Consider the following 288,358-nt stretch of genomic DNA (forward strand, 5'->3'; position numbering starts at 1 on the left):
TCTTATCCCACAAATATGATTGGGTGGGTGGTTGTGAGTTTGGGAGGAGAGTCACAGCATGTGATCTGGGGAGGATGAATCCCCAGTTTCTCTCCCAGCTTATGAAAAACTATATTCTGAGAATTTCTCTTTTAATCCTCCTTCCATTTTTGTGATCTTTCCCTTCCCCAAGTCCACCACTCAGTTCTCTTGTTTAGAAATGGATTTTATTGTCCACTCCAGTGCGAAGGCAGCAGCAGGTCTTTACAAAAATAAACAGGCCAGGCTGATTACATTTTTGTGAACAGCTATATGTTACAATATAAAGATACCTGAAATATGAAACAAATCTAAGATAATGTCCTTTTTCTTGACAAAAAGTGTTTTTTATTTTTTCTTTCAGGATTCATTCTGGGAAATTTTTCCAGAAAAATAAGAATTTATGCAGTTTCAGAACGTGCAGCCCTAATAACCCCTTGCAGATAAGTGTGCATGGCCAATGTATCAGATCTGAAAGGCCCGAGATACATTCCATTGAGATATGCTTTGCCTAATGCTACAGCAAATGCTGTTAGTCATAGCAATCAAAGTGGTGATTGGATTTCACTGAATAATAGAGCAATGTCACACAGCACAATACTCTATGATGGGTTAAAGTACATGCACCACCTTCCTTAAAATAGCGTTTCTGTTCTCTTGTTCTTTCATCACTTGTTTTTTATTCTGCCACTTTTAGCTGCCATTTCTCTTTACCTTCTGTTCTCATAAAATCTTAAGAATGCAAAGTTCTTGTCCTCAGAACTTTGCTGTCAGAACAACCAAATTGCAACACTTCACTAAAAATGTGAGCAAGGGTCCAACAGGCCTTCTTGCTGGGCCCTTCAAAACTGTGCAACTTGTCATCGCCCACAGGGAATATAGAAGTCGGGTAGAGGTTACTGAAGGAAATTAGTAAATAAGAGAATGAATCCTCTTTCTCCAACCTTGTGGTCCTTTGCAATACCTCCCTGTGTCACAGCTATTTTTCAGCAGCAGCAGATCTTAATCCCTTAAAAGATATAAGGGGCAAAAAGCAATGAAGCATTTTTCCTCTTTTTTGCTTATTGGATTTTCCTCGCAGATTCTTCTGCATCACAAATCAAATATATTAACATTTTTTGTAACTGCAAAATTGTGCTGCAGTAAAAAAACTGGCGCCTATGGTCAATGACATTATTTTTTGAGATTTTGAACAGACATTTAAGTGAAAGGGTTTCATTTATACACCATCAACTACCTCCACAAAATCTCATTTATATAATGTTTCCCTTATTGACTTATAGAGGCTGCAGCAATTGAAGAACTGGGATGACTGGAACTATTTCGTTGTAACTTCAATATGATCCTAACCTCTTTGGGATGATAGTTTTAAAAATTACCTTGCAAAGTACTATTTATACTGATGGATATTTTCAGGATGGTTATGAATATTAACCAGGAGCCATTTATTTATACATTTTCTCACTCTGGCTTGTGCATATAACAGCTCCTACAATTTTTTCATTTGCATGAAGCAAGTTTTTAATTGTGGGGGGATGATTGTTTTATATTATCGTATTTTATTATTGTTTGGTGCACAGACCCATGGAATATAACAATTCATGGGCAATATGTACTTTATGAAAATAAAGCATGCAGTATGCATGCATTTGAGCTAATATAGTCTTCACAGAAAATCTTTTACATTCCAGGTTATTATTCTACATTCCTACATCAGTATAGAACTTAGGTGGGTAGAGGGTTGCAGAAAGAGATAAGAACCTGGTACATACTGGAAATATTGTATACAGTACATATTTCCTATTATTTGACCCTTCTTAGGATAAAATTAAGATTAGTTAATTAAAAATAGCTAAATTCAGAGCATCTGTTTTCCCCAGTTATCCGAGTAGATAGCATTTAGCTGGGTGGACATAGGTACTAACATGATCTGGAAGACTGTTTTCTGTGTGTGCAATTCCCAGAAAGGACAGTGAAGGTGGATCAAAAGGTGCAGCTGCTCTTGCTATTACACTATTTGCATGATGGGCTGCTGTATCTCTAGGAAGGATACAAAGAGAACCAACCAAAGAAGTTTATAGTCATTCAAAGATATCTTTCTAAAAAGTTGTGCCAAGATAATGCACTGCAGCAAAATGGAAAGTCAATTAGATATTCTCAGCAAGCACTGGGCAATCTGCTTCTGAAGTTGCCCAGCAGACTTCACCTAAATAAACTGGATGTGGTGGACTCTGATCACTCTCCCAGAGAGAGTTCTTGTCAGCAATATGCTTTGATTCTTCTGGAAGTAATCACTAATGGTTACCAGTTGGTGTTTTATTAAAAAGTTATGGCAGTCGGCACAGCTCCTCAGGGCTAGTTGTTTTCCTGGATAAGTGACTGTGGGAAAAATGGGTCAGCTCAGCTCTCCTGGCAAGACTGCAACTGATGAAGAGGATGCTGTCATTTCTTGTGCTCCAAATATTTTTAGCACTGTTTTACATAAGGAAGCACGGCTTTTCTAGTGAATTGTTTCCAGGACATTTGGAGTAAATCAGAGAAGTTGGGTAGAGAAGAGTCAGGAGCCACTCACATATCATTTAAGGTAAAGCCAAGGGGTGTCTGCAAGAGGTCAAAAATCTCAAGGTGACAGCCACAATTGCACAAAGCCCTTTCCCCTTTTTGTGCAGGTAAGAAAATGAGGATGTGTTTTGCACATCCAAATTTTATAATGAACATAAGTCTGTTATTAAAGAAGGTGAGGCATCATAGTAACTGCTTTGTCCCAAATTTTATTCCTAACAGCCAGTTTTTTTAATCATCTGCAATCCATAATCTGTTCCTTATTGTTAAAGAAACACCAGAAAATACATTACTGTCCTAAAATAAGCTGCCACCTGGTCAAAATCTGTTTCAGCAGTTCCCAGAGGCTCTGTTGCAACCTACCACATAATGTCTACTTAGGTGCCAGAGTTTTTCTTTACTTGCTCTTTCTTTTGCAACAGGAGTTGCCAGAATGATGATGAATTGTCCTGACTTTCTTCTTCTTCTTTTGAGTTTTGCAATGCAGAAAAGAGCGAGATCATGCTGTTTCAATCATGGCCTAGAGATGAAATAAGGCAAATATCATGGAGAGAATTTAGGCTGCCAAATTGCTTTGGTGTCCTATGAAACCCTGATGAAAAAAAAAAGATTTACTTGGGTGTATTCTGCCTTCCTGCTAGGAATTGTAGCAGCATTCCTTCCACCATTTTTTCCCACACAAGAAACCTTTGTTTCTTGTACATTGGATTGAAACTGACAGACCCAAAGTCACCTAGATTGCTTCTGTGACTGAGGATGGACTTGAATCTGGATATCCCTACATATAATGGCCCTCCTCTGCTAGCACACCACGTGTAAAGTAGCAGACAAAGAGATTTTGGAGAGAGAATTCATTCCTGAATAGTAAAACTTTATACAGCCTTCCCTAGCACATGATTAATTCCAAGGAATTAAGACAGTTGAATTTTTAAACATCTGGAGGTGTGATGGTATGATGGAAAGATCTTGGGAGACTGGGCCCATAGACGATGGCAAGAGAATGGTCAGATAAGAGGCAGCATAGCCTGCAACTGGATAGTGGACATGGTAAGAAGCTCAGAAGGGACCCTCCCTAATTTCTCAGCCTGTCAAGTCCTTGGAGGGGGTGGAGAGGAAGAATTGCTCTTTCAAACTTGCAAGTTAATTATATTGACAGCGGTCAATATAGTTTTATACTGACAGTGACCTTACTCCCAGTGATAGTTAAATTATTTATATAAGTCAATGAGTTCAAAGCCACTGTCCTGGAGCACTTCACTAAGATGGCACACACAAAGATGAGTGCTGAGAGGATGTTTGAGGCAGCAGCACATACGAGAGAAAGTTCAAACAGAGGAAGTGTCATGGCAAGACAAGACTTGCTTAGGATCAACAGATAGCTAAGGCAGCAGACACTGAGAAATCCTACCAGTGACTTGAAAGGGCTGGACTAGAAGACAGCACCAAGGCACTGATCATAGCAGCACAAGAACAGGCCCATGGAAGTAGCAGATCCATGGAAGCAGGGATCTACCATACTAGACAGGACTCAAGGTGCAGACTGTGTAGTAAGGCTTCAGAAATAGCCCAACATATAGTAGCATATAGTAAGATGCAGGCAGGAACAGCATATACTGAACACGACTATCAAGTACGGTAGTTGGCATTGCGTATAAGAACATCTGCAAGACCCTTCCAAGTACAGATGGAAGTTTCCAGAGAAGATTGTAGAGAATAAGAGGGCTGAGATCCTGGGACTTCTAGATCCAGATGGACAGGCAGGTACTAACCAATCAACCAGACATTGTGGAAGTAGACAAGGACCAGAAAACAGCAGCGATGATAGATGTAACAATGCCAAGGAATAGCAATATCGGGAAGAAGTATGAGAAGCTGGAGAAATACCAGGGGCTGAAGGAGGGACCAGACAGGATGTGGAAAGTAAAGGCCAAGTAGTCTCAGGAGTGGTGCACTCAAGGCTGTGACTCCTAAACAGAGAGAGTGGCTCCAATACATTCCAGAAACAACATCAGAACTCTCTTTCCAGAAGGATGCATTTTTTAAATGTTTGAGTATCAAAGTACACACAGAGAAATTAGATAGTGCTGTAGAGACTTAACTTAAATCTGGTTAGATGCTTCCAGAAATACAAAATATTGAATATTCCAGTTTTATTGGAATTTGAAAGTAACACTAAGCCCCCCCCCCCCCCCGTGGTGAAAGATTTTTGTTTTTTCTACATTCCTGGTGAATCATACTCTCTGATGTCAGTGCATTAGCTGTTCAGTCAGAAATGTATTTAAAGTTGTTTAAATCACCTTCATTACTTTGATTTACATCATAAGGAACCTGTCAGAATTTGACTAATTGATGCATTGTAAAAAGAAAAAGGGTGGGAGAGAAATGAATGTAATCTGAGTCCAAGTTTGTTGTAGTGGTTAAAGTGCTGGCCTAGAACCAGGTGTCTGTGAGTTCTAGTCATACCTTAGGCATGAAAGCTGGCTGGGTGACTTTGGGCCAGTCTCTCTCTCTCTCTCTCACTCCAAGCCACCTTGCAGGGGGGTTGTGGGAGAAAAAGAGGAGGAGAAAGGAGTATTATGTATGTTTACCACCTTGAGTTAAGAGAGGAATTTCTTAAAAGTAACCGTAGCACCATAGAGTCCTGGAGTTGAAAGAAGTTATATAACTAAGTCCAACCCATGTTTCCATAAAGGAATCAAAATAAAATAGTCCTTATGCATGGTTATTTTTTTTTTTATTGAACATTTTTATAAATTTTTACAAAAAAGACAAAAAAACAAAAAAACAGAAAAAAAATACAACAATTCAAAAACAAAAAATACAAAATACACAAAAAACTAAACATAACATCCCCTTCCGCACCCCCCCCAGAACACCCCCCTTCCCCCCCCCTGAGCTTCCCAGAGCAGAATATAGGCTTAATTGAAAAGGAATTAGAAAATATATATGTAAAAAGAAAATGAAAGTTTAAAACTAGGAAATATATATATATATATATATATATATATATATATATATATATATATATATATATATATATATATATAAATAAAAATTATGAAAAGGCAACATGGTATTTTTTAATATCCAATTTAAATTGTATAAATTCTATCCATTTATCCCAAACAGCAAGAAATTTCTCTTGCGTTTGATCCTTTAAAAAAGCCGAAATCTTTGCCATTTCCGCCAGATAAGACACTTTGGAAAACCATTCCTGCAGTGTAGGCAAGGATTCCTTCTTCCAATATTGTCCTACTAACAGCCTTGTGGCTGTGATCAAATTTAACATCAATATAGCCTCCTTTGTATCACAATCAATAATTATACCCAACAAAAATAACTGCGGAGTAAATTTTACCCTCCTTTTAAAAATTCTCTGGATATTCCACCATATCTTAATCCAAAATGCTTTTATCTCTTTACACGACCACCAAATATGATAATAAGTGGCATCCAAACAGTCACATCTCCAACATTTAGGCTGTAGGTCAGGGTACATGAAAGACATTTTTTGTGGGTCAAGGTGCCATCTATAAAACATTTTGTAAAAATTCTCCCTTAAATTCTGTGCCTGCGTAAATTTGACATTTCTTACCCATATGATTTCCCATATGTCCAATGGGACTGGTTCGCCAAAGTTTTGGGCCCATTTAATCATACAATCTTTAATTAATTCCGTTTCCGAATCCAGTTCGACTAGCACCCCATAAATTCTCTTAATGTGGGCTTGTCTTTGATCCTTCACTTGCTTAATAAGATTTTCATCTTCTCTAAGAAAGCCCACCTTACAATCCACCTTCCATCTATCTGCTAGTTGCCTATATTGGAACCAAGAATAAATGATATTTTCTTGTGCTAAATCCTCCCGTAGTTTTAATTGCCAATTTTGTCGATCCCATCTGAGTAATTGTCTATAAGACACCATGTCCATTTTGACACCTCTTTTTATTCCCTCTATCGCATGCCAAGGTATAGCCCATAATGGTACTTTAAAATCATTTTTGTAGTACTTTTTCCAAACCCTAAGTAAGGAAATTCTTATAATGTGAGATTTAAAAACCCAGTCCACTTTTTTGTTAAATATTAAATAGGCATGCCACCCATAGAGTAAATCCCATCCCTCTAGATGAAGTATCTCAAGATTTGTCAAGTTTACCCAGTCACTAATTATTGTTAAAACCGCAGCATCATAGTATAATTTCAAATTCGGTACCTTGAGTCCACCTCTCTCACGGAAATCTTACATAATTTTAAACTTGACCCTTGGCTTTTTCCCTGCCCAAATAAATTTATTAACACCCTTCTGCCATTCACTTAAATTAATCTCATTCTTCAAAATCGGTAACATTTGGAACAGGAAAAGAAACTTAGGTAGAATATTCATTTTTATCACTGCAATTCTTCCCATGAGAGATAGTTGCAACTTCTCCCAATTCTTCAAGTCTTTCTGTACACTAACCCACAACCTATCATAATTGTTTTTAAATAATTTTGCATTAGAGACAGATAGCATCACCCCCAAATATTTTACCTTATTAACAATTTCAAAACCCGTCAAGTTAACCAAAGTCTGCTTCTCCTGAATAGTCATATTTTTAGGTAAGATTTTAGTCTTGTTAACATTAATCCTAAAACCCGAAACCAAACCATATTGATGAATTAACTGCAATAACTTTACTACAGAACTAATAGGTTGCGACAAAGTAACCACCAAGTCGTCTGCAAAGGCTCTTAACTTGTATTCTTTTTTATTAACTTCTACTCCTTTAATTTCCTGCGAATCTCGAATTTTGATCAACAATATTTCCAATGTTAAACAAACAACAACGGTGATAGTGGACATCCCTGCCTAGTACCTTTTTCTATTGTAAATACCTCTGACAAACCTCCATTAACAATAAGTTGTGCCGTTTGTTTTTGATAAATTACCGTGAGAGCTTGTAATATCTTTTCACCAAAGTTCATCTTTTCAATTACTCTTAACATAAAATGCCAATTCAGTTGATCAAAGGCTTTTTCAGCATCTAAAAAAATCAACCCTGCAGGGACTTGGTTGTTCTTGTCTAAATATTCTAATAAATTAATAATTTGTCTACCATTATTTTTCATATATCTACCAGTTATAAACCCAGATTGATCTTTATGCACAAGATGATGCACAACCCTCATGAACCTATTTACTAAAATCTTTACAAATATCTTATAATCCACATTTAAAAGAGATATGGGTCTATAATTCTTTGGTAAAGTGAGATCTTGCTCTTATTAAGCTTTCACTTTTCAGAGAACAGCATGCCATCTCACTAGGAACTTGGTTCAACTATGGAATTGCATTTACAGTTCACTGGAATTAAATCTGCATTCTTGGTCACTAGTGACTGCTATCCCAATTTTATGTAATAATTTTTTTTGTTTTCAGCTATGAATCTAGAGGAAGAACAAAACTTTCTCACTATGTTAGTTTTGTATATTATCGGCAGTCTCGGCAATGAAGGAAAATAAAAGCAGTGCAATTATCTCATAACTCTTAGATGACCAAAAGAACTTGGACTGTATTTCAGAAGGAATTGTCTCCAAGAATGAACTTCAAAGCTCACCCAAAAGCAAATGTTTGCTTATAAGGGCAGCTTCTTGGCAAACACGGAGGCTCATAGTCCCTAAGGTTTTTGCATCTTCACAGGCTATATAATTTTTTAGGTTGTTTTTCTTCTGGCATTATTGATTAAATAGTCTTATCTCTGCAGCAGAAAGTGAAGTTTCTCTAATTCTGTGTTAAGGGATATTCACTAACCCTTCAAAGATTGACAGGACTGAATAAATGACTGGTTACGGTTGGGACTATTGTCATAATAAAAACAAGGGCTTTATTCTGGGTGTGAGATAAAGCAGGAAAGACATTAGGGAAACCATTCCTTTGAATGTCTGAACCCAGTCCATAGACTTGCTGTGGTGACAAAATGTACTGGAAAAACCGTGAAAAAAGTGAAGTGCTTATGCAGATTCTCTGTCATACAGTAAAAAAAAAATTGTCCACCTGGTAAAGCATTTTGTCTTCCTTTCTTTTCACATTAGATACAGTTATCTCAGAAGGGTTATACTGTATAGTATAATGCAAAATAAAAAGATTTCATATTTCTAAGAACTGTTTTTATTTTACATATAGCACTAGTCTTGGGAATGTTCCAAGATAGTTTTGACCATTTGTGGTTTATCCCTGAGTAGAAAATCCCTTTCTTACTATTTTTGTGATTAAAATAGGATGTGTGTGCATATGTGTATGTATATTCATACAGTAACTATTAAAAACTCTGTTCTTTTTATTCAGGGTAAGCAACAACAACATGAAACAGTAAAAAAAGATATAAAATTAAAATAAACCAACAAAATTTAACACATGAGATAGGAGAAAAGAAAAAGAAAACATCACCAGAGGGATATCAATATTGAACACATGCACACCCCATTGCTCTTCATGGTTTGGTCAGTCAAAGAGTTCACATAATGCTTTGTAAGGTAGAAAAGACATATTTAGGTTACCTGCATTAGTCCTACATATACCCCATGTGGCATTCTCTGTCTCAGGGTTGGCACATTTTGACCAATAGGACACATTATCCAGCTGTGTAAGCTGATCTTAGCACAAATAGCTTTGTCAGACATATAAGGAAGTATCTGTTCAGGACATAGTAATTAGCGTCATCAACACAAGTTGGTTGCACATCTGTTATTTTTCCCTTCCCACTTCTTGCTTTTGTTATCCTTTTGTACCTATGAATCTGTTGGTGCAGCACCCTTAATTTTCTTTCATGCTCAGATTATTCGGTCTTTCATCTTTTATCTGGTGTATTTATATCTGCTGTATAGATTGTTCTTCTCGTAATCTTTTCTTCTTCAATACTTTTCCAGCTGAGTGGTGTAAATAGGCACAGGTCCATTGCAGCAAACAGAAGCTCGGCCTGTAAATCCTTACAGTAAATCCTCCTCTCTCCAAGGAGGAATCTCTTGCTGAGTCTGCTGCTCCAGAGTGATGATGAGATTCTAAGAGGAAACTTGCCCATCAGAAATTCTGACCAATCAGCGCAATCTAGGGGAGGGTTTTAAGCATACACTGAAAGTTGCCTGGAGGCTGGCAAAAGCATCTCTTCAGTGCTCAGTTAGTTGCTGTTTCCAGCTCTTGCACAGCAGCTTCAGCAGCTAACCATCACTGAATCCAGGACAACCAGGGAGGCAGACAACTTTTTGGAGTGGGAGAGAGATCAGAAAGATCAACATCAGTGTGAAAGAATTGACAAATCTCTTGCACGAAGATGATGGCATGTACAGAGATGCTGACAATGTGTTTACTCTCTGCCAAACATGCTTACCGCATGAAAGCCACAGAGACCCCCCAGCACTATGACAAGGGATTAGCAATTTTTCACGATGTAAGTAGTTGCACAGTGCATGCTTTCTATATTTTGTTCATAGAGTGGTTTTTAGAGAGGTGGATAATCTGGGCTGTCAACAGTATATGTATACATGTATATTTGACCTGCAGTTTTTCTCCCCAGTAGTTCCCATCCAAGCTTTCTGAAATGTTGTAGCATAGAAATCTGATTTTTTTTAAAAAAAAAACTTATTAAGCATCAAGAAAGAAAACAAATAAAACTCTTACTTTTCTACCTAGAAACTCTCCATTCTATACTTTTGCAGCAAAATGTGTATCTGTATACACAGTGCAGAGATTATAAGTCAGGAAGGTCAGAAATGGAATATTAGAAAAGGAGGTAAAAGAACTTAATTGCCATCTTTCCTGTAAATGTAGTCTATGATTTTGAGTAACTGGTGGTTGACAAAAGGGCTTTCCTTTCCTAAAATGGGACTGTGAGTGCACCCTGTCTTTTAGGTCTGTCCTGAAATATTTCAGCTCCATTCATTTTTGCCCCTCATCATCCTGCAACTAATTTATATTTCTTTCTGACCCTATTTTTAAAACAGAAATTCTAAATAAAATCAAATTTATGCATTTTCACTTATGCTGTAGCCCCTGTATTAATAAATGTGATTTATGGGTGGACCTTGATAGAAAGTCAAGAAGTATTCAGGTTTCACTTTTGACAAGTGGGATTTCAATTACAATAAAAAATGTGCAAATTAATCAAGCATTATATATGCTTATATAAAAGCTAGAAAATCCAGATGTTTTGGAGAACTTCCAATATCTTGCAATGGCCAGGTTGGCTGGAGATGATGAGTTGAAGTCTAAAATCTATCAAGGATATCAAATTCCCACCAGTTATCAGCATTATAGACGATATACATCCAAAGAAATCATGGCATGACCTCCTTCTTGTAGGCATAGCCATGTTGCAGCAAAGAATCTTGAAGCACTTTGAAGAATAATACATTTACCTGGACATAATATAAACATGCACTTGTTATACACCTGATATAAACTGCAATGGATTGAGATGTATTTTTTTAACCTAATAATTTTTAATCAGCTAAATGAAAGAAACTTTTTTTCAGGAAAAAAAACAAGAAGAGGAAGCACTAATTACTATAAAGTTATATAATTATCAAAAGCAAATTGTGTTTGTGTATTGGAGTGTCACTGAATGTATCCAATGACTAAATCATATGTTATATGGATGATGGATGAAGAAAGAGACTGGTAGGATTCAGATTGTATCAGAAGTGAGCAAGGCAGGGAGTTTAGGGCAAAGGTCTAAGGTGCCACTCCATAAAGTTTCCCATCTTCATTTAAGAATAATACACATTATTTCATTGTCACTGAAATAATTTCCTTTCTAAGGGCTGACATACCAAATTTTAGACCATTTAGCTATTTAAGGGAGAGAGAGGCCTATAAGGTCGTGATTTCCAAAACTAGAATTACCTCAACCACTGCAGAGAATTAATACATTAAAATTCATTTCTTTCTGGAAGTTTATGGCACACAAATCTGTGTTCCATTTCAGATGCTGTCCAGTTTTTTTTCTGGCCCATTGATCATTTCTGTGAGCTCTTTCCTCCCTAGATCTGCTGGCACAGAAAAGGCAATAAGAACTTTGTAAAGCTTTGCAAATATTCAAAGTGCTTTATGGAAATAACTGACATGCTGTATTCATAATATTTGTAGACCACTTTTTGGTTAAAAATGCTAATCTAGATTTATAATACCAAGCTAGGGAAAGTCTGCAAAGTATGGCTTCTGAATTCTTTCCAGATTCTTTACCTGCAGTGATCATTCGAGGTGTTAGAATATATGAGAGTTTGTGTTTTTGCTCTCCTCTAATACTGTATCTGTGTAAGCTGTGGGTAGGTGTGCACTAGGAAGGACAGAGCACCAGGGACCGGTTCCATGGAGAAAGTTTTTCCATGGACAGGAGAGTGCATGGTTTGTGCGCTGGCTGCATCCCATAGATGGGGCTTTGCTTGTTTGTGCAGACCGGTTGTTGGCATGCTATTGTCTGGTATTGGTCCACGAACCCGGGGTTGGGGACCCCTGGTCTAGATGAAGGGTATCTAACCTCAACTGCTTTAAGACCAGTGAACTTCAATTCCCAGAATTCCCCAGCCAGCATGGCATGGCATGGCTGGCTAGGGAATTCTGGGAATTGAAGTCCACAAGATGACAAATTTAGCATAAAGATGATGGCATGTACAGAGACTGGCTGGGGATTTCTGGGAATTGAAGTCCAAAAATCTTAAAGTGGTCAGGATTGGACACCCCAATCTATATCATGTGACACAGAGGGAGAGGAAAAATAGCAGTAGCAATCTAAGATGCTGCCCCACCCCCAAGGGATGCAGAACAATGTTTTTCTCACAGCTGCCAGTCTGATTACCCCTTTCTCTTGCCATTTTCAAAGACCATCTTTCTTTTGCTGGCTTAAGTCCTGTGATGGCAGACAGATGGACAACCTCTTTTACGTAATTTCTTTCCAATATTGCAATAGTTTGGAAAGAATAAAAATGTGCATTCCAATAAATGTAAAAACTAAACAACTATAAAGCACCAAGTAATAACAATTGTTCTGTATGATGCTTTCAAGTCTGAAATACTAGTTGGGAAAATAATGTCATGTGTTCTAGTTAAGTGCTCTTTATACTACCAACATTATCATCATTATTCTTGATGATATTTTCTATGCTTCTGTGTGGCCCAGAGCCCGAAAGTTACAAAACTGTAAAATAATGCAGAAATAATGCTGGTAGTCCTCGACTTACAACCATTCATTTAATGACCATTCAAAGTTAAAATGGCACTGGAGAAAGTGACTTATGACCATTTTTCACACTTATGACCAGTGCTTTTTTTCTAAAAAAAAAAAAAAAGGTGCTGGAACTCACACATGTCATTCAACCCACCTTGCCTACCCTACAAGGTTCTATCCCAAAAAGGTGCCGGAACTCCATTCTGGGCGTTCTATGAGAAAAAAAGCCCTGCTTATGACCATTGCAGCATCGCCACAGTCATGTGATCAAAATTTGGACACTCAGCAACTGGCATTTGTTTAACTTAATAACTCCAGTAATTAACTATGGCAAAGAAACTGGAGCAAAACTCGCTTCACAACCGGCTTGGGCACAATTGTGGTGAGCAGTTGAGGACTATCTGCAGTTGTCATATATGATAAAATGAATAATGATGTAAAAGACTTTTATGCAGTTGATACATTTGCTCCATAGTAGTGTAAGATTGGCTTCTTTTCCTAGCTTATCTAATATTATATAGGAAAGCCTGCCTGTATTTTCCCAGACTTTTCTGCTAGCCTGTTCTATCTTTGACATTTGTGATTGAGTAGACATTTCTGAAATGACCAATTTTTATTGAAATCTGCATAAATTCATTTACAATTCCATCCAGAATCAGAAGTCTGTAATTGTGTGGGTGTTTAGCCAACCCTGGTAAAAGTTTCACCAGAGAACTTTAATGGGAAAGTATCACAAATTCAATGGGAAAAACATGGTGGCACCCTCTATTTTCTCTTCCTTTAATATGTCAAAATGTAACTTTGGATAGGAGTCAATGTGTTAAAATAGGAGCTCATTCTTTCATCAGTTTGTGATAATTACTAGTTGGACTCCTGGTGAGCTTTATCTAGGGTGAAAAAATACTTTTTGCTAGGTATTTAATTTTAAGCTGTTAATAAAATAAGATAAAACATGTAAGCTTTAAAATTCTCCTGCACTCATATTTGAAATAAGTATATGGGGAACATTTGGCAAATAAGTTGTTTAATGGTTATCATGCATTGTTAAATCATTATGTTTCAAACGCTTAAGAAATGAACTTTTCTATATAAATAAATGTAGGGTTGAAATTTGGTGCATATTTATCTTGGAGTTACACTTCCTGTATACAATAGGAATTGCTTTCAAAGGGAATAGATCTAGCATTATACTTTTAAGATTACAAGAATGCAGTGATTCTACAGTTCCAAACTTCTGTTAGTACAGTATCTTTCCCATTTCTGAGTTCAAGGGTGAATCAGTCTTTTGTGTTTGATTCTATGCATATAGATAATAGCTTAAAGCCTTATGACTAAGTACACAAATGCAAAGCTCATAAAACTTTGAGAACTCAGACATTTTACTCTAGTTACATCATCTCTCTCTTTTAGAAACTGGTTTAACTTTGTAGTCAATAGGTATCAGTTACAAAAATGTTGCTACCCGGTGAAGCAAATTTATCAGATTTTGGCATTTGGAGCAAATTAAATACAGATTTCTCTTCAAAAATGCACAGAATAATTTCTTCTTTCATATAAATGTTTTAAAAGTTGCTTATGACAATACCGGGCAATATCTATTGGAAATCACTTAAGAAATGGCTCAATTTTAAAAAGAAAATAATTTTAAGGAAGGGAATAAAACATAATAACAAAGTATTAGGAACTATATGCACCCACAGACAAAAGAGGCAACAGAACAGGAAGCTACTTAATAAATAACTATTATTTCACCAACTGGTATTCCATTGTAACAAAATTCAAGTTAAACATTTTTAGATGTATAACAGATGGCCCCTATTGAGCAGTTTCATATTCTAGAAATTTCAGGGTTGGAAAATGAGCTTATAATTTGATATAAACTTAACTAGAAATAAATCATCTGAATACATAGACATATTCCTGTAAAATACATTAAATTACCTTACTTGGCTAGAAGCAGTAGCGATTATTAGTAGCAGTTGATATAATAGTCACTTTAGCATTTAGGAACAGAAGACATTTTAAAAGATTGAAAGGAATTTAAAGATATATGCCATTTAAAAATTAAATTAGTTAATAATATTTAAGTATCATCTTAAATACAAAATTTCAATATCTCAAAGTTATATTTTCTATGGTACATAAATATCTTGCAAAAGCATAATATAAACTAAATTAACAGAAAGTTCATATATAAATTAAAATAATAACAAACCATTAATAAATAAAATTAGCAAAACACACTGAAATATCAGTGAAGAATAAAGGCATGCTATTGAGTCAAATGGAAAGAACTGAGTTTTTTTTTAATGGAAGACAATTTCTATAGAAAGCTCTTTAAATTATCTATGAGATAGAATTATCTTCATTGGCATGATGAAAGGGGAGCCATTAAGTCTATGGTGGTTAAAAAAACTGAAGGAACATGTTGCATCATTTCAGATCAACAAATGTTAATAAAAGTTTCTTCTTTTCTTTTCTTTTCTTTTCTTTAGTAGTTCACTTAGTCAGAAACAGAGTGGCTAAACCAACAAAGGGTATAAATTAGGTTGGCTAGAGATGGACAGGAAAATAGATTAACCAGCCTCTTAACTTTTATTGTCATAGTGACTGTGAGAACACATTGTACTAAGCCATAATGAGGTTTATTTTGGGTTGGGTCTTTGGGGGGTTTCAGTCCAATACAGTATATCAACAGACGGTTAAGTTATTTTATTATCTAAAACTGAAGAAATATTAATATCTATCAGAGGGTTATTGTCTCATAGATTAGAACTAATGAATCCATTCTCTCCATGAAGATATCTGTAAGATAACAAGATAATTAATGATAATGAGGTTTTATATATAGCCTCTTTGTTGAGGCAAAAGTATAATAAGGATGAACATTAATAGAACAGCAGAGAGCCTATGATGATTTTAGACTTAGGGTTTATAAGAGGTGTGCTTCCAAATGTTTGCACTCTCCTATAGAAGTTATGGAGAAGGGACATTCACTAGCTGTATATGTGAATTTTCCTTGGAAGGGGAAAACTTTTTTTGTTTGAGCAATTTGTTTTTTGGAAAGGTCCAGAAGCTATTTCAATAGTTACTGTATATTATCACAAGGAAAACTCAAATGTTGCTGAATTCATGTCTATTTCCATGATATTTTCTTGGCAGTAAGACAGATATAGTGTGCTTTCTTCCAGAATGTCTTCTGAATTCTTAGTCTACAGCTCTGAAATTTCTTATAGTGATTATCTAAGTACAGAACAAGTCCAAGCACACTTAACTTTGGGGGGATCTACTAAGATCAGTTAGATCAGTGGTTCTCAATCTGTGGGTCGGGACCCCATTTGGGGTCGAACGACCATTTCACGGGAGTCGCCAAACAACACAGTCCGCCATTTTTTTCCCCTTTTCCTTAGCTGTGCTACTCCCTTTTATTCTATTGCAGTGGTTCTCAACCTGTGGGTCGGGACCCCATTTGGGGTCGAATGACCATTTCACGGGGATCACCAAACCATGCTGTCCGCCCTTTTTTTCCCTTTTCCCTAGCTGTCCTACTCCCTCTTATTGGTGGCCACACCCACTTGGGGGTCAACACAACATAGGGAACTGTATTATGGGGTCACGGCATTAGAAAGGTTGAGAATCACTGTTCTATTGGCTTTTGAAAGCCAATAGAATAGACTCTCTTGAATAGAGTCTAATTTTATTGGCTTTCAAAAGCCAATAGGAATTGTCCAGGCTGTCTCTGCCCTGCTGAGCCCGCCAAAAGTCCCATTCTGCAAACGGTGCTGCACCAGCTGAGTAGTCCTCGACTTACGACCGGTTGAGTAGTCCTCAACTTACGACCGGTTGGGGGTTGCGGCATTAGAAAGGTTGAGAACCACTGAGTTAGATGCTACAAACTAGATGGGAACATTATTCAAAGATGACAGCCTAATATGGCTTTATTAAGCTATTTTAGCTATTTACCAATTGTTAAAATATTATAATATAAAACAGAGCCAATTTGATCTAGTGGTCACTCTCTCTGAGCTCTACAGATTTGTTGTTGTGGGGGAAAATATGAGGAGGAAGGTGTGTTGGATATATTCACAATAATAAAGATCTGTTGGTACACCTCACATCTCTTATAAATAAGTTATGTTATGGTTTTTAGCATATTAAACAAATATATTGAAGTAATTTCTTTAGGAAACAATTTCTATTTTCTTTTAAATTAGAAAGCTCAATAAGACATTTTAGAATAACAAGCAAAATGCAAATTAAACAAACAGTAGAAATTAGCAGTACAAAAGACAAACAGAAGAAAACTTTTAAGCCTTGGTTAGGGTTCTTGTGTTTTTAGGGTTTATTTGCTTTGCATAGCTGTCATAAGTGGAGAGAAGAATTTGCTAGATAAAAACTGGATTTGTGCAAGGTAGATGTAGGGACACAAAAGGGTTTTAAATTAGAGTAAAGTGGAGAAAGAGCTTTAAAGGGATTCTTGAAGACTGTGAAGATTTATTTCCTGTATACAACAATTGGAGGAAAAGAGTCAACAACAGATAAAAAGAGATAAATGCATGCACTGCTACTTGACAAGGAAATTGGTCTGAATATATAGGAAAGCTTCAGTTCAAATTTCTCTAAAGATAGAAGAGACGATACAATACAAAAGATTAGTTTTCCTAAGGATCCTGTTCAATCAACTTCTTGGAGCACTATCTGGCTCTGTGCAGTCTGTGAAACTATTAAGCTTCCACAGAAGGGCATTTTTGTGGTATCTTTCTCTGGGAAGCTGGAAGAAAATGGAAAACAGAGCTTTGATCTCTGGGGCATCCACAAGAAATGGACTTGTCCAAAGAGAATCAGTTGATGATTGTCCAAATTGCTGGACTTGAGTGACTGCAGTTATAGAACTCACAGCAATCTGCAGCACAGATTGATTGGCTTCAGTCCACCAAAATGATGCATTAGAATAATCATGTCAGTGTTGGGGAAAACAGTATTAGCTAAAGATACTTGACCGACTCATTAACTAAATATTCCACTTTTGATCAAATTAATATATACTCACTTATACTGAGGAAGATGATCTGGTAGGCTCAGGATAATGTCATGCACACTTATTCAACCCAGAGAAACCATCGCTGAAAGAAAATTTTAAAGTATCTTCCAAAATCAAGATTAGAGGACAATACTCTTACACAATGCACAACTCTTGTCTTTTAGAATACAGATACCTGCACATATTTTTACTTTCCTTTTACAGACTCAGAATGAGGGCAGAATTATTTTAAAATTTAAGACTAATAGTTTTACATGCATGTAGAATGTAACCTTCATAAATTGGGTACTCTGTGACAGTAAATTTGGGACTATATTTTGTTTAAAGCATATCGGTCATATGGTCATCTTCACGCTTTAATACATGCATCTCTTTTTCTTTTAAAATGTGTTCCAACTCACAGTTTTAATGTTTTATATAAAAGGGCAGCTATAAAGTCCTGATCAAGAATATAATGTAGTCTGGGAGCTTGTCTCCTATAGAAAGACACTCAAGTGTTTATTAGAAACCACAAATTTGGAGCTAAGAGTGTCTCATGAGAGAAGATTATGGAAAGAAATTATTGTGAGTTTATAGCCAATATCATATCCCCTTTTTGATGCTCTTTTTTTTAAGAAGCATGGCTCTCAGGCCACAGCTAATATCTAGCTCTATACCTGTGAGTAGGGGGAAGTGCTGAAGGGAATAGAGTTGAAGCTGGCAGAGGAACAATCCTATGGGTTTGTAGGAAAAAGAGCTATAAACACAATGTTTCTCTGCACACTCTTTCAAAACAGGCTAGCATTACTCTACCATTACTCTAAAGGCATTACTCTACCTTTGCTATCAGCTCTTGACATGACCTTTATCTGGTAAGAATAATTTATATGGGGTGGGGGTGGGGGGGCAGGAAGAAAAGAGGGCAGGTGATCATTGAGTATCAACTTTAAGGGAATGACCTGTTTGCCCATATTTCACAGCAGATGTTACAACAGGGCATTGGTACGGCAAGTCTAGATGAAGCAGGAGGGGGAAGGATGGAAGAGCTGACAGGAAGATGAATGCTGGTGCCATCCAATTGCACCAGTGTGCATCAGCATGACTCAGGCCTAGTTAATGAAGCTTGTACAAAGGAAGCACATTATTTTGTTGCAATTAATCAGTCTACATGATTATCTTGCTAATTAGCGCTGAACATCTTGAATTTTGGCTAACATTCCTGCTATAATGCAAATTTTGTTTGTTTCTTAAGCAGATAGATTCTAGGAAAGTAAACTCTGCTTTTTAGATTAAATGAAGATGGGGAACAATCATACTCAAACCTATTGCACACATATAAACATGTGTATATACATGTTTATTTACATGTATGTAAAAGAGATTGTAAAAAGTATAACTGCAGTATAGCAGGTAAAAATGCCAAGGTGTAATCAATCAGACCGGTCTGTCTGAAAAACTTCCTACACACACACACACACACACATCACATACATCTAATAATTAATGCTATGATTTTGCTGTATGAAGTGCTTTATAACCAAAAAAGATGTGTTAAAATGTATTTTAATTGGAAGAGTACCTCTGTCCAATATCAAAGCCAGAGAGGTCCAATAAAGTTCTGAAATGAATGAAAGCCTTTTTCCTATTATTGTATTCATAAAATTCTTAATGTGGGGCAGTAAATCAGAAGACTCTAGTAGAACAGTCAAGAGACTAATGTAAAAATAGGATTTTCCAATGTTTGCATAAAAATGTTACTGTATTTACATTAGATTCTCTTTATAGTAATGATAGATACCAAATTTACATCTGTTTTATGCATGCTAATGAGATACCACATTTAGGGTACATTGAAATGGAAGAACACAAATAATTGTTATATAGCTGAGTCTGATTTGAAAGAAATGTAACCACTTGTGTTGCTCATATTAATTCTTCTAAGTGATAACTATAGTGGGCTTTTTGTATTGCTTCAAAAGTCTGCAAAGCCAGTTTGGTTAGAGGAGAAAAACAATGTCAGTAGTAATGTGACAGTTATTGATTCAAACAGTATTATTTAGATACATAGTACTTACCTTAAAAATAATACTTGCAAGAAAAATAAATCATACATTTTCTGCATGCCAGCTGCAAACAGACCTTATGAAATAGGAATTCTGATGTGTTCTTAAGAAGCACAAAACCATTTTTAGATAATGGTTTAAAAATGATTGATAATTTAAAAATGGCCCACTTTGCCCCCTTCCCAAATCAAACAAACAAAAAAAATAATAAAAATAAAGATAATCTGCATTGGTAGAAAACAACTCGCTAGCCTAAAGGATGGTGGGGTATTGAACATAATCTATAACATATTCTTAACATTTTAACTGTGCCCACCAGCTAAAAATTGTTGGAAACACATACTGTTAGCCCTGAAAAGATTCACATAAGAGAATTGATCTCACAATTGTTGTTTTGCTAAGCTATTTAAAACTCCAAAGAACCACAATTCCCCCCCCCCCAAAGGGCTCTGGAAATCAGAGCGAGAGCAAGACATTTTCTTAGTTAAGGTAGAAGAGCAAAAGGAACTTCTCACCAATCAAAGGCAGAGTGCTCTGTAGCCGAAGTCAGGCAACTTATTAAGGGCTTTGCAAGAAAAACCTCACAGCAGAAATCCAAAAATAAATAATCATTTGACTTCTCAAAATATCCAAATCAGTTACCTGAGACAGTTACCTCACTCTACTAAAGGTTCAGCCAGTCTTGCTGAGAAATAACTATGCTTTTGTTGCATATGTTTAATGTGATTAGGACTGTTGGTTACTATCAAAGATTTCAGCTGCATTTTTTCAGCTGTATCTGGTGATGCCAGAGAGATTAAACCTAGGACATTTGACACTGGAAACATATATTTCTCCTTAGTGCTAGGTTGTTTCTCTCCTAGATTAGTTTCCTTCCATTAGTTCTTGTCCTGCCTTCAGGTGTTTTAAAGAATAAGTTGAACCCCTGTAAGGACTTGCCTCAATCAGTCCTCCCAAGAAAGCAGAACTTTTGAAATGAACATCATTTCAAAAGGAACTTTTATCGGGAGATGTTGACAGCAGGAATAGAAGGCAGGATCTGAGGGTTTCTGCATGAATCAATAGGTCAAAAGAATCAATAGTAATCCCACCCCAACTGTCCACTGGATGGTTCAAACAGGCCAATCCACAGGTGTGAAAATGCTGTGGGAATGGGGCAACAAGGCTCCGCTTCCAAGACTGTTTGGTCTCCACGCTGCTTCTTCCGCACTTGGAGATAAGGCAGATGTCCAAAGGGACATTCCATTCTCACCCCAATGGAGAAACATCAGAGAGGAATAGAGCAAGGAACAGAGCAAAGGAAATACAATCAGCAACCCCAAGCTTCCCCCTCCCTCCCCAGGAGAATGGCAGAACCCAAAAAGAACAAGAAACCTCATGCACATAGAAAGACAGGGTTCTGACACCCCATCTTCTTTGTGGCAACCTCTCAAATATTGGAACACTGTTATCATGTAACCCCTAGTCCTACTTTTCATTAATAAGTAAAAATAAATGTTAATTCTTTTTATTCATAACTTGGCAGATCAGCGACAGACCTGGCATGGTGAATCTTATTTTTAAGATCTGCAGAAAAGATTTGTATAGGAGAAACTCGCATACACACTTGCACACAGATAGACCTCTTCATCTATAAAGTGGTGAAATGTGTCAGTGTTAACTTTTTCCTTTGCAGAGATCGTTCCTATTTGAACCTAGGTGACCTGGCTACTTCTATGGCAACTTCGTCTACTGTTTCCCGTAACTGTGAACATGATACTTACTGTGCCCAGAAGGATGTGTTTGTTATCTCTAGGTGTATTTTGTTTCTTTGCAAAAAAAAAAAAAAAAAACCCTACGAGCATTGCAAAAGAAAACAGGCTTATAGCAGGCAGCAGGTGTTATTGCTAAGCAGCAGGAAGTTTTAGAAGAGATAGTAAGGTTGCCAGGGGATAAAGGAATTGGCAGAGAGGCCTATATTATTTAAGCCTGTTCTATCTGATGTTTCTATTGCTATTGTTATCAGAATATAAAATGCATCCTGTTCTTTATATAATAAATGGGGGCAGATTGGGGACAGGTAAGTCAGATGTTACAGAGACTGTTCTGTAGAGTTGCTACTTGTTTTTACAGTTTCATCTTCTACTCTTAAAATGTACTATCAGGAAAAAAAATCAGAATTCAGAACTTTCTGTTCTTCTGAACAATGAGACACAGCTGATTTAATCTGGTAGTTTGACGTTGATGTTTTAGTAAAAACCTGTATACCATTATACAATGACCATATTCTATTTAGCAATTGGGTTATGCAGAGTTCAGAGGCTGTGCTGTTGAAGGGCACAAAAAATGAAAGACAGTATGAATAAACATCTTAGGAAATGGAAACCTACTAGGGATGGGAGAAGAGAGAGTAAGTCTACTTTTTATGGGGACCAGAATATGGAGACAGTCATAGAAGTCCAAGCTGTAAGACACAGATCATTATTATGGCACCAATGAATTTTAGAACATCTATGACACTTAAGATGGTCTCCATGGATCCTGAAATATAATGTGTAGTTTTAATTAAGGACATTAAAAGTCTAAAATAAGAATTGCTACATTACATGAGAATTCAGTATTCACACAGGAAATCTAGTGCCATTTTAGCCAAGAATGAAATGAAATAATGCAAGATTTTTAGCAATCTGATTTGATAATGAATTGGCCTATTATTTGAATTTGATAGGCCAATTTATTGATCATTTTCAAGTTGGTTGGATGTCTGATTTTCCCATTAAACTTGCCTTATCAACATTACTCAATTTGGGTATTAGCTGGGTCATTAATGAAATACATAAATCAAAGCCTGCTTCAAATTAAATTAAATATCCTAGTAACAACTCAGGAGTGCTGTGTTGTTGCCTTCTGGGATGTTGTTGGGGTTTCTCAGTTTAATCCAGAACTCTTGCTTTCCCTGGAATTTTCCCACCCAAGTGCTAAACAGATTTTTAAAAATTGTACAGGATAAACTTTTTTTGTTGGTGCAGATGGAACCTAAATACTAAAAGCATTCAATTGGTGAGGAAATGAGGAACATATAGGAGTGTAGATTTTCTGATTTCATATTCTGATTTCATACTCTACTCTCTTTTTCATGGTTGAGGTTTACACAATTACACTTTATTGTTAATACAGTTTTAAGCTAACTTCCTACTTATAAATGGATCCAGTATGAAGTACTGGATGAAGTAACATCACTGTAGAAATTGAAAGTCCAAGCTTTAAACTGGATATATGTTCAAACCTTTGGCTCAAACATGAGCTTCTTAGGTGAATTTATGCGATCAACCTTCCCTTGTATTGTGTTATATAGTCATACAATAGTCAAATAATAATGTTGCCCAGATCTTGCATGGGAGTCAAAAAGCTTTGATGAGATCTTATATGAAAATGCTTTGAGCAGGAATTAGCAAACATTTAAGGTATTGAATGACCCCAAAATCAGAGTAAATCATTTTTTACATTGATAATCTCATGTGATTTCAAGCAATCCTATGAGATTTCAGGGTCTCACTCCTAAGAATCATATAGTTTTGTGTAAGAATGCTGAAATTTCTCAAGCTGTCACTTTAAATCTGGGGCAGGAACCTAAGAGGAACAATATTTGGGTGTACAAATTTGTACGGAATTGATATTCTGATCATTGTTATATTGTAAGGTCAGCCTTAGATGTTCCTGGATTTTGGTTTGAAGTTCTGAACTTCTTGAATCTGTATAAAAAAGATATGAGTGCTCCCTTTAGAATGAATACACTGACATATTCTTTGAAGGCTTTTAGTTTTTTCTGAAGTGTTTTAAGCTGAGAAAGCAGAGCTTTATAACTGAAAATAATAATGCAAATAAATATCTTTCAGCAATAAAGAATGAAGCTGCCCTGTTGAAGTTTGGTCAGATGAAAACTGGACTGGATAGCTGGAAAAAAAATATTGCATAGAGTATTTTGTGCACATTCTATGATTGAGTTAGGGAAGCAGAAAAATTGGCATTATGAAACTGATACAAGAATTTGGCTTTCTGAAAAATTCATTCAAGTAAAATGGGGTTTATAGTTGAGGCTGAGAAGTGGAATCAAGTAGCGCTTCAAAACCTTTGCCCAATGTGTTTACCATCATTCCCCATCCAGAACCATCTGGATTTAGGAAAATTAATGAGTATAGAAATAAATTTGTTTCTGAGAAGCTGTCTGATAATATTTATGTAATTTTCATCCAAGGTACTCAAACGGGAAAAAAGGTATTTATATTTTTTTCTTGCTTGGAGACCAATAAATTAGGTTGGCAGTTTATTTCATGCACACTGATCTTGGACATTTCTAGGTAGCTTTATGTTTTTTGCAAGCAACCTTTCTCAATTATTTTTCTTTTTCTTTGCCTTGATTTCTGTGAATATAAATTAATATTTGAGATATAAAGATGGCTCTTAGGAGACTTGATACTTACAGAACTTTAGTTAGGAATTAAAAAGTCTATGGAGGAAGAGGATAGTCATGAAACTGACAACAGGATCAGAGTCAGTGGTGCCTCTTGAACAGTTTTAGCTATTTAGTTGAGATAATCTTTTTTTTATTGATGGTGATATTGTGAAAGTAACACTATTCTTTCTATAAGCTATCACTACAAATGAATCTTTCCTAAAATAAAAACATAATTTTAGTTATTGTTTTAGACTGTTATAATATCAACGTACATATATCTGACCAGAAAAAAATTATATTATTCAAATTAATAACTTTTGAAATAATACTTTTCAGGAGATAGGAAGGGATAGCTGGATGGACAGACAACCAGACAAAAAATAGATATAGATAGATAAATAAAGCGAGGGGGGCAGGCAGGCTAACGGATAGGCAGAGATGATACACAGGCAGGCAGGCAGATATGATTTTGGGTCAGTCTTGTCCTTTGGTGGCTTCCTCAACCATTCCCTACTCTTCTCCCTCCCTCCCTCCCTCCCTCTCTCTCTCTCTCACGCACGCACGCACACACACACACACGCACGGACACACACGGACACACACACACACACACGGACATACACACGGACACACACAGAGACACAAACACACACACACACACACACTCAGAGACATAAATCTATAGGTACAATATACAGATAGTCAATATTACCACTAGCATTGTGCTTTTGTACCTTGTACCTTTCTTTCTGTTATTAGGGACTGTATTTTTATTCTTTTTAAAGAGTTGCATGATTGCAAGATGGGCAGCATATAAATTGATTGATTGATTGATTGAGTTTTTCAGGAACTTCTTTCTAAGGAAACACTGTTCTTTTCCTCATTGGCTCAAGCTTATGCAAATAGTGGGATTCAAATATGTGAACAACCGGTTCTCTGTGTGGATGCTGCTTCCAGAAGTCTATTCTGGGCCTGGGCAACAAAAAATTAGCTACCGGTTCTGCCGAAGTGGTGCAAACCGGCTGAATCCCACCACTGCCTCATTCTCCTAAGATTCCCCCTTCCCCCATCTCTGTGGTGATAAGACCACAAGCCTTATCAGGATGCAGCATATAGAGTTTGTCTTGCTGGCAAACTCAGGCTAGGAACTTTTTTTATTCATTCATTCATTCATTCATTCATTCATTCAATCAATCAATCAATCAATTTATATGCTGCCCATCTTGCAATCATGCAACTCTTTAAAAAGAATAAAAATACAATCCCTAAATAATAGAAAGAAAGGTACAAGGTACAAAAGCACAATGCTAGTGGTAATATTGACCATCTGTATATTTTACCTATAGAGTTATGTCTCTGAGTGTCTCTGTGTGTGTGTGTGTGTGTGTGTGTGTGTGTGAGAGAGAGAGAGAGAGAGAGAGAGAGAGAGAGAGAGAGAGAGAGAGAGAGAGAGAGAGAGAGAGAGAGAGAGAGAGAGAGAGAGAGAGAAAGAGAGACAGACAGACAGACAGACAGACAGACAGACAGACATGCTGGGTTGATGCTGACTCACCCAATATTATTTAAAACAATAATTCTGCCTTTTGACCCACTCGAATGGTGATGAAAGTTCTAGAATAAAATCTTGTTCATCACAAAGATGTGTTGGCTCCATGGGGAAGGAGAGAATGGATGGAGGCCAAGAGAAGGCTAAATGAAAATCACTTTTGCAAGCATGTCAAGCTGTCCTCCTTAACTCTCGAGCAAAAGATTAGCCCTGGGATAATGCAGGCATTCTAAAATATAGCAACAAATTAAAATAATATCACCTGCTAAAACATCTATTAATGCTCAGGCAGTGGCAACAACAAAAGCGCAGCAGGAGAAGAAATGCTTAAGTCCTGTTTCTGCTTTTCTGTTGTTCCTTCAAATTGTTCGTATCAATTGCTTCCTTCTTCCTGCAGTTCTAGATGCAGTGCTTTTTTTCTTAAAAAAAAAAAAAAGGTGCCAGAACTCACATACCTCATACAACCTGCCTTGCCTACCCTACAAGGTTCCATCCAAAAAAGGTGCTGGAACTCCGTTCTGGGCGTTCTATGACAAAAAAAAGCAGACCCACAATGTAAAATCCTGATGGGTCAAGACAGATTGCAGAAAATGTTGGAGTAGAAAAATATCCACCAGGGAAAACAATTCAGTACTCCTTCTCCTTGCCACTTCTCTCCTCAAATATGCTTTCAGCATGCAGAAAGTTGCAAATTTGATCCCTATTAGTTTCAATATGGCTGAGAAGAAACTCTGTTTGAACACTTGAAAAACCATTGCTATTCAGTCTCAAGCAACATTGTATAGACCAGCAACTTTACTGCAAAGCAACTTCTTATATTTATTCTGTTCCTTTGACTTTGAGGATATCCATTTTGCAGAGGCTTCCACAGGTGAGCCCCTGCTGAAGAAAATCATTGCTTTTTTCCTCATAATATAACAAGGCAAGAATAAATGTTTTATCTTGAATTATTTTAGGAGGAAAGGTCATTTTGATGTGGTGAAGCAAAAGCCTATCATCTGGTAAAGCTAATTCTTTTCTTTATTAAGACTGATGGACTCTTACTACTAATGAACAGAAGTAATTCTAGGAAGAATTAGGAAGTGTCTCAACCTCTTATGTAACTCATTATGGGAAAATTAAAATGGGACCAGCACTACTGAATCCACTTGACAAACACTAAATTTAATTTGCTGGAGTCATCATTACTGGCTTCACTTCCTACAATCATTATGTCCCTGCTCTTAGAGTCATGCACAATGCTCCACTAAACCAGGAGTGGTCAATATAAGATCCCTGACTCATGCACTTGTATCTTCTAGACTTCTACCCTCTGCTGCTAAAATTCAGTGGCACAATTGCTGAAAATTGACCGAACAGTTTCTTAACATTTGGAATGGAAAATTCCACTAAAATTATAATAGGCTTACCATTTACAAAGAAAGAAAGCTGCACTTCTGTTTTCCCCAATCCCAGACAAAAGTAGAAAAACCTGGCTCTGCTCACGTTCCTGATAAAAGCTCAATCATTTTGTATTATTGCTTCTTCCACATTACCCTTGTTCCCCTCAAAGTTAAGAGGTCATCAAAAGATGGGCTATTCCTGATTTAGCTCAGTAACATCTATACATTTTGATACAGACTTTCCAATGTTTCAGGCAAAAAAACCTTCCAATCCTCTCTGGAGTTTTAAAGTGGAATCTTTGGTAGGCAAATTCATTCTATGCTGAATGGTTTTCATTCCCCCAATTTACCCCATACATAAATTTTAGCCTTCAAGATATAAGCTGTCCATTTACTTTTATATATACTGTCATCAGCTCATCACATTTACAATTATGTGCTAATAAAGGAAGACATTTTTCAGTACTGCAGTGAGGAGAGGAATCTATATACTACTAACACAGCATGTTTGCCTGTTTGTAACCTTCCATTGGGCAAAACAATGTTTCATGGGGGTAATAAGTTTTGAACCAAAACATATAAGGAACGGTTGCTAGAATTGGGTATGTCTAGTTTAACGAAGAGAAGGACAAGGGGGGACATGATAGCAGTATTCCAATATCTCAGGGGCTGCCATAAAGAAGAGGAAATTAAGCTATTTTCCAAAGCACCTGAAGGCAGGACAAGAAGCAACGGGTAGAAACTAATCAAGGAGAGAAGCAACCTAGAACTAAGGAGAAACTTCCTGACAGTGAGAACAATTAATCAGTGGAACAGCTTGCCTCCAGAAGCAGTAAATGCTCCAACACTGGAAGTTTTTAAGAAGAGACTGGACAGCCATTTGTCCGAAATGGTGTAGGGTTTCCTGCCCGAGCAGGGGGTTGGACTAGATGACCTCCAAGGTCCCTTCCAACTTTACTACTATTATTATTATTACCTCAAATGGGCGAACTTATAGCGAGAATGAAATTTGAGGAAGTTGTGGCTGCATCAGCACCACCATATGGCCGTGATCAGCTATGGTCATGTGATTGTCATTTCCAATTGTCTCTGAAAGCTTAATAACACAATAAGCAGAAATAAGTCAATGGGGAAGCTGGCAGGAAGTGTAAACTCATTTGTGGTTGCTTATGATCTCTGCCAACTCTCCACAAGCCAAGCCTTGGTTTGTGGGAAGCCAGCAGGGAACATTGACAATGGGAAAGCTGGCAGACAAGGTTGCAAATTGCTCAGGTAAGTCTCTCCCATTTGTGCAACCCCTTCCAGCCTCTCTGCTCTCATGCCACACAGCCACTCATGCACTCTGCGCTGCATCCACACATGCCCTCCCTGACCAGTGCAGCACCTCTTGAACACTTTCTTCTCCATCTGTACAGCACCTCTCATGCACCAAAGTGCACCCCATTCTTGATTCATGCTGCATGCTGTCCATAACCTGTGCAGCACCTCTCATGCACTCCAATGCATCCTTCCCAATCTGCATAGCACCTCAATGCACCCTTCTTTCCCAACCTGGGTGGTTCCATTATTAATAAAGCTGTTGTGATGCTCTCTCTCCTCTAGCAAATACAAGTTTGGCAGCTAAAATCAACCACCTTGCCTCTCAAGTTTAATCTTCTTGATTAACTATGGATTAATGGTGTAACTAAAGATGTGTCAGCCCTTCCCCTTATGGAGATCATTTTTTAACCTTTTAAAATCCAAGTCAAAAACTGGAGACTGGGGTCAGAAATGGAGCAAACGTGATATTGTTTCTGATCCTCTAATTAAAGATTAGAACACTGCAAGAAACAGGAAGACTTAGACTTCTGGGATAGGACGCTTGAGACCTCCCACTCTTACCTTTTTGTTTGGCCAGAAATAAATGCACTTTAGGCACAATGGACAAATTAAATTGCAAAGCTTTTGTACACAGTTGGGAAAAGTCTTGTTTCCATTTTTACCAGTAGTATTATGACTGGTGCTTGCTAGCTAGTAGTGTGTGTGAGTGATCTTTCTCTCTCATGCTCTCTTTCTTTCTCTTCCTCTCTCTCTCCCCCTCGCTCTCTTTCTACCTCTCCCTCCCCCTCTTCCCACCTCCATTCTCATCCACATTTCTATCATCTATGTTTATCTCACAAAATCCTAGAAGATGGGGGATATGCATAACAAAAAAATCAAAGATTATTCTGGCTTCATTCCGTATATAGTTTTTATTTATATTGCTTTAGTGTTTAACAAAAACTTTCCATACCAACTTCCTCCTTCTTCAAATGCTTCAAAAATGGAAAGGCTGATTTTGGAGATGACTATGCATGCTTTCACATAACTGTGAATATCAGTAATGATTTTTTGCTTTTTCTCTATGTCATTCATATTTAAATTTAAAATAGAAGATTAAAAAGTCCCCCAAATATGTAACTTTATGCACTGACAAATGTTCTATAAAAACTTGATTCTTAGTAGATATTGCCACTCTCTGCAAATGTTCAACTGTTTGGCTGGGGGGGGGGCTAATACTGATTCTTAAAGGGAGGATTTCAGTTGTCATTTAGTGACCCATTTAGTGATCCATTCTTACACATCAGTTCTAGTTGAGATAACTATTATTAAGTAGACTTTGTTCTAAGAGAGGTAGTAGAGCTGGGAATGGCAAGTTATAATTTTCTAGTCAGAATTTATGCCTATATTAAGAAATGCAATGACAGCTTCCTTCTTGTTGATTTTTCTACCTCCTTGTGACATCCAGTCCGTTATCTACTGAAAATCAGTCATAAGGAAAGTAACAAAGAATGAGTCCTGGACTAATGAAAGTCAGCAGGCAGTAATATGCATCCACTAAGTATTAGAGATTCTAGAGATGATTTTTGGGGATCTAGAAGGATTATGTTCCGCTTCAGCCCCAGCTCTTACACAGTAGCAATAAAATGGCAGCATTGGCATGCCATTTTTTTTTTCTAAAATTCTGGCTCTTGAGCACAGTTCAAAAAAATATAACAACAACAACTTTATCTTCCTTTTGCTTAGGCCCAGTTGAGCCACGTATTGCAACATGTTTGAATGCTACATTATTCTTCTTCCATGAAAAAGTCAAAATATTTGGGCTAGACCTACCTATCACTGGCTCCCTGTTTTCCATAGAGAGCCTAAAATGCCTCTGATTCTAGAGTTGCCCTTCTTTCTCCAAAAGAACTAAATCTCTGATTCAGAAAGAAATCTTGGCAGCAAAAAGGCTGCCCATTTATATGCCAAGCCATAGTTTGTTTTTTTCTGGCCCCACAACTGCATACTTTCATCCTGTCCTCCCATCCCCATAGGCCTTGGCTATGGTCATCAAAGTTCACCATATGTTTTTACCAAACAGTAAAGTTAATGTGATAAAAACATGTAGAATAGATTTAAGACTATTTACATTACTTAAAATTAAATATAACTGAAACAAACACAACATAGGTACACATCTTTCTTTTAAACACAATCTGAACAAACCAAGTTGGTTTGATTTATACATATAAAGCCATAAATCATAGGTTACAAACCACAAAAATGGATTCACATATCACGCTAAATTGAAACGGAAGAAATGACGTGCTTAGTGAAATGTATAAATCCAGTTTTCCTAGCTTTTAGTCACTTACTCATTTCCTTTTCCTTTGCTCTTTGCAACCTATGAATGAATATCTTTTTCTGGAAGAATTAGAATCCCTGTAGTTAGATAGGCCATGATTTTTCAGAAGTGGAAGAAAAAGCCACACAGCCTCTTGACATGAGATATTCAGATGCTGATTATGGAACACAATTTATAGCTTCACTATTTCAAAGACTGTGGATCAGAAGAAAACAACTGCCAAACGAATTCATATTTAATAAAATATGATAAAATAATGTGTCTGTACAGGACAAATGAACGTTTGTTAGGAAAATGGTCTCCCTGGCCCAGACAATTGTAATGCATCCTTTTTGTGTAGCAGTCCGGCTCTTAATCATTGCAGCTAGACAAGACAATGTACAATAGTGAAGTTTTTATTAGAAAATGAGGGACAAATACATCCCACCTGCAGATTGCACCCTACCTGTACCCACAGTGGGGATTCAAAATGCTAACATACTGTGAGATGCTATTATAGATCTACCACAGCTGTTCTTGCAGGGGAGGGGAGGGGGGAAAAGATGAGCAGTAATTGTGCTTCAGAAGAAAACAAAAATGCAAGAACCTGAAACATTTTTGTCAGGAATGATTATTGCTGTTTCCTTGTCTCCCATTTTCTATAATGTGAGATTCTATTATATTTTTTTGCTGGCAGTATGGAAGTCTCATTGTATTGAGTCACTGAATTTCTGTGCTTGGAGATGTCTTTCTGAAGAGCTCTTCAATTATGCTACCTTGAAGCTTAGGTCACTTCAACTTCCTACCTTGTAGAAATATGTCAGCAAAGGGAAAACATGATCAGTGAGTATCCAATAATCTAAGAGCTTATTAAAAGGGTGTTGGGTAATTTGTAAGACTGCCATTTTGTATGTGTATCCTAAAGCAGAATTAAGGCCCACTGTAGTCTATAGGGGCTTATCTCCTGGTAAGTAGCCATATGATCTGTCTATATGATAAACATGTATCAGTGGTTTTAGCTGGCTTCCAACAATTGTAAAAACAATTGTAAAAAAATTGCAAGCATGCCCAGAATACCCATTTAGCATAATGTATATGAGAAGATTTCACTTGAAATCAATGAAATAATGTTAGAATTGAAACACGAGCTTATTGTAAGGTCACTAATGTCAGAGTCTGAAATTAACCTAACTTGCTAAAATACTCTCAAAGGATATCAAGCTATGTTTTCATGTTAGTCCTCTGCAAAAAATATCAGAGAAGATTTTTGCAGAACTTTAGAAACTAGTATACTTATTTTCATATAAGAGTTTGTAGATTACTTAAATAGGAGGGATCCATACAGGCTAATGGGAAAATAAATTTGTTTGTTTCTAAGATGCCATGAGACTCTTTTCTGTTTTCAGGAACTTACTCTGAAGCAATATTGAGATTTCTCTTCTAGAGAACTCTCTTGAACTCTTTGCAAGCCATATAGTCCAGGCCTGAATGGTTGAATTTTGTGCTGCAGAGATGCTTTAATAATTCTATATATTTATAATCAATCCAATATTTCTCTTGGAAGCAAAATGCAAAACCACATCAATATCAACAACTATTTACAGACAGGTACCGTGAAATTGTCCATAATTTATATAACCATTTACCAGCTAATTTTTCTATATCTGTTACAATTGATTAATATAGAAGCTATTGTACTACTCATGCAATTAGTTATATACATAACACACATAAATATTTGGCTATATAAATTGAGTTTAAGTCAATATGAGCTAAGCAGGAAATAGTTAATAGACCAGAAAAGATGCTACTCAACAGACTATTTTAGAAGAATATAAAGTATATTTAAATGAATGTTTGTATGTAAGAGAGTATAAAACTGTATGGAACATGAATGCTGGGGAAGATGTTAATTGACATTAACATTTTCATTTGGTAGGGAGAAAACTATTACTTAGAAATTCCCAGGCAAACAATAACCCTTAAAAGCTATGGAATAGTAGACACATTTATTACCTACCCACTCACCCACATATACCAGGCACATGTGAAATGGCAAAGCACAGCTGAGTCTTTACATAGCTTTTTGCAAAAGGGAGGAGTGTTTTGAAAAAATCAAACTCAATGAGAAGAATGTGTACTGTATCCAAGTTATTCTCTTAGCCCTGCTTTGCACAGCCTTTTTTTTTTTTTTTAATGCTAGGGCTGTTTCCATTTATCTCCAACTCAACAGTAGAGAGGACAAAAATCTACCATAATTCTTTTGCTCACAGAAATAAACAGGGTACCTGTGAGCTATTCTATCATCCTTTCAGTGCTGTATTGTTTAAAGCTAGCATAAAAATGGCTGCCAAATGCATTGCTAGGTGCTGGTGTATGCTAAATGATAAGGTGACCAACTGTCCTCCTTTAGGGAGGACAGTCTTCCTTTGTAAGTTCTGTCCTCCCTCAAAAAGTGTCCTCCTACATGTCCTCCTTTTCGATATTTGAAGACTAATCTGCAGGGCTTTTTTTTTTCTCATAGAATGCTCAGAATGGCATTCCGGCACCTTTTTTTGATGTTTTTTTTTCAACTTTTGCATGAGCTGTGCTACTCCCCCTATTGGCTTTCAAAAGCCAATAGGAATTGCTGCTGAGCACTCCAAAACACCCGGCTGGCAAACTTTGCACATGCAAGTTGTCTGCAGCGAAGGCAAATTGGCAGGAACTTTGCACCCCTCCCTGCGACCCACGTACACCATCTCCTAGTTAGTCCCGAAGATACCTGGAGGAGACTAACTTCCATTTAGGGATGGAAAAATAAAAAAAGAGGAAATGCCATTTCAACGATAAATTGAATAAGGAATTTCCATTTATCACATCAAAGAAGGATAACATTGTTTTCTGCAATATTTGCAGCGGAGAATTTTGTATTGCAGTTGGGGGCAGAGCAGCTATTACGAAACTCTTGACCATCAAAAAACATAAGCAATCATCAGATGCATCTGCTTCCAGTTATAAAGTAACAAGTTTTTTTTAAAACTTCAAAGTATTCTGAAGATAAAAAACAATTAGCTGCAATGGAGGGAACATTTGCATTCCATACCATACCATAATTCACAATCAAAGTTTTCGTAGTATGGATTGTACAACTAAATTATTGAAAAAGTTTCATGATGCTAAATTTTCATGCGCCAGGACAAAATGTGAGGCTATTATTAAATCAGTATTTAAAAATTACTGTGACAAAATACTTACAGAAGACTTGGAAACTGCAGCATTTGTAATGATTTTATCTGATGCATCCAATCATAATGAAACTAAATTGTATCCAATACTAGTAAAATATTTTAATGTTACCAAGGGCATTCAAGTAAAAAATTTAAATTTAAAATCCATTGAGGGCGAAACTGCTGAAATTTTGTCAAACCATCTATACAGAGTAATAAATGAAAACAATTTGAAATCCAAAGTTGTTGCAAACATGTTTTCAATATATCGAAGAATGGTCTGAAACAAACATCGCAGGAAATAACAGTTTTCAATGGTGTTTTTTGACTTCATCGCAAGTATATTGGACAGATATTGAATCTTGTGTTGAGTTTTTATCTAAAGAAATGCCAGACATTAAAATAGACAACAATTGTCTCTTTGAAGAAATTAGAAGACTGAATATATTTTTAAATTCTGAAAAATTAATACAATGGGAAAATAAACGCGTTGAAATTGATAAAAGATGGGTGGAAATATTCAGCCATTTCAAAAATGAACATATTCCATGTGAAAATGTATTTATTCTTGTTCAATTTACGTTGTTCTGTCCTGGAACTTACGCAGCAGTTGAAAGGGTTTTTTCAATTACTAATGATTTTTGGAAAAGTGAGAAATTGAGATTGAATGTTGATACTCTAACTGCAGCACTTGCCGTAAAATTCAATATGAAGGATATTTCTTGTTCCGATATTTCCAATATATTGTTAGAAGATGATACATTGACAAAAAATATTCATTCAGTGGAAAAGTACTCATTTAAATAATAATTAATAGTCATGTAAGCATAATTACAATATAAAATGTTATTGTTACAAATGTTTTTTTATTATGCATTTATCATATTATAGTGTATTCTGTATTATTGTTGCAATGAATAAAATGTTTCTTTTATTTACGATATTTTTTTCTTCAATTTATTTGTGTCCTCCTTTTCATTGTAAAAAAGTTGGTCACCTTATAAATGATAATTGTTGGCAAGAAACCAGACATTATAAGATCAGCAGAATAGAAATGAACCTGAAGGAGAAGCACAAGGCTGGAGACAGTTATAGGTTGGGTTGATTGCAAGGAATGAAAAAAGAGAAGAGGATTCCTTGCATCATTCTTTTTTACTAGCAGGTATATAGAGTTGTTGTTTGGACACAATGTTTATCAAGATTAATTAACAATGAAAAAAAAGATTTCATCCCCTTGAGAGTCATGCTGTGTAACAACATAATAATAAACCTGAAGAACTAGGGCATAGCCATTCTGAATGACCATGAAAAAAACTATGCTCATTTCTCTGTAATGGAAAGGAAATCTACTACTGAAATACTCCATTATAATTAGAAACAGAACCATGAAACATTTCAAAGAATAAAATTTAAGCACTATATACCACACAGTATCAAGAGCATTAATTTATGTGTTGCTTGTGGCCTCTGATTTAATTGGGTTTCAAAAAAGACTAAACATTTCCACTGAGGATAAAGGATCTAGTCTTGCTGGGTATATTCTATATCACAAGCAACTTATCTCAAATGCCGTTTGCTAGGAAGCAGCAATGGACAATGTTTATTGCCCTGAAATACTGTTTGTGAGTTTCCTAAATTTTGCATCTTGGAATGGTTAGATCAGATGGTTATTTGATCTAACAGCCCTGTTATGTTCTTCTGATGTTATTATCCTCTTTTAATTTACTCATCATCTTACTATGGGATGGAGTGAACCAACTGTTTTAAGCAGTAAATCCTTTGGCTCCTTTTCCCAATACAGCTGCTACACATGTTGCTGTGTTTTATATTATGTTTTGTATTGTTTCTAAATATTGTAAGCCACTCAGAGTTGTTGTGAGATGGGCAGCCATATGAATGGATAGAAAGAAGGAAAGGGGAAAAGGAGGAAGGACAAAGTAAAATAAATTCCTCAGCTGTTGCCTTTTTAAAATCCCTTTGTTATGATTCAAGAAATTTATTCCATTTCCAGATTTTTTTCCAATAGCAACATAGTCTCTCTCTCACACACACACACTCTCTCATCTATCTATCTATCTATCTGTCTGTCTGTCTGTCTATCTACTGTATCTATCTATCTACATTCCATTTTATGTTTTAATGATCAGAAGAAACTTACAATGACCTTATGAAATATTATATTAAAAAACAGAAACAAAAAAATGCCTGGAAAGTTGTTTCATAAATAGATAGGGCTAAGACTGTTCACTGACGAGTTCAGTTCTGAACGGCTCAAAGTTGACTCAGCCTTCCATCTTTCTGAGGTTGGTAAAATGAGGATCCAGATTATTGGGAGCCATATGCTGACTCTGTAAACTGCTTAGAGAGAGATGTAAAGAACTGTGAATTGATATATAAGTCTAAGTGGTATTGCTATTGTACACGTCCCCTTGCCCTTCTGCCAAAAATGAACTAATTCAAAGATTGATAAAAAGCACATATCAAAATATCCTTCCAATATTCTGTGATAATTCTTCATGCTCAAAGTATGCAGAATTCTTGCTGCCCTGATAAATTCCAGATGCTGAGGATAGAAGCCAGAAGAGCTTATTAATTTCCGACAATTAGTAGTCGCTCAAAAGTCATGTTGGGAATCTTGTAAATTTACGACCCAATAATGACAGTAGAAGGCAAACACAAACTATATGCATATTCTCTTGGCCTATAACTGGCTGGGTACCTGTCAACCCATCAAGAGAGACCAGAATATGAGTCTGCTATAAAGATCAGGGCTACTTTTATTGAACTAACTATAGTAACAGGCTCCTGCATGTCTGAATGTGCTTCTCCTCTCCCTCATCTTCTCTTCAAGTGAGCTAGATAAGGACTTGTCTGAGACATTGCTTGATTTTAATTCAAGCCTCTATTATCTGACTGTTGCCTTGGTAGCACCTGTTTCTTCTTTCCTTCAAGACCCTTCCTATACTCTCTATTTCACAATAAGCTTTAAGTTGTCTCAAAAAGACCTAGTGTGCCTTTCTGTACTTTTTCTTGTCCTTCCTCTGTTTGGCAATAAGCCTAGTTATCATCAGTGTTGAAAATTCTTCTTCCAGTTAGGGAAAATTTTGCGTATGGACTGAAAACATGTGCCAGCTTGTGCTTTGTCTCCAGCAGTAATCAAACTTGGACTAGCTTTGCAGCAAGGGACTGCCCTGGGCACTCACTCTCTCTTGTAGTCTCTCTCCTTCTCCCCGCCCCCTTGTTAAAATATGATGAAGAAAATCTCTTGTTTTGAAATCTCCAATTTCTGACAAGTGTATTTACAGCATATACATTCCAGTCTAACCTCAGACCCAAAAAATTTATCTTATATAGCTTGAGGGAGAAAACTAGACAATAATTTATGAGGAACTAACACTTAAACAGGTTATAGGTAGTTCCTCTTCTGTTGAACACAAAAGTTTACATCAATTGATTTATGATTCTCTGGAAGGCCATTATAGTATGATGAGTGTGTCATGCAATCCATTCCCTTCCTGCTATTCTCCAAATGCATTGCAGCCATTCTCCAATACCTTAGTCAGCACATTGATGCCCATGATGTGAGTTGTTGTCCTAACACTATCTTATTTGTCCCTTTTAGTTATTTCCAATGAGGGCTGGACTGAAACTCATCACTTCTTTTATGAAGGAAAACATTTTCATTTCTTTTTGATACATTCCTGGTATCAAACAACAGCCTTTGTTGCTGTCAGTTGAAAGACCTTTTGCAGTGATTCTATTTTCCCCTTTCTAATAAAGCTTTTTTGTGCATATGTCTGTGATTACCCACTCAATCAAATCCAGCAGGAATCACAACTGAAGAAACAATGGTAAACATAGGGATAGGTCGAATGAAAGACTGTGATCTTGTGAGGTCAGGTAACAAGGAAATATTGCGTACCATAATATTTCTCAAGAAGAAAATATTCTGGGGGAAAAAAAACAGTGTTGGGGGAAGAACATTAGGAAGTTCTTTCTGTGGTGAGAGAAATTTTGACTCAATTGATAATTCTTTAATTAAATGTAGAACTTTCTGAACTCTTTCTAACTGACATTTCAAAAATGCACAATTATCTTTTAATACTATGATAACATTGTTGCATGATTTACAGTCTGCTCTCACAGGTACCCATAACCTCATATTAGTAAAACAACTAGATTAATTAATTTCTTACAACAACACTAGCGATTACACAGAGATGTTTTGTTTTGGTGGCAAAATTTGTAATTGCCCATGAACTCTATAAATCAGAGATGCCAAAACAGAGGATATTCAATGATGAGCCTTTTTCATTTTCATTTTGCATTCATTGTGAAAATATATCTCAAAAAATAAATGAACAAATCAATCTTAAGGAAGCCAAGGCAGTTTCATGTGTATCTATTGTTCCTCTGTATCAGAAACCATCATAATGTTATAGAATTGAGCGAAGGGAGGTAGAATTTTGGGAACACTTTGAATTCCCATTCTGGTGCTTCAATTTGTCACTGGTGATACTGAATCGTGAGAAACCTAGGAGGTCATGACCTCCATGGCAACCCTGGTCTGTCTCAAGTCATCCATTGGCCATTGTATACCAGTGGCTGCATATTAAATCTGGTTTTAGTCTCAGGGCATTCATGACATGGTCTAATATTGGAGAAAGTTAATACTGGTCCATTGACATGAACAGATCATTCTTTTGGCTTGCTGGTGCCTCTTTCCCCCATAGGGACATAAGTCCTACTCAATTAGCCTATTCCAAGCAGGTGCTTGCCTTCTGGAATGAGATGTCCCAAGATTCATATGGCTCCCACCCTGAAAATATTTCTTAAAGACTTAGCTCTTTGCCCAGCTCTTGAGGTAGAGTAGATGAGACACATACATCCATTTATTATATTTTATGTTTGCTTTGTTATTGAATTGCCATCATGATTATTTTGAAGGGTTTTTTGTACTGTTTGGGTTAATGCTGTGTTTATATTATATATTGTTGTGAACCCCCCAGTGTTGGTTGGAGTAAGATAGTATACATATTGAATAAAACACACAAAATCTTATTTGATAGGCAAGGATGGAAAAATTAACTTTTTCTCCTTCCTGGTGTGTATAATGATAAGCAGGAAAGGAAAGGATTATTTGCTTCCCCTTCCCCCTTAAGATTACCATATTCATATATTATTCAGCAGTAGCCATTCATTCCAATAAAAAGGGCTATTTGTAGCTCAGGGTTGAAAAAGAGAAGAAAAAAATCAAAACACCTTTCCACCAGCAATCAGCACCCAGATGAGCATAAATTAACTCTAAAATTAACACCAGACTAATAATCAATTAAACCATACCCCAATCCAGGAATGGCCAAACAAGCCAAAAGTAAACAGCCCAACAAAGAATCTCTAAGACCATCCCCACCAACACTGATAGGGCAGGACACTGGAACATAAACTGAGAGCAAACCCCACTCCTTACTAGCACTGATAATGTCTGTGGAGATTCTCAGTCATCCAGCTCATAGTTGTTTCAAAGGTGCTTTTTTCTTCAAAAGACAACTAGACTGTTCTGTTTGTTTATTTGTTTTGAGGAAGAAAAAGACATGTCCAAGATACTGATAATATTAACTAGTTTGAGTAATGAAATATCTGCAAGAAAACAACTAAGCTCAGAGAGCATCAAGGACCTGCTATTATTTCCATTTTAAAAATTATCATGAAAATCTAAATATTGCATTCTTATGGAATTCTGGTCTATATGCTCCATGTACCTGTGGATGATGTCCTCTAGTTTATTGTAAGCATATATGAAAGTAGGATCCAGAAGTTAATGATACCTGCATGATATATTCAAATGAATAATAATAATAATAATAATAATAATAATAATAATAATAATAATAGTAATAATAATAATAATAAAAGAGACTTCCAGTTTGCCATTGCGGCCACTGGAAGGTGAGCTCCATCTTCTGTGTTCGGTTTCGCACCACTGGGGAACCCTGGAAAGGGTCCAAAGTCACCCTGTAGGGGTGACCAGCAAGGAGGGGATCCCCGCTTGATCATGAGAGGGCATTAGCTCTTCTGCTTGATCTGGGGCAGCCCTCCAAACTGGCAGACGAAAGACCAGCCATAGAAATATGGCTCATCGCTAGGCTGCAGACAGCCAAAGTCAAACTTACCACCAGGCACTGCAAAGTAGTGCAGATGAGACTGGGTGAGATCTGAACCTCTCTTTAATCCCCAGTATTTTTTTCTCCTGCAAAAGCTACCCAAAGTATCTTCCCCCCTGTGAGGAGAGAGGGAAGGGAACTTTTATCCCACCCTCTAACAATAGCGACAACTGACTATCCAGGGGAGTTAAGAATAACTTTAATCTAACTGGATCTATATGCTTCTAAAATTTGGGGACCAAAAGATTTCTTACCTTTATTGAAGACCTTGGTTTTTACTTACAAAAAAAGAAATAAAATTGGAAAAAGGATAATAAAATGTTTGGATTTAAAAAACCTTAAATGTTGATATTACAACTTGTTATTGTCTAAAGGAAATTTGGCTGGAAGCTCAGACTACAGATAAGACTTTTTTAACCTTGACAATTATCAGCTGTGAGAAGCTCAGCTGTGTTCTATACTCAGTTATAAAGTTATTTTCTTTCTCTGACTTTAAAGCTCTAAATTTAACACACTACTAAAAGAATAATAATAAAAGAACTAGATGTGCTTTTGAAGAAAAACTGTGCAATTTACTGAATATATGGGGTCCAGAGAGGGAGAAAGAATATTCTGTTAAATTATAGATGGATCAAGATGAGAGAATATTGAAAAAATATTTGGGCCATTTGGAGGCCCAAGAGTGAATAAGAACAGTAATTGTTTGGTGAGCATTTGCTTAGAAAAAGGACTATTTGTTCCAAATATATAATTGGAGTATTAATTTATTCATAAGTTCAAACATTAAAGGAAGCAAAACTTGAGAATGTAAGAGCTTTGAATGCGGGGCAAATCAAGTTTGGGTAGTAGAAAGAGTGGATTTGGGCAGCAGTGATATAGAAGGAAGGAAAAAACTGAAAGAAATTAGAGTAAAATATAACCACCACCAAAATAGAAAATAGGAACAGCATAAAAAATAGATTAATTGCTCAACAGAATGAATGGAAAGTGGATGTATGGAAAGAGGTTAGGGAAACTGCTTGTACCAAATTGAAATAATTATGCACAGAAGTGTGCAGAGTTGCACTCATGGAAAGTATGAAATCTGACATTTGTAGAACACAGAAATGAAAAAGGCTCTGGATAATGCATGTAAGAAAGCGACTGCTCTAAAAATGAAAAAGAGAGAAAGGTATTTTGTAATGCTTATACAGAAAAAAAGATAGCCACAAAAAATGTAACCAAAGATAGCAAGGAACAGTTAAAAAAACAAAGGAAATGCAAACTGATTTTTGACTGAAATATTTTTTTCTTTTGTATTTTCTTTTTTTTTAATTCAATAAAGTTCTCTGGGGGGAGGGAAAGAAAGAAAGCAATTTTTTTTAAGTGGATGAAGTAGGTTAAACAAGAGAGCTAAACTATTCTCTCTAAAAGAAAGAAGTGAGAAGTGATATATAGGGATATTTGTAAGGATGATTTGCAGGGATAGAAAAGCATGAAAAAGCATTGTGAATGGGGTTGGTAGGAACAATACTTACCAATGTTTTCTTGCCTTTTTTTATATTGTGTATTTCATGTCCTTGTTTTGCTATTTCTTATTCCATGTCTTCATTGTAAATGCCACTGTTCACGTAGAAAAGGGTATGCATGATGGCTACGTATGTAAATCCTTATATCATGCCTGAACTGTTATCTGCATTCAGCTTTCCTTATCTCCAGAAGACAATCCTGTGTTATACTGAATTAAAGGCATTGCTAGCTTCCATGCAATGAAACACACATTCATGAACACTATGGTGCCAGAGATTATACCCCTAATCCTTTTGCATACTGGTGAGATTAACTCTGTAACAATTGCATTGCCAGACTTGTATATATTTCAGATATGTAGTATCTTTACTCAGAAGACTTTGGTTCTTGGTAACAGAGAACAGGTAATGGCAGAGAAAATTCAATGCTTGACATTGAATCTCTATTATGAAAATTTGGGTGTTAGAAGCTTGCCTCTTTTTTCATCTGGGAAAGAAACTGTAGGTATTTCCACAATGGGATGTCTGAAAAAGTCACCGTGGTGGCCACAACTGTATAATTTGGAAGTGCCATCTTGTTTTTTTTGACACACATCTGCAGATGGCACTTCCAAATTATACAGTTGTGGCCACCATTATGATTTTATTGGAAATAACTAAGTTTTCTGTAGGTATTTTGATCTCTCTGCAAACCTATGCAAACAGAAAATTGTTAATCTTTAAAATGGGGTAAGATGGTTTTTCCTGATTTGTTTGTGGTCAGGGAATTTATGCATTTCTACTGGTAGTTTCAAAGATTTTTTTCCCATTTGGTAGCAAAATATAGCTGTTAGTGTAAGTCATCTTTTATTATGATATATTTGAAACCAAATCTTCTTTGTTTAAAGTTGTTGAGAATTTGAAATCAATAAAACATTTGTGTAAAATCAGGCAGAGTTTGTATAGGTGACTAAATCCATCAGTCTAGCTATATGACAAAATCGCTTCTATCCCAGCCCCTACCCAATCCATGTCAAGGAAAGTGATTGGTAATATATTCTACAAGCTGCTGACATTTATTGGGATAGAAGTGAAAGAAAATCAGGGAAATCTATCTTAATGTGGATAAATAGAGATAGTACCATTTATTGTTATTATATCTTAGCATAATAGGATTGCCAGAAGAGAGTAGCAAATTTTATACCATAACAGGTTTTGCCAGCTCCAGGACTTGTGAATAGCACATTGAATTTGGTCATGAGGAAGATCATTGTGTATCAAACAGTGCACTGTAGGAAATCCTGATCTAATGTAGCACACGGACCACAGGTTCACATAGTGAATATATAACTGTGTTAGCTGACTGTGTTCAGCAGGTCAGCAGTTCAAATCTCACCGGCTCAAGGTTGACTCAGCCTTCCATCCTTCCGAGGTAGGTAAAATGAGGACCCAGATTGTTGGGGGCAATGTAAATATATATATATATATACATTGCTTACTGGTGTACACCGCTTAGAGAGTGCTTGCACTTAAAGCGGTATATAAGTCTCATAAATAAATAAATAAATAACTGTTCTATAGTATAATTTGGAAGTGTTCTATAGTATAATCAGGTAGGCTCACAATGTGAATATTCCTTCTAATGACTTGTTTATTTATTTACTAGGATTTATATGACATTCCAATTGAAACTGATTCTGAGTGCCTTATAGAACATTACAGTACTGAAATAGGATTAAAATACAATAATAATCCAAAACATAACATAACCAAGACAAAAATATTCCTTATTATAAACTCAATAATCTATTTTTAGCAGTGATTTAATAATTCCCATCATCTTGAAAAGCCCTCCAGAACTGCAAGATCTTAGCCACTGTGTGGGACACAAGCAAGAATGGGCTGCCTTGATCTCTGCATATATGCTATTCTGAAGAAGGGATCTGCCCAGGAAAAGATTCATCCTTGGGGTATCTGGTAACAGGTCTCCCAAGGGTTCAGGACCCATGACAAGCTTTTCTTGCTAGATCTAACTAGACAAGAAGGTTCTACCTGGAGAAGATGGTCTTGGAAATACCCAGGTCCTAAGCCATGAAAAATTACAACAGTGGGATTAACAAAATATTAATGTCACAAGGGCAAGCCAAACTGAATCTGGTACTAATCACATTGCTGCAATCTGGGCCAACTGTAAATTACAAATGGTATCAAGGGCTGCCCAGTATAAAATGAATTGCAGTAATCCATGGATTACAAGAGATGACAAAAGCATTTTTTCTATGTTCTTTTACTACCAACTACTCTTAATGACTGTATAGAGTAATAATATGCTATCATTTTAATTTTTTTTTTAAAAAAATCTATTTGTCTTCATTTACATTTACATTTTAATTACTTTGAAATTTTGAGTACAAATGTAAAACTGTTATGTATTAAATGAAATGTAATAAAAGTCCTTAATCTAGAGAGCAGGTTTAAGTAGGGGGCCGCCTTCTTTTAAAAGGACACATAGTCTCCTGGCTTTATATGTTCTGTATACATCAATGGAATTGGTTTACTCTGCAGATGCTTTTGTATCTTGAATATGGGTGGGTTTTGATTCACAGACATGCACATAGTGATATGCATATACAAAGCTTGTTTTGAAAACATGTTTTTCTTTTCAGATTTTTCGAAGAGCTGACAAGAATGGTAAGTGAATGAATACATGACTGTTTTTTAAGCAATGCCAATTGTTTATACAGTCTTTTGAATAGAATATACGTAGTTCAGGTTTGAACTGTGAAGTATTTGTGCTCTCTGAGCTCAGTTATTTGCTTGCAAAAGTTTTATTACCCAACAAGTGCTATGAGTGTTGCCCCCTATTTCCATAAGTAACTTGCACTGCCAGTATTGGTGGGGTTGGGGTGTGTGTGTTGGTGAGGCTAAGTAATGAAATGTCAGCAAGCAAACATTTAAGCTCAGAGAGCCTCAGGGACTCCACTATACAGCCTTTCCTATTTCGAAGGCTAGAGATGGGCAATCAAGACATCTAATAGAATCCTGGGTTTTCTAGAATATCCTTTTAAAAACAGAATTGAAAAAAAAATTCTACTCCAACTCTCCTCTGAGAAACTCAAGCTGACAGATACAATTCTCCCTCATACCCCAATTTCCTCTCGTCACAAGATTAGGCTGAGAGACAGTAACTGGCTGAAAATGATCCAGAAAATGTAATAACAAGTAGTGCTTGATTTACAATCATAGTTGGGAATGCAACTTTCATCGCTAAGCAATGCAGTCATTAAGTGGCTGCATGACCAAGTTTGTGATCTTGTTGCCGTGGTTGTTAAGTGAATCATGTGGTTATTAAGCAAATCAGGCTTCCCCCATTGACTTTGCTTGTTGGAATCCCTCTAGGACAGTGGTTCTCAACCTTTGGGTCGTGACCCCATTTGGGGTCAAACGACCATTTTATGGGGGTTGCCAAACAACGCGATCCGCCATTTTTCCCTCAGGGGGCAGCGCCGTGCATGCGCACCGTGCATGGGGGCGGCCCGCACATGCGCGCCGCACATGGGGGACAGCCCACGCATGTGCGCCGCAGCCTTATGGCCGGGGTTGCCGTATAAAAAGGTTGAGAATGACTGCTCTAGGAAGGTCATAAATGATGATCACATGAGCCTAGGATGCTACAATTGTTGCAAAGACGAAACACCTGAATTTTGATCACGTGACTATATGGATCAGTGTGAGGACCAGTCATAAGTCACTTTTTTCAGTGCTGTCATAACTATGAACAGTCATTAAACAAATGGTCATAGGACCAGTGCTTTTTTTGTTAAAAAAAAAAAAAAGGTGCCGGAACGTCATACAACCCGCCTTGCCTACCCTAAAAGATTCCATCCCAAAAAGGTGCCGGAATTCCGTTCTGGGTGTTCTATGACAAAAAAAGTCCTGCATAGGACTATCTATAGTTTTATGGGGATTTGAATATTCTTTTTTTCAGATCCCAGATTTACATCCTATACTAAACCTCACAGCTTCCCAAATTTTCTGTTAAGGTTGTCATATATGAAAACTAAGTTTCAATGCTGCCTAAATTTGTTAATAATAAACAAACTCCAGCCTATGGGATGATGTAACATACTTATAGCCTTAGCAGCCTATTTTGCAACCCATGGTGGATTTTTAATTCCTAGATTTTTTTTCATGCATTTCTCCTCTGCTTACCATGATTAATGCTCATATCATATCCCTTATTCATAAAAATATGTTGTCTTGTCTGTCAGTCATTCTTTCTACATCAGTCAATCCATTTATCTTCTGTTGGCATTAGGTTTCTTCTCTAGCCTTTAGATTCCCTATATTTCAATCCCTCTCACTCCTGAGAAATTACTCAGAACTTTATGACTTCTGTGTTGTTTTATTCAAAGTTAGTTTTGATGAAATCTATTTCATAATTCATGTTTGCTTCATTTTAAATATACTTTGCAAGGCTTCTTTTCTAGTTTGTTTCACACAACACTTGTCATGATATTCCCAATTTTTAAATGGAAAACTGAGACCAACCTTATTTAACATGTTCAGGAGTGAATTTTAACTAAGCTTCATGATCCTATACTTTGGACCTCTTTGTTTATTAACTGAAAGTTCCATCTTAAGAAGAAAGCAGACCAAACTCAAGAAAATCAGTAACAAGTACAAGGACCTCAAAATGACACCACATCATGACATCATAAGGCAAATAACACCGCTTCGTATATGTGACATGATGTGTGATCATAAGTACATAAGTCACATGATGGTATCATGATGTACATATCAACATTTGCCCCAACCTGCCTCTCTATAGACACCTCTGGATGCACTGTAATCATCTCTGTCATCAAGATGGATTTTTAAAAAGTAGTGTTTACACCGATTTTATACATTTTTTATTTTATTTTTGCACCTGCCCACTTAGCAGTTCGAAAGTAAGAAATGTGAGTAGATAAGTAGGTGCCACTTTGGTGGGAAGGTAACAGCGTTCTGTACACCTTTGTTGTATAGCCACATGACCACAGAAAATGTCTTTGGACAACACTGGCTCCCTTGGCCAAGAAATGGAGATGACCGCTACATTCTAGAGTTGGACATGACAGGACAGGGAAGCCTTCATCTTTTTTTTCCCCCTCACAATTTACTCAAGGTTATTGTGTTGAATGTTAAAACTGAATAGTGATATGGATCTGACGTTGATACACTTGTAAATGTAATTTACCACAGATTATTTACAATATTTATTTTAAAAGTTTTATGTTTGTGTAGCTAATAGTTTTAACTTTACAAATGGTTTTAATGATTTTTTTTCAGGTTTTATATTTTTAAAAAATATAAAGACAATCCCCAAAACCTGAAAAAAATATCATGACTAATGATCCCTTTTCACACCTATGACTGTTGCAGCATCCCCATGGTCATGTAATTAAAATTTGGATGCTGGGCAAATGGCTCATATTTATGACTGTCATAGTGTCCTGGGGTCGTTTGATCTCCTTTTGTGACTTTCTGACAAGCAAAGTCAATGGGGAAACCAGATTCATTTAACAACTGAGTTACTAAATTAACAACTGCAGTGATTCACTTGACAACTGTGACAAGAAAGGTTATAAAAGGCACTCCATCACTGGAGATTTTTAAGAAGAGGCTAGCTGTGGAATTCTGGGAGTTGAAGTCCACATGCCTTAAAATGGTCAAGGTTGAGAAACACTGGGCTAGACAGTCACTTATCTAAGATGGTATAGTTTCTCCTGCTTGAGCAGGGGGCTGGACTAGAAGAGCTCCAAGGTCCCTTCCAGCTCTATTCTGTTCTAAAATGGGGCAAAACTCTTTTAGCAAATGTCTCATTTAGCAACAGAAATTTTGGGCTCAATTGTGCTCGTGGGTTGAGGAGTATCTGTATTAAAAGAAATCAGATACTGGACTGGTCTTTGCCCTCAGCTTACAGCCGGTCATGATGTGATCTACAGTTTGACGTGAGACCCCTCAGTCACACTGAGCGGAAGATGCTTTGCCCCAATCATTGTTGCTAAACAGAGGCTTATCAATTCTTAGCTGACCTGGGTTTCATAATATTCTCCTGATATAGAATATATTGTATTAATCCATATATAGCATACTAGATAGAAAGGTCATCCTGTTCTCTTTTCAGAAAAATATAATTATTCCACGTCTTTATTTAAATGTAGATGACGGGAAGCTGTCATTTGAAGAGTTTAAGAATTGTTGTGCTGATGGCATCCTCAGCTCTGAGGAACTGTGGAAACTGTTCAGTGATATTGACAGGCATCATTCAGGGTAAGTAATGGATGGATAATCTAGAAGCTTTAAAAATGACATGTGTACTTCACCAAATCCCTTCTTGGAAACAGTCATAGCTTTATAGCAGATCACAGATTTTTCATGCAAAAAGTTCTTGGCTTAATCATTTACATTCCAAGAAGGGTTGCAAAGATACCTATTTGAAATTCTAAAAAGCATCTACCATTCACAAAAAAGGAAAGAGGATATAAATTTTGTGGATAGAATTTTTCCCTGGTTTGATTTCAGTTGCTAGAAGGATCCTTAAACAAACAATGGAATGTAGTTAGCAGAAATACAAGCATTTTACGATGAGCTGGATGATTTTGCATTTCATGTTTCACACAATGTTTTCATTGTATTTTAGTTGGTGTAGTCTTATTTCATCCTTTTTTTTCAATTTCAAAATACAGTATATATTCACCAAAATGTGCTGAAGAAACTGCTTTTGTTACACTCAGGTTTATGCTCAATGACCTTCTCTTTCCATCAGATTTATAATGGCACAATTTAATAATTCAGTAAACTTGTAATACATTTTGTCTAAAAAATGTGTATGGCTGCTTTATGTGAAAACAGAAGCACTACTGTTTTTGAGGAAGGTGGACCTGGAATTTAATGCTGCTTTAAGAATAGTCCAGGCTGATCATAAGTAAAATAGCCTGTTAACTTCACAGCAGTATGCCTGAATTTCATGAATCAAAATCAGATTTGCTATTTTTGTCCAAGGGCATATTAAAATAATATGTAAATTATCTATGGGATATGCAAGCAATGTAATTTTACCTATCACAGCTATAGCATAACAAATGAGCTAATCAACTTCAGTATGTCCCATATCACATATGAGGATTTTAAGATAAAATGTATTGCCTAAAACATCTACTGAGTTCACAGCAGAAGTAAGACCTGAATTAAGAACTGTCTAATTCACAATTGCCTAGCCACTTTCCATCAATATATATTTACTTTCATTATAGACAATAATTGAGAAATTTAAAAACATTTTTCTGGCAGATCAAAAGACAGAAAGCAAATTAACCCATCCTAAGAGTTGGGTTTTTTAAAATTGTATTTGGATCCTTCTCAGTGGTGATTGTTTTCTTACAGTATGTCTTGTTTCACCATTTATGTATAATATCTAGTTTTTTATTCTTTTCTGGACAATTTTTCTGTTTTTTTATTTCAGTTTTATTTTGGCAATGTATTCTGATTTTTATCTCTTAAGTTTGATGTTGCCAAGTACACCCAGAAGATCTTTTTGACATATCTCAGAATAAGACTTCAGTCTGAAATCTAGGAAAGCTATTGTCAGTCAGTATAAAATCAACAATACTCAGCCACATAGATCAAAGGCCTGCATTAACAACATCTTATGTTTGCAAGGCCAAATAGAAAATAATATGAGTTTCTGTTGGTTGATTATATGTAACAATTAGCAATGCAGGTGTTCACCTAGGTAGCCTGTATGCAAATCCTCCTTAAATGACTGAGTATGTTTAATGGACAGGAGGGGGGAAAGGAACAGAGTCTCATCTTCCACCCCAAACTCTATAGAAAGACCATAATTTAGCTTTAACTTGCTATCAGAATTCCCAACAAGTATGGGAATGGAAATTCTGGAAGTTACAATTCTAACTTGGATCCCCTGGAGCAGAGTTCCTGGCAGTGTGTGTGTGTGTGTGTGTGTGTGTGTGTGTGTGTGTGTGTGTGTGTGTGGGGCGAGGGGATCGCTCTGCGTGAGTGGCTGGCAAGTGCATGCATGCACAGTTCCATTTGCATGAGCGGCGTGCATGCCTACCCACCACTCACACAAATGGAGCACACATGCACAAGCTCGCCCTCTGTTCATGCATGTGGGGATGCTCAGGTGCACATACTCACCCACCATTTCCGCAGCCCGGTTGCAAATAGCTCACAGCCCACTAGCGGGTTTCAATCCAGAGGTTGGGGAACCTCTGCCCTGGAGGAAAGCAAATTGACTGCAGCTTGTATATTACAATATACAATATAAATGTTTTACATGCAAAGGGCCCTTTGCATGATTTATACTTTTTTAGTATAAAACTCCTTGTGGAGTTTCCTTGTTTGTACAAGTAAAGGCTCTTTGCATAAACTACAATTCACATGTGAAAATTAGGTTTCTTTTTTTATTTGTACCCTTCCTTTATTATTTTTACAAATCATTCAAGGTAGCAAACATATCCAAAATATCTTCGTCTTCCTATTTTTCCCACAATAACAACCTTGTGAGGTGGGTTGAGCTGGCCCAAAATCATCTAGTTAGTTCTTTTGGCTAAGGTAGGATTTGAACTCACGGTCTTTCACTTTCTAGCTGGTGTCTTAATCACTACACCAAACTGATTCTGTGGTTGCAGTTGTGATGGTTTTCTCAATTCACTTCTCCTTTTTGAAGATGTGCTATGTGCAGTTACTTTTAAGGAACTATAGTGCACATATCCTAAGGATCCAGAGCCTACTGCAACTGTCATATTCTGTATCCAAAGAGTGGAAGATATAGCTATACAGTTATTGCATTTGGCAATCTCTGGGCAAATTAAAGTAAGACGTTAGTTTAGATAACATTCAAAGGCCAACTGAATCTTATAACTATTGTAACTGATATACTGCATTTTGACTGATCTCTGCTCGATATCAGCTTTTGGCACCTGATACTAAAAAAGCTGCTGATACATTAGATGCCAGAAGCCAATCATGTATACATATTGAATAAATGAGGGCCGAAGCTACCACAAATAAAAAGAGATGAGTTATATGACTGAATTGTAAATGATCACAACTTGTTGTCTGTCATAAAAAAAGCATATCATTAGAAGACATACACATTATTTAGACCAGTCTTATAATCCAATGCAATTGAATGCTGGAAGCTTTGATACAACATTCTTGATAAGTGATTATGCATTTTCTGCTTAAAAATTTCTAGTACACTCTAACCTCCACAAATGTCCGGTACACTATATCTTCCTCTGTCCATTTTATAACTTAAACAAGGAATCCATTTCATTGTCTGTTATTTCATATAGTTCATGTGAAACTTCTCTCATATTAGCCTTGATAAATGCACCAATTTTCATGCTGATATAAATAAGATATTTACTAAGAAAACAGCACTGCTTTAGCAAGTCATTCTAGTACTGTGAATGCATCTGCATTTAGAACGAAGCCAGCCTTTATTTTAACCAATGTTTAGGAGAGTTAAAAAATACTTTAGCATTTCACATAGGCTTCCATCAGAAGCCACAGGCTCTGGTTTCTGAGTCACAATCAAGTGAGCAGGCAATATTCATGTCAGTGCAACACATTCACATGCCTGCAAAGTGGTAAATAAGAAGTGCTCCGATAAATCACTTCTTGCAGTAATTTGTACCTCTGCAAAAGGTACACAACTGTATGCCTCATATTGGAAGAGAGCAAACCTGTACTGCATAAAGCAGGTGATCATCATCAATAAAGGAAGAAAAGGGAAGAAGGATGCCCAAGGCAGCAAAACAGTAGCCACTTTTGGAGGGAGAAAAAATTATTTACATAATTAATAAAGAAACAGTCAAGCTCTCAAGAAGGGCATTGCCTTGTCTTGTATCCTCCTCTCTTTTCCTTTTTTCCCCTCTGCTGTTTGTTTGGTTTGGTTCATTTATGATTGTATGTATTACCAACCACCATCATTTCAAAACAAAAGCAGTTGCTGTACCAAATTTACATCTCATACTAGTGTAACAGTTCATAGCCCATTAGTTTAATTATATGGCAATTTCCTCATTTTTTAGTATTGAAACAAAGTGAAAAACCATGCCTTCTCACTCTTTTTTGCATGGGTGAGATAGATGCTTGCTCTACGCCTACTCCTTCTCATGACCTGTAATAAAATTGTTGGGAATGATGGGGATTTAATCCAACAAGGCTGGAGAGCACAGGTTGATTAGGGCAACGTTTCTCAGCCTTGGCCACTTTAAGACATGTGGACTTCAGCTCCTAGAATTCTCCAGCTGTCCATGCACTTTGGGGGATTCTGCGAGTTGCCAAGGTTGAGAAAAACTGGTTTAAGATAACCTTAAATATTTTATTCCATTTTATTCCATTATTTTTACAAAAACTCTCAAGCTGCAACTGCACATTTTTGTTTTCTCTGATCCGATTGGTTGTAGATTTTTTAAAAGCTTTCAAAGCCTTCTGTCTGCCAAAAAAAAAAAAGATTTGTATAATTAGCAAAATCAAAGATGTCTCAAATTCAAAGATCTGAAAAATGACAGCCTGACTAGAATAAAAAAGACTGTTTTGAATATCTAAAGAATTTTCCCCCTTCCCCTCTCACATTTACTTATTCATTGGATTTTTAAGGCTGTACAACTTAAAAGATATTTTTTTTATCACTTATCAAAATATCATTGGGTGACACCTCAATAATTAAATCCTGCAGACTTAATACAAAGCTGGCCTAGGATTTGCTGATGTCTCTACATATATCTCCATATAAGTTTCAGGGAAATTCTCAGATTCAGTGTGAATTCAGCCATCTCTCTCCTTGATATGAACCTTACTGGGTTCTATAAAGTAACAACAAGCAGTTTTGTCTCTTAGGTATCTGTTTTTATGGAAAGCCTGTCCACAGAACTGACTTGTGTAACTTTAGTGTCTATACATTGCAAACACTATTTGGAATCAGCCGGCTAGTAGTTACGGCCTTGGGAACAAAAATTGCTAGTACTTCTGAAGAGAGCAGTTGTTTTACTGAACAATCATATAACTAATGCCTACAAAGATAAATGCTTGCAATTTAAGCCTGGAAGGGAAATTCTGCTTTTGGCAACTTTTCTGAGTTGCCTTTATTCAATTCACACCAGAAAATTTATTTATCCTTTCACAGTGAATCATACTACAACTCAGCTGGCAAATAAGAATTAGTAAACACTGCCCATCTCAAGTCAATGTCAAGTAAGGAAAACCATATAATGGATCAGGCTAATATAGTCTTGCAACTGCATGGCCAGCCAGATGCTCATCTGTAGAAAACCAAGACATTAGAATTCTCCTTTGTATATTCATAATCCCAGTAACATGTCTCTCATTCCAGAGGTCATCTTAAGCCATTAGGACTAGTAGCACTGAAAGACCAATCCATTCTTGTCTATACTGGCTGGCAGCAGGTTTCCTTTGTTTAGGAACTTAATTTCAACTTGTAACTTTAAGGCTGAAATGTTGTCCCTACGTTTCAGTGACTTTTCTCTTTATTAAGTGGTAGGGCTAATAAATCTGGACTGCAAAAATCCAGATGATCACAAGAATTAGAGCAGTTCAATTTATGTCAGCTTATCAAGGAGTCAATTCTAGAAAACATTACAGCACTCTTCTTCAACTAAATATATGTTCATAGCTAATTGTAGAGTAGTTCTAATGTAGTGGAATTTCAATGATTGGTTGATTCATGTATCAACTGGAGACATGGTTTGTCACTTAAAGGAATGCCTCTCTTAAGATGGTATTGCAGTATACTTAAACAAGTGACCTTAAAAACAACTTATAGTGATGTTTGAGGCATTATTTTGCTTCTCTAGTTGTTTTTAAAGAAAATGAAGTGTTAGGAGGAGGTTATATCATATATGGTTTTATATACCATTCATGTTTTGGGGAGCAACATTTAGATACTAAAATATGTAAAATGTGGAAAATGAATAATCAAAAGCTATTACAAAGCTTACAGGCACTTTTTTGGTCTTGCAGAATGTTGGTAACATATGAAAGCTCTTTAACAATTGCCATTTGAAAAATGTAGTTCTGTTATTTCAGAAATGAACAATGTATGTCATGTCTGGATTCAGCCTGAATTAAGAATTAAAGCACTCTTGTGCTGTGGAAGTCCTATCATCCCCAGCCAGCAATACAAGGAAGGTTGCTATCAAGGGATTTCAAATATCTACTCTGATAACAGATAGACCCTGGCATGTCAACTTAGCAAATAATCACTCTCTACTTCAATCATTCAATAATTAGCAGGGAAGTCATTAAAAGGAACAGCTACTTACCTGTGTCTCAGACGTAAATTACATTGTTTTTAGATAGCTCTACAGCACCACCTTTTTTATCTTTTCAACATTTTCATCTCTCATGATTCCTGTAGTTTTTTTAAAAAAAAACCCTAGAGTTTAATGAGATTCCTATCGAGAAAAAGTATTTAAAGAATCCAAGTAATGTGAAAGAAATTACAAGTGGTATGATTTGAATTAGCTTATGAAATTAATATTGAAATAATTGAGAGGGTGGCATAGAATAAGATCAGGAGATGTGAAATTATGTAGTCTTGATATCTTATAGGAATAGCAGATTCTACAGTATCATCTGAGTATAGAAAGAATAGATAGCATTATCCATGCATAAGGTAGAGATATCAACAGGTTTGCAAGAACCTGAACGCTTTAAGATGTACTAAAAAAAGAGAAGAGATTCATAAAAAGCCCTGTTTTAATGCTACATGATTACCAGTAATGCCAATATACTGATGGGAATTGTAATAAAAAACTAGATAGGAAAAGAAAGGAAATGGAGTGCCTTGGATGATGAAATACGAACAGGAGCTCTGCATACCATAATGTTGTTGATGACCTAATTTACAGCTCCTAAAAGGTAATATTTTCAGGCTAGGGAGAAACAGCTTATAATCTTTGGTTAAATGTATTCCCTTTTTGCGGCCACAAAAGCTACACCAATTGGACCACAAAATTTTATCCACATGATTTCCAAAATTTGGTAACATAGTTTCCTGCCACTTGGAATTGGAAAAGCTATAAATTATATAATGAATTCCCAAAAAAGTTTACCTTAATACAATCCAGGGCTTTTAAAAAAAATATCTGAACCTTAGCTTGTGTCATCTGCCATCCACTGCACCGTCCTCCCACAGCACGTACAGCATTATGCAAAGACATCATTTCTGTTTAGTAGAGAGACAATTTATAGGGTTACACTCACAAATAATTCTGTAGCTATTACATCTTTCTCTTACTAGTGGCTTTTGAATGTATATGTGATAAGAAGAAAGATTTTTTTAAAAAATACAAGATTATAGGTTAAAAATAATACATCAATGCCCCCCCCCTTTAAAAAATCATATGGAAGCACCCTAGGATATCCTGACCTCAGAAAAGTAAAAAAAAAGGGGGGGGGGAATGGAGAAAAGGAATGACAGAAGAACTAGAGAGAAACTAAAAGATAAGACAAAAATTACCTGCCTGTCACAATATAGATCTAAATTTAGCTAGCATAACAGCACCTAGGAGCAATGTACTTTTGCAGGTGAATAGAAAAAAGAAATAGACATCTCTAAAAATTCAGCATATATTTAATAGCTCATAGGGATGTCATTTTTTCAAAGCAGTATATATTCCATGAATACCTGACAGCTGGATTTTTCTGTCAATGGTGTCAACTCCAATATAATGTGCTTTATCTTCTGAAACATCACACTCCAGAGAGCAGTAGCATAGCTTCCCCTTAATGATTCCTTAATCTTGGCCTGAAGCAATTTTTACAAAAGTGATTAAGTTGACCTCAATGTCTAGCAACAAGTAGTGGTCATCTGAAAAACAAGTAAAGGTATATGCCAACTCCAGGATAGGGTTTATGTAGCCAGTCCCAGAGTTAAAGAGCATTCAGTTATATTAGTATAATAAGATCAGTCCCAATGAATGATTGGAGCTGAGAGACTGCTGATGTCCCTAGAAAAACAATCTACTGACTGAGTGACTTTTATTAATGTTGCCTATGGAGAGCTGAATGAAGCAGAATGAAAAGTGTCTTTTATGGGTGGTCTCTTTCCTGATTAGGGAGCCATGTCTAGAATTGGGAGCTACTGTCACACCTTGGATATGAATATTGGATATTGTGTGTATGAATAACAATTTAGAATAATAGAGTTGGAAGGGACCTTGCAGGTCATCTAGTCCAATTCCTGCCCAAGCAGGAGACCCTACACCATTTCTGACAGATGGCAGTCCAGTCTCTTCTTGAAAGGCTCCAATGATGAAGCTCCCACAACTTCTGAAGGTAAGCTGTTTCATTGGTTGATTGTTCTCACTGTCAGAAAATTTCTCCTTATTTCTAGGTTGAATCTCTCCTTGATTAGTTTCCATTTGTTACTCCTTGTCTGGCCTTCAGGTGCTTTGGAAAATAGATTGACCCCCTCCTTTCTGTGACAGCCCCTCAAATATTGGAATACTGCTATCATGTTTCCCTTATCTTTCTCTTCAGTAGACTAGCCAAGCCCAGTTTCTGTAACCATTCTTCATATGTTTTAGCCTCTAATCCCCTAATCACCTTTGTTGCTCTTCTCTACACTCTTTCTAGAGTCTCATCATCTTTTTATAATGTGGATACCGAAACTGGATGTGGTATTCTAGGTGTGGTCTTATTAAGGTTTTATAGAATGGTATTAGTACCTCATGTAATCTTGATTGAATCCCTCTGTTAATGCAACTTAGGATTGCATTGGCTTTCTTGGATGTCGCTACCCACTGTTGGCTCATATTTAATTGATTGTTCACTAAGACTCGAAAATCTTCTCACAGTTACTGCTATTAAGCATGGTTTCACCCAATCTATGTGTACTTTTGTTTTTTCTTGCCTAAGTGTAAGACTTTACTTTTCTCTACATTGAATTTCACTTTGTTAGATGGGACCGAGTGTTCAAGTCTATCAAGATCTATCTGGATCTTGAGCCTGTCATCTAGGGTGTGGGCTATTCCTGCCAGCTTAGTGTCATCTGCAAATTTGATAAGTTCCCTTTCTATTCCCTCATCTAAGTCATTTATGAAGATATTGTACTGGGCCTAAGATGGAACCTTGTGATACCCCACTGCTTACTTCCCTCCATGTAGACATAGTACCATTAAGGACTACTCATTGAGTATGGCTTGTCAGTCAGTTACAAGTCCATCTGATGGTGATGATGTCTATCCCACTTTTTTCTAGTTTTTAAGAAGTAGGTTGTGGTCTACTTTGTCGAAGGCTATGTTGAATTTTAAGTATATTATGTTCACAGCATTTCGCTGGTCTACAAATTTAATCACTTTGTCAAAGATGAATATATAAGTATATGTATACAATTCCTGAGAAGCATCCCCATGGTCATGTAATCAAAATTCAGACGCTTGGCAACTGACTCATATTTATGACAGTTGCAGTGTCCCAGGCAGTGGTGGGATTCAAATACCTGAACAACCAGTTCTCTGCATGGATGCTGCTTCTGGAAGTCCATTCTGGGCCTGGGCCTCTGAGGCTCAGAACGAACTTCCAGAAGTGGTGTCCACGCAGTTCAAGTGAGCCATTCTGGGCCTGGGAGGTCTCCCCCAGGCCGTTAGGGCTCAGAAGGGACTTCTGAAAGTGGTGCCCACATACTTCCAGTGGTCCATTCTGGGCCTTTGCAAAAAAGGGCTAGGGCTTCAACCAGTTCACCAAACTCAACAAAAAAAATAGCTACTGGTTCTACTGAACCAGTGCGAACCAGCTGAATCCCACCACTGGTCCCAGGGTAATGTGATCACCTTTTGTGATCTTTTGACAAGCAATGGGGAAGCCAGGTTCACTTAACAACCATGTTACTAATTTAACAAGTACAGTGATTCATTTAACCACTATGGTTAAGAACATAAAATGGGGCAAAACTCACTTAACAAATGTCTTGCTTAGCAACGTAAATTTTGGGCTCAATTTTGATTGTAATTTGAGAACTACCTATATCAAGAGTGGATTATGGGGAGAAATGTTCTATATAACAAAGTGAGAGTTAGCAACAATGAAAACAAAAAGTACTGGTGGTTAGTTCAGGTATGCCGGGCAGAGCTGGTAGGATTCTAATTAAAAAGATACAAGAGATGGAAATAATTAGGGTTTGGAAATGTGTTCCAGCTTTATATTGGGCAAGGATGTACAGACCAAATTTTTGATAGCAGCTATTTATGATGATGTAAAGCATGCTTACAAATAAGTGAAAAGCATAGCAAATGATTCAACACCAAATGTAGTACAAGCTGTGGATATAAAATGTCTACTTCACTATTTAAAGTATTTGTGGATAAATTTATAAAAATGTTTGTAATGACATTATTGGGGTCATGTATATATATATATATATATAGGTCTTTGGTTGTTCGGGTTTTCTCCCGTGTAAAATTGGAAGTGTCTTGGCGACGTTTCGACAAAGTCCCATTCGTCATCTTCAGGCTGGTGCTTTCAGCACCCTGACGATGATGGCAGCAATACAGCCATCGAAAGCTAGGTTATCTATTTATTAAACATTTAATTGTTTTATCTCCTGGTGCTCGTTTTTATCTTTTGAATATATATATATATATATTCAAAAGATAAAAACGAGCACCAGGAGATGCAACAAGGAATATGGAATGAACATTAATTTATCAATGAGATAGCCAGTTGTTTTGCTAATGAAAAATAGAATAAGTAAGTTAGACATAAATGGCAAAAAACAAGAAAAGATCTGGCCCAGAAAGCACGCTATGCTATTATCTGTGAATGACATACATTTGATGGGTCCCAAGAGGTGGCCCTTCTCTTATGAGACATTCTGTGACCCTCTGTAGGAAATGACCAGGCTGAGTCTGAGGGAGGGGCCAAACGCATCAACAGTCATGAATCCCTTTGCACCCACAAGAGATTAAGTCCAGCTCACCTTGAATTCCTTCTACCCTTATCTCTTGCTAATTCCCTTGGCTGATAGGAGTTCAAATTCTTGTAGAGAACTCAAGCTTACAATAAATCTTTATACCCATTTGAACTGTCTTGATCTCCTGATTTTCTTGGCTCTTGACACCCTCTCCCCCCGAAAGTTAGCTCCATCCCTGTTAACATTCAGGAAGTCTCTCAAGACCTGGTTATGTCACCAGGCCAGGGAACTGATGATATTTTAAGATGGCTCCCTTATAGTTACTCTGTCAATTTGTAATTTTATACAGTATTCTAATTTTTTAAATAATATTTCAATTTTTAATAATTATTACCCATATTTTATTGTTTTTATAATGATTGTTATACTGTTGTTTTATTTGATTGTTGTACACCAGCCAAAGTCACATCTGGTAAGATGGGTGACTATATAAATTTGACAAATACATAAATAAATAAGAGCAGAATCTCCAAATAGACTACATTCTAATTTTAATATTATTTAATATTATTATTACTTCATAGTTTTGGTGCAGTGAGATCTTCATTAGTATGAAGTGTGTAATATGAATGAAAAATAAGAAAAATAGCATGCTGGTTTCATTTTCTCTAGGAGATTGGCTTTCAAGAAATACCAACTGCTGATTTGTTTTGTGACATAGCAAGAACTTTGGCTAAACAATGGGACGCAAAGAGTAAATTGTGACACTGAGATTATTATGGAAAGGCTGAGTCTCATACTTTCCAGTGTGTTTTCAATCCTTTGGGGGAAAGGCTGACATCTGGGAAGATAAATATTTTAGACTGCCTATTCATAATATTTCCTTCCATTCACGCCCCCGCAGAGACACACACCTTCCATCTTTGCTTTAATCCCACAGTGATGATTGCTGACTGAATAAGTAAATAGATTTTATCATAGAAAAATATGCCAATTTATATTGTGAAACTGCCTCCAGAATATACTTCTGATTCTATTTGTTGTTAAAGCATGTCCTAAAAAGCATGCCCTTGAGCACCTGAAAAATCTCAATGCTATAGCAGTCATTGCATCACACTAGAGCCAAAGAGACATACTGTTTAGTTCTACTCAGTATTGAAACATGATACCACGGCCACCAACATTTGTAGGCAGAGTTTCTTTTCTTCTTTCCTTCTTTCCTTTCCTCCTCTTCCTCCTCCTTCTAAAATTTTTGCGCTGATGAAATCCCTATGATTTTGAGTGGCCCCCATAACTGAAACAATGAGAATACAATAATAACCAATTTTAATTAATAACTGATGATAAGATCAACACACCAGACAAGAAAGCAAAGGGATTTCATCCTCATTGCCAAAGGACTGGGTGAAGAGCCAGGCTTTCAAAGGCTATTCTAAACAGCAGGATGATGACCATCCAATCATCAGGTGAAACATTATTGGGGAGAGGAAGGTGCTGCTATAGGAATAGCAAGCTTCCAGGGTTCTAATACATAACATTTGATCAAAGGGACCCAGAATGTGCCAACCTCCACAAGATCAAATTATCTAGGCAGATTCTAAAGGAAATAGGGTATCCCTCCAATAACCCAGCCAAATGCCATGTGGGCTTTATAAGTAATCTCCAACACCTTGAATCATACCCAGAAACTGGCAACCAGAGCAGCTTGCAAAACAGAGATGTTACATGAACATCTTAGTTATGGTATGCCCATAACTGCTTCTGCCACTGCATTCTGGACAAGTTAAAGGTTCAAAGGCTGGCCATGTAGAATGCATTGCAATAGTTAAGCCTTGAAATCAGGGCACAACTGACTGTCTGAAGGGCCCTTCAATCTAGGAGAGGGAGCAACAGCCATTCAGTTTTGTTAGGATTGAGCTGGAGATGGTTCCTTCCCATCCAAAGTCACACAGGTTCCAGGCACTAGTCTAACTTGGCCAGCCCACAACAGAAATATATAATTGGATATCATCAAACCAGCTGATGACTTCATCCGATGATTAATTGTAGATGTTGAAAATTTGGGGAGACAGAGTAGAATGATGCAGCACTCATAGAGGAGGGGTCTAGGGAGGTACCTATCCCTCAACCCACACCAACTGAAACCAGCACTGTAGAAAGGAAGATAACCATCATAAAATGGTGCCCCCAATTCACACGCATACCCGGGCAACATGAACAAAGGCCTATACCATTTACCATTCCAGGTAGTAACTAACGCCTTAGCTGAACTGCCCATTAGATTCTCAGGAAAAATCCCAAGCTCTCACTGAAAGCCCTTTGGGTACATCATTAATATGTACCACATTTTCTCACCTGACTTAATTTTTAAGTGATTTTAATTAAAAATAAATATATAAGAAGATGGCATTCTGCAGAGCAAAATATCAGCTTCTAGCATCACTTTTATTTATAAGAATCTCTAAGGTTCACTTGTGCTTTATAAACATTCATTTAAACAATGTTTTCTTTTAGAAATGTGTCCAGTAATTAGATTTCTGCCTTTTGGGCAATTTGTTTGGTAAATATATGTTTTGTAGTTAGCCATAGACACCATGATAATTCATGAACAAGATGGTTCTGTACTGTGGTAACTACTTTTTGAGATTATTTACAGTGCACTTTCTCATTATCCTATGCTGAGTGAGAAGGTAAACTGCAGGGAGAAACAATTATACCTTCTTTGGATCTCTAGAGGAAGCATGGGAGATAAATGAAATCAATGCAACAAAGATTCAAGTGTTACTAATTTGATGTACAAATCACAAAGTAAACTAATTGAATTTCTTAATCCTGCTCTTTTGTCCCGATCATCTCTCTGTAGCATGCAAAGATAAATACATCTATTGGAACATGTAATGAAAGTATTGTTAATTTTGGGGGGGAAATGTTCCAAATTTATCACTAAAAAGTACTTCTGCAAACCTCAGCTTAAAAGACCATTTATCTGCATGACAATTTGTGCCAAAACAAAGCAGGAAAAAGAAGGTATACCACACAGGGCCCAAGAGGGGACCTTCTTTGGTGGAGTGATGTTGTGGATGTTATTTTTCTTGTCTCCTATCTCAGTTCTGGATTCTTTACAGGGTAGGTACCCTGTAGGGACAGATAGCAGGGGATAAGTATATTGCTGCTAATCTTACAAATCACATCTTACCCCAGCTGACAGTGATCTTATCCATTCAATGTCATTCAGTCTTACAGCCTTTCATTGGAAATGCAAGAATAAAAACAAAGAACATCTTTATTGAGTTGTGTAAACAATACAATAAAATTTTCTTGAAGAGTTTTGAGCGCTATTTTGTATGAATGCTAAATTACCATCAGCATCATAATGATGATTAGTACCATTATCCCATTGTATACTGCCATGCCTTCCAGAGGTTAAAAGAAGCACAATTTGATGTTGGCAAAACAACTTGAAAATGACTAGTGCCATTACATTCTTTTTGTATTTGCTCCTAAAGTTGTTCATGGAAAATTTGGCTGAATAGAATTAATACACCATAAAGCACTTTGTATAAGCAACATACTGCTGTAATGTATTACTCAAAGAACAATTAAAGCATAATATTTCTGTTCTGCAAACTATGCAGTCAGCATTCCGTTTTACAGCAGCTTGGTTTTCTTGAGGTTTGCCTTAGCAATAAATTATTCAGCATTTTAATTATTAATTAGTTAATGTTTGTTACAAATTCAGAAGATAAAAAGGGTTCAGTAAGTACAAAATACAGCTGGCTTCCTTGTGGAAACAGGAAGCAATATGTTTTTAGGCAGTGTGGTCATTCACACATTTACAGATCTTTAGCTGCAAAGAAGCCTTCAAAAACCTTAAATGCTTTTTTTAAAATGGTATCATAAATCCTGAAAGTTTAGCATCTAAGATTAAAAAAAATAATAGTGTATTCAGAAGACAAAGGTTGCCATACACGAAAAGCCACCCAGAAACTGATTAATTAGCAGATCCCACTTCCATCTCTGTCTACCACTACCTGCTTTAAAGCTGCTAATTTCCTTAATCATAGTGGCTTTCCATGTTGTGATGCATTAATCAAATTAAGCATAACAGCACAATTGAATTGATCCTCCTTAGCAGTAGCCACAGTGTTCAAGGGAGTTTACTCTCAGGTAACTGGGTATTAGATTGTAGCCATGGCCTGCAATTAGTCTATTTTCAGTGGTATATCATATAAAGGCTGTACATTAGGGCACAATTTTGAAGCACAGAACAGTGGTTAATTAAATACTTTCAGATACCTGGAGACATTGGCTCATGGAGGGTTGACATGACTGACCTCTGCTGTCATATTAATTCCTAGATTGCTTTGGGGAATTTGTAGATTCAATGTTTGCTGGAGGCTGTCTAACTTGGGTACAATTTCATTTAATTATTGTAATATAAAAATTAATCTTTCTGCAGGCAGAAGGCAAGCCTCTTTGGAAGCATTAGTGATACAGTTGTTATTTGGGGGGGGGCACCAGGAGCTTGTTCCAGGAGGTTTTCTCACTGTTCCAGGGATAATTTGGGCAGAGTCTTTGGAGAGCTGAGGAAGTAAATGGGTGCTGCACTATTATAGTCTTTGTGGGTAAAAGGTTCCTGGGGGTGTAGATCCATTGCTCACGTTTTTAGTTCCTCTATGGTGGGGAAGAAAGAGTTGGTCTCCATCTGTTTTTATGCCTTGTTAGATTTCAGGGTAGATTCCAGTAATGTTGCAGGGGCTGATGTGGGTTCTTTTCTTGTCTTGAATGTATTTGGAGGGTGTTGGGTTGAGCCAGAAGTAGTCGCCATCTTGGTTCCTCCATTGTTTGTGATTGTTTTTGCACTGAAATATAATTCTTCTTTAATATTCTTTCTCACTATTTTTTTTAAAAAATGTTGGTCTATGAAAAGCGTCTATTTTCAGTGAAACAGATGGCACAGGATTATTACTGTAACAGAAAGCCAAATGTGACACTGTGGGAAACTTACAATGTGGCCACTGAAAACTTAGAAAAGAATTGTCTCCTATAAGAGAACTCTGAAACAGTATGCAGAATGAGAAAAAGAGAGTACTGTACGGAATCCTCTATTTACTTATCTATCCCCCCCCCCAAAAAAAACATCTCAGAGAACTCAATGGGCTTTCTTTTGAGTAAATATTTCCTAAAGGTTCTACATTTAGGCAAGTGAAACCAAATGCACAGGTATAGTATAGGGGGTACCTTGCTCAATAATAGCAACTGTGAGAGGGATCTCAGAGTCCTAGTGGACAGTCACTTAAATATGAGCCAGCAGTGTGCTGCAGCTGCCAAAAAAGCCAACACAGTGCTAGGCTGCATTAACAAAGGGATAGAATCAAGAGCATGTGAAGTGTTAATACCACTTTACAGTGCCCTGGTAAATCCACACTTGGAATACTGTATCCAGTTTTGGTCACCACGATGTAAAAAAAATGTTAAGATTTTAGAAAGAGTACAGAGAAGAGCAACAAAGATGATTAGTGGACTGGAGGCTAAAACATATATGGAACGGTTGGTGGAATTGGGTATGTCTAGTTTAATGAAGAGAAGGACTAGGGGTGACATGATAGCAGTGTTCCAATATCTCAGAGGTTGCCACAAAGAAGAGGGAGTCAAGCTATTCTCCAAAGTGTCTGAAGGCAGGACAAGAAGCAATGGATAGAAACTAATCAAGGAGAGAAGCAACCTAGAACTAAGGAGAAACTTCCTGACAGTTAGAACAATTAATCAATGGAACAACCTGCCTCCAGAAGCTGTGAATGCTCCAACATTGGAAAGTTTTTAAGAAGAGACTGGACAGCCATTTGTCTGAAATGGTATAGGGTTTCCTGTCTGAGCAGGGGTTTGGACTAGATGACTTCCAAGGTCCCTTCCAACTTTATTATTATTATTATTATTATTATTATTATTATTATTATTATTATTATTATTATTATGGATCATCGCACAGTCAGCCAGATGTTCAGATTGGATTTGGCATTTTGTCTACCTATCGAGTCCTTACCCAGGACCTGGGATAGGCAGATGTGGATGTTTGATGGTATTACAGGTATCGTCGCAGGATGGAAGCAGTTCCTAGCAAGGCCGCCTTTTGTAATTGACTAATAGCGAATTTGTCAATGCCAATGGTGTTCAAATGGTGCCCCAGTTGTTTTGGGATTGCACCCAAGGAGCCTATCACTATTGGTACTACCCTTGCTTGCTTTTGCCACAGTCTTTCTATTTCTATTTGTAGTTCTTTGTATTTTGTTATCTTCTCCAGTTCTTTCTCGTCTATTCTGCTGTCTCCAGGCACTGCCACGTCCCACTATCCAGACTTTTTTGTCTTTCTTATCGACAATTGTTAAGTCTGGGGTGTTATGTTGCAGGTGCTTGTCTGTTTGAATTCTGAAGTCCAAGAGCAGTTTAATTTTATCATTTTCTATGACTTTCTCTATTTTATGATCCCACCAGTTTTTGCTTACGGGCAAATGATATTTTTTGCAGATCTTCCAATGCACCATTGTTGCTACTTTGTCATGCCGCTGCTTGTAATCAGTCTGTGCAATCTTCTTGCAACAGCTTACCAAGTGGTCCATCTATTATTATTACTATTACTATTACTATTATTATTATTATTTCATCATCATCACCATCAGCAGCAGCAAGGTTCATAGGAGAAGTACTTTAAGAGAGCATGTGTTTTACAGACAGTTTCCCTATCATGAGAAAAAACTGTCCTATGTGTTTAGAAAAGGGAATTTCAACATGACAATCAGCCTCATTTGTTCTGCTTCCTTCCTATCTCCCCTCTATCTACTGATCCCATCTTATTTACACAGAAATAGAACTGGTGATGGAGAGCATGATGGCCTAAAGTCTGTGTGCCAAGCAATATCTGCAGATACTCCCTTTCTTCTCTCTCTCTCTCTCTCTCTCTCTCTCTCTCTCTCTCTCTCTCTCTCCCACACACACACACACACACACATACACATTTTTTAAGCATCCCTTCTAGAAGCAGGACTTCTGACCATGTGTTCCCCTGTCCCTTTTCTTCTCTGAACTCTAGATCACAACTCTAATTGGCAGAGACAATGTTGAATCAGAGGTGCCATAACTTCAGGGCTTCCCCAGGGCCCATTTAGACTTACCCTATTTTGTAGTACAGTATAGTAATTGCAAGATACATTGTCTGAATAGCACCTCCATAAGACCAATGTTTAAAATTATATATTGCAAAATTTTATAGATTTAAACAGAAAAATACTTAAGCCTACCATATGACATATTTTGAAAGACCTCAAATAATGCTATTTCTATAATCTTGAAATGAAGGTAAGTCAGCAACCTTAATTGACAATTTCCATTTTGCTTCTTTCAGAAACTGTTTCCCTCAAGCTCTTATTAATCAACTCATACAAATATTTTTTTCTTTTTTATGTGTGTTTCTACAGCAATTTAGAGACGGAGAAGTTGTGTGGTAAGTACTCAACGGGTACTCTTGCTGTGGAATATATACTTCCCAACTTTCCTTAATATATCTGGGGGTGGGATTTTTTGCCCTTCTTAGATGCGATCTATTTCTCTTCTCTGCATTGGACAAAAAGCTTGTTCTTTCCTCTAGTATGGTGCCCTAGAGAAGTGCTTGGACCATTTCTGCCAAAATTTCAAACACATTGGCCAAAGTTATTTTAGGAGTTTCAGTTGTGACACATTCAAAAAGTGCCATATTTATGAACCTGCCCTGTACTATTCTCTAATGCCACAGAAATTGATTGTGATCTTGAAACACAGATTATATGATAATGGAGCATTATCTACTATCTAACAGATAATAAATAATAAGGGTGGGCAATTAATCCTCCCAAGGAGCCACGTGAGAAACTGGGACTGTTATGGAGGGCTGCTGCCATGGCCCTGCCCCCAGCATCCCACCCCTGCCAACAACAATGCCAACACTGTGGGCCAGAGAGGGATAGCTGAAGGATGTGGTCTGTGGGCCATAAAATGCCCAGGTATGCAATACAGGTAGTCCTCTACTTACAACAGTTCATTTAGTGACTGTTTGAAGTTACAACGATATGGAAAAAAAGTGAGTTATGATCATTTTTCACACTTACGACCTTTGCAGCATCCTCCTGGTCAGTGATCAAAATTCAGATGCTTGGCAACTAGTTCCTATTCATGACGGGATCATGTGATCACCTTTTGTGATCTTCTGACAAGTAAAGTCAATGGGGAAGCCAGAACAACTACAGTATATTATTAACTTAACTGCAGTAATTCGCTTAACAACAGTGGCAAGGAAGGTCCTAAAGTAGGGCAAAACTCACTTAACAAATACTTGACTTAACAATAGAAATTTGGGGCTCAATTGTGGTCATATTGTTTTAAAACCATGAGGATAAAATGGCATGCTGTTTTTGAATTAATGAGCCTTTCTGCATGACCATTTTATTATACAGGCTCTACCAGTTGTAAACTATTGACAGCCAACCAGGGTAATGCCCTGCAAAATCTGAAACACTCTCCCTCTTACCATGCTGTGAAAACCAGAGATTTTTTGGTGCTTTAATTCCTGATGAAACTTTTATTCTAACCAGGTTCACCCTGTGTTAGTCAAATTCTGCTTTCTCACAGGATGAACTACAGACTGTTTGCCTCCTAGCTGTGTTTCACTCAGCCCAGCTTAAAAAAAGAAGCCTTTGAATGCTTCTGTAGTACTAGCAAACATACTTCACAGAGTGTGCTAAATTTGTGCTATGCTGAAGAGAAAACTTCTTGCTTCTTTTTTCATGATGAGAGAGTGGTTGTTTGTTAATTCATGGGACCTTGGGAAAACCTCACAAGAGGGAAATAAACTCAGCAAGAAGCTGGAGCCTTGGCTGTCATTTATCAGTGCTCAGCTATTGACTTAATTCAGTATTATAGTGATTGCCTGAAAGTGCTCCCTGAAAGCTCCGAATTTTTCTGAGCTGGGAGGACGGAGTAGAAAAATTGTAAGTTGTATTTAAAATATTGTGAGAAAGACTTGCCAATGGAATGGGTGGTTGTGTGGCAGAGTGCAGTAACAAAAGTATTTTCCTCCTTTCTGCTGCAGATTATTTCTCAGAACATCTTGGAGAATACAGACATGTTTTGTCTGCTCTGGAGCAACTCAACACGGCTGTCTTATCAGCTATGGATAAAACCAAATTGGTAAGTGTGAGTTTCTTTCCAATATTATTCTTATGGATGGCTTTAATTAGCTTCCTTTACCTACTTTTGAATATACTTGGTGCAATGTAATGGACATTCCAAGCCTTTATTGTGCTCATGGGAATGTGTATTCCAGAGATCAATTAAGGGAAAAATTCATTTAATTTGTTCCAACCTGGGACAAGGCTTCACAGAGGCAATTAGCTAAGCACCTTTGGGTCATTTAGAATATCCAAAATTTTATAAGTGTATAAAATGGATCAATTTTCTATTTCAAATTGCTCTCATACACCTAAGGCCCAGGTTCCTTTTTGTACTCCTAAGCACAACTACTAAGGTATAGGCTTATTTCAGAAAACATGAATTGGACAGCAGAAGAAAGAGAATGGCTTTCAGAATACTGAGTTGTAGAGGGTTACTACAGATAGAAAAGGATAGATGTGTGGATTCCAGATAGATTCTATCAATGAAAAAAAAATAATGTGGACTCAATTAGACAGCAATAACACATACTGTATAGTTGTGGAATCCAAATGGAAAGTTATTGTAGAATGTTAGCTTGCCATAAATTTGATCTTTCAGATGGACCTGGAACAGGAATGTACCACCTATGAATTCAGAGCTCTATATGGTTTCCCAGCCTGTTGGTATAAATTCCATAATTCTCTAAATGTTGCTACTGAGTCATAATTTATAATATAATGGGAAAATTAAATTGTTTCATAAATGAATAGCAATTACATGGACAATTATCAGTTATACGGATTTTATTTAAATTAAATCAGTTTTAGGTTTTGGTCCTACACATTTTTTTTCTTGGGCCTTGCCATATTTTCTGCTGCAGACATTGACACACAATTCAAAGACCAGATGCAGTCCTTGACCACAAAAAGAGAAACCAATCATAATGAAAAAAGAACAAAGATGCCAACACCCCAGTTTTATTTGGTAAATGGGGTAGGAAAAATGTTCATAATTACATACATTGCATTTGTTGGTAATGAATCACATTAGGTTTTACACAGCAAGCTGAAGGTTGTGTTTCCAAAGGGGCCAAGATCTCAATTTTCTAGCTTTCTATTTTCCCAAGCATCTTCAAATGGCAACATTTAAAAGTACCTATTTTGCTTTTTAAACCAAAGCCAGCTCCATCCCCCCAAACCCCAAAATAACATATAGTAAGTTCCAAAGCTGTCTATCAGAGTTGCTTCTGGGAATTGAAAAGGCTATTGGTGGGCCTGCTTTAAAAGACCAGTTAAATAACATTTGTATTCTACTCCAGAAATGACAATGATATGTATTCAAACTTTGATGGAAGATTATCTGTTCTGATTATCTGAAATGTTTAACATTCCTCCTAATTCTCTGGATCACAGATCAACTCAAATGGGAGATAAAACAATTCCAAACCCAATAATACTGTTTCAGATAGTCTCAAACTAGATTGAAAATGAAAGAATAACAGATTCTTGATGTTTCTTCTGATGAAATTCTTCTATAAAATAGGCATGACACAAAAGTCATATCTGAGTAACGTCCTTCCTATTTGAGTAGGATAATCATTTGTTTGACCTGATTAAAGACTACATGTATGAGAATATCCCATTATTCTGAAAAGCAAACTTTGGAATATACTGTAAATAGAATGAATCAGAAAGACTAAAGATTAAAACATTGTTTTTCAAACTCAGTGGCCTAAAGCATAGCTACATATTGTGAAAATTGTAATCCAACACATCTGGATTGCAGTAGCCGAATATTGCTGTTCTGGAACTTAAACTAGCATATAATAAAAAATATTTAAATGAAGCTAAATCTATATCCTATGTTAATTTACATTAATTCTATACCAATGTGTGATTTCACATAATTGTACTGATTATTTTTCTTGAAATAATGAGAATGTGCTATAAATTTATATATTTAATATTTAATATTTACACTTTTTTGTATTGGAGGAGCGTCCATTCAAGTATGAAGGTAGCTAAGGGTTTTCTCCTGCAAGGAATTTCCTTGCTATTATGAAAGAGTAATATATTCAGGTAGCTTTGGGGTTAATAGTTTGTTTCTTGTTGGATACTTCTTTTTCAACCTACTGCATAATATATTAACACAATAATATTGCAATAAATTATACTTCTCTGAATATTGACAGCATAGAAGTTATTTTGTCCATAGATTTCTCTCTGATCATATTAATATTTAGAACTGAAATCATTAAAATTTTGGTTGGATAGAAAATACAGTCACAAATAGAGAGCAAACTGTGTTCTTATTCTCTTCCCCATTAATGTCTTGCTATATACTGTAGCTCTATTCTAATGACTAGGATGATAGTCTGAATGTCATTGAAACATATCTTAACCTACTTAAATTTCTTGTGCACATATGCTGCTCCATGCTCTTGATAGTCTTGTTTTCTCATCCACAAGCTTTGGAAAGAACTGAGTGAGGCTGCCAAGGAACCCCCAAGCCAAACTGCTGTACCTCTTTTGGGGGAAGCCAGAATTTTAATAAAGTACTCTCTACCATGGAATAAAGCATTCAGTTCCAAGCACATCCTCTCTGGAAAACCAGGAAACAATGAAGAACCTCCTGACAACACAATATTATTAATGACTTCTCCTTTGAACTTATCTGGAACCTTCTGCAGACTTTGGAAGACCAAATGATGAAGTCCTAGAGAGCTCTGGTTGAGCAGATGGGGCTTGAACAATGGCTCTGGGCAGCAAAAGCGTTCTTTGTCTAAAGTTAACAAGTGCCCATCAGGGGTCTCAATGCTCACAGGTTCGTGGCAAGTTTTCTCTTGGAGATCCCTTTTGTAGTCCATAGACACATAGCAGTAGTTTTTCTTAAGTTGTGTTACCATCTTTTTGTTCAAGGTGCTAAGAAGATATAGATTGTTCGAGCTGTTCAGCAGCAAGTTATGCATGTATTTGCAGAGACCATTTCCAGCCACATCCAATCGATAGATACCTTCCATACATGTTTGTCCAGAGTATATTGGAGTAACATGGGAAATCCCTGCCCCAGCTTCTATAGCCAGTCCAGTAATTCTACCACAGTAACAGAGTGAGAGGAACCCTGTATTGGCCACATACAAAGCTGGGACACTAAACCCTTCAAAAAATACCTCTGCCATCTTCTCTCTGTTGGTGGTCGGACAGGAAGGGGAATCACTTGTTAATATCGGATGGTCCTCAGTGGAAACTTGCAACCCACAAAAAAAGAGATGGCTCCATAAGTTCTCCATGGCTTGCCAATCTAGTATAATGCCATGCTTTAGTGGCTGAGTTTGCAATTTTTCATCATTGAGAGAACAGACAGGATGATAGATAGGAGGAAGAGATGCAGTTTTCATCACAATTCTTGGCTTTTCTTCACCTGCAAAGCCTGACCGACAGAAACTGCTGCCATTGTCTACTACAAGTGCAACTTTCTCCATAATCTTGCACTATGCCTCTTTGATGTCCTGGATCAGAAAATCACTGGGAAATAAAAAAAAGGGGAAAAGAAGCCAAACTTTTAAAAATGCATTTATTGTCTCAGGGACTTGTAACTGCTGTGCTTTTAATCACTATTTGATTGAGGAAGAGACTCAGGATATCTGATCAATCCTATAGAAGAAATATTCAACATTGAGGAAAAGGAGGAAATTGTTTTCAGCTCCCATTAGGGTTGCTTTAATGTGTGGTTAGATAAACAAACAGAACCTGCTTGGTAAATACTTTTGCTGGAAACTAAGGTAAAAATTATATAAATAAAAGAATAGTAAATATATGTCATTTCAGGACCAAATATAATAGCACAGAATTTTTTTTAATGCAAAGTGATTTGTTTCTTTGTAGACCAAAGAAACATTAACTGACATAATATTTGTCAGCATTGTTAATAATGTGTAATATTCCCATCAGGTTTAGAGACTGATCATTCTTAGCAAAACTAAGAATAGTTTTTTTGGTCCTTCATATTAGTTTTTTTTTTTACAGAATGGGATGAATAAAAAAGGTTATAAAAATATAGTTCATATTTCAAGTTCTCAAGTGAATTTACCATCGGAGTAAAGTAAAACTATAATATATTTTTTATAAGTTACAGATACAACACCTAATGCTATATGAGTGAGGGACATGTCACAGAAGCCCTTCTAACATTGCAAGCAATCCAGAGAAATATATTCTCATTTTGTATTCATGATATAATATCACTGAAATCCATGACATAGTCCTTAATACTCTTAGAAAATATTATGATTTTCAGAGAATATGTAGGGAAATCAGTAGTGGGATTCAGCCAGTTCGCACCAGTTTGGCAAAACCGGTAGCTAATTTTTTGTTGCTCAGGCCCAGAATGGACTTCCGGAAGTGGCATCCACACAGAGAACCAGTTGTTCACATATTTAAATCCCACCACTGAGGGAAATCCATGACAAAAATCCTGCAGGCTACTTCCAAATGCCCAGGAGATCTGTATAAATGCAGATTGTATCTCGCCTATATGTCTTGCATCCTGTATTTCCTTCCAAATATTTTTGTGAGACTTATAAAGAATTCTTGTGTTTTTTTGGTACGGTCTTTTTGTGGAAAAGCAAAATGTCCTCTGGCAGTGTGTAACAGCATGCCATCTTATTTGCACAGTTCTGTTCCATCAAAATCTGAAAAGATGAAGTCTATGAGGCCTCTTTTTCTCAGGTCCTGGTTTTATTGTACGGCTTAAACAATCTTCTCTTGCTAAATCCACATGGAGATTACTGGCAACATGTAGAGGAGAGACAAGCTGAACAGTTCAGGAGAGCTAGTTTATGAAGCCAGATTGTTTGGAAACTGATACCTTCCTCAAGCCAGGGAAGGACTGATGAGAGGCAGCTGAGTTTAGGTGAGATTTAACTATTAGAATATACAAGTAAACACAACAGGTGACTAAGATTGCTGGAAACAATTTTTCATCCTACCTGATCTCCAGAAATCTCAGCCTTAATTTCTTAACAGAGATTGCTCAAAACTTTTTTGTATCTGTTGCATTGGGTTATACTTTTGATACATGAACAGAGTACTTTTCTAGAGCATCCTTGTTTGAACAGATTTATATATTCACACTCTCAGCCAACCTCTTTACTCTCATTCTCTCAATATTGTTAATATTAATGTCTCTTGATATTCAAGGTCCTAACAATTTTCACAGCATTTGTAATGTAGTAATTGATAAGGGATGGAATCTGTTCTGATCCATGAATCTGCTCACTAATCTTTAACGACACTCCTGGAAACCTGTAGGAAAGAGAACCTTGGGACAGATGCTGGCCAGACTGAGAATCAGTGGTTGATGGATGGAGATATTCAAGCTCACTAGGAATTCTTAGATTCCGCTGGTTTCCCCCCCCCCCAAGAATTCACTTTTATGATGTCATCAGATTCTATCATGTCTTCTTTCCCTTCTCTTCATACATATTTTAAACATATTAGTTCTGTTTGATATCTGACTCAACAGTGTTATTTTTATCCAACTAGTTTGCTCCCCATCTTTTCTTCACAAAAATCCAGGATTTCCAGGTAGACTCCTATTCAGAAACTAGTAAAAATCAAGTGATGTAGTAATTAGACTAGGACAGGGGAGACCTAGATTCAAATTCATCCTCTGTCAATGATTCAGTGAGTGAATCCTTGGCCAGTCTCTCTATCTCAGTCCAACTTATTCCACAGGCTTCTTGTGGGAAAAATGCAGAAAAGGTCTGGTATCTATGCAAACTTGAGCTCTTAATGGAAAGCTTGGATATAAAATAAATCCAATGTTTAGTTCCAATCTTAATATTTCATAATGAATAATCATATTTTTGTTTTTATAAAGCTAGGTCTAATATAATTATATTATTACAATATTCACTCATATTGTAATTAGACACAGTGGCTGTATTATCAGTATGATCTAGATAATAACATGAAAACCAGTTATAAAATAATGAAATGCCTCAGCAAGTAAAGAGGAAAGGCTTCCATGTCTCATAGTTGGCATTCCATAAACTGGTCCCCACTACTTTCTTATTTATTTCCATCTACTTATAAATTGTGTAGGAGCAGTCCATAATGCAGTAAACTTCAGTCAGAAGAAACTGCTTGAAAATTGTGTTAGGGAGGCAGGGCAGGAGAAAAGGAAGGAGAGAGATGAGTTGGAAGAGAATCTTATAGGTAAAGACATTGCATTATATTGTCACCATTGAACATCAGCCTGCTGGATTTGGTCCAGCCTGCCAGAATCATTTGAAATCAAGATTTTACCCTCTAAATTGCTAGCTGGTCACCTTACTTTAATATCAACTACAAATATAATAAGTATTCATTCCATCCCATCCCTTTCCATTCTATCTTTATAATTTATAAACTTGTTGACCAGCACAGGCTGACAATGGAGCCCTGCAGGACTTCAGTTATTATTTCTGTTAGAGTGATGCAGCACTTTTAACAAGCACAATTATTCAAGCAACTGCAAATCTTCTAGACCACAATACTCTTTAGCTCATTTTATCCAAACAAAAATATCATCAGAGACCTTGTCAAAAATTTTAATGGTTCAGCCTCCATGTACCAGTCTTTGTCAAGTCCCAAGTGAGATCAAAGTACATTGCAACTGTAGCCATGTGTCTTGAGAATTTTATGTCATAGGTAGGCATATTTTTTGGCTGAGGAGCCCTGTTAATGCTTGGCTAATAAAATGTATGGGAAAAAAGGAAGGCACAAATAGGTTCAGCAGTACATTGGTCAGGCAAACATACTGTTACCGTTTATATACGTTACATATATATATGCATTTCCATTTTGAAATATATCTTCTTTGCTTCTGGTAGACCTCAGGATATACATGCGTATCTTTCCCTCTTTCCACAAAAATGCACAACATAAGTACATGCTTGTGTATACACAACCTTTTTGCAACAGAATTTCTGCAGAATGGTTTCTTCACAATCACATTATTTCTGGTCTGTAGATGTGAGGAGATTTCTAGAAAATGGTGCTTGTAAAATTTTGCATTGGATGCAAAAACCAATTAAAAATGAATAGAGAAGCTCATGCATTGATCAGGCGTCGGGCAGGCCTAGTGTTACTGTTAAATCAGCAAGGCAGTTTCCTAGAAAGGTAAATATTGAATGTCACAGAAGGGCAACAAATTGTTATCTACAATGTTTTTTTTTTAGCACTCAGTTTTTGCTGATAGAAATGGAAAGTTACATTTTGAGGTAGGGTCTCCATGTGTGCCTAATTTAGGTTCAAGAGCATCTTAACTGGGGGAGAATAGGATATTTTTTACTGTGCCTCAGGCAGCAAAATGTCTTGACTGAGCCTTAACCACAGAGAAGACCCCTGTGAGTTGATGGAATCTATGGTTTATTGTTTATTTTTTTAAAGTACCATCTTTCAGTGATAGTATAACAGTCAGAGGGGACCTTGGAGGTCTTCTAATCCAATTCTCTGTTCAGGATCTAAATCAGGGGTAGGCAACCTTGGCTCTTTTATGACTCATGGACTTCAACTCCCAGAATTCCTGAGCCAGCCATTCTGGGAGTTGAATTCTGGGAGTTGAAGTCCATGAGTCATAAAAGACCCAAGGTTGCCTACCCCTGATCTAAATCATGAAACACATGCTGGCATCTTCAAATTCAGCTTCTCTTCCAGAAAATTAAGAACTTTATGTAAGAACTGTTGTGCTCGAGACTTAATATATACCTGAGGTGGATTAACCCAAATGGGTATAAAATGCTTTGGATTCCAAAATCTCAAGTAAGGCACAGTCTCTTAACCCTCACCTGTTCTGTGTCCCTGACAGCTACAAATCTTATATCCAGAATATATAAATTTACAAATCAACTTGCAATTGCCTAGCTGTTCTTATAAAAACTGAAATAAAATGTAAGAATCCTGCAGTCACAAAATGGATTGAAATGTGAATTTGTGTGTTCGGTAGTTTGGATATTTACTGAAATATTAGATCTCTGCACAGTTAGTCCACAACGTACGACCACAATTGAGCCCAAAATGTATGTTTCTCAACTTTTCTTGTCACAATTGTTAACTGAATCATTGCATTTGTTACTAGTAACATGGTTGTTAAGTGAATCTGGTTTCCTCGTTGACTTTCTTGTCAGAAGATCGCAAAAGGTGATCACATGATCCCGGGACACTGCAACCGTCATAAATGTGAGTCAGTTGTCAAGCATCTCAATATAAATCATGTGAACCTGAGGATGCTGTAATGATCATAAGTGTGAAAAATGGTCATAAGTCACTTTTTTCAGTGCTGTTGTAACTTTGAACAGTCACTAAATGATCTGCTGTAAATCGAGGACTACCGGTATTAACATAATTCAATTTCTAATCCGGTGGGTTGTGTTTCAATTAATGTAATACTATGTTTCCCCGAAAATAAGACCCGGTCTTTTTTTTTTGCACCAAAAGATGCATTAGGACTTATTTTCGGGGAAACACGGTATCTTCTGCTCCCTGGCATGCGCAGAAGAGGCAGCAAGCACATGGGGGCCAACAGTATCCAGCAGCAACTGCAGTGCACCGGCCCCTACGCACAGTGGTGGTAACATATGAGCCTGGTAAAAGTTATAATTATCTTAACAATTCAAAAAGAGCCTTCATAAAACACAGCTATACATTTTAAAATATTTGATGGTTTGTGCAGCCACATCTCCATAGGTTCTAGAGTGAATCTCTATTTGTTGATCCTCCTCATCCTGCCTTTGAAATCATGTGATTGCGATAGTTGTTTGTCCCACGAGACAATATAAAATCTGATAGAAGAGAATATTGTAGCTCAGGTTGAACTGCAGGGTCCTCAGTGCTCCCTGAGCTTAGTGATTTCAAAAGAGACAATTAAAAAGCCAAAAAGGAAACAAGACTAAACATCAAGATTAACATTAGATTAACAATGAAGAAGTAAATATCCCAATCAAAAAGCTACCAATGCAGACAAACAATCTAATAGTAAAGAACAGTCTAATCAAGAACCACTAAAACTACTCCCACCAACAGTAACAGGACAAGCCATTAGTATATGACAGCAAACCCCTCTCCCTTCTAGCACTGATGATGCTACCTAGTTTGGTAATAAAACATCTGCAAGAAAACAACCAAGCTCAGAGAGCATCAAAGACCACACAATATAAAATCCAGTATGAAAAGACCTAAAGGAAATAAAATTCTCAAGAATCTTCAAACTTTTGTCATCTGCTGTTGATCTCTAAGAATGTTAACTGAACTGAAGCCTCTTGGCTGCCAATAAGTAGAAATGTACAAAATGTACCCCTTTAAAACATAACTTTAATCAGTACTCTATCAATTTAATTTTTAGTATCTTTGATACCTCTAATACATGACTACATAGTTGCAATAAGATTCAATTTTGTCCCCTTTCAATTTTTGTTTGTTATGTTGCAGTGCATCAATGACCACAATGAGTGTTATGTCATGTTACCATTAACTGTCAATAAAATACAAGAGTCTATGCATGTGAGAAAACCCCCCAATGCATTCAGGTTTTTTTTTACATATGCACCCACTTGAGAACATACAAAATATGACAAGACTTTTGAGATGCTCAAGGTGGTTTATTGCCTTCCCGTGTTTTGGAGGTGTTCATTTCCAGCCATTGATTTGGCAACATAAGATGTTCGTTCACAGGCTAGTTTGTCCCTTCATGCCTATTGGATGTATGGTGTACCAATGCTTGATTTTATTCTTGGCAATCGGTGAATCGCCGTCTGCCGTTGATTTCTCCGCCTCGACCAAGAAAAACAATGTGAGCAGTCTCCGCATTTTCCGCATTTCGCAATCTCCACCTCCTCGCCGTGCTGCTGAGGGAAATGGCAATGAGGGGCCGGTTTTGTCTCCACGGTAGCCCCTCAGCTCTGGTCGGTTGTAAATATTTACCCTGTTTCCCAGGGGAAAGGAGAACAGGGGGAGGACTTTTGAACCATGAGACAGTTTTCCAAGAGGAGGCAGCAGCACTACCTTGACCTGTAAGCAAAACAGAAACTTCCTAATAAATGATGCCCTTCTTTCCTCAGATATCATGAGCCTCTCTCTGATCCTGTGCTACAGCTTAGACTGGCCACTTTTTTGCATTAGGTAGAGTCTAACCTGTTTTTTTTACTAACATACTATTTTCACATTTGGAGGGGGGAAATACCCTGATTAACATCTGATTGTTCTGCTTAACATCTGGCAGAAATAATGAGAAGATCTAGGACAGAGGTAGGCAGAAGGTAGACTAGAATCTACTGTCTGAATTCTGGTTGAATTCAACAGACCTTTATTTACAGATGCATCAGATTAATCTGTATTCTGCAGGATCACAGATGCGGATTTATGCATATACGATACATGGCTCATCTCAGAAGATGACTTGGTGAAGTAAGAAATTGTTTCTGCTATATAAGATTTCATACAATATTTAATTCCTTCTTAAAGCCGCTAGTTTGCATTATAATCTGATTCTAGAAATTGGGAGGAATTTTTATATCTCATCTAGCATATTTTTTTTACCAGTAAGTTCTAGGTTTGGTGACTTATAGAGTAAAAAAAAAAAAAATGAGGATTCCTTACACTGAGCTTGATTCTTGGTGACTTGGTGTTTCATCCAGACGGTTTTCTTGGAAGATTTATGGAAATGAATTATCATTGCTTTTTCTTGGATATTTTTTACTTCCCAATTAGTTTGCAGCCACGGGATTTCCTTGTAATCTCTCTAATCCAGATCCAATTCTATTTAACTTTTGGGGAATTAAGTAAGATAAGTAATCGCACCTGGTGCGATTCAGAGAAAATTTGGGAGTGTTGAGTGAGGAATTTATGGGAAATGATTAGATTATCTCTATAAAGGAAGAGTGAAATAATATATAGGAAAAATAAAGCAGTGCAGATATAGAACAACAGAATCTGTAATGCAAATCTGGACAAACATCTTGTTGTAATGGGAAGTCTAGATAAAGAACCTATAGCAGGAAAACAGGAATATATTCCAAATCCAAGAAAAATAGGTTTAAGCCACTGGTATAGCATGAATTTGATTGATTATTTGCCATGAAGTTTTTGATTCCCAGCAACTTTTTATTTTATTTACTTTATTTTATTTATATCTCATCTTTTTTATTTTTACAAATAACTTCCTCCTCCCATTTTCCTCACAACAACAACCCTGTGAGCTGGGTTGGGCTGAGAGAGAGTGACTGGTGCAAAGCCACCCAGCAGGCTTTCATGCTAAGGAAGAACTTGAACTCATAATTTCCCATTTTCTAGCCTGATGCTAGAAAACCACTAGACTTAATTAATGGGTGGGTGGATAATCTATCCCTAACCTATTCTTTCAGGTCTACATAGCATGAATACAAAGTATTAAAATGTCACTTAACTGTTCCTATACAGTAGACAAAGATCTAGAATGACATTATATTAAATAGTTGCACCTATAGAACAGAACTCATGCTGTAGCCTGTTCTCCAGACACAATTTTCTATTCAATCTCTACTTGTCTCCTTTCTTACTTTTATTATGACTTGGAGGCAGTGGTGGGATTCAGCCAGTTCGCACCAGTTCGGGAGAACTGGTAGCTAATTTTTTGTTGCCCGGGCTCAGAATGGACTTCCGGAAGCGGCATCTACACAGAGGTTGTTCATATATTTGAATCCCACCAATGCTTGGAGGAGTGTGTTTGTGATTTTGGGGTGTTTTGAGTAAATACTATTCCAAGCAATTTTATCTTTTGGAAACTTCTATAGAAAGCTTCATATTGAATCAAGCTGGAGAGTTTTCTATTTCAGATTATTCATTTGTATATGAAATGTAGGCAAAGTATGAAAGATTGATGTAAGCCCAAATCTTGTATGCATAGTCTAAATAGCTTGGGAAAATGTACTTTCCTATGCAACAAAGTATATGTCTGATGGAGATTTTTGGTCATCACTAAGAAGTTCTCAGCCACAGTAACCACCCACATCACCTCCAACAGCAGTGATAATTTTCTGCTCTGATTAGGCCAATGTTACAATGCTTTCTCAAGGTGCACAACTCTAGAAATAAAGATTTCACCTTTCAGACTTCTCAGTACAGACATCTTGGTTGGTGAATTCTGAGAACTGAAATCCATGTATCCAGTGGTGGGATTCAAATATGTCAACAACCAGTTCTCTGTGTGGATGCCGCTTCCAGAAGCCATTCTAGGCCTGGGCAACAAAAAATTAGCTACCGGTTCTGCCGAAATAGTGCGAACTGGCTGAATCCCACCACTGCATGTATCTAAAATATAGGACATACTGGTAAAGGCTGTCTTGTGAGGAGGCTATGGAAAACTAGAAATAATATGTCTGAAAAACACTAAATAGGTCAGCTGGTACTTACAGTAGCCTGGTCTTTTTTAAGGAGAACGACAAGCCCCCCTTTTTCTTTGTTTTTTTCTTGGTCTATGATCTTTTCTGCCTTAGTTTTTTTAACGTTCCTGTGGGAGGTGTTATTTCCCATCATACCACCAAATTAGTGGCCTTTCCTCCTTGGGAAGCAATTGTAGCAATGTTGCTACCAGCTCTATCTGAACCAGGTGCTCTAACACCAGGAACAATTATGATGTCACGCAACTTCACTAGATGATCTTACAATGGTTGAGATGTATACTACCAAGCCCTTTAAGGCTGTAATCATAGCTAAACTATACTAAATGGCCTTCCCAAAATGATGCTCTAGATTAGGATCCCAACATATCTGGAGACTGGAGGAGGTTCTTTTTTGTTGAACAGCAGCAAAAAGCTGGATAATTTAGAAAAAAGAACATCAAGCCAACCCTCCACATTTTAAAAATTAAAATAAGGAACAGTGTTTTGTTCCAAGGTTCACTTCTAAGCTTCATATTCTCAGAAGCTGAAAGCTCTGTTCCTATATTTTTCAACTGTTCTGCAATAGCCTGGCCTCCACTAATTTAAAAGGCAAATACAATGACATTTTAATTTATTGTTAAGCTTAGAGCTGGGAAAAACTATCCCTGTCAGAATGTTTACGTCTGAAATATACAGCAGCTGCTGGTGTGTAGAAAATATCACTCTATGCATAGTTAATTAGTTAAAATGACTTAAATGTTTTTATTGCATGTTTTATATATGAGGCTGAGTTTTGTTTGCTTACTGCTAGTTGTGTAGATCATACAGTAAATTGAATAATATACATTATGGTATATTATTCATATTCAGATCTTTTTTGTTATTTGAAAATTCAGTAAGATTAATTGTATCTGGGCTTCAAAAACATGGACAGCCACTAGATCATGCATGTCAAACTGCTGGCCCATGGGCTGGATGCATCGCACCAAAACCGCACCCACCCCATTGCCGGTAATGGGGGGAAAGTCGTGATACATCGCACGATGTCACATGACGTCGCGAGTTTGATATGCCTGCACTAGATTGATGCAAAAAAAAAAATTGGGAGATTTGTTTTTACTTGTTTATTTATTTGGTTGGTTGGTTGGTGGGTGGGTGGGTGGTTTTTATCCCACCTTTATTAGTAACCCAAGGCGATGAACATTCCTAATGCTCCTTCTCCTATTTTCCCCTGCACGGCAAATTGTGCTGAAAGTGACTGTCCCAAAGTCACCCAGCTGACTTTCATGTCTAAGGCAGACCTAGAATTCACATTCTCCTTTGCTGCAAGTAATATCTTGTAATGCTCTCTGGTTGGTTTTTGAATCTGAGGAACTTGAAAAATGAACAGAATTCTCTGCAGTCTTAGCTGACTACTTTTTGCACTGGCCTGTGATCCACCTGGCTGGTGATAGCAGGCTGGAAATTGGAATCAGGCAATAATCAATGCTTCTTTAGTGGAAGAGGAGGTTCTGTGAACCTAGGAGCATATTAGATCGAATGGAATGGGATGATTCCATCAAACTTTCCATTTTGGAGGAAGGTTGTTGAGAAAATAGTGGAGCTTCAGTTATAGAAAACTCTGAAGGATATAGATTGTGCAGACCAATGGCAGTCTTGTTTCATTGGACAGACACATATTGGTTAGTCTCATGGATGACCTCAGGAGGGACTTAGAGGAAGGGAGGGAGCATGACCATTCTTGATATTGTAAATTTGATATTCTTCTGGACCATCTATCAAATTTAGGAACTGGAAGCAACCATTTTTGGTGGTTTTACTCTTTCTGATTCAGTCAGTGATAGCAAGAAGGAAAGGTGAAGTCTACTCTACATACAAAGATAATTCAATTTATTAATATGTATACTACTAAAAGTCTTGTTCCCATAACTTTTAACTGAAGAAAATGGTACATCATAGGGTGCATTCAATAAGTTTTGAACCAAGGTACCCTAAATAGGTTAACTTACAGAATGAGTCCAAAATCTCATTCTGGAATTGAAATTTTGGCAAATTTTACATTAAAAAGATTTTATAATGTAAAAGTTATCATAAAACAATTTATGACATAATACAAAATGTCATAAAACATTTCCTGTGTTGATGTTTAACTTTGCTATACAGTGCAACACAGGCAATTTTCAAGGCAGATACATCTCTGAATGTATCCTAACTTTTTCAATAAATGGAGCACATTAGAAATTCTGTCATTGTTTCAAGGCATTGAGAAAATATCTCTGAAACGATGACCTAATAGTCATAGGTTGTGTAGTAGTTAATAAATTTAATGCCTAATATGTTTCCCCAAAAATAAGATCTGGTCTTATTTTTATTTTATTCTTTTGTCTCCAAAAGAGGCATTCGATCTTATTTTCGGGGGATGTCTTATTTTGTTCACTGTCTCACTTCGCAGCAGTGGCACCAACAACCCTGACTAACAGGAACTTGCATGGCCTCCGCCATCCCACTTCTTCTGCAGCTGCTTGCCACCTCTCCCATGCATAGTCCTCTGGCCTCCGTTTTGCCAGAAGAGGCCTTCAGGAATGGCCTCTCCAGCTGAGAACAGAGCCCCAGGTTGATATGTGCATTTCCCCCCAGCCTCTGTTTCTCCAGCAGAGGCCTTCAGGAAAGGCCTCTCCAGCCGAGAACAGAGCCCCGGGTTGATGCATGGGTTGTCCTCTGGCCTCTGTTTTGCTCCTCCATGTTAAGCTCCAGGAAAACTATGCCAGCTGGAGCTGGGTGAGGAAGGCCAGGCTCCCCTTTCCCAATGGTTCTGCAAAGCCCTTGAGGAGTAGATTGCTTCCTGCCAGGTTGGCCTCGGCACCCACTTTGGATGGCAAACAGAAGAGCTCTGCTCTTTTTCTCCAGGGCCTTTGAAATTGCCCCTTTCCTTCACTTTTCTGCCTTAAAATCCAGAGCATACATGTTTTCTTCCTGATCAGCTCAGGATACAGTAGCTACCATGTGATTTTGTAAGAAATTAAGTGTACCGGTATGTGTGAGTCCAGCCCCCTCGGCATGGGCCAGGCCAGCCTGACCCTGTGGGAAGCAGATCCACTCCTCACGCAAAACCTCAAGAGCTTTTCAAAATCATTGGGGAAGGGGAACCTGGCCTTCCTTGCCCAGCTCCAGCTTCATACGAAGGAAGAACACAACGCTGGGAGTAGAAGTGGCAGAAAACAGGGTTGCCATTTCCAGAACAGAGAAGGGACATTCAGGCTGATGCAGGGCAGTGAGAAAGTGCAGACAAGCAATTGCTGCTCCAGCTGGGATGGAGACAGCCCAAACAGACTGCTGCTTTGTGTAAGCGGGTGCGACCCTAATGACCCAGCTCCTCAGGGCTGCTTGAGAAGCTTTGTTCCTGGGTGAGGGTAGGTGAAACTGACCACCCTGCAGCAGTTTTCTGCCTCTGCCTCCCCCTCAGGTGGCTTAACTGCCCCCCTTTACTTTTAGCATTCACGGAAGCCCATGCCTTTCGTGCTTTAAGTTGCTCTTTGGGTTCTATCCTAACCCCCAGAGACCTGCATTTGTCTGCCGTAAAAACTTTGGTCAGCCCCACAGCAAAAGCCTTCCCCCCCTCCCCATTGTCCACGTAAAAATCAGGCTAGGGCTTATTTTCAATATAGGTCTTATTTTCGAGGAAATACAGTAATGCCTTATTCACAAATGAAGCAATTAATCAAATTGTCATCTGGATTTTTGCAGGCTGGATATGATAGAAATATTGCTAATAATAACTGACTGATAACAGAAAACTGGAGTTCTTTTTAGTGCACAGTTTAAAAGTGAGCTTTTTTAGACATTTGTAATGATTTTTCTTTAATTTCCATTTTCCAGTGGTACTCACCATACAAAATTGTGTGCTAAAATTTAAAAAGTTGATTTAGGATACTATACACTACCAAAATATATAGTGCAGACTGTTCAGAACCATTGAAAGTTACGAAGACATGCAATTTATGATCAGGCTTGGAATTCCAGCAATCACAGCATTCCCAGGGTCATGTGATTAAGATCTCTGCACTTGGTGTCTGGTTCACAATTATAACATCACAGTGAGATGAGGCCATGTGATTGTCATTTCCAATAAAGCAAAGCCAATTGGAAAATTACAAGGAAGTTGGAAATTGCTCCTGCTTCCATGGTTTTATTTTGCCCGCCTGTACTCCATGGGGTCTACCCACAGTACCACCCCCAGCATATTAAATATCCAAGTAAAATACCAGTTTTCCAGACACCCACATTCTGTCACATGTATTCACATAATATTTCCTCTGTTGTTTGATTTTTCATTAACTTCCCTGGCCTTCTCCATTTCTTTACTACCAGTAATAAAAAAAATAAGCAGCAATTTCATAAATACTTCTGTGAGTTAGGATTGTTATGTATCCACTGCTGGAATGTATGTTTATCATATTTCCAATAAAGAAATAAATTCTGAAAGAGAGAAGGTGGAAGAAAGGATCAATTAGCATATTTATAAGGCTAAAAATAGCAGGACGGAAAGCTCCTGTGGTCACAGCTGAAGTATGCTGGAGCTAGCCGTTTGCTGCTTGGCAGTGCATTGGCTTTAAATAAATCAAGAGACATCTTCCTCCTCTATCTCTCCTTTTTCCATTGAATATAAAGGAGTTCAGAACAATTAACAGACAAATGCTAATGATTGATGAACATCTTCAAGAAATTACATGGGGCAAAATTTCTTTGTGGAAAAGCCTCCCTTTTTTCTTCTTGAAATTCATTGTGAGTGCTTTGGCATTTTCTCCATTCCTTAACTCAGAATAGTTTTTGGTATCTCATAATTCATCTGGTCCTAATCTTCTTTATTCATATTCATGTTGATGTTCATATTTATATACACATACCTCTCGTGCAGATATGTTACATCCTGGCCTTTGGCCAGTCACTCTCTGTCAGCACAATTCACCTCAAAGGGTGGTCGTGGGAACCATAGAAGGAAGAAGGTGTGCTGAATTGAGTTATTTGTAAAAATAATAAAGGTGGAATACAAATAAATAAATAAATACACTTGTTTTAGATTTGATTTCAAGTCTTAGGCTTCATTATAGCTAATCAATCTTTGCAAACAAGTATTCTAAAACTTTGACTAAAGTTGGCTGATTTTTAGGGAATGTTTAATTCTAATTACAGCACTCTGTCCATATTACAGTATATTCATTGTTGTTATCTTGTCACTATTTATTCTTAAACTTAATATACAGTAAGGCTCTTGGTTTATAGCATCTTAAATAATTAAGAATGGTTATTGTGGCAAAAATAAATACTTCAGTAGTAGAATTGCTATGTTGCATAAATAAAATCATGGAGTTTGTCTTCCTCATTCGCAGTTATGTGGGACCATTTGGTACCTCCTTAGTTTCTATTAGGTCCAACTGTTATTTCCATTTTCTCATTATCATACTCAACTGTGGAATTTTCTAAAGTTCCTGATCATCAATCATGAGTGGCAGCCATGAAATTAGAGGGCAGACAGTTTACATAGCCAACTAGTTTTACTCTAGACATTTGCATAAGCTGATGGCATGATCAATATATTTTAGTCTCAGTCTGCCATTGGGAGCTGAAATAGTATAGTGGTTAAAAGTCTTAATGAAAACTCAAGAAACATGCTTCCTCTACTGCTGCTTCTATCCTTTGGAGGAATATTTTCTCCCAAGATTCAGCAACTTTTCTTCCTCTTTCCCATCATATCTCCATCTACCCATCACAATCATAGTATTACTCACACTGCTTCACACTCTTGCCCTCCCTTTCCAAAACGCTCTCCTCCATACCCTGCCAGGTCTTGTCCAGGTTGTATTATATTATTTTTCACCCAGATAATAACTATCAGAGATCAAGCTATTTAGCAGGGTTCTAGGTACTTTTCATATGTACATTTTGGTCTGCTTTTCTGGTGTTAATTCAGTTTTCAGTTGTTTCTGTTTTGTAATCAATCAATCAATATCAATCAGAATAGAGCTGGAAGGGACCATGGAGGCCTTCTAGTCCAGCTCCCTGCTCAAGCAGGAATCCCTATATCATTTCAGACACCACTTCTTGGGTGGAAAACATGATTCATGGTTATTAATTTCCTTGTTTGTTATAATTTCAGTTAATATGCTATGTGCATTGACTGGATTTCTTCCTCCTTTTGCTTCAATGATGAAAATTAGTAACAATAATAATAATATCCTCTGTAGAGATGCAATAATGGACCATTTCCTTTTTCTCTATTATTCTTTTTCATTAATTACTATCAATCTTTATTGTTATTATTGTATAGGTTGCCTTACAGTAAGTGCAAGCAACAGCCATTTTGCAATTTTGTTACAGAAACTAAGTAGCTCTATGGATCCTGACCAAATTACAAATACAGAATGTCTCATACTTTATGATTAATCCAAAGCAAAATATATACTTTGGCAGAGATAAAATTGAAGACTAAGTCTCCTGGATGACAATCTCATTCTTTCTCAACTGACTTGTAACATCTCATTATTATCTCAGTATCTTTTTCCAGAACACAGTTGTTAATATCAGTTTATTAAATGCATTGTAGTCTTGTATAGATGAATTAATTTATTTTTAAGAGCCCATCCTGTGATTTATGTTCTTTTCCCATGTTCTATGTCTTACATAATATAACTCTTTAAAATTCGAGCATATGGCAAATTTCTATTACATTAATATATATTCCATTTAATAAATGAAAACAATTGCTATTCCTACTTAATTAGGCACTAAGGTTCATATTATATCTTCATGAATAAAAAATGGCAAATAAAAAGTTTAATCGTGTAGGAAAAATATAGTTGGATACATTGTTGTCTTTTTATTACTATTATAATGTTCATGATTTAGGAAACATAAAACATCAAAAGATTTATTGATGAATTAGATTCCTAAATTAGAAATGTAAACAATCTGTAGATTAATCAACTATTATTATTCATTTTAATTAAAAAACAATTCCAAAAATATATTAAAAGGACATATGTTTATTTTTGGATGTTATTTTGATTTTAGTTTGTTTCTATAACTAGCATTCTCCAACCATACTGGAAGTTATGGAAGTTGTGAATGAGATTTTGACTGGCTTTGAATGAGATTGGCCTTGTATATGCTATGTTTTATTTTTGCTGTTTTGGAAAGTTTTAACCTGAGTGTAGTCACTCAGATAAATAGACAGACAGATAGGACTTCAACAGATCTGAACACTCCTGGGATAAAAAAAACACTATTATAAATGTTCTAGATCAGGGGTGTCAAACGTCCGGCCCGCAGGCCAGTTTCATCATACTAAAGCCGCGCCCACCCCATTACTGGCAATGCAAAAAGATTTGTGATACATCGCGACACGTCAAGTGACATGGCAAGTTTGACACCTGTGTTCTAGATAGTTTTTCTTCTAAGAATGAGAGGCACCTTTGGTTTATTGAACTTTGAACAAAGTTTCATGTCCTTCAGTATCTGAATTTTTTTTAGTTTTTAGTAATTGACAACTAGTACTAAATTGTGTGTATTTTCTTTTGCCTGTCTTGCAAATTGGGGTGGGGTTGGAGAGTTGAAAAGCAAATTGAAAGCAGGCCAATGTAGATATTTTTATAACATGCAATTACCACTAAACAGTAGTGATACTGCTACTATTATTACTAAACTAATGAGATTTTTACCTGTATTTGAAGACCTAAGCCTTTTCACTACAATTACACAATTCTTTAATAAATTGGTTTCTCACTTTATCCAAACTGAGAAATCTGTACTTATCCCCAGATTTTGGGCCAAGTGAGGATATATAAACATATTTTAAACTTTGGTTAACATTGTGAGTTGTTCTGAACCAGATCTTAGCAATATATTAATTTGCATCTTCCAAGAGATTCAATTAACAAAAAGTTTATATTGTTATATTTTATTAAACATATAGGTAGATTGTATGGATAATTTCAGGACAGAAATAGTAACGCTAGATAAGTTAACCCATAGTTATACAATGAGGCCAAGTCTATTATGTCTAGGGTCTTAGTAGTAATTTATCTGAATGGATGAAAATTGAAGTAACTGTTTTATATGGATTAACCTTGTTGCTGATTCATAGTGCAAAAAACTAAGGCAGCATAAAAGCTATATATTATTGCCTGGGTTGTGGTTTCATTGTTTAAAAAGATCTTTTGTTGCATTCTTCAGGAAAGTAAAGGCTCTTTGCTTCTAGGATAGCTCAGTGTTAAGTACTTTTATGTACTCCATTTCATTGCAGTAGAAAACTTCAGGTGAAGTCAACATAACAAATTACTAAAGTGACCAACTTTTTTACAATGAAAAGGAGGACACAAATAAATTGAAGAAAAAAATTGTAAATAAAAGAAACATTTTATTCGTTGCAACAATAATACAGAATACACTATAATATGATAAATGCATAATAAAAACATTTGTAACAATAACATTTTATATTGTAATTATGCTTCCATGCCTATTATTATTTAAATGAGTATTTTTCCATTGAATGAATATTTTTTGTCAATGTATCATCTTCTAACAATATATTGGAAATATCTGAACAAGAAATATCCTTCATATTGAATTTTATGGCAAGTGCTGCAGCTAGAGTATCAACATTCAGTCTCGATTTCTCACCTTTCCAAAAATTATTAGCAATTGAAAAAAACCCTTTCAACTGCTGCATTAGTTCCAGGACAGCACAACGTAAATTGAACAAGAATAAATAAATTTTCACATGGAACATGTTCATTTTTGAAATGGCTGAATATTTCCACCCATGTTTTATCAATTTCAACGCGTTTATTTTCCCATTGTATTAATTTTTCAGAATTTAAAAATATATTCAGTCTTCTAATTTCTTCAAAGAGACAATTGTTGTCTATTTTAATGTCTGGCATTTCTTTAGATAAAAACTCAACACAAGATTCAATATCTGTCCAATATACTTGCGATGAAGTCAAAAAACACCATTGAAAACTGTTATTTCCTGCGATGTTTGTTTCAGACCATTCTTTGATATATTGAAAGCATGTTTGGTAAAAATTCTGCACTTCTTTGATAAACTTTTCCATTATGCTTGGATTTGATTCCTCTAACTTTTCTTTTTATAACTAAAGGAAGAAATTTTTCTTCAAATCGAGTTTTATATTGAAGAATAAAGTCATTCAAAATAAGACTAACTTCTGTAGCTGAAATGTGTTCACCTTCAATCTTTTGAATCGTTTTGTGAAAAATAGATGCTTGATTATGTACAAAATACATTAATATCTCAGATATTTCATTACTGAAAAACGATTCCAGGATTTTAGGACATTTGTCTAAACTTAAAAAAAATATGAACGGAGAGGCTCAAATAATTGTAGAACACACTCTATAGCAGGTGTTAGAGCAAGCCATCTAATTTTTGAATATCCCAAAAGTTTTTTATATTGAACATTCGTTTCTTCACAAAATTGTTTTAAAGTAGCCACATGAATGGTAAAACAACTAAAATACAAATAAATGGTAGTTATTATTACTTCTACCATCAATTGGCATGGCACATGATGCCGTGTTGATTGCATTTGACAAAATATGTGCATTACAACCTATTCCTAGTATTTTCTTTTGGAGTAAATCTTGTAATTTTACATACACATTATTCACCCCTTTGCGTCTTTGCCCACCAAAATTTGTGTTTGTATTATCAGCTGTTAGTGCAACAACTTTGGATTTCAAATTGTTTTCATTTATTACTCTGTATAGATGGTTTGACAAAATTTCAGCAGTTTCACCCTCAGTGGATTCTAAATTTAAAATTTTTACTTGAATGCCCTTGGTAACATTAAAATATCTTACTAGTATTGGATACAATTTAGTTTCATTATGATTGGATGTATCAGATAAAACCGTTACAAATGCTGCAGTTTCCAAGTCTTCTGTAAGTATTTTGTCACAGTAATTTTTAAATACTGATTTAATAATAGCCTCACATTTTGTCCTGGCACATGAAAATTTAGTATTGTGAAACTTTTTCAATAATTTAGATGTACAATCCATACTACAAAAAATTTGATTGTGAATTATGGTATGGTATGGAATGCAAATGTTCCCTCCATTGCAGCTAACTGTTTTTCATCTTCAGAATACTTTAAAAAAAACCTGTTACTTTACAACTGGAAGCAGATGCATCTGATGATTGCTTATGTTTCTTGGTGATCAAGTGTTTCGTAATAGCTGCTCTGCCCCCAATACAAAATTCTCCGCTGCAAATATTGCAAAAAACAATGTTACCTTTCTTTGATGTGATGAATGGAAATTCCTTATTCAATATATTGTTGAAATGGCATTTCCTCTTTTTTGATTTTTCCATCCCTAAATGGAAGTTAGTCTCCTCCAAGTATCTTCGGGACTAACTAGGAGATGGTGTAGTTGGGTAGCAGGGAGGGGTGCAAAGTTCCTGCAAATTCGCCTTCGCTGCAGACAACTTGCATGTGCAAAGTTTACCAGCCGGGTGTTTTGGAGTGCTCAGCAGCAATTCCTATTGGCTTTCGAAAGCCAATAGGGGGAGTAGCACAGCTCATGCAAAAGTTGAAAAAACCCCAAAAGATGTCGGAATGCCGTTCTGAGCATTCTATGAGGAAAAAAAAAAGCCCTGCAGATTAGTCTTCAAATATTGAAAAGGAGGACATGTAGGAGGACACTATTCGAGGGAGGTCAGAACTTAGAAAAGGAGGACTGTCCTCCCTAAAGGAGGACGGTTGGTCACCTTAAAATTACCAAATGATATTTAGGTACTTTATAATATGGGCACAGTTTATAGCACACAAATCTCCATGTAATTTTCTTTCAAAAAATTTCAAAAGTCAAGTATGTTAGTCTTTTGCAACAAAGCCAACAAAAAGTGTAGTCCTTTTAGAGTAACTGTTGGTCCTTCAGTGAATGGAATAAAGTAGCCCTATTTAGAGTGGAAAAAAAGTGGAACTTTAAATTATCAATGTTTTTTATAAGAACTATATATAAAAATAAAATCTAAATCAAATTTATTTTTTTAAAAAAAGAAAAACCCTTTATTTTCAGGTATATAGAACTGTGCTGGCTAAATATATAAAGACATTTTTTAAAGGAAATTTCATTAAATCTGATTTAGACTAAATTATATAAAGCATAGAACCTACAAATGTTCAAATATATTCTTCTTATTTCCAAGTAGATGTATACAGGATTGCATTCTTAGTGCAGTGGATTTACACAAGGATAAGTACTTCTGAATATGCAAGGGTCTAAACATAATTCTTGTCTGCAACTCTTCAAGGCATACACTTCTTTTCTCAACTGCAAACAATTGGCCAACTACCATTTTTAAATCTTGTCTGTTATTTATTATAATATAGGCAGTTATTTCTTATTCTGGATTATGATACTTATGTACTATAGACATCTGTAGAATTTTCCAAGATGAGGAAAAAAGGCATTATTGCTTTGCTTGGAAAAAAATAGATGAAATATTTTAATAAGTTAATGTAAGGATAATGTCTCTATATGTCCTATTTTTTAAAAAAGGCTAGAATTTTGTAGCTGAGTCAGAGGCACTGAGCAGAAATATTCAACATAGTTTCTGTGGGCACCAATGCACCTACAGATATTTCTGTGAAAACCACCAAAGTGCCCTGTTTCACCTGCCTGTTTGGGGGTTGTCTTTGAAAAAATATTTTTTAAAAAAAATAATAATAAAAGAAACATTTTACCAACATTTTATCAAAGTCTAGCATCATCATTATTTCCAAGAATGTCTGTGGGTCTCCCCCAAAGATTAGAAAATAAAAGTGGTAGTGCCTGCAACCCAATCCTCTGTTTGGAGGTATGCCTATTTATCCAAAACTCAAGCTGGACACATTGGAAGCCTAGAAGAGTTGGCAGGATGCAATATCATTAGTTTGCTTTCTGGAATTTGGATGTTTTGGGAGTGACCAAAATCATTTTAACAAGCAGCTGTCTTAATCAATATTTTCTTCTTCTGGCATGGTAGCCATTTTGTGATAGTACCAGCTATATTTATTAAAAAACTGAATTGTTCCCACTGACCTAAAAATATTCTCTTTCTTTACTCTAGCAGTGCTACGAGAAATTATCTATTAGTACTCAGCTGCCTCTTTAACTCCTACAGGCATATGAGAGTTCCTCCAAGATGGAACAGTTTGTGACTCGCTTCCTTCTGCGGGAGACAATGAACCAGATACAGTCGCTGCAAGTCTCCCTAGAGTGTGCTGCAGATACTATTGAAGAACAGAGTGGCCGAGAAAGGTAAAACAACCACCTGGGCAGTATAGTAGAGGCCAAAAAATTAAGAGTGAGGTTGAACTCAGTTTCTATCATTTTCTAAGTCTCCTCATCTAATCTGTAAAGATTAATTCTACCATATCTACAATTTTAGGTCCTTCCCCCACATTTGCATCTTTGTGTGGGCTTCTTTACTATTCACAAAATAAGCATGCTCCAGATGAGCACACTGTTGAAGATGTAAAGCCTGTCCTCATTATAGTTGTATTGACTCAATACTGTTGGGATACACTAGAACAGGGGTGTCAAACTGGTGGCCCATGGGCTGGATGTGTCACATGAAGGACACACCCACTCTGGCTCCGCAAAGGCAAAAAACATTGTGATACGTCATGATACATCACATGATGCGATCGAGTTTGATACCCATGCACTAGAACAGGGGTCCCCAACTCCCGGTCCGTGGACTGGTACTGGGCAGTGGCATGCCAGCAACCAGTCCGCACAAACAAACAAAACCCCATCTGCAGGATGCAGGCAGCATACAAAACTTGCCTCCTCCGGTCCATGGAAAAACTTCTCTCCACATAACTGGTCCCTGGTGCCCAAAAGGTTGGGGACCTCTGCACTAGAAGATACTGTAAATCACCAGTAGGAATCCTGCCTTAATTAATTATACAACTTGTTAATTGTAGCTGGGAGGAAACAAATAAGTAGAATATCATTAGAATTAGATCTTAGTATCCCGGAAGTATCCCTGAATCTCCCTGAAGTAAAACCTCAGTTGGCAATATTTCTGCAGTAATGTTTTGCATTTCTGGAGAATTAAACTGTTAAAAAGAAAGGAAGATGAATGAAAGCCCACATATTTTAGCTCACATGTATGTTTAGAGCATGCCTTTTATTTCTCACTTTGTATTGTTATCATGAAAAATGATGAATCATGCAAGCAGAATCAGAAATGGCAAGCTAGTGATTATTCCTAGAATATGTACTGTCTTAATGTTATGCTTCTTAGGAATAATATGAACAAATCAGAAGCTTTAAATGGTCAACACACTACAAAAAGATGTGGCCGAAGAATTCAGAAGAACATCTGCTATTCTCCTACAGATCCATATTCTGGGATGCTGACCACAGGTATTGGTAGCTTTCGTCATTCTGATTCCTGGATTTGCATTAGTATGAGCATGCTTTACTGCAGAGAATTAACTGTAAAAAAAAAGGTTCAACAATGTTTGAATAGAGAAAACAGTAACCTAATGGCTTACACAAATTATTTGATCACCACCATAGCTAGTTTACATAGTAATAAGCATCACAGGGCAGCCATTGTTTTGAAGTCCGAAAGGTGCTTTTAATGGTCTAATGTGCTCAGTGTGGAGCTGCCCTTGTGCTTCATCTGAGAACTGGAAGTAGTAGAGTGGGATACCTGATCATAACCATGTAGCACCATTGTAAAAGCAGTTGTATTGGCTGCCACCAGCTGAAGAGTTTTGCTTATAATTTAGAAGACTATAGGCAGTTTAGGCTCAGGTTACTTGACAGATTATCCTCACGAAGGTCCTGCTGCATCTCTTAAGATTGCCTGAGTGCCATCTTGTGGTTAATAGTGGCCAGGCCTTCTCTGTGGTTAACCTGAACTCTGGAATGTTTCCCCTGATATTTTTGAGGTGCCTATTTGTTTTTTTCCTTCTCACATACACTTTTATTTATGCATGCATGCGTTCAGATCATTATATTAACTCCTGCTGATTCCTTCCTCCTAGTTTTCAGCTACCAAATGTTTGAGCTACAATGCTTTTAGTTGTTGACTGGTGTGATGTGATTTTATTGTTATCTTGTTATATAGTATTTTATTACATTTTGTGGTATGTAAAGTGGAAGTGATTCACTTCCATAAAGTTTTTCCATCCTATTGAGTCACTGATACTGAAACTGGTAAAATTGATTCAACTTTACTCTTATAGTGAAGGATTGCCACACTTCAAGGGATCCCTTTTACTAAGGCTTTATTGAAGGAAATGTTTTCTTAATATTCTGCACAGCTGTAGCTATATAAGGCCTCTCAGACTTTTGCTTGTAAAAATGTTTGGAATGGTTTTTTTTAGGTAAATAAATGAGATGTCCTTTATCAAAGAACACACTGAGGGAGAAATGCCAGCTGATTAACCATTTTTCCCCATCACATCTAACTAGACAGTTAGGCTTAACTATGATCTTGAGAACAGCTTGAAAAAGCAGCATTTCTGATTTGTGAATAAGCAACATGCCAAGGCTGTCCCATATTACTGTTTTCATCACAAGAGTGACATGGGAAAGGATGCTCACTAATGATAATATAATCCCTATAATGGTTTAGCACTTTCCAATCTAGGTTTTGGCTTCTGTTATCTAAAGCAGGAAATTATTCAATATTTGTTGTTTTAAGGAAAATATAAGAGAAAATCTAGTAATGTTCCTTTGTGGAGTAGAGTGGGCAGGGAGCTGAAGAAGTGTAATATATATATATATATATATATATATATATATATATATATATATATATATATATATATATATATCAGTCCTTTTTTTTTTTAATTCAATCATGTTTGATTCTTGTAGACTGGAGTCCCTGCAGTTTTCTTGGTAAGGTTTTTTGGAAGTGGTTTGCCATTGCCTCCTTCCTAGGGCTGAGAGAAAGTACTCAACCAAGATTAACTATATGGTTTGTGCCTAAATCAAGATTGGAACTCAGAGTCTCCTAATTTCTAGCCTGATGTCTTAACCACTATACCAAACTGACTCAATCCTACCAGAATGTTTTTTCTATATTCCACTTGGTTAGGAAAGCTACTTGTCTGTGATTTCAGCTGAGTCTTTTTGTTGTTGTTGGATTACATTCAGGTGTTTGTGTGGAAACTGATAGCCAGTGGCCATCTGAAATTACCCAGCTACAACAACTCATCGACAAACTGGAATGTAAGGTGGGCCAGCAAATAAAACTGAAAAATTGATAAAATGGGAACTTTATCTTGAAGCATTTTCTCATGACACTGATTATTTGGATTTGAATGTTTGGAATTGTATCTAAACACACTCAGTAACTCACAACATAGTTAATATGTAGTTCTCTCATTTTTCCAGTCCTTATTTTCTCTTGATATACCAAACGGGCCTTTGAGCATCAAATGTAGTAAAATTGTCTCTAGTGACACTTGCCTAGCTTAATGTTATAAATTTTCTCCTCAGAGATACTTGAAAGTTTTATTAGTTCTTGTACTGAGTTTCTATTCTTAATTAGAATTTAATATCATAGTTGGATCAACTTTTAAGAATTACCTTCAATTCTACAAAAGGCCTATAACAAATCTAGGTTACAAAGAAATGTTCATGAACCCAAGTTTTAAAATAGGTTCAAAAGCAACCAAAATTAACCAGGGAAGTTTCAAACATCTGTGTATGGCTAGTATGTTCAGACATAATTTCTGAGATATGCAAGAGATATGCATAAAGGCTGCCCACCTATCAGGTGGGGTGCTGTATATTTTAAGGAGAACTGGGAATGAAATTTTAAATCAGGTTATAACAAAATGGCTTTTTCTCTATTGCCAGAATTGTCCAAGGATGGAGAAATGTTGCTTGCAGAGTACAGAATTATTTATGCAGTTCTATATATATCAGTAGTAATGTAACAAATGTGACAAGTAAATGACAGACTATTTGAATGATCTCTTAGCCTCTCCCAACCTAGCATTCCCCAGATGTGAGAAGACTATGATCCCTAGACTGCCTAGCCAGCATGGTTAGACTATTGAAAGGGCATAATGAAATGATTGTGAATGCCTAATGAAAAGGACAGTTATGTGAAATCAATTATGTATCTCAACTACTCTGTAACTTATTTCCTTTCATAATAATTCTGCATTTCTTAGAGCCCAAGGCTGGAGCCTTTGAAATATAATATGGTCTGCAAAGGAACAGATTCCGTGAGTTCTAGACTGTGCTTTTTGTTTATATAAACAAGCCAATTCATATATTAGAACTGTATTAGTAGAAATAATGAGATTAGGTAGATAGATAGATAGATAGATAGATAGATAGATAGATAGATAGATAAAAATAATTCATATATTGGTTACTATACAAGAAAAATTCAGCAATCTCTGAGGATAAAAGAAAGGCTACTATAGATTAGTTCACCATAGTGCAGGGATTTTGAAGGGTGAAGCTTGTTGTACAGCAGTTTGGCAAAGATAGGGAAATGTGTATGTATTCTATCCCAACTTTTAAAACTCTAATCATTTTGTCCTGATCCTGATGCCTTTTCACTGCATTTGCTTTGGAAATGCAGAACAACTGGTTGCCAATTGGCTAAAGTTTTCACCTTGTCCTGTGTGCTGCTCCTGCCATTTCTTCCCTCTCTCCAGAAATAAAAGCTTTAGCTGTCTTAATTCCCCACCCCCCATCTTTCCTGATCAATTCTATTAATAGTTCTGATATATCCAGTGTGGATATTCTATTCCCTCATCGCTTTGAGGTAGTCCAGTAGATTGGGCAAAGGGGGAGAATTCTAAGTGTGATTCCACTTTTTTTGAGTCTTCCGTTGGAATTCTGAGGAGAAGGGAGGATAGCTGACCAATTGGCAGGCAGAGATGATACTAGTAAAATATGATTGTCAGGCTGGATGTGAATCAAGAATACTTGCTTTTAGTGGGTGAGCCTTTAGAGTTATTTCTGATTTGCATAGTATTTCTAAGTCCATATTGATATAAATTGTAAATTTTTTCTCCTTTGGCTATCTCTTTCCCATTCCCCATTTTGGCAGCACATCTTGGTGGCTCAGAGACAGATCTCAGTGGCAGAAAGTGGATTAGTGGCATTTTGCCAAATTCTCCAAACCTACACAGAAACCACAGCTGGACAGAGCAGTTGCCTACAGTAAGTCTCCAAGAAACTGATTAGCTTGCATGAGATGTGTATTTAGAAAAAGATAGCAAAGCTCTCTTTCTTTAGCATTATGAACCTTACTTTTCTCTCAGTAATTTGAAGGAAACTATTTATGTTTATGGAGTGTTGTTTTATATGCTAACCCCAATATCCATGAAGTTCACTTTCCAACAAACAGCTCCACAAAGTAGATGGATTCTGAAATACAAGAGGCAGACTCTTTACAAAAATGTACTCTTGCTTCTTCTGTACAGTTGAAATAGAAACTTGGAAAACAAATATATGGTTCATAAGGGTGTGCTCATGTGGCTTTGAGTTCAGTCCCATCCTGTTCTTCCTAGTGCTATCATTATAAAAACTGCTCAGGAATATTCTTGGTAATTGAAACATGCTACTAAACATGCCTGAAATATAACTGCAAATAGAGTGTGACCTTTAAAAAAAAGCAAGAAAGAAACAACCTTAATTAATGCTTCATTTAGTACCATTTAAGTACACACACAGACACATTGAAATGAAGAAAATTAATCTGATTTCAAATTGGAATATTAACCCATCTTTATAGTTTATTGGAATGTTCAGTCTACAGCTAGCAACTGTAGGACAAAATAAATTCTGGAACTCAAGAGTCTCTACAGATTCTGAAGAAACTAAATTAAATGCTGATTTTCATTCAGTATGGAAATTATTATGCATGATGTTTGCTTTGTTGTTGGGATGCTATCTTATGATTATTTTGAGGATTTTCTGTGCTTATTTTGGTTCATTTTGTGTATGCTATGAGCCTCCCAGAGACAGCTGGAGTTGAAGCAGCACTCAAACTGAATGAATAAAACATATAACTTCTACAGTAGAGTTACATCTGCGCTCAACATTAAACTACTGCACAAAACACCAGCTTAGTATCATGTTCTGTCCCCTCAATCTTTTCCCCTGTTAGATACATTTGCCAGGCTCCAGGGGCATCAAAGTATGTATTTCTCCAAATCACTCTCTGCCACTCTCTAGGTGACTATAAGAAAAAACAGTAAACATTATCAGGGGATGAGGGGGAGGGGACAATGTGAGTAGCATTTTTAGCAGTAGTCTTGGGACAAATATAACTACTGTGATCTATTTGTTTAATGGGTCATGTTAAGTTAAGTTTCAGAATAATAGATTACTGTTAATGTAAAATATTATATCTCTTCATTGTCTTGAAAACCAAGTGAAGAGCAGCCTTTCACATAAAAACTTCAGATTCTGTTGCTTATCTCACCTTTGTATTGTTTTCATGCCCCCATGATTCCATGCCATCCCATCCCACACCAATTTCTTTCTGGTTCACTTATGGCAAAAAAAGAAACTGCTGTAATGTGAGTTTTCAAACAGAATATTTGGAGTTCAATGTTCCAAAAGCAACTCAATGAGGACAAATTATGGGCTGGCGTGGGATGGATTCTGAAGGCTATAAAATGGTGGTGGTGAGGAAGGGACCTTCATTGTATATATAGACTGGATAATTAATGTCACCACCATAACATGTTACATGTTCCTTTAAAAAGAAATAATTGGTAATGAAATATAATTGAAAACAATGAATAATAAAAAATGAAAATAATTATCTTTTCTTTGAGAGTAGTAAAAGAAATTCATTCATGAATCATTTAGGAGGAGGTGGAAGAGTGGGCTGATTGTAGACACAGCCATCTTATTTATATACACAGCATGGATATATAGTAATAATATTTTTTCTTAATATCTTCCCTTTTTTCTTGCAGTGTGTCTGCCCACAAGCTGGCAAGTGATACCTCCTTCATCCTCTATGAATTATGGAAAGATATAGTATCTTGGAGAAGGTGATTCCTAAAAATCATCAATAACTTATATCGAGATTAAATACAATTCTACAAAAGTAATTTACATTTTTATGAGCAAAATGGGGGATGTGTGTGTGAAAGATTCCTGTTAGGTTTAGCAAAGTTCAGACATTCAAATATACAAAACCTGCTAATTGTTGCCCTTAGATGCAGAAAGTCACTCTGTTCTAAAATTTATTAATCTTTTTTAAAAAATGTGTTTCTAGCCATCTACAGTCAGATAATAGTAAGAAGTTCCAGCATGCCATTACTGATTTTTTGGATGCTCCAGAGCTCTTGACCACTATGCTGTTCCCAGGTAAGATAATGCTGAGTGATTATATGCCATCAAGTCCATATCAACTCTTAGCAACCACATAGATTTTTTCCATGAAATGCTTAATAAACAGCTGATTTTCAGTTTCCTCTGGTGAGCAAAACACAAGTTTTGACACTGTGACAATTCTCAGTTTGATAAAACTTATTTTAAGAGTTAGCAACGTTTTCAGACTATGGTCATAATTGTGCAATTTTACACCTTTGGCAAGATGGGTGGAAAAATCAGTTTAATAACTAATTAGCTAAATAGAAATACAGCCAGACTGTAAGCCATAATTATTAAGACATGCTAAGCTTAGCACATTGTATCTATGTGGGAAAAGGCTTATTTTAAGTCTAAAACCTGTAGATTATGAGGTCAAGAATCATGTATTACAACTTAGTGTAAACTAGTTTGCCTCTTTAAAGTTTGTAAATGTTTTCATTTCTTCCTTTAGCTTCCTGGTGGATTATGAATAATAACTGAGAGCAACTCATAATATCTCAACGCAACCAGCATGTGATGGATCAAGCACCATCTTTCCAATACAGCCTTCCTTCTAGAGGTGCCCATTGTTGTCCTACCCTCTGCAATATTATTTTTTTTTTCCTGTGGAATGCTTCCTTTCTTCTGTAGACATATAAACAAGATGGCCTTGTCATCTTTCCTGAACATGACTTATACCCACCTTTCATTCTAACATACAATTTTCATTCAGACCTGTATTATAGCCTTGCTTGCCCTTTTGCCTATAAGAAGAGACTATCCCTGAAGCATGATAGTAATGCAACAATTGATTGTCCACAAGTGCTGATGCACAAAGGGAATAAAATTAGAACATTTGGGCACAGTGAATGTAAAGGCTGAAGGAGGAAGTCTTCTACTGGGCATGCATCAGTATGTGTTTTTTACATCACAAGAAGATATAGCAGGATCTACTTCCCATGTCATTGAATTTCATTTGAAATGGAGCCATCAGTTAATATAGTGCCTGGGTGATCCTGTCTGGAATTTGAATTTTTCCAGAACTCTTACCAGATTTGCATTCTAGAAGCTATAGTTGGTTTTGCACAAGTTTCAAAATTCAGAATTCAATTTTGGATTTAGAAATGTGTATGAATAAGTTTCAGTAATTATGTCTGAAGGTACATTCCCTAGTACAGTGTTAGACTGGAAGTTTGTAGTACAGATGTGAATTCTAATCCATTATTTGAAATCTTTTCCATTTTTCATTTTACCTTTAAAAGCAATTCCTTTTGGTTCTGGTATTTTTTGTGGGGGGTGTTTTGCATAATTTAAAAAGTTTTAATTGGCATACTGTTAAAATCTTGGCTGCTTTTCTATTTAACTTTCAATGATCTGTAAGTCTCCCAGAGTCTCACTGGGGAAATGGGCAGCAAATAAATTTAATAAATAAATAAAAACAAAAGCAATTATAATGAACAAAAATTTAGGCTGAATGTAGGAATGCTTTCATTTTACAGTCTGGCAGAGCAGTGAGACTGAGCATATTAAGCAGAATAGTGTTATGTTACATATTTTTGTCTGCATAAATATATCAAATATTAGCTGAGATATATAAAATTGGAAATTTAAAGAAATATAATCTGGAATATAAATTTAAATGAATAAACAGTTGGTAAGGATTTCACAAGCAAGCAGCCTTGCACAGATTTAAACTTTTTAAATTTATTCTCTTTTCTAAGAACTGTAGCTTTTTGAGATGAAAGTTATGAGTCTGCAACATATCCAGCACCTTCTTTAAATTTTAATTTAAAGGTCAAGTTGGGAAAGACAGATTAATTTTGTGGAATGTGCTCATGATCTCATGATTCAGGCAATCTCTGGCTGGCTGATCTTTGGTAATGTGCAGTCAAGCACCACCTGTACTATTATAAATAGTTTATTATATTTATTTATTATAAATAAAATGGAGCTAAAATAAGAATTTTGCACACTACCTGGAAAAAAGGAATTGCTTTCTCAGAAATGGTATTTAGATGTTATGCCATTTGTAAATGATTTTATATTTTATGAGTGTTTCTTCTGTAAGAATGGGGAAATTGTTCATTTTAAAACAAAATAAGTTGCAATTCAAGGATGTAAAACAGCTTTATAAAATTAATAAAGGCCTGATTATTTAACATTATTTTTGTGTATATGTAATTAGTAATCAAAACAGTTGTATCCTCTACTTTTCTTTTCTCATAATAAACAATTCTGTACTCCTGCTATAGCCTGACTAAATTTAACTCTGTTCCTTCTGATTAATCTTCCTAAATTTCTTCATGTGAAAATAGCAGCTAGAGAAAGTCTAATGAAATTTCTTCCCCAAAAAATGTTGTTTTATATTCTCTAATAAAGATTGATGTGCTTAAGGGTTGTTTTTTGTTTAATTTTATTTTTTTGTAAACTGTTTCTCTTGAAGACATGTTGCTTTTTTTCAGTAGAGGGCAAGACGAGAGATAGGTAAACATTTGGTGTCTTAAAACCTGCACTAAACATTTTCATTCCAGCCAATCTTCAATATTTAAGATAGTCTGTTGATTAATTGAATAGGTGCTGTCTATTGTGTTAATAGATCTTTATGTTTTTGTGAGCAAACTTCCAACTGTCTTCACCTCTCTGGTTTCCCACACATTAATTAAATCCAAGAGAAATGATTGTGACACATTTTCTCCCATTAAGGGACAACAGCAGCACTCTCCCATAGTTCTGACAATAATAAGTTAAAAAAAACTCCACCAAGAGTAAGTCAAATAATGTTCTCCAATATTTTGGGATTAGGTAGTAAAATTGAAAACTCTCACAAAAGATTTTTTTACAAAGCAGATTGTTGTTAACTGCGAAGTCGTGTCCGACCCATCGCGACCCCATGGACAATGTTCCTCCAGGTCTTCCTGTCCTCTACCATCTTCTGGAGTCCATTTAAATTCACACCTACTGCTTCAGTGACTCCATCCAGCCATCTCATTCTCTGTCGTCCCCTTCTTCTATTGCCCTCAATCTTTCCCAGCATTAGGCTCTTCTCCAGTGAATCCTTCCTTCTCATTAGGTGGCCAAAGTACTTGAGTTTCAACTTCAGGATCTGGCCTTCTAAAGAGCAGTCGGGGTTGATCTCTTCTAGGACTGACCGGTTTGAACGCCTTGCAATCCAAGGGACTCGCAGGAGTCTTCTCCAGCACCATAGTTCAAAGGCCTCAATTCTTTTGCGCTCAGCCTTTCTTATGGTCCAACTTTCACAGCCATACATTGCAACTGGGAAAACCATGGCCTGGACTATACGCACTTTTGTTGGCAGGGTGATGTCTCTGCTTTTTAGTATGCTGTCTAGATTTGCCATAGCTTTCCTCCCCAGGAGCAAGCGTCTTTTAATTTCTTGGCTGCAGTCCCCATCTGAGGTGATCTTTGGAGCCCAGAAAAATAAAATCTGTCACTACCTCCATTTCTTCCCCATCTATTTGCCAGGAATTGAGAGGGCCGGATGCCATGATTTTGGTTTTCTTAATGTTGAGTTTCAAGCCAACTTTTGCACTCTCCTTCTTCACCCGCATCAAGAGGCTCTTTAGTTCCTCTTCACTTTCTGCCATTAGAGTGGTATCATCTGCATATCTTAGGTTGTTGATATTTCTCCCGGCAAAGCAGATTACAATACATCATTAATACATTACGCAAAATTTACTAGGGAACATACGGTAGAATATCCCCTTCTATTGGGCCCTGAACATTCTCTCACCAACAAATGATTTTTCTTTTGAACCACAGTGAATCAGTTGTTCTACAATTTAGTAGCACTAATGTTTGCAATTAAATATCACCTGAGTCTTATCTTTTTAGGAGCTGTATTGTCTGTTCTGTGTCCTAGTTCTAAGACAGGTAGAAAAATCAATGGCTATTAAATTCACATCCATCATCTGTCATCTGTGATCAGCTTGGTTAGACCACGCTGCAACTGTGCAATCATTGTTTATGAGATAAGGCAGTCAAACAATGCTTCATCCTTAAGCTCTCAAGTGCTATACACATTGTCAGACTGTCTTGTTATCAAAACGTCCCTATATCTTTCCAGAAGAAAAATACTTTGTTTTTGCAAGAAAAATCAACCCACATTGATTTTTAAACTCAGAATACCAGGTGGAAGAAACTTTGGAGGTCAATAACTCCAATGTATTGCTCAGTGCCAGAATGGTAAAAGTAAGTACTTATGCAGTAAGACTTCCCAACCTAATTCCCTCCAGGCATGCTGAAATTGCATTTCCATTATCTAGCACATAAAGTTGGAGTAGCTAAGAATTACAATCCCAAAATATCTGAAGTTGAGAGACTATTATGATGAAGACAAGATTACCTACTTAACAGCAATTCTTTGCCCCACTGAGAATATTCTAGAACTTCAGAATTAGTTATTGGCAAGCCTGTCTCCCCAGCATATCATGTGACTAAGTAGGCTCCTTCAGAACTCCTTCAGTTTCTAAAACCTACACAGAATATCTGAAGATGCATTGAAATCATTTGAAATCTAGCATGATAGAAAGATAGTTCGAAAGATAAGCATTAAAAAGGAAGTATCCATTTTTTTCTTGTGATTTCTTATTTACATATATTTATGAGCAGCATATTTCTTAATTATAACTAAAGGTGACTAAGGACAAATCATCCAGTGTTTGTTTTGCCTAGAAGTCTGCTGCAATTAATAGTCCTAGATGAAGGTGGATGACTGAATCCAGATTGTCATTTAGTAGAACTCCAGAACTAGAAAACTCTGGAGTAAGCTTGGATAAGAGGCCATATATTTTTATCCATTTATAATTAAATCTGACAGTTTCCACTGGAGAAATATAGTACTGAAAGACCCTGCTTTTAGATGGGCCAAGATGCAATCAAATTGCAATTGGCTGATTCTCCTTAATCTTTGCCAGGGGTTTGGTCAAGTGAGAAAGGGCAGAAAACTATACTGCTCAAAAAAATAAAGGGAACACAAACGTATAGGATCCTTTACGTTTGTGTTCCCTTTATTTTTTTGAGCAGTATATATTTGTTTCAAAAAAACCTGTCACTGAGCAGCTGTGATCTGTCCCATCTCGTCTGTAAAAGGTTACCATACTTTCCGGTGTATAAGACGACTTTCGCAAGCATTAAAATTGGCGCTGAAGTCAGGGGTTGTCTTATACACCAAGTCATCTTATACGCCGGAAATTATGGTAATTCTTTTGCAACTCCTCCTTTGAGCCTTTATTAGCATTATGTTTGAGTTTCTGACTCTACACCAAAGTTAGGGCACAGATGCTCACAGCAAGGAGAGGGGAGGAAACTAAAGAAAGTCTTTACTCTGTGTGCTATGAGCTTGACACTTATTTCTCACTCTACAAATCTTGTTATGTCTTTTGAATAGTAAATACAGCAAGCCTTTACCTGAGACTATAGGGAGCTGCTCCCTTTTTTCTCTCAGCATAACATTAGGGCAAAATGTCAATTCAGAGATGATGGGGAAAAATATTTGGCATGTTTAATAAGCAACACATGTCACAGTGCTTATCAATCTAGGTTACTGCATTCATGTTTAAGTCAAACAACTCTGGAAACTGAGTAATATACTGCCATTAAACCCTGGCATTAATCCAAGCATCAGATAAACAGAATCTTGAATTCAAATACCCAACACAGATGGAGTTGGTGAGATTATATAGCAACAGATTTGAAATCTGAGAGCCAGTTTGGTATAATAGTTGAGGTGTTAGCAATGAAACCAGGGGTCAATCACTCTCTCTCTCTCAGCCTGATCCACTTCACTGTTGTTGTGAGTAAACTAGAGGCTTGAGTATTAAGTAGGTTTGAGACAGATAGATAGATAAGTGGAGGGATTAAAATCTAGTAATGAGAACAATAGACTTTGCTTTTACACTTATAATTAGAGGCTACTGGATCATTATCAATCATAATCACTGCTATCATTCTAAATGAAAATAATATTTCATGTGCAAATTTATACATATAGATGCATGTATAGAAAAAGGGAATATGAAAGTTTCCAACTCAATCAGGAATGAGACTGGGTGGACTCACATTGCATCATACAATCATGGATGTTTTCAACCTACAGGTTTCATGTTGTCACAAACCAGGTAATACGGTTAAAGCATAGCCCTCCCTAGACAGATATTCACCAATAACATTCAGAACATTAATTAAAATCTAACTATGTAACTTTCAGTATTCAGTTTGGTATGAATTTTTGTACATTGTCTACTTGACTTGTTTCTCTACATGCAAAATCTCAATCATAAAATAACATTTCATACAAGTAACAAGGCATTTTAAAGATGACTCTTTCACCAAGAGATGTTCTCCATTTTTGCACATTTGGGAATTACATGTATAATGTATTATGATATACTGGAAATGCATTTAACTTTCTAAAAATTAGAAACTGAAAAATGAGAACGTGTTAAGAGTTACAATTAGTGATCTCTTTTAATGTCCTCTGATTACTGGATGCTGTTGATGATGCAGTTTCATTGGATTGATCACATCGATATCACTAAGCCACCCTACAAAAGAAAAGTTATGGGTATATGTGCAATTTTATGGCATATCATGTTTTATCCTAATGACATACATGGAAACTTGATTAACAGAAGGAAGTATGACATACATAATGTATATCAAGAACAATCACTTCCTCCTCTTAGAAGATGATTACTTCTGTGTCAATGGAGGATGGATTTCTACATCTATGCTTACCTCAGAAAGGGCAATAGTGAGGTTTGTCCATTTGATGTTTAGAACAGAAGGCAATACAATTCCTTTGTGAAGCATTCCTAAAAGATAAAATAACCAGTTTTCAGAATGAACCGGGTTTTACTTTGCTAAGTAGTTCTAAATATGCTAAATATGCTATTATATTGATATTTTTGTTATCATCTGCACCAAAGCAGAGTGGCTTCTCCAAGTTGGTCCTTTGTCAAGAAGTGCTTGAGGTTTTTTGGGGGGGAGGGAGAGCCATGTCTAGAAAGGACTCCTTTGATGATCTGTCCAGCCCTATAGAAAACCTGCTCACCATCCTATCAACCCAAGACAGAATAATGTAACTGAAACAGAATGAAGAAACACACTTCTCAGGGACACAGGCTCAGAAATGTGATTATATGTTAATCTAATTAGCAACAGTTGGGCATTTTTATCTGGACATATTTTCTCTATAATATAAACATTAATGAGAGCTTTCTTAAATGAAGTCATCTTTTTTTGTAGACTGTCTTTACCATTTATAACTGGTAGAAACCTTTTTGTGTGAACATCATTTATGTACTCATAGAGCTTCTGGGCCTGGCATGTATGATAGTATCTAATTAGAATCAGAAAGAGAAATGAATCCCATATTTAAGGAAAACTACACAGGAATTACAATAGGTGGTAGCATTATTGTATGCTACTGTAAGCTTGGATATCCTCCAAGCAATCTTGGAGGATAACAAGGTTGTGTCTATTAATACTTGGATGACCAAAACAAGTAGGAAATCCCAGGGTTGTAGACTACGCTGAGATAGAAAAAGATGGTGGTAAACCAATTCCATATTTCCACTCAGAAAGCAATATACCTGTGATGACCAGGAGTCAATTCACACATTGATTTCTGTTTAACATAATAGCTAAAAGAATTCAATTTTAATTCTTGCATTAAAACCATAATGCTGTTTCTAAACCAGATAGAAATAAATACACATACAATTATGGGAACAAGAAGACATGTAACTATAGAGATGAAAAGTTCTCATTTAGGGCAATCTTCCCCATCTTAATGTCCTGCAATAGTGCTGGAACCCAAATTTTCAGTCAACATGGTATTAGCAGCCCCAAAATAACTCAGTGGCACCGAAGTAGTGAGGAGAATTTTAGTAACTGAGTATAAAAGTTGCAGTCAGTGTACCAGGCCCTTTTCATCAGGTTCTCAATTTCTATGATTTATACATTACTATTAGCATGCCATGGTGGGTTCATTATATCATGAATAAAGTTTAATTAAAACAATTTGATTTGTCTGTGACATAACTCAAGGAGACTTAAATTGATAGGGCCAATAGATAAAGATACTTGAAAAATGTCAAAACTGTAAAGAAAAAAACCAGGTGCATCCAGTTAGAAGAAGCATACCATGAATTGAGTGAAAGTGGAAAAGAGAAGTACCCTGGTAGCTGCTCCAATTCCCAAACTGCCAAACTATTTCAAACATGATGTTGACAATTCTTTTATTTTAATCCCATCTGCTAAAAATAGGGACATTACTCTCCAGAATTTCTGAAATGCAGTTCACAGCAGCTTTATCAGTCAATTCAGCAGCTTCTGGAAGACAACCAGATGTTTTATTACTTCCTTAAAAGCTAGTATACAGAGAAATAGTGCATTTTTCCTATCTGGTTAGAGCTTCAATGTTGCAAGTATTTTTTTATTTATTTAAGTTTTTAAACCACCAAATACCTGACACAATCTGGGCAATTACAATAATACACCAATATATACAATCTGAATAAGAACACATAGACCTAAAATGCAAATTGAAGTCATTATATAAAACTAAGCAGCTGCAAGGCAGTCATTGCAAAACTAAAACAATATGAATTAAAATGCAATTGAAATACAATTAAAACCCAGTTAGAATTCATGGAGAAAAAAGAAAAGTCTTCACATGGTACCAGAATACTGCTAGTGTGGTTGAACTTCTTTGGAAGAGGCTCTCATTAAATGATATTAAACTCCAGGTAGGTACATGCTGGAGTAGCTGCTACTTCAGATTCTAAACCATTTTAAGCCTGTAAAGGCCAAATACAGAATTCTGAATCTGCATATAAACTAGCAATTGATTAGATAGTAAAGAAGTTTACAGACCATTCTAGACTGGTTTTTTTCTTTGTCTGCTTCAGAGGTATTGCATTTGCTGCTGGTGATACACTGAGGAAGAAGAAGTTGTGCACCTCAAAATTCTCTTCACTGCTGCTCCCCAAGAATTGGTATGTAAGACTGTGTATGTGGTAAACATACATAAAGATTAGTAAACAGTTTATATATTTTTCCATAGTTGTCCAATCCCTTTAAAATGTTCTCCCTTACTGTATCTGATGGCATCCAACACCATAGTTTAGCTTCTGGTTTAATTTTCTCATTCGTATTTCACTAAGTGAAATTCTTGTATCAGTAGATACAAAAATTTCAGTAGACAAGCTTTGGATCAGTAGCAGATATCTATTGGCTATAACCCCAAATATATGTTTATTAATATGTACATGTACACCCATTTATGAAAGATATGGTGTTAGAAAATTAATTAAGATGAACTAAATTCATGCAAAAGTCAACACCAATTTTAATCATGATGTGACCATAACAGCCTAGTGGCTAATATTGTTTGAAGCAGGATCATTCAAGCCGAAATCTCTAGAAAAATCATAAACCTTGGTACTAAATAACTGCAGTGGAGCCATTAGTGAATATACTATAGGGTCAAAGTAATGTGGTGAGGGCTGCACAAGTAATTGGGCAATTGGGAGAAATCGTGACTGATAAAAATCAAGATCTATGTACTCACAACTTCCAGTTGAAGAACAGGCTGACCACGTACAAGCACCTCAGTGGAAAAACCTTGTTTCACTTTAATATTCTGACTATCCATACAAACAAGTGGGAATGTTGAGCCTCTTGTCTGTATTACCAGAGGCTGTGGAGCTGGAAAGCGCTCAGATATCTGAAAACAAACATGAGTTCGCTTATATAAAGGATTAGTACTTCACCAGGATAATAAATCTATTGTATTTCTTGCAAATAGTGATATACAAGTTTTATTTTGTGTCTTTTATAACGTAAGAATTTGTGTGATGTAAATAAATAAATTCTGGCCTACTACTTTGTATTCTATAAATTCTATAATTTTTATAGAAATTATATAAAAAGATATTACCTCAGGATTCTTTCCTAAATAAGTTAAGAAAGAATTACAGTGGATTTACTTTGTATTCTATACATTCTATAATTTTATAGAGATTATATAAAAAGATATTACCTCAGGATTCTTTCATAAATAAGTTAAGAAAGAATTACAGTGGATTTAGAATCAAATTATGCATTATCATAATTGTACACCATGTCATTCTACCAATGTTTTGAAGGCTTTGTAATGGCTGCATGAATTTGTCTTTGAGAATTAATTTCTCCATTCCACCTCTCTACAATTAAGCAAATTATTGGATTATATTGCTTCATTTTACCTGTAAGAACAGGATCAAGTTTATATTTTTCCAGAAATATATAATAAACCTAAAAAATTTCTCATGGGATGAGGTTTTGAGTGCAGGCTCAATAGTTGTTAGGGCTGACAAAAGAGCTATAATTATGAATAATTCACATTCAACAGAATTCAAATCTGCCAAATGAATTTGCAGGCATGCAACATGTTAATGCAAGTTCAAATATGTCAGTGCACATAAAAAGGTAATAATTTAAAATGAATATATAGTAACAGCCAGTGGATGATGACAGCTTTATTTTCTTAGAAGTAAACAAAACTCAGTTTAGAAATGTTGGACCCAAAGTTCAACTTTCCAATCTTAGGAATATATTTATGGTATAATCCCCATCCAATTCACTGGAACTTAACTACTAAATGTAAAAATACACTAATACATAGTGAATATAAAGCAATTAATTTAGACTGCATAAAACAATGGCCCCAAAAGGAAATTCACTGACCTCAGGAATTGCATTTGTTAATGCAATTGTCACAAGCCACTTCTCCTGTCAAAAAAATATTGATAACTGAATTAAATTTGAGCATATGTCACTGGATTAATTTTTGAAATGCTTTCATGCATTTGCCTATAGTCAGTTTTTCTTTCAGCTGCTGTTGATTTTGATTTGATCCCAGACAAATGGAAACAATAGATCCAAAAGTGAGGTAAGAAGAGTATTGAACAAAGCACAACCTGATCCAAAATCCATGTGATCTATCATCATTCTAGAGTGGCCAAAAATATGATCTTAAGAAAACATAAGTAATACAATATATGAAATTCTTTCCTTCATAACAGCTGGTGGGTGCATTTACTGGTCCTGAAAACATAGAATTACAAGAACTATTGACTCAACAGTCTTGTATCTTTGAACAACATGGAAGCTCAATACCAGTTGAAATCATGACCTCACCCCTACTTCTTTGTTAAGTGTGGCACTGCTTCCACCAGTCATAGCAGCAGTCCCATAGCTGATATAATCCTTGCTTAAGACCAAGTACAGGTTAGTTCCAGAATGTGGCATTACATGGAATGGTGCAGTGGTGGGTGTTCTTCCAGGCAGAGAAACCTTGAATGTTGCCTGATGTGAATTACACGAAAATACAGAAGTATTCATTAATCTTTGAAGGCAGTATCAGTGATGCTACTCTCTCCCAATAATTTTAACTGAGTCTGTTGACCGCTCTGATAATTTTTAAACCCTTCCTCCCCATTTTTTTACTTTTAACATTGAAAAGCTCAGTGTACCTCTGTGTCTTTGGGTTGTTTTGAGATCAATAAGTTTTTAGACATTGGGGTATGATTTCAACCCTACATGTGGGCTTACATTATTGAAATTGTTCATTTTTACATAAACACACCTGCAGGTTAGAAGAAAACCAAGCTCTCCCTTTCAGGTCTCTGTTAATCCAGCTTTGCTTTCATGGGGGAAAAAAATGGTATTGGAGCAAAACTCTGAAATATGCACCTTAGAGGAGTTGGAGCACATTTGAGAAGGTGGGCCTTTGAGAAATCAACAAAGAGAAAGTGCTATGGAAAAGGGGCCTTACTAAGAACAAAAAAGATGCATGGAATGCCAAGTATTTCCTATCTGAATATTTATTTATATAAAAATATACATCTAATGTAGGTTTACCCAATTCTGACTGCTGCATACCATCCAGAATGAATTAATATATAATCCTGTCTTGCAGAATGGACAAAGACATTACAGCCAACTGTGTAAGATCAGTCTCATAGAGGTAACAAGATCAGGAGAAGAACAGGGACATTACTGGACTGTGTCTGACTAAATAAATCAATAAATCAGTGGCAAGGATAAACAAGCTATATCAGAGTCAAGTTTGCATAGCATTATATCCCTCAATACACAAATGAACCATCTTTGTGATTCCAAGTATCATCTTAGGAATAATCTCTTGGGACCATCAAATCCTCTACTTTAGGACATGATCAAGAAAGTATCAATAATTTAATAATTATAAGTATAAAATCTTGGAGACATCTATAGCAACTTCCAGCCCTAGTTTATTCAGGTAGAATGTTCTGAATTTCTTCTTCCTGGGCTTTTACAGCCTGGACTTTAAGCATAAATTCAGCCCTTTTGATATATATGCAGGAATGGAATCAAAAAGGATATCAAAATTATCTTTAAACAGCAGACCTCCTTAATAATAAAGGCAGAAAAGAAGCTTATTTAAATTCAAGACTTGAGGATTAACAGTAGTTTCATAACACAGGCAGTTCTGATCAGATTCTGAACCAAAAGCCAAAAGTAATACCTGCCTGATATGGGATCAGGAAATGTTTTTCAGTTACAATGAGGGAACCTGTTAGATCATACTGGATGGCCCCAAATGTCCCAATTGGAGCTGAATCTGCAAAGACATTAAAAGAAATCATTGACTTCAATATGAGTATCTACAATAGTGTTTCTCAACCTTGACATTTCTAAGATGTGTGGATTTCAATTCCCAGAATTCCCCAGCCAATTGAAATCCACATATCTTAGAGTTCCTAAGGCTAAGAAAACATGATCTACAATCTTGTCAATTCATGGAAAATAGCCACTTACGCATTTCCAAAGAAATAGCACAAAAGGTGACACAAATTTGTGCAAAAAAGTGTCTCTGTTAATTTTTATATAGAAAAATATAGAGCTCTTTTAAGAAGAGCCATAATTAATACACTGCATTCCACCCTGGAGTAGGACATTGTAGTCAGCTATATACCTATACTGTCTGCTGATTAGAGGCTAATTGATGTCAAACAACTTCACCAGCTCTGCTCCACTTTCTTATAACTCTTTATTTTAAAGCAAGATTTACAGTAAACTGGGTCAGCCCTTCAAATTCAACAAATGATTACCCTCCATGAAGTGAGGTAATTTGCATATAGGTAATGAAATCTGAGCCATCTTTTTTATGCAATAAGGCAATTGCTATTTGTTGTTGAAAACTGCTCCTCCAGGATTTGTGCAGAAGCAATTCCTAGAAGCAGTGGATGTTCCAGAACAAATACTATTTTGAATTTTCTTTAGTAAAACCCTGTGAAATTGAATACCAGCTGTCCTCCTTGGAGCACAGAGGACTTGGATAATCAGCTGATTTTCCTTCTTAGAGTTGTTTATCAGTTAGCCCCACTATGCTGTTCTTCAGAAAGTTTTTCCTCCTCAGTAGCATAATAAAGATTGATGTTAAATATTTATCATCTGCAACTTATAAGTGAACATACTCATAAATGACACGTTAAGATCAGCCACCCATTGAGTGCACTGATTGATCTTAAAGAGAAAGACAGAATAAAAATATAAATAAAATTAAGCTTAATTATATTCAAAATATACTTGAAAATCAAGAAAAACCTTATAAGTCAAAAGTGAATGGAAAAACATCATGTATCTAAATGACAAAAAAAGTATTGCAAGTCATTACTAACCTCCTCCCTTGTATTGCTTTCCAATTTTGGAGTGATTAAATCTCATTTAAGTACTCTACATTGATATCTATCAATTGAAACTTACTCCTTTAGTTTAACATAACTTCACCTTCTCTAGTACTGTATCATCCAGATGTTTGGGGAATACTACTACTGGTACTGCTAACCAGCATGGTGGGGTAGAGCACTTCTAGATCACACCAGATTAGGGAAAGCTGGTATAAACTGAAGGTAGTAAGATACATTCTGTATTAAATATATATTGCCCATTAAATACATATTGCCCAGCTTTGCTCATGCTGAGGAACAATTGATCACTTTAATTAAAGTAAAAATGTTAATATTTGTGTGTACTTTATGTGGTGATACAATGGCCAACTTACCACATCAATCAAAATTGTCCAAAGCATAAACTGCATGTTCTTTTTAGTTGGATCAACTAAACTAAGATAAATTATTTTTGCCATTATTTTGATTGTGTTATTATGCACATAAGACTTTTAATGTTAAAATAAATGTTCAGTCTCTATATTGTAATCTTGGGCTTAAACTTAAATTGACTAAGTAGGATTAGGATGAGACTAGCCCAGTGGTTCTCAACCTTTTTTTCACTACTGACTCCCTTTAAATACCTTTTGTGGCACGGATCATGGCCATGGACCACCAAGATTTAACTCACAATTTAAATCATAATATTTCTTCAAGCCTTCACATCTCAGCCCCTTAAGAGGTCTGCGGACCACAAGTTGAGTACTACTGGTCTAGGCATTGTCATCTCTTTTATCCCTTTGGCTGTGTCATTGGTTTAAACAAAAGTTCTGCTAACTATGAACAATCTATCCTGGTGAAAAGAACTTGGACTTCAAAGCTAAAACTAATGAGATTAGCTATAGCCACAGAATGTTGCAAGTCTAATTGTATTGAATTTCCTCCTCTTTCATTAGGGAAGTGTCTGAGGTGCCTATGAATGCTATCTGCCTGTCATGGATTTAAGGTATATTTTCCCTCTTGTCACTTTAGCAGTAGAGCTTACATATGTCTATCAAGATTATTTTCTAAATAATTATTTAAGTGAGGCTAATTTTCCTAAACTAACAGAAGATCAGAAACAAGAAATCAATGGCTTAATTACTAATGAGGAAATCGTGACAGCTATTAAGCAATTAAAATTAGGTAAAGCGCCGGGTACGGATGGTTTGACATCCATTTGTTATAAAACCTTAGTAGAAGAGATGACTCAACCTTTATGTGAGCTTTTAAATAATATATTACAGGGTTTAGAGATTCCTCCGTCATGGCGCAGTGCTTTTATATCCTTGATTCCAAAAGAGGACCAAGATCTTACCTTACCAAAGAATTATAGGCCTATATCTCTCTTAAATGTGGATTATAAAATTTTTGCAAAAATTTTAGCTAATAGGTTTATGAGGGTTTTGCAGCAGCTTATACATAAGGATCAATCGGGTTTTATAACCGGGAGGTATATGAAAAATAATGTTAGACAAATTATTAATTTATTAGAATATTTAGATAAGAATAACCAAATCTCTGCAGGGCTGATATTTTTAGATGCTGAAAAAGGCTTTGATCAACTGAACTGGCAGTTTATGTTAAGATTAATTGAGGAGATGAATTTTGGAGAAAAAATATCACAAGCTCTAGGCGCTATATATCAAAAACAAACGGCACAACTTATTGTTAATGGGGGTTTATCAGAGGTTTTTACAATAGAAAAAGGTACAAGACAGGGATGTCCATTGTCACCGTTATTGTTTGTTCTAACATTGGAAATTTTGTTGATCAAAATTCGGGAGTCGCAAGAAATAAAAGGAATAGAAGTTAACAAAAAAGAATATAAGTTAAGAGCTTTTGCAGATGATTTGGTGGTTACTCTGTCTCAACCTACTTATTCTGTAGTAAAGTTACTACAACTGATTCATCAATATGGATGTGTTTCGGGTTTTAAAATCAATAATAATAAGACTAAAATATTACCTAAAAATATGACTAACCGGGATAAGCAGATTTTGGTTAATTTAACAGATTTTGAAGTTGTTGATAAGGTAAAATATTTGGGGGTTATTTTATCTGTTTCTAATATAAAATTGTATAAGAATAATTATGAAAAGTTGTGGATCAGGGTACAGAAAGATTTGAAGAATTGGGATAAGTTACAGTTATCTCTTATGGGTAGAATTGCAGTGATTAAAATGAATGTCCTACCAAAATTTCTTTTTTTGTTTCAAATGCTACCTATTCTAAAGAATGAGCTTAATTTAAATGAATGGCAGAAAGGTATTAATAAATTTATTTGGGCAGGGAAAAAACCAAGGGTAAAGCTTAAAATTATGCAAGATTTTCGTGAGAGAGGTGGACTCAAGGCACCGAATTTGAAATTATATTATGATGCTGCGGTCCTACATTGATTAGTGATTGGGTAAATTTAACAAATGTAGATATACTCCATCTGGAGAGTTGGGATTTACTTTTTGGATGGCATGCCTACTTAATTTTTAATAAAAAAGTGGATCGAGCTTTTAAATCACATATTATAAGGATTTCTTTACTTAGGGTTTGGAGGAAGTATTACAAGAGTGATTTTAAAATACCTTTATGGGCCATACCTTGGCATGCGATAGAGGGGATAAGGAGAGGAGTTAAAATGGATAGGGTTTCTTATACACAATTACTTAGATGGGATGGCCAGAGTTGGCAGTTAAAAGACTTAGTACATGAAAATATTACCTATTCATGGTTTCAATATAGACAAATACTGGACAGATGGAAGATGGATTGTAATGTGGGCTGGCTTAGAGAAGATGAAAATCTTTTTAAACAAGTAAAGGATCAAAGACAAACTCATATTAAGAGGATTTACGGGGTACTAGTGGAATTGGATTCAGAATCTGAATTAATTAAAGACTGTATGATTAAATGGGCACAAAATTTTGGTGAACCAATCCCACTGGATACCTGGGAAATTATCTGGGTGAGGAATGTTAAATTTACACAAGCCCAGAACTTAAGGGAGAATTTTTATAAAATGTTTTATAGATGGCACCTTGATCCACAAAAAATGTCTCTTATGTACCCTGATTTACAGCCTAAATGTTGGAGATGTGGCTGTTTGGACGCCACTTATTATCATATTTGGTGGTCGTGTAAAAACATAAAAGCTTTTTGGATTAAGATATGGTGGAATATTCAAAGAATTTTTAGAAGGAGGGTAAAATTTACCCCGCAATTATTTTTGTTAGGTATTGTTACTGATTGTGATGCTAAGGAGGTTATATTAATGTTAAATTTGATTACAGCCACAAGGCTGTTAGTAGGGCAATATTGGAAGAAGGAATCTTTGCCTACCTTGCAAGAGTGGTTTTTTAAAGTTTCTTATCTGGCGGAAATGGCAAAGATTTCAGCTTTTCTAAAGGAGCAATCGCAAGAGAAATTTTTTGCTGTATGGGAAAAATGGATAAATTTTATACAACATAAATTGGATATAAAAAAATATTATTTAGCTTTTTTGTAACTTGTATATAATTTTTGATATTTTATAGATTGTTTTCTCTTTTTTCTTTCTTTTTTTTCTTTTTCTTATTTCTTTTTCTCTTTCTTTCTTCTTTTTTTTCTTTCTAAGTATTTTTTCTTCTTCTTAATGTTTATGTCATACATATTTTATTATTAACTATTTTATAAGTTGTTAAAATTTGTTTAGGTTTCTTAAAATTTTAATTAAGCCTATATTCAGTTCTGGGAAGCTCGGGGGGGGGGATGGAGGGGGTGGTTTGGGAGGGGTTGGGTGAGGGTTGTTTTGTTTTGTTTTTCTTGTTTGTTGTTTTTTCTTTGTTATTTGTAAAAACTTTTAAAAATTTTCAATAAAAAAAAAAGATTATTTTCCTCATTCCTTACAACTTCAGAAAAGAGCCATGATTAGGCCACTTATATGGCTCCTATATTTTCATCATTCCTTTATTAATTTTTAAGCCCTGGTGGTGCAGTGGTTAGAATGCAATACCTCAGGCTAACTCTCTTCCCAGTCTGGAGTTTGATCCTGACTGGCTCAAGGTTGACTTAGCTTTCCATCCTTCCAAGGTCAGTAAAATGAGGACCCAAAATTCTGATACTGCAAACTTCTCAGAGAATACTGTAAAACACTAAGGAGTGGTATATAAATCTAAGTCCTACTGCTGGTGCTATATAAGTCTAAGTGCTACCAGTATTACTATGCCTAATACCTTACCTGGAAGCAGATTTCTGGACATATATCCTTGCCTATGAATAATCATCATCACTTACCTTGTTTGCTGTTTGATTTGAATTTCATTGATGGAAATTTTGGAAACTTCAGTGAGGAATCCTTGATCTTTGGAAGGATCCCATAGAAGCTTAGCTATTATATCTACCTTGACTTTCACTGTTGCTGCAAAGAAACCATTCTCAGTGCTAAATCCCAAGAATAAAGGAAAAGGAAAAAAAATATTAGCTACGGGAATTGTGGATTTTGGCAGAAAATGAACTTGTTACTGAATGCACCTACATTCTTCTAAAAGCCATCACCACCTCTTTCCTGACATTAATAACTTTTTTCCCTTGGGTTTTTATTTTAGTATAATTAGGTCTGAATCACAGCCAGGTCTACAAACCATGGGAAAATCTATGTTTGGTCTAAATCAGTTTCAAATGTTTCAATCTATAATTCTACTGTTCCATATCTATATTTGCCATTTACATGCTTATTTAAAGGTGCACTTTATCTCAAAGTATTCTATTAATCAAAATATATGTCTCAAAATACATATTAATAAAAATTACTGCATATTTTATTTGAAAAAAAAGTAGGACAATCAGCAAATGGCAAAAAAAATGGGTGAACTAAATAACTGTTTTATGAGATTTGTAGATTTATGCACATTTGGACTACAATACTATGTTCATTTTCCCAAAAAGTCCAGTTGTTTTCAGTGGACCTTACTCCTAGGTGAAAGTTGAAGACTTGTAACAATAAAAAAAACCTTAAGTGATAATTGAACATTTAATCAAACCATAGTTTTATTAGATATCAATATAGTTATCTTGGATTGATCATTCCTCTGGAAACATGGACATCTCATAATTGTTTGCTCTTATTAGAAAACAGATATTAGAAAACAGATATTTAACCCATGAATAGAAATGAGTTCTTGGCAATTTGTTGCACTGAATTCCTTGAGTTAATACAGTCAAGATACAAATAGAACAGCTGGCACAGCATTAACCAAAGAAAAGCATCATCTAGATCTGTGCATCTCAACCTTGGCAAGCAAACTGGCTGGGGAATTCTGAGAGTTGAAGTCCACCTCTCTTAAAGTGGCCAAGGATGAGAAGCACTGATCTACAGAGATTAGACACAAAGTACTCCTACTAAGAGATTAAATTCTGTGGCTGACAGAACAATATTGTCCAAACAGACTATTCAAAATGGATGTGAAAATGCCCTTGATAGTAGCCTAGGGTGATCTGTGCCTTTTTTTTTTTTTTTTTGTATATCCATAATTCTTGGCTACTTACCTTTTACCTTCTATGACAATTTCAACTGGGAGAGAAAGATGGACCACATCATCAGGTGAAAATCTCATCAATGTTGGAAGAAATATAATTTTTGCAATGGCCAAACTGGGAGAAAGAAAGCAAGAGACACAGTGAAAAGAGAGAGGCATGCAGATTTTTTTCAACAAAAATCTCTGTTGGGTTCTCCTATTATTATTATTTTTTAAAGTAAATTTAAGTATTAGTTAATTCTTTACAATCTGAAATGCAAACTATTGTTCATTGTTATATCTCCCAGTTGGTTTCATTTGTTATTAACATTCCTATAACTGCTTACAAAACTTTGATCTCAATCCTGGGATGATGAATGTTGTAGTCCAATAGAACTAAAAGGTACAAGTTGGGGACAGCTGTTCTGGGAATGCAACACTATGACAAAAATAGTTGGAAAGTCTAGGATCATGCAACATACTTAACTTGGTCAGTTGAAGACCTAGTTAATTTAGTAACATGTGGTAATAATCATGAATTTTAGCATTAGTTAAAATCATATTGCATGTGAGCAGTCTCATGATGGATATACTTACTGTGTCATACTTTGTATCAGTTTGAGCATATCATTGTTGTCAACCTTGTCTTCCAAATGTCCAATTATATTTGGATCTTCTCTGCCTTTTAAAAGCTTGTTTATGCCTTTCATTGTCTTAGATAGAGACTTCATTAAGTCCAGTGGCAACAACTGCTTGATTATCACTGACAGTAAATCTTGGATATCTAAAAATGGGTGATGTATTAAAAATAAGGAAATCAGAAATGTACTCAAAACTGGTACTTTCAAGACTCAGCGCTATGATTCATCAAAGTTAATAACCTGACACTTTTCCAAATAACAGCTGAATGTGATTTGAGGCATCTGTTACTTTTCTTAAACAAAGTCTTTTTCTAAAAAGAGTGTGTGTGGATAAAGCAGGAGATGAGCAGCTTGTGTACTTCATGTTTTCTCCTGATTCATTATTGTCAAAAAGCTGTTGGAATGGAGGACAGATACCTGCTCAGTCTTTTGGCAAAAGATCCTAGATCCAAAATCTAGGACAGTGGATATAACTAATATGTAAAACAAAGGTATTCTCTTCTGCATTTTTTGTTAAAATGATAACACATGGGAAGAGGGAAATATAGTAAAATGAACTGAGAAGAAGAACTTTCTTTCCATAGCAGAGGTGAAATGGTATCCATCAGTCCTTGTGTGGTCAGAAAACTACAGCATCAATGCAAAAAAAAAATATTATTTCCATTGGCAATCTCTATCCCACTAAAGTTACAATGGCAGTAAAAGATCTTGTCCTTTTTATAGTGTACAGGGTATGTAAACAAAAATATTGGTGGTGTTGCTTGGCTTTACTTCTTTCCTACTGTACAAAGGATCATCAGCCAACAGGAAAACATCCATCAATAATGTTTCTTCAATGTGGAATGGAAGTAGATCTGGGAAATAAGTGAGTTTTGACGTCTAGAATGGCAGCTATACCCTGCTGACAAAAGATGCTGAGTTGGCACTAGTTTTTCTGGAATAATTCTAAACTAATGACCATAAGAAACCAAGTGTTCACCTGATATCACTTGATTATTGGATCCCCTTTGAACATATCCATGCAAAACATTTGTGCCAAATTTGTCCACTTTTTCTGTCAGCAATCCTTTAGGACATGGATTTGGTGCTATTCCAGCAGACTATTAACTCTATGTTCCAAGCAACCCAAACAACAGTTGATATGTGTGAGAGAATTGCCAAAGATCAGCTATGAGAACTGGAAGGCTTGAAAGAATCACTATCTCCATTCTGCCCAAAGGAAGACAGTGCTCAGACACAGGAAGATCTTACAGAATACAGGGGATTGGAGTTGATGACATTTTTTTCAGATATTTATGTAGCAGAAGAAAAAACTCAAAGAAAATACTATTTTACTAGGTGAGCATTAGAGTGAAGAAATTTATTTTATTCACATCCTAATTTGGTCCAGATGTCCTGCACGGAAGATGAACAAATGGGACCTTGCTCCAAATGACTCTTAAAATAAGATTTTTGAAATATCTTAAATAAAACAAGAAAATAAAACAAATACATAGACTATTATGATTAAATGTTTTGGAGCCAGTATGTGTTGTCATATTAGTTATTACTGTGACCAGCTTACAAAGAGAATTCTGAGTTATCTGGACTTATCTTTCATCTAGCACAGCTAGTCCTAAGGAGAGTTATATAATCAGCTGGATAAGCAGTAATCATAGATAACTGCCTATTCCAATCATTTATTGAATTTGGCACTGAAAATATAGTGATGGTACACATTGACTTAGGTGGCCTGTAATAGGATTAAATAAAATTCATCAACGGTTATTAACTTCAATTTTCATTTATAAGATAACAGTTTACTTAGAACACTAGAACTATAAGAAAACAGTACAAACAAAAGTATTTCACTCACATGCCTTTTTAATGGCCTTATAATACTGTCAGAAAACAATATTTGTTTTCTGTTTGTTCCCTCAAGGCAATTTATATCTTTATACATGATCACCAGATGCAAAGAAGACCTTTAGGATTTTTAAAAAAGCTTCGGTAATAAAGAAATGTCTAAAAAAATAATTTTCTAGAACGGTTTTCTATCTTCCTTCCATTTCCCACCCATCCAAAAAAGCCTTTCTGATAGAACTGTTTCTAGTAATTACTCTGTACAGTGAGAAGTACTGTACTGTGTGTTGTGCTGTTTACTTACAGGCATTTAATGTGGTATTACTGATGCCAACAGTGACAGAGACACAAAATGCTCCACTAGCGGCTGAATCACCTTGGCTCTTGGCAGCTCTGATGGACCTCTCCCCTTGACTTTCTAGTACATGGGCTGTATTTCCAAGCAGACTGACTTCCTATTCTGTCCTGCTGATTGAATCCATTCCGCTGCCTCAGCTTTTGCAGAGAAGAGAGATCAGAAACAGGTACCAGAATCCTGGCATCCTTAGATCTGAAGAAGAAAGGACCTTTGCAAAGAGAGAATAAAAATGAAGAATGATCTAATCCAAAGATGGTTCCAATACCTTGAAAACTCAAGAAAAAAAGAAATCAGCATCAATAAGCGCATTAAATGTCATTTTCAAATGCTGCAACGGATGGATATGAAACCATTCCTTTCTTCACCAACTCGTTGTGAAATTGCAGCGTTTTTAGCCAACTTTTATCAATATGGCACTAGAGTAAGCAAGAAACTTCTGGAACAATGCCTAGAAAAAGAAAGGAGACATAAAATAATGAATTTGTGCTATGTTGTGTTCACTTTTTGGAGGATACTACCTGGCACACTGTTCACAGGCCAGATGCTACTTTCAGATTCCCTCAGATTCTCCACTCTTTCTGCCTAACAGTTTGCCCAGTTTATGTTAATTTCTATAATCATATGCTTCTCTGCCACTAAAATTCTCAAACCTTTTAGTGAGTTCCAAGCCTGGGGGCAACTCAGTCCTTCATGGAATAGCTATGCTAACATTACTATTTCTCTCCTTTCTTCTTCATTTCTTTTTTCTTTACTACCACTTAAATTTCTTTAATAAAAATCATCTTTTTTTTAAAGAGAGATATATTTGCCAGGAATTGACAGCTGCCTGCACCAGCTAAGCCACAGGTTCTTTTTAACCTTATCATTTATTGCCATTTTACCATCTTTATTAATCTCCTCATCTGAAGCAACCTGCATCTGTCAACTGAGAAGATTTGCATTTCTACTCTTGTGTGAATCAAAATATCTCTTGTCTGTCTCTTCTGATCAGTAAAACGTATCCTGGACAGTAAGAAAATTTGGAACAATATAAGTTTAATGCTCATTGGTAAGTGAGATGAAATCTGTATCCCCATAATTGTGCAGCTTTCTGGGAAGGCAAAGCTCATACAAAACCAGCCGTCAGATTTTATTATCTTTTGCTTGGTTCCAGCACTATCCAAGAGATGGTTCATTTGGTTTTGGCTTAGTGTGATGCCTAAACCAAATCTGTATTAGGTAAACCCAGCTATAATGAAAATAAAGGTGAACATCTGGGAAAGGCATAAGGAACTTTCAAAATTCAAGAAGCTAAGAAAGTATATACATTAATTCTACCAAAAAAAAAAAGTCCTACTCATCTCCATTCTTAATGGTTGCCCAGCTAGGTGGCAGTATCTAACTGACTTTGATTCATCTTGAAAGCTAAGTTGATTAATACTTGGATGGGAGATTTCTAGAGAATATTGGAGTTGAAAGCTAGACTGAGAAATAAAAAAAAATTCATGGAAGCGGACAGCAGTAAACCATTTTCATATTGTTGTCAAAGCAATATGAAAATGGAGATATTGATGAAATCACTAGAAGTCAAGCTTGACTAGAAGAAGGAAAATGTACCTTTATCTGAAATGGCTTGCTTTGATCTGTAGAGGAGCTTCCTTCTCCCAAAAGGCCTCCTCACTTGTCTGGATGGTGATGCAGGCTGCCCGGAGCCCTGGGCAGCAGAGGTCAAATGCACAGCCTAGCCCTCAAGCACCGGTGGCACCAAGCCCAGCCCCACTTCCCCAAGGGGGTATCCAGCTGCACTTACCTCCTCCTCAAGGCTGCTGCTGCTGTGCTTGCTCTCCTTAGCCAGATTGTTCATGATGGGCACCAGGGCAAAGTCAGAGGAAGGCCCATTCCCTCTCCGTGGGAGGAGACCCAGCTTTGTATCCAAAGCTTCCTTAGCAATAGGATGGGAGACCTCCAGGATAAGTCAGGAGGAGGGGGCAAGGGGACGGTGAAAGGACAGCAGGGCAGAACTAAGGCAGGACTTCCCTCAGGCCCTCCCTCTCCTTCTTTCCTTCCTAAGTACAGAGTGGTGGGAAAATATTTGAGATGAGGGAGGGAGAAAAATAGGCAAGAAATGCAGCTGGGGAGGTGTCACCCTTTTTGAGGAATGAAGAAATGCACCATCGCTTGGAAGTGGCCAACACATTGCCCTCACCTACTTCACTTATCTGGCTTGGTGGGCTCTGGGGGAGGGGATGCCATGAACAGTGTGAGAGTCAACATTACCTGCGCAATGCCATCCAGCCCCCAGCCTACCCAGTTTCGGCAGGCAGCAAGGCACTCTCCTCACAGCGCCGAGAGGCTGAGCCAGGTGGCGTGAATCCAAAAAAAGTGTGCCGCTGCCCAGCCCCCAGCCTGCCTGGTTTTGGCAGGCAGCGGGGCGCTCTCCTCACAGTGCTAAGAGGTTCAACCAGGCAGTGCGAAGCTTGCCAGCTTTGCACCTTGCTGCCTGCTGAAACTGGGTAGACTGGGGGCTAGGCAGCATTGCATTTCTCATCAGACTTGCACCACCCAGCTCAGCCTCTCGGCGCTGTGAGGAGAGCGCCACGCTGCCTGCCGAAACCCCTCCCCCGGAGCCCATCAAGCCAGATATGTGAAGTAGGCCAGGGCCATTTGCTGGACACTTCCAGGTGATGGTGCATTTCTTCATTCCTCACAAAGGGTGACACCTCGCCAGCATGCACCCAGGGGGTGAGGCTGATGCAGCAGGGGCTGGTTCCTTGCTGTTTCCAGATGGCTGTGTGGAACTAAGACTGAATGCATTTCAGCATAGATGGCCACCACAAAATTGTACATTGGCTCCCTCCCGGCCGGCCTGGGCCAAAGCCAAGTTAGTTCCCTCACTGTTTCCAGGATGGCTTCGCGGGCCACATCAAACCACTTCGTTGGCCGCATCTGGCCCCCGGGCCTTGTGTTTGACATGTCTGTTCTATGCACACTTTTCACAGATGATTTATTTTAATCTACTGAATCACAATGGGATCCCAGTTCTTTCTTTTCTATAGTATTCGTAGTGAAACAGCACTATCGCAAATTAAATATTATGAATACTATAGAAAAGAAAGAACTGGGATCCCATTGTGATTCAGTAGATTTCACATTCTTAAGGTATCTATTCTTGAATACCCTGACCTCAATAACTGCATGACTAGTAGCTTTTACTTGGAGGTAAGTTCTTCCCAATGTGTCTCAAACTTCCTTTGTCATCTATTCTTGCTGTTATATATAAAATAAATCATATTTTATCTTAATGAAGGGGTTGCATACCTAGATAATTGTAGGTAAGCAAATCTATGTTTCTAACAACCTTCCAAGGTAAATAATTGCAGAAAACACAATATTTTGAACTTTGGGTTTACTTGCTTCCTGAATTCCTTTGGTAATTGATGCTGATAAACCAAAGAATAGGTATTAAAAGGATTTGAAGAATAGATGTAGACCAGACACATCTCTAATATTTGCTTTTTCCAGATATCATTTCATAAGTCCCAGATAAAACTTGAGTTTTTCAAAGAAGTCTAGGCATATTAAGGCTGGATTCATAATTCACAATAAAATATTATTTGACTTAAGGTTGTAGGAATAGAATAGAATAGAGCTGGAAGGGACCTTGGAGGTCTTCTAGTCCAGCCCCCTGCTCAAGCAGGAGAACCTATACCATTTCAGACAAGTGATTGTCTAGTGTCTCTTCTTAAAAACTTCCAGTGATAGAGCGCCCACAATTTCTGAAGGCAAGTTGTTCCACTGGTTAATTGTCCTCACTGTTAGGAAGTTTCTTCTTAATTCCAGGTTGCTTCTCTCTTTGGTCAGTTTCCAACCATTGTTTCTTGTCCTGCCCTCTGGTTCTTTGGAGAATAGTTTGATGCCCTCTTCTTTGTGGCAGCCCCTCAAATACTGGAATTCTGCTATCATGTCTCCCCTATTTCTTCTTTTCTATAGACTAGCCAGACCCAAGTCCTGCAACCATTCTTCATATTTATTTATTTATTTATTTATTTATTTATTTATTTATTTATGAGACTTATATACCGCTTTAAGTGCAAGCATTCTCTAAGCGGTGTACACCAGTAAGTAATGTATATATATATATATTTACATTGCCCCCAACAATCTGGGTCCTCATTTTACCCACCTCGGAAGGATGGAAGGCTGAGTCAACCTTGAGCCGGTGAGATTTGAACCGCTGACCTGCTGAACACAGTCAGCTAAAGTGGCCTGCAGTACTACACTCTAACTGCTGCGCCACCTCGGCTCATATGTTTTAGCCTTCAAGCCTTTGATCATTTTAGCTGCTCTTCTCTGAACTTTTCCCAAAGTCTCAACATCTTTTTTGTAGTATGGTGACCAAAATTGGTTGCAGTATTCCAGGTGTGATCTTACTAGAGTTTTATGAAGCGATACTAATACTTCGCATGATCTTGATTCTATGCCTCTGTTTATACAACCCAGGATTGTATTAGCTTTTTTGGTTGCTGCTGCACACTGCTGGCTCATAGGACTCCAATGTCCCTCTCACAGTTATTGTTTTGAAGCCAGGTCTCACCTAATCTGTATTTTTATCTTTGCTTTTTCCTGTCTAAATATAAAACTTTGCTTTTCTCCACTGAGGTTACTATTAAGTCACAAACAAACAAGCAAAGTACATTAGGGCTTAGCATTTTGTGCAGACATGTTCACTGTAACCTCAGCACTGTATATGCATGGGTGACTTCTCTGACAGAGTTAAGAATAACTTATTTCCTCTATGTATTCAGAAGAGTGGATGCATCTTGCATATTTTTTTAGCATGTGTAAGCTTAAACAATATGAAGGAACTGAAAAAGGACCACTTTCTTTTCCAAAAGAAAAGTGGATTGATTGATTGATCTATCTATCTATCTATCTATCTATCTATCTATCTATCTATCTATCTATCTATCTATCTGCACAAGTTCTGCTACACATCCAGTGTACTCAATGTAAAACCATGTTTACAAGCTTTGTGAAAATCTAGTGGTGTTAGGGCCAATCTAATCTCAGGGTAGGGGGTATAGAATATTACATATCTTCAGTGCTAATGATTGATATACTGATCACATGCACACATTGTATTAAGGCTCAGTACTGTTTGACTGTTTTTTAGCTGAGCAAAATATAGCCTTAATGGTCTGTAAATCCCAACTTACAGCTTTGTGTGTTGTATAATTCCAGTTCAGTCAGCAGACTGTGCTATGCTGTAGGAATCAATCCATGCAGTGGGTGTTCTTCCTTAAAAAATGGTTCAGGAAAAAAAAATACTATACTTTTATTTGGAGATCCTGCATGCATAAATAAACCCCTAGGGAATTAGCTTTGATTACATTTCCTTTTAACTTGCAAATTATTTTTCACTAGCAATCACTACACTGATTTTCAGCAACTCTTCCTCTTCTTGCCTCTTCTATCTGACTTAAAAAACTGTTTGTTTGAGGGAGTAATTTTAAGTTATTAAGAGGACATTAGATATGGCAGAAATTTCTTATCACTAACACAGTGAAACTAAATTCAATCCACATACATGATTAACTGAACCAATGTTTACTGAATTAACTAATGGCATAACATACTGAGTCAAGAACTACCATAACTAGTTACATTTTAGATTAATCTGCTGTTTGAACCCAGCCCTTCCATGAAACCCAGTGAGATATGTTGGACTTCAACTCCTACCATCTCCATATATATATATATTACCAGTTAATCTCCAGCGCATTAGGAAGGCGCTAGGTTGGGGAAAGGCTACAGTGATGCTCTGTTTCACAAATCATCAACAGATTTACTAATAACAGGCATTGTTTTTGAGCCATCTGCTTTCTGTGCTGTGCCAGAATTAAGAGAGGAAAACACCTTAAAAATAATTCTGATAAATACTAGCTAAGATTCTAAATTTGCTCCTGTCAGAAGGGGGATGGGGTGTGGGGAAAACAACTTTAACCAACTTCTCCCTAGAAACCTTTGCTCCCCCAAAATCTCCTCCCAAAGGTTTGGGGGGGACATCTACACAAAAGCTGCAGGAGAGCAGGAACACAATTAAAGTTCTTTCTTATCCTGCATTAATAGAATTATTTTCTGAATCTTAGACCAAGTAGGAAACCACAAGGAAACTACTTGAACCACTTGTTCAAGGCAGGATTCAACACATTGTTTTCATCTACCTGAAATAGAGAGATATCAGCCTTTTGCCTTCTATAATGTTGCTGCAAAACACCAGGAACCCAGAGAGTGATGGGGGAAATATGAATGTAAATGGATATAATAGATATTAAAGTGAGTTCCTTGAACTGCAGATTTCTTGCTGGTTTTATATCTTTTCTTTGTCTTGCATTTGGAGCAGTTTGTGAAAATGCCAACCTATTTGTTGGCATTATCTCGATTCTGTAATTAGCCTATAGAGCCATAGAAGAGATCTGTTTTCAGACCTTGACCCCAATCTAGAACATGTGACAGTTTTTATTAGAGAGGGAAAATATATACAAATCATTTTCACATCACCCTCCTTTAAAAAACAACATCTCTTTAAGAAAAGATTGTGGCATCAAGGAAGGAGCAACCAACCAACTAAGGCCTTTCTCAAGGGTGGTTTTCCAGTTAAAAAAACTTATCTCTTCCAGATGCCTGCTTTTTGCCCTCTTAAGAGCAATGTCTGTGAATACACATTCATGTTTGTTTCTTAATGCTTTTATAAGAAGAACAAGATCGCCATTAATAGAGGGATAGAATCAAGATCACGTGAAGTGTTAATACCACTTTACAATGCCTTGGTAAGGCCACACTTAGAATACTGCATCCAGTTTTGGTCACCGTGATGTAAAAAAGATGTTGAGACTCTAGAAAGAGTACAGAGAAGAGCAACAAAGATGATTAGGGGACTGGAGGCTAAAGCATATAAAGAACGGTTGCTGGAATTGGGTATGTCTAGTTTAATGAAGAGAAGGATGAGGGGGGACATGATAGCAGTGTTCCAATATCTCAGGGGCTGCCACAAAGAAGAGGGAGTCAAGCTATTTTCCAAGGCGCCTGAAGCCAGGACAAAAAGCAATGGGTGGGAACTAAACAAGGAGAGAAGCAACCTAGAACTAAGGAGAAACTTCCTGACAGAACAATTAACCAATGGAACAACCTGCCTCCAGAATCTGTGAATGCTCCAACATTGGAAGTTTTTAAGAAGAGACTAGACAGCCATTTGTCCGAAATGGTACAGGGTTTTCTGCCTGAGCAGGGGATTGGACTAGATGACCCCCAAGGTCCTTTCCAACTGTATTATTATTATTATTATTATTATTATTACTATTATTATTATTATTATTATTATTATTATTATTATATCTTTAAACTGGATTTCTAGCACAAGCTGAGTACTCCTTGCTACTTAGTTGAATCCTCTTTAACACCTCCATGAAGATTGCAGTTATAATATTTCAGAGAGAATAAGTTCTCCCAGGAAATATCAAAAAGGAAAAACAGATGTTGGGGCGATCGATCAGGACTTAAAATTTTATGACACTACTGTCAGACATTGATATGATATCATTCAATATACAGTCTTTTTTCTATCGCTAGATAGTGAGGAGATTCAGCAAAGTCAAATGTCTCCTTGATGTTTAGACTATTTTTATTTAGTTTTTAAAAGAATTATTAGTCACCTTTGCTAAGATTGATCACAAGCTATTTTTACACCATAATCACAAAGCCTCCTCAGTAAATATTTGAAACAAATAGATGAAGCCTCAGTGCAGTGTACAGATTGACCTATTCGCCAACACAGTGCTGTGTAGGAAGTCTGTTAAAAAAACAACAACAGCCAAGCCATTTATTTCTGTCAACCCAAAATTTTTTAAGAGATTTCATCCCTTCCTTGCTGTCCCATGAAAAATATTAAGGAAGGTGCATAGGCAGATATTTTTCCTGGATAAGGGATATCTTTACTTGAATTGACTCGTGACTCTGATCATTCACCCCCCCCCCCTATATTCTACTCAAAGCTGTTTATGGTCTAGGTTTATTCCATCCTACACTATAGCTTGTTTTAGCATATTTGTTGAACAACTCATAGTGACCTGGCTCATAGGTAAGGCTAAAATATAAATCATGAAAAAATGTCAGAAAACACTATTTTGACTTGTGCTGAATTTAAAATTGCTCAGAAAAAATTGCACCTGGTTATATGTTTATCTCAGGCTGCTAATTTTTATATAAATAAAAAGCATATCAAAGACTTGTTTTCTGTGGAATTCTGACTACCCAACACAATTTGAGAAAGATTTCTTGAAAAAAGCTGGAGTTCCTCTAAGATAAATATCTAATCATCAAATAATGTCAAATATGCTTTACTAGAATCTAATATTTATGTAATCAAAAGACATGTTATTTATTCCTTAAATCTGAATCAGGCAGGTGGCAACTTAATTTTTTCAGAGATGTGTAATAAATTCTGATAATCAGTAGTTCAGTAGGACATACTCCACAGCTCCAAAGATAATTTACAGTCACATTTTCATTACCATAAATGAAGGAGATATTTTTTATATCCTGATTTAATTATTTATTCTATGACTGCTAGATCTGGGCAGATGATCTTTAAATGGCAACAAAGATTTAGAATTTGTTTTTTATCTCTTTTCTTTTATTTATTGATCATCCAGACTTTTGTAGCCCGGAATTATTTATTATCAAATGAAAAAAGAATGACTGAATAAACTAAAATTTGGCTGATTGTGGTTCAATGTTTATGCAAATCTAGCCCTATGGTTCAATGAGTTGTATGAATCCAGGCTTAATTCAATTAATCACAAGTTAATGTCTCATGATCTTTAAAACAATGAAATTGACAAACATCAGCTGCCTGAAATGTCTTTATTTAAGAAAGTAAAAAACATTATTAAAAAATTGTTATCCCCAAAAAAAATAAGGATCCAGATTAGTGCATAGTGGATTAGTATATTGCACTAAGCCATCTTAGGGTTGGGTTGTTTCATGTGAACTTACGCATTGTGGATCTGAAGCCATGGTTTGGGCTAGTGAAACATGTTGACCAGATATGGCTTAATCTACAAATCATATTAAGCAAGCCACAGATTAAATGGATGGGCAATCTTAGCTTGTCATAAGGTTTCTGAAATTGATTGTACTGGCCTGATAAATTTTAACTTTTATTATTTAAATATACCATAGTAACAATAATCATTAAATTGCTGCCGTTTTTAAGATATTTATTAAAAGAACAAAGGGGTGAACAGAGAACAGAGTATTCCAGTGAATAGAGTATTCCAGAATTGCCCTTCTTTTTAAATTTTGCTGTGCTGTGGATCGCAATGTGTGATTACTAGAACAAAAAAGTTTAATCAGTCTGCTAACATCTTTCTTCATCTGCAAGTTAAAACTGTAAAAAAACTTGAATCTCTTTGAGTAGTCTCTAGGCTCTACTGAAATTCTACTAATTAATAATAATAACTAATATTTAGCAATCAGCAAATTAATGAAAGGTCGTTAACAAATGCATATTTAAGAGGGTTGCATTTGATTGAGGAAATGAAGCGAGCAGTTTATTGAATCTCTATAATTTTTATCAGGCTGGGATTTCTGAAAAAAATCTCAAATAGCAAGAAAGTTTTTAAAAATGAAATGAGAATGCACGCTGCAAAGGTGATGTCCTGCTTAGTGTTTTAACTAGGCTCCCTATTTGATATTGAAAAAGGGTAATGATTTTTTTAAAATTTTCAATGGAATTTTTTATGATACTGGATTTTTTTTAAAAAAAATGCATTGGTTTCTTCTTGTATATGTCTTTCTGAATGAATTATATATATGTACAAATACAGAGATTATTATAAAATTAGTAATATTTCAATTTTAAACATTTTCATTTTTTCCAGTCAGATTCTAAATAAGTAGTCTGTTGCCTATGAAGTTCCACATTTTACAATGCCAAGTTTTAGATACTAAAAGCAATTCTTTTAGTCAAATGTCATTTTGGCTTTTCTCTGAGCTATCAAGAGATATGGAAATTAAGTACACACTCAGAGAAAAAGAGAAATAATTATCTAACAAACAAAAGCCTTAAAAGTTCTCTCAAGATGGACTTCAGACGCCACACTGTGGTACAAATGGGATATGATATTAAGTGATTTTGACTTTGAGATGGACAAAGGTTTCTAAAAGTTTCCTAGCATCTCATCTTCATCCAACAAAAGAATATTCACTAGACCAGGGGTAGTCAACCTTGGCTCTTTTATGACTCGTGGACTTCAACTCCCAGAATTCCTGAGCCTGTCTGGGAGTTGAAGTCCACGAGTCATAAAAGAGCCAAGGTTGACTACCCCTGCACTAGACAGAAGAGAGGCTCAGATAGAAAGCCAAAGGTGATTTTGCTATATTATAATGCAAATTGCTTCCAGATACTGCTGAAACCCCAAGTATTGTTATAGTATTAGACATTTTGTTCAGCATAGTAGATTAACTTTTTCAATAATTATGGGAAGGAGCTTTCTGATCAGATCAAGATTGAAGATCTAGATGCTGCTAAATTACAGTATGCAGGTAAGAATGGCTTAAATGTAGTCATGTGATCCTAAACTCATAAAATATGCCAATATGAAATGTGTGTTATGGTATCATTATTCAAGCTTTGCCATTTTGTATTTTTATCACATCACTCACAGGTTGGGGTGGGGGTCACATCACAGCATACTTTTTTTTTTTAACTTTCCCCTTGTGCAGATGCCTGTGGCTTTATTTCATTATGGGATCCTTTTCCAGCCACATATTCTGTAAAAGCATGCCTCTCTGAAGCAAAAAAAACCCTCTTCCATTTATGGTTAAAACCAGATGATAAGCACATTCTACAAGAAATGGCCATGAATATGCTTTTAAAGCTATCTTAGCCAAGCCAGAAAAAAAAAGCAGGGTTGCCAAAACATTTTCAGCTGATGACAAGTGGTGATGTATGTGTATGTGGAATGACTTATTTATGCATGTACAGAACATTATGAATTCTGTAAGATTTCTTTGCCATTTATGCACTTACAAACCTTACTCTTTCATTTTGCTTTTTATTTTTCATTTAAGCTGAAGGCTACAATTGCTTTATCTTTCCATGTACTAAAGATATTTAATTGTTTTGTCACTTTATTTTCTGAGTTTAATATACTTTAAAGAATACTCTGGACTTTATGTAGTAAGTATACGCAGTTGCAATCCAAAAATGGTACTTTTATTTTCTGTCTTTCTTCTGTTAATCTCAAACATTATACATGGAATATTGGAGATTACCAATGAGAATGTCCTTGCCTTCTGGAGTTTGATGCTATGTAGAAGTGATGGGACTTTAATCCCAAAATTCACACAAGAAGTTATGAATTCTGGGAACTGCACTACTGCCTGGTAATTTTGAATCCTAAATTCTCAACATGTGTGAAAGGTTCCCACAGCCGGGAGCATATAACCTAGTGTACCAATGCCATTGATTATTACTCAAGATCAAAGAGATTCTGTGCCTTCTTACCCTTTACAGAGTAGACAGGTATACACTTATGATTTCCAGGACATTAAATGCCCACATTAAGGCACTAATTTTGGGACACATCTGGGCACGAATATGCCCATACCTATGCCCACAGACCTTTGGCACTGTGATCCATTCTCCAAATTATTTAAACAAAATTTTGAAATAAAAATTACATAGGAGTTGCATATTGCAAATGGTATTCGTATTCTTCCTCCCTCCTTCCCTCCCTCCCTCCCTCCCATCCATCTAGATTTGCTTTGAATTGTGACCATCTGTCTAAAAAAAAAAAAGGCGTGGCTGAGGATAATTTGTTTGTCTTCCATTAACAAAGATTCTTTCACTGAACATATTCTTTTGTAAAAGCACCCGTAACTTTCCAAATTTCAACTGTGCTACTGGGTCAAAAAACTTGCCTAATTATGAGCTTTTAAAAGATTCCTTTAAGAGTTCTTAAATACTCCTGGATTATTATTACATTATTTAAATCAATGTTAAATCAGGCAATTTACACACTTTCTTTCCTCTCTATGCCCACCTAAAGATTCATTCTTGAAACATTGTCAAATAAAATGTGCAATAAAGCATTTTATTAATATTGAAGGCACATCATAATACTATATCTAGACAGTTAAATCATATAGTCTATCCATGATGAAGCCATAATGTGAAGATTAAACGCATCTTGAGTTTTCTGTGTGCAAGGATAAATGTCTATTCAAATATATGCAAGTACTATTTTGCTTGGACTCAATTTACATGTGTTACTTTAGAATCAGCATTAGTTATCTAAAATTGTTCCAAAGATAATTTCTTAATCAAGAGTCTACTCAAAATGCCTGTAATCAATTACAGACATAAATCTGGGGATGTTCTACATAGGGTTATATTTTAAGTTTAAAACAATAAATACATTTTCATCTCTTTCATAAATCTTAGTCTGCATTTTTTCACATTATACTGAGGGTTTGTTGTACTCTGTTAAAATTCTGTTCTCAGTGGATATTTCTAGTTTTTCTTCCTGATTTATGAAACCTCATAATCTATTCTTTCAAACTTGGCTTGGAAAACATAACAGCAATAAACATACTTTCAGACATTAAAAAGTAATTATGCTAGACTGATTTTTACATGCAGTAATCTGCATTTTTTTGCATACAGAATCGTAATAGTTGTTATTGGTTAGGTTTAAATTATACTGGTTTTTTAAATCCTGGTTTGTTGAATCCACTGTGACTTATTTACATGATTCACAAAGCTTCAAGCATGGTTTACGAACCAGTGACTGGATTCACACAACATGCCATCCAAAACCAAGGCATAGCTCCTGCTTATGAAGTGCCACTGTAGTGTAGTAGTTAAGGTGTTGGAATAATATCAGAGGGACTCAAGTTCAAATCTAGCTTCAACAATGGAAGTTGACTGAGATGTTAGACCATTCTCTGCTCAAACTCCTTACAGGATGCTTACGAGGATGAAACAAAATAAGACCCTCATGTAAGTTATCTTGATTTCCTAGAGAAAAAGTGGGATAGAATTTAAATAATATTAATAATGTGTCAATCCAGCCTTTAGCTGAAATTATATTCTATAAAGCAAGGTAAGTCAAAGTATTATAAGGTGAACATAGTCTTTATTGACTACTATGAGTAGAACAAACTAAATACATCTGTAACAGTTTGGGTTCTTTTATACAGTATATTAAATAAGTTATGCACATGAAATTGGTAACAAAAATTCCTAATATAGAATCAATGACAAAAATATATAGAAAACAAGATCCATAAAGTATTCCCATAGTAGCATTTCATATCTTTCATTTCCATTTTCAAAAATCATTTTAAAATTATGACTGGTAATATGTAACCTGTGTACATTGATGTATTTTTCACTTAATACACATCAATCTATTGTAGTTGCATGTTAAATTATGGAAGACAGTCTGTTTACATATACTCTTAGAATGCCAATGAACGTTTTTTCACACACACATATAATCTTTCTCTCTCTCAGACGAACACACATTCATACTTTTCTTTGGAACTGATCTTGTATCATTCTGTTCTATGGAGAAAATTAGGTGGCAATCAGTTTTGGAACAAGTAAATAATGTTAGCACCACAGCTTTAATTCATATTTTCACATTCACTGAAAAATCTTGGGAACAGTTCAAACTTGATAGTTCCTTGGAATACTACAAACCTTTTCTTAAAATGAACTCTAAAAATGTATTTATGAACATGTATGAAATCATGACCTTGGATTTTGATTTTTCTTAAACAGCATGAATTTTAAAAAAACCATCTTTGGTAAATCATCACTAAAGGATGAGTTCCAGGTATAAATCAAATATTTTTCTCCAAGCAATGCATATGCATATGCATTCATGGAAATATGCAACACAGGAATTTGCAAAACAAAAACAAGCAAGCACCAAATAATACTTTAGAGTATCTAATATACCCTAAAAATTATTTTGCTACAATGGATTAGCTCAGACATAACATCAAACCATGAGATTTTGGCATCATATGAATAAAGCCTTTACTTATATATAAATGCCTTCTTCCTCTGTACTGTATATTAATTCCCTCAATTTAATATTAAGACACACTACTATATCTGAGTAAGGCAAAACAGATGTTTGTGGTAAACCACAAATAGCGGATTAGAAGTCAGAGTACTGGATTTTCATAAACATGAATCTGAATAAATTCTGATAACTTTTCAAATATAAAAGCCTTTCTATGAAGCCACTCCTCTGAGATTCGAACTAGATGCATAAATATATCTCTCAAGTTTCTGATGTTAGTGTTGGCAAAAAGCAACTATGTATATTAGAGGTAATTGTAAGAGAATAACTCTTTTCAACCATCCCCATATTGAGTCGTTTACTCGGAATTTGCATCTTAAAGCTAACAAAACTTGCTTTCCATCTGTGTTGTGATTTGCCTACTCTCCGCTGATCTCGATCTATTTGAATAAAGATCAACCTGGCATGTTTAAGATGGAAAAATCACAAAAAATCCTTCTTAAATGCAGCAAAAGAACTAGATACATTATAAAGACACAGTGGATAGATCTTGGAAACTTGGAACCTACAGAATTCATGAAGTATCTTGGAAAGATTCCATAATACTTTAATACATGAAATTCTTCAATAGAATCAATAATTTTAGTTTGCTCACAGAAAAAGAGAATTAAATTCATTAGCCTTGGCTGTTCATGAATGTTATTAAATGATATGAATCTTCTATAATTTTACTAACATCTTCTGAGAGAATAAATTTAATTTCTCCAACACAACACCCTCCATAGGTATTTGATTTCAAGTCCATAAATCCCATAGACAATTATGTCAATCTAATCTGGGGAAATATGAAAACTGAAAATCAATGTACCTAGAGGATACCTGAACATGAAAGCCTGGATATAGGATATAACTGTTTGAGTCATGTGTGGTATGTGGCAGTTAATTTATTCACTAATGCACCTTTAAAACAAAATATATAAAATCATCAACATTTATGCAGAGAAGAATGTGTGACAGAGTTGGGATGATAAAATAAACAATCAGTTAAATGATCCAATAAGATGTTCTGGAAAAATTTTAGATAGAACATTTTAATCCCTCCAACCAATTCATATGTATTCTGCTTTGTATCCATAAGTTCCCAAAATTGGTAAGTGAAAAACTAATGAGTTGAACAAGTTTTGGATCTTCCTTTTAAAGCACAAGTACAGCATCTTTCGGTCATGTGTCCCTTTCAGGAATGATGGAAAACATGAAAATGAAAACAAAAAAATCTTCAATGCTAGAGTATGAAAGGTAAAAATAACAGGCTGCTTATATTATATTTTATTTACATAGTTTTGCCTGATAAAGAAATGGTCCACTTATTCTGTCACAATATGTAAAAAGCCTAGAGGTACTCAAACAGCAATGGGTGATGGTAGTGGAAACTTAATTGTTCAGATTATACAGAGGAAGAATGGATATATTAGATGGAGAGAAAAGGCTTTCCAAGCAGCTTTGCTTCATGATAAATAGAAGAACAACTTGATAGTTAGAAGCTTAAAATTATATCAATATAGAGCAGTGGTTCTCAACCTGTGGGTCGGGACCCCATTTGGGGTCGAACGACCATTTCATGGGGGTCACCAAACAAGGCTGTCTGCCATTTTTTCCCCTTTTTCTTTGGCTACGCCCCTGGCACCCAGTGATGTATCAGTGGTTGGGGGTCACCACAACATGGGGAACTGTATTATGGGGTCGCGGCATTAGAAAGGTTGAGAACCACTGATATAGAGTATCTTTTGAGAAAGTTCCATTAAAACAAATTCTGCATATTCCAGGAAACACTGAGATTATTCTGAGATCCCAAATTAGAAGGGCTAACACAGATTTCTAAAAATGTCACTGTACAAAGCCACCCTCCCCAACAAATAGCCTGAATTCCAAAGTGTGGGAATATAATTTTTTAATAATGTATTGAGGTTTCTGTTTTCCAAAGTACAAAATAACAAAAAACGTATTGAATGCAGAGTTCCCTTTTAGAGTGCATTTGTATCTACTGCTGTTACAGAAGCTGGAGTGGAGGATCGAGAAGTGGTTGCGGATGTTTTTTCCAGAGCTGGACTTGCTATTCCATCAACTACATTGAGGGTGGCTGCTGAAGACCGACTGGCTGATAACGACGCTGGCTTAACTTGGCTGTGCAGGCCTTGCCCACAGATTCGATGATGTCTCTCCCAATCTTTGTGCTGGCAGAAGGAGCCACAGTAACGAGCAATGTTACATCCACTGCATGTCTCACTGGCTTTGCGGCCACAATTCCAGCAGCTCTGGAAAACCAAAGAACAAACTTCTCCTTTAAGTATACTGACAAACAGTTTGAAGTTGGTTTATTATTTCAAGGAGAAAAAAGGCCTTGAGGGAGGTGGTATTAAGATAGTGCTTCAATACTGCTACAGTAGTAAGAAAATTCCTTATATAATCAAATTCAAATGTTGTCCAGAATAACATAGAATAGTTTGCCAAATTCTATCAAATGTCAACCTAACTATAATTATATTAGCTGTAACTGTCATATGATACATTCATAGATTTGTGAATTTATATTTCAGTGAAGGTGTTCATAGCAATTCCAACAATGTTTCTCCTTGGCACAAATTTAAGAAGAATAACTTAATTAGCAATCGTTAGTGAGCCATGTAACAGACTCAAATAACATATTTCTGAAGAGCACGTTTTCCTTTACCAGGTGGATTTTAACAATGATAAATTGTTAAATCATTCAGAGTGCAAAAAAAAAAAAAAAAAAAAAAAAGCTGCTGGAACAGTATTTATTTACACTGGCTTTGAGACTGTAATCTCCCCAACAAGGATTTATATTCCTTCCATTTTCCAGATAACTGCAAGGAATATAATTCTTTCCATTCTCCACCATTCAGTCAGAACTGAAAAAGCCACTTAGATGAGAAGTGAAATGTCTTCAAGAAAAAACAAAGAAAGTCCAATTGTCTTTTGAAAAAAGCACTTTTGGAACAACCATCACCTACATGACTGAGAATCCCCATAGATAACTGAGATTAATTTATAACATAAAAAGGAGTGATGAAATTCTAAAACAAACAAACAAACAAACAACCCCACCTCCCAAAACCAACATAAAGTCACTTCCATCTTTAAGGTGATGTCCAAGAGTTTCCCTATACCTTCCCAAAACACCAGGTATTTCTGCTTAGTCCTCACCTCTGTCGATTCTTCTTGCTCATTAATCACTAGGAAAGCATCTTCTGTAGCTTGGCGTTTGGCATCAGCAATGGTCTGCTCCATTCTAGCTCTTTCTGATGCAATCATTTCAAATGCCTTCTGCTCAGCCTCTGCTACTGCTTTTTGGACTTCAGACATAGCCTGGCGTTTGACTTCATTCACAGCTTCTTCTGAAAGAAAACAAAGGTTGTACATCAAACAGCTTCATGATGGAAAATAAAATATAATAATTGAAGAAGACACTTCCAATCAACTGTGTAATAAAACGCCAAAGTCACACATAACTTTAGTTTCCCCTGAAGTACTCCTGAACGTAATGATCACCTTCATTCTACTATTTAGAATGTTTGAGCTTTTTGGAAACTGAGGTGAAAACCTTTTACCACAGATTACTGGAAAATAAGTAAAACAGGGCAAGGAAGTTAAGCTCAGGGGGAAAAAATAACACAGTAGTAATTAATTGTTAATTAGTTCCAGGGGGCACAATGAATACAAAAAATGATGAGTACCAAACAAATTTTTCCATAAGGAATAATGTAGTGAGTCACAAGGCAACTGACCAACAAGTTCTAGCTTGTGTTGAGTAACAAACAAACCATGAGTACCGGGAAAATATTTACATGTCAAAATGCGTTAAATACCAAATGGGATGAGTTTTAAAGCAGTTGAATTCCAAGGTACCACTATAACCTCCTATTTGCAAGCATTCGTAGAATTATTGTGGTTTTACAGTTACTCATGGTAAACGGGCAGCTTTAAAAATGATAAGTGCTAACCCAATTGAACAGGAATTTGTTCTTTCTTTTGCAAAATAGCTGATAAATGGCTGGGTTGACCTGCAATCAATGGAAGCGTCGCTTTCCCAAATGAACAGAGTGCTCAAGGTGACAAGGGAGTGTACTTGGGAAATAGAGCAGTAAGAGACACCCTGAGACCATTTTGATCAAGAGTGGGGGATGCACAGAGGGCAATATCATCCAACAGAAACATTTGCTGGCCTGTTCTGAAGACAAGATAACTACTTATGGACTGTGTATCTTCGTTTCAACTGAGCTTTCTTTTATTTAAAGATTTAGTCATTAATTACATATACCTTTAGCTACCTTTCCCCAAAAGATAAAGGCAAACCAGTCATACATAGACATATTTTTTAATATCTGAATTAGTTGTGAAACTATTACTTATATAATTTAAAGCAAAGTTCCTCTAATTACTTGAAACATTTATTCATAGCTAGATACCTTACTGCCTGACAGAATGCTGCAAAGACATTTGCAGAAAGTGTTTAGAAAAATTATACCTTTAACATAAATCAAGAAATAAGATTCTGTGATTGTTATTTATGTCCTCTTTCCTTTGCCCCTTCAGGACAGGACCATTTCCTTTTCTGTTTGTTTCCTCACAATTCTGCTATGTCTTTTCTAAAACAGAGTGGATGTTGCCACTTCCATCAGTTTCCCAGAAAATCTCTAGTCTGAACATGCTAAGATGGATCTTGGACCTCATGCCAGCTTCTCAGAGCGGCTGCTTGCCTGTTTAGTTGTAATTCAGATCCACCTCAGCTATGTATTTGGAATTTTTGATTTACTGTGGCTCTCCAGGTAGTTTCTCTTTAGGTCAGTGATAGGAATTTGTGACTTTCCAGATGTTTCTAAACAAATTAACATCCCATAGCAATGTATTGAAACAAGCTTCCTTACTTACCAGCCTTTTTCCATATCTCTTCTGTGACATAACCAGCTGTTCCTGGCCTGCTACTGAACTCCCGCTGAGATTCTGCAAAAGGAACAATGGCAATAATATTAAGCATGGAAATGTAGCCCTGCCAAGGGCTACATTATATATATAGCAGGATGGGTTAATCGCTAAAACCAAAAAGAGATGTCTGCAATTAAAGAGTGTTCAACAATATCAAAATGATAGATGATCACTTTTAATTTTAAATTTAATTTAATTTAGATCACTGCATAATTTATTGCACAGCATATTTCATTTCCATATATAAATTCCACAATGTAATCTTTGCTAATGGTGTCTTGTATTTCAAAGAACCTTAGACAGCTTTATTTTAAAGTTGAAAAGTGAAATATTCACAAGGCTTCATACAGATTATATTCTCAATCTAAAATAATATGGTAATTAGATGTAAAATTTTGCATATTTTAAGTTGAAAACAATGCTTTTGTTTTACTCAGATATAGGCATACTTCATCTCTAATTTATCACCTGTTTCTTGTCTCTGGGATCCTGTATACTATAACAAGGTAGAATACAGGTACCTTATTGTCGACTTACAACTGTTCATTTAATGACAGTTCAAATTATATGAGCATTGAAAAAAGCGACGTATGATTGTTTTTCACACTTACAACCACTGAAGCATCTCCCTGGTCATGTGATCAAAATTCAGACACTTGGCAACTGATTCATATTTATGACAGCTGCAGTGTCCAAGGGTCATGTGAGCACCTTTTGCAACCTTCTGACAAGCAAAGTCAGTGTGGAAACCAGATTCACTTAACAATCATGCTATAACTTAACAATTGTGGCAAGAAAAGTCATAAATGAGACAAAACACACTTAACAACTGTTTCATTTAGCAAAAGAAATTTTGGGCTTAATTGTGGTTATAGTTGAGGACTACCTGTACAAACTTGAAAGTTCCAGCTTCAAAAATAGTGTAAAGTACAGAGAGCATTGTGAAATGTGTTTTTTGTCTGTAGCTCAAAATATTAGAATTCAACTCCTCTCAATCCTTATTAGCCAAAGTAGGAGAAATGGCATTTATTCAGAAACAACATACATTACCAAATGCTATGAGGACAATCAAGAAGGGTATTTGGCTCAGTGTTGTAGAAAGAATGGAATGGATTTTTAGTTCAGCAAAGCATTTTAAAAGTTCAATTAAACCTATACATTATGCTCAAGGACTGCACAGATGCTATTGAGAGAAAATCTGGCCTCCAGATTACCATTCATCAAATATAGAATGCATTCAATATGTATACTAATAGCAAACTCATTTCCTAAGTGTGGATTTTTACACAGTCAAAATGCTTCAATGCTCAGAGACATCCCCAAGCTTGCACTGACCAAACTCAACATTAGCAAAATTATGTCAAAGTACCGGCAGGATAAAAAGAAAAACATAGCAGAACTGGAACTGAAGCATCTTGAAAATTGTTACAGTTAATGGTTTGGAAACCTAAACAAAAGCCCAATACAAAACTTTATATTGCAAAGCCAGCTTGATTATTTATTTATTCAATGTATACCCTATCTTTCTGTATTCAAGGCAGGCAACAGAATTAACTGTCATTTTAAACAGGGAGGAAAAAAAATAGAATGTTCATTTTTATCATTGGAAAATTTACTCTGAATCTAAAGCCAAGAAGTAGCTTGGAATATGAAACACACATTATTATTTTTCTTTCCAATCTTGCTGCAACGTGCAAATTCAGGCACCAATATTTAAACTAAGTATTCATCTCAAAGAAATGGCCAGCTGGAAGCAATTCAGAGGGAAAAGGAGCTGCTTCCCATCACAACATCCTCTGAGACTAGCTGGTTCCCATCCTTGCTGTAACTTGTTTTTTAGATTATTAGCCTCTGGCACTGGTTATATGCAGGTCACCTTGAAAATCTTTTTGGATGAAGGTTGCATCCAAATGATGCACATTACAAACAAATAAGGTACCGTGTCCTTCCCAAAATATCAGGTAATATCCTTTCCAAATTCATTATGTTTTTGATTCTGAAGGGGGAGAAGATTTTTTTAAAAAAATTACGTCAGTTCTGGATTCAATTCCCAGGGCTAATTTCCATTTGAATTTGGGAAAGTGAAATTGAAGCCAAACTTTGTATCAATATCACCAATAGTAGTTGAGAGAGTAGAGCATTTCATTCTACTTCAGAATGTTGAAGAAGTTTAGAATAGTAATTGATTCATTATTTTTGCATTAAGTTTTGTTAACATTAGCTTGAGATCTGCTCTTTAATCTTAAGAGATAGAGTCCAACAAGGGAGCCTGAAGATACTTTACGTTGTTCTATATTTATTGGTAACAGTGCACTCTTTAAATGTGCTTAAGCTTACAGATGGAGCACTGTAAAGCAATTCAAACTATTTTTCCTCATTCTTCTTTTATTCAGACAAAAATCTAGATCAGTGTTTCTCAACCTTGGCAACTATAAGTCACACGGACGTCAGCTCTCAGAATTCCCCAGCTTAAAATTGCCAAGGTTGAGAAATATTGATCTAGAGTATACTAGTACAAAGCCACTGCCTTAAATTCAGGACGTCAGTGCCTACCACTGCTGATTGAGTCTGAGCTCCCAGGACTATGTTGCCGCATAGTTGAATCGCTCCCTCCTTTCCGTGACTCGGTGGGCTCACTGCATCGCCTTTTCCAGTAATTGAGCTCTTCCCTGTCAGCTTCTTGACAACGGCGGAGGACAGCCATGGAACGCCTGGTCTTCTCTACCATTTCCATAATACAATTCAATGCCTTCAACAGGGAAAAGAATAGCACATTTTGATACATGTGGGTTTCACAAAAGGACAGTAAGCAGAGTTTTCCTGCACTGTTGCTTATGTAAGAGTTTTGGTTATACTTTCCTGTAACAGATTTATCCTGCAGAAACAGATTCTGGAATACATGATGAGCTACTTCCCAATAATTAATTTAGTCTGTATAAAAATAAATGGTGTTAAAAATTAGGATCTTCTCTATAAAACAGATATTATACAGGAGCTTTTGAAATATAGGCGAAATGATATCAATCAATCAGAATAGAGCTCGTCCAATCCCCTGCTCAAGCAGGAGCCCCTATACAACTTGAGACATTAAGTGGCTGTCCACTTCTTTAAGGCTTCTTAAAAACCTCCAGTGATGAAGCACCCATAACTCTTGAAGGCAAGCTGTTCCACTAGTTAATTGTTCCCACTGTTAGGAAGTTTCTCCTTAATTCCAGGTTGCTTCTCTCCTTGATTAGTTTCCATCTATTGTTTCTTGTCTTGCCTTCTGGGGCTTTGGAAAATAAGTTAACCTTCCTCTTCTTTCTGGCAGCCCCTCAAATACTGAATACTGCTATCATGTCACCTCTAGTCCTTCTTTTCTCTAGACTAGCCATACCCAGTTCCTGCAACCGTTCTTCATGTTTATTTATTTATTTATTTTTAAAATTTATAAGCCGCCCCACTCCCGGAGGACTCTGGGCGGCTAACAATAAAAACACATAAAACATAACAAAACGAACAGCACAAGAACAGTCATCCAGGGGTCAGATTTTATAAACCCTAGGCCTGCCAGAAAAGCCAGGTCTTAACTTGTTTTAGTCTCCAGGCCGTTAATCATCCTATTGCTCTTTTTTGCACTTTTTCCTGTGTTTCAACATATTTTTGTAGTGTAGTGTCCAACACTGGATGCAGCATTCTATCTAGGTGTGTTCTAACCAAGGTTTTAAAAAGCAGTACTAATACTTCACATAATTTTCATTCTATGCCTCTGTTCATACAATGAAGGATTATATTAGCTTTTTTGGCTGCTGCCATATACTGCTGGTTCATATTTAAGTGATCGTCCACTAGCACTTCAAGGTCTCTCTTAGAGTTATTCTTTTTGAGTCAGGTTTTGCCTAATCTGTATTTGTACCTTTGGTTTTTCCTGCCTAAGTGTAAAACCTTGCTTTTCTCCACATTAAACGTCATTTTATTGGATAGGGCCCATTGTTCAATTTTGGCAAGATCTTTTTGGATCCCAAGTTGTCTTCTGGGGTATTGGCTATTTCTGCCAGCTTAGTGTCATCTGCAAATTTGATGATTTCACCTTCTATTCCCTCATCTAATATTAATATCTAGGACAGTGTTTCTTAAACTTTTTTCTGTCAGGACTCCTTCCTACCCATTAAAAATTATGGATGACCTAAAATGATGTTTCGTTTTATGGATTATATTCACTGATATTTACCATATTAAAAATTAAAATTTCTGTATTTGCTGCCAAATGATGATGATAATGTTGCAAGGGACCTCACTTCTGTTTGTTTGATGGGATTTTACAATTGTATTATTTTTCCATTTAAGCTGGCTAATAATTTTCATTCTGCAGACCCAAGGGGGTCTTGGGGGACCCCCAGAAATCCTACACTTTAAGAAAACACCGATTTAGGAATTCTAGCAGGTGGATTTTAATTCAAATTGTTAAGAGGAAAAGCTGTTCCCTATTGAGTGGTTTCAGGTCTAACCACTTGTTTGAAAAGCAATATGGGGTTGTTTTCCTCTATTAACATCATTCCCTATAGAAAACAGTATGCAAACTTTGCAAAGAAAAGCACACATATCAAGCATATAAAGTCAAATAAATTATACATTGAATCCACTACACTATTTAACTGGCAGTGGCCCTCCCAGGATTTCAGAAGGCATGTGAATGTGTCCCCCTCCCGCATACACACAACTAATCAGCATGCAGGAGTCAGACTTGGAATCATGTATATGTGCCACACGTGCTCTAATAGTAAATTAAATCCTCTCTAGACTAAACAATCACCTAATCATTCAAACATGTATTTGGCTGTGTGCATACGCATATTGCCATAACTCAAAGATACAACACATGCTTTGTATATCAAGAATCCAGATTTAATTCCAAATAAAAAAGTCAAGTAGAAAGTGACAAGGTGGACCTCCGCCCAAGATGCTAAAGAGCCGCTGCAAGAATTTAATCAGGTTACATGGACAAACAACCCGAGTTATTATAAAATTGATTCCTACGTACATCATTTTGATTTAATAGAATGTTATGAAGTCCATGCTTAGAAGAGCAGAAGGAGAGTCATATTTGTACATATTATTTTATTTTTATCCCAGGCTCTTACATGATCCAGATGCTTCCATTCATCAGCCCATTCCCTCTCTGTTAGGCGATGATCCACCAATTCATCCTGGTAACCTCCATTTAATCCTGTTATGAAATGTAAGGAAATACTACAATCTGAAAATTGTACAGTCTAGAATCCTGACAGTGTGATACAAAAGGAGGAAGAGATAAAAGGGATTATTCTATCAACACATATTAATATTTACAATGCATAAATACATATTGGATTTACAAAGCTTCAGGCATCTATAAGATCAGTAATAGTGAGCAAATGATTAAAAAAAAACTTTTGCTATCAAATAACAGAAATTTCCATATGATATTTAGTTCTTCATCCTGAGATGCTTAGCCTCTGCTAAAACTTGTCAAATTTATACCTTATATTAGAATAGGAATAACAGAACAATAGAATAACACAGTTGGATGGGATCTTGAAGATCTTCTAGTCTAACCCTTGCTCAGGCAAGAAGCCCTATACCATTTCAGACAAATGGCTGTCCAGTCTCTTCTTTAAAACTTCCAATGTTGGAGCATTCACAACTTCTGGAGGCAGGTTGTTCCACTGATTAATTGTTCTAACTGTTAGAAAATTTCTCCTTAGTTCTAGGTTGCTTCTCTCCTTGATTAGTTTCCATCCTTTGCTTCTTGTCCTGCCTTCAGGTGCTTTGGAGAATAGGTTGACCCCCTCTTCTTTGCGGCAGCCCCTTAGATATTGGAACACTACTATGATGTCACTCCTAGTCCTTCTTTTCATTAAACTAGACATACCCAATTCCAGCAACCATTTTTATATGTTTTAACCTCCAATCCTATAATAATCTTTTCTGCTCTTCTCTGTACTCTCTCTAGAGCAGTGGTTCTCAACCTGTGAGTCGGGACCCCATTTGGGGTCAAACGACCATTTCACGGGGGTCGCCAAACAACGCAGTCCGCCATTTTTTTTCCCTTTTCCTTAGCTGTGCTACTCCCTTTTATTCTACTGGCTTTTGAAAGCCAATAGAATAGATTCTCTTGAATAGAGTCTAATTCTATTGGCTTTCAAAAGCCAATAGGAATTGTCCAGGCTGTCTCTGCCCTGCTGAGCCCGCCAAAAGCCCCAGTCTGCAAACGGTGCTGCAGCAGTTGAGTAGTCCTCGATTTACGACCGGTTGAGTAGTCCTCGACTTACGACCGGTTGGGGGTCGTGGCATTAAAAAGGTTGAGAACCACTGTTCTAGAGTCTCAACATCTTTTTTATATCATGGCAATCAAAACAAAACTCCAAGTGTGGTCTAACCAAGGTATTACAAAACTGCATTTGGATTGGAAATACAGTACATTGGAAAATATAGGCATCTCTGTCTTGCTGGACAAAATCTCATTACCTATACTATGTCTTTCTCGCAAATCCCTGTGTTCCAGCATCTTGCTTGCATCTCTATACAAATGGGATGTTGCAATGTCTTCTAAGGTATAATGCTGGAGTGGAGGAGGTGTAGGATGAAATTGCCCAGCTGGGTTAATAATAGGCAGCATGAGGGATGGACTGTGTCGAGGTGCTGGGCTAATGGTGCAAACTCTTTTGGCAGGAGGCTCTGAAGGGATCGATTCTCTCTCAAAGTTATTCTCTTCCCTTCTGTAAGCAAGACAAGAAAGAAAGATGTCCATTAGCATCCAGGGAATTATTACATTATTCTGTGCATTTGGAGAGGTTCATATATTGCCCATGACGCAAGTAAGAAAACTAGTAACAAGGCACAAACTCAGTAAAAGAAGAAAAATAGAAAGTTCCCATATATTGATGACATACAAAAATATGACATCCACTATTTGTATGACATACAAATAGTGTTTTTCATACTTGGCTACTTTAAGATGTGTGGACTTCATTATGCTGGTTGAGGAATTCTGGGAGTTGATGTTCCCACATGATAAAGTGGCCAAGTTTGAAAAACAATGCCCTAATAGTATCATGATAGCATACAGACAATAATAATCAATTGTGTTCAGCATTTCCAATCATTCTGAAGGTGTGTAAAGCCAACACAAAATATAATTACTACATTTTTATGTAATTTCTTGTTGGAATCAGGAGGGTGGTAAATTATGAGGTACCCTTTTCTTTCATCTTGCAGAATTGAATTCAGTTCCCACAGAGTATTTGCCGATTGCCAGCATTTGTTTTTCTAAAATCACCTGAATAGCCTCTTCATTATTACCCATGCAAAGATAAAAAGTGCTAAATGCGGGGCAGGCGGGGGGGGGGGATAAAAAAACTCTTCCTATTAAACAACTTTTCTGAAGACTTATCTGAAAAAGAAGATGTGCAAAGCTCCCCCATATTACTACAAAGCCTCTTTTGTTGTGTCTGATATGCCCAATCCCTTCCAAGCACTGGTAAAAACGGGGAGTTGAAAAAAAAGTCCAAAGGGACAGTAATTAAAAATTTTATTAATCATTTTTCAACATGTTTCAGATAAGACAGACTTTTCAAAAGCGTAATACAGAACAAAATATATCACAGAATCATAGGGCTGGAAAGGACCTTGGAGGACCTCTAGTTCAACCGCCTACACTAGGCAGGAATCCTTATGCTATTCTGGACAAATAGTTGTTCATCTTTTTCTGAAAACCATCAGCGATGGAGAACCCACAACTCTGGAAGGGAAGCTACTTCAATAACTAATTGTTCTCACTATCAGAAAGTTTCTCCTTAATTCCAAGTCGGATCTCTCTCTGATTAGCTTCTACCCATTGCTCCTTGTCCTATGCTCAGATGTTTTGGAGAATAGACCCCCTCTTCCCTGTGAAAGCCCTCCAAGTATTGAAAGATGGCTATCATGTCACCCCTGAACCTTCTCTTCATTAGCCTAAATATACCAGACTTCTTATAATCTCTGTTGCTCTTCTCTGCACATTTTCTAGACACATGATACATCTACTTTGTATCATGGTGACCAGAACTGGATAAAATATTCCTAGTGTGGTTTGACTAGTGCAGTATACTATGAGATGGCTGTTTATAACAAATGGGTCAAAATTATCTACTCGGTGCTATTTGGTTACAATGACTAACAATGAAAAAAGTTAACATAATACTTAACATATATTTCTTGTACTGGTATTTCAAAAATTCCCCCCTCCAAAAAAAAGAACATACAGTCTCAGGAAAATACTAACACATATTCATACTATTCAACAATTAAAGTGAAACACTAAAATAGACACATTTGCCCACCGATTAAATCAATTAAAATAAATTGGTTTAATTGTAGTAATCTAAAATTGATGTTTTGGTTTTATAAAACTGTATATAGAAATCTATGTTTATACTGATGAAAAATCCTCTTGCCAGAGCAGATAAAATGCCTTTATGTTTCATGTCCTCCAGACAATATGGTGTCTTGTAGATAAAGTCATTTCCATAATCTACCGGTAGCTAAAAAGCTGCCTATCCAAAACATGTTGGGCCTGATAAACTTTTTCCTCACTACTACCTGGATTTTTCGGTCTCTTATTTTTTTTTTTTCAATGGGTTTCAGTGCATGTCTTCTGCATACATATTCATTTCCATTCTTCCCATCTTATAAATCCTATTGTCTCATTGGGACATTTGGTTTATATCCAGATCTTAATTCCAACTCTTACTAAGCTTTAAGCATTTTTTTTCCCTTCCCATTGTTTTTCCTATCTCACTACTTCCTTTTTCTGGAAAAAAGATAACAGAAAAGGATAGAGAATAGTTAGTCTGAGTCCCTTTCAGGCTAGTAGTGGACTTCTAAACATACAGTTACAAGCTTTAAGAGAAAACATAGAGCAAACTTCTCAAAGAAGGCATGAGGACTATTTATTTGTTTATTTTTATAACCACTCATCTCATCTCAACAAATGTCTCTGTATACCTCTATATCTCCAGTGGCAGATTTCTGACTTATTTGAACCCTCTTACCTGTCTGGACTGTGCCTCTTTCCATTTCCATTTACTTCCATTAGCAATTCTGAAGAGTCAGCAGGGGATGCTGTGTTTGTATTCAGCAGAATATGCTCATGTTGGGCCAAATACTGAGAAGGGGTTTGCTTGGCTGCTCTAGCACAGTGCAACAATTCCCTCTGGAGGAGAGGAAGGTTGGCCTATAAAACAATGGTACAGTTAGATTCTGAAGCTATGGAGAAGTTGATGTTACTCTTTAGGTAAAGCAGCAAGTCAAGTGTTTGAAACAGAGGTTCTCGGAATACAAATAACATTCAGCTATAAATGGACTACTATGACAAAATAACATGACTCCATTAGCATAGATAACCACTTGTCATCAACTGAGTGATAATTAGCAGTCGTCCTGTTCTAGACATCACCATTTTGAAGAAAGAGGCTAAACCTCATATAGCTCAATGGAAAAATAAACAAGGTATTCTGTCCCTTGGAGAAGATGAAAAAATAGGCTCCAATGAACAACCTTATCAGATAGAAGAAAAGTCTGAATTTTAAGTTTGTTTTCCTTTTCTGCTTTCCTTAAAGGAGAAATATGCAGAAGAGTTATATGTTCAGCCATAAGAAGTGAGAACAATGCTGAAAGAAGTAAGGAACCAGGCCCCAAATTGGTATTGAGCATGCAATAATATTCCATATTCCAATATATAGGAAGCATCTGTACATTGGGAAAAAAGGAAAACCTATGCATTACCACTCCTTAACCTAAATAAAAAAGTGACATCAGGTGAAATATTGTAGGCAAAAAGTAGATACATACTAACAAACTTTCACAACTATCAGTTGCTATTGCACATGTTTCTCTCATTTATTTATAAAGCTCAATGATTTAATGAAACTAATTATTTTATCCTTATATTAGGGATCTAGAAGAAACTGACTTTTTATATTTTCTATTGAATCTTTCTGGGGATGTGGCAATTCTCACTTTTTTCATTAACTATCAGTTTTTTAAAATATAAACCTTTATTCAATCTCTGCAAATGCTTCCTCTATAACACTAGTTTTTTTTATAACACATTAGAAGGTTATTATTTAGAGTAGTCTAACACATTTAGTTTACAGCTTCTACTGTAATCTTCCTGTCAGTGATTTTGACTAAGCTGAACAGAATCTGGCTCAGAGCAAAAAGCACTTTCCTATCATTTTAGCAATGGCTATCCAGAGGACATTTTCTTTCTTTCTTTTTTTGTTACATAAAATTGTGGCCAAACAGAACTATTCGTTTTATTATCTCTGCAATTTTAAATCTTCTCAAATCAAGCAACAACAAATCTTAGGGGAACACTTATTAAGTCATAATAAAATATATAATACATATAGTAATATAAATTATTTAGCTTATGTTTTGATTTGCTATAAAAAATCAGATCTCATAAACATTTTCCTTTTTACTTGTTAAAACAAATTCTCTTGAAGTCAGTAAGGTCAAATGTGTGTGTGAGTATGTGTGAGAGAGAGAGTGTGAGAGAGAGAGAGTCAGAGAGACAGAGACAGAGGGGAGAGAGAGAGAGAAAGAGAGAGAGGGAGGGAGGGAGAGAGAGAGAGAGAGAGAGAGAGTGAGAGATTGAAATCTGTGTATTCCACAAGTATAGTGCAAGCTACTGCTGTACATTAACATCCTTTGGGAGATTATTATTATTATTATTATTATTATTAATAATAATAATAATAATGTCAGAAGGGACCTTGGAGGTCATCTAGTCTAATGTCTCATGAAATCTTACCAACAGGGTACAATAATTACCTTTAAGAATGGAATTACAAATGGACGCAAAGGGAAATTAGTAGCTTCCTGAAGCTTGCAATGAAATTCTTCTATTGTCACTGTTGAATTCTGCAAAAAGAAAGTAATCAGAATTAAATAACTCTGTTCATCAAAACATCACATGACCATAATAGACTTATGACCTCACTCCTGCTGCAGTCATTAAACAAAACATCATATGATCTTGACTTGCAATTATACTGCCAACTTCTCCATTCACTCTGCTTGATGGAAGCCAACTGTAAAGCAAGTAAATAGTGATCACCTGGAACGCTATGATGGTTGTAAGTGCCCATCATCCTTGAAGTGCCCCAATCCTGATCAGATGACTGCAGGGATGCTGTAACAGTCATAAATGCTAGGACCACTCATAAAGTTGCCTTTCCAATGGTAATGTCAAACGATTGCTACGCGGAAAAGTTGTTAAACGAGATCTATCTATAGTCCCCATGTATTTAAATCCATGTATTTAAATTTATTTTCCTGAACCTATATTTGCATGAGAAGCTGGCTTTACATATTCCATGGAAGAACTAGCAATCTTTATCATCCCATCATTGTTAAGTAACAAAACATTTTCATCTGAAAATACAAATTATACTTAAAGTCAGGATTTTTTTAAAAATCATCTGACTTTGGGTAAAAAGTAGAAACTAAAGACAGAATCACAAGGCTGCCAAGTAAATTATGGGGATCTAGACCAACTTACTTCTCAAAATTAGATACAACCATACTATTTCCTGACAAATGGATAAGTCTGACCTCTGCCTTTAATACTTCCTACAAAGGGAAACTTCCTATTCTGCAACCTTAATAAAAAAAATATCATTAAAAAAAAACACCTTATCCTAATGCTTAACTAAAATCTGCTACTTTGCAATTTCTAAACCTGCCCTCTGAAGTATCAGAGAATAAAGCAAATCTGTTCCATTTTCATCTTTTAGATTTTTTTTAACTATCGAATTTGTCCTTTATCTTCTCTCTTACAGGCTGAATATACTTTGCTCTTTCTATAATTCTCATAAGTCTTGTTTTCCAGTTTACTCTCATTCCATTACAATTTTCTAGACATACTGCAATTTGTTAATGTCTATCTTTAAACATGACACCTGAACTATGATTAGTTACAGTGATTTGGATTACTGGGGTCCAAATGCAAGAGTCTATCAGCACAATACAGATCTGGACATTATGATTTTATGAATGCAAGCCAAGAGTCATTAGTATTTTTTAGCAATCGGATCCTCCTGCTGGCACTATATTGCTGCAAACCCAGGTTTCACCATGCTCTAAATGATTAACAGCAGTTATTGGAAACCGAACATCTCAAAATTGCAAAGATAAATAATAGAGCAGAGTTGGTAATATAAATAAACAACAGTAATTTCCTACCAACCCTAATGCCATAATCTAGTGTTTGACAACCTCAACTACTTTAAGATGTGTGGACTTCAACTCCCAGAATTCCCAGTTAGCCTGCTGGCTAACAATTCTGGGAGTTGCAGTCTCTCCATGTTAAAGTAGCTGAGGTTGACAAACACGGTCATAACCAAATGTAAATCCACTGTTCCTGCAGTTTTGGCTGACTTTGGTGTTTTAATACTCACCACTAATGCCAAAACAAGAGTCCGGACCTTTTCTCCAATTTCTGGTGAAATATCATTGCCAAACTGCTGAAGGGTGGTAAGAAAGCGTTTCAGTTTGCTCAGCTGACGAGCCCCACAGGTAGCTGGGAGCTGTTGATTCGTCAGTGAAGATGAGGAAGACGATGCAGGACCATTGCTGAACCTCTGGGGGGGTGAAGGAGCTCCATTCAAAGTAGGGGGAGAATGATTCATCCCATTAGATACTACAGTGAGGAAATGAAGATGTACAATGAAGAAGAAATATGCTATATTCACCAATGAGCTGCAAAAAGCTTCTGAAATGGTGAGACTAATGTATTGTAAGGAAGACAATCTGCAAGTCACGTTTAACATTTTTACATAAACCTTTTAGATGGGATACTTAGCACAATAGTGGTAGGAACATATGAAATTCCAGGATTTAGAATTCTAGATCTCTAGTTACAAATTAACCCAATGCCGAAAAATTGTTTTTCCTAAGTTCCTGGACAATACCAAGTACAGGCAGTCCTCGTTCAGCAATCATTCAAAATTGTAACAGTTTCTCTGGCCAAATTTAAGGCTACTGTAATACCCTTACAGTGATGTGATGAAAATTTGGGTGCTTGTCAGTCCAATTCTGCCCTTATGACCGCAGGGGTGCTGCAACACCCCACCCACCTATCTCTTCCTCCATCAACCAGGCACTCAGGTCACCAACATGCATAAACCTACACGCAGTCATGGAAACCTGGGACTGCTCCCCATCTGATCAGGCCTGAGAGGCCTCAGCTGGTTACAGGGCTCATCGGTGCATGTAAAGCATCCCAATTACTTTCACTCTTTTTCTGAAAGCTTCTGATAAGCAGCTTCTGTCTCATGACAGAAGGCTTCTGCGTCTTCTCCCATTCATTCAGAAAGCTTCTTCTAGTTTTCCAAGTGATCCCCAGAATGGCATCTGCTCTTGCAGTGCTTCTAAAGTTTTCTTCTCAGAAGGTGCTGTTGTCACAATTGTTTAGAAGAAGGCTTTCAAAACATTGCAAGAGTGGATGCCATTCTTGTGAACATTCAGAAGGCTAGAAGGAGTCTTCTGAACAATCAGGAGACTATACTTAGAATTAGCAATGCCAGATTAAATGAACCAATGTTCATTTAGTTTAAAATTAAACACATAAAAAAGTTATTTTACTTAGTTTGGGGAATCTTATTATTTGATAATTATGAGTTCTGTCCTCCAAAAATGATGAAATATCTCATATGTGGATGTCACTGGTAGAAAAACATTGATCTTCTTACTGTCCCTTTCTCCAGGCAATGGATATGACAAAATCACACAAATCTTTTCCAAAAGTTATCCCGCTGAAGAAAAATGTTTCTACACATTTTTGGTTAAAAATAAAAAGACAACTGTATTTCAAAAAGCTCTTTCCAACCTCTGGACTTGAGATGAGAGAGGTCAACATCTGTAGTCATACACACAGGGTGGGGGGGAGCATGGATCACAACACTGCATCCATCATCTTAATTTTTGACATTTGACAGTTGTTGGCATTAAAACAAAAAGGCCTGTAGTAAGTTTCTTAAAATATTTTATTTTCATATAGAAAAACAAAAAAGACACTCAAGAATAATAGGCTCAAATACAAATTTTAACTTTCTTACATGCTGCTGGGGTAAATGAAGCAGGCCGGGGGCCACTGGGGTTGACAGGTGGTAAAGGTGGCATACTGGATGGAGAAGATCTTGACTGTATCTTGACTTCCACAGGGGATCCTGGCATTACTGATACTCTCTTCTCACCAGCAACTAAATTTGGATATATGAAAAAAAAAACAAGAATACAGTAAAAAAAACTCTGCCTGAAGTTGATATTCTGGTGAGTGTTGGCAAAAAATACAAAAGTAGGGCAGAGAGGAAAAAGCAAATTTGAATCATACTAATCTTTTATACAGTGCTTCAGAGAGTTTAAAACACTTTTATACATTATATCTCAGTAATCCTTACATAACAACTGACTTTGAAGAATCTGATCTCCAAGCCAGTGTGATTTTGTGTGTGTGTGTATATATATGAGAGAGAGAGAGAGAGAGAGAGAGAGAGAGAGAGAGAGAGAGAGAGAGAGAGAGAGAGAGAGAGAGAGAGAAGAAGAAGGAGGAGGAGGAGGAGGAGGAGGAGGAGGAGGAGGAGGAGGAGGAGGAGGAGGAAGGGAGGGAAAGGGGGGAGAGGGAGAGAATAACAAAGGCAGACAGATTAAATGCAACTAATTGGTTAAAGTCCAACACAGTACAGAATGTAAAACTGGAAGGGCCATTGAAGCTCATCTAGTCCACTCCCTTGATCAGCTGAGAATCCACTAGTCATAGAAATTTCTTAGCTAATGGAATATATAGGCAGACCAACTTGATGAACATGAGCCGAGGTGGCGCAGCAGTTAGGGTGCAGTACTGCAGGCCACTTTAGCTGACTGTGTTCAGCAGGTCAGCGGTTCAAATCTCACCGGCTCAAGGTTGACTCAGCCTTCCATCCTTCCGGGGTAGGTAAAATGAGGACCCAGATTGTTGGGGGCAATGTAAATATATATATACATTGCTTACTGGTGTACACCGCTTAGAGAGTGCTTGCACTTAAAGTGGTATATAAGTCTCATAAATAAATAAATAAATAAATAAATAATGAAAATTATTAGAATTCACCTTATAGAAATGAATGCCTGAAATTAGTCTGCAGTTAGATATATTTCAATAGCATCCAAAAAATCCATCATTTTAGTTTATAGACATAATGTGCAAGGTTCTTAACAACATAATCATATATAAGTCTGTTAATAAAAAATGTCCCAATGAGTTCAAAAGAGTTTAAAAAACAGTAATCTATTTCCTTCTATTACCAAATAGGAAAACATCATAAATGAATGGAAATAAATGACTAAAAACAGTAGAGATTAGCAATGATTCCATGGATCCAGGCTACTAACAATAATGTTAATTCTGAACATTCTCAAATCAATATTATATTATAGATGTTGAGGTAGAATAAAGGAGGGAGCTACTTGCAGATGGCTATGAAGAGCCATAACATGCTGGCAAAGGAGTATTTATGTGTAAAGCATCCTTTACAAAACAAAGAAGAGAAGATTGGTATTTTTATACTTACAATAAAATAAAGGAATCTAGAATTATATTAAAACTGTGAAGAATTTAATTGAAACATTTTTCTAAAATGACAAAAGGACCTAATACTTATAGCTATTTTGAGCATGCCAAATCCATTGTGTTAACTAACCTGCTGCAAGAAATATTCTTATAATGTTGCCTATCAAAATGTATACTCCTTATCTGCTTAAACAATACAGCCACCCATTATTTGTTCAATAAACAAATAGTTGTCTGTCTCATTTAATTACTTCCCAAGCAATCTGGGACACTTCTGCAGCATTTCCTTCATAAATATATTGACAGATTTCCAACATATCCATCTGTGTTCAACTTCTCTGCCCCCTCCCTGTTCTCCCATTGTTAAACGGGGAACTCGGGATGGACAGAACGGATGGTTGTCTTTCACTTCTGCGTGTTGTGCATAGAGTGTGAAACCCCAGAGGGAACCCTCACTTCAAACCACCTGCTTTTTCAGCAATGGGTGTGAAAAGGCCCACAGGAAATCTTAGCAGTTAGTCACATTGCAACCAACCTTCAACACTCAGCACAATGCTGGAATTCAGCAATACTTACTAGCAGACAGACTGAATTGCCCAATCAGAAGTTTAAACATGAAGTTATAGGTTCGATTTCTTGTCATTAGTAACTGTCACTCAAGATTATACACAACAACTTGCACAGAAACTAAGAATAAGAGTAAACCAAAATTTGAATTTGAATACAGAGAGGTTTAATCACATTTTAGTATGAGTGGAAATTGTAGTTTTTATTGGGATATAAATAAGTTAATTGCTTATTCAGTAACCATACAGAAAAAGATATTTCTTCCTAGTACACTAGACCTTACTACTAATTCTAATTTAATTAGAATAAAATACACTTGAAGCCATAACTCTTCTGCAGTAATATATATTGCATATATACCAGCCTGATATAATTATGGTAAGATAAAGAAATGCATGTAATAAACAATTTCTTGGTTTTACAGATTTCTGCATCACTACCAAATACTGCAATGTTTGATCAGGATTGTTGACTAATTAATTTGTTTTAAAACAATTAGTCTGTTTGAGTATCCCAATCTGTCTGAACTCTTTTAATACAATATTAACAAAAAATTGCAACAAAAAGAATTAATCATTATACCCACACTAAAAGCCAGAACAGATTATTCAGCCACAGAATCTAAATCATTGCCACGTCAATTTTCAAAGTTGTTGCACAGCTTGTTCCTCTTTTTCCTATCATTAGTGTTAAAATCTCATTTGAAAAGTTTTTGCCTGCCACAAAACTAAAGTGTGCAATATCCTTTCTATGCGATTACAGTATAGATAAAAACATACAGTATGTGGAGTTCAACAATTAATCAATAACCACAAAGTTTTGTGGCTTTCTAGAAGCTCCTATACTACTGGCACAGTCAAGAAAAACTTTGATATGGAGATGTTCTTGCCATTGTATTATTAATTTAGGTTTAATGGACCAAGTGATCTAGAACATGAAGTCATCCCAGAATCATGAACTGATATAATTTTAAAAATGAGTAATACAGTAAAAGCAAGTAAGAAAGCAACTCCGCTTTCTACTAAGGTTAAAGAAGGCATTTCTAGCAATCTGAGGTATTTTGATTGCTATATTAGGAAAATTTCTCCAGAGAGAAACAAAAACTGGTAAGCCAGGAAAATGGAAGATCCAAAGTCAAGTAAAATGGAATCTCAGGATTTCAATCTGAAATTTAAATTTATGATCTTTTATTATTTTACATGGTATTTTATTGAAAGACTGTAAGCTGCCTAGAGTTGCCTCGGTGAGATGAGTAATATAGAAATTAACTAAATAACTAAATAAATAATAAAGTGCTATCGTACATCTTCTGTTGGTAATCTGTTCATTGGATTTAGAAAGTAGGAAGAAATGTCAGAGTGTGAAAATAGGTGAGGATTTTAACTAGCATAAGAACACTTCTGTACACAGTGCTGACTTTTACAGTCCTTCACCTAAAAACCCTGTGGAAATTCAAAACACCTGTTTAAGTCACACATTCTGCTGGAGTTGGCAGACCCTATTTCTGAAAAGAAAAAAACAAACAAAGACAGCAAAGGAAGTAAAAAATGGTTTGGGTTCTCTCCAATAATAATAGTCATGACAGCAGCTCTTCATTAAAAGTTTTGTCACATAACAGACAAAAGATACAAAGCAACCTGTTATTTACAAAATTACAGTAGAAAAGATCTGTTTTATAATACACTAGGAGAGATGCTCAACCCACTGACTGTTGGCCACATGCATTTCCCCATTGGCCCTTGAATCAATATCAGGATACTGAAATTCTGCAAAATAACCGATGAATTTGTACAACTTTAAAAAGAGGTTAAAATAAAAGCAGGAGGAGGAGTTGTTTCTATTTCCACTTGTAAAAACCTCTAAATTATGAACAAATGGGCCAATTTTTTGAATCCCACACTTTCCAATGATGCCACTGGAAGATCTCCTGCAGCCCACCAACTCATGCGTTGTGGCCCCCTAACCCAGATGTTTGCTTTCCCCTGAATTAGCACAACTGCCACTGATATCCATTATGTTTTCTACTTGATATTATGCATTAAGAACTTGAGAAAATTATTCACAAAGTTCTTGAATTTCAGGAAACAGTGAATCCGGGACCAGCCCTTCCAAACTGAGTACCCACCACATGCATTGAAGTACATTCCCTATCATTGCATTCAATGCAGAAAAAATAGTTCTATTAATATGGATGAACATACCTCAAGAGCTACTATACTGCTCCTTAAAAAAGGAGTTTGTTGGGCAAGATTCATATTCTATAGGCACATATACAACTGTGAAACAGAATTCTAACATACAATTCCATACATTTAAATGATTTGAATGCAGACTGCAGCACCTGGCAGACCTTTGTCTGGATACAAAAAACGATCAAGGCCAGGCTTTGTGAGAATTTTTTGGGGGAACCACCAGGGAGTCTCAGGATTATAGCCTGGAGTGGAAAGTCAAATGAAATCAAATCCATAAGAAACAATGGCAAAGTCCATCCCTACAACTACCAAGAAAGTTGCATGGATGTGTTCAAAAGCATGTAATCCTTGCTTACTGACTATTAATATAGACTGTTCAAAGTTACACTGGAGGTGCAAAAGAAGAATTTGAATCAAATCCAATTTGAGGCCATCACTGCATCCCTGTGCTCACATAAGTCACATAGTTGTGATTTGTGTGTTTGGCATAAATTTACAATGGATGCAGCAGCATTTATGTGACATTTTACTTTATTACTATACCATTTAGCAACAGAGCTACGGGTCCAAATGCCCTCATAAGTGAGGGCTATGCTAGACCTCAGAAGTTGTGTTCAGTTTCAGGATTTCTTTACTTCAAGTACTTGGGCAAGAACTATAGTTTAGTTCTACTAGTATAAAAAGTAGGGCAGAAAAAAATAGATCCTTCTCTTACTACAGCATTAAGAAAAGCCTATTTTATTCAAGGGGCAGCAGGAGACAAACTAAGATTGACTATTTTACCAATTTGATAATTTATAAAAAATCTGTCATCCATTGCTTTCAGGCCCTTATTCCTTTCTTGAGGTTGATAAATTATAGTGATGATTGAAACCAATGGGAAAGATATCCTACAGTCTAGGCCAGGGGTAGGCAACCTTGGCTCTTTTATGACGCGTGGACTTCAACTCCCAGAATTCCTGAACCAGCTGGTTCAGGAATTCTGGGAGTTGAAGTCCACGAATCATGAAAGAGCCAAGGTTGCCTACCCCTGGTCTAGGCTCTGTACCTAGAAATCATAAGCTTCATGGCTTACTCCCACTTATGTCCTATTGACTGCCATTATGTTTTTTATTATTATTACAAACGTATAAACTCTTTTGAAATTTGAAATGTCATCTATGATATCCAGCATATGTTGCTTTTTCCCCCTACTCTTTTTGTCCCCATGTTACTGCCACTAGATAGGCATAGAAATTGTATTTCTCAGCAGTAAATATTGTTATTGTTATTTCAATCAAATGAAAAGGAACTTCTACTCTGATATAGCTTTACTCTAACTTATTTTACCCTAACTAAGGACCTGAGAACAGCATCATGTTTCTGAAGAAAAATTTGATTCCCTTAGGATGTTCAGAGGGCAAGTAAATTTCTACAGTCTAAACTTTTGCCAGCTATAATCTACCCTCTTAAATTCATGGCTAGGAATCAGGGCAGAAGATTTATAAGTGAACTCAGAGGGAAATTTATTGAAGGATGAATAATTAGTTTAATAATAGTGGTCATTTACAAAATAATTGTTTGAAGATAACGTGCCATTTTGTCATTAATGAACCAATTAACACCTACTTTTATCAAGCCACAATGAAAAGCTCAATAACTTTCTTATGCTAATCCAGAGTATATAAATTACTAAAAGGGGTTTTAAGTCTACATTGTTGCCCTTTATTTACTTGCCCTTTATTTACTAATAGATATATAATACTGAATATTCTCTGGAAAAGCCATTTCTAAATCAGTATTCTAAGAGAGAAAATTTAAAGAGGAGAGCACCTCAAATTAACCTGAAAAATAACCCATCAAAACAAATCTACTCAATGATTTTTTTAAAAAATGAATTTCTCCCTTTTTATGCATTGCTACTGGTCCATATTATGCATATTCCATGTTCTCATGCTTCTAATTGCAGTGCTTTTACTCACTTCACATCTAGTAAAACAGAATGCAGACACACACACAGACACACAGACACACACACACACAGACACACACACACACACACACACACACACACACACACACGCTTTTTCTTAACACCCCCCCCCAAAAAAAACCCCTCACATGTTTGGCATGTTGAAATTCAAAGCAAGTCAGAGACTTTACTTTGAATTCCAAAGAGAAATGTTCTTATTAACCTATTGCTACCAATTCGTTTTTTAAAAAGTAATATTTTAAAAATAAAAAGCATGCATCTATCCTAATATGATAAATTACATTTTAGGACAAGATATTCCAGAAGGGCAATTTAGGAAAAGAAAAAAGATTCACTTAGTATCTGAAAAAGGCTGGACATTTGTGTTGCTTTTTCATAAACATAATATGGACCCCTCATACCACAACATCAATCTGTTGTGTTTCCCAGGTAGTTAGTGTCTTAAGTATTTTAAAACAGCTAAAAGAAGGTATTACTGTGAGTGGATAAGAAAGTAAATATGGTTTGTCACCTCCCCAACCTAAATGCTTATTTTGAACACACTTCAGCTGCTCACCATCTGTTTTCAGCTTCCATCAAGCTATTTTTTTTTCACATTTGAAAGGGGAAGCATTATCTTGAAAAAGTAATAATACATATAGGTTAGTTCTTTAACTCAGTTCTTTCTGTTAAAGAAAATGGACGTTTACCAGTAAGTTTCTGATTTAAGTAAAATAGCAGTTCTGAATTGTGAGACATGGATCCCTCAAGAACCTGATTTATTGCAAGATGTCCCTGATAAGTATAAAACATGAAAAATCAAACAATCCCCTCATACTGTTGACCACAAATGATAGTTCACTGCCTGGGGTGATGAAAGAAATACAGAGATAGGTTAGGAGAGAAATGGAAAGGACCAGCCCCACCAACAGCATCTTTACAGCTGCATGTCCAGTGGCTGCACCATAAACACATCTGAGGAGCAAAGACAAACAGTTCTTGGGAGCCCCAGCCTTGCCCACATCCATTTGTGATAAGCAAAGGACTGGTGGTACTGAGGTTAAAACTGACAGTTATATAAATGCTTGACAACATGTTCAAGGCTATTGAACACTAAACAGTATGTTAATAAGTAAGAAGAAAAAAGATGAGCCCTCATATGAATAAGAGGTACTTATTACAATCAAATGTCTCTATGACTTTCTTCTTACCTGCACTAATGATTTTTATTTAGCCAAGCTGGACAAATGAAACTTCTGTTAAATCCTAGAATTTAGCTGTGAAAAGTCAAGAGTTCTATAATTTTTTGCCAAGTCCTTGATTGGATGACCTGACATCACTTGACTAATGTGGCCTGTAGCAAAAGAGAGTGGCTATTCTGACTGAAACCAATGGTTTCTTTAACCATGCAAAATGGATTTCCTCATCAGAGTAGAAATAATGAGGGACAGGAGGAAAGAATATATTTTAAAAACTTTGTTATTTATTTGTTTGTTTGTTTATTGAACAAGTCTGTCAGAGACGGGAATGGGAAGGAGCAGTTTGTCACCATCTTATAGAATCATTTTGCTTGGGTTTCAGAGAGCTCTCGCACCCTTACAACAAAATAATAATTGTACATAGGTGTTGTTTTAATCAATATATACAAATTCACTTACTCATGGAATATGCATGGATAGTACTATTTTATGAATTTATTTCAGACAACAAAAATAACTACTACCACGAAGGAATCCACAACATTTTTGACATTAAAAAAAGGTTCTCCTTCTCAAAAAAGAAAAGAAACCCGAGAAGAATCAAGTAGAACATTTAATTAAAATTGTTTTCAGAAAGCCTGAAAGAAATGCTTTAGAGAAAATATCCAAATTTTTCAAGATTCAAGGCCATACAAATTACTCCTTTTAGATCAGATTTCCATCATTTCCTTTTACATATTTCAATAGACTTATTGAATAGAAGTATTTTCAATATAGATAGTTCACCAATCTCTATATCCCTCTGCAGTTTAGCTTCATCATTTCCTGCAATGGTTTGGATGGTTTGCCTAATCTGTTCTTTAGAATAAATCTGATCTGGATTTATTCAGAGATAGAATATAAAAGGGTGAGGACACCTTGCTCACAGCTGGTAAAATGAGTTGGACTGGTGCCTGTCACTTCAGATAGGCAAAAGATATATTTAATTTACAATCTGTTGATAGATATTTTTATATTCTTAACCAGAATGATAGACTTGAAAAAGTACATACAGCATTTTGGAAACAGGCCTCCTTACTGAAACAACCTTAGTATCTATTATTATTATTAATCATATTGCTGTTTTCTTCCATGTTCCTTCCTCATAGAAAGCCATACATGATCATAATGTTTAGAGAAGTGAATGTCAGAGTACTGATGGAAAGCAATCCCTTGGCATTCAGATTTCACAGGATGTAGTGGGAGGGGAAGGGATTTCACACCTCTTGTGAGCTCTCACAGCTTGTAGCATTCAACTCTTGAAGCATGGACAAAATACTAGATAATTCAAAAATAAATACGTATCTCTCCCACACACAGCTGCTTCATTTTATATTCAATTCAGCAAAGGTTAACAGAGCAGAGTATTCCATTATATAAAAACATACATACATACATACATACATACATACTTACATATACATACATACATATAGAGGAATTTCCCTGAGGATGGGCTCCAGCACAAGTCCAAAAGCTCAGAAGACTAAAGCTTCGGTCCCAGTGACCAACCCAGATTGGATGCTGCAACATTATCCTGGGACATGTATTTTGCTTTCATTCAACTAAGAGCTTTCTGTAGCTATAAAGATATTAATTATTAATTACTAATTATCTTATTTATTAAATTAAGATACCGTCCATCTCTCAGAGCAGCTCTAGGTGGTTACAATTAAAAACAATTAAAACTATATAAAAATACCATATTTCAATAAAAGGAGCCGGATTAAACAAGGATGGAATGAATTAAAAGTTAAAATGGCAGGGGGAGTGTTTTCAATGCGCTAACCAATCCCAAGGTTGATTATTGCTCTGTAAGCACCAGCAAGTCAGCAGACCCAGGTCCTCAAATTCTTTTGAAGCTATCTTCCAATAATACTGGAGAAATGTCACATGCCCATAAATTTTATTTTTTACAATGATTTCTTATCCCATCTTTTCTATAAGAACAACAAAATGTTCAGATACAGAAGCAATTAACAATCAAAGCAAACTACTTGTCATTATACAAAGATTTCCACAATGGTGGAAAATTTCTGAAATTTTAGACTCTTGCTATAAGAGCATCTTTTCAGCAGCATTCTTCATTGATAATAGGGTTATCCATAAGTCTGATACAATCCCATCAAAATTGTGATGTCAACTTTTTTCTATGCATGTAAGCCACTGGTTTATTTTATCTCCTGAGTAACAATCTATATCAGTGCTTTTCAACCTTTTCACAGATTGTACCACTTTTAGGACATTATAATATTTGAGCACCACCAGTGCCTAGCAAGGTATCAAAAACTTGATGCCCCAAAAAAGAGGGGGGGGAATTGTGATTCAGCAAAAGAAGAAATTAAAACTGGTACATTTTAATTTCTTCCTTTGCTGAATCACTTTCCCTTTGCACTGACGAATATATGACAAATTTATCCCTATTTATTAATATGCATCACTACCTTGGTGGGCCCTTCTTCCTCTCTCCCTCTTTCACAGCCTCTACTCCTTCGTTGATCCCTCTGCTTGTCTCACAGAAGCCTCTCCTCTTTTTCCTCTCTCTTTGTCCATCCCCTTTGTCTTTTTTTCTCTCCCTCTCCCACCAAAACCTCCTCCTTTTCTATCCTCTCCTCTCTCCCCCCCCCAATCCTTTTTTCTTCCAGATGCGCCACTCTCTGGGGCTCAGGGAGAGCTCCAGGAACAGTCGCAACCCCAGTCTCATTCCCCCATGTAGTCACCCACTGCTTGGTGGGCCATTGACACCACGCTGATCAGCTGAAGCTGCGCATGCTGATCCTGGGGCCTCTGCCAAGCCCTGGCAGCCCTGCAGCTCCAGTTGACTCTCTTACCCCCAAGGCCTGTCTGCTATTCCCGGTGAGAGCAGAGGCTGCCGGAAGCACCATTCAGCTGGAGCTGTATGTGGCAGTCCTGGGCCCTCAGCAGAGCCCCAGCAATACCACAGCTCCAGCTGACTCTTCCCCAGGCCTGTCCTGTGCTGCCACCACTTCAGCTCACTGGCAGTACCACCACTTCAGTTCACCCCCCCGCCACACTTGTCTAGGCTGCGTACCACCTGCCAGTTACCGAAATACCACCAGTGGTACTTGTACCACTGTTGAAAAGCCCTGATCCATATAATCTAAAATAGAGCCTAATCCTTTCCCAGCTTCAAGTATCGTACAAGTTAAGATTGAACTCGATGGATACAAAAAAAGGGAAAGTTATGATAACACAATAGTATTTTCAATTACATATGCTGCTTAATTTTTGTTGATTGGTTAAGTCAAGATAGGGAATGATAACTAATAGGTTATGCCAGTGGTGGCGAACCTATGGCACGGGTGCCAGAGGCGGCATTCAGAGCTCTCTCTGTGGGCACGCATGCCATCGCCCCAGTCCTAGGTCTTCAGCTGGGTTTAATAAAGCCTTTTCGCTTTAGGCCTCCACCGTCATGTACAAAAAAAAAAAAAAAGATTCAATCAATCAGTCAATTTCAACTTCTCGCAAAAAAAAAAAAGATCTTGCAAAGTTGGAATTGATTGATTGAACTTTTTAGTCCCACCCAGTCTGCCGTTATCACCGCAGCCATGCCTACCCAATGGGCCACACCCACCCAATTGGCCACACCCAGCCAATGGGCCACACCCACCCGGCACCCAACGATGCATAAGTGGGTTTTGGGTTGCAGTTTCAGCACTAGGTCTCTAAAAGATTCGCCATCACTGGGTTATGCCAAAGGCTTTGTGGACAGAGATGTTAAAGAGGGATTTTGAATGAAGTCAGAAAAATAATACTGCAAAGCGTTCTGGAAGTATACAGGGAAGCAAAAATAATAAAAAAAAGTAATGATTGTTTTCAAATGAGCACAGCAAATCTCTGGGCAACAGAAAAGGGTAGAATAAAGATCATAGGCAGCAGTGTAGTGACTTATACAATCAAACACATAGTTTGCAGAGGATCATGAAATAAATGTATGCCAATATAGAGATTTACACATGATCACAGATAGATAAATTATTATGGTAGCAGAGTGCTGGATCGGTATGAAGGAAGTAAAGTGACATAAAAGAATGCCAAAAAAGATTGTAAGCATAAGATGACCAAGAAGTGATGCAAAGTTTTCCAAGATAACAACCTTATTTGCCTATTTCATGCTAATTTATGCACAGCATAATTGTGGCACAGCATACCAAGGACTCAAGCACTCACAGCTAAGTCTCATGATTATACTACTTATCCAATAATTGATTCTTAGTATAGTTACTTGTACATACATTTTCTAGAAACATCCATAGTTCAATGGTATAGAACAGAGATCTGCAAAAAAGTTGCTCTAACTCAGCAATTAAAAAAATTGTTAGTCAGAAGAACTGGCTGCTAAAATTCAGAAGAGCTCATTGTAGAGTAGTTATATAGAGGACAATAGTCTTTGGGAAATTTTTAGAAATCTAATAAAAAGTGCATTAATCTCCATCCCTATGCTTTAAATATTGACATACTTTAAATATTGATTAAAGTTGAATATGACAGAAGTTTAATAATGTGGCAGATAAGTTTCACGTATTGAGCAAAATACAGTCCAAACTTTACTTTTTCCTCCAGCAATCTCTGCTACAATTAAAATGGTTACTTCAACAAAGAAACCAAGCACAAACTTTCCAGATGTGAACATCTGTTTCTCATACGCTTCAGCCAAAAAAACATGAGAAAGATTAATGACTCCAAGCACAGAACTGGTCAGTCATAACAAGGAAAACTTAAGAATACTCTGGAGTGATAGTTCCTATTATTAAGTCTCCTTTAAATTCCAGACCCAACACATCTTCCAACCCTTCAACATGAAATACATATTTACCCTTATTCTAAAGTGAAATATAATTATGCTGTCTTTGAAACATAGGGTGAGGAGCAACATTCTTTTTTTTTTACAACTTAGGCTCTATAAGAATTACAAGAGCAATTCCAGGCCACCCACAAATCAAAGATTTGGCAAGCAAGTAAACCCTAAGCTCTGAAATGATTAGAATCATCATCCAAAGTAGAAGTTTGGTGCACAACTCTACATTGCCTAATTTTTATATTTTTGCATTCAAAACTAAGGACGTGTTATTTACCTGATAAGCATTTTCTCCAGCCAAGAAGCCAAACTGTGAATAGGAACATATGATGGACTGCGAGAGCTCACACTTGAGAGTAAGGCGTGGGTTACCTCTCGGTGATAGTTAAGAAAATTTGCTCAGCTTCTAGGCAAGTATGTCCTGCCTTTCCCTACTCTGGGTCTCTTTTAATGCATTGGATTAAATACTCCACGATTCACAGCTACTCTGCTGGAAGTATCATAGTGTGGAAAGTTGACCGTGTTTTAAAAACTCCATCACCATATATAAAGGAAACTGAAGTGGCACCATATGCCTGACAACAAAATTTAGAAGGATTACAAAAATTCTTCCTGCAGTCTGAGATGATTACAAGGTCACACTATTCCCTGCTGCATCCTTGAAAGGCCATACAATATGGATTGCAAAGAAATGCACTCACTCCCATAGCACAGGGCCATCAGACAGCATGCATCAGAAATAGGTAGTGATCTACAGAAACAATACAGCAATTCTGAGAGTTTTTTGAGAACAGCAGCATTTGGTACTGGCTCAGTGTTAAGCTCAGTGCTCATCACAAAATAATGTGCTGTGTTGCTTCACAGTTCACTGACACAATGTATGCTTAGCATGAGATTTCAGCTTCAAGCCCCAGTTAAAAAGAAAGCTCTTAGTTTGCCCCTTGGAGCACTAATGCTGGTGAGAATAAATTGAGACAGGTAACCTGCACACTCAACCTACATTTTTATGCTGCCCACAGCCAAATTTCAATAATCCTCAACAAGCAGCCAGGTCAGATTTCTGGCTAGAAGGGGCGTTATCTTACCTGAACGCCTTTTCTCATCAAAGAGATGGAGAATCCACCAACGGGTTTGCTTTGTCTTCCTGCTCTTGAGACCAAGTCAGCTAAACATGCCACGTCCCCTGTTGCTAGGAGAACCCAGTCTTGACGAGGGCGAAAGCGGCTGACGACAGTCTGAGGTGTTGGCTCTCAGATCCCTAACCCTGATCAAACTGACCCTAAGGGTGGGAGTGGATTCTCCATCTCCGTGCTGAGAAAAGGCGTTCAGGTAAGACAACGCCCCTTCTCCAGCACAGGAGATGGAGAATCCACCAATGGGACATACCAAAGCCTTACTGTCCCAATGGGAGGGAAACAGAAAAGGCCGGGTCCACATCCCCAGACACCACCTGCTGAAGAACCCTCCAACCAAAGGATGCATCTGCGGAAGCAAAGAGGTCAATTTTGTAATGACGAACAAATGGGGAGGGCGAAGACCATGTCGCAGCCCTGCAAATCTCCTCGATGGACGCCTGAGTGGTCCATGCTGCAGAGGTCACAGCGCTGCGAATAGAAACAGCCGTGATACGACTTGGAACTGGCAGGGAAAACTACTGGTATGCCTCCGCAATGCAAGCCTTGATCCACCTGCCTATAGTGGAGGCAGACACTTTCTGTCCCAGAGAGGCAGGGTGAAAGGAAACGAAAAGGGCCTCGGACTTGCGAAAGGACGCCATTCACTTGATGTATCGGCGTAGTGCCCTACAGACGTCCAGTGTGTGCCACTGTCGCTGCAAGTCATGGGAAGGATTAGGACAAAAATCCGGTAAAACAATTTCCTGGGCCCTATGAAAAAGAGAGTTGACCTTGGGCACGAATGTGGGATCCAACTGAAGGACCACCCGGTCCCCGTGGAAGATACAGAGGTCTCCCTGATCGATAGTGCTGCCAGCTCAGAAATGCGCCTGGCTGACGTGATAGCGACCAGGAAGGTGACCTTGTGGGACAAGGGCCGTAGAGCATTAGTTGCAAGAGGCTCAAACAGCGGTCTGGTGATGGCCCGTAGCACTTGAGGTAATTTCCAAGAAGGATACCTGTGTACCATGGGTGGTTTCATGTTGGTGGCGCCCTTGAGAAAGGTGCGTATCCTGGACCAAAGGGACCGAATTGGCACAGGTAAGTAAGGTTGAGAGTGCTGCAACCTGCCTACGGATGGTATTAGGCACTAAGCCCCTATCAAGGCCCTCAAGCAAGTATTCTAAGATCTGTGGAATTATCAAGTCCGAGATGTCCAGTTGCCACCTTCCGCACCAATGGCAAAAATTCCTCCATGTGAAGTTATAGATGCGATTGGTAACTGGCCTTCGAGAGGCCTGGATCATGGAAATCGCTCTTGTCGAGAATGACTCCTGGGTCATGATTCAGCATTCAAGTGCCAGGCCCCTGGTGGAGAGACACGCGATTTTCCATGGGGGAGAGCGGGAGAGGTTCACAAGGTCGGCAAACCAGGGTCTCCAAGGCCAGTACAGGACCACGAAGAGTACCTTCGCTCGTTCTTGTAGCAGTTTGCGAATGACTGCCAGAATCAATGGGATAGGGAGGAATGCATAGAGTAGACCCTGCGGCCATGGGGCTCGAAGGGCATCCACCCCCTCCCCCCCCGGAGATGGGAACTGGGAAAAGAATCTCGGGAGCTAGGTGTTCGCCGGCGAAGCAAACAAATTGAGGACCGGTTGCCCAAACCTTTGTGACATCTCTGCAAAGAGATCCGGATGCAGAAGCCATTCCGAGTGACCACGGTCGACCTGCTCAGGAAGTCCACCTGCTGGTTCTCCTCCCCCGAAATGTGTTCAGCCCTGAGGGAGGAAAGGTTGGACTCTGCCCAGGAGCCCAGTAACTGGGCCTTGGCCATGAGGGACTTGGATCGGGTACCCTCTCGCCGGTTCACGTGGGCCTTTGCCACCACGTTATCCATAAGAACTAGCATGTGCTGTCTCGCAACTTTGTTGCGGAAGTGGCGGAGAGCCAGGTATATGGCTCTGAGCTCCAACCAGTTGACGTTGTGCCTCAGGTCTTCACAGGACCATCGACCCTGAGCAAACTGAGACCGAAGGTGAGCTCCCCAACTGAACAGACTGGCGTCCATCATAAGTGTGAGACAGATGGGTTCCTTGAAGGGTGGCCCTCTGGCTACCGCTGGCGAAAACCACCAATGGAGGGATCTCAGGGTTTGGGTAGGAACTCTTACCTGTTGGTTGGATGAACTGGTGCCCAACCTCTGAAAGGGGAGCAAAAACAATTGGAGACTCCTGGAATGGAGTCTGGCCCAAGGGACTAGGGCGATGCAAGATACCATCTTTCCCAGGAGTTGGGAAAGTAGGGCCAGCGACACTACACGTTCCCTGCATACCTTGAGTGCTAGTTCCCGGATACTGCCCCGATGCTGGAGAGGCCTCCTCCTCTGACCATGTGATATCTGGCTGGTCTTGCTCTGCTGGAGAAGAGGCCCCGCTATACAAAGAACGGGAAGGCGAGGAGGGACCCTGGTACACAGGAGGCCCTGACTGAGAAAGATAATATGGAGGTACGGTTACCATTGGCTCCATCCCATGCAGGCGGTAGGATCGTGCAGCAAGTGCCCGGTCAACCACTTGAGAGATCATAGCTTCAAGGTAGTCGTCAGGAGGGGTGCCTGCAGGATCAACCCCCCTAAGCCCGGCTGCCGTAGGGGTAAAGATGGCCTCTGGACCCTGACCCGTCTCGGGGGGAGGGGTGTGTGTAATGGAATGGTTCTGCAGGGACCATACCCCCTGAGTAGAGGTCGAAGGTCCCAGTGGAAGGTCAAAGTCTGGGGCCCCTACCTGTTCCGCTTCTGCCCTGGTCTGCCTCTGCGCTCTGGAGAACTCCTTTTCCAGGGCCTGGTGCCTCCTGCTTGCCTGTTTGTCTGCCAATTCTGAGGGCTTCCTGGAAATGGCTTTGCCTTGGCCTTGATCCTGCCTGCCGCCTCCTGTTTGGAGGATTTGTACCTTTCCTGGCCAGAGGATGGGGAGGTGTTGGTCGTAAGTTCAGGCACCGTAGAGTCCTCTATCCTGAAGGAAGCTATCTCAGGAAGTATTGAGAGGGAGCTCTGGCAGGGGATCATTTGGCTGGTTGGCTAAAGCAGCTGGAGCAGGGAAAGGTGTGCTGCTCCCCTGACCACCTGACCGGTAACTCAGTGCCTCCTTGATGACTTGGAGGCAATGAGGGAGAGGTCAGTATGCTCTCTGGTTGGGTCAATCTGCGGCAGAGGCCGTGACCGTTAACTGGAGTGCAGCCTGCTGAAATCCTTTGGTGGCCAGGTCAAGGAAATTATTTGCACCAAAGAGGCCTGAGTTGTTTGAGTGCAGAGTGGCCACTGCCTGCCTGGAATGTCAAAGTCACCACCAGTTAGGGCACCCTTGTGTAAGCGGCCCACTATGTGTTCAAAATGGCAATCGCACGGCCTGTGGACAGCTAAAATGGTGACTGTGAGGGTTATGCCTATGTGGATTCCGGCGTGGAAGCAGTCAGGGAGGAAGGGGCCAGCCAGGCTGGGCTAGCAGCGATCAAATGCGGCCGCGACGGAGGGATTTTTAATTGGGCTCTGGATGCAACAAGAAACTGACAGGCCCGACGTTCCCCTCAGACGAGGAGAACAGGTGCGGCCAAATGGTGCCCGCCCAGCTGGAATGACCTTTGGCAATTGCTTGCAATTGCCAGCAAAGGAAAGGAAAGCTGCTGGCTGCCGATGCATTTCCTGCCTAAAAGGGAACCTCTGACCCCCCTCCAGAGATGCAACTATGTTTTGGCCCATTTGCAGCAGCCAAAATGGTGGCCGCGACAAGCGAGGTGAGAAAAATAAACCAGAGGCCAAGGGCCTCATGTATCTTTCTGCCGTAGTGCCGAGCCCAGTACTGAAGTCACGCAAGAAGAGGAGGTTGAAAGGCAAACTGAATCCTCAGCAATAGTAGCTGCAGTGCTGATCCCAGTGCTGAAGCACTGATGGGAGAAGGGTAGAAAGGATGGAGGCTGAAGCCTCAGCAATGGTCCCCAGAGCCCTGGGGCGAAGAGAGGGGGAAAGGAAAACCACCACCACCCTCAGAATGTCAACAAACGATCTGGAGCAGCACTGTTCCCAGCACTGCTGAGATAGTTTGGGAGGTGATGAGATGAAGAATCCACTAATGGAATAGACTCACTACCTGTAAGACTTTGAGAGCCAAACCTGACACGTCTCGTAGAGCTGGAGACCAAGTCAAGACTGGGTTCTCCTAGCAACAGGGAGCATGGCAAGATTGGCTGACTTGGTCTCAAGAGCAGGAAGACAGAGCAAACCTGTTGGTGGATTCTCCATCTCCTGTGCTGGAGAATAATCTGATTTATTTTGTTATGAAAAAGTAGAGAGGAGAATGAAGGAAGGAAAAATCAATGATCTACCTAATTTGTGATCTATACCCACTGAAGGCATCAGCCTTTCTATGTGGCTGGTTGGTGAATACACTTTTGAAGAGAAAAGGGATTCACCATCTTTGCAACAGAAACTACTCATTTTGTTATATTATGAATTCATGCATCCAGGCAAATTAGACCATGTACTGTTTCGCCTGAGCAGTAAGTAATGCACATGGAGCAGGATGCATTTACAGGCAGTCCTTGACCTATGACCATTTGTTCAGCAACCGTTAAGTTACAAAGGCACTGAATGAATAGAGGTTATGACTGATCTTCATTGTTCCAGCCATCCTAGCACCCTTGTCATCATGCAATTATGACAAGGGTGCTATAACCAATTGCAGAGACCAGCAATCATGTGATCATCATTTGCAACTTTGATTCCAGAAAATCAATGGTGAAGCTGTCAGGGAAGGGGTCTTGAATCACTGGGGTAAGTCTCCCCCACCTACACATCCTCCCCCAGCCTCTCTATTCTTGCTCTGTGTTGAACAGTTGAACACCTTAATGCACCCTCATGCAACCTTCCCTGACCCTCAACACACCCTCCCCAACGTACCTGCACCCTTGAGCATTTTACCTGGCCCTCACTGCATCTCCCGAGCATCCCCATACTCCCTCTCCCACTCTGGCAGGAGTCACTTACCTGCCTGCTGGCCTGGAATTTGCAACTTCCTACTGACTTCCTCAGTTTGGAAACTTGCCTTGCTCAACTAGGTGTTATCTACAATTAATCCAACTAATAGTTGTTTCTCACCACCTTGCTGTTGGGATTTACAGATGCAAGTCTCCCCCTTAACATTCCATGTGCCTAGGAATTGTACCTGGCTTCTGAAGGGATGATATAAAAGCCCGGAAGTGAAAACTGCTATGCAAATCCTTTGGAATGAGGGATCTCCTGTCTCCCATAATATCTGCCAAACCAGTTTGATCTAGCAGGGTTGGCACACTCTGGGTTCCATCAATTAAATAATGCCACCTTATTAAGAGCCCTGGAGTGCACCTTCTCTGTAGTGATGCCTGACCTCTAGAAGGAGGCCTCTCCGCCCCCTGTGAAATTTGAACAGTTGGGATTCAAAAAGACTTTAAAGACCTGGTTCTTGAGAACTTGGCCTTTGGAAAGGATGACTGATCCCCCTTTCTTCTTTTATTTCCCCTATACTATTATTGTTCTTTGTCTTGTGCTGTTTTATGTTTTTGGTATTCTTTGTTTTTTAAAATATATTTTAACAATTGTAAACCACCCAGAGTTGCTTTATGATATGCATGGGAGATGCTCAGAAAAATGCCAAGTAGTTTTGCATACAAACTGGGAGCAGCTTTGAAAGGATATGAGCTTGGAAACAGATGTGGGCAAGAACCAAATCTTACAAAATCACATGCAAACAGTCTGGGAAGTAGGTTAGTCTGTTAGTCAAATAAGAGACAGGTGGAAATAATTTCTGTACCCAAAACAGAATGGCTTCAAGACTGTTATATCATGCAGGCAGGAAAAAGAAGACAAGAATCTGAACTAGAAATAGCACTTGCATTTACTACACAGCACTAAATGAAATTCCTTTGGAACGATTCTATATAAATCTCCATAAATCTTTAAATCAAATCAAATCTTTATTATGGTCATAGACTAGCATACAGAAGGTGGTTATGGTCATCAAAGAAGCATAAAGAATAACTAAAAAATTAAAATAATTATGAAAAGCTAGAAGACATAAAAGATATATGAATTAAAAACTGACAGTATATATAATAAGCAAGAATTTGAAAAAGAAGGGATAGGAGCAGTAGACTGATGTAAGAAAGCCCAAAAAGTTAGCATGTGGAAGTTACAAAGCAATCTAATATGGCAAAATCAGGTATTTATTAAATCTAATTTATAGCATAATGTCATGTGATGAATTTTAGGTGCTGCTGCATAGAAGCTGGTAACAGTATGTTGTGACAGGATTGGTATCTGAAAGCAGCAGGATGATGTATAATTGACCTCCTACCCTGGGTATTTTTGCAGTAAGAGGAGACTAGTACGAAAATCTCTGTAATGCAGGCACATGCTCTATTGTTTCTGTATGCCCAGTGTCACAGAGGCTTTGTCTCTAGAGGTAAGGAATTTTCCTATACTGACCTTCAAGGACTACTAAACAACATGCCAGAGTAACAGCATGTTGTGTTTAGTTAAGTATACCATGGGAAAGCAAAGTATCTGTTGGATTCAATGGCAATAAAGATTGGGGTCCTGGCTAGATCCAGTTAGTGTTCTGTATCTGCTTTTTAATAAGTTCTTTGATGTAATCATATCCCATGCTGAGTAGACCCAGAGAGAAGCCTAAATTTAGACTTTAGTTGCTACTGCCTGCTTGTATGTAGATTGAAAATAATAACTCACAATTAATGGGGCTAGGCCAGGGGGGGAGGAGATTGAGCATAATCACCCAAATCTTATTGCTCATATTCTACCCTCCGCTTTCCTGAATCCTATCTCTAGTTGTATTAGAGAAATAATTAGGGACTTGAAGAGCTGATCTTAAAAATTTGGATTATATAAGTTTTAATCATGCAAAATTGGAGAGTGGGCTCAACATAGTACCATAATAAGTTGTATTGGTGGCTTGGCTTTGAACAAATTGAGACCTGTAGGTATGACCAGAAATCTTTATTCATCTAAGCTACTTGCTTGGCTGGTCAAAAGAAACTGGATTTGTATAGTGCCACACATTTCAGAGCACCACTTTCAAAGAATCAGCCCAGTACTATGCCTTGATCTCCTATCCCCAAAACTAAATTTTACTAGAACAATGAAGCTGGGTTCAATCACCATGCTACTTAGTGTCATTTTTTTGATTATGGGTTCATAACCAAATCTGACCATTGTGGTTTGCAAATGATGGCTTATGGCTTACTGTTTTGTGTGAACCTGGCAAGTATGGTATGTTCAATAAGCATCAATAAAATCAGCCATGGCACATTGAACAATGTGTTTGCAATGTAACATGGTCTCTAAAGTATATGCTAGCTTAATTCAATGTGTGGGAAATCTTGTCTGCTTAATTCAAAAAATGCCTCACATCCAAAAATTCAAATTATTAAGGGGAGAGAGGGGCTGTCTGATTGCATTAAAAAATGCAAAAATAAAAATAAAGTATTTTACTCCCAGAAATATATTTCAAATTGTAGTACATGTTGATAGCTTCAATTCAAGGCATAATTTTTCACATATCACATATTTCCATATGCATTCCAGAAAGAACTACATTGATTTTCTCTTCCATTGCTCAAGAATCATGCTTCTGTAGCCAAAGCTGCACCTCATTCCTGCCAAGCAATCAGCAAATTTCCTTCAGCTGGCCTTGCAAATGCAAGCACATTGTATTGCCATATGTTAACTATTGATAATCTCCTAAATCATTATATCTTCCACCCAACATCGGAAAGTTCTAACTTTTTCAGCACTTGATGTTCTTACACACCTCAGGAGGGCAAACAAGAATTCCTTACTTCACAATTGTTTTCATTACCAGTCTACTTTCCAATCAGTATATTTTATTATTATGTTTTCCAATCAGTATGCACACTTGTTAAAACATAAGAAGCTAAACAATGCCCTGCTGGATTAGACATGGGCCTATCTAGTTGAACAATTTGTTCTCACACTGGCCCACTAAGTACACAAGGAAACCCACAAGTTCCCCGGCATACAGCCATCAAATACCGCTGGTCCCCATGATTTTTATAAATTGGTCCTTTTTTAAAAGTCAGGTAAGCTGGTAGCCAGCACCATATCTCATGGTAGTGAATTCCAAAGTTTAATTACATTTTGTGGGGGAAAAAAATCCTTTTGTCTGTCCTCATTCTTCCAGATTCAGTTTCATTGGGTGACCTCTGATTCTAATATTTTGGGGAAGGGAGAATAGCTTATCCTTGTCTGCTTTATATACACAATGTATAATTCTGTACACCTCATTCAGGTCCCCATTCATTCACCACCTTTCTAGACTAAAGCACCCCAATTATCAAAACCTTTCCTCATATAGAAGCTCCTCCAGCTATTGAACATCTTAACTACCCTCCTCTGAACTTTTTCTAGCTCCATTACATCCCATGGCAAAATTCAGAAAAGTTCAAGAAATGCACAATACCAAACAGGAAAAAATAATGTAAACCAAATCCGTTTTCATCTTTCAGGATTTGAGCCATTGTTTAAATTACCTTAAAATTTGCTGCTTCCAATAAAAAAGATTAGTTGTATTTATGGCCTACTAAAATTAATGAGTTAATTTAATGCAGAGACCAATGTAATTACTATCAATTTCATTTCAACTGATGATATTTTATTTTTTTTTTCCCTATTGTAATTAGCAAGCCTTCCAAAATGGGATAAGTACAAACTTTTTTGTGTGTGATTGCTTATATATACTCTTTTATTTTAATTCAGTTTAATTAATAATTCTTTTGTATGGTATATATTTTTAAAAAATAAAACCTGCATCTGTCTCTGAGTACTGAAGAATATACATTCAGGAAAAAATGCACTTTCATTAGTAATGATAAGATTTTTCTGACTAATAAATTGTGATTTGAATCATTAAATTAAATCTCCCTCAGCACTGATTTAAGTAAATTTGATTTAAATCAAATTCACCCTGATGTGATCATTTTAGAAAATTGTGTATTTAACTACTTGATATTCAATAAATTAGATTAGATCCAATTTTTTATCAAGCTGCAAAAATTGTTTCATCCTTAGTGCTGTCCATTTCTATTAACAATTGATAATACTTAACAAATATAAAATTAAATCTTGGACCACACATAGTATTTCCTCCTCGTTATTTTATAAAGTTCTTTAAAAAATTAAACTGGAAGGAAAGCGCTGAGCTACTTGGAAGGATTATAAAAAGTTCATTATAGTTTGTGTGCAATTATTAGAGTATGTAATGTCATTTTTGTTTCTCTTTTATAGATTGGACTGGCAGAAGGGGTGGTATGTTAAAAAACCTAAAACTCAACCATATTTCCATTTTTCTCTATGAGTTTGAGATAAAGCTAAGATTTTTAAATACAATCCTTCCTCTCTTCTCCTTAAAATATTACATTATGTTCTTGTTAATCCTAAATTTAGATTCTGTGTAAGTCTTATTTAAGAGCACAAATTTCCTTTTAACTGTTGCCTGCCAGTCTCAACCAGGCTCAATCCCTACAGAAAATGAAGGGTCAGGAGAGACTATAGTGTTTAAATCCAGCTTCATACAAATGTAGGTGGTATCAGATTTCTATAATTTTCTCTTAATACAGACACAGGAAGGGTCAAAATGACTTCCTCATCAACAAACTGAGTTTAAGGCCTCTTTCTCGCATGTAAGTGGCAAGCTTGCCCAAGAGGCTTAATTAAAGCATACTTTTAAAAGAATTTTATAACCTTTCCCCAGATTTATAGGTGGTCCTCCCCCTAGGCAAGCATCTTTAGTTAGTCACCTCAATCCAACAACCCTTTCCATTTGCAGAATCTCTAATACTCAGGGAATCACTTCATGGAGAGCCAAGTATGAAAAGAAATGACCACACAGGTTGATTGGTTTCTTCTGTTGATATGAATGCAAAGCCCCCAGACTTCCATTTCATCAAGCACATGCCTCGATTACAGTGTATAGAATTAAAATATTAATCTCCTGGCATTACAATGCTTATCCTAGGCCTACTTACATTTATTAATATCCAACACCTTTGGATTGCATGGATTCATTAAGGCAGCACTCCCCAAACTTTTTCCTTCATCCACCACTTTGGGGATTTGACAAAAACTTTTGTATTTTGCTCTTTATGAAGGTAAGAGTGGAAAATCCTATTTCACCCATTGCTTGGAAATAGCAATGATTGCATCATGGCCTCACTAGCTCCCGCGGGATATTCATCATGAATTGTTAACCAGAAAGAATCAAATGGTCCTTTTTCAAAATAACATTTTGCATTGACTACTTGACCTCAGCTCAGTCATTTGCTCTGTAAAACCATTAATGGGTTCATGTGTCATAACTGAAAGAAACCACTTTTAATCATTTTGGATAGTTTATCTAGGTATGGGAAGCAGAGATCTTGGCTAATTCGGGTCCCAACAGGAAACCAATTCAGAGAAAAGAATACAAACATAAAACTAGGAAAGGAATATTGCAGTTAAAAAACAAAGCTACAAATAACAATTTATTTATTTAATATTCATATCCATACTGAAATAGTTGATAGAGAAGCAACAACTCTTTTAACAATATGACAACATACTTATAGATAATTTAGAACACATCCACTCTTGCCACTCAAAAATTCGTTCTTTCCAGATTCCTCAATGATATATAGAATAGTGAAAAGTCATCAAGACTCTTAACCACATATCCAAGTATCAGATGAAGATTTGACCAATCTATGCAACAGATTAAAGTTCTGAACATCTCTGGGAAATTGAACAATTACATAAAAGTTGGCCTATAAAAGAAGCCAACTAAATGCTGTAAGTCCAGCTTATATATCTCACTAAAGGTAGTATTATTGAATTTCACAACACTCCAAAAAGTAGGGATTAGAAGACTTGCAATCACACAAAAAATATTCAAGTTCTGGAATATTTAAACAGATCTGCAAGCAGAAAAAAAGGTAAATAAGAAAACAAAATTAACTTTTCTTGATGTCTAACAAGTGAGCTCTCCTCATGCAGCAATTCTGAAAACTAAAGATCTATCCACTCCAGCAACTTAAAAGGCATTTGCTTAAGTACTATACATGTTATTATCAATGGAGTATGAAACCATTACAAGTAAAACTCTCCCTCTGAATCTGAAGATGTCAAAATTCAACCTTTCTGAAAGTCTTTACGATCAGTGATGGTAAACTTTTATTTTTAGGAAATGGGGAAAATCATGTTCATCAAGGTGAGCAGTCTGCAATCCCCAACCCCCCCCCCATTTTTATTTTTATTTTTTGCAGACAAACAATTACAAAATGAAGTTGCATTACATGTCAGTTTAAAAAATAAATAAATAAAGGCCACTAGGATGTCACTAAGTATAAAGGTAAATAAGCTCTTGGAAAAATCTCAGATGGAAACTAGAGTCCCCTTTCTTACTGGATGAGCCACCAATCATTATGAAAAAGACAGAAGGAACCCTGAAGACAAAAAGAATTTAGCTCAGGCATCCCCCATTATTAACTCAAGTGATAAAAACTAGCTACTCAGAAATACAAAGGAGATATTTAGGGCCAGGAGATTCCAAGACTTGCAAATTTAATAGTTGTCACTGCAGTTTTTTAAAAGTTTAGGGAAAATTTAATCATACTGTAGAAATAAACTGTTATGGTCAAATTGATTACTAAATATAAAAAACAAAAGTAGACCAATTTATGAATTTACTAAAAAAGAATAAATCAGGTTACAGCATGATAGATTATGGCTTATATACATCAACTTATTTTTTGAGTTTGTTTGCATGCCTATTATTTGGGAATAAACAATTTTGATTTCATATTTCTTACATCGATAATTATTTTATTAACAGTTTAATAAAACCACAGATAGATAAAATAGATAAAACACATTCTTATAACAGCGCTTAAAAGCTACAGTCAGAAGGGCCAGACAAAAAGCAATAAACGTTCCTCATTTTTCAAACAGACAGTTGGTAACATGGAGCCAGTAATACCATTAATAACACAGATGGAACCATATCACAGCTCGGACACAGGTGAGCTTTCACACAATTACTTAGGCCAGAAAGTCTTTCAATTACATTTGCTATTAAGCAAATTGGGTATACACAAGCAAAGGTAACATCACAAGAAAGAGGCCTTAATTAAAATAGATACAATATGTCCATGAATTATGCAAGCAGATGCTGGAAATTATTTTCCTGCTGAAAGCTGGACTCTCTTCATGTCTGTTACTATGGAGCAAAGCAGGCCAAAGGGGCGTTGTCTTACCTGAACGCCTTTTCTCAGCATGAAGATGTAGCATCCACCGATGGGTAATCTCAGCCTTCCTACTCAGTTGAGACTAAGACCAAACTTTAGCCACGCCTCCCTTGGGCAGTCCTTTCCCCAGTTTTGACGAGGCGAAGCATCATGACACAATGGCTCCTCCTGTAAGAATGCCTGCCTAGACTGATTGTTAAGGGTGGGTGTGGATGCTACATCTTCATGCTGAGAAAAGGCATTCAGGTAAGACAATGCCCCTTCTCCAGCATAATAGATGTAGCATCCACTGATGGGACATACCAAAGCCACCCATGTCCCTGCCGGGAGGGAGAGTCTAAGCTTGTGATCCATGTGTGGAAACTACCTGCTGCAAGACCCTTCTGCCGAAGGATGCATCTGTTGCAGCGAACTTATCAAGCTTATAATGCCTTATAAATGAAGAGGGGGAAGACCAGGTGGCTGCCCTACAAATCTCAACAGAAGCTTGGGTAGACCAGGCCGCAGAGGTGGCCGCGCTACGTGTCGAATGAGCGGTAATGTTGGCAGGAACCGGGAGAGACTGAGCCTTATATGCATGAGAGATGCATGCCCTGATCCATCTTCCAATGGTTGAAGATGACACCTTCAGACCCATGGAAGAAGGTTGGAAGGACACGAACAGTGCCTCCGTCCTACGAAATTTTGAAGTTTGTTTTACGTAGTTATGCAAGGCCCTGCGCACGTCTAACGTGTGCCACAACTTTTCCAGGCGATGTGACGGGCGCGGACAAAAATCCGGAAGAACCAAATCCTGAGACCTATGGAACCAGGTATTGACTTTCGGAATGAAAGAAGGATCCAATTTGAGGACCACTCTGTCATCCAGAAACATACACAGGTCACTCCTGACCGAGAGCGCGGCCAGTTCTGAAATACTTCTTGCCGATGTGATGGCTACCAAAAAGGCTACCTTTAAGGAGAGGAAGTGAAGTGAGCAAGCTGTAAGGGGTTCAAACAGTGAACCTGTGAGGACTTGCAGCATCTTTGGTAATTCCCATGTGGGATATCTATGTACCACAGGGGGACTAGTGTTAATGGCTCCCTTAAGGAAAGCCGTAACTGCCGGGTGTTGTGATAACTGAACCTGATTTTCACATGTGAGCACAGTAGATAAGGCCACAACCTTCTGCGAATGGTATTATGAGACAGGCCCTTGTTCAGGCCTTCTAAAAGGTATTCTAATATGATTGAAATTGTGACCGCCAGAGGATCAATCTTTCGAGTGCTACACCATGTGCAGAAATGTTTCCACGTGGCATCATAAATTCTATTGGTTGAAGGACGTCTGGAGGCTTCAATTATGGCAATCACTCAGATGAATAGGCCTGTCTAGACAAGCTCTCCCACTCAAGTGCCAAGTGGTTAGTTGAAGCCACTGTGGATCTGGGTGCAGAAGTTGACCCTGACTGAGATACGATCTGGTGGGATCTTCCACGGTGGGGAGATCGATAGATCCACGAGGTCGGCAAACCACAGTCGCCTTGGCCAGTGTGGGACCAGTAAGAGTACTTCTGCCTGTTCTAGTAGAAGTTTCCGGATGATCGCTGGGATCAGTGGAAGCAGGGGAAACGGATAAAGTAGTCCCCTGGGCCACTTGCTGCAGAGAGCATCTGTTCCCTCTGCCCCCCATGATGGGAACCTTGTGAAGTATCTTGGTAGTTGTGCTTTTGTTGGTAAGGCAAACAGATCCACCTGAGGCTGTCTGAACCTGTCCGATATTTCTCTAAACAGGATTGGATCCAAGTGCCACTCCAAGTGGTCTACCGTCGCCCTGCTTAGTGAATCTGCTTGGCAATTCGCCTCCCCGGATGTGTTCTGCGCTGATGGATTCCAGATTGGACTCTGCCCCCAGACCCAGGGTCAGGGCTTCCTGCATGAGGGACCACGATCTGGTCCCTCCCTGCCTGTTGACATGGGCCTTGGCTGCGACGTTGTCCGTCATTATCAGGACATGTTTTCCCGCCACTATGTTGGAGAATTGGCGGAGTGCCAGATGCACTGCCCTGAGTTCTAGCCAATTGATGTTGTATGTGAGATCGGACTGGGACCATTGTCCCTGAGCTATGTGTGTCTGTATGTCTGGGGGAGAAGGATTGGGAACCTCTGGGCCAATCCCAGGACTGCCCTGTTCGAGAGGGCTGCCTCCATTCCCAGGAACTTCCGGCACGAAAGGACTGCCTGCGAAATTCCTGCTGGGGTCTCCTATCCACCTTCTTGGAGGGGTGAGCCAAGGTCTTGTGCTTGTCCTTCCCCTCTATGAGGTACGGTTCCAGGACCGGACCGAACAGCTGAGTACCATTGTAGGTGGCTGTAGATAGTCGCCACCTTGATTTTAGTTCAGCCCTCCACTGTTTGAGCAACAACAGCCTGCGTGATGCTACCGTGGCCACAACAGATCTAGCAGAATACTTGATTGAATGGAGGGATGCATCTGCCATATATTCCGCTGCAGCCATTAGTTTGCCTAAGGTCTGTTGTGCACGTACCTGATCCAGAGGGATTAGAGCCTGTAACTCACGGAGCCACATAATAGAGGTCCTCACAAAAAACGACGAGGACATTGCCGCCTTGATTGCCCAGGCCGAAGCCTGGTGAGCTCTGCAGAGAGAAAACTCAAACCTTTTATCCTCCGCTTTGAGATTCTCCGCCATATCTCCAGGAACCATGGATGTGGAGAAAAGCGAGGTTAAGGGAGCGTCCACTGTAGGTACCTCTAGGAGGGAAGAAAATGCAGATGAGACATTGAAAAGTTTCTTTTCCGTGCTATTGGGTGGAGTGAGAGTGGCCAAAGAAGCCCACTGCTTCTCCACTGTAGTGCGGAAAACAGGACAAGGCACCTATTTTTTCTCCACAACCTGTACCACAAACAGTGGATTAGACTCCTGTGCAGTGGAGGTAGATGGTTTTGTCTCCTGTTCTGTAACCAAATTGGCCGTGGTACAGGCCTTTAACAACAGTGACCTAAATAGGGAAGGATCAAAAAGACTCAATGTTGGAGCCGGATCCAAGGCCCCCTCTTCATCTTCTGACATAGGGATGTCAGTAGTCTCCAAGTCCACAGACTCCGCTTCGCCTAACTGAGAGGAAGTCTCAGAAATACCCGAGCCCGCTGACTGGACATGCCCAGTGTGACCTATGGACAAGGGTGGAGAAGGTGGTATCTGTGAGGCCCTTTGACCCATGGAAGATGTCATAAATTGATCAAAGGCCTGGTGCATAAATGTCTGGAACTGTTGTGCCCATAAGTTTTGCTCCGCAGAACCAATACTAGCTGTAGTGGTTTTAGGAGCCTATGGAGATATAACAGCAGAAGAAACCGAAGGAGTAGAAGGAGGAGGTGGAGGAATAGGAGGAATAGGAGGAGGGAGACCAACCTGTTCAGTTCCCCCTTGAGGAGACCAAGCTCTGGGAGCTTGAAAGGATGGCACCAGTGGAGGCTCAAATGGTGATGTGTCCAACAAAGCAGGGAGAACCACTTCAGTTTTGCTGGACCTGAGCCTTTGAACTTTGGAGAATTCTTTCTCCAGTGCCTGATGTCTCCTCGGGGCCTCTCGCTCAGCAGCCTTGGAGGGTTCTTTGGTAGTTAAATGCTTGGTTTTAGCTTTTTTCTTTCCCCCAGTGCTCAAATCAGAAGATCTGCGTTTAGATTGTGTGGGGGGAACATCAGAACCCTGCGATGTCTCAGGAGTATCACCATCTGCCATTGCGCACTGGACCTTCCAAATAGGAGAAGTCCAGGAATGGGAGGAAAAACGCAGATCTAGTTGTCTGGGAGGGAAGCTTCCCACGCCCTGAACAACCGCAATGACAAACAGCCAGACAGCTCATTAGAACTGTCCGTGTAGGCCCTGCAACACAGAGCCATGAGCTAAGAAGAACAGGTCTTATAAATTTCTCCCTCAGAATTATCAGCCAATAGAATGTAAATGATCAAATAGATAAACCTTAATAAGGCTTGTACCTCCCTTCTGCTGAATCCTTAGAATAATGATACTTGATATTTCCAGGAATCCCCCCCTTGAGAGCCTAGCATAGCAGGCTACTTGAAATAGAAAGGGCCAGATCTAGGCCCCAAACCGTGTTGCTTCAATATGGCGGCCACACCCAGTTTGAGAAGACAAGATGGCGGCCGCTAGTCTGCTTGCCGCCCAAAATGGCAATTTCACAGAGATCAGAAATTAAGTCTCCGCAAGTCCTCCCTCCATTCTGAAGCCCAAGGGAAGCTTAATAAAGTATTCTCTATTTCCCCCTTTTCATTTGTAAGGCCATAAGACTTGCAGTTAAGCTGCGCAGTCCTCGCTGCAATCAGAATGCTGTCGGAGCCTCGTGGCCACGAGGTAAGCAGGTTGCAGTTTGGCCGCCACTCCGATCGCTTCCTGAAGCTCTGAGAAGAAATGCTTCTGTTTCCCCGTCCGGGAAACCTCCATCGTCACTAAATTCAGCTGGGGAGAGCTGAATTGACGAAACTCTCCTGCGCGGCTTCAAACTATCCCGAAGCCAGGCAGGCCTCCTGGGGACGAAGCACTAACACTAATAAAAACCTCCTAACTGGAACAACTACAGCTATTAAGTAAATCAAATCTATTCTAAAAACAAAAACTTGTCTATCCTAACCTAAAAGCAACTTTGAATTAATTCTGAATTAGTCTAACTGAGGAGTTACAAAAAATTGTGTCCTACTGAGCTGAGACTAAGACAAAACTGGGGAAAGGAACACCCAAGGGAGGCGTGGCTAAAGTTTAGTCTCAACTGAGCAGGAAGGCTGAGATTACCCATCGGTGGATGCTACATCTATCATGTTGGAGAACAACAAGTTTAATCTTCAGCTAAATCATTAATTTACCTAATTTATAATGCTTCATGGTATTACAAACTTCATACTTATATGAATCAACTACAGAACACTTGACAGAAAATGAAAATAAAATGTTGACAGAATGAAATATGTGAACACAATGAAATCTGAAATGGACAATGAAAGGAGAATTTCATAAATAAGAGAATCTTGGGAGTGATACAAAAGAGTTATTGTCCAGAGTTGAACAATACTAAGATGGTAAATGATCATGAAGGCTTGAATGCAAGCAAACTATCAAGCCTAGGAAAATCCTTCAAAAGGACACCATGATTATAGCATTCCTACTTTATGTTTTGCTGTTAATCCTGGTGGAAACCATTCCCTATACACCTAGCCAATATGGAAAGCCCTGAAAGCAACCACACCAAACTTTCAGAAGGGGCAGCCGTCTCGACAGTTTGAACAGTTCTTCACCTGTGGCAATAAAGGATTTACCCAGCCCTAAAGTTATTTCTAGGCCATGTCACCATAAGGGACACTGAACAGACAGAAGACACAACATGAGTCTTACTGCTGGAGAATGCTAACACAGCCACAGAGTATATTTGTAACACATGCCTCAAGGAGTTGAAAAAGAAATTTTACATACTTTAATGTTAACCTTTTACTTATGTGCTACAGAAGCAGCACAGAAAACAGAAATAAAGTCACCTGCAAATTCTCTTTTGACAGTATTTTGAATCCTAGCGTCCTACAGCTTCCTCTGGTTACTCCTCAAACAAAGGAATTGAGGAAGTTTCTGCAGCCATTTTTAGTTAAGATTGTGTCAACTATTGCAAGCAAAATTTCTCAATTACTACCAGCTAGGAAGATTTTCATGTTAATTTAAAAAATGCAGCAGAAAAAATTCTCTCCCACTCACACATTAACCAACGATGGATAGAACCCTAAATCTGTTTTTTTCCCCCACAGAATCAGAGATATAAACAAAGGAGAAAATGGTAGGAAAATGTAAAAAATGTAAAAAATGTAAAAAAATCCTTAAAGTATTAGGGTATTATTTGGTATTTGGAAATGTTGAACAATATGCTTAATGCAATTAACTGCGCTAGATGGATTCCAAGGTCTTGGAGGACCCAAATATTCTCTAATACAGATGTTATAAAAAAATAAAATTAGAATATGATCTGTTAGAAACTGGTGGAACCAAGCTATTAATTGCCCAGACTCCTATAAGCTGACAGCAGGAACTAACTGTGCTTAACAGGTTGGGCAAACTGAGTAATTATAGTATTTACTGACGCTTATACATTATGAATGCTATTCTGTGGCAATATAATACCTACATTTTATCACACAGCCAGGTTAATCAGCAGGCAACAATAATATATTAATGTAATGTTACTGTATGTTTAAAACACACAAACCACCTAGTTTTTCTAAGAGCCTACTATACCATATGCTATTAAATATAATTCACGAGAAATAGATTGCTGAGCACTACACTATGTGAGGGCACTGATAACTATACATTTGATTCTTGATGAGTATTTTGAAAAATTACCATTGAACATAATGGTTGTGTTCTATATCAATGCTTCTCAACACTGGCTGAAGAATTGAAGTATAGACATTTTAAGATTGCCGAGGTTGAGAAACACTGTTCTACAGGTAGTCTTTGACATGACTATAATTGAGCCCAAAATTAAATTATGCTGGTTATTAAATGGGTCATCAGGATTTTTACAACCTTTTTTTTTTATTATTAAAGAGTTTTATAAATTTTACAGAAAATAAAAGACAATACAAAAACAAAAAACAACATATACAAATAAAAACAAACATTACCCAACAAAACCCCCCTTCCCCCACCCCTACCCAAACCCTCCCTTCCCCCCCCCCCAGGGCCTCCCAGAGCAGAATATAGGCTTAATTAAAAAAAGTTAAAAAAAAAATTATATTTATAAAAAAAAGAATATAAAATAATATATATATATATATATATATATATATATATATATATATATATATATATATAGTTAAAAATTATGAAAAAACTATATAGTATTTTTTATATCAAATTTAAATTGTATGAATTTTATCCATTTATCCCAAACAGCAAGAAATTTCTCTTGCGTTTGACCCTTTAAGAAAGCCAAAATCTTTGCCATTTCCGCCAAATGAGACACTTTAAGAAACCATTCCTGCAATGTAGGCAAAGATTCCTTCTTCCAATATTGTCCTACTAACAGCCTCGCAGCTGTAATCAAATTTAACATCAATATAACCTCCTTTGTATCACAATCAATAACTATACCTAACAAAAATAATTGTGGAGTAAATTTTACCCTCCTTTTAAAAATTCTCTGGATATTCCACCATATCTTAATCCAGAATGCTTTTATCTCTCTGCACGACCACCAAATATGATAATAAGTAGCGTCCATACAACCACATCTCCAACATTTAGGTTGTAAGTCAGGGTACATAAAAGACATTTTTTGTGGATCAAGGTGCCATCTATAAAACATTTTATAAAAATTCTCCCTTAAGTTCTGTGCTTGTGTAAATTTGACATTTCTCACCCAAATAGTTTCCCAGGTGTCCAATGGAACTGGCTCACCAAAATTCTGCGCCCATCTAATCATACAATCTTTAATTAGTTCCGTTTCTGAATCCAATTCAACTAAAACCCCATAAATCCTCTTAATGTGGGTTTGTCTTTGATCCTTCACTTGCTTAATAAGATTTTCATCTTCTCTGAGAAAACCCACCTTACAGTCCATCTTCCATCTGTCTAATAATTGCCTATATTGGAACCAAGAATAAATAATATTTTCTTGTGCTAACTCTTCCCGTAATTTTAACTGCCAGTTTTGTCCATCCCATTTAAGTAACTGTCTATAGGACACCATATCCATTTTAACCCCTCTTTTTATTCCTTCTATTGCATGCCAAGGTATAGCCCATAATGGTACTTTGAAATCACTTTTATAATATTTTCTCCAAACCCTAAGTAAAGAAATTCTTAAGATATGAGATTTAAAAGCCCAATCCATTTTTTTATTAAATATTAAATAGGCATGCCACCCAAAAAGTAAATTCCATCCCTCTAAGTGAAGTATATCAGAATTTGTCAAATTTACCCAGTCACTAACTAATGTTAAAACCACCGCATCATAATATAATTTCAAATTCGGCACCTTGAGTCCTCCCCTCTCACGGAAATCTTGCATAATTTTAAACTTAACCCTTGGCTTTTTCCCTGCCCAAATAAATTTATTAAGGCCTTTCTGCCACTCAGTTAAATTGATCTCATTCTTCAAAATCGGTATCATTTGGAACAAAAAGAGAAACTTGGGTAGAATATTCATTTTTATCACTGCAATTCTTCCCATGAGGGATAATTGCAACTTTTCCCAATTCTTCAAGTCTCTCTGTACCCTAACCCACAACCTTTCATAATTATTTTTAAATAATTTTGCATTAGAAACAGATAGCATCACCCCCAAATATTTTACCTTATTAACAATTTCAAAACCCGTCAAATTAACCAAAGTCTGCTTCTCCCGACTAGTCATATTTTTAGGTAAAATTTTAGTCTTATTAACATTAATCTTAAAACCCGAAACCAAACCATAATTATGAATCAACTGTAATAATTTTACTACAGAATAAGTAGGTTGCGACAAAGTGATAACCAAGTCATCCGCAAAAGCTCTTAACTTATACTCTTTTTTATTAACTTCTATTCCTTTAATTTCCTGCGACTCTCGAATTTTGATCAACAGTATTTCCAGTGTTAAGACAAACAGCAACGGTGATAATGGGCAACCCTGTCTAGTACCTTTCTCTATTGTAAAAACCTCTGACAAGCCTCCATTAACGATAAGTTGTGCCGTTTGTTTTTGATATATTACCATAAGAGCTTGCAATATCTTTTCACCAAAATTCATCTCTTCCATTACTCTTAACATAAAATGCCAATTCAATTGATCAAAGGCTTTTTCAGCATCTAAAAATATCAGCCCTGCAGGAACTTGGTTATTTTTATCTAAATATTCTAATAAATTAATAATTTGTCTGACATTATTTTTCATGTACCTTCCAGTTATGAACCCAGATTGATCTTTATGCACAAGGTGGTGCACCACCCTCATAAGCCTATTTACTAAGATTTTTACAAATATCTTATAATCCACATTTAAAAGAGATATAGGCCTATAATTCTTTGGTAAAGTAAGATCTTGATCTTCCTTTGGAATCAATGATATAAAAGCAGTACGCCATGAGGGAGGAATCTCTTGACCCTGTAAAATGCCATTGAAAAGATCACCTAATGGTTGAATCATCTCCTCCAATAAGGCTTTATAATAAACAGCTGTTAACCCATCCGTACCCGGTGCTTTCCCTGGTTTCAATTGTTGAATTACTAGCGAAATTTCCTCCTTAGTAATTAAACCATTAACTTCATGTTTCTGATCCTCTGTCAATTTAGGGAAACTAACCTCGCTTAGATATTTATTTATCTCTAAAATTTGCACATTAGTAGATTTATATAATTTTTGATAATAATCCAAAAAAGATTTCTTAATCAGTTCCTTCTGAGAAACTAATTTACCCTTGTAATTTATTTTATCTATTGTTCTCTGTCTCTGTTTCTTTCTCAATTGATAAGCCAGCCATCTCCCTGGCTTGTTAGCATTACAGAATGTATTTTGTTTCATAAACAATAAATTGGTTGCAGCTTGATCTGCTAACAACATATTAAATTGTGTTCTTAACAACTTTAAGGATTCTTTAATACTTTCATCAGAAGGATTTAAAATCAAAGACTTTTCTTTTAATTTAATTTCATCTTCCAATTCTTTACGTTTCTGAATCTGTTTTTGCTTATGACAATTATTCATTTTTATCAAAATCCCACGCATAAATGCTTTCCCTGCATCCCATACCATTGACATTGAAGTCCCCTTATACATATTCAAAGCAAAATAATCCTTTAAACACTCCTTTAGTTTCTGAACATTTTTTTCTTGTCTAAATAAATTCTCATTTACCCTCCAGGATCTTCTCTCCTCTTTTTCTTGAGTCAACTCCATCCAAACTGGACTATGATCCGTCAAAGACCTAGGGAAAATCTTGACATTCTTTACTCTATTATATAAGTCCGTTGTAATCAAGAAGAAGTCAATTCTTGAGAAGGATTGGTGTCTATCTGAAAAGAAGGTAAAGTCTTTCTCCTCTTGATTACATTCCCGCCAATAGTCCCGTAATTCCCAGTCCTCTTTCATATCAAAAAAGGCTTTAAGTAATTTTGCCTGCTTAAGAAGAGGAGACGAACCTTTTTTGTCCCTTTGTACATCTAAGACACCATTCCAATCCCCCATTAGTACCACGGATCTGTAGTCCAGCAGATTTATTTTTTCATGTAAGAGTCTATAAAATTGTTCCTGTTGCTGATTTGGTGCATATAGTCCCACTATAAGTACTTTCTTACCATATAAGCCCAATTCAACCATCACATATCTCCCTTGGGGGTCAGACTCCACCAGACAAACTGGTAGATTTTGCTTAACATAGATAACAACTCCCCCCTTCTTCCCGGGAGCAGAAGATACGAAGTGAGATCCCAGACGGGCATTAACTAAATATTTCTGATCCTTAAGTAAAATATGAGTTTCCTGTAAGCAAATAACATCATTATTACGTTGCTTCAAATAATAAAAGATTTTTTTCCTTTTCTGAGGAGAATTCAATCCATTAACATTCCAGGTCAAAAACTTTGCCATCTCCCTTGGCCCGCAGCCTGGAGAAGACACCTTGGAGATCTGAAATTGCAACATGTGTTGCATGACTCTTGGGTCTTGCTCCTCCCACCGGCGGTGATACATTTCCAGGAGAAATCTCTTTGGCCTCTTTCTTACGTTGCTCCTTCTCTTTACGTTTATAAGCTGCACGAGTCATTCTCTGCTCTTTAACCTCCGTCTGGCGTTGCCCTTCAGCTTGCAGCATCCCAGCAGAAACCAAACCTAATGCCTCAGACTGCTGCTCCGCCTCTTTGCCACTCAGGGATTTCTGAACAGGTAAAGTTGAGCCTGCACCTAGGACTGAAGTATAGAATTCTCTAGCTTTATCAACCGTATTCAATCTATAACGTGTCCCCGCATGGCTCAAAACAATACCCATCGGGATTTCCCATCTAAATGGCATCGATCTAGCTTTAAGCTCATTAGCTAAAAAAGCAAAATCTTTCCTGATTCTTAAAATTTTTGATGGGATTTCCTTTAGTATAATGACATCTTGGGCAGCTATCTGAAATCTTTTATTATAAAAGGCTTGTATGATCTCATTACGCAGAGACTTCTTCGTAAAATAAATCACCACATCTCTAGGCAAATTCTTCTGCTTAGCAATCCAAGAGTTAAGCCTGTACACTTTTTCAACTTCTCTGCGTAATTCTCCTTTATCCATATCCAAAACCACAGCCAAATCAGTAAGGACCACCTCCATCAGATCTTGATTCATATCTTCCTTGAGGCCTCTAATCCTCAAGGCATATTCCATCTGCCTATACTGAAACATCAGAATATCTTCTTGTGAAGTCTCCACCTTCCTTTCCACATCTTGAATTATGTCATCAAAGGAATCAACTTTATCTTCAACTTCCTCGAGTCTTGCATCCAGCTTAACCACCACTGTAGCCAAACCTGAGACTGCTGCAAGTATATCTTGTCGCAAAATATTATTGTTATTTTCCAATTGATCCTTTATCCCACTTATCTCTTCTTTGAAGTCAGATTTAATTTCTGATTTAAGCTGTGTAGAAAATTGCTTCATTTCCTCTCTCATTTGAGCTACAGCCTCTCCCATTATACCTCTAACCTCTTGTGCTGAAAGTCCAGGCAAAGGAGGGGAGGGTGGTGGCTGTGCCGGTGGTGCATGTTTAAGTTGTTGTTGTGGTTGTGCAGTAGAAGTTATAGGGGAGGAAATCACCTTGGATGTTGTAGAAGGCGGCTGTCTCTTTGAAGCCATTTTAAATGACACAGTTCTCACTTCCCTTTCCCCCCCCCAAAAAAAAGAGATGAGGGGGAAAGAGAAAAATTTTACTTTTAAAAGAGGCAGCAAAAACACTATAATCCTTGAAAATCCAGAGAAAAAAGACCAAGAAGAAAAAATCAAAAAAGAGAATTCAATACCAAAAGCAAAAGTAAAGTCCAGTCCTTAAAAGGAGAAAGTGAGACAAAAGACAAGGGAAAAAAAAACTCCGTCACTTTCAAAACGCCATCTTAATTCCTTCTCCACAGTAATAAAAAAAAGGAGAAATAATCAAAACTAAATAAAAAAATAAACACCTAAATTATATAAGAAAAATGGATTTTTACAACCTTTTTGTAGCAGTTAAGCAAACACCACTGTCATTAAACAAATGCCACAATTATTAAGCTACATTAAGTACTTTCTAAAACACTGAAGTAAAAGCTGACTTCAACTTATTTATTAGACAACATTCATTTTATTTTATTTTATTTTATTTTGATATTGTACATGTTATTGTTGTTAATTGCGAAGTCGTGTCCAACCCATTGCGACCCTGTCCTCTACCATCTTCTGGAGTTCATTTAAGCTCCCACCTACTGCTTCAGTGACTCCATCCAGCCACCTCATTCTCTGTCGTCCCCTTCTTCTATTGCCCTCAATCTTTCCCAGCATCAGGCTCTTCTCCAGTGAGTTCTTACTTCTCATTAGGTGGCCAAAGTATTTGAGTTTCAACTTCAGGATCTGGCCTTCTAAAGAGCAGTCAGGGTTGATCTCTTCTAAGACTGACTGGTTTGAACGCCTTGCAGTCCAAGGGACTCGCAGGAATCTTCTCCAGCACCATAGTTCAAAAGCCTCATTTCTTTGGTGCTCAGCCTTTCTTATGGTCCAACTTTCACATCCATACACTGCAACTAGAAAAAACATGGCCTTGACTATACGCACTTTTGTCGGCAGGGTGATGTCTCTGCTTTTTAGTATGCTATCTAGATTTGCCATAGCTTTCCTCTCCAAGAGCAAGCGTCTTTTAATTTCTTGGCTGCAGTCCCCATCTGCGGTAATCTTGGAGCCCAGGAAATAAAATCTGTCACTACCTCCATTTCTTCCCCATCTATTTGCCAGCAATTGAGAGGGCAGGATGCCATGATTTTGGTTTTCTTAATAGTTTGCAATTAAAAAAACACCCAGGGTATGAATCTGTCTTTTTGTGTGTACACATACACACACAGAATAGCCTGCATTAAAACAGCTTTGACCATGTCAAATATATTCCCATAAACTGCCTAAATATGTAATACAATAACAGAATAAGAAGCAGTTGTCATTCCTTTTATGGGGATATACTTTCTAGAAAGGAATACTCATCCATTTTCATTCATCTGTGACACCATTATGCATTTCCCTGTGAGAAACTGCAAAACATTAGCTGCCATAAAAGCAGCTTCATATTTCTCCTTCTGTATGGAGACAATTTGAGTAGAAACCTTTGACCCACTGAGGTCACATTGTGAGCATTTAGGGTTTTTTTTAAACTACAAAGATTAAGAGGTCAATAATATGCATTATATATTCCTATCATTGTCCCAAAATGGCTAGTCTTATGTGTGCTGAAATATTATTTTTGTCTACATTGCAGAAAAAAATCCTTGCAAATAAAACTAATCCATGTCTTGGAATTTATTTGATTTTGGTTTAGATAAAATTGAAGAATATACTACAGTACTATAAGAATGCTCTAAGAATAAAAAAGAGATTTTACTCATGAGTTCTTTGTGGGATATGCCCAGCAATCACAGCATTTCCCAAGATGGAGAGGTTTTGCAGAAGAGATATGTAAGTACTCAGAAGTCCTGGTTGGTTCTACAAATACACACATGTAGTATTCCACATAACTTTCATAATACACATGACCCAGTCTCAACCACTCTTAATTGGTGGGTATAAAAGTATTTTCCTTCTGAATGAACAAGTGTGTTGAACTTGCTTATTATTTTAAAATAAGCATCAAAGGCACATTATATGTATATCATTTATTACTTCAGGGCAACAGACTATAAAGACAGATATCAGTATTTCTATTCATCAACTCCAGACAGTTTTTAAAGATTGGAATGAAAATACACATACTAGAAGCCACCACATTTCTCTAATTTTAATAGAAACCATTCATTAATGTAGGACATTATTTTCTATATGGAAGTCTAGGAAGGTGCTACAAGCTGTCACTCTCCTATCTTTACTCCATTAATTCCTAGATTCTAATTTTCTACTTTCTTGTTTGTGTAAGTCATATTTTGCCAACTGCAAGCAAAGGTTTGCTCAAAATATGGAAATAAGCAAATTAGAGGATTGAGTTTTAAAAAAAAGAGGGGCAGGATTGAGAACAGCATGCTTCAAACCAACTTTTGGATCAGGAACAGATTTTGTGCTACACTTATTAATGTGGCAAAGCGCTTTGAAGGGATACTACGAGAATGTCTACTTGAATACATCTGTTGGAAGGGTTGGCAGAGCTACTTCAAGGACTTTCCCAAGTTTTTCCATGTGCAAGTACAAATACAAATGCAAGTATGGCTACTTAACTTTTCGGCTGGTTCCAGTGATAGCACTATTTATGCAAGCCTATGCACATGGACTCAGCTTGGGCCCTCACACCTTTCAGCAACTGGACTGAAGTTTCCAAAGGATGAAGCTGTCTCATCACTGTGGGGAGTGCATTGCTCACAACCATGCACTTCATGCACTTACCTTTTCAAATGCTTTGCTCAATCCTAGATAGCTTACATTTTTTAGGTCAAAAATCATAAATGACAACACTTAATGTGCCACATTAATTAAATGCAAGTCTTTTAATGGACCAAGAAACAAAACCAAATTCCATTAAATAATCTTCTATCTCACCATATCACACAAAAGACTCCTCCCCAAAATTTTCTAGTTATTTAGATTATTTTCGTATGTTATGTTCTGCATCATGCTCATGGCTCACATTATGTTTATTTATGACATATTTAGCAAACATAAATCAATGGGAAAAAATATTCTGTCCAGAAGCTTAACACATAAACTCTTGGAATGTTTTGTCTATTTTAATCATGTAGTTCTGGCTACCTAAGTCATCTAGCTCTGTGGCTGGGGAATTCTGGGAGTTGAAATCCACTCACCTTAAGGATGCAAAGGCTGATTAACATAGTGCCAGCATATGGATAAATAGCCACTCATTCTCACAGCATATATAGTTTCATCCCAGAAAAAAACCTTAAAGCTTCATCTGAACCAAACAAACCATAGCAACTTTGATAATATTAATTTAACATGCAACTGGGCAGGACCTGAATGCAATAAAATCTAGGAACCTCTGTCTTACATGTGCCCATTAAACTCATTAATGCACATTAAATATGCAATCACATTTTGAAATAATTAAAGTAGCTCTATTTTCTGCAAAAACTACGATAATTACATTGATATAGGAAATATTAATGTGCATACAGTGGGGCAAAACAGTATTTAGTCAGCCACCAATTGTGCAAGTTCTCCCACTTAAAAAGATGAGAGAGGCCTGTAATTGTCGTCATAGGTAGACCTCAACTATGAGAGACAAAATGAGAAAACTAATCCAGACAATCTGATTTGGAAAGAATTTATTTGCAAATTATGGTGGAAAATAAGTATGTGGTCAATATCAAAAGTTCATCTCAATACTTTGTTATATATCATTTGTTGGCAATGACAGAGGTCAAACGTTTTCTGTAAGTCTTCACAAGGTTGGCACACACTGTTGGTGGTATGTTGGCCCATTCCTCCATGCAGATCTCCTCTAGAGCAGTGATGTTTTGGGGCTGTCGCTGGGCAACACGGACTTTCAACTCCCTCCAAAGGTTTTCTATGGGGTTGAGACCTGGAGACTGAATAGGCCACTCCAGGACCTTGAAATGCTTCTTATGAAGCCACTCCTTTGTTGCCCGGGCAGTGTGTTTGGGATCACTGTCATGCTGAAAGACTCAGCCACATTTCATCTTCAATGCCCTTACTGATGGAAGGAGGTTTGCACTCAAAATCTCACGATACATGGCCCCATTCATTCTTTCCTGTACACGGATCAATCGTCCTGGTCCCTTTGCAGAGAAACAGCCCCAAAGCATGATGTTGCCACCCCCATGCTTCACAGTAGGTATGGTGTTCTTTGGATGCAACTCAGCATTCTCTCTCCTCCAAATACGATGAGTTGTGTTTCTACCAAACAGTTCTACTTTGGTTTCATCTGACCATATGACATTCTCCCAATCCTCTTCTGGATCATCCAAATGCTCTCTAGCAAACTTCAGACGGGCCCGGACATGTACTGGCTTAAGCAGGGGGACACGTCTGGCACTGCAGGATCTGAGTCCCTGGCTGCGTAGTGTGCTACTGATAGTTGCCTTTGTTACGTTGGTCCCAGCTCTCTGGAGGTCATTCACTAGGTCCCCTCGTGTGGTTCTGGGATTTTTGCTCACCGTTCTTGTGATCATGTTGACCCCACGGGGTGAGATCTTGCGTGGAGCCCCAGATCGAGGGAGATTATCAGTGGTCTTGTATGTCTTCCTTTTTCTAATTATTGCTCCCACAGTTGATTTCTTCACACCAAGCTGCTTGCCTATTGCACATTCAGTCTTCCCAGCCTGGTGCAGGTCTACAATTTTGTTTCTGGTGTCCTTCGACAGCTCTTTGGTCTTCACCATAGTGGAGTTTGGAGTGTGACTGTTTGAGGTTGTGGACAGGTGTCTTTTATACTGATAACAAGTTCAAACAGGTGCCATTAATACAGGTAATGAGTGGAGGACAGAGGAGCCTCTTAAAGAAGAAGTTACAGGTCTGTGAGAGCCAGAAATCTTGCTTGTTTATAGGTGACCACATACTTATTTTCCACCATAATTTGCAAATAAATTCTTTCCAAATCAGACAATGTGATTGTCTGGATTTGTTTTCTCATTTTGTCTCTCATAGTTGAGGTCTACCTATGATGACAATTACAGGCCTCTCTCATCTTTTTAAGTGGGAGAACTTGCACAATTGGTGGCTGACTAAATACTTTTTTGCCCCACTGTATATATATTGGAATTCACAGGGTAAATGATTTCACTTGGGAAACTCTATTTAAAGTCCATCTTACATGGCAATTCATATTATGCTATGCGGGACTTCAGCAATGTTGATGTCAATCAATATTCTCAGGAATGTATTTCAAACACATTCCAAAATGGTACTTATGCTGAATAAATTCAAGGTACCAGAAACTTACATCTTCTACTTTCCTTGATTTTAAAGGAGAACCATTCAAATATATAACCTTACACATTTTTTCCTAAAAAGTACATCAAGGATTCTTCCTTCTGCCCTGTCTAATGTGAGGCAGTTTTAAGGAAATACACAAAGACATATATGGTAGTTATGCCCATTTATAAAATCTACTTCTGAAGATACAGTAACATCTTTGGTGAAACATCTTTCAAAAGTCTTGCAAGAGTTTGTTTCTTCAAGTTTATATTTTAAGGACAGCAATGATGCATTTATTACAATACACTGCCCTGAAAAAAAAAACTTATTAAATATAACAAAATATTGCCTGTAAAAACTAAAGGAAGGGTAAGCAACCTATGGTATGCATGCAGTGATTTAATTTCTTTCAGTGGATGTTACTAAGGCATAAGCAGAAATATGCTACCATTCACTTAAACGATACTTACACAGGAGAACATTTGGTCAGTTTGAATCACAGAATCAAAGGGCTGGAAGGGACCTTGGAGGTCTCCTAGTCCAACTAAGTCTAAAAGAAAAACTGTATAAATTTTGCCTGTATTCAAACAGATTTAGCAAAATAACGTGTAACATGCCATCACTTTAATCTTGTGGCATCATCCTGTTCATTTTATTTATAGGAGTGGTTCAACTTCACTGACTAAATATTTTCCACTACAGATCATTGAAATGCTGGCAGACTCTTTCAAGTCAGCAAGAATCCTCACAGAACATTATTTTAGAGCATTCATTCACTAGCCAATTTTATTGCCCATTTGGGAAGAAAAAAATAGGGCAAAAGAGGGTATGATTAGCTTCACTTGTAAAGGATTCATTATAGTTATAATACGGGCTGATAGGAAACTATGGGGTAGTCTAATTGATTTCAGGATATTGTTCTTTGCAGATAAAAAAGTGTATGCGTTGCAGGTTGGAGTAACTGGTAAGGGGATACTACAAGCCCATATGGAAATAATCAAGCACAAGAGTAGCAGCTGGGGCCAATAACAGTCACCTGCAGTTGAGAGACATGGAGGTTTAGGATTGGTTTTTAATGCTAATTTCCTCTCTAAAATAATGCACTAGAAAGAGCAGAAAAACAGAGGAGACCGGGATGAATAGAGACCTACCAGAACAATGGTTGCACCTGGTGTTAGGAGCAGAAGAACAGAGCTGGCACGTGTTAACAGCATAGGACACATCTGTTACCCTCCACAAATGGCCCATCCCCTTTTCCTTCCCCACCAGTCATACAAGATCTTTAAACATTCATAGCTTGTGCTGTTCAGCAACAAGTTTGAGTTCTTTCAGAGCTCCTTTAGCCTGCTCCAGCTCCCTAGAAGGAAGCTGTCACAACTAGTCTCATAGAACAGGAAAAAACTATGAAGATCAAGTTTAAAAAGGACCTGAAAATCTGCAAACGAGGAGCTTACTGTACTGCTTTTTGTGACAGATAAGCCTTTTAATATTATGCAGGTTCTAGCTTGCAGAAGCAAGCATGGTTTGTACAACTGCCCTGAGAACTACTTACTCCTTAAAGGAGGGGTAGGCAACCTCGGCTCTTTTATGACTCATGGACTTCAACTCCCAGAATTCCCGAGTCGCTGACTCGGGAATTCTGGGAGTTGAAATCCATGAGTCATAAAAGAGCCTAGGTTGCCTACCCCTGCCCTAAAGCAAGAGTGATCCACTTCCAGAGATAAATTATGACCTGGCTTTTCTGGAACATTTTGGAAACTTAACAGTTGAAGTGAAATTGGTGCCAAATAATGAAGTTGCACCATGGCTTTATTTCTTCTACTGTTACTGCATATACTGTAAAAAAAAGACATCTAAGTTTGTTTTGAGTGAAGTAGTTTTACAAATCTTAGAAATTAATATTTTGTTTTGTCCAATATTTGTCAGTATCTTATTTAGAATTTTAAACGCAGCTCAGAGCAGAATTCTGATACCAAAATACCTAAGGTATATACAGCCAGTAACTTATCATAACAAGTGGTGATATTTCCCAAAATAAATTCTTAATTTGATTGTATTTGTAGAAACCTTATTTAGCAATGTGAGGAAAAAATTCATGAGTAACAGCATCAAAATTCATGAGTAACAGTATCAAAATTCTAAGCACCAGTGCATTGAAGAATTGGATGTTTTCCAAGTCTACAGATGTATGGTATCAAAATTTCTTACTCTGACAGCTATGATAACAATATCAAAACAATTCAACCTATTACTCCATGTTTATCCTCTCATTTTCACAAATGGTCCAGAATATTCTGCAAACTAATGTATGAAATGCCTTGAATTTAAAATAGATTCACACTAATAAAAATGTCTGAGAAGGAACTGCTTGGTTAAATATGATTGTGATCAGAATATCTTTTGCTTTTAAGATACTAACTTTGCAAGATATAATTACATTAAATACGGTGAATATTTTGGAGTCACTGTACAGATTCTGAAAGCATTCAGGTCTATTCTAAATTTATATAGGTATCTCTTGACTTGTAACTGATTGGGAGCAGAACTTCCATCACTACGCAATGTGGTTGCTAAGTGAGTCATCACATGACTCTGATTTTATGGCCTTTTTTACCACTGTTCTTAAGTGAATTTGGGTTCCCCCACTGACTTTGCTTCTCAGTATTTGCAGAACCACAATCACCTGACTATGGAAATGCTGCAACAGTCACAACTGTGAGAGCTGGAGATAAGTCTTTTTTTTTTTTTTCAGTGCTAAAGGAATAGCTATAGGTTAGGGGTGTCAAACTGCCGGCCCATGGGCCGGATGCATCATAGCGAAACTGCGCCCACCCCATTGCCAGCAATGGCAAAAAAGTTGCAATACGTCATGACATGTTGTGATCTTGCAAGTTTAACACCCCAGTTGTAAGTCAAGGATCACCTGCAGCTGAAAATGATCAGAATGTACTATAATTTTGGGATTTTATAGGATCTGGTGATCAATAAAGTTTGCAATAGTGGCGAATATCTGTAGATGTAGATGAAAGATGTCTAGTACACTTTTTGAATTTAATTAATAAGTACAGTACAGCCCATTATTTTTCAAACCTCATAATCCCTCATAATAGATAAAGACTTTCTCTATGGCTATCTCATAAGCTTTCATTATGGCCACCCTGAATAGCCTTTGTTTGATTCTAGTGAAGGCCATATTCAAAGTCACAGCGCCTGTGTGGTGCAGATGAAAGAAAAAAAGTTCATTTGAAAAGTACTTCTGAAGATTGGAAATTATAGGACTAATGGTAGAATAGAGTAGAGCTGGAAGAGACCTTGGAGGTCTTCTAGTCCAGCCCCCTGCTTAAGCAGAAGAACCTATGCCATCTCAGACAACTGGCTGTCTAATTTCTTCTTTTAAAATCTTCAGTGATGGAGCATCCATGATTTCTGGAGGCAAGCTGTTCCACTGGTTAATTGTCCTCACTGTCAGGAAGTTTCTCCTTAATTCCAGGTTGCTTCTCTTTGATCAGTTTCCAACCATTGTTTCTCATCCTTCCCTTCAGTGCTTTGGTGAATAACGTGACCCCCTCTTCTTTGTGGCAGCACCTCAAGTATTGGAATACTGCTATCATGTCTCCCCTATTTCTTCTTTTAGTAACTGGTTTTATATTCCACAACTGTATGGACACGAAAAAAGGTCACTCTCCATGGAACAAATTGGCTGTACCCACTATGTAGGAATGGTTGGTGAAATTAACATGACTTGCTGAGATGTTAAACTTTTGATTTTGTGACTTATAGCTTTATTTTGTATTTACTAAATCTTTTTCTTCAAATATACTTATATATGTAAAATTATTTATTAAAAATATTTTTAAAAGCAATTTAAAAGAAGCTTTTCAGAGCTTATTTACCTCCTCCAGATAGGCTGCTATGCTATTCATGACCCTAATTGGTAAAGAACACCAACTTGTTTCCTGAAGATGAGGAAACTTCTTAAAATTGTATGTAGCTTTTTCTGCCTTTATCATAAGAAGACAAGCAATAAGAATCAATGAAACTGCTTAAATGCCATTGTCCTCTATGAATAAGGTGCAAGAGAAAGCAAAAAGAAACTTTTTCATTCCAACTTTTGAGTAACTGAATTGTTTTTAATAAGGTTTAAGAAATAATAGCTAAAAATTTGGCTCCAGATACTCTGATTTTTTTTATAAACTCCTTCATCCTACCTGTTTGCATATCAGAGATATTTGTTTCCATGAATTCAATGGGACTAGCCCTTTTAGCAGGATTGTTAGAATACTTTATTCTTTCTCAAAATTTTACAAAATTTAATATCTTATGATGTTAAATTAGTGATAGTTCCTCCTTTTCAGGTATTTTTCACTTCTGTCCTCATCTGTATCTACTTCTTGTTCTCTGTATCCTGTATCCTAGCATCCTCTAATTTTCTTGTTGTTGTTGTTAATTGCGAAGTCATGTCCGACCCATCACGACCCCATGGACAACATTCCTCCAGGTCTTCCTGTCCTCTACCATCTTCTGGAGTCCATTTAAATTCACACCTACTGCTTCAGTGACTCCATCCAGCCATCTCATTCTCTGTCGTCCCCTTCTTCTATTGCCCTCAATCTTTCCCAGCATTAGGCTCTTCTCCAGTGAATCCTTCCTTCTCATTAGGTGGCCAAAGTACTTGAGTTTCAACTTCAGGATCTGGCCTTCCAAAGAGCAGTCGGGGTTGATCTCTTCTAGGACTGACCGGTTTGAACGCCTTTTCTGTAGTATCTCAAACTTTGAAATCCTATTTTTTTTAAAAAAAAAAACCTATAATGGACATGATTATATATGGCTTCTTCCAGGTCTATCCTTCTTGAATGTTTGTTTTTATCTTTGATGTTTACTTTGTTTCAATTAAAAAAACACGCTTAATTGTATTTTAACCATAGTATTATATAGAACTGAAACTGAATAGATTTTAGGATTGCAGAAGCAAGGATAAACACTAGAATATGATGAATTATGATATAGTAACTGAGAATTTGAGGAGAAACTGAGAATTTGAGGAGAAAAATAACTGCTTTAACTGGACCAGTTAGAAGAAACAATAATGCTTAGCTGTTGCATTTGTTTTGCATCAGTATATTACTGTATATACTGTATTGCATCAGTATATTACTGTATATATTGAAAAAGACATCCTTTCCCCAAAGGATAAGCAACAGAGTATATGCACATAGGTGGAGTTATCTTTGAATACTTATAACTAAGGTGAAAGTAACTCTTACATAATCCAATATTTTTGGTTCAGGAAACCAAATGCTATTTATTTAGGTTGTTAAAGAAGACATTATGTTACTATATTTCTCACATGAGAAAATTAACCATAAGCAACTAAAAATACCACAGAGTCTGCAATTTATCATTTTTCATCTCAATGAAGCCTTCTTATTTTGCTAGAAAACAGAGAAGAATGAAACAGAGAATAAACTTGTCAGTTATCTGTATGTGTGTGTGTGTGTGCGGGCACGCACACGTGCCCCATAAATATCCTGAGCAACTCTTATCAGTAGCCCTTTAAATCCAATACGCACAAGTCAGATATAACATAATCATTTACAACCTATAAAGTAAACACACTAAGTTACAATTATTTATGATAAAAACCCATTCATTGGATTTCAAACTTATTAAGAGAATATGAGCCATGACTATATATACATGAATAACAATAACTTCTTATTGTGAAATACACATACACACATACACATCCAAGGGAAGTGGATGGTTAAGAAATATGAAATATAAATATATAACAAAAGGGGTGTTGTCTTACCTGAACGCCTTTTCTCAGCATGATGATGTAGAATCTCCGGTGGGTTATCTCAGCCTTCCTGCTCAGTTGAGACTAAGTCAGAAATCTGCCATGCCTCCTTCTGGACTGGACCTTACCCAGTTTTTGACCAAGGCGAAGCAAAACATGACGAAGTCCAACGCTCTGGCTCCTCCTACTCTGACACAGGCCCAGATGGCCTTTAAGGGAGGGTGTGGATTCTACATCATCATGCTGAGAAAAGGTGTTCAGGTAAGACAACGCCCCTTCTCCAGCATGATGACTGTAGAATCCACCAGTGGGACATACCAAAGCCGCTCATGTCCCTAGGGGGCGAACTAGTCTGGGCTTGTGTCTCACCAGAAGAGATCACTTGCTGTAACACCCTCCGGCCAAACGAAGCATCCGCAGAGGCAAACTTGTCCAGCTTGTAATGCCTGATGAAGGAGGAAGGTGAGGACCAAGTTGCCGCTTTACATATTTCTGCAATGGACGCCTGGGTAGACCAGGCCGCTGACGTAGCTGCACTGCGAGTGGAGTGGGCAGTGATGCATCCAGGGACCAGTAGGGATTGAGAGAGATAAGCACAGGCAATGCACACCTTAATCCACCTCCCAATGGTCGAAGAGGAAACCTTCTGACCCATGGAAGAAGGTTGGAATAACACAAACAATGCCTCTGACTTGCGAAAGGCAGAGGTTCATTTCACATAATAACGCAGAGCCCTAAGTACGTGCAGTTTATGCCACTGTCTTTCCAGCCTATGCGATGGATTAGGACAAAAGTCCGGAAGTACCAACTCTTGGGTCCTATGGAACCAGGTATTGACCTTCGGAATGAAGGATGCATCCAAGCGAAGGACCACCCTATCCTCATAAAAGGTACACAGATCACTCCTAACTGAAAGGGCGGCCAGTTCCGAAATATGCCTGGCTGATGTGACTGCAATCAGAAAGGCCACCTTCAGAGAAAGGATTCTTAATGAACAAGATGTGATGGGCTCAAACGGTGGTGAAACTAGCGCTTGTAGTACCCATGGTAGATCCCAAGAGGGGTAGCGGTGAACCGCCGGTGGTCTGGCGTTAGTCGCCCCCTTGAGAAAGGCGCTTACTACAGGATGTTGGGCTAAAGGGACCAGATTGTCACAAGTAAGCACCGTGGACAAGGCTGCTACCTGCCTGTGGATAGTGCTAGGTGTTAATCCTTTATCCATACCTTCCAACAGATAGTCTAAAATATTGGGAATGGTGGCAGAAAGAGGCTGGAGTTGGTGCTTAGTGCACCACAGGCAAAAGTTTCTCCACATGGTATCATATATCCTATTAGTCGAAGGGCGCCTGGAAGCTTGGATCATTGAGATTACCCTGGACGAATAGGATTGTCTAGCTAAATTTCTCTGTTCAAGTACCAGGCGGCCAACTGGAGCCACTGGGGGTCCGGTGTTGAAGGGCCCTCTGGTTGAGGGAAATGCAGTCTGGAGGGATCCTTCATGGCGGTGAGAGGGAAAGTTCCACGAGGTCGGCAAACCATGGTCATCTCGGCCAATGTGGAACAACCAAGATGACCTCTGCCTGCTCCTGTACCAGCTTGCGGATGGTTGCTGGAACCAGTGAGAGGGGAGGGAATGCGTATAGCAACCGTCTGGGCCATGTGCTGCAAAGAGCGTCCGTTGCCTCTGCCCCTGGGGATGGGAACCTGGTGAAGTACCTGGGCAGTTGGGAATTGTTTGGGGAGGCAAAGAGGTCCAACTGGGGTTGGCTGAATCTGTCCGAGATCTCCTTGAACAGAGTTGGTCCAAGTGCCACTCTGAGTGGTCCGGACTGCTCAGGGAGTCCGCTTGATGGTTCGCCTCCCCCGATATATGCTCCGCTTTGATGGATCCTAGATTGGCCTCTGCCCAAGAGCCCAGACTGTGGGCTTCGAGCATAAGGGACTTGGATCGGGTCCCTCCCTGCCTGTTCACGTGTGCCTTTGCTGCCACGTTGTCTGTCAGTATCAGTACATTCTGCCCTGCTACTATGGTGGAGAAGTGGCGGAATGCCAGGTGAATGGCCCTGAGTTCTAGCCAATTTATGTTGTGGCTCAAGTCCAAACGGGACCAACTGACCGTGGGCTAGATGTGTCTGGAGGTGAGCGCCCCAGCCGAACAGGCTTGCGTCTGTGGTCAAGGTGAGCCTGACAGGCTCCTTGAAGAGGGATCCCTTGGCCATTGCCTATGAGGTCCACCAGAAAAGAGATAATAGTGTCTGGCATGGGACCCTCATCCTCCTAGTGGAAGCACTCATGTTCCGCTTCTGAAAAGGGAGAAGTTCTCCCTTTTCAGAAGTTCTCTGGAATGCAGTCTGGCCCATGGAACGATCCCCATACAGGAGACCATCTTCCCCAGCAGTTGAGACAGTTGGACTAGAGCAGTGGTTCTCAACCTGTGGGTCGGGACCCCATTTCGGGTCGAACGACCATTTCACGGGGGTCGCCAAACAAGGCTGTCCGCCATTTTTCCCTTTTCTTTGGCCGCGCCCCTGGCACCCGGTGATGTATAAGTGGTTGGGGGTCACCATAACATGGGGAACTGTATTATGGGGTCGCGGCATTAGAAAGGTTGAGAACCACTGGACTAGAGGGATTACCTTCTCTCTCCGAACACGGTGGATAAGGGTCCGGATGCTGCTCCGGCGTTCCTGGGAAAGGAAGACCTCGCACATATTTGAGTCTATGACCGCCCCCAGGTGGAGGAGGCGAGTTGAAGGGACCATGTGTCTCTTCTGGAAGTTCACGGAGAATCCGTGAGCTTGGAGAGTCCTGATGGTGATTTCCAGGTCTGACTGAGCCGAACGGAAGGAACGGGATTGGATAAGGATATTGTCCAGACAGCATTGAACGCGCACAGGGATCATTCTCAGATGGGCGGCTAATACCGCTAAGAACTTCGTGAACACCCGTGGGGGCGAGGAAAGGCCAAATGGGAGCGCTTTCTACTGAAAATGCCAGTGCACATAACAAAACCAGAGGAATTTGCGGTTTTCGGGGAGGATCGGGATATGAAGGTAAGCTTCCGTTAGGTCTATGGAGGACAGGAAATCCTGATGCTGGCCAGGATGGACTTGAGAGTCTGCATCTTAAACCGCTTTTAGGCCAAGAAGTAGTTTAGTCCTTTTAAGTCCAATATCGCCCTCTAGCCGCCCAAGGCCTTCAGTACCACGAACAGAATGGAGTAAAACCCCTGTCCCTTCTGTTCCGTGGGCACTGGCTCAATGGCCTCTATCTCCAGTAGGTGGGAGATGGACATGGACATGAGTCCTGCCTTGGTGGCGTTTCTTGTGTTGGGGCACGCTAGAAAGTGCCCTGGAGGTATGGATAAAAACTCCAGGGCAAGGCTGTGTCGGATGGTGTCTGTCACCCATGAGTCTGTCGTGGTGGCCTCCCAAGTGTCGCTGAATAGGGACAGACAGCCCCCTATGGGAGAGGTTTCCTTGGAGTCACTTGTTCCATCTGTACGGACGGCCTCTGGAGCCCCAAAAGGGCCGTTTGGTCTGGTACTGGGCCCTGGCTCTGGGGATCTGGTGGTCCTGCTGGCAATCCTGTCTGGGGGGGGAAGATTTAGAGTTCCGGGACCAATCCCAGGACTGCCCGGCCCGAAAGGGCTGTCTCTAATCCCAGGTGGTGCTGGTATGAAAGGACTGCCTACGGAAATCCTGTTGTGGTTTTCTGTCCGCCCTCCTAGAAGGTTGTGCAAGTACCTTGTGTATGTCCTTTCCCTCTATTAGATATGATTTGAGGACAGGGCCAAAGACATGCGTGCCGCTATAAGAAGCAGTCACCAGGCGCCACTTGGACTTCAGGTCAGCCCGCCACTGTTTTAGCCAAAGAAGTCTGCAGGATGAGACAATGGTCTCAATAGATCTGGCGGAGTACCTGGCAGAGTGAAGCGATGCATCCGCCACGTATTCAGACACTGCAACTAATTTGCCCAATGTTTGGTGTGCTCGCACCTGGTCAGGGGGAATAAGTGCCTGGAGCTCGTGGAGTCACATGATGGACAACCTGGCGAAAAAGGATGATAATGTCACCACCTTGACTGCCCATGCCGAGGCTTGGTGAGCTCTGCAGAGGGAAAATTCGAATCTTTTTTCCTCCGTTTTCAAGGCCTCTGCCATGTTTCCTGAAATGGTGGAGGAAGAAAACAAGGAGATTAGGGGAGTGTCCATGAGTGGCACCTCCAGGAGGGAAGAGAAGTTGAAAAGCTTTTTCTCGGTCCCGCCGGGAGATGTAAGAGTGCCCAGGGAAGACTATTGCTTTTCCACCGTGCTGCGGAAGAAAGGCAGGCAGGGAATCTGTTTCTCTTCGACCACCGGCTCTGAGAACAGAGAGTTCGAGTCCTGGGTGGTTGTGGCCGCCGGCTCAGGCTCCTGCTCAGGAGTGATGTTGGCCGTAGTACAGGCCTTCAGGAGCAGTGACCTGAATAGAGAAGGATCAAATAGGCCAGATGCCGGGGACGGATCTGGAGCCGCCTCCTCGTCCTCTGACATGGGTATGTTCGAAGTTTCAAAGTCCACAGAGTCATCTTCTCCTACTTGGGAGGAAGTGTCAGAATTGCCTGAAGTGGGAAACAGGGCAGGTCCTGTCTGAGACAGAGATGCCGGAGGAAGAGGGGGCATCTGCAAAGGCCGCTGACCCATGGAGGAGGCCATGTATTGTGCAAAGGCCTGGTGCATAAAGGCCTGAAATTGTACCAGCCTGTTGGTCTGGTGGGCGGATGCCAGCTGCCGTAGGAGTATATGTGGCTTCCAGGCCTTATTGTGTTGTGGTGGAGGGGAACATTCCCTAAGTGTTTCCAAGAGGGGAAAGAGGTGGACCAACCTGTCCAGTTTCCCCCTGAGGAGACCATGCCCTAGGGGCATTATGGGGAAGCGCGAATTGAGGCTCAAATGGTGAGCGGTCCAGTGGAACGGGGGAAACAACTTCTGCTCCACTGGAGGTGAGCCTTTGAGCTCTGGAGAACTCTTTCTCCAGCGCCTGATGTCTCCTCGAGGCCTCTCTCTCAGCAGCTTTGGAGGGCTTCTTAGTGGATAAGGCCTTTGCCTTAGATTTTTTCCTTCCCCCCGCTTCCAAATCAGAAAATCTGCGCTTTTTTTCTGCGGGGGGGGGGGCCAGAAGAGCCCTGTGATGGCTGAGGAGTTGCACTGTCTGCCATTGCCACCTGGATATTCTGGGTAGGAGATGTCCAGGGGGGGAGCAGGAACGCAGATCTGGTTGTCAGAGAGGGAAACCCTGCACTCTGAGCAACAGCAATGGCTGACAGCCAGATAATCACCTAGAATTATCTGTCAGGCCTTGTGGCACAGTGCCACACGGCTAAATGGGACAGGTGGATTCTAATAAATTCCCCCCCCCCTTGTGTGGATGTTGTCAATGATCGTAGTGAAGGCCCAGTTGAGTAATTTTCATTAATAAATTTACTCTGGCCAGTTCTTAGGACCCTAAAGGCCCTATGAGGCCTGGTAGGCCTCTGTTGAGTTAATAAGGCCACAGGTCTTACAATTTTGCTGATAGGCCAAGAAGTTGTCTGGGGGACCCAAAATGGCGGTCGTGCCACCAATCTCCTGTCTTGGTCAGGCACGCTGGTCTGTGGTCTTTATTTTTGATTGGAAAGGAGGATCTAGTGCTATTTGGTTTGCCCCCCTAATCCGTGCCTGTCATGGCAGGATACTAATAGAATGTGCCCAGTTTCACCGAGAAGCCTCGCTGAGGACTTTGCACGGCTCCCAAAATGGTGGCCGTGCCAAAATTAATGGCCGTTTGGGCCTGGCGTTGTTCTGCCTTGTGAAAGTTAAATTCCACCCTCCGGGCCGAGCCAAAAAACACCAACTTGCGATTTTACGTTGCACAGCCTCCGCTGCGATCCATTGACTGTGGGGCCGAAATTTTTCGTCGGGAGCCTCACGGCGGCGGCGTACTCCAGTGAGGGTATTTGAAGTTTGACGATCCCGGGAGAGCAAAAAAGTGGTACGATTGAGCCTGGTAGGCTTGCTGGAGGCTTCAGGCAGCCGATAGAAACCTCGTGTCGATGGAACGATCCTGCAAGATTGTCAGGAGCCCGAAAACGCAGTAGGGGGTTGCCCAGCTGAGGCAAACCCCCTCGCCTCCAGGAGAGCTCTCCCAGCCGATCAGGAGGCCTGATGGATCTGATAGGCAAATGGCTCGCAACAGCAGCTGAGGAAGTTTGGTGGAGCTGAAATTACAAACAGTCCCAATAGCAGTTCAAAGGAATTTGTAATCTAATTAAGATCCGTTGTGTTTTAAAATTTGGAAAGCCAATTCAAAATGATGAGTGGAAAATCCACAGGGTTCTCAACTTTAAATCTAATTCAGAGGAGCTTAAATTAATGCGTCCTACTGAGGGAAGACCAAGTCAAAAACTGGGTAAGGTCCAGCCCAGAAGGAGGTGTGGCAGATTTCTGACTTAGTCTCAACTGAGCAGGAAGGCTGAGATAACCCACCGGTGGATTCTACAGTCATCATGCTGGAGAATAATCAAACACAATTAGAGTTTTGAAAGCTAGCATTCCTTCCAAAGTACATTAAAAGAAAAATGGACCTTTAGTGCTGTTAGCTACTTTTGGAACCACAAAAATTCCATGTAAGCATTCAGCTCTTCTAATGAAGTTTTGACACACCAAACAACATTGCACTGAAACTGAGGGTGGTTTAAAAAAAAAAAAAAAGAGGATGAAGGATTAAAGTACATCATCTGTTAACATTTTCCTTTTCACATTACAGCAAAAAAATTAGGCTTCTAATTTAAATGTGTACACATAAATACCTAGCAATCCTGACATCTACAACCTTTAGATAAATCTCCAGAGCAGTTTGCTTACCATATATACTCAAATGCTAAAACCAGGCCATTGTTGCAAAAAGCTTTTTAAAAATATGAATAAAAATAGTCCCTCTTTTGTGGCTCTTAATCTTCAAGCTCAGCCTGCAACTAGCCTTCCTTCTCTTTTCATTAGCTGGACATGTGTCAGCTCCCTCACATCTGCTATTTTTCACTGGCTAGAACTGCCTGTCCGATTACAGAGAAACACAGATGGATTCCAGATGGGGAAGTCCTGCCAAACAGACCAGCTCTTTACCTTGTCAGAATCTCTAGATATGTGTATCTATGTATAGACTTATACATACATATAAACACAAATGCCCACAAATACACACACACACACACACACACACACACACCTTCTAACTAGCTCTCTTTAGCTTCCCCGCTGTTTGCTCTCTGTTACCAGGGATCTTTGCCAACTGATGTCACTAAATCCACACCTACCAGCAGCTTTCATTTAATCAGAGATTAATGTGTTAAAGAAACTGTAATTTGTTTGTGGCCAATGGTTGATACAAATGATATTGTGCTAGAACTACTCAACATCCCAAGTGAGCAAGAGCTTCAAAGACCAGGACAGCACTTCGTGGACAATGGACTGCCCCTTTTCAAAAGCCTTGTGTTTTTTGTTTGTTTTGGAGGGGGAGGGCATATTCTGAGAGTTTTATAAATAAAAAGTAACTTTCATGAAACCTCTTAAGCAAAAAACCACAAAACCTTGGCAAACTAACAAACATGAGATATGTTTCATATAAACGTTCACAGGTCTCACCCGACTTTGTATGTGTGTCTGTGTGTAAATAATTTAATGGACAAATATATATGATATTCATTAGATTTCTTTTTATTTCAGCCTCCCTTTTGTTCTGGAGTTCAAGAAGGAAGTACAGCATGATCTTAACTATCCTGTCAATAAGATCCAGTAAGCCTTCAAGACAGATGGAAGACTTGAACCTTGGGCTCCCTTGTGCCAATCTAATTGCCAACCTGTTAAGGTTATAGTGTTTAACAAAGCAATGCCCAAGTGATACAAGAGACATCAGAAAGAGCCATCAAATAATTCAACAGCCAATCCATCAGAATGGTATAGCTCAATCCATCTAGAAGCCATAAATATGTATAACAAAATAACTAAATAGGGGAAGTTGCTTTTGTAATATATTTCCATCCTATATGGCATCCAAATTCCAAGAGTTTTAAAGCCTTCTTCCATTTGATTTTCCAGCTGTGTAAGTTAAAACCTGTTGCCATAATTTATGCTGAAATCACTTCCATGCTTGATTCCCATAAAAACCTATCCTTAAAGGGTATTCAGAAACTTCCAAGTCTTTAGCAGTAAGAGCATATTAAGGTACTCTTATAGCCTCCACTTTCATGTTGGCATCTCAAGAAGCTACTTGTGACTGAAGATGCTGTTTTATGTGCTCAACTGATCAGCAATATCTACTCCAATTATTTCCATCAAATAATCTTTTAAGAGCAGGGTCACCTTATAATGATCCCCACGCTATAAAACAGAGGTAGGCAATTTTTAGATGGCTAAAGCCACACTTACTACCAAGAAGGAGGAGAACCTGAGAGCTATATGTTAAATTAATTCTTATTACGATGGATGATTTATGAAAGAATTCAAACCTATGCATTTTTTAGCTTTTGTGGGCTAAAATAGAAAATAAATGCACGTGCTTATTATAGCATAGACCAATATGGAAGCTCTCTGAAACTGTCACCAGATCTGATGGAACAGTTTTGTAAGTTAGCACATTCATTCTCGGAAGACATCCAATAGCATGTACATCTTTTCTGAAAAATTGTCTCCCGTATCTTAGCCACAATATCTGCAACAATTCAAATGTGACATATGCCAGCAATTAGCAAGCAGGGTATGGGGAAGGAGAAAGAACGATAGGCTTTTGATGTTGGGGGAGAAATACTAAACACAGGAATTGCATGCTTATAGAAGACCCCCCCCTCCCCAATAGGAAGTCCCAGTGGTTTGAGTTAAGAAAATATGCTTCAGACCATAGCCACGTATTAATGGCTTAGTACTTCTGGGATTTTTGAGCCATCACAGCAAACACAGCATAAATTAAGAAGGCTTGGCTCCCATTAATTATACATCTAAAGATGGGTGCCAATGATTAAAGCAGGCTTTTAAAATTCCTGGAGTCAAAATCACACCAGTGTGCTCCCAAGGCAGTTCCAATAAACTTCTTAAAAATCCTGTGCTTAACAATAATGGATGAAGGCAACAAAATTCAGAATTCAACAAGATAATGGATATCTCAACAGCCCTGAACTTTTTAGTTGTTCATGTCTAGAAAGATTATACATGTTGACATAAACACTCTGGATGTTTAACCCCACCAAAATCAGTAAGACATACAGAAAGTATAAATGAGAAAAAATATGTTCCAATTTTTATCTGATGAGAATATCCCACTAATTACAAACACCATTTAAATCCAGTCTCTTCAGAACAATATATTTGAAGTGGCATAACCACTCAATCACTTTTGCTATAGTGGTTTTCATGAGAATTAAAAAAGAACTGTAAGAAAATTGTTCCAGCAATGGGAAATATATTCATTTCCTGACAGAAAGAATAGAAGTTTTAAATAAAAATATAGAGGCTAGATAGTAGAATGGTTTGCTTGTTTATAGCTTAGCATAATGCAACCATTTTTTCTGTAAATCTTACATTGTTAGGATTAATCCACTGATTAATCCATCCCTTAGGCATAAAAGTCGATTGGATGATTTTGGGCCAGTCATTCTCTCTCTCAGCCCAATTCACCCCATAGGGTTGTTGCGAAGAAAACAGAAAGCAGAAGTATTCGGTACATTCACCATCTTGAGTTGGCCAAAATATATAAAAAGTGAGATAAAAATATAATTACAATAATATAATGTTTAATCACAGTTTTATTATTGGATTTATAGCACACCAAACTTTGCAGACAGTAATCCAAAACCAAATAAACTACATTATGATCTATTTAATCTATTGTGTGAATCCAGCCAATAAACAGGAGGATTAGGCCACAGAACCAGTAAAATCAACCTCCCTGAGCTGCGAAACCATGTCCTTCACATGTACTGCAATCATTTTCTCTTGAATGCAGTTTCACCACTGCAGCCTAAAAACCAGTGCCGTATTTTCCTACCATAAACTTTCCTGAAATAGTTATGCTCTTTACAAGCTGCTAAGCATATTCTGCTGTATATTATTCTCCCAAGTGAATGCCTTCTACACTAACACAAGGACTAACTAGTCTCCTGAAAATAGCATTGTAATATCTACTTTGATTGGTCTTTACTCCTATATTTGTGTAATATAATATTCAGTTCACAAGATCTAAGCAAAGCATTCTTACAACACCTGAACGAGCTGCTGGAAACATGACAAGCCACAAAGTATATGTTTAATTATTTTATTACAGTAGTTGCCATAAAATAACAAATCTGGTATGCAGAAAATAGATTATTTTGGGAAGTTCATTGATATATGCACTATGGCAAGTTCCCTGCCTTTACAGTATTTGAAAGTTAGGTTTTCTCTCATGTGATCATCAGGATTATTGCATGTTTTGGTTTCTTGACAGCATGGCAAATTCCATTTTGTCCATTTAAGGACTGATGGGCAATTATTTCTCCACGCCTCCCTCCACAGCTCTCAAGCTGCTCTGGAATACTGGGACATATTCCGGAACATATTTTCAGAAAAGGCACATTATGTTGATATTTGAGCATAGTCCATGAATTCCAGGATAAGAGGGATGACCTATCTTTTCCCCAACAGAAATTGTGTGTAGAACTCCAAGAGGTGTCACTCTCCCCCCCCCACAGTAAAAAACTTTGATCTGCTACATGTTTGCATGTCATGCAGCTGTCAAAAGGCACTTGAGGTCTAACAGAAGGAAATGACAACTGCCATGATAGTGAGCATATGATTGTCTTCTTCATCTCAGATAACTTTTAGAATGGCTACAAAGGTAGTTTTTCAAAAGTTCATGCACACTATTTCTGATTAATGAATGAATTCTGAATTCTCACATGGACTACAAATGCATGTACAAAATCACAGCAAAGTAACTTTTATATTATCTAGTCCGACTGCCTGCTCAGCACAAGAACATACGAGACAAACATTCGCCCTTAAAATTATCCTCTTCATTAACCTGGGAAGTACCAAGCTGTGTGACTGCAAACTGACTGAGTAAAGTGATAAACAGCTCATGTACCAAGCTGTGTGACTGCAAACTGACTGAGTAAAGTGATAAACAGCTCATGGTCTGAAGGTTAGTTAACCTTGCTTTTAAATGTTTGCATGAATTCAATTACCTCACTATTTTCAGGAATATCAACTTTGTCCATGAAGTTTGGTACCTCAGCCAAACTAGTAAAATGGTAATAGGTTTGTTTGTCTTTTATGGAATCTAATTTTAAAACTTTAAAAGTGTTGCCTATTCAAACGTGCCCATTCAACTATTCCCAAATTCATACAGAAAATAAAAGATGTGTACCAAAAATGGCATAATACATTTGGGGCATCAATAAATGATTTCTAGCTCAATGAGTACATTAGCGACTGCCAGCAATTTTGTAATCCAGACAGCAAAAATCCTATGAAAATAAATAGTGCCTCAAATGAGTAGGAAAAACACTTGAATCTGGTTTTCACTTTTTTCACACACTTTCCAAGCAGCTTATTAGGAAACCAATATCTGAGGACAGAAGGCTATTCATGCTTGTACTTTAATGAGGCTTATAAGGAAACACAAGTAAATCTGGAAAAATATGGTATATCAAGTTTTGAGCCAAAAATTCTGTGCCTATCATAGTACATTTCCTGAACTGCAACAAAGCTGAACTTGTACTGATTTGTATTAATGTTCATAATGTGACATCATTAGTTTTGTTTTCACAGATTTGCTGCCGCCACTAAAAGTAATTGATTATTTAAGGCAACCATAGGCTTGCCATGCCTTGATGAAGCTTTTAGGAAACCAGAGGTACACACTTCCTTGAGACTAATTCCAGTTGAATGTTGTTTCCCTGCTTACTTCTAAAAGGAACAAGAGACATGCAAGAACTTTTGCCACATTTATGATCCTACAGTAATATTTCAAAAGGCTATAGTACATATATACGTAGTTTAAACAGGATCACAATTTACAGTTGACATTGCAATAAAAAGTTGATGCTTTGAACTTTAATATTTCTGAAAATTATCTGTCCACATTTGCAAACATAAAAAAGTTCGATCATCTAATATGCTCAATATCACGAAAACAGTAACTCTGTGAAACCACTCTTTGTCAGGATTGAGTTTTGCAGCAAATGGAAGGAGCAAACTGTACGCCCAGTTACTTTTCATGCTTACTATCTTATATTCTTTTCATCAGAGATTTGGGAACTAAAATGAAACAAACTTGTAGAGATATTCAATACAACTGACTATTCATCCTGCTCCCAATAATGTGGGGAGTGTTTTCACAGCAGCAATTTTAATATTATAATGAGGAGAAAAGCCAATTTAGAAATAAAAATACCAACTAATACTTTTTTTAAAGGAAGGGTACAGTCTATCTTTGCACCCAACAAGGATTCCCCAAATACAAAAACATCACCAATTAAATAAATAAGGTATAGCAAAGTAAAACAGAAGCAGACCAAGCAAAACAAAACATGACTGCCCCATAAAAATTAACGAGAAATATACAATCTTGATTAGCACCAGACATGCAAAATGGCAGGGATTTTATTTAATGTCCAATGTCAAGCACAGAAGAAAACCAGAGCACTTCCTTGGAACATATTTCAGCACACTGGTAAAATAATTCTCACTTCCGATTTCAGGAGGACACATAACAGCTCCACTTTTGATGACCCAAAAAGGAGCTTGGTGTTTTGGAGAACATGTACTTTTATGCAAATATTCCTAAGCTGCTGAACTAACTTTTGCATCAGAAGCAGTAGAATATATAGTAGTAGGTAATCAAGCAACACTTAACACAGTGATGGCTTCAAATCAGGTCAAAGAATAGAACTGTCCTCAAATTCAGCTGCAACCACCCCAACATAAACCTAAGTTCCACTTCTATGGTGCTCACAAACACATCACGAGGCATTCATGATGCAAAAGACTATGTTTGTCCCCAAAAAGGAAATAGAAGTTCTGAAAAGGAACAAGTACAATGAACGAATGAATTCCTGAAAGAAGCTAATAATACACTTCCTCTGCAGAGCACTTTTCATTTTAGTCTCTATATTCTCAGTTATCCAATCTGACTCTTCACTTTTTTATGTCCTTGATGGCATAAAGAAAGGCTTTAACCTTTCAATCAAGGTGAGGTATTAATAATGAATGAGAGGCTTCACAGACAGTGATTCCAATATAGTAATTTGCAATGCATGCAACAGTACTTTCACTCTTTCTTTTAAATTGCAAAATAGGCAGCAAGGGCAACTCTTTAGGTAGGGCTGGCATGAACTGGGGCAGGGATAGTCAACCTTGGCTCTTTTATGACTCATGGACTTCAACTCCCAGAATTCCTGAGCCAGCATGGCTGAGCTTGGAAACCTCTCCCTTTCTCCTCAGCATGGCTGGCTCAGGAATTCTGGGAGTTGAAGTCCACGAGTCATAAAAGAGTCAAGGTTGCCTACCCCTGAACTAGGGATTTTATTTGTTAAGTAATAAACTCCAGCCTGCCTATGCAACAAAAATTTGGTAATTAGCAATCCTCTTGATCTAAAACAATGTATTTTAAGTTTTAGACATGTTTTCACACCCAGTAAGAAAAGTCCACTTTTTCCATAGTATTTGTATGACGGAGAAGGAGGTACACACACATATATTGCAATAATTTTAGATAGCTCCCTCAAATATTTATATAGTGGAATTCTCCATATAGTTAGAACTGCATGATTGCAGACACAACAGTATTTCCATCTTTTTCTTCCTTCTAAGCCATCCTAGTATATAGTTTCTACAAAGGCCAAAAGATGAATACACATGCACACTTATATGTGCTTTCTCAACAGTATTAACATTTGCTGGTATCATTGAATAGATTACTAGTGTGGAGGAAAAAACATGGCCAGGATCAGAAAGAAGACAGACTTTTGTGCCTGCCCTAACATTCCAAGCTCCCTGCTCCTGGCTCCACAAAGTCTGATTCCGCAGCAGTGCTGGAAGTGATTAGTTTATGAAAAGACCAGCATGCCCACCCAAGCACAGACGGACTGAGAGGGTCTCCTCTTACACCATCACCATGTGCCTTTCATTCTCTGCTAGAGAAAAAGCCGAAAGGTTGTGGTTTTCCCTTAAAACAGGAAACCAATAAAAAAGAGAAGAGTCAGGAAAGAAGAAACCAGAAGTCAAAAGAACTGCAAGATTTCTTCCAGATTGGCCCAGGAAATATGAATTAATGAACAGTTTATTGGACAATTTTGTTACATTACTATCCATTAGCCTATTCAGAGGGAACTAATGTGTTCTTTGCATTTCGTCCTCCCTTCTCTGCGTTTATTCCACTGCTCCCTCTTTTCTCGTTTTTCTTTCTTCATAGAGATAGGCACTGCTAAATGCATTTCAAAATATCTCAGTGATTATTCATTTCCTATTTTATTTTTTATAATTTTAGTCACATTCTGAATGGAATGTATGTGAAACTATCTACCAAAAGAACTGTGACTCCCCTAAGAAGTGGATTTCCCTTCCCTTACTATCTAAATTCAGAAGTTAAACAGGGATAGTTCTGGGTAGATTTCAGTCAGAGACCAACACAGAATTTAAAGCTATATGTTATACTAGGAAGTTAAAAAAAATCCATTGGGAAAAAAATAGCAAAACATTTCCATATTGTTGGAAACAACATCATTTTGACCATCTAGGCAACAGGAACCAGGCTTGATTTGAGGGGAAAGTACCCTTTTTTATATCCAAATAACTATGGAGAACTACATCATTTGGCTGTACTTCCATAAATACTGCAGACCAATTAATATAGTGGGAATTACTTCTCTGCAGGTCAGAGAGTATGTCTGTGCTTACAAATGCAGGGTCTATAAAAAGATAGCCTAGATCAGGGGTAGGCAATCTTGGCTCTTTTATGACTGATGGACTTCAACTCCCAGAATTCCTGAGCCAGCTGGCTCAGGAATTCTGGGAGTTGAAGTCCACGAGTCATAAAAGAGCCAAGGTTGCCTACCCCTGGCCTAGATAGAGCATTGGGATCTTGCTTGCAGCACAGAGATAAAGAAGCAGACTAATGAAAAAAGGATTGAGGGGCGCTAAAACAATAACGTTGAAGATTCTGAGATTCTCAGTATTCAAAGATGTATTTTAGATTAATTCCATCTTGATGAGAATAATTCACTTGTTGATTTTCCTTAACTATGACCAGGTGAATTTTGCTTGCTATTTTAAACATCTCCATCTGCTCTACAGCTGCTACAATTCTAGGCAAACACCTGGCCTTTTCCATTTACACAGTAAGTATTTAAAAGAGAGAAAGACTTAGCACAAATGCAGACAATTTTACCTAGGTAGCAGCTGATTAAAAATAGACAATATGTCCTGCTTCAATATTTAGCATTTTAGCTATTATTTAATTTTGGCACTGTATAGATTTCTTTAAAGAAAAAAATATACCAATACAAAGACTTCCTCTTTCACTGACTTGTGTTGTCTCTCATGTCAATATGTTCTTGGTAGTTTCAATGAACTGTTATATAACTACTATCAACAATTACAAAACTGAAGAGAGGTGAGATGTGAATGTCCTAAATAAGGAGAAATTATTGATCACAAAGCCTATTCGGTGGATCTAACTTTAGCTAAGTCACTGTTGAACACAATCTAAAGTTTTCACTTGAAGAACAAATGACCAGGCTCAAATCATTATATTTTAACATCATCATGTGAAGATCTAATATTACACTAAGCTAAAACAAATTAACCCACATTACAGAGTAATTTTAAGTAAATGTCCCATCATAACACATACTCAAAAGAATAGAAGAATCTTCTTATAAACCTCAATCATTTAAATCAAACACAGAAAAGCAGTTAAAGTCTAAACGTAGTTTTGCATTCAAAAGATCCCATATTTACTCCTAGGCATTTCAGGGATGTCCTGAGAAAGATTCCAATCTTAAAATCTGAAAAACCGCAAATGGGCATTATAAATACAATAATGGCCTGACTTGGGAAAAGGAACCATTTGTGTACTTCATACATCCAAGATTGAGATTTTCATACATGCATGCATACATACATACATACATACATACATACATACGGAAACAGACAGGATTAAAGTGCTTGTTCTTTGTTTCTTCCTTGTAAATTTGATCCTACTTAATAAAAAATAACTAGATATACAGTAGATTATAGTTTTTCACATAACATCTTTAAATAATGTCCATCTTGTCTCAGGATTTCAAAACCATCTTTCTGAGACTACAAACTGCTTGCAAACAAGACACTCTATTTCAGGGATGTCAAACTGCTGGCCCACAGGCGGACACGTCACGTGGAAGCCGCGCTCACCCCATTGCCAGCAATGGCAAAACCAGCCCAATACATTGTGCGACATCACATGACGTCGCGAGTTTGACATGCCTGCTCTATTTGGTCATCAGGCAAGAATAAACTGCTCAACCAAGCAAGCAGTTGATAAACTATAATAAAAATCATTTTTATTTTTATTTTTTGGGTCACATACAAGTAAGAGTGTGCATAAACCTTTGGAATAATGTATAAGATTTTTAGTACTTCTTTGACATCTTAGAACAGGGGTGTCAAACTGCCAGCCCATGGGCCGGATGTGTCATGGCAAAACTACGCCCACCCCATTGCCGGCAATGGAAAAAAATCACAATACGTCACGACATGTCATGTGATGTTGTGAGTTTGACACCCCTGTCTTAGAACTAGAATCTAAGGCAGAAACAATACTACAGCTAAGAAAGAGCTATATCTCAACCAACTTTAGGCAGTGTCGTTATGTTAAAAATCTCAATATGGCTGTATAGAAGAATCAGTTATGGCAGAAAATTTGCCCAATAGGAAATGGACTACTATAATACCAGATTTCATTCCGTATAGACCATGGGTGTCAAACTCACCACATGACATGTCATGACATATCGCGACTTTTTTTGCATTGCCAGAGCTGGAGTGGGCGTGGACTCCATATGATGCAACCAGCCCACAGGCCAGCAGTTTGACACCCCTGATATAGACCAACAGGCAACTGACAGATAATAATAATTTTGTCAGTACCTATGTAGGATGTAGCTGATCTAATGAACTCCAAACAAAAGACTCCAACTTCCATTTCTAATTCATGATAAGCTGTTTAGTTTTTGCAAAGAATTTATTGGGCTTTTCCTCCCCCCCCCCACAAAATTAGAAATTAAATATAGTGAAAAACAAGTAGCAACTTACTGAGTCATTATTGTAAAAAAAGTAGCATTGCCCTAATTAAAAGGTATTGCAGCCAAAAAGGGAGCTAGATCTACAGCAGTGGGCAGAAAAAAATGGGAAAGAAAGGAGAGCTATGCTGCTGGAATTGCCGTTAACATGCTTAATTCATCATATCTATTTTCAATGTAAAGTTAATAAATTGGTATGCTAAAAATGTAGGTTTAAAAAGTTGAGTAAGTGGGACAGGTTTCCATAATCCTTTTCATTTAACAAACTTATTTACCTTATTACTTATCTCAAAGCAAAAACCCTCCCCCATTCGCTCACCTCCCCAAATATATGTCTGTCTTCCACTAACTTTACACAAAGGGGGGGGAGGGAAGAAGGCCTGAATCTATGCAGATATGAACCTTTCTCAATAAGACTCACCAATGTATAATGTTATTTTAAGAAGCAAACTTGCTCCCCAAGAAAATGTACAGCCAAATACAGCCTACTTTCTATCAGTGTATTCTGTTTCTTTCCTTGGAGCCACTGACAATCAAATGCTTTCATTAATTGTAACTTGCTGGATTTAGTTGGCAGCAGAATCAAAAGGGGAGGGGGGGAGACTATCATATGTGAATGCTGCGGATTCTTATTGTTTGCCTGGCTCGGTATACTTCCAGACTTTCTGGATAAAAGCAGTGACTTCTGCATGGCCTTGTTAAAAACTTGAAAACTGACACATGCTGAGTGTGTTAGCCAGTATGTCAGGAGAACATGTGGCAGCTCCAGGCGGCCTCAAGCAAAAGCCGACTGCCTACAAAGAAGTTCAACAGCTTGATCTCATCTTCCTCCCTACAGTTCACAGCAAAAGATGGTTAGCATTTAGCTATATTAAGGGTGATGTTTCTATACCTCCAGAGGAAACTGGGTGCAGGAGGAACCTTTTTTACCCTTTCATAAAAGCCCCTGGAGCTTTCAGATGTAGCAGACATAAACAAAAATAATAAGGCTTTGTTAGATATTTGCCTTAAAGATTACAATTGGATGAGATAGATTACTATAACCCCAAATATGAGGATTAAAAGAAGCACTTGTTTGTTCTTTCAGCCTAGTAACTGATCCCTACAATAAAGAAAATTAGATTAGTCATACCTGGTCTATAAAACTCCAGACATCCACTAGATGCCAGGAGAATCTACCATCCTTTGGTCCTATGTTAAATCTGTGAGAATACAATAGCCCCAAATCACCAGCCTTATTCCAAAAGCAGAAGAACATACAGCATTGAGGCTTGTAACTTGCATCACAACTAGGGATATCATGTTTGTATTGCAAAAAATCCAGATAACCTACTACATAACAGCAACATGTCTCTTTCCTGCCAACCTAATGTGTGTCTGGAGTTTTGCACCCCATACCATATATGTGAAAACAGTAAGACAAACATTTCATCTGAATCAAAGTCAAAATGTTTCTATACTGAGCTACAGACTGGGTTAGAATGATAAAGCTATGTAACTTTAGATCTGAAATATCTTGTAAGCAATATCTATGACTAAATGTTTTGAGGATATATACGGTAGCTGTGGAGTGTAGCCTATAACATCATGTCACATAATACAGTATAGCAGGGGAGATTTTTTTTTTTTAGAAATGGATACAACTAATACTATAGGTCATGGGTGTCAAACTTACTACATCAAGGGACATGTCATTACTTTTTTTGCATTGCCAGTGCTGGGGTAGGCATGGCCTCCATATGATGCAACTGGCCTGCAGGCTGGCAGTTTGACACCCCTGCTATAGGTCTAGAATTTTTAAATCCAACATATATGACACACCTGCATCACACGTTGATGTAAGAATGCTATGGTGTACAGCCATCTAAATACCTATACAGCAGTTCACATGAAGTGTTTACAGGCTCTAGACCAAGTTTCCACAAGGATCTATTTTAAGCCTTTTAAAAAATTCATAATTCTGACAACTCTCAGTGATCTTTAAAAGTGTTATTTTAATGCCAAGTAGATTTTACTGGTAAGCAGCCAACAAGCCATATTACATAGTTTCTATTTTGCTAAACCCATCCCTCTGACATTACAGGACTTGCCAATAAATATATTTTTCATAAAATACATTTCAGGCATTATTTAAGAAATATTCTAAACACAGAACATATGAACCTATTAGAAATAAAGATGGTTTCAAGTGGTGACATAGTATCAACATTGTCTTCTTTTAAATTGTGCAATTTAATCTTTCTCTAAGATAGTTTTCTGACAAGTGAAAAAACTGGACTAACAAAGGTATCCCTCAAAAGAATCCAGAGAGGTATGCTACTGCCTCAACGAGTGACATCAATAGTATATGAAATCTACTTTATTAGAGTCTGTTTTGTAAAACAGGACTTGTCTTATACATTTCCTACAAGGCCTATGCCATGCACAATTCATTTTGTTTTTTAAAGAATCTGGTGAACAAATATATGTATACACAAAGAACAAAGATCATGTTTTGCTTAGGACAAATTTACTGTTCAACACATGGCCAAACTCACACAATAAATTAACTGTTTGGCAGCCACTGAACTAGTCCTGGAGCCAAACCAATTAAGGCTTTAATGTGATCTCAATTTCCTTTTTCTGAGAAAAAAGAAATGGAGGGAAAAAGGGGGGAAGGGGAGGAGCTCAGTGAGAAAATCCCCCTTTGCTTTATAAATCCTTGCCAATCATCCCAGATAAACCTATCACCCACAATTCTCAGATCTGCATTCGTACTCCTAAGCTCAAAGATGAGGCTATAGCTGAACACACATGGTGTTCAGTGTGTCTGACTCCCACCATGTGTTTTCTATAGCTTCAACATTCAATCATTTAAAAAATATTTACAGAACTTTGCCTTTAATCAAAAAAACATGCCCAGAGATAAAGCAAACTTAGTGCAAATTGCTATTACTGAAATGCCAGAAAAGGCAGTGATGTCATCAGATAAATTTAGTTTCCAACCCTGGAAAGTTTTATGTGCCTAATACTCCATGTTAATAACTGAAGAGGGGACAAGACTCTTAGGAGTCAAAGTACAGAAAACACAGAAAAGTTATTCTGAGAAAATAACAGCCAAAAGAAAATGTTAATATAATTGCTCTAAGAGTGATGAAGAAATGAAAGAATAGAAGAAAAACCAGTTCTACTATTGCTTGCTCTTTAAAAAAAAAGCATAAAGTAATTCAATTTGCATGAGGAGATACAATTATTTCTATCCAAGAATTAAGAGGGCCTCATTACGCTTCAATGATGTTATAACATCAAGTATTGAAAGGCTGTTTGTTCCTATACTTAAAGATCTCTACATAATAAAGACTGAAATCAATGGTTTAGAAAAATATTCCATATTCAATAGATCAATCCTCTTTCTGTTATAAAGGAGGTCAGCTTAATTATTGCAAAGCTAAGTTTAAATAACTGAATGTAATGTCTTGAGTACAGTGTCAATTTTTCCTCAGAAAATTTCTTTCATTTTCATACATGGTGGAGTGGTTTCCTATGTGGAGACTGATGGAAGAAGTACAAAAAACTTTCTATATCACTGTAGCTCTTTTAATCACTCTTTTAATGAAGTTCAATAATCAATAACTTGGACAATATCAAGAATCTCATACCAACAATGGGAAAGTGTGACTATTAATACATAAATCTCCATATTTGGACATAGTGATGATTCAAAGCTTAGTTCAAATATCATAACTTGTTCCGACATAATTTCAGATTAATCTATTATAAACCATGGTTTAGGACTTAGCATGTTCAAACATGCTAAGTCCTAAACCATGGTTTATAATAGACTATTGCAGCTGATACAACAAACCATGGTTAAGCCAGTCTTAGTGAGAAATCTGACTTTATTCAGTAATATGAAAAATAGAAATATTTTATAAGCTACATCAGCTACAAATGAGAAATGAATTTGCTGTTAAGAACATGAGCATAAGGAAAGAGCAAAAAGAAACACTAATGATTTATAAATGTGTCAGTACACATATGCAGCATTATTCTGAGATCATTATTGACATCTAAACAAATAACATGAAAAATAAAATATAAAGTAAAGGACACTAAATATTTACATTAGTTAGCTACTTATGAAGGAATCAGCAAAGCAATGGAAAATATTCAAATTCTAAAATACTTGTTGATTTTAGGTCTGGAATCCTATGAGATAATCTTAGAATGGCAGCCGCTAATTTAAAAAAACTGAACGACTGTTCCTCATCAAGCCCTTTCTAAAAAGTTCAACTCTAGTCACAGCCATTTAATGAGGGTAGAAGCAACAAGTAAATCATACTCAAGGAAAGGTCAACAGCATTCTTCCATCCTGTATTAGGAATTTTCTGGATTTTAGTAGTAGAGTTCAATGGCAGAAGGATCTACAAAAATAAGTAAATTAATAACAAGAAACAAGATGACTAGAGCTGTGAACTGAATGAAAGAAACTCAACAATAGATGCAAGGGCAACTTGGACATTATACAGTATTATCCATAAATAAAACAGGTTTCAGACGACACTTATAACTAGTTGTTTTTCAGAAAGTAACATGAAATTAGCTTTCCTGGATAAAATCAAAAGCTCATCTGATATGGTATCCAGTTTTTAAAATGCCGATTAAGATGTTCTCACTATACAGTGAGGGGAAAAAATTATTTGATCCACTGTTTATTTTGTACATTTGCTCACTGACAAAGAAATGATCAGTCTATAATTGTAATGGTAGGTTTACTTTAACAGTGAAAGACAGAATAACAAAAAATCCAGAAAAAGTTATAAACTGATTTGCATTTTAATTGATGAAAGAAGTATTTGATTCCCTATCAATCAGGAAGATTTCTGGCTCCCGGGTGTCTTTTATACAGGTAACGAGCTGAGATTAGGAGCACTCTCTTAAAGGAGTGCTCCTAATCTTAGCTTGTTGCCTATATAAAAGACACCTGTCCACAGAAGCAATCAATCAATCAGTTTTTCTGCTAATGGGATAGGACAACTTCACCAGATCAAAGGGACAATGGACAAGGCTATGTACCATCAAATCTTGGGTGAGAATCTTTTTCCTCAGCCAGGGCATTGAAAGTGCGTTGTGGATCGATATTCCAGCATGACAATGGCTCAAAACACACAACCAAGGCAACAAAGGAGTGGCTCAAGAAGAAGCACATTGGGGTCCTGGAGTGGCCTAGCCAGTCTCCAGACCTTAATCCCAAAGAAAATATATGGAGGGAGCTGAAGATTCGAACAGCCAAACGTCAGCCTTTATGATCTTAATGACTTGGAGAAGATCTGCAAAGAAGAGTGGGACAAGATCCCTCCTGAGATGTGTGCAAATCTGATGGCCAACTACAAGAAACGTTTGAGCTCTGTGATTGCCAACAAGGATTTTGCCACAAAGTACTAAGTCATGTTTTGCAAAGGGGTCAAATACTTATTTCACTCATTAAAATGCAAACCAATTATAACTTTTTTGAAATGAGATTTTCTGGATTTTTTTGTTATTATTCTGTCTCTCACTGTTAAAATAAACCTACCATTACAATTATAGACTGATCATTCTTTGTCAGTGGGCAAATATACAAAATCAGCAAGGGATCAAATAATTTTTTCCCTCACTGTAGCTGTAGGTCCACAATGCCTAAATAACTTTATTCTGCTGATGATTTTCAAGACATGGTTTTGAAATTAAATCTATCTCTGATCCTAGATGTGACATATAGACATTATGATTAGTGTGCCCTGATAATCTTATCCTGCATGAGAGTATGAGCAAAAATCCGCAGTCAAACCATACAAATCTATTTCATAATACCAGAAATTGGAAGATTAGATCCAATTTTCATACTTTTTTATTCTATCTCCCATATTTATTTTGTGTTGAATGAGGTATTTAAAAGAAATAAACTTAACTCCACAAGTGCAGATTATAGTATTTTTTTTAAAAAAAAAAACCTTACCAGGGTTATATCAATAAATATAAAATGTTCTTATAGATAGAACAACATATACAGCTACATAAATAATGTAAAGACTAGATACTGTAGCTAATGATTCAAATTATATTAATAAAGGTCAAAGAATATAAAATATTAAGAATAGTAAAACGTTTTCAAATATTTTGGGTAACTAATCTTTTGCCTCAGACTGATTAATGAATATTATTTATTAAGATATTTGGGAGAAGTCATTAAAAGAGCTTACCTCGACTGTGGCTCACTAAAGCAGCCATGTCTTTTTTCAGCCTCATAAGTAAATAAATATTCTAGCATCCATAAAGTATATTTTGAATATGGATTCAGTTCAAAAATTAAGTTTACGTATACTACAAGAAATAAACTAGGATTTGACTAAAGAAAGAAAACAAACCTTTAGAGAAAAAGACAACCGATGACTACTAGTCATAATTATTAAATATTACTTCTGACGAGCAATCTGAAGAGAAAGCTATTGCTTTCATATTCTAATATGGACTTCTCATAGGTACTGTCTGTCTATTTATCCATCTATCTATTCATCCAATTTATATGGTCACCCATGTATCCAAGAAGCTCTGGATATGAAGGATTACATTTAGAAAAAGCAACTAAACTGCACTGAGGCTGAGTAAAATCACAAATCATAAGATACATGCACCCATGCTGGGGTTCTAACTAATATAACAGAACAGAATAACAGAGTTGGAAGGGACCTTGGAGCTCTTCTAATCCAACCCCCTGCTCAGGCAGGAAACCCTACACCATTTCAGATAAATGGTTGTCCAATCTCTTCTTAAAAACTTTCAGTGCTGGAGCATCCACAGCTTCTGGAGTCAACTTGTTCCAGGGATTAATTGTTCTAACTGTCAGAGAATTTCTCCTTAGTTCTAGGTTGCTTCCCTCCATCTATTGCAGTGGTTCTCAACCTGTGGGTTGGGACCCCATTTGGGGTCGAACGACCATTTCACAGGGGTCACCAAACAACGCAGTCTGCCATTTTTTTCCCCTTTTCCTTAGCTGTGCTACTCCCTTTTATTCTATTGGCTTTTGAAAGCCAATAGAATAGACTCTCTTGAATAGAGTCTAATTCTATTGGCTTTCAAAATCCAATAGGAATTGTCCAGGCTGTCTCTGCCCTGCTGAGCCCGGCAAAAGTCCATTCTGCAAACGGTGCTGCACCAGTTGAGTAGTCCTCGACTTACGACTGGTTGAGTAGTCCTCAACTTACGACCGGTTAGGGGTCACGGCTTTAAAAAGGTTGAGAACCACTGATGTATTGCTTCTTGTACTGTCTTCAGGTGCTTTGGAGAATAGTTTTTCTCCCTCTTCTAATATCCTGTCCACATTGTCTGGAAGAAATGTATGCTGGATTAAATTGGTCTTTGGTTCAACTGATACCTTTTTGTATGCATTTTTGTTCTTGCATAATAGATTATATCTCTAACTAAATTTATTATGCCAATGTGGCCTATATCCATTAGCTTAGTTAACTTTCAAAATAATACTGATCAACATTTATTGAAAACAGGATATATCATACAATACATCTTCAACAAAATATATTGCAAATTAATTCTTACTGCCTAGTGTGCATATCTGTTTCTAATAGCTGGGGTGTCTTAAAAGATTAACATACTTATTTTCACATAAGCTTTCATAGATGAGATGCATGGAGTACAGTCCTGGGACGGGGATATTATTATACATGTAAACATCTGTTGGAGAAGATTCCCACAGCTGTGTCAAATCTCTTCCATGGTATTGCCAAGAAAACAACTTGGACATGTCCATGAAGTCATCAGTAGTAGAGTTCAGTTCAAAGGAGATTTACTATTTATTACCTACTGTGAAAATCCAGAGGCATTTGGCTGGCTGCTGTTGGAATAGGGTTAAATGGACTTTGGTCTGATCCAGCAAAGCAAATTACATGTTGTTAAGAGCTGTCTGGCAGCACTCACAAATGGATAATTATGTCAGAACTAATACTAAGAAAGCCTCATTTCCAGGAACAGGAAGGTACCACTGGGATGCATCACTATGAATCTTGATGCACCCAGGATGGTAATGAACTACAGATACTTGAGTTTTTCTCTGTGTATTTCCCTGCACTAGTTTGGCAATCATTATTATAGTTTCCCAACTGAGATATTCACAGGCACAGAAAAAGTTTAAACGCAGTATGCAAACATTACAAACATGCAAGTGTTCCTTTTATTTGCTTTTATGCTCAAACAATTGAGTAAAGAATCCTATAGTATTAGTCTTCAATAAAGGAAAACAAAACTTGTCAAACCTTAAGAATCTAAAGTAAATTCTTATTCAATTCCCAGACAAACAAACTTTGCACAGCCATCACAAAGAGAAACAGTTTTTATTTACTCCCACTGGGTCTTTTATCAAAGGTAGAAGGTTTTTTTAGGTTGATTTCAAGCCCAGAGGCAGTATCTTTTTAAGCGCCGCCAACTGCATCACATGAGCATTGACTTATAATGAACATTCAAGTTTTAAATGCTCTTGAACCTTTCTTTATTGTCATCTTTAGAGAGGATCTTTCTTTTTTATGGCTATTAATAGTAAGTTCCTAAAGCAGCCAAAGTAGTGCAGGGAATAGAATGCTGGATCGACATTTGAGCAATCCAGCTTTAATCTACAGGACAGATCAGAAACCCATTTGGTAACTATGTGTTTATCATATTTTTTCTCAATTGACTGTAGTATAATTAAGATCAACCGTGAATCTAGGATTCTCAAAGAAAGATTACAATACAAATAAAATAACTTTTTCATTAAAAACTAATAAAATTCTTATTTGAACTCCCATGGGAGCACATTCCATTTATGAAAGATTTATGGCAGCATGATACTAGTGCTAATCATAATTAACAAAATCACAATAGCTACTTGTCTGAGATCAGGACTAGAGAGTCAGCAAGCTTCAAATGACTTGTTTAATACCAAAAATATTTCTGAAGTTACATTAACAGAGATGGAAATAACATCTAGGAAATGGAAAATGTTTCAAATCCACTCTCCTGTCTCCAATTCCTTCAGATGTCAGATTATTAACCACAGAAATGTTATTTAATTAGACCTTTCTAGATTTCAGTCACCGAATTGTGAAAAAAGGAAAAAAATAGTTTTAAATAGAATATAAAGCTATTATGAAAACCATTACTGTAACAGGAAAACAATACAAAAATATTTGGAAAATTACTTTAAAGTTTCCAATTTTGGGAGGAGGAAGATAGAAGTACTGGACAAAGAAGGAACCCTCTTATAATGACACAAGCAACAGCAAGAATGGGAACATTTCTACAGATGGGGAGGGAGAAATAGATATGGCTTCATTTAAGAGAAAATAGAGTACAGAAAGCCAAGATGTTGTGTGTTTTGAACTGTCAGGAATGGATATAAGAATTTTCAGAAGAAGAGATATGTTACTTTACAGCATCAAACAAATGCAAGCAGAATTGTTGAGGCATTTATGGAATAAATAGGACTAAATTTACCTAAAATGCATGGAATTGTAATTGTTTTTAACAATACTATTTTATTGCTTATACAAAAAGCAAACACAGTGCTCATTCCAAAGAGCATTAATAGGCAACAATGTAATCTTAATTATTTCTATACTTATTAACATCTGTAGTGGGGAAAGATGGTCAATGGTCATCTAAATGAATAGAAACACACCCGCTAATAAATTCTATTCAGGAAATTCATGTCAAAAAGAAGAGACATGTAACTTTGTACTGAATCCTAATAATGGCATATTAAGTAGTCTTATCCTTTTGGCCATAGCAAAATAAACTACATAGAATGTTTACCTCTCACTAATGTCTGCAAAAGTTTCAAGTAGAAAACATTCCATTTCTAATTTCAAAGAATTGCCTCAATTTTAAAATAGGTTGTTTGTATCTTTCTGGAAGTGTTTTAAATTCAAAACTAAGATGTTTTTGAAATATTGTTAGAATGGGTCAGAACGCCAAATAGAGTACTACAATGTCTCTGTACTCTTAATAGTTTTTAGAACAGATGGGTGTCTACTACAATGTAGGGATGAGCTGTTCTTCAGCACAACCTTTGATATAACCATGACCACTGCACTGAAGAATGACTTGAAGATCCGTGTCCACTAAAAGGAAGCGTGTCCACTAAAAGGAAGCGGAAGGAAGGAAATACTACTGATATGCAAATTAGGAAAAATTGAAAGGAAAAAGGATACAGTATAAACACCAAATCACTAATACATAGGAAGCAGATCTTACAAAATATACAAATAGGTTAACTATTGCTATGTTCAGGAAGTAAATCAAGGTAAATAGTGATAACAGAATGATAGGATAGTATTTATCTAAGAACCTTTCTAGAATTAAAATATAAAATCCCTAATTATCTAATAAAAGATCAACTAGGAATAGTCACTAAACTAGGAAATGGAACGAATGTAATGCTAGTTTTTAAAATTAGATTAAATATATATAAATGGATCAGATTAACATATATTCTGGGGAAACTAGGGAAGATGTATTAGAGAAAATTATCAGTACTCAGAAAAACAACCTTTACTGTAAAATGTAATGCAAAACATGATTTTGCAAATGTATGCCCCAATAACCTTTGAATGTTAAGTATAATATATGTTTGGAATTATCCAAATCTTGGACTTTTAAGTGGATAAAGGCTCCCACATTCTAAGCAAATTTAATAACCCTGGGAAATAGTGAGGAGGTTGATGGATCAGAAATTGACCCATAAATATATTGTAGTAATAGGAAGCAGAGAGCAAGATTACTGATCAAACTAGAACAGGAATTAAGTCTGAGCAAAGCAATTTCTCAGTGGTACAAAGGAGTAACAAAAAATCTCTAAGAATTCAATATATGGGAAAATGAGCATCACTGCAGGAAGCAATATATACCCATATAAAATGTCATACATAATGGGAGATCTTTCACACATATGTTAATGGAATGAGGAAAATGATCCTAGGATAAAATAAAAGTGTACCAAACATCCAGCCTATATATGCTTATTCCACACTGGCAAACATATATGGGACATCAGTAGAAAATTATATTTTTAGAAAATCACTAGTATAATACTTTTATTTAAATTCAATTAATAGTATTTGAATATCATTAAAATTCTGGTCACATCAAAAAGAATATAACTCCTAAACATGCTGATGATTCATGTTAAAATAAAGCACAGAAGTAAAATTAAGCACAGAATTAAAATGGGGAATTTAATGATGGCCATCCATTTTGACACCTTGAAAAGATAAATCTATGAAAGATAGTGCTAGCAATTGCTAGTAATCATAATAGCTCAGTATCACTTATATTATTGAAGGAACTGTGCTTTTCAATGTAGCTACCAAAATGCCACTCATCCCATATTTTACTTATGTATTACTCAAGAACATGTGGTTAGCCACTGTGTAAACAGAATGCTGAATTGTACAGACTTTTGGTTTGATCTAGCAAGGATTCTCTAATGTTATATATTTCTAGATTATTAGGCTTGCAACATAGATATTGCAGTCTTTTAACTTTTTCATAAAATGCAAGCAAAATTGTGAAGCCAATTATAGCATGCCAACTATACTGATTATGTATTTATGCAGATCTTTCCAGGCCAAATTTAAATTTCTGAAATTGACTTGCTGTATATTACAAGACCAGGTAATGACAGCTTTTCTGTTCATAAGGCAATCTTTATATCAGATGATTAGATTGGTAGGCACAAGAGAAAGAGAAAGAAAGCCAATATCCCCCATATTTGAGAGAAATGTGTGGGACTATTCTGCAGACACTTAATGAGTAAATTCAGCATGGTTTCAAATGTAATATCCAACTTAAAGTGCAGGATTATTGATTACCTGATGTATTATGACTTTGTTTTAAGCTGCCTTAAGAGTTTTGCCATAAAATGTAGAATATAAGTGTCTGAAATGGACAAATAAAATTAGCAAAATAGTTCTCTATTTTGATTCGCTAAATCTTGCATAAATAAAAATTGCTGTCTCAGAGCACCACAAAGGATTATGACACTATACATGTTGTAAGATCAAAACTTTGGTATAAATCATTTTCCTCTAGTCAGGCGTATTTCAACAATCTTAGGCTACAAAACTGATCATCCTCAACCAGTTGGCAATACTGTCTGGAGATGAACAGCTTTGACCACTGAATATTTTCAGGTTGTAACGCTGGAATAAATCACACTATCAAACAATGATTAATAAATTTTACAATCATTTGAGCATAATGTTGTTAAAGATTGCTGACTATAAGATGATTAACAAGTTTGTTTTTAAAATAAATTTTAAAGCCACTTGGGCTGATGGAATAATATAATAGTACACACTGTACTCCCTCCAAAAATGCATTATTTTTTCTTTCTACTATGATTTCAATGAGTAATATGCTGATTTTAATCTATGGTACTAATAAAGAACTAATAACCTGACCTCTGTAGATTTATGTACAACTTAAAATATTGTCATTGTTATTTTCCATATTTAAAAGGAATGAAAACTCATAACTTCCTTCCACTGAGAAAATAGCATGGAAGAAGATAAATTTGAAACACATACACAAACACACCACAAAACACCATGATTAAAGGTGAAACATGTAAATTTAAACCTAGGACAGGCAGTGTTATTTAAAGCTTCAATATTTTATTATTCTCAAACAACAAGATGGGAATATTTAAGATCACATTTACCTGAGCTGTTCAAAACTAATAACATTGGCCCCAACAGCAAGATTTCTCTACTGGAAATGAATGTTTCCAGGCATTCCTAATAGTTCCAAAAGTAATTCAGGTCTGTAATGCTAATACAAATGCTTCTTACATATTTATTTAATAAAGCTGATTATTCCACAAAGCAGGCATCCTTTTTCTGTTCCAGTATTATTGAGGAGAAACAATTGCACAGTATTTTAACTGGCAAGAATGAAAAATGCAGAGTCAATGCCTAGTTCATGTTTTAGCAAATCAGTTGTAAAAATCAGTTCTTCATTGAATTATTTTCTTTCTGATTTCCCAATGCTGTCACAGAAACATATACCAGCACAATCCAAATAACCCAATCTATAGACAAATCAAGAAAATAAAGACTTCTACAAAAATTGTTCTTGGTGAAAGAATAAAGGAGGAAAGGTTCCTCAGATGAGTACCAAAAAGCAATAAGCAAAACCCTAAATGGGTTTGCAGAAAATAAGAAACTACCATTTAGAAAAGAGAAGGCGCTGCTTACCTGATATAAACTGGGTCCTACAGAACAGACTTTCTAACTAAGTTAGCTTCCAGATGTGTTGGACTACAAGGCCCATCATCCTCATTTGAGGATGAAGGGAAGTATAGTGCACACCTCCATAAGCCACCAAGTTAGGAAAGGCTGGTATAAATGAATGTGGAAACTGTTCAGAAGGAAGGGGAGGGAAGAAGTAACAAGAGAACAGAGGACGGCGAAAAGAAGGTCCAGGAGTAAAGAAGGATACGCAATGTTATTCCAACCACAGAGATAAAAAAGAAGCAAAGGAAAAGTGGTGGGAAAAAGTGAAATCCAAGCCCGGGTAGCAGCGGAATAGGGAGCGAAAGTGCGCGCACACTGCCTGGGCAATGTCAGAGGGAGACAAGTTCCCCAGCCTGCCGCAGCCACGTCTACGGAGAATTAAGCCCCTTTCTGGGGTTGCAGCTTTCAAAGCCTCCACAGAGCTCGGCGTCGCTCGGGCTTGTGGTCCTAAGACGTGGGAAGCGCTAAGTGAGAGGAAAAGGGAAGGGTCAAGAATGGAGGCAGCATCGCTACTAGCGCGGAGGAGGATCTTACACTGAGAAGCTCCCGGAATGCCCACCATCGCCGATCCGGCACGGACTTCTTCCCTTTGTTCCGTCCTCTCCAGCCCAGCCGACGGACACGAACGACAGCAAAAAAGCAGCGACGCTCCCCTGCCCCGCGCTAGGCCTTTGCCTAAACCCCACCCCCTCCCGAGACGTCACTTGCTCCTCCTATCTCGGTCTGTCTCGAGGGGGAGCGGTTGGAGTTGCGCTGTTGCAGTTTTGTGGGGGGGGGGTCGAGGAGGTGCTTCCCAGCGCCAAAAGGAGCGACGGACTCGTGTAGCTGGAGCTGCATTTTGTTTTGAGGAGTTTGCCTGTCCTGAGTTCAGTTGAAGTTTCCTCCCCAAGAAGGATTACGAACTTTAGGCGTTTTATTCGTGGAAATTAACACCTAACGAAACGTATTGTTGGATAACATGGCCATGAGGCACTACCTAGGCCAGGGCTTTTCAACGTTTTCATTCAATGTACCACTTTTAGAATATGGCAATATCCGAGTAACACCAGTCGCCTACCAAGGTGTCAAAAACTTGACCCTCCCCCCAAAAAGGAAAAAAGTGATAAAGTACAGGTAGTCCTCGACTTACAACAGTTTGCTTAGTAACTGTTCGAAGATACAATAGCACTGAAAAAAGTGCCCCCCAAGCCACAGCTGAGCAAGGCACCTGCCTGCCCACCTTGTGGTGCTCTTCCTCCTGTTCGAGGTTTCGGTTGTAAGCATTTCTGTTGAGGATTGGCAGTGGGGGTGGGGTGGGGGGTGTTTGGTTTTATTCCTCCTGTCTGCTGGGTGGTTGCAGCAGGTTTTGGTCATTTCACATGACCCTGGGACACTGTGACCGTCATAAATATGAATCAGTTGCCAAGCATATGAATGTAAATCACAAGACTCTGGAGATGCTGCAACTTCCAGCTGATCGGTGCTTCTTCTGGACTCAGCAGAAGCACCAGGATCAGCGCCAAGCTCCAGCTGGAGCCTGGCGCTGATCCTGGCGCTTCTGCTGAGCCCTGACAGCCCTGCAGTGCCAGCCGTCTCTCGCTTAGGCTTGTGCGGTGTTGTCAGGTGCCAATGTACCACAGGTGGTACCCGTACCACTGGTTGAAAAACCCTGACCTAGGCGACCTTAGGTAATCTTGGAAAGCTAAATGTTTAATATTTTATTACTTGTTATGCTTTTGGTTATTTACTGTACTGTTATTTTTAACTTACATCACGTAGGTGAGATAAGTGGCTATATAAATTTAAATAAATACAACAGGTTGGGACTTGGTTAGTACTTGGATAGGAGACCACAAGGAAATATCAGAATTGTTGGCTAGACTGGAAAAGGGTGGGGGAATAAAGGGATAGACAAACTAAAAGGACTGGTCCACAAAGTTCAGCAGGAAGAGCTTGATTCAAAGAGGACTACCCCTGTTATTTACTTACGTATTATTTCTGCCTCTGTTCCTTTATCAGTCTAACATTTCATTGGTTTTTCATTATTATAAGGAAAAATGTAAAAAGGGAAGTTTATCATTAAAATTTATCACCAAACTTTGTCATAAAGGTTCACCATGTTTATTATCACAAGCTTTTGCAGATAACAGGCCATGAGATGCCTGAACAGAATCCAGACAAAGGAATATATAATAGTTGTGTGAAAAACATTCCTTCCATCCCCTAATTCCCTGTAGTAGGGAATTATTGAAATTTAACTCTTTTCTGAAAGTCACTGGTCTTTGAAATGATAATAGAATTCTGCTTTATTAGGCTGCTTACAGTATACAGTACATATAGTTTTAAAAATATAACAAAGGTACTGATTGGGTATGAAATTGATATTCATATGGATATAGGAAAAATACAACCTAGTTGGGTGATTTTGGGCCAGTCATTCTCTCCAGCCTACAACATCAGGCTTAGACAACAGGCCTGTCAGTCTATTCCTGTTGCAACCTGTGGATCAACAATGATCCACAAGAGTTGCACTTGCTGAAAAAAATGCTAAGAAAAAAGTGTGGTACATAAAGTATAGAGAAATGCTATGCATTTTTACCAGATGGGTAACTTTGGGCCAGTCACTGTCTCAGCCCAACCCACCTCACAGGATTGTTGTTGTGAAGAAAATGGGAAGAGGAGGGAGTATTAGGTATTTTGTGACCTTGAATTCTTTATAAAAACAAAGATAGGATACACACACACACACACACATATACTTAAATATAAAATTTTACTGTGTTAAAACAATTCATGCTTTGCTAAATGATATGACTGACATCTGCCTCTTTAAATTTAAAAATCCTGAAGCATGTTAATATATAAGAGATAATCTTGAAGCATGCTTGTCCCAAAGGTGCTTTTTCAAAAGGCAAGTGGACTTTGTTTTAAAAGTAAAGTCCAGTTGCCTTTGAAAAGCATTTTTGGGATAACTATGATCTGGATAACTGAGAATCTCCATAGACACTTGAAACATGCTTATTTTCTTATCAGCATTAAAAGAAATACTGTATTCTAATGCACAAAGAATTTGGTTTAGAAACTAGCCTGAAATTTGAATGGTATCTTCTGAGCACTTAAAATGGAATTTCAAGGAAACACTTGATAGATTGGCAAACTCCTCCTCCCACCTATTCTTTGTAACAAATCCCTTTTCACTTATCCTTAATCATAATGGAAGAAATACTTGGACCAGCTACTCAAGATTGTATGGCTGGGATTTGCTTTCAGAAATAGCTCAAAATTCTTATTCTTCAGTCATCAAATAGTTAACTCAAATGCTTTATGTTCTCCTGGATAAAATTAAAGGGTTTAAACAGGAAAGAGCTTTGTGACACCTTAAATAAAAAAGGATCGGTCTCTAATCTGCTCTTTCTGGTCTTCTAGCAGTGTATTCATCACCACTGTAACTGAATCTAGCCACCTTGTTGCTGGTCATTCTCTACTCTTCCACCTTTTCCAGCATTAGAGCCTTCTCTAGAGAGCTAGGCCTTCACATAATGTGTCTGAAGTAAGATAATTTGAATCTGGACATGTATATCTCAGGTGAGAATTTGTTTTCTTAATTGTCCACTTTATTCTCAGGAATCTCCTCCAATATCAAAGTGGATGAACATCAACACAGAAGGACTGTTCAAATATAATGTGGAAGTTCTATTTAACCTAACTTAGAAGCTAGTTTGAAAAGTTATCAATTGTCAATTTGTCAATTCCTAATCTAAACTAAAGACAACTGTCTTGTCTCAGAGAGATAGCTTTTAGAAACACCTTTACATTTTTTATGGTCATTGAAATTACATGATGAGGTAAATTGGGATGGACTTGAGGATTAGTAAAGTTTTCATTCTGCCTGATTAATTTCAAACATCATGGGTTCCAATATCACCCTCCAGTGTGTACTTAAAATGTAAAATTAGAAAAAAAAAACATTTTAAAAGGATAAAAGACAAAGACTGTTTAAAAAGGCATGGAGTTTCATGTCTCTCATAAGATCTCCCAAATTTCCTGGGGAGTTTGGATTAGTGGTTAAGGCTATAAACCAGGAAATTGTGAGCTCTAGTTCCATTTTAGGCATGAAAGCTGGCTGGGTGACTTTGGGCCAGTCACTCAGTCTCTCAGGCTTGGGTAACAACCTGGTCAGTCAATTTCTTTTGCAATCAAAAAACTGTGTCTGTGGGGGAAAATGCTGGGAAGGTGGAAAAAAAAGAGATCTTGCAAAATTTCAATCATTTAGTATGTATGCTTGTGTGAATATATTTGGCCCATTGACATACTCAAGGCAGTCATACCAGTAATGGACAAATTCTGTCCTGAGGGCTAAATCCAGATATATAGGTTTCTCTGTCCAGCAAAATATACCTCCCCTCCCCTCCTTTTTCCACCTTGTGATGCAAAAAACGTCATCATACTTCTTGAAGCCTCTAGAAAGAAAGGATTCTTCCAAGTTGAGTTCCTCTGTGTTCCCTAAGCAAGGCCACAGAGCCATGTTTTTGCATCTTTCCAGAAGGTCAAGAGAGTAGGGGCCTGGCTTCTTTGGGGGGGGGAGAGAAGGTGGTTCCAAAGGATGGGGGCAATGGCAGAGAAAGTTCTTTTCCAGGGCCCACCAGTTGGAATTCTTTACCTCATGAGGTCATCAACATTCCTTCCAAGAAGCAAATTGGCACCTAGTTCATCTCACACAACAATTCTTTGGGCTCTCAGGATTGCTCGCATGGCCACATTCTTTACCAGCTGAAGCTTCCAGATACTTTTCAAGGATACCCCATGTAGAGCGCATTGCACTAGTCCAGATGGGAGATGACCAGGGCATGAGTAACCAAGCAGAGAGTCTCTTTATTCAGGAAGGGCGTAATTGGTACACAATAGGAAGTTGAGCAAAAGACACTCCTAGCCACAGGTGCCACTTGCAGTTTGAGCAGGAGCTGTGAGCCCAGTGCAACCCCATCCAAAACCAAAGATAATAAACTGGATGCCAAGGGATCCATCCACAGCCATTCCATCTTACAAGGTTCAGCTGAAGTCTGTTGTGCCTCCAGGCACCATGAAAAAATATCCAGAGAATCATTAATTTCATCCAGGTTGGAGATATATAACTGAGTATCAGGAGCATACTATACTAATGATATCCCACTGTGACAGATGATTGTCAAATAAATCTAAAACAAAGTAGACAAAATCTCTGACCTAACTGATGTTTTTGTTTTTAGTATCACTAATATTCTGCCTTGGTCTGCCTAAAATGCTTGTTTTCCCAAAGCTGGATTATGAAAACATTGACAGAATTAATATGAAATAAAGATGCATATAGATCATTTTGATTTTTAGCCTCCCCCCAAAATTAACACATTTGAAGAAAAGCAGGGCAAAAAACAGGGCAAACACACACAGACATGCACACATAAAGAACTATGGTCATGTAAAGTTGAATCCCAAAGACTAGTGTAGGGTGATAATTTTGCTTACAGCCAGTATTTGGAAGTCAGTCACAGAACAAATTTAACTTCTCTTTCAGTGCCCCAATCAGCAGTTTTTAATTATTCTTCCTCAAATTTTCAGCTTTTGTGTCCTGTATTTTACAAACTTCTCACTTTCTCACTTGCAGAATGGCAGGAACCTATCTCAATGCCTAGTCTAGCAGACTGCGTGCCATCTGCCATTAGCAAAACAACATACAGTAAAATGTTAAATACACAGCAATGCCATGTGACACCTAGAAAAAGGCAATGGCTTAAAGCTATATGTGCTTTGTTACGTAAACAGCATCCTGAAATTAGTATTTGCTTTTTGAAAAGTAAATAGACATTGGGAGCATTCTGCCTAGCAGATGCTAGGAACAACAGCTCTTTCCTGAGGGGAAATTTGCTTGATGACCCTAGAGGAACTGAAGTCCCACTGTGCTCCAGATTGGGATCCATAGACAATTTGTTTCATTAATCAGGTGATAAGTTTGTATATTCTTAACATCTTTGCTTGCTAGCTGATACTTTCAAAGAGGAATCAGGGAGTGTGGTTGAAGAATTAGCCCACTGTACAAGACATAAAATCAGAAAAACAGTGCAGCAGATAGCTCTTTACCAATGTTTAAAATGTGTAATTCAAGGTCAAAATAAATTTGACAAACCAATTCTATAAATGCAGTATGATAGTACAAGATTATTACTTTCTTTAATTCTGTAAAAATGTGTTTCAGAAGTAAAGCTGGAGAATGTTAAGCCAGTAAGATACCGAGGCTTATGAAATTATGTGATCATATTGATTAATAAATAGACCAGTTATACTTTTACTATAATCAGTTTGATACTACTGTCTTATGCATAGTTGAGATCAGATATCTTGTTTTAATCTGTAGTATCCTGTCTATTACAAGTTATTACTAATATCAGTTATAGACTTTTTCACTCATATTCTATATGAATTGGAGCATAACTGGGTTTATCTCCCTATCTGATTATATGTCATGAAATATTTTGAATTTGTGATTATTCCATCCCATCCTGATGTACTAGTACTGCTCTTTGCCATGATGTTTCAAAGTGATTGGTCTTCTTTGAAAACAGTCTTTCCAGTTGCTTTTACTACATGACAAAGAATTAAAGAAATTCTTTTTTAAGTTCAAAGGTACATTTGATTTTTGTCTTCTAGATGGAGATATTCAAAGTGACTATTTAAAGCATAATTTACAATAAGCATGCTCATTTATTATTATTAATTTTAGTAAAATCAATGGGCTTACTATCAAGTATAGGCCTACAATCAAATATATTCAACCTATAACATGCCCTTTTCCTTTTGCGGTATATTTTGTGTTGTAAAATAGATTATTTGCAATAATTTTGTATTTTCAAATTGTGTGCATTCCATATATAGCTTAAGAATCTTTAGGCCAATATCAGTACATAAATACTGAAATAGTTAATTTGAAATTCTTGGTTTTTACTTTTTAAAAATTATTTATATTTTAGGAATTAGTATATGGCCTGAAATCTGCCAAATCATCTAACTTCTTTCTAAGCAAATTTGTTGTAGTGTTAATCTAAATAGTTCTGAAAAGTTAACATCTTTTGCAGATGGATAGTAATGAGTACAGTACAAACAAATGGGAAATGTAAAGCGAACAAGATTTTTTGATACTGTAACATTTTTAAATCAGCTGAAAACAAGATAAAAAATCAAAACTTGAATTATCAACTGAAGAATTTGGGTAGTTTATTTCATGTGGGGATCAGTAATTTGACTGATTACTTCTACATATATTTCATTCTTTTGCTATTTCTTTAGGAATGAAAATTGAAACACATTCTCTCCTTGTCCACTCAAAGCCTGCCAATATGAGTTTAGAGGTTGTAACATTTACAGAAAAGGACTCCAATATAATTTGTAATTTTTAACTCATTATTGTATTCCCAAGCTTCGTTTTAAAGAAACAACAGATCAGGAAATTTAGCAAAAAAAAACTTGGCAACAGCTGAAGCATCAAAGAACTTATCTGGAAGTAAAGACTGGTTAATAGTAAATCTTGGGAGGTGGGGAATATGCATATGAAACAGAATAAATAGATTTGGCATGAATCCAAAGTCTGATGTCACAAGATGTTTAATCCATCAATACAGGACATGGTGAACTCCTGAGTAACCTTCTCTCCTAGGCTGCCCCCTCCCACTTCTCCCCAGTGACTGCTAGGCTGCCACCTGCTCTTTCAAACCCACCACACAGCTGCTGGTTTAGAATAACAAATTAACATCCACTTGCCAAGATCATTACCTTCTAGGCATGATAAAGTAAACCCATTAACCTAGGAGATGGTACTGTATGTGGGCTCGGAGGCTGAGGAAAATCCAAGCCAACAAAAAGTGGGCAATTTTGGTAGCTTGTTTCCTCTCACTATAATCCAGCATAGCAAAGAAAAGTTGAGTAGGGCCCACAAGGAAAAAAACAGTGTGGAATTCAATGCCTCTGTAAGGCAAAAGAAGAAGGTTGCACCGTGATTCTGAAGGTGGAGAAGGAAAGGAAGCATTTTTCAGGGCAAAATGTAGTCAGTCCAGCCCAGTCTATTCATGAGGCAAAATTAATCGAGAATTTCTGCAGGCAAGCTACTCAAATCAAAAAAGAGCTTACCTGGCCATTTTTCTAACTGATGCCAATTACAAAATGCCAGACCATCTTTTCCTTCCTTCCTCAGACCTTATGATTTTGTAACTTTACAAAATGATAGTTTTTGTGCCAGGCTTCATTCTTACTTACTGAATTCCACTGGGCTGAAGTGGGGAAGAGAAATCTTAACTCATTTGTACAGTTTCCAGAAGGACCCAGAGATCTGCACCAAAATTAACAGGAAAATTATCCTGGTTTGTTTTATTTTTAAACAATTCATGTTAAGACATATTAGTCTCCAGGAGGCTTAGAACATCTATTTTTGTTAGAATCCTTCCCTTGCCCACCTACCCACCCTACAAAAACAAATGAAAAATGGACTGAAGATTTCAGCATGTCATTCAACAGTCCTAAGAGACTCATTTAGAAGGGTGGCTCTGGGAGGAAAAAAAGATGATATATCTTCACTAATTGCTGCAGATAACCTGGACTAGTAGCCAAAGTCAATAAGAAGGTGCAATTGCCATTCAAAAATTGTATAAATCACACTTGAACCTGCACATCTGTTGGGCACAAGCACAGGAGACACAAGCAGAAAAATGGTAGGAGAAAGTGGAAACTAATGAAATGAACCCTTTTAAACAACTTGAGAATTTTGCCCATCTTGCTTTTTTGAGAGGCATCATCTGCCCATGTCTAAATTGTTTTTAATGCTGTGATAATAGATAGATCCTTCATAATTCAGGTATTTGAAAATGTACTCAATAAGTTTGAAAGTGTTGGTTGCTATATTTTGGTAGATTCTTTCTAGAATTTCCATTTTAGAAAGCTAAGTATCCTTTGTTTCTTTTGAGTCCTGAGCCTGCAAAAGCAGGCTCGGGACGTTGCATTGGTCCTGGGCATTCCAAAAGCTGCCCGGGACCAGACTGAGTGGTGCTAGCCTTGCACGCATGCGCAGGGCGTGAAAACGCTCCACTACTTGTTGCCATTGTGTCCGGGTCTCTGGGCAGATAAAGAGAGGCCTGCGTGCCGATTGCATTGTTGGGGTGTTGCTGTTAAATGAATAAAGAGCTGTTAACTGCACAATTAGTCTTCATCATTTGCCCACGATCAAAGGACTTAACACTGGCGACGAAGGTGGGATGATTTACAAGCTGAAGAAAAGAAAGCTTTAAAGACTTACCCAAGAAGTCCTGAAGAGGGGAAGACGGCATTGGAATCAGCGTCCCAGCCTGCCAGTATAGCGTCGCTGGAGGGTGAGCTCGGCTGAAAGATCCTTTCCCCAATAGAAGTTGCAGAGGAATGAGTGGTGAAGGTTGTAAACTACAGGATGGCGAAGATTGGTCGTTTATCTGAATTTGATGTCTCACACCCAGAGAGATGGGAATCCTATGTTGCAAGGGTGGAGAATTACTTCAGGGTAAACCAGATTAGAGAAGATGGCTTTAAGGCTGCAACCCTGTTGTGTGTCTGTGGACAGGAAGCTTTTGAAATTGCAGAGAATCTGGTGGCCCCTGCACCTCTGGAGTCAGTAACATATACTGACTTGAAGAAACTACTGAAGGAACATTTCCAGCCCAAGTTGTCTGTTATTGCATGGAGGCACACGTTTGAGCAAAGGGAGCAGAGGGCAGGTGAATCTGCTAAGGATTTTATTGCGGCCTTAAGGCGAGCAGCCAGACCATGTGAGTTCAAGGATCTGGAAGAGAGGCTGCGAGATTGCTTTGTATGAGGTTTAAGGAACAGAGACTTACAGCAGAAGATTTTTGCAAAAGAAGATGTCTCTTTCCAAGATGCTCTACAGGAGGTGACAGCTGAGGAAGCAGCAGGCGGGGCAGTAAAGACTTTGCGGCCCACCAGAAGCCCTCCAGAGGCAACCACCGTTCATCAAGAGGATGCTCAAGAAGGTTCAGAAGCAGATCCTGAAGAAGAGGTGGATAGGCTGCACCAGACAGCTGAAAGGAGGCAGAAGGAACATCCAGACAACACCACAGCAGCTCTTCAATGCTTCGGGTGCAGAGGACACCACAAGCGAGCTGACTGCAGGTTCCGCGCCGCCATTTGCAGAGCATGTGGCAGGCAAGGCCACATTGCATCTGCCTGTTTGGGTCGCCAGAAGGTCCAACCTCATGAAGAATTGCATCTGAAAGGTACCAGGGTCCCCAGCCAACATAGAGTGGGTTTCTGCGCATCGCGCAGGAGTATTTTGAGAACAGGCACACATAAACCCCTAAAGAAGAAACTGTCCATTAAAGTAAGGCTGCAAGGGGTTCCTTTATCCATGGAGTTGGACACTGGGTCCGCTCTCTCCATTATTTCCATTAACACAGTCAAAACGATTTGCAACAGCAGTGGTCTTCGAGCCAAACTCAGGCCATCCAATATAATACTCACAGATTTTCAGAATTCTAGGGTGTGTGTTAAGGGGGAGGCCACCCTTAAGGTACAGCACAAGGATTTTGAAGGTCCCCTAGATGTGGTGGTTGTTGGGGGTGAACACACAAGTATTATTGGACTCAATTGGTTCAAGGCTCTGGGAATCCAGGTCACTGGGCTGCACCATTTGCAAACGTTGAGCCTGGCAGAAGTCTGCAAGGAGTTTGCAGATGTGTTTAGTTCAGAGCTTGGATCCTATAAGGGGCCTCCAGTTTTGCTACCGTTAGACCCAACCATCATGCCCATCAGAGTTAAGCCTAGGAGGGTACTCACATTATTCACACATGTCACAGAGTGCTCCAGACAGGGAGACTGACTGGGGGTATCCACATAATTCACAAACAACAAGAGAACAAGAATTACAGCAGGGGGGCTGGCCCAATTCTGCAATTGCTCCCAGAAGGAGGTCAATAGGGAAGGGGGTAACCAAGGAGGTGACTCCTGACTCTGGCACTTCCAGCACGTGCTAGGGGGCCACAGAGTACTGGGGCACTTCAGCTACCCAGCACTCTCCATCTGCTGGCCTTGGGTTCGAAGGACAGTGTTCCCAAGAAGGGTCCATTGTGGATCCGGGGACTACCACCCCTCCAAGGTATGCTGGCTTGGACTTAGAGGGTCCAGCCAGCCAGCAGATGGGCAGGTCAACTGGGTATTTGGGGCAGCAAAGTCCTGGCCTGCCGAGCAAGTAGGCCAGGCAACAGCACCAGGGTCACCTGGAAATTTAGGGCAGCAACGCCTTGGCACACCTAGCCTGGTAGGCGAGCAGGTGGGCCAAACAATCTCTCCTGGTCTGAGGAGGTCGCAGCGGGCCAAGTGCCCACCCAAATATCTTAGAGAATTTGTGAATTTGCTGTCAAGTTCAAAGGGGACTACTCATAAGGCCCTAAATAAAAGGGCATGGTTATTTTGTATTATTTCCTGATTTCGGATATATGTATTCCCAAAACGAAGTGGAGGGGGTTTTGCCTGAGGGTAGCCTTGAATATTCCACATTCCATGCATTTGATTTATGGAACTATATATCACTTCCCCAATGTAGGATGTACATGTACGTGCGCAGAAATGTTCCATCTAGGGGGAAGGGTGTTGTGTCCTGAGCCTGCAAAAGCAGGCTTGGGACATTGCATTAGTCCCAGGCATTCCAAAAGCTGCCCTGGACCAGACTGAGTGGCACCAGCCTTGAGTGCATGCGCAGGGCACAAAAACGCTCCGCTACTTGTTGCCATTGTGTCCGGGTCTCTGGGCAGATAAAGAGAGGCCTGCGTGCCAATTGCGTTGTTGGGGTGTTGCTGTTAAACGAATAAAGAGCTGTTAACTGCACAATGAGTCTTCATCATTCACCCACGATCAAAGGACTTAACAGTTTCCACTCAAGATTTTGGTTTTCCAGGGAAAATTTTATTCTCTAATTTTGCACTGATAGATTCTCAAGACTGACCCTCCCTTGTATATACACACAGCTGGGAAATTCTTCAGAACTGCATTGGATTAGAAAAAAATGTCAGATATGCTGCTGTGCACAGTGAGCTTCATGATGATTTTACAATGTTCAACTAACCAAGCTATATTCAGTGAAAACAGTTAACCCAGATGCTCCATAATTTTTATTTGCCATCCCCAGTTCATTTCATTCAGAAGGGCCATCTGTGTATAGTTCTCTTCAGAAATTACTCTTTGATGCTTTGAGCTAGCATTTGTGCACCTCTTGGTATGCACAAAGATGTGTTTCTTTTCATTTAAAGTTTTGAAAAATCCTCTAACTTGACTGGAAACATTTCAAAGCAAAATTATATCCCCCAACCACCATTTATATACCTCTGGAAATGCATGCAGATGCTACCAAGAAAAGATGACAGACAGATGCAAGTAAAGACAAAATTCAATATGCCCAGTCACCCAACACAGTAAAGCCTGTTGTGCCAAGAAGATGAGGAAGCCATAGCAGGGAAGAGTCATGTGCAGAGGCAGGGCTGGACTTTAGACAGAAAGGGGGATAAAGAAACAGCACAGAGAGAAAAAAAAAAACAAGTTGAGAGCCAGACAGGCAGAATACAGTGCTGGAAGAAGGCAAGGAGGGAAAGGCGAACACCACAGGCAAATAGTGCTACAAATCAGTTCATGTCAAGACTATCCGTCTTACCATTGTTTGACATGTTTTGAGAGTATATTGCCAGAGAACATAATCAATAGAACAGTAACTGTGCAGAATATTGGCAGGGTAAGGAAAACTTCTTCATTATTATTGATATTTTCACAGATTAGCCTTTGATAAGAATCCAAGAAATCCCAGGGTTTTCAGAACACTGTTTGTTAAATCACTAAATTCAATGAAAAATCATAATTGGTACAGACTGAGTTCTAGCTTTTCTCTCCAGAAACAGGAAGCAGAAAGAACTTAATGGACTCAGAGACTGGGTGGCGATGAAGATGCCAGACAACAAGGCAACAATTCCACTAATATGTGTTCTCTCCTGGTTCCTGGCAGTTGTCAGAATACATGTTCCAGGTTCTCCCCTCCAGAGGGAGGGGCAGGAGGAGCTACAGATGGTGGACTCGGGGTCAGGGTGCTGGTGATTATTATGCCAACCCCATAGCAGCAGGCCTTCTGTCAATTTGTAGTATTTCTGCTTCTGGCAGTGGATGATACAGTCCAGGTTCTTTCCTCATACGGGAGTAGGCAGAAGGAGTTGCAGATGGCTGGCTGATGGTAGAGATGCCAACCTACACAAGCAGACATCCTGTCAATCTGTAGAGATTCTTTGGATCTGGACCAGTACAATTAGGGTCATAGTTTGAGCCACCCTGCCCTTTTAGTTAGCATTTAAAGTGACAAATGCATGGAGGCTAGATATGTAGTTAGGATGCTGCCTATCCTGGGAACAGAAAATGAGGAAATATTAAAAAATAAAACACAACTATGAAGCAACCCATTCTGTGTTTTATCTTCATTGTTTATTCATTCTTCCTTTGCTTGTTTGGTATTGGGGAAAGACAGCTGCTTCAGAATACCGCAAATAGGAATTACATTTGTACTTCCATGCACTTTGAGATGAAATAAACAGGAGTTGAGCACATTATTTTGATCAAGAGGATTCCAAATAACATGAAACAATTCTGAGAAAAAAAGCTATCTTTAAGTATACCTATTGCTATTTCTGCACTTGACTACTTCTATATCTCAGTGCTATTTTTATTCCTTAACTTATGTACACAGCTTTCAAGAAGACCCTCTTTCATCCAAACTTCACTACCAAATAAGACAAGACAGCTGGCTAGTATATGTGCTGGGGTGTGACATCAATATACAAATAATATTTCAAGGAGTCACAGGTGAGAGCTGTATGTTGGAATGACTCCAGGTTCAATTATGTTACATGGGCAGAGGGCAGCCCTATAGACAAATATCCTGCTAGCCAATTCTAACCATTAGGAAGGCATATGTAAAACATGTAAAAACCATTATGACATGTTCTCTCTCTGATAACCTTTAGAGAATTGAATTCCATAACTTGTGTATGTATTTGAAAGAAAAAAAGAGGATTGTAACCTATATATGATAAATGAGTCACTGATTTTTTTTTCTCACTTGGGAGTTACCTGGCTCAGATATCTCCACCAGCACTGTATTGGTGGCAAGGAGAAAATAATATTAGGATAGCTCAACATACAATAATTAGCAAAGGCTAATCAGGGCTTCATGTACTTTAGCCCTCCATTTCTTGGGAAGAAAACTGATAATGTGAAATGACATAGAAAAAGAAATATAAAACACATGTTTCCCTAATGTATCCCAATCCTGATCTAATATGGATCAAAATAGATAGAGATGATGCTTAGTTTTTTTCTTAAGAATTAGTTTTATTATGAAAACATGCAAATATAAACAGAACTATGTCAAGTAGACTTGTCCCTGACATTGCAAACCTGATGTACAACTCCCCATGATGTCTGCATATCAAGTTGCATCTGTGGAGGTTTCCATAAGAGTAGACAACTATGTTACTGAAGTTCCTGTTTTCATGGAAATGCATACACAAAACTCCCCTGGCTTATGTGAATATCTAGAAAATAAGTACACCATCTGTACAATGCTGGAAATAGGGATACTTAGTACAGTTCCATCTCGGTCCATGTGCTTAGGTAAACATTTGGAATGGTGCTTGAATAGAATTACTTCAAAACAGTCTTGAAATGTAAATATGTTTGTCACTTAAATTCTAAAACATTCTTCCTGAATCCAATCAAGTTTTTCTTTGAAATGAATAGCTATCTTCTCTAGCCTATCAGAAGGATTCTGGGGAATTATATGGTCAATATTGCTCCTACCACAGTATTGGTCTGTATACATTAGTTGGCACAATATTGAATACATGATGTTCAGTGTTAATGAAATTCAAAGTGATTGAAGACCTTCTAGCCTATCAGTCCAATGAGCCCACGTTATCTCTTTTATACAATAGAACTTCTGTAATGTTTGGCATTTAAAAATGGGAAAGTGTAAGAGTAAAAAATAGCAGTTTTCATCCTGGATACCTGAATGTACCCCCCCCCCAAAAAACAGCCCCGATTTCATTGCTGATGCAACTGTTTCCCAAACTACTTCATTCAGGTTGGAGTCATGCAAACTAGACAAATGGCTACTTTAGATACCATCTGGCTTCTGACAGGCTGACAACAGATTCCATTGGCTCTCATGCTGATGACACCCTCTGCATGATAGTCTGAATTAGAGCAGTTTGGAAAACATACAAACCACAACCAAACAAAATTGAAGAATGTACCACTCTGTAGTTGTACAGGAGAGCAGGGCAATAAAATCTCAAATTACAGAACACTCAGGTTCATTCATTGCAAATTAAAAACTAGGCTTTGAGACTGAGATTGACAATCTCCTATGACAAGCTATTCAGCGGTGCTAATGCTGCAAATCTTGCTTGAAGCAAAAAAGCAACAAAGCTCCATTCACTAGCTGGAAAGCACCTTAGGGAGAAGAACCAAAAAAGGTGTCAGACTTTGGAGAGAAACTGCCACATAGAATAGACAATACATACAGACCACAATGCCTAGGTTTATACCTTAAATCAAAATGACATGTATAGGATATTTTTCCTCATGTTGCAGGACACTCAAAGGTTGAGATCAGCAAAGATGTGGAGGCTGGGAAAGTAATGGAAGGGAAAGTTGACATAAACAATAAACAGATAAAAGACAAATCTATTTGCAGCTTCTTATAAATGGAAATTGAGCCAGCTGACAAAAAAAAAGCAGCTAAGAACAAACTTTTCAAATCATTCAAAAAACTCTGCTTTAATGAATTTACTATAAATGAGGATTAGAAATTCCTCTTGCAGTTTCCAAGATTCTGTATGCTCCCAAGAGTATAATTAAAGAAAACTTACTGAAGACTGTGTAGTTCTTACTTCCTTGATTTCACCCAGCTGTGTGGGATGTAGCAACAATCTCCAGGAATTTGAAGGACCTACAACCCCTAATTATCATCCACATGTAGGAGTTAGCTCTTTGTAGGATACAGCATCCTCTGTTGATAGATACTCTCTCAATTTCAGTTCAGTTTTCTAGAGTTCTAAATTATGCATAGACTTTCCATGGACATAAGATGTAGAAAACATTTGGGAGAAATTACATAGGGGCACTTCTGAAATGTCGAGAGCCTATGATGAATGCAGTAACCAGAGTCATGGAAGATTTGCCTGTTTACAAGATAACTACTATAATGAATTTTACAGTTTGACAGGTCACAAGGCATGTATTTACCAGAAATTAAGCTAGCCCTTGCATCTTCTTTACCATGCCAAAGGAACATCTAATTTATGTGAGTCAAACACATTCTTATAACTGATGCTACAATTTGTCCTTTGCAGGATCCCAGATTATTAATTCTTTTTTAATTACAGTAAGCTTTCTAAGTCAAGAGAACAACTGTGGGTTTAGATTATTATTAATAGTTTGATATGGTAGAACTTATATTACTTTTAGTTTTATGGTTTAATTATATTATTATTTTCGTATTTAATTTGTTAATATTTATTTTGAAAAGGAGTTAAAGCATGTTATGGATTTGACTGTTTGTATAGTTGGGTAGTGTTAGTTAGATTACGATTGTTTATTTGTAACCCCGTAATCAGCTCTGGGAAGTGGGGGAGGGGGGAGGGGGGGAGGGATTTGGGATATATATTGTATAAAATCTTTAAAACTTTTAATTAAAAAAAAAGAGAGAACAACTGTGGGCACCAAAGGAGGAATCTAGGGGCAAAAGGGGGACTAGAGGCACTAAACTGTCTACCTTGGAGGAGGGTGTTTGCTCCATAAAGTTTCTATAAATGGAGCATAATAGTAGAGAAAGGAAAAAGTAACATACTTGTCTCTTGCCCCTTTTCCATCTATGAAACCGTTTACAAAGGGTAGAAAAGAGCTAAACCTGAGGAGTTAATTCAAGTCTTCTCTGTGGTTTCATCCTTGGGGTGGAGATATTAAATGGCACCATTTTCTTACAAATCTCTCAGTTTTATACTTCATTTACCTGATCCTGTAATAAGAGTCTTAAAATTCTGTTCAGTAATTAGCTTTGAAGTTGGTTGGCATCAAAAATCAAATCAATAAATAAACTTTGTAAATCACTATATAAGTTACCCTTGAAGGGGGCAGCATCCATATTTTAAAAATAAAGTATATAAATTGTGGATCTGTAATATTGACTGCTTGGAGCCTGGTCCTTTAAAACATTTGGATTGGAGCATTATAAATAAAAAAATATTTTTGAAAGCAATCTGAAATAAAATGTTTATAACTTTGATACTTATTAGAACATTTTGCTAAGACTACCAGATTTGGGCTGCAAAAATACTGAGGAACCCCAGATGGTAGCAAAGAGAAGTAGATAACTCTTAACACTTTGCTGATACAGTAGTAATCTACTAGCAGGCTAGAGTTCTACAGTAAGGATCTGGTAATATTTCATTTTCATTTGCACATGAAATACTATGTGGAACAAAGATAATAGTACTAATAAAATCATTTGTTTTTCCAAAAAGGAAGCTGGTAGATTTAGGTGCAAGACCCAGAGTTCTGCTTTTGATTCTGGCCATAGATGATCTCATTAAGTGTTAAAGATGCAGTTATGTCCAGTGGGATCCTAATTTTGTAGCTGACCAATCTGTCTCCCAATTGCCATATTCCTTGCACTTTGAAAACTTGGCACGCAGAAACTCCTCAGGCTCTCAGCAGAAGCTTATGGCTCAGAAAAGCATCTGGCATTTGCTTGCTATTCTAAGAAGCGGTTAAACTTCCTTCCTTCAGCAAGAAGCCAGTGAATATCTGGAAATAATAAGAGTTCTGCTTTTCTTTTTCCTCTCCTTGAATTCTTGCTCAGATTGGTTACATTCCTAATCCTATACAACTCACAGATATTGAGGGAATAATTAGGCTTATATTTAAGATGAGATCCTTTTTATATTAGCTTTGGGACTGGCTGCATATTATTTTATACACAATAACTTTTAATGGCTGATGTATGATACATTCTATTAAATTTACAGAAAAGTTCTGACGATTATAGCACACTTCCAACAATAAGAAATACAGTCACAGGGGTAAATGAAGATGTGAATATATTTTTAAAAATTCAGCATCAAAAAACTCAGAAATTATTTCCTGACAAACAGTGTAGCTTATTGTCTATTCTTTTCTATAAACTATTCCATACCAACCATCTGATACCCATTATTACCATTGCAAACAACTACTAGCTCCCCAGCTGGTCAGCTCTCTTTCAACATCGCAATAACCATTCAAGGCTGCCATATGGTCCAAGAGTTTCCTAGTCAGTTGTCACTCATTTTTATATGTTTCTGAATCCACTTCCTTCTGGAGGTTTTGTAGTATGTCATTTATAAGCTGCCTCCCCCACCCTAAGCTGAAAATTTGATTTGATGGTTGATCTATAATTGTACAACAACCTTCTTCAAAATGGCATTCAAGTAACAATGAGATTTTAAACAAGATTACTGAGGCCACACTAAAATGCATTAAACCTGCAGTTCTATATATACAATTTCCAGGGAGTAAATTTTACTGACTGTAAAGAGGTTAATATTCAAATAAACATACACAAGATGTCCCAGAATGATATTAATACTATACTTTTAAATCACAACTGTCCAGAATTATGTGAAATACTGCATCAGATAATTGACTCTCACATTTATTACATTTATATCCCATCTTATTGTTTATTCTATGAAGAATCTGACCGTTTTGTGCATGACTGCACTACTTCCCTTACATCTGAAAGTGCAATACTTGTAGTGAAAGAAAGGTATCTAAAATTCTCTAAGATTGGTCTTTTAGAAAATAATGCAGTCTCTGCTTCTGAGGCACCAGGTACTGTGTCTCCCAGAAATTTATTTTATCTCAGACATTAAATGTGATGCTCCACCATTTAGTCATTCCTGTTATATTATAGGCTCAAGTAGGCTTTGAAATAGACCTGCACTCTGTAGCAGACTCACTGAATCTTCCACAGGTCTTCCATACAGTATACGCTCACCATTTAGCCTCTCAGTATCCTTGGCTAGAGTTTATGCTCGTTCCCAGATTTGAGCAAATGGATCTTTTTTGTCTTGCTATCAATATCAGGAATCTTTGCAATTTATTCAGCTTCTCTAGCGACACTTTCAGACTCATAATCTGCATATTCATATAACCAGGAGGGTTTAGCTTCTGATTATCTGGCCTGTATAATTCCCAGCCCTGCGGCCTCATGTTCTCCCAACACTCACATAAGGAAATCCTTTCTACCAAAAATGAAGACTTTGTTTATATGTTTGGAAACAAAGATGTTTTGTGATTCTATTCTCAATATTGTTCCTAGAGTACAGATTCCTACAAAAACCACTATCCAATATTAAACCCTTCATGAAGGATAAAACTTACAGAAAGTCTTTATTGTATCTGCCCATCCTCCTCCTCTATAAATGCAGCCATCTTATTTGTCAAGAAAGGTTACTCCATATTAGTGCTTTATGATTACCAGCATCTGAAATTTGTAACTCTTAGAAATCACTTCATCTTCATACTCATGTCATGGTTCCGACAGATGAAACCTTTCAAAAGAACTTTGAGGCATTGTTTTTCTTAAAGAATCTTTTATTCAGGAAACGAAGTATTGGCACTACATAGTTGAACCCAAAAACTAAATTCCCCTTCCCTGGATACAAAGTAACAAAGTACAATTCCCACCCCTAATAAACAATCATAAATCACATTCCCTAATTAGCTTGAAGCGTGGGCTTTCTCCCCAGCTCTCCAGCCTGCCAAAATGTTATCAGCTATGGACCCAGTTTGTCCTTGAATTCCCACAGCAGAGTAACTGAACTCTCCTTCCAATCCCCCCATCCCAGCACCAACTAATTCTAAAAGCATAGAGAAAATGGCTGCATTTTCATTTGTTGTCAAAGCAAGAACATCCGATGTTAGCAGTGTTGACAACTCACATACAGTATGTTATCAGGTTACCTTCAAATTGACATGAAAGAAAGACATGAATGTTTAATTGCCAATGATTTTTATTATGATAAGGCCATTCTGCACCTAGGTGGAGAGGATGGAGAGAAATGGCTCACAATGTCTGGCTTCCTGCATCCTTAAGAAAAGAAATCTTGCAGTTCTGCCATGACAGGTGGACATTTTGCAGTATATCAAATGATTTTTCTCTGTTGTTATTTCTGGTGGCTTTGCATCAGGCCAGAGATATCAAGGCCCATATTTGTCACCATATCAAACCTTCTGTCAACAAGCTAGATGGATTGTTTCATTCAACCCACTTCCTACATAGGGTCGTCAAAAACACAATTGCCTTGACTTTTGTTACTAATCTATAGATGTCTATGCCACTTTTCATAATGAATCTTTTCCTTGGGTTAAACGGTTCATTACATTTCCTGTCATGGCCTTATTCTGTTCCTAAGACAACCTGCCTGCCTATTCAACAAGTTTCTGCATGCAAAGGTCACCCAGTCATCTCATTTCTGATAGAAGCCCAAAATTCAGCATATATTTTTAAATGCCCTGTTTCAATAATCAGATGAGAAGCTCCTCCTGCATTGTCCACCTCTCTCAACATCTTAATGGAGTAAATGCTAAACAGTGTGCCCCTGTTCTGTGTAGTTAGAATAAGGCAAAGAAGTCCTCTGTGCTGCATCCAACAAAATAATTATAACTCGTGCCTCCATTTCAGTTCACTAGATCCAGTTGGACAGAATACCAAATACAGTGTATGTCCTGGAATGGGGACAGGTGCATGGGGACAGTCCATAGTTGCCATGGTGAAATACTGAGCCATTCCTAACTGGGCAGCCTTGGCACAGACATTGAAATCACACAGAACAAAAAGTCTAAGGTAATCCATCAGAGAACAGCCTGGCTAGGCCAAAAAAAGAAAGTGTTGTGTGATGGGATTGATGAAACATGAACAGTATCTCTGCACTGTTCTGGCTACCCAAAATAGTAGCAAAACACTGAAAATTGGCAGACTACCAGACAGAATGTCTGGTCAGTGTGATGGAATTCCTATAGGCTATGACCACACAGCCTGCCCATCCTCCCGCCCTTGCCTGCTAAATCAGAGAGTAGCCTAGAAAACAGAATAGGGGAAATAAGCTTATCTCTCAGCCATTTTTCTAGAATACTTGTCAAATCAAAACTGTCATCTAGGATTAAACAGCTAGATATTTTGCAGTTAAGTGGCCTAGGTATTAAAAACCAAGATTTTTAGATAGGAGACCCACTTTTGCTATCACCTGGATCTCCTTGGTGAGACTGCAGCTGGTATGAAGGAAAGCCAGACAGCATATTTTATCCTGTCCTTCTTTATCTGTAATAGACTCCCAATCATTCCTATCATTTCTCCCTTTCAGACAGTACAATATTTGCTCCCAGGCTATGATGTATTCTCCTCTCCAGATGATGCAGATTATCTAGACCAAGGGTCCCCAATCCCCGGTCCATGGACTGATACCAGGCCGTGGCATGCCAGCAACTGGTCCAAACAAACAAGCAAAGCCCCATTCATGGGATGCAGGTAGCACACAAAACCATGCACTCTCTGGTCCACGGAAAAACCTCTCTCCACAGAACCAGTCCCTGATGCCCAAAAGGTTGGGGATCTGTGATCTAGACCCAAGATGGCAAATTTTAGACTACAGGTCAGATGCAGTCCATAAAATGTCAGTTAACCTAAGCAGCTTCCCCCAGTGCAGTTGTTGCTTTCCATTAGAACCGTCATAACCTTGACCACAATTAAATCATTTTTGCCTAGTCTCACTTTCCCCATATTTTAGAGGTGATTCTTCGAAGGCTTTTGTGAAAGGTATCACATTGAGCATTGGCACTAAACTTGTCTCTGTTTTCCAGGCAGCCTCAGTGTGACTTCTGTGTTGCAAGGTGTTGTAAGTAGGAAGGGCACAAGATAGATTCAGCACTAGTGTCAATGCTGTAACATTGGATGTTCTGCTCTGACAATTGATAGAAATTGCAGCCATTTTTACTTTGCTTTTAACATGCTTTTTCTTCTGTTTAGAAATTAGATGTTGAAGGGGAAATGGGGTTAATGCTTGAGCTCAGCTAGCCATAATAACAATGCAGCTCCTAGGAAACTCAAGGACACAAACTGATAACTTTTTGGTGGGCTGAGGAGCTAGGAAGAGAGCCCATGCTCCTGGCTAATTGGAGAATGTGATTTATGGCTGCTTTGTGGAGGTGGGACTTACATTCTGTTACATTGCATCGGGGGAAGGGAATCTAGTTTTGGGTTCAACTATGTAGTGCTGATACTTTGTTTCCTGAATAAAATGTTCTTTGAGGAAGAATTCTTGCCTTGAAGTTCTTTTGATGGGTTTCATGTATCAGAACCATGACAACGGGACCAAGAAATACCTTCCAGAATCAAGGCCAAGAGGAATGGCTCTTGGAGAAGGGGAAGGTTGCCTTGGGCAGCACTTCGGAATGGACTGAGGTTGTTGCATGGAGTGCGACATCTCCTGAAAATGAACCTTGGCGCTTGCATCACACATATGGTCAGATACAGAGCCAGCAGCTTAGCAAAAGAGGACTTATAGGGCAACTCTTTTCATATCTGCTTATGATCCTTCAAGGAGGTTACAAGCCAAAAATGCTGTACTAAGTTAAAATGAAACAAACCATATTATGGCTTAATCATAATGCATCTCTTCACAATCTGATGCACTGCAGATATGTTGGTCTAACATAGATGATGATATATAGATAGCTAGAGAACACCAAGTTTATGAAAGATAGTTCTGTGTGATTTGATCAATCCTATACATGCGTACGAATGAATATACCTGAATGTTATGTGCTAGTTAACACAGTTCAAAAAGCTTACAGAGTTCTAGTTTGTCATTCATGTTGTTTTAGATTTTCATGAAACTTATGGGGAAGGATTTCCTCTGTCTGTGTGTGAGTGTGTGTGTGTGAGAGAGAGAGAGAGAGAGAGAGAGAGAGAGAGAGAGAGAGAGAGAGAGAGAGAGATGCCTTTAAAAGTATCTTTGTCCTTACTACAACAGACACTTTTAGAAATCACTTTTCAGGAAGGGAATATCAAGGTAATGATTTCCATGAACTTGAATAGCTTTTGAGAATTTCAGTAGTATCAAAGAAAATAGTTAAAAAGTTAAAGATTGTGTTGTATTTAATCATACTGAGACACATACAATCCTTCTAACCTATTATAATCAACCCTGGTTTACTATTAGATTTTTATCCACCTTTTTATTTTTACATATATGTGTGTATATGTGTGTGTGTGTGTGTGTGTGTGTGTGTGTGTGTCTGTGTATCAACTCAAGGCAGCAAATAGACCTAATATTTCTGCCTCCTATTTTCCTCAGAAGAACAAACCTATGAGGTAGATTGGGCTGAGAGAGTGTTTCTGGCTCAAAGTCACCCAGCTGGCTTTAATGGTGGCCTTTCTAGAGACTTTTCTAATTATAAATGCCAAAAATTGAATCTGGTGGTTTCTATCTGTAAGGACCTGCTTTACTTCTGAGTCATGGGCTGCTTCCAAAACAGTGATTCCCTTATGAAGGTGAAAGTATTGGATTTAATAGCTGATGCACTTCTGCCTGCAGCATTTTGTCACTGAAGCATTGCACTGATAATTGTATTTCATCTGGCAACAATACTTGACTTTTAAAAGCTCAGATACGGTCTCATTTAAGATATAAGAAGGTAATGCATTCCTGATATAGTGTTTTTACTAAAAGGCCAAAGATACGGAGTTGCTTTCCTTATATGCATACAATAAGTCGAAATTAAGAATTGATGAAAGATTGTCTATTTTGTTAAAGGAAAAGGCTGGTTCCTGCCATTATAGATAAACGAGCACATTGCATAGCAAAACCTACATAGAGGAAGATATATATCTTATGCATAGGAAGACATATGTATAGGAAAGATAAAATATCCATACATAGAAACATTGTGGTTAACTATAGATAAGGAAACATCTGTTTTGACAGAATATGAAAAAAAGGAAAGACTGCACAGGAGAAAGATGTTCATGCTAATAGAACAGAACTTTGTAATAAGCCAACACATCTACAGATTATTGACTAAATCTTTAAACTAAAACCCTATAAAAAAGAAGACAGAGGACAGTCTATTGTGGACAATACCTAATGTTACTTTACAACCTTGAGTCGAATAACTATATTTTCTCTGATCTCCACTGAATGGCATATTTTACTGAATTCCCAGTTTGGGCATAAACAGCAGAAAAAAAAGGTATTTAATCCTTCTGACATTATTTGAAGGCAGAAGATCATTTGATTTGAGGAATCCAATATTTGCAGAACTATAAAGAATTATGAAGTATGGATAGTCCTTGAGTTATAACTATAATGAAGCCTACCCACTACAATTTTTAACTTGTTACAGTCAGCAAAATCATAGTAAAATGAAGTCACAATGCAGCCTGATTTCTGAGTGCCCAAAGTGCACTCATGTGGCCATAGAGGGAGAGCCAGCTTAACTTTGAATCCAGGTTATAAATGTCCGTCCCCCCCCCGGAAATCTGTTGTAATTTCGAACAGTCACTAAGTGACTGGTCATAAGTTGAAGACTGTCTATAATGCAAGTGATCTTCTAGTCAAGGAATAATAATAATAATAATAATAATAATAATAATAATAATAATAATAGTAATAATAGTAAAACACATTTAAATTGTCCTTCTAAATGGATCAAACTGTAATCCTTAAAATATCCAGTATGATAAATCAAATGTTTCAGGTAAAGGCCTAAGAGAGAAAAAGTATGCCTGAATGAATGAATGGCAATAGCAAAATGGAGAACGTTTAGATTCCTTGCTCACTCTTTGATTACTAGTTCTTTAATTGCTTACACTTTGAAATTTATACTGAGGCAGGCAATGCAGTCAGGTCATTTATTCATCTGATTCACTTTTTTATTTAGCTCCCAAGCAAAGGTCTTCCAACTGCTTGTCACTGTAATCTGCAGGAGATGACCAGGCTGAGCCCAAGGGAAGAGTCAAACGTATAATTAGTCATGAGTCCCCGCATGCCCACCAGAGATCTAAGTCCAGCCCACCTTGAATTCTTAACTCCCACTAATTTCCCTTGACTGTTAGTAGTTCAAATTCTTGTAGAGACCTTAAGCTTACAATAAATCTTTATACTCATTTGAACTGCCTAAATCTCCTGATTTCCCCAGCACTTGACATGATCATATTTTTGTCTGGAATGCTACAGTTAACTAGCATGGTTTTCTGTAGCAAAGCCCCCCGCCCAGGTAATCTACCCCAAATCTGCCTTTGCACATCTATGAGATTGCCTGTCTTATTTAAATGCCCGTTTGCCAAACTGTTATCTTTTCCTTATGAAATGCTTAAGGATTGGGATAGAAACAATGTGAAATTGGACCCTGTATGCAGGAGACAATATAAGTATGGATTTGAAGCCTGAGAGTGGCTGTTGTATTCCTGTTCAGAAAACAGCTGCAATAAATATATAGTCACAAAAATTACAGATTGAGTTTTTACAAAAAAATTGCCTTATTCTGGAGAATTACATGTGCAACAGGGAAGTCATCTAAATAACAAAGGTATTCCATATTTAAAAGGTGCTAATTAGCTGAAGGTCAAGAGACCAGACAGGTGCATAGATTTCAGGAAGAGAGAGATGTTGAAGAAATGCCCACTGCAGGCACAGCAATCTTCAGAATCTGCCTTAAACTAGAATCTATTTTTTGATGCACAAATTGTTCTTGTGACAAGAAGTTATTCTTTCTCACTTTGGAATAATATGACAAAAATAATCAGAAAAGCAGTTGCAGTACAGGCTGTGCTATTTTCCCCATACAAATTAGGAACACTTTTGTGGAGACCTTGGTTAAATGTCTGAAATCTGGGACATCTATAGTGTTGATTGGGCAGCTAGGTGAGTTATTGTACCATGTGGCATGGGAAACAAGGATATTGCAAGCTAAGAATTAAATAAAAGACATGTCCTTCCACATGCTTATCTATACAGTATAAATACATGTGTCACCAAAAATAGAAAATGCAGATTGTACATATATCATATGTATTTTAAATAATAATTTAAACAGGAGTATATCATGACTATACTTGCTCATGGTGGTAAACATAATGTTCTTCCCTATGTTTGTCCACACAACAAACTATGAACTCATTTGGGCTGAAGAATACAACTTACTCAATGTCACTGAGTGTTTCTTGCTAAAGTTATTTCTCATCATCTTTATGGTGTTCACATTTGACTTTTACAAGGTTTAATACCCTGGAATCTTTCCACTTCCAGTTTATATAATTTTTAATAAATATGTTAGAAAGGAAAATAAACATTAATGCAAATTAATATAAAGTAATAAAAAGAAAATAAACGTAAAAGCTAAAAATGCAAGAAAGGAAAAAAGAAAAAAGATACAAAGAAGTAGCATTCCCTCCCCTATTCACAAGAAAAAATGAGAATCCCAGGATCTGACCAAAGTATTTTTTGTAGACAGCACTGCCAATCAACAAAGATGGAGTCAGTTATATCAAAGCAAAATGTTGGATCTGAAACTATATTCTATTTTTTAATTTCCAAGTTTGGAATCATTTGAGGATTTAAGAAAAGAAAACATGGAGATGTTGCTTGAAACAATATCAAAACAATAAGAGAGGAAACAAAACTATGCCTGAAAGAATGCCTTTAATGATTCTAGCACAAGAGAAGACTATTTATAAAGTTATGGCAAATCATTCTGAAAATAGAGAAATTACAAGTTAAATTTAAGTGCTAGACCAGGGTGAAGAATTCAATCTATCTGTATGGCTGGATGGCCCACGGAGGCAGAGTTTATAAGATGGAGGTCCTTCTTCTCCATCAAAAACTCTGACCCTTGATATTATCTACTTTTCTTTGCAGAAGATGAGAGAAAGAAGACTTTTCTTCCTCTGCAAGAAAAGAGAACTGTGTTCAAGACCAAGCTCAAAGGATGAAGTGGGCAGCCAAATATTTTCTTTTTTTCTCTTCACAGTAATGCTATCCTACATCTTCTGCCTTATCTTTTCAAGGGCAGCTCTACTTGATTCTGGGCCAATCTGAACTAGGGCACACTGTCTCTCTTCAGAGGAGTGCAGGTGAGGGAACTGAACTTGCAAGCATTCCAACTGGTGTGGAATCCAGGATCTTGTCTCTTTTGGAAGGCTCAGGACAGCTGAGATACTCATTCTTGTAGGGACTCCAGCTGATGGACATGGACTAGAGTTTTTGACAAAACCTTTTAAGACCAACAGATAAGATGGGCCAGCCTGGCAATTGGCTTCTATAGCTTCTACATTCCATGCCAGAGAACTGTTTGGTGATTTCTTTAAAACATATTCATTGATCAGAGTAAATTTATTCTCATTCTAATGTATCTTGTATTTTTAACAAAAGTTTAGAATATCTTTTTTATTTTTAAAAAATATCCTTTGAGTATACTTTACCCACCTCTTAAGAGCACAGTTGCACAGTTTACCACTATCTGCATATTGAATTCAGATTGTTTCCTTATCTGTCAGTTTTTATATTTCCATTTTCTACATTCCTTATATACAAAGATATTTGTAGCAAAAGCAGACTCTTTCCCAGGCCTCTACTTTGACTTCTGAATTCATAATCCCTTAACTGTGACATCATGCAGTAGTTCATTGCTACAGACCTCACTAAGTTATCAGAGAGAAAGGATTAGTTACTGGGATAAAACAGATAGCAGATAGTTTTCAGAAACAGATCCGAGGATATCCTGTAAAGATCTCTGGAATTATAAATAAGGGGGGGGGGAAATACACACTATAAACATTTATGCTTTTTCAAATGTCTCATGAAATGCAATGGGTCCTAAACATTCTAGAATACTTGGTTCTGTTTGTTAACTCTTTGATCCCAGGCATTCAAATTTCTATTTTTTTCCATAATAAAGGAAAAATGCTGATATTATTAACTTGATTCAAGATGTGTCACATTCACAAGTATATGTAAATTGCAGATCCAATTTGGACAATAAATAATCCAATTTGAAATAAATAATATATTTCAAACAAAGACCTATGAGGTCCCTTCTAGCCCAATGATTCTATGTTCTATGTTTTTGAAAAGTTGCAACAGAATGGCAGTGACAAGTAAAACACCTTCCTGATTTTGCCAAGAAAACTGCACAGATGTGTCCATGTAGCACCAGAATTCAAGAGCAGCATATAGTACAACTATATAAAAGAACAACTTGATTATCTCAGAAATCGGATATCATTTTTATGAGGAAGCATGTAGAAATTTAGCAGATACATTTTAAAACACAGGATCTGTAAAAGTATAATTTAAACATAAGAATGTCAGCCCCTGCTGAACCAGGCTCCCTAATCCAGCATTCTCTGTCAGACAATGACCAATCAGATGCATTTGAAGAAGTTCACAAACTTGTATAGGAAAGTCAAAGCCCTGTTTCACTGTTACTCTCTAGCAGCTGTGTCTTCATGAAGAGAAAGGATAGATAAAACCTAAACCAAATAAGTGTGCGATTAAACCAGGCTAAACAATCTCCTAGAAGCCTGCTGTGGGAATAAAAAAGGAGGGAGAATTACATTGCCTGCAACTCTTTGGAGGACAAGCAGGCTGCATACATGTAAAGCTACATCCAATAGCACATAACTACATATCCCCTTGCTTTCTTCCTTACTACACTGCCACCTCCCTCCAACCTGTTCTTGATAGACCACCAGCTCCCTGGAGAAATTTAAAGTGTAGCAGTTGCACAAAGAGGAGAGGAAGGTTTATTTCCACCAACAATATTCTTTCTGGTAGTGAATGATTGCCACAGGATACAACCTCTAATAAAGCAATAGCTCAGAGCAATAGATGAAATTCAGCATTGTTGCTTCTTAATTACTCTTCCATTTTTTATACCCATTCATGTTAAAATATCTCAATGTTGCTGCAACAGTACAAGTAAAAAAAAAAAAAAACCCGAAACCCTATCACGTTCTAGGCTCAAATTTCAATGGACTGATTTTTGCCATTTAAATACTACAAATTTCAGCCTGCAGAAGAGAAATTTGGTCTCCATTGTCTAATTGTTGTTTCTTACTGCATATAGAAGAAATCAAAATTGAACCACAGTGTACCCATATATTCCAGCAAAGTGATTCCCTGGAATGAAGGGCTCCCATTTTGCAGAGATGACTTTTAAAAAGGCAGACCCAAAGACGTTTCTGGAGGACTGCAAAATCACAATACTAATGCTGAACGATCTCTCTACCAATAAAGTTCATGAGCAGCCCAACATGATAAGGTAACCAAATCCAATCTTTTTTTGCTGTTGTAGACCATCATAAGGAGGGTGCAGTATGATAATGGAAAAAATCTTAAAGAATACATTGAGGTCAAAAAAAGAAGTTAAAAACCAGGAGATAGAAAAGGTATATCAATTAAAAACTAAAAAATATACATCAAAATGAGAATCTAAAAGAAAAGGTAGGAGTATTACATGGGAGTGTGGGAGCATAACAGATTAGTATTTGAAATCACTAAGGTAGTTCTCGACTTACGACCTGTGGTTTAGTGACCTTTTAAAGTTATGATGGACCACCTGCAGGTGTACTTACAATACAGATTTGAAGTTCTGATGATTGCCCCAACAGTCATGTAACTACAATTCAGGCTCTTAATAACCATGTTGCATTTATGGCCATTTGCAGTGTCCCATTTTCAACAGGTTTGCTGAAAACCAGCATTTACTTCAGTTTTCAGCAAAACTGAGCCCATAGTGAACCACTGGTTCACTTAATGACCACAACATTCACTTTATGACCATAGTTGCTCACTTAACCACCACTGACTGACCTGCTTTACGATTATCCTGAGTTATGACTGAAATAGGCATTATATTCATAACTCAAGGATTCCCTGTATCAAGTTACAAAGCACTCTAATTTAGTGAACTGGGTCTTCCTTAAATCTAGTTGATAGAGTCTCAAACACAGGTCATTATCCAACTAATTTGAGTGTTGCTGCAAAGAACTTTGCAATATTTTATGCTGTGACAGGGTTGGTGAATGCTTTGATCTGATTATACCCCATATTGAGTAGAAAACTTGGAGACAAGCCCAAGAATGATGTTTTAGTTGCCACAGCCTGTTTCCATGTGGATTGGAAATCATAACCCATAGTTTATGGGCAAGATTATTGGAGCTAACCAAACAGGAGAAAATTAATGCATTATTTTGGGCTGCTTGTGAATGTGGTTGGTGCAGCTCTGTTGGCAACAGCTATTTTTGCACAAGAGTGATGGGTTATTTATTTAGGCTTGTACCGGTAATCAAATCTGAGAACATGATCACATACCTCTGCAAAAGTAAAACTCTCATTGGACATGATGTACTGTATCTTACAAATTCATCTAATAAAATGTATAGATTCACAATGTATAAAGCAAATATGGTTAGAAGCCAGAGTAGACATGGCTTCTTTATAAGAACTTCCCAGAAAAGAAATGGTTAGTAAATGCAACTGTTCTCACTAAACATACCTACATTTCTTTATATATAAATTATTAAAGATATTAAAGATCCATGAGTCTTTTGTTTATAACCACTCTATTAGATGTGTTAAAAGTAAAAAATATCACTCATGAGGAATAACTATGACAATCAAAGAAAATGGCTTCGACTTAAGCAAAGTAATTAAATATTTAGGTTTCAGAGTGCTTATATATAGCTATCTGAATTGACGTTAACTAAATAATCTGGTCAGAGTTGCCTCAGACTGCGAGATCGGCGGCCATATAAATTTAATAAATAAAAATAATCCTATTCTGGATGTGATGTGTATAACACAATAAACCAAACTAATCTCATGAAATGACTTTAAAATCCTGAGTTAAAATATAGATCACTAGATTTTGGTTCAGTGTATTTCCAGCAGGCCTATTATTGGATGTGTCAGTCAAGGTTTACTCATTTAACTCAATTTTCACAAGGTATTGAGTCACAAACTAACCACGGTTTGAATCTGTATAACATACTAGACCAGGGTGTTTAGTTTATAGTCCATAGTTCTATAAACTCAGAAAATTGAGTTAAAACAATAAATAATCCATTAATAGCAGGATAACATAGTATAAGAATTCAACTGGTAGTAGCATGAATTCAGACTTTGCATTTCAATTCAGCTGTTGAGAATATGCTTTGCCCAAAGTTAGTATGTAGACAGTTTTAAGAATGTTTATTGAAGTCCAACTGAACCCATAAATACAGTCAATTCTTGTTATTCATGGATTTCATATTTGCAAATTCATCTACTGGCCAACATTTATTTGTTTGTAACCATAAAGTCAACATTCATAGCACTTTTGCAATACTTGTAGCAATTTTTAGTTGTGCAACATGCACATTCCCAGGTGAGGTTTCAATATATATGCTGATTCAGAATTGGCGGTATATTATAGAATGTAACTCACACAAATTGCAAGAATTCCCTGTATTTACATCCCCTAAGTAGTTAGCACTTAGTTTGAAGTTTTGTCTCAGCTACAATAAAAAGGTCTTCAGCAATGAAAATGTTGCTTGTAATGGTTCAGCCCAAAAATATGTTTACATATAAAATAAAATTGTAATATTTGCATTTGCTAAATATTTTCCAAGTAAGACTCATTCAAGTTTTCCAATGCCACAGGCCTCCAAGGGAGGAGGGATCTAACCGATACCCTGAATTCCCTAAAGACAGGCAGTTTTGAGGAGTGCTTGGTGAGCTACTGGAATAAGTGGTTGACAGGGATGCTTCACAGGATTACTACAGAGTGGCTTCTCCGGCCAGCCCAAGAAAGATACTAAGGAGATCCAGGGGGAAAAATGGTTCTGGAGTAAGATGAAGAATGAATTCAATCAAACATAGATAAGAGCTCAAATACAATCCTATTGGCAGAAACTTTTACTACTGTTATTACTGTTCAAAGCTATGACAGTCAAGACTTGGGTGCCTTCAAGCACCCCAGCTGTTGTAAATAGTCACACACACCCTTGGTCATGTGATCAAATGTTGGACTGATCAGCTTTATGATCAGTGGCAGCATTCTGGGGTCATGAGACCAGGATTTGCTATATTTTTTGCTGGTTTACATTGTTGTCAAATGAATTCCCTTAATTACTGGAGCATTCATTTAATGACTATCACAAAAAAGACACATATTTACTTCTGGTTATGTGGTGCCTCGACTTATGACTGCAATAACTTATGTATGGAATTCTGGGCTCAGTTATGGTTGTAAATCGAGAGCTATCTGTACATACATACCTATATGCATAAGACATTTCACAAGATGAATGAAGAGAACATTGCCTTGTAACATCATGGGTAAGTATGTAAAAGCATGCCATTTTTTCCCTTCTCTTTCATAAGGGCAGCAGTCTTGCTTATATTGTTGGGTTCTCCAAACATGCTAACCCATTATGCTTTTTGTTTAGTTTTGGTGCTGAGTGCTATGAAGACTCAGGCAATTGTTTCTTTTGAATAAACTATTGTTAAATCATGTGCAAAACCCAACCATCTTTTCAAGAGCCAGGTTAGGAAGAAGGCAGCCATTGTCTCCTTCATCCCTCTGTTCTTCACCACTATTTGCAGTCCACCCTATCACTACTTCCTCTGTCTTTCTTGCTAGGCTGTCACACGAGAATTGAACAAAGCAGCCCTCAGTGACAAGCTGACTTCTGCACCCTAACAATGGAATATTGACACTCCTTCCATCTGACTGTCTTGGCAGCTTGGATTTGGATGATTCTGTCAACCAGTGGGGGATAACTTTAGCTTAGCTTTCATGCATAACATAATTATCCAAATCATTAAAATGTAGTGGCATGAATAATAATCAAGATAGCAGTACACACTAGGCACTTCATAAAGAGAAGACAGATCTATGCACTGAGAAAATTATAGTTGAGAAACAGAAGGGAAAGAAAGCATAAGGCAAGAAATGGAGGCAGATTAGCAGGGGAAGAAAAGGGGTATGTTTGTTCAATGTGCTTACCAAATTATATTTTACTAAGTCAAGCAAATTATTGGGGTTCCCACAATATATTGAAACACTACACTGGCTAATACAGAGTCACAAACTAGTTAATCACATTGGAACCTAGGGTGTTATTTGAACCTAGTAAGTTGATGATTTTTAGTGATTTACAATATCCAGTATTATTAAAAATACAGATAGTTCTCAATGACATGACTCCATGTTGGTAGAGGGATACAAATCATGATCATGTATTCATGGGATGCTGTAATGAGCTACGCTACCTCTAAAGGTTGCCTAATAAATGGAGCCTTACTTTGGCTGATCCTGAAAAAGCACTTCTGTACTGATGCCCAGAAAATGATATGGAGAGGTAGCTATATTTAAAGAAATCTTTTCTATGGTCATATAAATAAAAATGAAAGTTTATTCAAGTTAAGCATAGCTCTGCTTTTCTCCACTGTCTCCAAATTTCCTTGATTTTATTCATAATGTTCAAGTGTTGGAGACCTGTGAAATACAATGTTAGTGTCTGAAGAGGTACATGCTCAATGTTAGCAAAGGCAGTCAGGTGATTCCCTAGTTATTTGCAATAGTTCCTGACCTATTAAGCGTATCTCCTTCCATATTTGTGGGAATGACCTGACGAAAGTATCATTTGTGGGGTAGGGAATTTAATACATAGCACAATTAAACCTTTATGTTTCCAATTCATTAAGAGCCAGGTACAATTTTGCAATTATATTTTCAAATTACATAAAACATTTAATTGGCTAGAAAAAAATGGATTGTTTTTAAGTGTAATTCAGCACATCTCCCATCATATTGGATGAATAGAGCTGATGCTAGGGAAGAACACATTACAAAGTAGGGCTGGCAAGCCTCCATAGAAAGATGCAGTGCACCTTGCAATTTGATTCATGAAATGAAAGTAAACTTTGTGCTGAACCTGTTGAACAAGGTAAAGGGAAGGGTCAGTATTCTTATACAACAATGACCAAAACGAGCCTGGGGGGGGGGGTGCAGAACTATAGAAGCTCTATAAAGGGTCCTGGCCTTCAGATCTCTAGCGAGCTACACAAGTGGACAATATGAGCTACTAATAAGGCCCATGTCATGACAGAAAAAAGCACATGCATGTCATCAGGGTTGTGCAACAGAGTTACTACAATGAAACAATTTTATTACATAGATATCTGCCTCCCCTTCAGAACTCTATACATGGGCCATCTCCCTTTACATTAACTTCTCCAGCTACCTTTGAGATAGACTATATTGAGAAATTATGACTGAAAAAACCACCCAGTCAGCTTCTTGGAGAAGGACTTGTATCTGAACCTGAGCTTCAGCCTCTTATCGGTCTGCTACCCCCAGATTGGCTTGCAGCAGAATTATAGGAAAACAGATGAAACTAGCAGGAAGTGCATGTGAACAACCCAGTCTAGCTAAGGAGATGCAAGGCACATCAAATGTCAATTATAAATCTCTGCCTTTGTGGAGTGATGGGTGATGTTTGCTGGGAACACAACTGAGCCTCTTCAAATCTCTCATCCCCAGCAATTGCCTTCTACAGCAGATTAAGGGAAGGATGTAGCTTGCATTATGCTGGTAGACTTAATATCATTTTCATAGAGGGCACCAGGTCTCAAACAAACAAGAGACCATTGACCAGATGGGGCGATATGTCTGCATAATCATGTGATCCAGAGCCCTATTAATCATGACAAAGGAGGGTGCCTTCTGAACAGCTGGCCCCAAGAAAGAGGTTAAAGAGACATGTGTTGGGGCAAGGCACACAGGAAAAAAGGTGATAGGGTGACCAGGCCCTTTGTCTCTGGGGTCATTTGCCATCTGACTAGAGGAGCAGGTGGGAGAAAAGCTGTTCCCTGGATGATCCTCTCAATAGCTCCATAAGATGCTAGAAGCTGCCATAGCCCATAGAAATATGGGACAGACAAGATTCAATCAAAACTGTGAAAATAAAAGAGGTGGGGGAGATGATAGTCTCAGGGGTGATGAGGATGTCTGGACAACCACATTCTGCAAATGCACCACTTTTGTTCCCTGGATAGATAATTAATACATTTGGGTTGAAAAGTAGAATCTTTCCACTTATGTGAACTCCAAATGACAGTGTCTTTTTCCAGACCACAATGGCCAAGGGTACTCAGTTTAAGTGGGCAGCAGAGGGGTGGAGAGCACATCCATTTAAATCAATAACCGCATCTTTCCCAAAGCTCTCTTTCTCAACTCCCCCCAAAGGATTTTGGAGAAGGATGACACCATTTATCCAACCAGACATCAGGACTATTCAAACTGATCATGAATTTTTCAAAAGGGGAGCTTTCAACAAGTACAATAGATCTTTGGCTGTAATTTGAAAAGATTGTTTTTTAAAAAAATATATCAGAAAATATATCAGTGATGGCTAATGAGAGCCATTTTTTATCATTACCATTGATCTTGCGGAAATATGGTAATATATAGCAACCTAATTCAGAAGTGATTATGTAATTCAGACATTATTAGTCAATTATGTTATTTGTTTTCACCAATAGTTATTTGTGGTCACCTAGACTCAGGTTAATAATAATAATAATAAACTTGGGAGGGATTTTGGAGATCATCAAGTCCAACCCCCTGCTCAGGCAGGTAACCCTATACTGGGTCCTCCAGGACCCAGGAACTCCAGGAACTAGGTTCTCCAGGACCCTAGTAATGTTCTACTATGAATATACCTTCTAGGCCAGGCGTGTCAAAATGCTGGCCCGCAGGCCAAATGTGTCACACTGAAATCACACCACGCGATATCATGTGACTTTGTGAGTTTGACATGCTTGTTCTAGGTTAATTGGAAGCATGGCATTCCAATTAAGGCTATTAAGGTTAGGGTTAAAGCCCAATGCCATAGAAAACCACTGCCATTTAGTGGGTGTCTTAGTTTTTGTAGCTCTGATATGATAATCCTAATCTAGATGCAAATTACAGAAATTTGTGGAGATGGAAGTAAGTTCTTGGTCTCTACGAAGCTTTGGGTTTTCATAGCAAATGTATGGAATCTGTGGCTCTCTATATGTTGCTGAATTACAGAAATCTCAGCCATCACAGGCATACCAAGGAATGCTGAAAATACAAATTCAGTCAGGAGATTTATTCAAAAACTTCTGATTCTTGTCCTTGCTTATTCTACTTGGTGGAGAAAACAAAATTCTATAACTACTGCATGAACAAAAGTCTTCCACACCACAAAAAAAAAAAAAAAATAGCTGGCTTGAACATCAAATACGTAAGACTGGGTAACACTTGTAATCTCCAGCAGTAATCTCCAACTGTACATGACAGTTTAAGATGAGATGGCTTGATGTTGCACAAGGACAGCTTGTAGAAGAGACTACAGCTTTTGCTCATCCATCCTAGAAACACCCCAAAATTTTCAGCCTTTGTGTTCATATAGTACAATATACAGTTACAAAATTAATTAATTTAGCTAGTTCACATAACATACTAAACCGTAAGATAACCACTTGGGCTGGGTATGGACAATATATTCAGCCACCAACTAACCAACTATGTTTCTATATGTGTAACTATGTCTAGTATCTTGTGTAAATCCAGACTGTGATTAAAATTTGACATGACCTGTTAGCTATACTGCTAGCTGAGAAAATCATGGCTTAGCTAACCATGGGTAAATGTTTTATGAGAAGTCAGCCAGTATATTTTTTAAGTCATGTTTTAAAATGAATGAATTATCTGTGACTCTACCAATTATGCTCTGCAATTATGCCTAACAGATCATAATTAATCTATCTGTAGCTTAGCTGGAGTCCCACTGGAGACATAACCGTATGAATAACCAAATATATGTCAAACTTTAAAAACAAGTTGAAATATTAAGTGACTTTTTTGGTTTTACTTGTTCCAGTACTGTATAGACTTTTTAGTACCATTATAAACTGAAAAAGAATCAAAACTATTCTTCAAAACAAGGTTATTTTCACATGCATTATTATTTAAGGCAGCCTCATTATTTTTCAAAATGTAACCCTCATGTATTATAAATCCTTTATACCAAGACTTTTCCTTTACTTTGCCTGGCATAAAAGCAGAAATACAAGCTTTTCTCTCTGCTGTAAAAAAAAAAATCTTAATTTTTTTTTTCATGAAATAGAGAGACGTCACCTTCACAATGCGAGGCATAAGCTTTCCAAGGCTGGACTATGTGAATGAGAGCTGACTGCCTGTTTACAGACACTTTCATTATCTGGACTAGGCCTTGAGTTTCAGAGTCTGTAAATCTCTCTTTGGTAAAGACAGCAGTGAGCTAATTTCAATTAGCTGCCTAGTGCCATTTGAATTCTATTAATATCAAAGTAATGAGGTAATTACTGTGATTTGAAGAAATTACTAGGGAATTTGCTTTGGATGAAATCTTGTGAGCAGCAAATGAAAACATCTGTTTTCAAAGGAATAATAGGATATTTTAAGAGAGATTTTTTCTTCTCTCCCTCCCACTCTTTTTAAAAAAAAGCCATGGATTCAGTCTCTCTGTTTTTTTTATTTGCATAGCATGGCATGTTCTGAGAGAAGATGAATTACACTTTGGGAGCTATTACAGTAAGTGCTGAACTTTTCTAAAAAGAGTACAGAGAAGAGCAACAAAGATGATCAAGGGACTGGAGGCTAAAACATATAAGGAACGGTTGGTGGAATTGGGAATGTCTAGTCTAATGAAGAGAAGGACGAAGGGTGACATGATAGCAGTTTTCTAATATCTCAGGGGCTGCCACAAAGAAGAGGGAGTCAAGCTATTCTCCAAAGCACCTAAAGGTAGGACAAGAAGCAATGGATGGAAACTAACCAAAGAGAGAAGCAACCTAGAACTAAGGAGAAATTTTCTGACAGTTAGAACAATTAACCAGTGGAACAACCTGCCTTCAGAAGCTGTGAATGCTCCAACACTGGAAGTTTTTAAGAAGAGACTGGACAGCCATTTGCCTGAAATGGTATAGTGGTTTCCTGCCTGAGCAGGGGGTTGGACTAGATAACCTCCAAGGTACCTTCCAACATAATCATCATCATCATCATCATCATCATCTGGATGTGGTTGACCCAGCCACAAACTCAGATACTGCAGGATGTACTATAAGCAACTGAAACATGGCTTATATATCACATGAAACTATGGTTTGATGAACCAGAGTTTGACTACATCACAATTGCTGCTTTTGTCCAATGTTCTGAGCTATAAACCATGGTTTACAAACCATTTGCCTGTGTTCACACAGCCACTCAGCCACAAACAACATAGCATATGGGAAATAAAGAACTCTCTGACAAATTGAAAGATAAAAAGGACAAGTATAGAAAGTGGAAAGAGGGGAACATAACTAAGTCAGAATATCAGCAAATAGCCCGAGCCTGCAAAGATGAAGTGAAGAAAGCCAAGGCTCAAAATGAACTAAGGCTTGCGACCAAAGTCAAAAATAACAAAAAAAGCTTCTTTCAACATGTAAAAAACAAGAAAAAAGTGAAGGAAACGATTGGTCCATTAGTGGGTGGAAGTGGCAAGAAGGTGACAAACAACAGGGAGAAAGCAGAACTATTTAACTCGTGTTTTGCATCTGTCTTTACACAAAGGGAAAAAACAGACCAACCTATCAAAAATAGTGCCATAAAAAACAAAACAGAAACACAAGTTAAGATAGGCAAGAAAATGGTTAGGGAGCACCTGTCCAGCCTAGATGAGTTCAAATCGCCAGGACCAGATGGACTACACCCCAGAGTTCTCAAGGAACTGGCAGATGTGATATCGGAGCCACTGAACTATATTTTTCAAAGATCCTGGAACACAGGGGAACTACCAGAGGACTGGAAAAGAGCTGATGTAGTTCCCATCCTCAAAAAAGGAAAAAAAATGGATCCAGGAAATTACAGACCTATCAGCCTGACCTCAATACCTGGGAAGATCCTGGAAAAGATAATCAAACAACGAATCAACGAACACCTAGAGGCAAACAAAGTCATTACTAAAAGCCAACATGGGTTTGTCAAAAATAGATCATGCCAGACAAATCTTATTGCATTCTTTGACCAAGTGACAAAATTAGTGGATCAGAGGAATGCTGTGGACATAATTTACTTGGACTTCAGTAAGGCATTTGATAAAGTAGATCACAACCTACTACTTGACAAGATAGAAAAATGTGGGGTAGACAGAACCACCACCAGATGGATCCGTAGCTGGCTGACCGGCCGTACTCAGCGAGTGGTCCTCAATGGAACTGCATCTATATGGAGGGAAGTGTGTAGTGGGGTGCCCCAGGGCTCTGTTCTGGGCCCAGTACTCTTCAACATCTTCATCAACGATTTGGATGAAGGGATAGATGGGGAACTCATCAAATTTGCAGACGACACCAAGCTGGCAGGAATAGCCAACACTCCAGAAGACAGGCTTCAGATACAGAAGGATCTGGACAGACTTGAACACTGGGCACTAACTAACAAAATGAAATTCAATGGTGAAAAAAGCAAGGTTCTACATTTAGGCAAGAAAAACCAAATGCACAAGTACAGCATAGGTGGCACCATGCTCAATAGTAGTAACTGTGAGAGGGACCTCGGAGTCCTAGTAGACAATCACTTAAATATGAGCCAGCAGTGTGCTGCAGCTGCCAAAAAGGCCAACACAGTGCTAGGCTGCATTAACAGAGGGATAGAATCAAGATCACGTGAAGTATTAATACCACTCTTCAATGCCTTGGTAAGGCCACACTTGGAATACTGCATCCAGTTTTGGTCACCACGATGTAAAAAAGATGTTGAGACTCTAGAAAGAGTACAGAGAAGAGCAACAAAGATGATTAGGGGACTGGAGGCTAAAACATATAAGGAACGGTTGCTAGAATTGGGTATGTCTAGTTTAACGAAGAGAAGGACAAGGGGGGACATGATAGCAGTATTCCAATATCTCAGGGGCTGCCATAAAGAAGAGGGAATTAAGCTATTCTCCAAAGCACCTGAAGGCAGGACAAGAAGCAACGGGTGGAAACTAATCAAGGAGAGAAGCAACTAGAACTAAGGAGAAACTTCCTGACAGTGAGAACAATTAATCAGTGGAACAGCTTGCCTCCAGAAGCAGTAAATGCTCCAACACTGGAAGTTTTTAAGAAGAGACTGGACAGCCATTTGTCCGAAATGGTGTAGGGTTTCCTGCCCGAGCAGGGGGTTGGACTAGATGACCTCCAAGGTCCCTTCCAACTTTACTATTATTATTATTATCTAGCATACTTGTCATAAGAACTCAGAAGTTTAAGCAAAAACAATATCGTTTTTTTCTGGCAAGAACCAAATAGCACCAATAGGTTTCTGATTTAAAAGAACTACATATGTGTGGCTCAAAAAGAAGGAATAGTTATAAGGTGGGGGGGAGTGGATGTGCTTGAAAGTTAAAAAGAAATACAGAAATCTCATCATACAAGAACAAGCAATGCTTAGGTTACATACATGCCTATTGTAAAGTATAGACAGCGTTTCTCCAGCCTGACAACTTTTAAGATATGTGGACATCAACTCCCAGCAGGCTGAGGAATCCTGGGAGTTGATGCCCACACAAGTTTGAGAAACATTAGTATAAACTGCTTATAGGCAACTTTTAAGATGCACATCGATAAAACAGTCCTTAAGATAGGAGGTAGTGCTATATAAAGTAAGCAAAATCTGGCTACAGTATCTGCTTCTAACTCCACGCAATTAAGTCTAGGGTGTCTTGATGGGGGGGGGGGTATCTTCTCACCTAATAGTCTGTTGGATGGCTAAACGTAGGAGTCATTATGTCATTTGCATCAGTTTATTGCTCACCCCCTGAACATTCATTTTATTTCCTGGCCAGTGATCTGTCATGAACCTATTTAAGTCCCAAGCAACCTGTCAAAGAAGCCTTCAACTGTCCTTCTCCTACATCAACCCTATAGACCACAAGTGGGGAACAATGGCCCCTTTATGACTTGTGGATTTCAGCTCCCAGAATTCCTGAGCCAGCCACGCATGGCTAGCTGAGGAATTCTGGGAGTTGAAGTCCACAAGTCATAAGGGGGGCCATCGTTCCCCACCCCTGCTGTAGAGCATGGTTATCCAAATGTTTGGCTTGCCTGGGCCACATTTAGTGAAGAGAATTTGTCTTGGCCCACATATAAAATACAGTTTTATAATATAAAATCATATAATGTTAAAAGTTTACGATTTCCTGGGGCCGCATTACAAGATGTCCAGGCTACATGGGGCCCTTGGCACGTAGGTTGAACATGCTGTAGAGTCATGTTTGCTGCAACCAACTAACATGGCAATTTTTCTGGAAAATTTAAGCCCCATAATTTCTTTGAAAGTTTGCTCATGTTAGAGGTTGGAGAAAGTATTTACAAATCTATTTCTGTGATTTTTTTTTTTTTAACCAGACATTTGAAGAAAAAATCCTAGGTTTATCTTATGAGCCTGAATTCCTTCAAGACCAATAGGCAGGCCCCTTTCTTTCTTTTGCTCACTGAATAGCTCTTGGCTGCCCCCTACTGACAGACTTAAATTATGTATTTGTTGTGTTTCCCCCATCCCAGAAAAAAAAAGTTGTACAAAATAGAAAGCAATGTTTTAAAGTTAAAATTGTGGCAATTTCTCAAACCCATCCATATAGTTTTTTGACAAAATTATTGAATCTGTTGCCACTGCCTTTTGGGGGATCTTTTAAAAACTTTCTAATCTGGTCTGATACTTTGTAATGATACTTTCCTAGTATCATCAAGTCTGAGCCTAATTAATTTTCTATGATCAGTCAATTTTCTGTGATCAGCCACTTAGTAAGGCATAATACAAGATGGTTCTACTTTACTGCATGTACACTATACATGGCCTGTAGGAAGGGAACAGAGCAGGAAAAAGCAGTTCTGAATAATGGGAGAGAGGGCCAGCAGGAGTTCTATACTACCGACTGGGTCATTTTGTACTTTATATTGGGACTTTTATGAAGTTTGATGTAAAGCAAGATTCTATATCAAGTGGCTACAAGATCTAATTTAGCACATCATAAAAAGCAAAGATAGATCGACAAGATCAGCAAGTATTGTGGGACCCTATTGGTTGGAAACATGAGGAAGAGGCCTTCATCCTGCAGTGGATAGACAATGGCTAAAATGATGATGATTAACGAAGAAGCAAAGAATGACAAATAAAGTTTGAAATATAACGGGAAATGAAATAAAAGTTCAAAGTAAATTTAAAATAATTTATTTTTAAATTTATTTTTACCATTTAAAAATTCCAGCATTTTAATTCAGTGATTTGCACTTGAAGAATTCTTAGAATTTGCTCTAAGTTCAAACTGTTATAAGCAAAACTGAAGTGAAAACATTGAGAATAATTTCCCCTACTATTTTTTACCTAGTTTGTAAATGACTGGATCCCCACACCTCTTTATATATTGATTTATATTATATAATTTGTTTTTAATTTTGACTTCAACTAGAGATAGCTGTATCTCATTTATTTTGCCAAGTGCCCAGGCAGTGACCAGATGTCTAAACAACTGGCTCTTTTTTGGATACAGAATCAACAGTGCGTAAGGAGATTTTAAGCTTTGTTGTTTAACTGCAGCAGGCGAATTAAACAGAAATGCAAGAAAGGATAAACATACCACAGCAAGAGGATCTCCAATCTCTCTTTAGCGGTTGAGAGTTCCAGTGGAATGACATCAGAGATACCTCCAAGGCAGCCAGTTGACACAATAGCCAGTCTGTGCCCATATACCAAGCCCAAGAAGTAATACCAGGGTCTTATCAAAAACTGGGACTAAAACCTTGTTTCCATGGTGCCAAGACAACAGGACCCAATCCTGAGCAGAGGGTGCAAACTGACAAAACCCTGTGATAGGAACCAAAAGCTCAGGAACTATGCAGATAAGCCAGCACTAACCAAAATAATCCTGAGGTTCTTGCACAGCTGTGTGAAGATTTGCCGTCTTCGTCTTATTTCCCAGACAGAAGTAAAAACAAAACAACTATGCTCAGAATGAACTCTAAGTTTCTATACCCTTATTAATATGAAGGAAAAGTTGTCACTATCTCCTGGAAGTACAATGGTTTTCCACATTTCCACTATACCCACTTAAGCAAAAGCTTCTGTGGATGTCATATTATATACTGTAGACCCTAAACATATACAGTGAAAGTGCAGGTAGTTCTCCCCTTACAACAGTTCACCTGGTGACCATTCGAAATTACAACAGCACCAGAAAAGTGACTTATGACCATTTTTCACATTTATGACGTTACAGCATCCCTATGGTAACATGAACAAAATTCAGATGCTTGGCAACTGACTCATCTTTATGATGATTGCAGCGTCCCCGGGTCACGTGATCGCCTTTTGCAAACTTTTGACAAAGTCATCAGGGAAGCCAGATTCACTTAACAACCGTGTTACTAACTTAACAACTGCAGCGATTCACTTAACAACCATGGCAAGAAAGTCGTAAAATGAGACAGTACTCAGTTAACAACTGTCTCACTTAGCAAGAGAAGTTTTGGGCTCAATTGTGGTCATAAGTTGAGGAAATAATTTTAGGAATTAGGAGACGGTGTTTTCATAGATTTGGGATAAGGGCTGTTGATGTGAGAAGAATATATTTTTAAAAACAGTATCTATCCCATGGAAGAGAAACCTTTTTCACTAGAGAAAGAATCATTTTGGAAGAGGCCTAGATGATTTGCAGAGACACTTTAAAATCATGCTGGTCATGGATTGCCCACTTCTAATTTAATAGGACTGAAGGACCATTGTCTTCTTTGTATTTTTGCCCTTCTACTGAACTGAGGATTATTATGGACAACATGTGATATGACCATCCTATTTTACTATTTCTCTGTTTCAAAAAAAATGCAGCTTTAAATTTTGGTAATACTTGGGTAACATTTCTCAATTCTGAATATAACAGAACAACTGAATGTATTAAATATTAAATGCTTTCCATGAGTTAAACTATTTTTGCTGTATAACTCAGCAGTCCTAGGCTCCCATCTGAAGACATATTGCATGAGTAGGAGATCCCAAATGACTCATTTTAAATTTCATGATTGAAATAATTACAAATGTATTTCCTGCTTTAATTGATTCCTTCCCTCAGATAAGGATATAGCTCATCTTTTCCTACCACAAGCATGTTTAAAAGATTGTTCGCCATCTTCACAAACATTGAGGGATCCCCAAATACATAATCTGGTTCTGATTCTGAATATCAGTTAAAGAATTGCACATAGCCTGTATGGAGAATATGCTCTACTAACTAAATAAGCTACGGAATGTCCAATTAATCCTATGACATCTCTAAATGACAACTCTAAAGCGTAATTATGCCCAACATATCAAAAGAGAGGGCACAAATTACACACGTGTACATTAATTGGAAAAGAAATTCTTCACATCACTGGATAGATTATGGCATAAGTATTTATCACACATTTCAAAATGACAACTTAGTGCTGACATTTCAATGCAGGTCCAGTCAGAGAAAACTGAGGTTAAGCTTTAGTTCTACTCACAAAATTTTGAACAATGGGTATTTTGCAAAATTCAGAACACATTGAATGAAACAGGAATATAATAAATCTCACCAATTATTTATTGAAATCATAGTCTTCCACCATGGAGATATCCTCAGGATCATCCCATTTTGTGATCACAGCAAAATGATATTATTAAAATGATCATACATTCTGAAAACATATGAAAGTATAGTATAGGTACTACTCGAAGTACGATCACAATTGAACCAAAAATTTCTGTTGCTAAGTGAAACATTTGTTAAGTGCATTTTGCCCTATTTTGTGACCTATCTTGCCACAGTTGTTAAATGAATCACTGCAGTTATTAGTGACATGGTTGTTAAGTGAATCTGGCTTCCCCATTGACTTTGCTTGTAAAAAGGTTGCAAAAGATGGTCACATGAAACCAGGACATGGCAACCGTCATAAATATGAGTCAGTTGCCAAGTGTCCAAAGTTTGATCACATGACCATGGGGATGCTGCAATGGTTGTAAGTGGGAAAATGGTCGTAAGTCATATTTTTCAGTGCTGTTGTAACTTTGAAGGTTAGTAAATGAACTGTTGCAAGTCAAGGACAATCTGTATTTTTTAAATTATGGTCATGAATCAAAAGTTGGAATTAAGATTGCCAGGAGAAATATCAACAACCTAAGATATGCAGATGATACCACTCTAATGGCAGAAACTAAAGAGGAACTAAAGAGTCTCTTGATGCGGGTGAAGAAGGAGAGTGCAAAACTTGGCTTGAAACTCAACATTAAGAAAACCATAATCAGGGCACCCGGCCCTCTCAATTCCTGGCAAATAGATGGGGAAGAAATGGAGGTAGTGACAGATTTTATTTTCCTGGGCTCCAAGATCACCTCAGATGGGGACTGCAGCCAAGAAATTAAAAGACGCTTGCTCCTGGGGAGGAAAGCTATGGCAGATCTAGACAGCATACTAAAAAGCAGAGACATCACCCTGCCAACAAAAGTGCATACAGTCAAGGTCATGTTTTTCCCAGTTGCAATGTATGGATGTGAAAGTTGGACCATAAGAAAGGCTGAGCGCCAAAGAATTGAGGTCTTTGAACTATGGTGCTAGAGAAGTCTCCTGCAAGTCTCTTGGACTGCAAGGCGTTCAAACCAGTCAGTCCTAGAAGAGATCAACCCCGCTGCTCTTTAGAGGGCCAGATCCTGAAGTTGAAACTTAAATACTTTGGCCACCTAATGAGAAGGAAGGACTCACTGGAGAAGGGCCTAATGCTGAGAAAGATCGAGGGCAATAGAAGAAGGGGACGATAGAGAATGAGGTAGTTGGATGGAGTCACTGGAGCAGTAGGTGTGAGCTTAAATGGACTCCAGAAGATGGTAAAGGACATGACCTGGAGGAACGTTGTCCATGGGATCACGATGGGTAGGACATGACTTCACAGCTAACAACAACAAGAATTAGAATCATCTGTCAAGGCTCATTATTTTCAAATTGTACTCTGAATACTTTGGGCCAGTAGAGGGAGACAAAATGTTACACTGGAGCGATATAGAAAACTATTATGATCTTAATTCAAAGATTTGTTTTGTAGAATGATGCATGAAACTGTCAGACATCCCCTCAATAAATATGTTTTTCATGTAAAGAATTATTTAGCAAATTTTAGTACTGGTAAACTGCTGCAATGAAATTCACATAATGGGTAGTTATTAAACAAATATTGAGTAGCCAAATTGTCAATTCATATTATAAGTCACTTTATTTAATCATTATTTTTTTCTCACCCATTCCATCATCCTATTCTTTTATTCAGGCCAATCTGCATTACTTTCAAATAAAATTGAAGATGTAGAACATGTTCACTCAAAAAAATAATTTGAACATTTTGATAACAAGCTGGTACTGTGGAGTCAGTGCAAGATACTGTGTCTCTGTGTCTCTGCGCATTCTAACAAGATTTTTACAGAAAGTGAATTTACATAAAAATTCCTAGTACAGAAGAGGAATCAAGTTATGTGCCTGTATAGCAGTGGTTCTCAACCTTTCTAATGCCGTGACCCCATAATACAGTTCCCCATGTTGTAGTGACCCCCAAGTGGGTGTGGCCACCAATAAGAGGGAGTAGGATAGCTAGGGAAAAGGGAAAAAAATGGCAGACAGCGTGGTTTGGCGACCCCCGTGAAATGGTCATTCAGTGGTTCTCAACCCCACAGGTTGAGAACCACTGCTGTATAGGAATGAGTAGATGCATTATATAAGTATGGAGGACTAAAAGAGAAGAGGAAGATAGCTGTGCCATGAAAGTCTTGCTATAGATAGAGGAAGTCCAACCATTCTGCTTTCTTGGGGTCAAAGAGTTATTTGTGAAAACATATTCATGTACATTAATTACTAGCATTCAGTGTGAAAACAGTATTAACATCAGCAAGTTTTAAAATAATAATAAAAGCCTAATGAGAAGTTTTAATAAACATGAATATTTGCAAACATTATATAATTCCAGTTGACCTAACTTATGAATCTTGGGGTTTGGCCTCTTTTCCTTCTAATTAGATTGGCATCTTCAATTCAGCCACTCCTATTCCAAATGATTAAATTGTGAAGCACTGATATACAGCTTCTGCTCTTTATACTGCTTGCTTTTTACTCATCCATTTACAAGAGAACCTTCTGCAATCTGGTACTCTCCAGATGTTCTCTCTAGACTTCAGCTCCTGAGTTTCTAGACATCACTATGGTGAATTCTGTGCATCCAGGAGCTCAAATTCCAATACATATATAGATTACCAAGTTGGTATGGTTGACTTATCTACATTGCATAAGGAATCTTTGATGAAGGATTTTAAAAGAAAGTCTTTTGACAATCCAAGTAAATTATTATTAGATTATGCTCATTCAAATATTTGATATGGCATTCTTAAAAAATTGAAAAAGTAGTGAGATAGGACCCATATTGATTGTCATTAACAAGGTTTGCTATTTTGAGTGCTTGATAATAAACTTTGCACTGATGTACTTGGAACAAATATAAAGCTTATTATAATATAATATTTCTGTATCTACCTCTCCTCCCAATTCCAAATTATGGTTCTGCTGATAACTTTCTATTCCTCTGGCATGAGAGTTCTACTTATATGAATAGTAATTTCAATTTGAATTCTAAAATCTCTTTGATGGATATAATCTGAATCTGGTTATATGCTGCTATACTGTAATTTGTCAATATGATTTAGAATGAGGGATCTCCAAGAATTAGGACACAGTGGCCACATTTGGAATTTTGACAGCTAGTAATTTAGACTTTGTGGTCAATCCTTTTATATGACAATTATGTATGTTATTTCCAGCCTCAGATGCAGAAGACATGCACATGCACATTTTATGCAGATTTATATAATGCTTATATACAATTCTTCAAAATGATTCCTAATGTTCTCCTTGAAAAATGGTGGATATAAAATCAAGATCATATTGTGGAAACTTTGGCTTTCTACTTCTGCTTTAGCTTGACTTAGAACTTGCATATGAATAATTTGTGATCAGTTCCATAGTCAGCCCTTGGCATTGATTTTTGCTGTTATAACTGAGGTTGTTCACCTCTTTGTACCAATAACACAGTTTATTTGATTTCCAGGTGATGATGTTCAGTATATAAGTGTTATCTGAAGAATCTGTTAGCAATGAAGAAATTATTAGATTGGTAGAAATTGATACATGATTTTTCTGATTCATTTCATTTTCTTAGGCCATACAGTCCAAGTATATTTTCCTCCTTCATATTTCCAATGTTGGCATACTCTTATCCAACAATAAGCAGCACATTTTGCTTGCATGTTTTATCAGTTTCAAATAGAACCTGATCATAAATCCCATAAACTTTTTCTTCCGCATTAATGGTTGGAGCATAAACAAAGAGAAAGCCAGCTTGGTGTAGTGGTTAAGGTGCTGGCCTAGAAACCAGGAGACTGTGAGTTCTAGTCAAGCCTTGGCTGCCTGGGTGACCTTCGGCCAGTCATTGCCTCTTAGCCCAATCCACCTCGCAAGGTTATTGTGGGGAAAATAGAAATAGGAAAGAGTATTATGTATGTTTGCTGCCTTGCATTATTTATAAAAATAATAAAGGTGGGATAAAAAATCTACTAAATAAGCATAAACAATTGTCACATTAAAGGATTGTTCCACAAAATCTAATGTATTTTATTTGGTTATTAACTACATTGTAGCCAAGTACTGGCCTTGCTGCATCTAGTCTAAGAAAAGACTAGACAAGATGGCAGTATTCCAATACTTGAGGGGCTGTCCAAAGAAGAGGGGGGTAACTTATTTTCAAAAGCAATAGAGGGCAAGATAAGAAACAATGGATGGAAACTAATCAAGGGGTGAAGCAACCTAGAACTAAGGAGAAATTTCCTAACAGTGAGAATAATTAACCAGTTGAACAGTTTTCCTTCATAAGTTGTGGGTGCTCTATCATTGGAGGCTTTAAAGAGACTGGACAGCCACTTGTCTGGAATGGTGTAGGATCTTCTGCTTGTGCAGCAGGTTGGACTAGAAGGCCTCTAAGGTCCCTTCCAACTCTGTTATTTTATGTGATTCCTAACTACGAAAGCAACACTATATTTTACATGTCCTGTGTAGAAAACAATGTGATCTTTTGACTGAAATTGTTCAATTCCAATCCATCTCAATTTGCTGTTGGCTAAAATGTCAATGTCAATGTCAATTTCACATTATTGAGCTTTCCCATAGCCATACTTATATACTGTATCTCCAATGTAATTCTGGTTTGGCAGCTTTAGATTCTCTTTTCCTGGATGGCAACATCAGAACTAGATATCCCAAAGACTTTAATTTAGCCACATCATAAACACTAATAGTATTTTGACCAATCCTTAGCTCTTCCTCTGGAATATGTTGAGCACCATTTGATATGAAGGAGCTATCAATCAGTGCTATATTGTCAATCACTGGATGTTTATTCATGTGTTTTTCTTGGTAACCATTACCTTCTCCTGCCCAATACAAAATTACCCCTCTGACTTTGTCACTAGAGTGATCTTGTGCCTCCAATATATTCTTACATCACTGTGCCCACTACAGGTCCCTGCTTGCTTACCTGGGCAGCTGAAACCTTCTTCCCCACATTCGCCAATGAAACCATACAGCAGGACTGGGGTAGGCAGGGCAATACATACCAACAAAAATTTTGTGCAATGCTCAATTTTCCTATCATGTCAGCCTTGGTTGTCAATTTCCAATCTTATTTTCCACAATACACACACGCACACACAAAATATACTTGTGACACACATATACATGCATATGCATAAATATTCACACTTCTTGTGTGTGCATGAATACAAACACTTTTAAAGCCACACTAAAACTGGCAGGATTAGGACAATAAAATTGTATTTTAATTAAAATCATTAATTAAAATTATTTCCTTGTGACATTAAGCATTTGTTGCAAACCAGGAGGACAATTTAACGCTTGCTGAAAGATTCTTTATTCTAAGACTTCTGCCATAAAAGTTATTTACAGAGGGCTGCTACCAGTTGAATTAAATCTCTTGACATCTGCTGGCCTGTTTGGCTGAGAAGTTCTAAATCCTTTTGCCTAGAAATTCTCCCTTTCGGCCAGCTTTAGGAAAAGTAATATAGCAAGGAAGATGAATTGGATCTTCTCACCCAAAGGCCAGAGTTACAGAATTTAACAAACCTTGTCCCAGTCCTGAAACACAAAGTATAGCCAAGGGCACCCTGGCTTGGGGGAAGATTTTAATTCCTTTCAATGAGGTCAAATCACTATGTATAAAACATTTATTGGGATAAAAGAAATATAACTAAAACAAGGAAAGGCAGTATATTTTACTTTTAATAACTTACTCTTCCTATTTATAATAATAATAATAGTAGTAAAGTTGGAAGGGACCTTGGAGGTCATCTAGTCCAACCCCCTGCTTGGGCAGGAAACCCTACACCATTTTGGACAAGTGGCTGTCCAGTCTCTTCTTAAAAACTTCCAGTGTTGGAGCATTTACTGCTTCTGGAGGCAAGCTGTTCCACTGATTCATTGTTCTCACTGTCAGGAAGTTTCTCCTTAGTTCTAGGTTGCTTCTCTCCTTGATTAGTTTCCACCCGTTGCTTCTTGTCCTGCCTTCAGGTGCTTTGGAAAATAGCTTAATTCCCTCTTCTTTATGGCAGCCCCTGAGATATTGGAATACTGCTATCATGTCCCCCCTTGTCCTTCTCTTCGTTAAACTAGACATACCCAATTCCAGCAACCGTTCCTTATATGTTTTAGCCTCCAGTCCCCTAATCCTCTTTGTTGCTCTTCTCTGTACTCTTTCTAGAGTCTCAACATCTTTTTTACATCGTGGTGACCAAAACTGGATGCAGTATTCCAAGTGTGGCCTTACCAAGGCATTGAAGAGTGGTATTAATACTTCACGTGATATTGATTCTATCCCTCTGTTAATGCAGCCTAGCACTGTGTTGGCCTTTTTGGCAGCTGCCGCACACTGCTGGCTCATATTTAAGTGATTGTTTACTAGGACTCCGAGGTCCCTCTCACAGTTACTACTATTGAGCATGGTGCCACCTATGCTGTACTTGTGCATTTGGTTTTTCTTGCCTAAATGTAGAACCTTGATTTTTTCACCATTGAATTTCATTTTGTTAGTTAGTGCCCAGTGTTCAAGTTTGTCCAGATCCTTCTGTATCTTAAGCCTGTCTTCTGGAGTGTTGGCTATTCCTGCCAGCTTGGTGTCGTCTGCAAATTTGATGAGTTCCCCATCTATCCCTTCATCCAAATCGTTGATGAAGATGTTGAAGAGTACTGGGCCCAGAACAGAGCCCTGGGGCACCCCACTACACACTTCCCTCAATATAGATGCAGTTCCATTGAGGACCACTCGCTGAGTACGGCCGGTCAGCCAGCTACGGATCCATCTGGTGGTGGTTCGGTCTACCCCACATTTTTCGATCTTGTCAAGTAGTAGGTTGTGATCTACTTTATCAAATGCCTTACTGAAGTCCAAGTAAATTATGTCCACAGCATTCCTCTGATCCACTAATTTTGTCACTTGGTCAAAGAATGCAATAAGATTTGTCTGGCATGATCTATTTTTGACAAACCCATGTTGGCTTTTAATAATGACTTTGTTTGTCTCTAGGTGTTCGTTGATTCGTTGTTTGATTATCTTTTCCAGGATCTTCCCAGGTATTGAGGTCAGGCTGATAGGTCTGTAATTTCCTGGATCCATTTTTTTTCCTTTTTTGAGGATGGGAACTACCTCAGCTCTTTTCCAGTCCTCTGGTAGTTCCCCTGTGTTCCAGGATCTTTGAAAAATATAGTTCAGTGGCTCCGATATCACATCTGCCAGTTCCTTGAGAACTCTGGGGTGTAATCCATCTGGTCCTGGCGATTTGAACTCATCTAGGCTGGACAGGTGCTCACTAACCATTTTCTTGCCTATCTTAACTTGTCTTTCTGTTTTGTTTTTTATGGTACTATTTTTGATAGATTGGTCTGTTTTTTCCCTTTGTGTAAAGACAGATGCAAAAAAATGAGTTAAATAGTTCTGCTTTCTCCCTGTTGCTTGTCACCTAGTGTTGTGCTATGTCTGAACTTGAATTCCCTGAGTCTAACACCCATGTCTTTCTTCCTTGCTTTGATTAGTAACCCCAATGTGTGAGTGAAATCATAGATTGAACAATCATTTGTCTCAAACGGTATAGGATTTCTATGGAGATTCTCAGTCATCCAGGTTATAGTTATCCCAAAGATGCTTTTTCACAAGGCAACTGGACTTTCTTGTTTTTCTTTGAAGATGTTTCGCTTCTCATCCAAGAAGCTTCTGACATTCCCCACCATCCAGTCAGAGCTGAAGAAGCTTCTTGGATGAGAAGTGAAATGTCTTCAAATGAAAACAAAAAAGTCCGGTTGCCTTGTGAAAAAGCATCTTTGGTATAGGATTTCCTGCTTGAGCAGGAGGTTGGACTAAATGACTTCCAAGGTTCCTTCCAACTCTGTTATTTTGTTAAATAAAAGATTATTGTTATTGCTTTGTATCATACTGTATGCATGTGGAATTACTGGTTCTGTTCCTTTCTTCTCTTTTGTGGGAATTAGACCAATCTCATGAGAGAAAAACAAAATCATTTTTTTAAAAAAAGACAAAATATGCTGTGTTTCCCCAAAAATAAGACCCGGTCTTATTTTTTACTTTGCCTCAAAAGAGGCACCAGGTCTTATTTTTGGTGTGTGTCTTTTCCACTCACCTCGCGGCTGCGGCAACAACAGCCCCACCCAGCCGGCCCACTTCTTCTGTAGCTGTGAATGGAGCTCGGCCTGCATTTCGCTGTCAGAGACCTTCTGGAAAGGCCTCTGCAGCTGAGAACCGAGCTACAGATTGAATCCGTAGCTCAGTTCTTGGCTGCAGAGGCCTTCTGGAAAGGCCTCTGACTGTGAAATGCAGGCCGGAGATGCCACAGAACAAGTGGGCCAGCAAGGAGAGGCAGGTGTCAATTCATGGGAGGACTGGTAAGTGGATGCAGGGCACGTGAGGCAGCTCCGCCCCCCCACACCCTCACTTGATTTTTAGGCATGCGTCTCGCCCCAAAACTAGGGCTTATTTTGGGGATAGGGCTTATATTAGGCCCACCCCCAAAAATCAAGCTAGAGTTTATTTTCGGGGTAGGTCTTGCTTTCAGGAAAACACGATATTTTAAATATCCAAAATGCAAATTTTCAATATTGAAAGAAGTAGTTAACAAAAAAGATGACCAGAAATGATTAAAGTGACAATCTAATGTTAGAGTAGACCATAAAATAGCATGACTCTGTTACTGTTACTGTTGTGATGGTTGTTATTATTAAATAAGTAAAATACTTCATCTGGAAGGTACCTGATGCAGGTTTTCAAGACTTAAGTCCAGCATACAGGTTGAACAAATGCTGATCATCTTTATTCCGTCAATCAATTTCTCTCTTTTTTGAGAAGTAGGTTCAGGATAGCAGACTCTCTTGTTTTTCCTTCTATCTATGACAAATGAAGCTATCAGCAAGCGAGAACAATAGTTTGTTGTACCACTGTCTGTTGGCAGTTAGATTTCCAGCAGATGTCAGGATAATCCATCAGGCCTTTTGCTTAGATGTTTATAGCAGGAGCCTCCACACTCTTTTGTTTTCCCCCTTCTTTTTCCCTCTGTCCTAGACAGTTCTCATTGGGTGTGGGTTTTTTTATAAAGAAGAGAGAAAGAACAAATATAGAAAGAACAAAGCAAAACATCATATTACATACAGTTCAAGCTTTATTCCCAAACCTTTAAACACACAAAATAATAGTCAGTTCTTTTGTTATAAAAAGCTTATTCATAAACAGAAAGTGAGCACATATCTGTAATCAATGCTAGTGTATGTGCGATGGCTCTATCTTTCC

General features: G+C 37.5%; 3 protein-coding genes and 1 long non-coding RNA gene across 5 annotated transcripts; 1 reads left to right on the forward strand and 3 right to left on the reverse strand.

Annotated features, from left to right (window-relative positions):
- Positions 1 to 7,782: 7,782 nt before the first annotated feature.
- Positions 7,783 to 101,910, forward strand: NECAB3 (N-terminal EF-hand calcium binding protein 3). The gene is made up of 13 exons (XM_039344709.1): positions 7,783 to 10,004; positions 44,377 to 44,401; positions 47,920 to 48,028; positions 66,137 to 66,162; positions 67,783 to 67,880; positions 92,432 to 92,568; positions 93,563 to 93,684; positions 95,434 to 95,513; positions 96,462 to 96,515; positions 97,355 to 97,467; positions 99,237 to 99,314; positions 99,542 to 99,633; positions 100,091 to 101,910. The coding sequence occupies exons 1-13, from the start codon at positions 9,888 to 9,890 to the stop codon at positions 100,117 to 100,119; spliced, it is 1,080 nt and encodes a 359-aa protein (XP_039200643.1). The 5' UTR covers positions 7,783 to 9,887; the 3' UTR covers positions 100,120 to 101,910.
- On the reverse strand, positions 12,975 to 20,600 carry LOC120308531. Its single transcript, XR_005556867.1, has 3 exons — positions 20,378 to 20,600; positions 17,830 to 17,902; positions 12,975 to 15,584 (listed from the first exon to the last, which is right to left on the reverse strand). It is a non-coding gene; the product is annotated as an uncharacterized LOC120308531 (long non-coding RNA).
- ACTL10 (actin like 10) lies at positions 69,882 to 73,152 on the reverse strand. Its single transcript, XM_039344710.1, has 2 exons — positions 72,832 to 73,152; positions 69,882 to 71,368 (listed from the first exon to the last, which is right to left on the reverse strand). Exon 2 carries the CDS (start codon positions 71,323 to 71,325, stop codon positions 70,246 to 70,248), a length of 1,080 nt encoding a protein of 359 aa, XP_039200644.1. The 5' UTR covers positions 71,326 to 71,368; positions 72,832 to 73,152; the 3' UTR covers positions 69,882 to 70,245.
- A 32,954-nt stretch (positions 101,911 to 134,864) lies between the features above and the next one.
- On the reverse strand, positions 134,865 to 234,866 carry CBFA2T2 (CBFA2/RUNX1 partner transcriptional co-repressor 2). 2 transcript variants are annotated; one of them, XM_039344713.1, is made up of 11 exons: positions 234,735 to 234,866; positions 154,911 to 155,054; positions 153,252 to 153,493; positions 151,624 to 151,713; positions 149,838 to 150,019; positions 147,274 to 147,524; positions 145,908 to 145,993; positions 143,341 to 143,536; positions 140,734 to 140,805; positions 139,009 to 139,199; positions 134,865 to 138,098 (listed from the first exon to the last, which is right to left on the reverse strand). In XM_039344713.1, exons 1-11 carry the CDS (start codon positions 234,760 to 234,762, stop codon positions 137,808 to 137,810), a joined length of 1,773 nt encoding a protein of 590 aa, XP_039200647.1. In that variant the 5' UTR covers positions 234,763 to 234,866; the 3' UTR covers positions 134,865 to 137,807. The 2 variants fall into 2 exon arrangements, with proteins under 2 accessions (XP_039200647.1, XP_039200648.1); XM_039344714.1 differs by having other exon boundaries at positions 137,808 to 138,098; positions 139,009 to 139,196.
- Between the last annotated feature and the right edge of the window lie 53,492 nt (positions 234,867 to 288,358).

Source organism: Crotalus tigris, unplaced genomic scaffold (assembly GCF_016545835.1).
Source record: "Crotalus tigris isolate CLP2741 ecotype Arizona unplaced genomic scaffold, ASM1654583v1 scf7180000017935.1779662, whole genome shotgun sequence".
NCBI lineage: Eukaryota > Metazoa > Chordata > Lepidosauria > Squamata > Viperidae > Crotalus > Crotalus tigris.

Bases quoted from the DNA above. Each gene is read 5' to 3' on its own strand.
- ACTL10 (XM_039344710.1), bottom strand. From the start codon at position 71,325: ATGGAGAAAGTTGCACTTGTAGTAGACAATGGCAGCAGTTTCTGTCGG.
- CBFA2T2 (XM_039344713.1), bottom strand. From the start codon at position 234,762: ATGGTGGGCATTCCGGGAGCTTCTCAGT. The intron at 147,525-149,837 runs GTAAGAGGGTTC...TCTTGCTTACAG, and splicing joins AAGAGGCACAGTCCAGACAG to AAGGGAAGAGAATAACTTTG. The intron at 145,994-147,273 runs GTAATGAGATTT...ATTTCATAACAG, and splicing joins GCGAGAAAGACATAGTATAG to GATTAAATGGAGGTTACCAG.
- NECAB3 (XM_039344709.1), top strand. From the start codon at position 9,888: ATGATGGCATGTACAGAGATGCTGACAATGTGTTTACTCTCTGCCAAA. The intron at 92,569-93,562 runs GTAAAACAACCA...TATGCTTCTTAG, and splicing joins GAACAGAGTGGCCGAGAAAG to GAATAATATGAACAAATCAG. The intron at 93,685-95,433 runs GTATTGGTAGCT...GATTACATTCAG, and splicing joins TTCTGGGATGCTGACCACAG to GTGTTTGTGTGGAAACTGAT.